Source organism: Danio rerio, chromosome 20, assembly GCF_049306965.1.
Source record: "Danio rerio strain Tuebingen ecotype United States chromosome 20, GRCz12tu, whole genome shotgun sequence".
In the NCBI taxonomy this organism is placed as follows: Eukaryota; Metazoa; Chordata; class Actinopteri; order Cypriniformes; family Danionidae; genus Danio; species Danio rerio.
The window spans coordinates 35,227,785-35,516,142 of NC_133195.1; the positions used below are offsets into that span (position 1 = coordinate 35,227,785).

Genomic DNA, 288,358 nt, shown 5'->3' on the forward strand with positions numbered 1-288,358 from the left:
GGAAGTCTATGGGACGGTTTCTAGGGTCCAAAAGTGGTTGCTAGGGCGTGGCCAGAAAGTTTAAAGGTGATCAGTCATTGGCAGTTTGATAGTCTGAGTTAAATGAGCCCAGTTAGAAGTCTGTGTGACATTCTGATGCGGAGTTATGAGGTCACAAAGTTTGATCCAATGTTACGTCTATGGGATTTTTCCGACGGTCCCGGGACGTTTTTCGGGAAACCGAAAGTCGGATCAGTCGGAAAGGATATAGCAACTCGAGTCAGAATAGTTCGGAGGTCTGACCCGAGTTTGATGGTCATAGCTTGAAAGGTCTAGGTGGAGATAGAGTTTAATTTTTAGTCTCAGAAGAAGAATAATAATATTAATAATAAAAATAATAATAAGTTTAATAGGATAACAGTAGTCTGGCTTGCTACACAAGCCAGCCTAACTAGATTCTTAAAGTTTGAGAACAAACTTTGAGGCTGGCTTGTGAAAGCCTGACGGTAATAGTTTATTTAGTTTAAACAGTTTTAAAAAGTAAGAAAAGATAGATAGATGATAGATAGATAGATAGATAGATAGATAGATAGATAGATAGATAGATAGATAGATAGATAGATAGATAGATAGATAGATTAGCATGTTATTACCATGATTTTAACAAGAATTAGCATGTTGTTAGCATGATTCTAGCATGAATTAGCATGTTACTAGCATGATTTTAGCATGAATTAGCATGTTGTTAGCATGATTTTAGCATGAATTAGCATGTTACTAGCATGATTTTAGCATGAATTAGCATGTTGTTAGCATGATTTTAACATGAATTAGCATGTTGTTAGCACGATTCTAGCATGAATTAGCATGTTACTAGCATGATTCTAGCATGAATTAGCATGTACCTAGCATGATTTTAACATGAATTAGCATGTTACTAGCATGATTTTAGCATGAATTAGCACAATTCTAGCATGAATTAGCATGTTGTTAGCATGATTCTAGCATTAATTAGCATGTTGTTAGCATGATTCTAGCATGATTTAGCATGTTACTAGCAAGATTCTAGCATGAAATAGCATGCTACTAGCATGATTCTAGCATAAATTAGCATGTTGTTAGCATGCTTCTAGCATGAATTAGCATGTTACTAGCATGATTCTAGCATGAATTAGCATGTTGTTAGCATGATTCTAACATGAATTAGCATGTTATTAGCATGATTCTAGCATGAATTAGCATGTTGTTAGCATGATCCTAGCATGAATTAGCATTTGACTAGCATGATTCTAGCATGAATTAACATGTTGTTAGCATGATTCTAGCATGAATTAGCATGTTGTTAGCATGATTCTAGCATAAATAAGCATGCTGTTAGCATGATTCTAGCATGAATTAGCATGTGACTAGCATGATTCTAGCTTGAATTAGCATGTTGTTAGCATGATTCTAGCATGAATTAGCATGTTCCTAGCATGATTCTAGCATGAATAAGCATGTTGTTAGCATGATTCTAACATGAATTAGCATGCTACTAGCATGATTCTAGCACGAATTAGCATGTAACTAGCATGATTCTAGCATGAATTAGCATGTTGTTAGCATGATTCTAGCATGAATTAGCATGTGACTAGCATGATTCTAGCATGAATTAGCATGTTGTTAGCATGATTCTAGTATGAATTAGCATGTGACTAGCATGATTCTAGCATGAATTAGCATGTAACTAGCATGATTCTAGCATGAATTAGCATGTTGTTAGCATGATGGACAGATAGATAGATAGATAGATAGATAGATAGATAGATAGATAGATAGATAGATAGATAGATAGATAGATAGATAGATAGAGGTAGATAGATAGATAGATAGATAGATAGATAGATAGATAGAGGTAGGTAGGTAGATAGATAGATAGATAGATAGATAGATAGATAGATAGATAGATAGATAGATAGATAGATAGATAGATAGAGGTACATAGATAGATAGATAGATAGATAGATAGATAGATAGATAGATAGATAGATAGATAGATAGATAGATAGATAGATAGATGGTGTGCGAGCCTGATTCAAACAAGCCAACCCCCGCCTCTCTACGATGTTCTGATGCTGAGATATAGCTGCTATTATATCGTTGCTAGGCTAGTCTGTTTTGTTGCTATGGAGTTGATTGACAGCTTAGACTGATGATGTATCAAAGCTTCTTGCCAGTATGAACAGTTAAAAACAATCCCCATGTCTCTATCACACTGCAGCATGACAATATCAGTCTGAACCTCTTTAATGGCAGTCTATGGGACAGTTGCTAGGGTGCAGTATCTGGTTGTTAGGGTGTGGCTAGATAGTTAAAAGGCCATCAGTGATTGGCTGCTGGCTAGACTGAGTTAAATGAGCTCAATCATTAGTCTGTAGGACAGTCTGATGCAGAGTTATGAGCTCACAAAGTTTGATCCCATGTAAAGTCAATGAGAGTATTTTGCAATGGAAGTCTATGGGACGGTTTCTAGGGTCCAAAAGTGGTTGCTAGGGCGTGGCCAGAAAGTTTAAAGGTGGTCAGTCATTGGCAGTTTGATAGTCTGAGTTAAATGAGCCCAGTTAGAAGTCTGTGTGACATTCTGATGCGGAGTTATGAGGTCACAAAGTTTGATCCAATGTTACGTCTATGGGATTTTTCCGACGGTCCCGGGACGTTTTTCGGAAAACCGAAAGTCGGATCAGTCGGAAAGGATATAGCAACTCGAGTCAGAATAGTTCGGAGGTCTGACCCGAGTTTGATGGTCATAGCTTGAATGGCCTAGGACGAGATAGAGTTTAATTTTTAGTCTCAGAAGAAGAATAATAAATATAACTAGATTCTTAAAGTTTGAGAACAAACTTTGAGGCTGGCTTGTGAAAGCCTGACGGTAATAGTTTATTTAGTTTAAACAGTTTTTAAAAGTATGAAAAGATAGATAGATAGATAGATAGATAGATAGATAGATAGATAGATAGATAGATAGATAGATAGATAGATAGATAGATAGATAGATAGATAGATAGATTAGCATGGTATTAGCATGATTCTAACGTGAAATAGCATGTTGTTAGCATGATTCTAGCATGAATTAGCATGTTACTAGCATGATTTTAGCATGTTGTTAGCATGATTCTAGCATGAATTAGCATGTTGTTAGCATGATTCTAGCATGATTTAGCATGTTGTTAGCATGATTCTAGCATGATTTAGCATGTTGTTAGCACGATTCTAGCATGAATTAGCATGTTACTAGCATGATTCTAGCATGAATTAGCATGTTGTTAGCATAATTCTAGCATGAATTAGCATGTTACTAGCATGATTCTAGTATGAATTAGCATGTTACTAGTACGATTCTAGCATGAATTAGCATGTTACTAGCATGATTCTAGTATGGATTAGCATGTTACTAGTACGATTCTAGCATGAATTAGCATGTAACTAGCATGATTTTAAAATGAATTAGCATGTTACTAGCATGATTTTAGCATGAATTAGCAAAATTCTAGCATGAATTAGCATGTTGTTAGCACGATTCTAGCATGAATTAGCATGCTACTAGCACGATTCTAGCATGAATTAGCATGTTACTAGCATGATTCTAGCATGAATTAGCATGTACCTAGCATGATTTTAACATGAATTAGCATGTTACTAGCATGATTCCAGCATGAATTAGCATGTTGTTAGCACGATTCTAGCATGAATTAGCATTTGACTAGCATGATTCTAGCATGAATTAGCATGTGACTAGCATGATTCTAGCATGAATTAGCATGTTGTTAGCATGATTCTAGCATGAATTAGCATGTTACTAGCATGATTCTAGCATGAATTAGCATGTTGTTAGCATGATTCTAACATGAATTAGCATGCTACTAGCATGATTCTAGCACAAATTAGCATGTTGTTAGCATGATTCTAACATGAATTAGCATGTTACTAGCATGATTCTAGCATGAATTAGCATGTTGTTAGCATGATTCTAGCATGAATTAGCATGTGACTAGCATGATTCTAGCATGAATTAGCATGTTGTTAGCATGATTCTAGTATGAATTAGCATGTGACTGGCATGATTCTAGCATGAATTAGCATGTGACTAGCATGATTCTAGCATGAATTAGCATGTGACTAGCATGATTCTAGCATGAATTAGCATGTGACTAGCATGATTCTAACATGAATTAGCATGTAACTAGCATGATTCTAGCATGAATTAGCATGCTGTTAGCATGATGGATAGATAGAGGTAGATAGATAGATAGATAGATAGATAGATAGATAGATAGATAGATAGATAGATAGATAGATAGATAGATAGATAGAGGTAGGTAGGTAGATAGAGGTACGTAGATAGATAGATAGATAGATAGATAGATAGATAGATAGATAGAGGTAGGTAGGTAGATAGATAGAGGTACGTAGATAGATAGATAGATAGATAGATAGATAGATAGATAGATAGATAGATAGATAGATAGATAGATAGATAGATAGATAGAGATAGATAGATAGATAGATAGATAGATAGATAGATAGATAGATAGATAGATAGATAGATAGATAGTTAGAGATAGATAGATAGATAGATAGATAGATAGATAGATAGATAGATAGATAGATAGATAGATAGAGATAGATAGATAGATAGATAGATAGATAGATAGATAGATAGATAGATAGATAGATAGATAGATAGAGGTAGGTAGGTAGATAGATAGAGGTACGTAGATAGATAGATAGATAGATAGATAGATAGATAGATAGATAGATAGATAGATAGATAGATAGATAGATAGATAGATAGATAGATAGATAGATAGATAGATAGATAGATAGAGGTAGGTAGGTAGATAGATAGAGGTACGTAGATAGATAGATAGATAGATAGATAGATAGATAGATAGATAGATAGAGATAGATAGATAGATAGATAGATAGATAGATAGATAGATAGATAGATAGATAGATAGATAGTTAGAGATAGATAGATAGATAGATAGATAGATAGATAGATAGATAGATAGATAGATAGATAGATAGTTAGAGATAGATAGATAGATAGATAGATAGATAGATAGATAGATAGATAGATAGATAGAAGGTGTGCGAGCCTGATTCAAACAAGCCAACCCCCGCCTCTCTACGATGTTCTGATGCTGAGATATAGCTGCTATTATATCGTTGCTAGGTTAGTCTGTTTTGTTGCTATGGAGTTGATTGACAGCTTAGACTGATGATGTATCAAAGCTTCTTGCCAGTATGAACAGTTAAAAACAACCCCCATGTCTCTATCACACTGCAGCATGACAATATCAGTCTGAACCTCTTTAATGGCAGTCTATGGGACAGTTGCTAGGGTGCAGTATCTGGTTGTTAGGGTGTGGCTAGAAAGTTAAAAGGCCATCAGTGATTGGCTGCTGGCTAGACTGAGTTAAATGAGCTCAGCCATTAGTCTGTAGGACAGTCTGATGCAGAGTTATGAGCTCACAAAGTTTGATCCCATGTAAAGTCAATGAGAGTATTTTGCAATGGAAGTCTATGGGACGGTTTCTAGGGTCCAAAAGTGGTTGCTAGGGCGTGGCCAGAAAGTTTAAAGGTGGTCAGTCATTGGCAGTTTGATAGTCTGAGTTAAATGAGCCCAGTTAGAAGTCTGTGTGACATTCTGATGCGGAGTTATGAGGTCACAAAGTTTGATCCAATGTTACGTCTATGGGATTTTTCCGACGGTCCCGGGACGTTTTTCGGAAAACCGAAAGTCGGATCAGTCAGAAAAGATATAGCAACTCGAGTCAGAATAGTTCGGAGGTCTGACCCGAGTTTGATGGTCATAGCTTGAAAGGCCTAGGACGAGATAGAGTTTAATTTTTAGTCTCAGAAGAAGAATAATAATATTAATAATAATAAGTTTAATAGGATAACAGTAGTCTGGCTTGCTACACAAGCCAGCCTAATAATAAGTTTAATAGGATAACAGTAGTCTGGCTTGCTACACAAGCCAGCCTAATAATAATAATAAGTTTAATAGGATAACAGTAGTCTGGCTTGCTACACAAGCCAGCCTAATAATAATAATAAGTTTAATAGGATAACAGTAGTCTGGCTTGCTACACAAGCCAGCCTAATAAGTTTAATAGGATAACAGTAGTCTGGCTTGCTACACAAGCCAGCCTAATAAGTTTAATAGGATAACAGTAGTCTGGCTTGCTACACAAGCCAGCCTAATTATGAATGCATTTGCCTCCATAAAATAAAATAAATATGTTTTTGTCTTTTTATGAAAATAATAATAATAATAACAATAACAATAATAATAAAAATAAATTCATGTATGCATTTGCTAACATAAAAATAAAATAAATCTATATTATTAATAATAATAATAATAATAATAATAATATTAATAAATGCATTTGTCATAATATAAATCTATATTTGTCTTCTTTTGAAAATAATAACAATAAATCCATGCCTGCATTTGCTTATATAAAATAGTTTTTAATTATTTTAATCTAAAATAAATATTATTATTATTAATAGTAATAATAATAAAAAAATGCATTTGCCTCCATAAAAATAAAATAAATTTATGTGTCTTCTCAGAAAAAAAAATTCATGCATGCATTTTCTTATACATAGCATTTAAATAATAATAATAATAATAATAATAATAATAATAATAATAAATCATGCATCCATTTGCTTGCATAAAAAATAAATCTATATTAAAAATAATAATATTAATAATAATAATAATAATAATAAATGCATTTGCCATAAAATAAATCTATATTTTTGTTCTTATGTAAATAATAATAATAATAATAATAATAATAATCCATGCATGCATAAAATAGATTCCTATCCTCTGTGATTATGTAATAATAATAATAATAATAATTCTTCTTCTTATCATTATTATTCAACTACATTAGTCATTGTTATTACCAAAGTTTCTTTAAAAGTCATGTCAAGTTCTTATCATCGCTGGATGTTTCTTTGCACAACCATTTCAGAATAAGAGCGAATTCTGCCTCTTTTTCTGTCTGGTTGTCTTACTCTCTCGCTCTCTCTTTCTATCTCTTCTCCGCTCCTCAAAAAAAAAAAAAAAAAAGTTGCCTTTGAGTTTTTCAAAGCAAGGGTTGCCATTGAGCTCCAACAAAAGCCAACGATAGCTGGCGATTGGACCCTGATGAGGTCCACTACCTCATTACTGACAGCCGAAAACATTTGATGCTTTTTTTCCTCCTGTTTGGGAGGAAGAGGGGCGGATTGACAGAGCCTGGCTTAAGGAGTGCGCGGTGGGAGAACTGAAAAAGAGAGGTGGCAGAAGGGGGACAGGGGGGAAAGGTTGTAGTCCATTCATCTTTGTGTGTCTTACAGCCTCTGTGGGCAGGAGAAAAGAAAAGGGGGAGGCGGGGAGAAAAAAAGAGAGAACGAGAGACAGCTTAAAACACTGCCTTTATGCTTTTGAGTCCAGGACGACTCCTCTTACATCAAAGTGTTTTTACCACTGCGCTGTGTGATTTTGTCTCCCTCTCTCTATGTGTGTGTGTGTCTTGAGTGAATGTATTGAGAGATTAGGTGACTAGTGAGTGTGTGTGTGTGTGTGTGTGTGTGTGTGTGTGTGTGTGAGGGATAGAAAGAGTGAGCTATGGGGGTGGTTAACGACGCGAACGCACTAATTACGCCTAATTATCTATTCCCTTTACATGTAACCGGCTTTGTTAGTTACTCAGAACGCTCTCAAAACATACTCAAAATGTTCTCACAACCTCTCCTTGCCCTGTCTAGGACTCTTAAAGAAACATCACCCTTGGAACATCTGTGTCACTTTGAAAGCTCAGACCCCCCAGACCTCCACACAGCCCTCATCCTCTCCATCACAATCACTGGCTCCTCTGGCTCTGCTAATCCGCGCCTGATAAAAACATGACTGACCAACTTTAAAGCTGACTTGGCAAAACAGCATCTTTTGAGGGACCGTTAACGAATGTCAAATGCTGGGCTTAAGGCTTATTCATGTCAGCGCCTGAAGTTTTGATAGGGACAAACATGACTAACAAGATTTGAAGCTGAAATGTCCTACTTTTCACACTTATTGATTTAGACATTTTGGAGGCAATTAGATTTACTAAAGTGATTTTAACTCCGTATATGCAAATCAGATAAAATTCAAGTACACTGAAAAAAGATTTAATGGATTTACTTAATGCAATGAAAGTAAGTGGTTGCAATCAATTTATATGGGCTGAATTTATACAAATAAATTAAACTGAGCAAACTTAATTTGTTTCTTTAAATTTAGCCCATATAAATTGTTTGCAAATACATACCTAATGATTCCAGTGAATCATTTTTTTCAGTGTATTGTGTCTTATTTACAAAGTTCCCACTCTAAGCAAATTGTCAAAGTTCCTGATTTTTTACTAAAAGACTAAAAAAGCTGAATTTCCATAACATGTAACATAGCACTACAGTCAAATAATTATTTTTGCTGCCTATTTCAACTAATTGTTTAAAATAAGCTTAAAACAACACAATTCTTGTGATTTAATTTTTTTTGGACAACTTAATTGTTTATGTTCAATCAACTTAAATTGGTAAAAACAATTAAGTTAACTTAACTGATTTGTGTTGGGACAGCATGAATGTATTGTGTGAAACCCTCCATTTTTTACATTGTAAGGAGAAAAAAAAAGAACAAAAAGAAATAAAAAAGGCACTGAAAATTAATACATATATAAAATATACAATTACATGGCATATATATATATATATATTAGGGGTGTCACGATTTAGATTTTTAATCGAAATCGATCGAAATTTATGCTCAACTTCGATTATCGAATCAAAAAATAGAATCGTCGATGCTGCCACGCCCCCATGTCACGTCAGCTTGGCTTGCCAAGCGGGAAAAAAACATGCTTGTTGAAGTGCTTGTTAAACTGCAGACGCAGGAGACCCGTCGACAGAGCTTAAATCCTCTCCTCTTTCAATGAAGTCGCCGGTGTGGAAGTATTTTGGATTTCCAGTGAGTTATGTTGACAACGTTCGTGTTGTCGACAAAAAACACAGTTTGCAAGCTGTGCTATGTGCGTATTACGGTTGGGATGATAGACGATGGGCGCATTGCGATCCTCCGCCCCGCACCCGTTGCAAATCCGCTCGCGAAAAATACACACTCAGGCCCTGTTTACACTAATATGTCTTTGTTTTTAAATGGCATTTTAGAACGACAACGATCCACATCCACACTGGCGTGTAGCATTTCTGAGCAGCCCTCCGTCCTCACTACCGCTGAAAACACACATCACGTGACCACACACACTCATTTACACACAGATACAGACGCACACACATTGTCATGCGCTCGAGACAGCGGGTTAAGGCAGTCAGCGAGTCAGTAGACTGCTTTCATCTTTTACTTTCACACAAGTACTTAGTCATTTTAGCGAACACCATACTGTTGGCTGGTTTCTGTTGGTTGTGCACCTTTTTTACCGACGCCATTATAACAACACAGATCACTGCCTATTCACGAGTCCCGCAAAAAAAAGTGATTGACAGGTGGTAATTATGTGTGTAACTTACCTTTATTCATTTACTGTATGATTTGTTTATGGGTAAAACAAAGACCATGCAAGTCAGGTAGTTTAAACAGTAGGCTACTAATAATTAATTCGTTATTAATTAATTATTTATTCATAATCGAAAATCTAATCGAATCGTGACTTAAGAATCAAAAATGTAATCGAATTGAGGATTTGGAGGATCGTGACACCCTTAATATATATATATATAATATAAAATATAAAAATAAAAATAAACAGATTTGAAATATCAAATTCCCTGAATTTAAATGTCTGAAATAAACCTTTCAAATTGTCATGACCCATGGAAATTTATGCATTTATTATTATTGTTATTATTTGTATTTGAATAAAATTTAAATAACTATGATAAAATGTTAGAATATATGTTAAATAAACTTTTACTTTTGTTTACTTAAATTTATTTAGTACTTGACATACTTGGTCGTGCCATTTTTTTTTTTTTTTGTTTAATGCGTGGAAATTGCTATTTCATTCACTCATTTATTCATTTTCCTTAGGCCTAATCTCTTAATTACCAGGGGTCGCCATGAACCGGCAACTATTCCAGCATATGCTTTACAGAGTGGATGCCCTTCCAGCCGTAACCCAGTTCTGGGAACCAACCATACAGTCTCACATTCACACATGTACTCATACAGTACTGCCAATTTAGTTCATCCAATTTACTTACCAACCATCCAATTTATTTACCATATAGTCCACTTTAAGTGGTTCCAAACCTTTATGAGTTTCTTCTGTTAAACACAAATGAAGATATTTTGAACATGATTTCCACAGTAGTGAAAAAAGGCTAACAGTTACCAATGATATTCAAATATTTGTTTTGTGTTAGGAAAAGAAACGATCAAGATTTTTGGCTAAACATAACCATTTAATTGTTTCTTTTCTCTGTTGAAAACAAAAATATATATATATTTTGAAGGATGCTGGAAACCTGAAACCATCGACATCCATAGTAGGAAATAAAAATACTGTGGTAATTAATGTCTACAAGTTTCTGTAAAGAATCTTTTTTTGTGTTTAACCAAGGAAAGAAGCAACAACAGATTTGTGATAAATAAAGGGAGAGTAAATGATGTTTGAATTTCTTTTTTGGGTCAACTGTCCCATTAACTAACATGAATTAACAGTGACGACTTCCCCATGCATATAAAAGTCACTACTGACATTACATTGTATTTTAAAGCATTTAAACCAACATTACATGCATTAATGTCCACATGAACCCGAAACGGTGACGGTTTCTTTTTTCTTTTTTTCCATATTATGTTGCAGTTCTTGGAAACGGAATATTAAATGAGAAAACAGTGGGCGTGGCTTGTTTTTTTTTTCTACTGCAAGCTGATTGGATGTAATAAAGTGGGGATTTCATTCAGAAAGATCGGGAAAAGGGTTTTAGAAGAGTTATTACAACCTAACAGATACCTCCTTCTCACATTTCTAAAATAACAGTTGCAGACGTGTGGTTAAATATGTTAACCACGACCTATACCTCAAACTCACATAATCTGAGAATTTAACTGAAAAAACAAAGAGGAAGTGCATTTTCAGATTTTAATTTTAGACTACAAGGGCAAACTTTTTTACTCAATGACATGCACAGATAAATTGTTGACCACAAAACTGGCAATGTGAGCTAAAAAAAATCTATATGCTTTGTTTTGATTTAATTTGTACTTTAACAAATGTTGTTGAAGTATTGTCTGTTGTTAGTTCATGTTCCTGTTAACCACTGAAATGTTGGTTTACTAAATGTTAGTTTGGTCCATGTTAACTAACGGAGTAAAATAAGATTACTAAATGTTAAAAATTAAAGTTAGCTTAGTTAATGTTAACTAATGAAGTAAAGCAACATTAAGTGTGTTGTACAGTATCATCAGTGTTTCTTGGTTGTACTGGACTTGGTCTAAACAGGCTTTCAGACATAAAATTAGATGAAAAGAGACGGCATTCCTGACATCCACTTCTCTGTCCTTCTCTGAATGAATGGTTTATGAGAATAGCTATATCTAAAGGTCTGCCTGCCTCTAATTAAACAGATCAAGGAGGAGTCAGTGAGGCTAGTCAATATTCTACAAAACTACTGCACTGATTTTTTTTTAAATAGTTTAGGCATTTTTATTTGAAATTGGCTTGGAAGATTGGAAACGCTAAGCAATATTAGAAACAGGAGGTTAACAAAAGGTCACTTGAACAATAGAAGCCATCTAACATAAATTGCCTCTTTTCATTTTTGCTTCATCTTCAAGTCATTCAATCATCATACACTCATCCTTACCCACCAGAGACCTTCACCATGAGCACATACAAACACACGCACGCACGCACACACACACACACACACACACACACACACGAACACACACACAAAAACAAAGCAGTAATTGATTAGCAATGTTTCCCAGTGTTGGGTTGCAGCTGGAAGGGCATATGCTGCGTACAACATGTGGCGCTGTGGCGATCCCTAATTATTAAAGGGACTAAGCTGAAAAGAAATTGAATGAATGAATGAATGAATGAAGAAATTAATAAAGAAATTAATAAAGAAATGAAGAAATAAATGATTAGCAAATAATATTTTGTGGGTAAACATTCCATTAACTTCCAAACTATAGAAGTGGGCAACAGCAACTGTCTGGCTGCCCTCATATTTCTGAAACATATTTGTATTTTTTGTTTAGCAGAAGAAATCTAGGTTTGGAACTAGTTGAGAATGAGTAAATTAAACTACTCTAGATCATTGCCCAATGTTTAATACTCCTTTAATGTGTTCGTTTGAGCAAAAGATTACATGAAAAACACCAATAAAGGGTTTTGACCTTACTTAATCTCAAAAATAGCTAGGGCTATCTGATCAAAACTAATTTAACAAATAAATTGAATTTAATTAACCACATTCATTCAAATACATTACATTAATGTGGCAAGCAACAGCACAGACTAGACAAAAAGTGGTTTAAAACAGTGAAGTAATTAATTATTCATTAATTTAGATGACTTATAATATTATAAATAATAATAATAATTCCTTCTATTTATATAGCGTTTTTCTGGACACGCAAGGCACTTCAAACATTTTTTGGGGAATCTTCTCATGCACCACCAGTGTGCAGCATCCACCTGGATGACACAACAACTGCCATATTGTGCCAGAGCGCACACCTTACACCAGCTGATTGGTGAAGAGGAGACAGAGTGATGAAGCCAATTATGATATGAGCATGGTTAGGAGGCCATGATGAACAATGGCCAGTGGGCAAAATTGTCCAGCATACTGGGGTTAAACCCTTACGCCTCATTCACAGCGCATATGAGATTAATGACGTCAGTACATAATAAAGTTATTATTATTACTAAATTGATACCGAATTGCCCGCGTCTGCATCGCAGTGCACCGAAGAAACAATTCATTTTGACACCCCTATATATATATATATATATATATATATATATATATATATATATATATATATATATATATATATATATATATATATATATATATATATATATATACATATATATATATATATATATATATAAAATGTATTTATTTATTTTTTATTGTAGAAAAAACACTTGAAATTTAGCATGTAGTTACACTTTTTTACCTCCCTCTCCCAAAGCATCCAAATTCAGTTGAACAGGTAAATGAATTGTTAAACATGGGCTAAGGCAAAGAAAAACATATACTGTAGTTCACATAAAAAAAAATACACAGACACATATCAATCAATTAACCAGTAGCATGAGAGGTATTTTCTTGTGCCTTTGTATGGTTTTGTTCCAAAAGTTGTATAAACAGATGCCAAATTTTATAGTACTCTTTAATTTGCCCTTTATACTGTAGGTGATTCTTTTCAGTGCAATGTAATGTGTCAAATCTTTCCATGTTCTTTTAATAGAGTGCTATCAAACGCCTAGCAATAACTATAATGTCAAGACACATGTCAATCATTTTAGTTTAATAACCTGGTAATGACAAACTTACAGGAAATAAACTCAAAGCACATATTTCAGGTGTAAGTGGAATCAGTTTTAAAATAATTGATGAGATTAATGTGATTACTTTTGCCAGAAAATCTTTACCACTTCACATTCCCAGATGCAATGAAAGAATGTTCCTTTATGTTTTTGGCATTTGAAACATGTATCCGGGATGTTTGGGTTAAACCTGTTTAGTTTTTCAGGTGTGATATAGGTATGCATTGCCCAGTTATATTGGATCATTTTAAATCTAGTATTAATTGACAAGTTTTTGGCTTTAAGTTCTGGGACATGTATTTAGCTCCATTCTAAATCTGTCATGTCATATTGCAAATCAAAAATCTCTTGAATTCTGATATTTCTTTAGAGCTATTGATCAATTTGCTATAAAACAATGAAATATAATTTGTCACAGGATTCTTATAAAACACTATTTTTTCAAATTCAGTTTGTAGAGGTCTAGCTAGTTTTGCTTGACATTAATACAGCTGCAAATTTATACGTATTTAAAAAAAAAATGCATCATTGGTATTATAAATTTTTCATTAAGGTCTTTAAAGGACATCAGTGTTTCTCCTTCAAATAAATCCCCAATCTTTCTGATACTTTTTAATGCCCACTGTTTAAAGCCAAGATCATTTTTCACTGGTTTAAAATCTTTGTTTCCCCAGATAACTTGCATCCTTCCTGAATAGAATAAAAAAAATCATAAATAAAAACCTTTACAAAAAATATAAACATTTGTGTATACATATTCTATCTATTTTTCTTTTTTTAAGATAAATAGTGAACAATACTGTTAATCTGACTGCCAAAATAATCGTATTTTCAATTTGTTTTGTAGTCTAATAATCATCGCCACCCTGATAAGAGATAAAGATGTAAAACAAGAACAAGGCAGAGAAGAGCCAGTGAGCGCATTTCAGTGAGTCTGTCACACATTATTAGGGTTGACCAGACATGAGTGGAGGCACTTGGGCCACCCTGCTTACCCTAAACTGGGATCCTGGGTTGCCCCACAACCAGATGGCCTAACAAAGAAGCTGGAGCATTAGAAGTGCAAGCCAGAGTGAGGAGCATTCAGAACTCTTACCAGGCAAGATTAACACGGGCCAGAATAGAGGGTGACTTTAAGGACCCCAGGGATTCAACAGAAACTGGCTGAACCAGAGTGACTGTGCTGGGCCACTGACCATAAAAGACCCAGAGGTCAAACCGAGAAAAATCACAACCTGAATGAAGCGTCTAGAATCTTTTATTTCTAGCATATTCTGAGAGCAGGGACCTTTGAACTATGAGAAATACTACGATATAATGAGGATTATAAAGACATTGTATTGCCGGCCATCAAAGCATCCTTTTTATTCTGACTCTCTTCAACATGACGGAAAGAATAAAACATGAAAAGGATGACTGGTGTGTTTTGCGGGTTGCGCTTCTGCTCAATTGTGACATCTTAACTGCGCACTCATTATAGGGTATGGTCGCACTGTCAGTGTTTGGGATTGCATTTACTCAGTGATATGAGTTTATAAATGATCTGTTCACACAACAGCCAAAAGAAGCTCAAGACAGAAGCTTTTTAGTAATAATACATTTAAAAAAACAAATTTTTTTAACTCTTGAACTTTTAAAGAGTTTTTAAAAAGGCTGTTGATCCATTGAATATGCTTTTACAGAACCCATCTGCTCACATTAGTAAAGTTATATAGTCAAAGAGCTGCAGAGAAATTGTGTTGAAGCAGGCAAAGCACACCAAAAGCAATCTTTAGATCCACTCATTCCCATGAAGTACTGCAAATTATGTAATCCACTGGGTCTCGCTAAAATGTGCAGACAATTCAGGTTGTCCCAACACAAACCGATCACATTAACTTTAACATAACATAAACATAAAACATGAAACCATTAAGTTGACCTAAAAAATCTCAAGAATGTGTTTCACACAAGTATTTTGAACAAGCAGAAAAATCTTTTTTGAGTATATATGGCTTTAACATACTACTTACATATTTGGCAATAAACTAGCAATTGATTTCACACACACACAAGCAAAAACGTATTGGTGCACATTTCATCTCTCCATTGTTTTAATTGTAATTGTGTAATACCTCATGGTATTGTAGTTTTTACCTTGTTAAGGTTGTTCAATTACAGTTAAAAATTAATTTAATATCTCTTGAGCCAGAGATTGTCAGATTTTTTTATATTACTTTGCTTCAAATCAAAGTTTGAAAACTCTAAATTAAAATAAGCAAAAAATCCAACCACTCTATTAAAAATGTCCTTTTTTATTAACCCACCACAGATTTGACCTAAAAAGGAATTAAAAAGGCAACAGTTTTTTTTTGGAAATGAGAGTTGTGTGATTCCCCTTTTTAGCTGGTTAGTTTAGTTCAGGGGTGCTACAAACAGCTTGATTAGCTGGTTCAGGTGTGTCTGATTGTGGTTGGAACTAAACTCTGCAGGGCTCCAAGATTGAGTTTGGGCACCCCGGTTTAGTTCATGGCTCAAAACACTTTGAAGAGATAGTTCACCCAAAAACTTTTCATGTATTCTCCTTCATGTGGTTTTTAACATTTATGAGATTCATTTTTTTGTTAAACGTACACTCACCGGCCACTTTATTAGGTACACCTGTCCAACCGCTCATTAACACAAATTTCTAATCAGCCAATCACATGACAGCAACTCAAAGCATTTAGTCATGTAGATGTGATCAAGACAATCTGCTGCAGTACAAACCGAGCATCAGAATGGGGAAGAAAGGTGATTTAAGTGACTTTGAACGTGGAATGGTTGTTGGTGACAGATGGGCTGGTCTGAGTATTTCAAAAACTGCTGTTCTACAGATTTTCACGCACTATTTGTTAAACTATTTGTTACTATTTGTTAAAACCGAGATATGCAGAAGAGCATCTCTGAATGCACAACACGTCAAACCTTGAGGCAGATGGGCTACAGCAGCAGAAGACCACACCGGGTGCCACACCTATCTGTTAAGAACAGGAAACTGAGGCTACAATTTGCACAGGCTCACTAAAATTGGACAATAGAAGATTGGAAAAACGTTGCTATGAGTCTCAATTTCTGGTACAACATTCGAATGGTAGGGTCAGAAGTTGGCATCAACAACATGAAAGCATCGATCCATTGTGCTTTTTCTCAACAGTTCAGGCTGGTAGTGGTGTAATGGTGCGGGGGATATTTTCTTGGCACACTTTGGGCCCATTATTACTAATTGAGCATCATGTCAACGCCACAGCCTACCCGAGTATTGTTGCTGACCATGTCCATCCCTTTATGACCACAGTATATCCATCTCCTGATGGCAACTTCCAGCTGGATAATGTGCCAAGTCCTAAAGCCTAAATCATTTAACAATCATCATTTGCTGGGACTCATTGACTTCCATATAGTAGGACAAAATACTATAGTCAATAGGTGCCAACTACCAGCATTCAACAGTTGAAAGAAACTCAAATTATTCATTTAAACTATTCCTATGAAGAGTTTTATGTGAAAAATAAAAAGGAAAAACACTTCTAAAACCAGTGGTGCCGAAAAAAGTGGACGGCCACTAATACACTGTTCTATTTGTTAAGTCTCACTTGTAATCATAGCAACACTGCCTGAAGTGAATGGTGATGAAGTGGCTGGATATAAAACTCATTCCTGCATCTTCCCAGACTCATTCCTGCAAGTTCCCAGAACTCCCAATAAAAACCTAGAACACACTGCAAGCTGCTCACTCAGACTGTGTGACAAGACAGATGACCAGTTTTCAGCTACGGTTCTGTCTACGCTGCCTGAAAATATCATTGAGTCCTAAAGATTTTCAATTGTGAGTCTGGTTGTCACTCCCAAAAAAGTCAGGTCCAAATACAAGCTAGGAACTGTATTCTGCTGCCATATGAACATAAAGAAGAAAAAAAATCAATATTCACGCCATCATACCACAAACAAACCACATTCAGCTCCAGTTTACCGACACCAATCAAATGTGCAAGAATGCAGCCAGCTGTAAAATGCCTGAAAATGATGGTCTGATTATTTATGATGGAAAGCTGTCGCGGGATGATGATAATTACCCAGACAGCACACGGGATAATGCCAATACCTGCTTAAAATAATACAATTAACTTGCAAAGCAGATTCGAGCATTGCCGGCCGGGCGCACTTTGAAATGCAAGCAGCTTCACGCGATGCTGTCTCATTCCAGCCAACCCACGCCGGTCATTAAACGGCCTCCATGTCTGTCTCTCCCTCAGTCTGTTGCTCTCATCTCCAGGTATGATCAAAGCTGTCTTTTTCTGTTTTGTGCGTTTTCGCAAACACATATGGGGTTGTGTATTTTTTATGTTGTTTTTTTTTTTTTACCTGTGAATAAAATACATCAAAAAGCAGACAGAGCAGAGGAGGAAACATGAAGAGAGAAAGAGAGAGAGAATGAAAGGATAAATAAATTAACCGAGAGAATGACTTTGTCTTTACCTTGAGTACGCCAATGAAAGGCACAAAAGCAGCCCTCTGAAGCCCGTTTTTGTACAGTTCTGAGGGAGAGAGAGCACGAGAGGGAGAGATGCTGGTTAGATTCACTCTTTAGCCTCCTCATAATGTCATTTTCCATCTATGATTGGCAAATAAAGTGTCTATTGATGAAGTGAGGGACTGGAGGGGAGGAGGGACAAAAGGGACGAGGAGAGGCAGAAATTGATTTCTGTGGGCAGCGCGGGAGAAAGGCAGTACATGAAATTCATTACATTCCCAAACAATGAGCTCAAGAGAAGAAGTCTCTCTCGTTTCGCACAGACAATAAACCTGCATCCCGGTGAATAGGGACTTCAATTAGCCACACGAGCACACACACATATACACACACACAGAGATGTAAAGAGAGCATGATGAGTATATGCTTCTGTCTGGGCAGTAAAAGCTTGTTTAAGGCTGCTGTGAGTAAGAAAATATAAAGGAAACGGAGCTGTCATAACAGCTGTAAACAGTCCAGTCAGAGATGTTCGGCCAGTTCTCACCCAAGAAACGAAAACTTGCCATAAAGATCTTACTATGAAAAGAGCAGATGAAAGCTTAGCATAAGGGTCTGAATTGCAGTCATTCATTTTTGTAAAGAACTAAGTAAACTGAGGAGACCCTTACCTACTAGAGTATATTGTAAAGGCATTGAATATACACTCTTTTCTTCGATGTCCACTTATAGTTTAATTACATTGATTGTTCTTTATTTTAATACATTTAGCCAATTTTTATGATATTCATGGTCATTTCACACCTTTTGGATGTTTAAAAGAGCTATTTTGGTTAACCTCAGTCTTTGATTTGAATACACTGTTGACTTTCTAACACAATATGTACTGTGCCCAGCATATACAGAATAAGTACACAAAAATTTATGTTTTAAATTCATATTTTTAATAGGACGCTATACAATATTATATTTGTGCATATACATTAGATTAGTCAGTTCTGAAGCCAAATCTGGAGCTTATCTAACAATAATCGCTTTCGATAACAGTCTGAAAACTAGTACAGCCGAATTTATATGTTAGAAAAATATTACATATAAATTTTAAAAGGAGGGAAATAAAAAAAAAGAAAAGTTTAGTTGAAATTTTGTAGGCTGTCATATTTTGCTGGAGTTTAATTGTATTATCTTTCAATTTCTAAATATGTTTGGTGACTAAAATAATAATAAATATATCTGTTTATAAATCAGTTTTATTTAATTAAACCAAAATACATTGCCTATATTCACTGAGAAATGGATACAAATATTAATTTTCAAAATGGGATGTACTCAATTATGCTGGGCACTATAAATGGAGGCAGTCACGTATTGCTGTATTTGTGTGACATGATAAGGTAGTGAACTAATGAGTTGATTTTGCAGCTTATTCCCAATTTAATACTTTTAATTTCATTGAATTTAATCCTGAAGTAGTTCAAGAAAGAGCGATCTCTTACTTGTGTTTTTACTATGTGCTCTATTATGGATATATAGGCAGGGGCCCACTAGAGGGCATTAGCAAACTTAGAAGGGAGCTAATAGATATTTTAAAAGAGAGTAAAACTAAATGTAAAAAGAAAAAATAGCATATTACGAACTAAAACAACTAAAACTCAATATTTCTTGTTTTACTACACTGTTAAACGCAACAGTCAACTTTATAAAATGAAATGAGAGTGGTTGACTTAAAATTGAGTGAAAATTAATTCTACTCATTTGAAAAGAGTTTTGAACTCAATTTTGAAGGTAATGAGTTCATTAAACCCCACAATACTTCAACCTAAATGGAGTAAGTTCACAGTTCTCTTATAGATTAGTTTTTTTTTTTTTTTACTCAAATGGTTTGTAGCAATCGGTTTCCTCAAACAGTTTGAGTTACCTTTTTTGGGTTTTCCAGTACTCAGTTGGTTTGAGTTCTCTTTATTTATTGGGTTTTTACTGTGCTCAAATTGCTTCATTTACTCAAATGGATTAAGTCCACAGTACTCATTAGTATTAGTTTTTGAACTTAAATGGTTTGTTGCAACCAGTTTTCTCAAATGGTTTGAGTTACCTTAACTTTTTTGGTTTTACAGTGTAATTCTTCATTTTCTCTTTTGAAATACACAGATACAACATATGTGGTAGCCTAATATTAAAAATGCAATCTAAAAAATTGTGAAGCCTTTTTCAAACATTTTGTCTTGGAAATGTAAATTTTTTCTCTTTGTTTTGATCTTCTGCCTACAATTTTTGATAATGAAAATATAAATATTTTCAATAAGCCCTCAAAAATGAGCAAATCTGAACTCTACTTTCATGTTGTTATGAATAAAATGTGACAACAAAGGTTTTGGAAAAATATATGCATTTCATTTTAAAGCATAGGGGCTCTATTTTGCAAAACGCAGGACACAAACGCATTGAGGGCATGTCAGAATCCACTTTTACTATTTTAAGGATGGAAAAATCCGCTTTGCGCCTTGGCACATTGTCTGAAAGGGTTGAGCTTTTTTTCTTAATGAGTTATAGGTGTGTTTTGAGAATAAACCATTCAGAGTCTCATCTCCCATTCCTTTTAAGAGTCAGTTGCATCGCGCCATAACACATTTGCTATTTACTTGACGGACGTTGTAAGTGGAAAAACTGAGCGTTTCACTAGCAAGAAAACAGTTAAACAGAACATCTGCAGCGCGAGAATGATCTCAATATCTACTTTCACTTTCGCTCTCGTGGTAAAGGAAACCTTGTATGCACAGACATCAATTAGCCAATAAATAATTATTTTTGTTTGTTAAGCGCAAAGATTTGTTTCAAAACTATTTCTAAATTCAGTTTTAATTTTAAGTATGTGTATTAGTTATATCCTAATACACATACTGTGCCCCATATGGTCTTAAACCTGACAGGTGGGCAAATCCAAGCTTGTTTTAAATAAAACAAATATAAATATGGATATAATAAATAATACTGCTAATATTAATAACATTATACAAAAGCAAATTGTTATGAATGAACTGAAAAAGCCCCCGAGATGAAGAAGGCATGAAAGTATGGTTTTTATATATATATGTAGCTAGAAAAAAATCATATTTTTGTAATATTTTAATCCTTTATATTTATATCCTATATATATCCTTAATATATCATTAATATTTTAATTCTTTTTCATATGTTAATATATTTGCATATTGCTCTACATCTTGTATTAAGCAGTAAGCACAAGTAACGCGCTCTGCGCTGGACTTTAGACCGGCTTGGTTCTGGTCTAAAGAACAGACTATTATAGTTTCTCAAAATAGCAACGCGCCAGCAATGCACCTAAAAACACCTCCTTTTTTAGACAAGAACGCCTATGGGTGCATATCAGTGCAAATGCATTTGCTATTTAAACAGCGTGGCGCAAAACGTCAAAACGACTCTTGCGCCAAGCTGAAACTAGCAAACAACAATTGCGTCGCGCCTTGTGCCACATTGCACCCTGTCTATGATAGGGCCCTAGGTCTCAAACTCAATTCCTGCTCAATTCAAAGTACTGTTTTAATTTAACCCTGATCAAACACAGCTGATCCATCTATTGAAGGTGTTCATGATTCTTTTGAACACCTCAATTATTTGGATTATCTTTGTTTGATAGGGTTGGAGCAAAACTGTAGAGCTGCGGCCTTCCAGGAATTGAGTTTGAGCCCTATGTTTTAAAGAAAGATGATAGAAAATATTACACTGTTGTTTTTGGCTACTTTCCACTTAATTTTGATGTATGTTTTTCTGTTTAACCCAAGCCCTGAAATATTCTCTATCAGTAAAAGAAAATAAAAAAAGTATTCAGTTTCTTCGAGAGCCAAAAAGTCAAAAAGATTGAGCGAATATGTTTTAAAATGATTCATTAAATTACTACTATTCATGGTACTTTAATATCTGTTTATAAATATTTACAAGGTTTCTTATCATTATTTAATTATAAAAAGTTTAATCATTTGTAGTAGATCCTCAAATAATTTCTACAGCAGTAACTGCATCTGAATAAAAAAATCGGACAGACGCATCAAGAGTCTTTAATAAACAAATCCCACATTCTTCTGGCAGTTTATTTACCCATAGTATCCTTATTCATAACTAAAGGCTCATTTAAAAATTTAGAAAGTGAAGTGCAGCCTCTTTCAAAAATTGTCCATCAATTTCCCTCGCTTTAACCAGAAGAAACGTTTCTGGGTGACGACAAACATCCAAGTTCAAATACGCGAGCCTCTTTAGCGGCTCTTCAGTTCAGCATCTTTATATCAATAAACGAGCAATCTCTCAGTGCCATCTCTCTTCCTCCCATCTTTCATGTATACCCGTCCATCCATTAGTCACCTAATTAAAATGGAATAAGATGGCTATTAAGTTTTAGCGTATGCTTTGTTCTCGGTGGCTGGTTAATGTTAGGAGTGGGTCTCTTTATGTAACTGCCGCTCACCGTTTTGTACTCGGCACACAAGGCCACTTCATACAACGAGACATTAGCAGCGCTCCAAGACAGAGACGGAGAGAGAAAGGCAGGAGTAGTGTCTTATCTCTACCCTTATCACTCTCCCTCTCCAGTTTAATGTAACATCACAGCAATTGCGAGAGAAAAAAAGGGTGTTTGTTGAATCAACAATGAGGCAGAGGAAGAAAAGAGTGGGAACGGTGGATGGAGATAAAAGAGTAACTGCTCACGTTCAAGCGGGTATCAAATAAAGTTGCCTCGTTTTATGATTAACAGCATATAGGTGAGAAATCGTTGACGTCGATGAGGTTGAGGTTTATGTGATTTAGCACTTTTACATAAATTTAGGAAAGATACGGTATATATATACACAACAACAATAGCACAATAAATAATCCAATTTCATTTTTTTCACTACATTTTTTAATTCAGTATTAGTTCAGTATTATTTATATAATATAAATAATATAAATATTTATATGAATATATATATATATAGTATAATATTCAGTATTATTTAATTCAGTATTACTTTAATTCCGTATTTTTAATTCAGTATTATTAAGGCTAAACGTATTTATGTGAAGGATTTCAACCCTTTAAAGTGTGTTTACAAATGGTTTCTTATGTTTTTTAATGACAAAAGTCAATGATCAAGAACAGCATTGAATTTGATGTATTACTTGTGAGTAAATACATCACTTTTTAATATAGACATACAAAACAAACTCTGATTTCCATACCAAGACACCCACATAATCATAATGACATACTTTAATTAATTTAGCCTGCAGTACTAAAAAACAGTATTATTTGCTTCACAGGTCAAACCTGACAGTGCCAAAATATTAAAAAGGTTTCTCTTGTTTTTTTTGTTTTTTTTTTAAATGATCCAGACTTTGCATAAATGTATGCACTTTGCATGAACATAGCCAATGTGAAAAACTCAACCTAAAAAGACAAAAATGTCCATCCCCAGCAGAGGTAAAATGTCACATGACGTTGATTTTTGTCCTATTTCGGCCAAAATTTTATGTCACTTTGCTGTTTAATAGTGATGTCAGCTGACATTTAATACCAACGTCAGCTGACTTTGACTTTGGTTGGTTTTAGGCTGTGGCATTAACTAACTCAAATCCAATATTACTTTAATGTCATGATATGAACAGTGTTGTGCTAGTTACTGAAAAATAGTAACTAGTTAGTTACTAGTTACTTCATTCAATTAGTAACTCAATTACTTACACCAAAAAGTAATGCATAACTATTAAAGTAATACTTGAGTTACTTTTTCAAAGAACATTTTAAGGCTCCCACTGATGTCCTTAAAACGCCACTTCAGTGCTGCATGGAGAATACACTGTTAAACACTAATTTATTTAAGTCAGGCCAGCAGCACAAAATGGAAATATTACAAGGTGATAAAGCAGCTGAATAATATTTTCAGAAACAAAAAAAGCAAAAACTAAAGTTACTTCAGCATCATAAAAGTTTGTATTTAAGCCTTAAGCATGTTCCTTCACCGCTTGAGAATGAAAATGGCGACAATAAACAACAAACACTAAACTTTTATGAAATGAATAAAGTATTATTATTCAGAATCAATTTGGTGAAACTCGGCAACAAACAAACAAAACTATGCTATTATAGACAACCATGAATTTGATGCATTTTAAACAAAACTAAAACATAACAGCTGCTCAAAAATAAAAATTTTAAATAAACCACAAACTAAATGTGGTATGTCAGCAAGTTATAGAAAGTAAGCTCTTGTGCAAAATCTGCTGTTGTATAACAGCTATTAAAATATGTTTACCAATAAAAAAATAAATCACAGCATTTTTCTGAGCAATACAACACTAAACATTTAAATAACGTGTTCTAAATATGGCAGCACGGTGGCGCAGTGGGTAGAAAGAAAACGCCTCACAGCAAAAAGGTCACTGGTTTGAGCCCCTGCTGGGCCAGTTGGCATTTCTGTGTAGAGTTTGCATGTTCTCCCCGTGTTGGCGTGGGTTTCCTCCGGGTGCTCCGGTTTCCTCCACAGTCCAAAGACATGCAGTATAGGGGAATTGGGTAAGCTTAATTGTCCGTAGTGTATGTGTGTGATTGGGTGTGTATGGATGTTTCCCAGTGATGGGTTGCAGCTGGAAGGGCATCCGCTGCGTAAAACATATGCTGGATAAGTTGGCGGTTAATTTCACTGTGGCGACCCCTGAATAATAAAGGGACTAAGCCGAAAAGAAAATGAATGAATGAGTGTTCTGAAATATAACAGAAATTCATCACTGTGTCTTCTAAACTAATTAATTTTATACAGATAACAAATGTGAGCTTATTTATTTGAAACAACAAGTGAAGTTTTTAAACTAATTTCGAGAGGAGCACGTGATATAATTGACTGCAGCTGGCCACCTATCTACACTCATTAGTTAGCCAAATCAGATCTATCCTAACTCACTATAAGCAGCCTAGCTAGATATTACTCCCTTATCTTTGTTTTCCGAAGAAACCCCCCATCCACCCCTTTCTCCTCCTTTTCTCCTTTACAAAAAAGGGGAGCTCTGGAGAACCACCTGATCTCGTATTCCCCTCACATGCTCTATGGACCTGGCGGGAGCCCTGGGCTCAACTATCTCCGAGCTCAGGGTTCTCTCCCGGGACAGCATGCCAAACCTGCTTACAATTGTCAAGCAATATCTAGGTGTGAACTCTTGAAACTTATTAGTATTAGTAATAGTAAATAATAGGAACATTATCAGGCTCTTGGTCTTTCGCGAGCAGATTTTGTTTCTCTCTCAAGCACACTTGGCCTCTCCAGTACGCATAGTCTGTCTGCTTTCGCTTGACATCTGTCTATTCTGGCGCCTCGTACACTTTACAGCGTCGTCGCTGTAAACAGGAAGATGTAGGCTAGACTGAAGCCAAAATTAATTAATTTACTAAGTAACAGACAAACGCATCATATTGTAATAGTAATGGAGTGACTATATTTAAAAAGTAATGCATTACAGTTTTAGTTACTGTCAAAAGTAATGCCATTACAATAACACATTACTAGTAATGCATTTTTGTCCAACACTGGATATGACATCCATACAACGTCAAAGTCTAACATCACTTGAAGTTGATCTTAAGTGTAACATTAACTATCTAAATATCAACATACAGTCAACGTCTCAAACCAACATCATTTAGATGTCAAACACTGACATATACTCTTAAGATATGGTAACTAAAATCCAACATCAGCTTAACGTCATAATGTCATAATAATCCATCTTGATGTTGGAGTCTGATCTCTAAGTGACGTTGGGTTCTGACGTCAACTCGATTTTCATGAACAGCCGAAATTCAAAGTTATATCTGAGGTTGGAGTCCAACGTCAATTTTACAACTGACGTGTGATGTCTGGTGCCAGCTAGGTGAGGATGCACAAGGGTCATGGAAATACAGTACTTGCATGTTCTTTCACATAATGAGATTCAAAAGAACATCCAAACTGCTTTATTTCCACAGTTTTGATCAGCATTCACTTTTAAAGCTTGAGCATTCTGGTAGATAACTGCCTTTGTGTTTCACAGGCGAAAGTAAAATATAATGAAAAATGAAATGAATGAATCACAGAATTGTAATTGTCCAAGTGAATTACTCCTCAAGCTCCGCCAAAAAGCACATGGCACGTAAACGGTTTATTGAAGAACCAGGGGTTTAAAGTTCAGACGGATGCAGTCTTCATTGTATTTCACCTCTAACTAACACTCTTCAGCTTAGTTTCAAGTAATACGCCATAGAGAAGGAGCCAATGACAGGTGTTTGAGTGTATGCGAGAGAGGAAGAGAGCAATAAAAAAGCAGAATAGGAGTAAGAGACTTTACGCAGATTATCAATAGACCTCAAAACATCATGGCATCAAAATACACAGATTAAGCAAGGAGTGACTTAAAGGGGAGGTGAACTTTAGAAATAACTAAAAAAGAAGGAAACGAGATCCTGACACACGAGATGGTGCAGAACTGGATTAGAATACGAGACGGACAGGTAGTTTAGGAACATGTTTTACTTTCAGGCCACACAAAAGACTGAGGAGAACGAGAAAGGTATGGTGGTCTATTGTTGGGAAGTTGGTGGAGAACAATAGAAGGTGAAAAAGTACAAGAGTCATGTGTGCTGGGTTGGTGACAGGTCGCTCTCAGAAAACACACACTTATCCCAGTAAGCTGATGGAGGAAGTGAATGGAATAAACTTCTATTCTTTCTGATGAATGTGCACGCAAAAAATTATGAATACAAAAATGTTTTTAAAAAATACTTAAGTTTGCTTTTAATAGATCAAGAATACCATAAATTATTACAGTTTAAAATGTCTTTTCTATAGTGGTATATTTTGAAATGTAACTTTTTTTGCCAATTATTTAATTAAAAACCCAGCATTTATTCAAAATAGATATGTAATGTAAAAGTCTTTATAATCATTATTGATCAATTTCACTTTCTTTATTAATAAATTGACATGAAAATTGAAATATGGTAGTGTTTATGTAAAGATATTATGCTGATTTTGCTACAGTTTATTAAGTACACATAAGAAAAAAAAAAGCTTTGGTAAATTTCAAGTAAAATATAGCATAATTAGGCTGTTTAAAGTCCAAATTTGTGTCAAGCAGCAGTTTGAAGAAGTAGGTAAAATCAAAATGGTTGCCTTGAAATTCAGTAGTTTGTGGCATCATTGGTATTGATGTAATTCATATGATCCAAGCAAGGCTGCACAATTTATCATTTAAGCATCGATATTGCAATCTGTGTATCTGCAATAGTCACATAATTACATGATTAGATTTATTAAAATGAGAAAGATGTTATTAAATATTATTATTTTACAATCATTTATACAATGATGAACATTTTTTTTTCTTTTCGGCTTAGTCCCTTTATTAATCAAGGGTCACCACAGCGGAATGAACCACCAACTTATCCAGCATATAGCAGCATAGCAGTTTTACGCAGTGGATGCCCTTCCAGCCGCAACCCAGGCACACTCTTTCACATACATACACTTAAGGCCAGAACCAGCGACCCTCTTGTTGTGAGCTGATCATGTTACATTGTTCAATATCTGTACCTGGATATTGTTAGACTCTTCAGAAAACCATAAAGCACTTAGTTGTATTTACATATGCTTGTAATTTATTATAAATTTTGCAAACGCAAACTGCACTTGCATACTTAATCATTCTGATCAATCTAAATGAAATCTTCCCAAATAGCTATTCAATTTATGTGGTGAAATAAAATTCATATCGCAATATACAGTTCAAGTCAGAATTATCAGCCCTTAGTTGAATTTTATTTTCTTTTTTTTAACATTTGCCAAAAGATGTTAAACGACGCAAAGACATTTTAACAGTATGTATGATAATATTTCTTCCTGTGGAGAAAGTCTTATTTTAAAATAAAAGCAGTTTTTAATTTTTTAAAAAACATTTTAAGGTCAAAATTATAAGCCCCTTTAATCTATTTTTTTTTTTTTGATAGTCTACAGAACAAACCATCATTATATAATAACTTGCCTAATTCCTCTAACCTGCCTAGTTAACCAAATTAACCCAGTTAAGCCTTTAAATGTCACTTTATGATGTATAGAAGTGTCTTGAAAAATATCTAATCAAATATTATTTACTGTCATCTTGGCAAAGATAAAATAAATCAGTTATTAGAAATGAGTTATTAAAACTATTATGATTAGAAATGTGTTGGAAAAAATCTTCTCTCCGTTAAACAGAAATTGGGGAAAAAACAGTGGGGCTAATAATTCTGTATATTGTATATCGCAAAACAAAATATCGCAATGTCAGATTTTTCCAATATCATGCACCCCTGGATCCAAATAATTCACCAAGGCTTATATCTTAGGGAAAATTATATACATAACTAATATAATTTTTAGATGACTATGGACGATGGCCAAAAAGATTACTTGACTGCAAAAACTTTTGATACTTTTCAACAAATCTGTCTGCCAGATTTTAAAATCTTTATTGGGGAAATATATGTTCCACGGGTAGAATAAGAAAAAATGTAATTATTTGAATTTAATAATTCTGTAGTTTTATTTAAAGTGAAAAGTAAATGATGATGCAATGATAGCTAATTATTTAATTCATAAAGTCTATTTTCGGAGATAAATGACATTTTAATAATTGAAAAAAAAAGAAAAATAAATCACAGACTGGATGTTTGAACATCACTTTGACATTACATAACATTTTCCGGACATATCCTCACCTTCAGGTGGTCTGTTTGAGGTTGCCACAACCACGACCCCACACTTGAACAAGCCCTCAAATAACTGCTTCAGGATCATAGCATCTGCTATGTCCACCACCTGAAAAAAAAAAAATAAATAAATAAAAATAAATAAACCTTAAAAATGACTCTTTGAGAAAAAATGTATTTTGGCAGCACATTAACATCATATACCTCAAACCATGAGTTTAATTCACAAGGATAATTCACCAAATTTACATTGGTAGGGTTGAACCAGCTTTAATGCAAGTTCTTTTTTAAACTGGAACGTAAAGTCCACACTAGGGGCTTAGTAACTACAAGCTAGTTAGTAACTAAATTTGTTCTCACTTAGGTTTCACCACATGTTCTTAGGGCAAACCAAAGTTAGTAGGTCATAAGCTTTCCATAAAGTCATAGTTTCATTGAATGACGTGATATCTAATAAAAAGCCTTTAAATCATGTAACTGCTTAAGATTCTGCAACTAATGCATCTATGCATAACTGTCTTATAAAAAATAAATGATAAATTACATTATAGTACATTACATTACAGTTGGTCACTTATAACAGCATAGAGTGTATACACGCGAAATACACATGAAGTTATCAAAACATAATACGTGAATGTTCTTTATATCCTACATGTAAAAGAGAAAAGAGCAGGGAGAAGTACTCATTCAAGAAGAAATTCTCATTTTAATTAATGAATACATTGAACACAAAACACTTCTTGAATGAAAATTGAACTCTTCTTTCACTAACCGAAAAAATGCGAGATTTGGGTGGAAAATTGGGCTGCGAGTAGAGGTAGAGCATTCTTCATTATAATCACAAGCTCCTCTATGTAAGCTAATCTCACCGTCATCTCTTTTCGACCGTTATACATAAGGGGAGGCTGCCACAAATATTTAGTTGGAATGTAATGTTACATTTAAACTATCCAGTGGTGCAACACAAAAATATTTAGTAGTGCCTAAATTGTAACTTGGTGTCCCTTTAAGTCACAACTACACTCTCAGAAATAAAGGTACAGGAGCTGTCACTGGGGCAGTACCTTTACAAAAGGTACAAATTTGTACCTGAAGGGTTCATAATGGTACCTCAGGTACTTTTTAGGTACTTTTGGGTACTAATATGCCCCCTAGTATGATGCCCCCCGGCTCCAGCAGTATATAAATCTAATATGTCTATAATCTAGAAAGAGCAAACTGTAAAAGACAAATGAATATCTATACAGGATGAGTCTTAGTTACACACTGACTTTAAAGCAAATAGGATGATGTTGATTCATTCTGTCCTCCAGTAGAACCATCAAACCTTATAGCAGCAAACACAGGTGTGTGTGTGTGAACTGAAGATGAGCGAGACACAACTCTCTCCCCTTTGCCCTTCCTCTGCCTTGAGCTAATTACCACAATTGTGTGCATGCATACGTACTTGTGCATGGGTGTACATGTGAATGAATGAGCAAAAACCAGGTGTTGTTACATTTTAAAACCGAAACCTCGGCCAAGGTCCTTTGACATCACCCTACCCAAAACTCGCGCACAGACGCAGGACAGACACAAAGCCACTCAACCTGACTGTAAAATGGCCACACAGAGCCGCGGCTTTCTGCTGGAGACAAGGACAAGTGGCCAAAGCGCTGAAAAAGGTAAATAATTGAATACATAAATAAATAAATAAATACATAAACAGCGTTTGGAGGTAAAATCAGTGGCACAATGACAGCCAGATGGCCACACAGAGACAAACAGATCCACACATACACACAGATGCGCTCCCATTGTGCTCTTGAGGGCCTGGCATGGATGTCCCTGAATCTCAGAAGCGAGAGGATGAGTGGTTCTTTCATTATTATCATTTTCATCATCAACATTCATTATTATCCTTTAAACGTTGCCTTTTTCACAGCAGCGAGCTGTTGCCTCGCACACATCTGCAGCAACACTGGGGCTGCTGACCCTCCCCTGACAAAAGGAGCCCTTTAGTCAATAACTCACAATGAGATCGGCCGTGGTTCGCTCTCGTCTTCTCCCTTGTTTTTTTCAGGGTTGAAATGTATTTAGTCAAACGCAGAGTTTCTCCTTGCTTTGCATTAATACTTTGCATATCTGGCAGCACAGAGCCAAATTTGGGGCCCAGGATGTTTTTGTCATGTAGAAGATCTCCTCGTTCACCATTCTTAGAAGGACACACTTACGACTGCCATTCCCCCAGCATATGTTGTTTTTCTTATATTAAAGTGTTTCCCTTTTTTGCATATTAAACCTTCGGCCTCATCAAACTCAATTAGCATCTTCTATAGAGGCCTTACGTGCGCGCGCGCGTGTGTGTTGTCGGAGGGGTGGTCGCTCACAAAGACGAGGTGCTACGGCATAAATTGGATCACATTTCCTTTAACCGTCCTCTTCTATTCTTCATTTCAAAGGAGTCATTTAATTATGACCTTTTCATCCATCCTGTATTTGTTTTTTGTTTTGTTTTTTGTTTGTCACGCAGGCACCGCGACACTCATGCTCACACACACACACTTTGAGTCTCGGGGTATTGATTGCCAGGTTGAGTGCAAGAAAGCCCTCTGTGTGGCGTTGTTGTGGACGACAGCGAAAACAACGGCACGGATATTCAAATGAGCATCCAATTATGCCAGCAAAGAGTCACTTTTGTGTGGTGCACACGGGTGCCAAATTGCACTCTTTTGATCTTAAACCTTTACTTACACAACTCCGTCGATGAGTAATTTCGCCCGGCGACTGACAGGGGCCTGAGACAATGCCTCAAGCGGTTTCTGCTCGCTCTTCCTCTTTCTATATCTCTCTTGGTCCTTCTCTCAATACCTTGCATTCATTAAGGGAGTGGAGAGGGACAAAAGGGGAAGGCTACAAATTACTGATAATGATGCCGGACTAATGAAGAGAATGGAGAAATTTCATTAGCATTTAAGAGGCATGGATGCATGCGACCCGCCATAGTCGCTCTCCATTACCCCTCACTCAAGGAAGCAAGAGGGGCCGACTGAAACTCGATGCCTCATTTGCATGCTTAAGTGCCAGTGGCTCCTGATTGGTAAGGGCCTGTCAGCTCCTCATCTGTGCATCGTAAACAAAACGTGTGTGCTTTCCTTATTGCGTATCGGTTGGCGATCATATTAAAGGTGAGCATACTAATACTATATAAATAAATACAATCAGGTCTGGGGTGAGCATTTTTCATTTAAAAGCCATTAATAAAAAGAGCTGTCCTTCTTCATTAAGCATTGGCAGAATGAGCACCGGCACTCTTCATTAAAAGAAGCTTAGATTTAAAAAGCAGACACTACAAAAAACAGAGAATGATTAATAGAGGAGAATATTGATTACAGATTTAGAAATAGGCTGATGGGTATGTACCTCTGCCATTTCATTTGGGTCATCCTTGACCAGTGGTGGAAAGAGTACTGAAAAATCATACTTGAGTAAAAGTAGCATTACTTGCCGAAACATGTAGTGCAAGTAGAGTAAAAGTATCTGTTGTAAATATTACTCAAAGAATGAGTAAAAAGTAGCCCTTGACTCAAAAGTAGTGAGTATTACGCTTTAAATAGCTAATGCAATTTGTGGATGAGTGTAAACGTAACATTCTGTAGTGCAATTTAATTTAGTTATTGCCCAGCAAGCACACAACGTCATAAGACATTAATATTAGGTTAGATTTAGGTTGTAATGTCAAGTGACCAAAATTCAATGTCTAGTCAGCGTCTAAGGACAACGTTATTTTAATGTCCAATAACAATGTCAAATTACGTTGATGTTTGGTTGATTTTAGGTTGTTTTGAAAAGTGACAAAAATCAAATGTCGAGTCAACATTTAAAACCATAGTCATATTGATGTCAAGTACTGATGTTTATTCGTCAGGTATGACAACTAAAATCCAACATCTGATAGACATCATAGCGGTAACGTCCACACAACCTCCAGCTGTAACAACAATTGACGTTTATATTTGATTGATTTTAGGTTGGACATTGAACATTGACATCGGCCTGGCGTTGCATTCTGATGTCAACCCGATTTTCATTTCCAAACAATATCCAACACAACATCAATCTGACATAATGTTGACATCCTGTGATTGCTGGGTGTTTAAGGCCATTTCGGTCATCATACAGTAAACATCCGTCATCTTCTCATCAGTGACATTCATCTAAACAGTCTCTGGGTCAATGTGTATAAAGATTTTGGACATCTTCTTGGAGACTTTTAAAGCTTCCAAACAGTTTGCTGCAATTATAAATCCCCCATGTCTTGAGGTAGTTCAGTATGTGGCAATTTACCTTCTATGTGTGATTTGATTGGACAGGAATCACAGCACTAATTTTTCTGATCCCCATAGACAAGAAAAAATAGTGACTGCTGTTTGAAGAAAAATAGTGGAGTAGAAGTACCAATACTGCACTAAAATGTACTTAAGGGAAAGTAAAAGTACACATTTTTAAAACTACTTAGTAAAGTACAATTCCAGAGACAAAACTACTTACAGTAATTTGACTATTTGTAATTTGTTACTTTACACCACTGTCCTAAAAAAATCTAATTTCTCTGTGGCCCTAGCATGTCTTTTCTGATTTATTGAAAGGTGTCTGATTCCACTAGATGGCTCCAAAACAATCTATGAAATGCTGCCTCGTCAGATGAACTACATCATAATCATACCATCAGAGATTTTATTTTGGAATCCTGTGGCTCTAATTATTCCCCTGCCCATATACCAGCAAACATTGAATATGCAACAAACTGCAGCGAATACATTTCTTCAACAATTTTTTTTTTTTTTTTTACAATTTCCCTACTTCTGCCCTCACCTGAAACTCATCAAAGCATATGAGACAGGTTTCCTCTGCAATCTCCATGGCAACCGGAAAGATGGGGTCATACATTGTCATTTTACCTATCCGTCGCTTTGGCAGGCTCTGTTTCAGTTTGTGGATCCCTGAATGCAATGCACAAATTAAAGTCAGTACAAAGCAAAATATCAAATGGTCTCAAAAATTTTACAAAAACATATTCTGAATTCAAAAGAAATGCATCCAACTTCTGCTTTGAGCCCTTATTTTACTTAATTGCTATTAATGCATTCAAACTACTATAAAAGTTGGCTGCTTGTAGAAATAATAACAGTAATAGACTTCATTTATAATGTGCTTTTCACAGACCCAAAACTTTTCCACTTAAAAACAGTAAAAAATAACAAAGCACAATAAAACAATAAAGACACAGTGAGAATAAAAAAAGATGTCAAATTTAAAACAGTCCTAAAAAGATGAGTTTTAACTAAGAGTAAATAAATAATAGTAATGTAAACAATAGTAAATAATAGTAGATCTTTATGTTGCTTAGTGCACTGTAAAAAATAAAATAATACTGCGCTCCACACAACTTATTCATGTTGTTCCAACACAAATTAATAAAGATAACGTCATTGTTTTTCAAATTTAAGTAAATTAAACATAAAACAATTAAGTTGTCCCCCAAAAAACTGAAGAATTGTGTTGATTCAGCTTATTTTAAAAAAGTAGTTTGAACAAGAGCAAAGATCCTTTTTGAGTTTATTGTATAAAAGTTAACAACACTACCTTCCGTATTTTATACAATAATGTGCTAAACTGATTAAACATTAGACATTTATAGTTTTGCAAAAGATTACTATTTTAAATAAATACTGCCCCTTTAAACAGCAACTGTTTCGACAAAAACATTAAACTGAATGACTGTTTTGCAATTAAATATGAAATGGAAGTGTTTCTTAAACAGCAAATCAACATATTAGAATGATTTCTGAAGGATCATGTGACACTCAAGACTGGGGAGTAATGACTATCGAAAATTCATCTTAGCCTGCTTTGAATAAATTACATTTTAGCATATGTTAAAATGACGAAAAAAGATTGCAATATTATTTTTGTCAAATAAATGCAGTCTGTGTGGACATAGAAGCCATTTCTTTCAAAAACAAAAATAAAAAGGGGAAATATCTTTGGGATGTAAGTGTAAAAGACAACTTGATGTTTGACAGTCCTGTGTTAGCACTTACTTCTGTGTACGTCTAACATGAATCCATTGAAATGAACCCTCTTTTTTCTTCTGTTTTCCACAAATGAGTAAAAAAGATCCATCAGCATTGTTTTTCCAGTGCCTGTTGATTATAAAACAGAAAATACAATTAAGCATTAATGTAAAATCTATCCAATCAAACACAAAATGAATACACGATATGCCTGTTTAAAAATGAATAAGTGTTCTGCTGCTGTGGCACTTACCAACATTACCATAGATATAATAACCTTGGGGTGGATGTGGCTTAGAGGACTCCTGTAGAAAACAAAAACAAATACAATCATCTTCTTTAATGCTGTAAAAACATGTTTATTATTTCAGTACATTATATTTAGCATAGCTTATATCAAAAAAGAAATGCATTCCATAAAAACACCTGAAAGTCGATTTTATCACCACAAACTCTTAAGAGTCCCCTTGACCTTAAAGGTGACATTGCATGCCCGTTTAACACAAGTTGATATGATTTTTAGGGTCTTAATAACAAGTTTATGAATTACTTTAGTTATATTTATTAATAGTAGTGTAAATAAACACCATTTTGACCCTGTCAAAAACACCCCAATCCACGGCTATAGCCATTTCACTTTATACCTCTTTAAAATTTACTGCTGCTCACACTAGGGGTGGCTGACGTAAAACTGACATTTCGACAGTGTCGAGATCCCAAAGCGCAAGTATTTTAAAACATTGCACCAAAGCATGTTCCGAAACACCCAGGTTATGTGACTAATGTGATTCGAAACACCCAGGTCATGTGACTAAAGAGTTTCGAAACAACAGGTCACGTGACTAAAGCGATTCAAAGCATCAAAAAGCATTTCAGGAGTAATTAAGACCTGGCGAATCTGCATTTGACTGACAACCTCGAAAAAAACATTCCATGTAGCCTATTGGACCGTGCGTGTGCACAGAGTCACTCTGCTGAAAATAATTAAGTTCAAATCCACACTTGTACAAATACTCAGAAATTGTGACTTGACGTATTTTAATAATATTGCTTTTTTATGACCAAAACAAGACATGTTTATTCACAGTGTTCACTCGGATATCAGAACAATGTTAAAACTAAACACGTCACAAGAACAGAGCATTTAAAAACGAACATTTATAGCTGCATCACCCTGGATTCGAACCCATTGTCTCTGCATACTAGTCTCGAAGTCTTACTGCTACACTCGGTCACTTTACAATATTGGGTTTAATACCTCAATTTGCTTGTTTCTTTGCTGAAGCTGTTCCAGAGCAATACATTAAAAAATGACCACTACGTGTCACTGTAGAGACAGGTTTGAAACAAGCTTACACCGCCTCTGAAGCCGCCTTTCCACTGCACACGACATTTGGACACGACTGTCGGAATACGCCCCCTTGTGGCAGCCGCACAGTATTTTCAGTGTTGTCGTGCACCATGGGGGAGAAGGTGATTCTCAACGGTGTCCGAAATAAAGGACTGCAAAAGCAATTACCTTTATTCTCTGTGCGTTTACATAGTTTAATGGATGAAGGAATACTAAAAACTCATAGACCGCTAAAATATTTGAAGGAATGTGGAGACAACATTAAAAACATTTTTATTACTTTCTTTCTTACATTTATGAACAGAAAAGTTTTTATTTAATATAGACTTTTTATAATTCAAAAAATAACCAAATAAACTCCTATTTCTTATCTCGCGCGCACGGACCTGCTTGGACAACACTGGAATACATCATATCCAGTCGGCAGGTCGCATACAGTCTAGTGACAGGAGTTCAAATATTTCAACGGATCCGCAGCACAATTCAATCCAAATTTTCCGCATATGGAGATGATCGGAACTCAACGCAGCTCCCGGACTGCTCTTCATTGGAAATGAATGACTTCTGGTCTGTCGCTTGTCGTTTGTCGTGTGCAGTGGAAAGGCGACTTAAGGCTTGATTACAAATAGCGATCAATTGGGATTTAGTGTTCAGCCGAGTTTCTACTGACTTTTGGCTTTATGACTGACAGAGTATTTGAAGCGATTTCCACATTAAAATCGTGTCTGTCCGTCTTCCATGCGAATAATCTTTACATATAATTTATCATTGATTGACATTGCAGCCTGCCATTATCGATGTAAAATGTGTTCAAACAAACATCTACATAAAAATGGTCACACTGCGGTATTTAACACATGCTTTTCCTTTTGGGAAATTCCCTTCATATGTACAACTAATCCATTTCTCAGTTGCCTTTTCTGAAGCTAGGATTCTGTGTAAGGACATCTTTGAGCCTCTAAAGTTACATCCAAACACAGAGCAGGACTGCTTCCTTGTTCAAATGCAGGAAAAATAAAGACACCATCGTTAGCCACTTGGCTATCTGTAAAGACTTTTTTGAGAGATGTAAACAAAAACAATGGTCCCAACGTTTTTCCTGTTTTATATTTTTAATTTCTATAGCTTCAGGCAATCCAAAAAGAGCCTGATATTGAAAAATAATGTTATGATAGACGTTTTATCATGAAGTTATGATTAAATCGCCTCTTGTTGCAGTTATGAAATAGTTTGATAACAAGCAGGAAATGCTCATGGGCCAATGACATGGCCACAATAAAATGGTCTATAAAGAAAGGGGTGGGGAAGAGGGCGGAGTCTAGTTTGCTTGGAGGATAGAATTGCTTACACATTAAAACTAGCTAACTACATCTAAATCAGCAGGAAACCACCAGGTCAGTTACGGCACATAAATACATTCAGAGAGTTTATAGAAAACAACAGCTGGCAGAACACAAACAGACAAAATCTCAATTAAAAAATAGACGTCACTTTTAAAGTTTTACCTTAATGTCCTCAGTGCATTGAACTTTCAGATCTGAAATAGCCAGCCGACAATTGCTGACAACTGGTAATTCAGTAACCACAAAGAGTCAACATCCTTATCCCAGTGTGCACCTCATCCTGGCTGTTTTTTTCAGACGGAGAATACTGTTTGAGCAGTGAGGCACAACGTTCTTGGATGACAGCGTGTGACTTCTCGCTGACTTCCAGAACCCTCTGCAGCTCGTTATTGTGGCGGGTGGCAGTGGTCCAGTCATGGTAGAGTGGATAAACACAGAGAAAACTCTGAGAGAGAGAGGAGACGGGTCCACAAGGTGGAGTCATGCTCTACACTTTCACAGGACGCAGCCAAGTGGAAAAGTTCACATGCCAACACTCTTAGGTAGAGAACCCACTCTCTTTAATTCAACAAGCGAACTGTTGTTTGCTCTAGTAATGCTTTGGATAAACAAAGACTTAAGATGTAAATGGATTGTTCATCCAAAACTGAAAATTCTCTCATCATTTACTCACCCTAAAAAAGATTGAGTTCCTTTCTTCTTTTAAACACAAAAGAAGATACTTTGAAGAATGTTGGAAACCATAGCTATAGACTTCCATAGTATATATATTTCTTCTGTTTACTGGTTTCCAACATCCAAAAAAGAAAGAAAGAAAGAAAGAAAGAAAGAAAGAAAGAAAGAAAGAAAGAAAGAAAGAAAGAAAGAAAGAAAGAAAGAAAGAAAGAAAGTGAAACCACTTAAGTGTGAGTAAATTGTGAGTACATTTTCATTTTGGGGTGAACTATCCCTTTAATATTTTTTGTAAATAATAATTTGATATATAATAATATGCTCAACATAATAAGTGATTATCTGTTCTGTTAACCATGCACATGAGGTGTTTAATTTTCTCCCTAAATGCTCAAGACTTGAGAACGTCACTGTACATGATGGTGTTTATGTTCCCATATTAACAGTGGAGCTGGGAGCTTTTTTTCCAGACAATAGCGAGCCCTCATTACCGAGGCGAGGGAAAGTTGGGGTGTCCTGACTCAGTAGGGGGCTCTGCTTGGTCTGGCCTTTCCTCCCACTCTCCACCCCCACAAACACAAACAGCCTGCTTTGACCTACAAATTAGGCAATGGCACAGTGCAAGCATCGGGGTTGGACCGCTAAGCTTTTTCTTCACTGTAAACATTCACTGCTCAGTTTGGCACACACAAACCGTACCTCTTGTTGGTCCTCTTTTTCATTTGACACATTTTCATCAGGTCTGCAAATGTTCACCGTTTCCCTTGACCCAACTTTATCCTGCAGTTCTGAGGTTGGTTGGTTCTGTAAGCAGTCTTTAGGTTGAGGGAGAAGGATAGGGATGTTGGTATAGTCTGTCAGCACTCTGGTTAATTCTTCTAACTGAAGAAGTGCAGTTCTCTGTTGCGGGTCCTTTCGGAGTGAACCGAAGTGGACAAGGCTGTCATAGTGTGTTACAAGTCTGCCATAGACAGGCCAGGGTGCTGAAGTAGATGTATGTCCTGTAGATGTTGTCGAACACCCTTGTGTTGTCGAACACACTTGTGAAGATGTTGTAACTGCTAAACGTTTTAAAGGGGGAAAAAAACAGAACCATGAGCACTGCATTAATGGGACAGTTTACCCAGAATTGCTAAACAAAATGCATACAAAATACATTGTAATGTAATGTATTTTTAATTAATGCCATGTCAGAGACCAAGGCTATTTTCATGGCAACAACATTTCAATGAAAATATATAATTAAAAACAACAAACAAATAAATACATAAAATAAATATGATTTTTAGCGTCAATACAAAATCTTTATAATAATAAAAAGAATTTATTTCATACAAAAGTCTTCTGTAATGATTAAAAACAGGACAGTCCAGTTGAATGCGTTTTACTGTAAGAGGAATTGTACAGTACAAACACTGAGTGGGTCTTCACCTTCACCTCTAAGAGGTATTCTAGTATGTCCAATAAGACATTGGTAAAAATCACTTGATCAAATCTAGTCTTAAAATGTCATAAAACTCTTGTTTGAGATTTCAGGTTGTATTTTATACTATTTACTAATTTCCAATGCATCCCATTCCACTTATTTGAAGTTTATATCATTGATAAAAGGTCTCATTTCTGAAGTTATAGAGAAAACAATGTAATAAATAGTTGAACAGCATCCTGACAAATGACTTTTTTAGTGTTATCAAAGGGTAAAAAAGTGCAATGCAATGTTATGATTCTAATTTCAGCATAGGAAAGAGACAGAATTTTCATCTTCAGTTCAAATAACACACTTGTTCCTATAAATAGATTTAAAACCGATATTGATTAGAAAGTAAAAGTAGAAATGATAAAATAAAATGCATGTGTTACATACAGTATTTATACTCCACAATAAAATGTTGAAAATCTTCAACAGTTAACAGAGTGGTTATTTATTTTCTAATAATATTATTATTAATAACAGGCAGCATGGTGGCGCAGTGCGTAGCACAATCGCCTTACAGCAAGAAGATCGCTGGTTCGAGCCCCATCTGAGTCAGTTGGCGCTTTTGTGTGGAGTTTGCATGTTCTCCCCGTGTTTGTGTGGGTTTCCTCCGAGTGCTCCAGTTTCCCCCACAAGTCTAAAGACATGTGGTACAGGTAAATTGGGTAAGCTAAATTGTTCGTAGTGTGTGTGTGTGTGTGTGTGTGTGTGTGTGTGTGTGTGTGTGTGTGAATGAGTTGTGTATGGGTGTTTCCCAGTGATGGGTTGCAGCTGGAAGGGCATCCACTGCGTAAAACAAATGCTGGATAAATTGGCAGTTCATTCCGCTGTGGCGACCCCAGATTAATAAAGGGACTAAGCCGAAAAGATAATAAATGAATGAATGTAATAATGACTAGTATAACGATTACTGATTTATAAAACACTGCTTTCATACTTTCATAATTATGTCAACAGTATTTGTAACACAACAACAATGCTGTAGTTATAAAAGATAACCACCATGTAGAACTTATTATTACTATTAATAATGATAATTATTATTTATTTACTGTTGTTATCATAATTGTTTGGTATATTTGATCGTTGCCTAAATTATTGTTACGTTAATGTTTCCTCGCAAAATCATCAGCCCTGATCGCCTGGAGAAAATTGTTTCTCACCTCTGCTTGCCTTACACACTTCACAGCAAACTTGTTTCGACAACCTAGTCTTTTTGAACACAAGTCTTAAAAGACAGTCCGTTCTCCACCGAGACGCGTACGCCGCCATGTTGATTCAAAACTTAATAACTTTATTGAGCTCTTTACGCTCACACTATGGAGAAGACAGTATTGTTCTCCCTTTAGGTTTCATATGTTCTTGCAACATAAGGAATATCGAATGTAACAAATATACATGTATTTTAATAAACCTAAGTTACCTATACGTGGTCGAAATCATATTTTATTCCTTAATAACTACTGAATGTTGCAAAAGGTTTTAAATAGTCATTTAGAAGCTATAACGTAATTTGAAAATTACAGAAAGAGTACTGTGCTTGACAATGCTTATCTAATTATAACCTGTGATGTTGTCACGTGGTTTTAAATAAATTAAGATATTACTCTACATAGGGCAAGTAATTACTAACTTTACAGATGCACATTAAAATGTATTTGCTTTCATAACATTTATCAAATAACAGCTCAGTATGCTGGCACGTGGCAGTATAAAAGCTTTACTTTTTTATAGTTCAAATATATAGTCATTTAGAAGGAATATATAACTAACAGAACTTCACATAATTATAGACTAAAAATCACACTGCACTCGGTATGACAGCTTTTATCCAATCATAAGCTATGGGGGTTGCCACGTGACCGTGTTGGCATGTCACATGTCAGCTGTTCCTCAGCTGATCGGAAGTACAATCGATAGCTGCTTGTTTGCTCAAACCTGTAACGGGAAGCAATGGCTGAGGCCATAGCAGATACGAGAAGGCTGTATACTAAACCACAAAACCTGAATGACGCGTACGGGCCACCGAGTAACTTTCTAGAAATTGATGTTACCAACCCCGAAACAGTTGGCGTCGGTCGGAACAGGTTCACGACATATGAGATCAAACTGAAGGTGAGCTGCCAGTATTGGCCTGATTAGACCATCAAAACACGCTCCCACACACTGATCTGTCTGTAGTACGGGTGTCTAAGTACATTCTTAATACACTGCTGATGCGATTTAAAGGAGAGCTAACACTATAGATCACAGTGTGAGTGTAGCCAATCTCATGTCAGTCAATAAAACCACGACGTCTGTTTACTCGTGGGTTTACTTGTAACTGTATTGTTTGATTGCTTTTAACTTATTTAAAAAACAACGTTACTGTTTACATTTTGGGGATTTTGAATTAGAAAAGAGTTTCCCTGCAACTTTCTGATTAGGTGCTAGTAGTTCTATCAACTGTCTTCATTTACAAACCCTCTTGTTTATCAAACCCCTTTGTTGGAGAGAAATGTGACATCTGCCTGACAGTTCACTTTCATTGTATGGAAATCAGACTGATTGAAATTGAAAGCTGGCTGAAACTGTCAGTCCTTAAAGTCCAACCAAATATCATTCATTCATTCATTCATTTTCTTGTCAGCTTATTCCCTTTATTAATCCGGGGTCACCACAGCGGAATGAACCGCCAACTTATCCAGCACGTTACATAACAAGGTTATTGGCTGTAACTGTTGTCCTAGATTATTTATAAAATGTAAGACAGTTGCTGCCATCACTTTGAGAGTCTAAATAACATATACAGGGGGCAAGCAGAATAAAATTAGAACTCATGGCTCCTGACAAGTCTATGACAGGAAAGAGGTAAAGTTGGTTTTATATTCGTTCATTTAGCAGTCTATATATTGTTTACCATGTTACTTGGAATATTCGATCAGAATTAACATGCAAGTATGACTTCTAAACAACATTTATAATGTTTAGAATAATGTTATATAATGTTATAACATTGTTCTAAACAATATTTATTTGACTGTGGACAATGTTGTACTTTGATGGTTATTTGCTGGTAATGTGACTTCCCTATTTAGAATTTGCAATAAATACTTTTCTGAAATTATATTATTAAGGAAAATGTCTGAATATCCAAATATAAAACCAACTATAGGGCGAAGCAGTGGCGCAGTGGGTAGCACGTTCGCCTCACAGCAAGAATGTCGCTGGGTAGCTGGTTCGATCCTCGGCTCACTCTGTGTGGAGTTTGCATGTTCTCCCTGCTTTCGCTTGGGTTTCCTCCGGTTTCCGGTTTCCCCCACAATCCAAATACATGCGGTACAGGTGAATTGGGTAGGCTTAATTGTCCATAGTGTATGAGGTGTGTGTGTGTGTGTGTGTGTGTGTGTGTGTGTGTGTGTGTGTGTGTGTGTGTGTGTGTGTGTGTGTGTGTGTGTGTGTGTGTGTGTGTGTGTGTGTGTGTGTGTGTGTGTGTGTGTGTGTGTGTGTGTGGATGTTTCCCAGAGATGGGTTGTGGCTGGAAGGGCATCCGCTGCGTAAAAACTTGCTGGATAAGTTGGCGGTTCATTCCGCTGTGGCGACCCCAGATTAATAAAGGGACTAAGCTGACATAAAAATGAATGAATGAAAACCAACTTTACCTCTATTATGACAGGGTCTCCTTAAAAAGTCTTAAATCTACTGAAATAGGATGTTGTAGGTTTACCTTCAAGGTTTATTGGTAAACCTTCAAGGTTTACCACGATTTGAAAAAGTCAAGGTTTTAAAACCGCAAAAAGTTTATGTTATACCGTTTTTAAGTAATTTTTTATGTATTTTTATGTCTTCTAAAGAAATTCGTGTTTTGTAAACTAATGAACCCAGCAGAAGTCGATGATTTATTTTAAAAATTTCACGTGTCATATTTATTGTTCCAAAATATTATAAATGTGAACTGTAAATTAAAAAAAATGACAAATAAAAAATGCTGTATATTGTGTTTAATGGGGAAAATAGGTTGTTTTTTTACTAAGACATTTTAAAAAGAACTTATTTTAGAGCAGTATTCACAATACCTACTGTGATATTTTTATCCAAGGTTATCATATCGTCACAAACCTACACTGACTGATGCCTAGTTGTAGGTCTTAAATCTTTTTTAATGAGTCTTATTTTTTCTTTGTTCATGTATAGCTACCCAATCTGGCCATTAACACCCATACGATCATCAAAAATCCATCTCAATAAATTGTTTAACTTTTTATTTTAAAAGAGCATTTAATCACTTTTCTCTTACAGTAATATTTGTTTATAAGTTGTCAATTAATTTACTGCTGAGGATACTGACCTGACCTATATTTTTATTATTAAATTATTATTAATTTAGACTGAAGTAATTGACAGCTATGTTTTGTTCTATTCTTGATTCTTGAAAGGGTTTTAGGGTTTGTGAATGGATGTGTTTGAAAATAAATTAAAAATATATATTATTGATGTATTAAATGTATTAAATTTTAATAATTTTTTGATAGGGCAAGTGAAAATCTTTTCTAACTGGGATATTCGAAAAAAATAATGTATAGCAATTAGCCCTGTATAAGTCTAAAATTTCATTCATCATGGTCTTAAAAAGTCTTAAATTTATCTTGGTAAAACTTGCAGAAACTGTATTAGATCGAATGATCGATGCAAGCTACTGAACATTATTTATTTGTATTTATTTTTAATCCAAAGTCTAAATAAACAGTCCTAAATGTGTTCAGGAATTCTGGAGTGCAAGCTTCATTTAGCACTTTTTGCACAATGACATATCCACACCCAAAAACTGACTCATGAGCCCATGCTGTTTATTTACAACTTTATGCAGGCTGCATCTTATATAAAAAGCACAGGTAAGCACTATTTTGATGAGTGATAGCTACAGCAATCATGTCTTCTCTCTTTTGTAAACAAACATTAATAGCTATTGTGTCAATTTGCATCTGCACATGTTGTCGGACAGCAATCTCATGCTCAGGACTGTTTGCTGAGGCTGTGCTGTGTATTACAATAATGTTGTAAATAAAGTTTCATAACATAAAGCTTCAAAAGGTATTGTCAGAAGCAACTGATATAGCAACTGATAACTTTATTTTGCTTGCATATGTTTACGCCAGTATCTATTAGACCAAGTAACCTGCATCTTGGCCTGATGTGAAGTAAATTGACACAAATATTTTACCTTTAATATTACGCACTAACATTTACTGTGCTTGTTGATGCATACAGGTTTTTAACACAATGTTGTACTGAGTTTTTGTTGAGCTGTGCCTTTATTTACTATTTGTAACACCTTAATGCCTGTCTAACCCTCTATTTGCATTTAACTAACTTATGCTGTGTAGTGGAGTACACTTTTTGGTAGGAACATTTACAATTGGGATGAAAAAGAGCCCATAAAAGAATACTGATTACACCAGGATCTCAAGTGTATAGTCTTTCACCACACCCACATGTGCAAAACCTAGATAATGGTGCTTTAACGATAATGATAATCCTGCTTAACACATCATCTATGCACATCATCTTTAACCATTTTTAGTTTGATGCCTTTTCCTCTTAAATGCACCCACCGTAAACATTTTTAAATGCGTTTTTTGCTATCTCGTGATCTTGTTCTTCTGAATTTAGATCCAGTTTGTTTCATTAGAATTTCCTCACTTCCATGTCATTCCAAAGACATGAATCAGCTTGCAAGCATTTGCACAAAATGCTTACAATGTTTCCCTAAATGAATTGGTATGTTAAAGGAAGTTTAAAACAATGAGAGAAAGACACACGTGGCTGCCATATGCTTTGCATTTTAAGTGTGTTTGTCCTGTCACGCATGCAATTGACCAAAAGACAGATATACAGCTCATCTTCCCACATAACATGTATATAGACTTCTCAAACCAAAAATAAATGTTATTCTTTTTAACACTAAGATTACATATCTGGCACATTCACTCACTCACTTACTCACTCTGGTTTTTTCACACTTATTATTCAACATTGTAATATTTAACCCTTAAAGTGAGGTAACATGAATCCGTCTTTGTTTCACAATGCTCGTAGTTTACGCAGGATTAACAGTTATTCATCTGTTGATGTTTAACTCTGTACAGTCTTAAAACTTGATTTAATTTATAATGTATTTGCATATTTATGGTGTCTATGTCATTGATTATATAAATACATTTTATAAACTGTTTACATAAAAGCCTCTAACATTGCGTATCCTTATATTGAATTTATTGCTGACTTTAAAAAGCATCTCTTTCTAGTCATAATAATCTAACATTGCTTCAATCTTGAAACTATGGATTTCTTCCCTTTAGTTTAAAGGACAAACCTTAAACCAAGACCAAAAAAATGTAGAGTTCTCGGTTGTTTTTGATACTTAATTGGACAATTTTTCCAGCCAAATAGGCATTCCTACTCTATTCAATTCAATGTGTTCATTTGTTAAGCGCTTTTTACTATACTTATTTTTTCAAAGCAGCTTTACAAAAGTTGCACATTATTACATTACAATCAGAATAAGTTAAAGTTACAATCAAATATAAGTATTATAAACAGACATAGTTAACCTGTAATTTTTAGAATGTAGGCGATGTCTATGTGTACATGTTTAATGAAGTGTATTAAGTGTATGTGTTGTCCTCGAAGTCAGGGTTGGCATCATCTTGTTAACTCCACTGACATATCTGACTATAGCATGTGCAGGTTGACTTTATTATATAATTAGTAGTTTCCATATTGCATTAATGCTTGTTAATGTAAAGTTGAACCCAACTTTGGACTTTTTGGGAATGTTTTCATCCACTCTGGGGTGATTTTGAGTCTTAATTTGGCCACAACTTTCTCTGTTGCTTTTTATACTTTTAAATGTTTGATCAGAAGAGTATGCAAGCTTTGGGACATACTACTTCCTCGGTAACAGATGGTTGTGTTCCTTAGTTATGAGCCCTGTCAATCATCCTCACATCATCTACATTTTTCATATTTCATTTCCTACATTATTGGAGAAGAGGAGTAGGTTAATCTCCCATTTACAAGTCTTTCATGCTAAGAAATCTCCTCAGGTCTTTGGATAATTATGCATTTAGATGTTAATGTCCAAACACATCTTTATATAAGTTCACATTGTTTTTGCAGTAGAAATATAGCACGGAAAACGTGGTTTAAATATTTTCCAGTTAGATATTTATAAGAGTCATACAAACATCTTTACAGAAGCCTCTCTACTTGACGGTTGGTCTCGCACCGAGTCGCGCATCCATCATTTTTGTAGGTTATTTACACTTTTTTACCCGCGTGTGTAGTTCTAATCAAATTAACGTCCAATGCTCAATGTATTTCAGCCAGTATCAATGGTTAGAGTATGGACAGTTCAACGCTTAAAATGTTTACCAGAAATGGTAAACCATCCGGGAACCTTTGGCATACTCTTTTCAACATACTACGATTTGGGACACACTAATTCTATTTTTAAATACTATTTAGGACGGATAGTATGTGAATTGGGACACAGCATGTGTTTCAGCAAATAAATTTTAGTCACAAATCTTATTTTGAAAACAAAATGCTTTGAAATTTTTCAAAAATTCAACAATACGCTCTTGGCAAGTTTACTACTCTTTCGTTATGTTCGTGACTGTTTTTGCACTATTGACCTCCATTGTAATGATGGTTGGGAAGAGGTAAAATTTTAATTTTATACTCTTGATCATCAGTTGCATTGCAAAAAAGATTAGTTTCTGCCTTCTAAATGGAGTAACGTGTGTGTGTGTGTGGGGGGGGGGGGGGGGTGCGAGAGAGAAAGACCTTTGCACACCTATTTTGATATTTTGAGAAAATCTGCTGTTTTTCTCCATAGAACTCCATATGAAAGCCAGAAAACTTTTTTTGCACAGGCCAATTTAAAGGTTTAATACTGCCAACTAATGATCAAAAAAGTAAATATTATACATATTACCTCTTACCAATAAGGTAAACCACCAACAATCAAGACTATATGATTATTTGCTGTCATGGCTTTGCTAGTCTATGGGGTAATAACAGCCGTGAATATAATGGAAGAGAGAATTTTGAACAGTTCACAAGGGTTAATGATCAGTGCAGCTTATAGTGCCAGAAAAAAAAAAAGTTAGTTGCTCTCAGTGTGTGTGTGGCAAAATAATTAGGCAAAATACATTTAACTTTAGTGTGTGACCTTGTTAGGGCTGGTTCTCTAGAAGTCATCCTGTTGGTTAAAGACTTTAGTTGGTAAACAACTGTGTACTTGAACAAGGCTCCCTCTGTCCCTGCAGCTTAACATTGCAATATTGCATCAAAAGTGGTGGTGAAAAAATGTGGTGGTGTGTTTGCCTAGAATTCCATTATATTCTGCTCTATCCTATTTTATTCTTGACATGTTTGTCACATAACTTCAGCAGGTAAACTTGAAGTGTTGATGAAAGATGAAATATTCATCAGACTCATGTATTGTTGTTGAAACGCTTCCCATTTAAATCACTTTTTTTCTTCTTCCCTAAATAGCCTAAATTCTCCTTTGAGATGCTGTACTTTTAAATAGGAAATGCTCATTTAAAGGAGGCGGAGGCGAAGACAAGACATTGTCACAACCCCTGCCTGTCCTAAGCAGTCATTTTCCCCAACTGATGAGTTGTGACAGGTGCTGTTGTGTCTGCTAATAGGCCACTGTCTTCCCAGCTTTCCTATAGTATTTTTAGCTTTCTCCTACCTACAGAGCGGGCCACTGCCTGCCATTAGCCCAAATCTAAAGCTACTGTACTTGATTAGCGTATAATAATTAGCATATGCGTGTAATCAGTATTATTGTGTGTCTCTGAGTCGGCGGTGACCCTGCTTTGCATAAGGGAACACCCCACACATCCCTCTCACGCTATCGCTCTCTCTCGCTCTAGCCCTCAAGACTGAGAGAAAGAGCGGAGCTGTCAACTTTTGATTTGCTTCTGAAGTAGCCCGATTGCAACAATGAGAAGAGATAATAAGATTCTGTTTGTATTTGTCATAGTAACACTGCCTGTCTTGATTACATGCTTCTGCGTGCCAAGGCTACCATCTTTCTTTTGCGCTCTTCCACACCATCCATACACGCTTTCTCTCTTTCGTTCGGTGGCCAACCATTATACTTTCTATCGTCATATCCCGCATCCCATAGATGATCCTGGCATGGAAAGTGAGAGAAAGAAGCCAAGCCATATTTGTGTGTCTTAGAGAGAGAGCGAGAAGCTTCTTAATCCCTTCTTTTAAAGTGGAACGTGTGAATGACTATGGGGGTGTAGACCTCGTCTTAACCCCCTGCCAAACCCACCCCCCACTGGATGGCACAAAACATACCCATCCCCCGTCATCTGCCCCTCTGGTCTCGTCTCAGGATGGGCATATCTTTACCTCCATTTGACTTGATTGATTTGAAGTTCAGTTGTCTATTGATTTGTAACATAAAGGCCATTCTGATTGACCCTCATGACATTTTCCATATAAAGCCTGTTCTCAGCTTTATTAATCCAAAGTGAAAGTTCCAAAATGCCAAAAAGGAATCCAAAAATTATCTAACTTGTGCACTATAAGTCGTCTGAAGTCATCTGAAATCTTTGTGTTAAGACCAGCCCAATATCAAAGCCTTTATTTACTAAAAACTTGACTTTTTTGGCATTATTTGGATTGGTGTGTTCATTTGAGAAGTCTCAATTTTGTGGATATATAAACAGGATCACTGAGTTCACAAACATCATTCAATTTTTGACTTGTGGACTGAACCAATTGACTAAAGGCTATTTTACATCTTTAGTCGATTGGTTCAGTCCACAAATCAAAAATTGAATGATTTTTTTGTGAACTCAGTGATCCAGTTGCAGAAGTTAACTTAAATGTCGCCTCTTCCTCACACAAAGGCTCCAGCGAAGTTGCACGAACCACTTTTCTGATGCTTTGAAGGTGCTTTTGCATCCTCTTTGAAGCCTAAAAGCCTCAGTCCCTATTCATTGAGATTTGTATTGGAAAGTGTGGAGAGTGCAGGTCTTCAGAACCTGTCTTTTTGTGTACTGCTTAAGAAAGAAAGTCAAACAGGATTGGAATGACATTCGTGTGAGTAAATGATGATAGGGTTTCATTTTTAGGTGAATTTTACATAGAAGTGTAGGGTTTTAATTAGGGCTGCACAATATGTTGTTTCAGCGTCGATATCACAATGTGATCATTCACAATAGTCACACTCATATCGCAGGATATGCAATGTTGAGTTTGAATTATGATTGATCATTTGCATGTGTTTTTGATGCCTGCGATTGTTAGTCATTTCATTCAGCATTCAGGCATAGGAAATTGTTCAATTTGTGACCTTAACTAGGATTATTTTTATTGAATTATTTTTATTTTATCTGTACTTGAATACTGTTAAGCAGGTCGCACACCAGAAGCGCCGCTCGGCGGCGCGCCACGCAGCGCCATGTATTTTAGAATTCTAAACATAGGTTTCTATCAGGATACACACACCGGCGCCGCAAGTCGGCGGCGCCCGGCGACGGCTCAGGACGCAGTTCATTTTTCAGCCGCGCCACAGAGCGCCATCTGATTAGTTTCATGTTAAATATCATTCGAATGTGCGCGTCTGGTGTGCGATACTTTAAACTGTCATGTACGCGCCGTGTTGCGGCGCCGAGCGGCGCTTCTGGTGTGCAACCTGCTTTAGACTCTGGAAATGATAAAACATTTTATTTCAATTGTGTCTTTTTCTTAATTGTATTTAAATTAGATTGTTATATATGAAAATACTCACTACACATGCAAATACAGAAATGCACAGCAAATAGCACAGACCACAACAATAAAAACGTGTCGGGGGACCCCAAAAAGTTTGCAGATTAGTTATTAGATTTTATGGAGATGCAAATAGTAAACATAAATTCATCAATCTCTAAACACGTGCTTGAAAATTTAAGCTCTGCACAAGACGTTTGGCCAGTGGAGAAATCAAAATGGTCGTGCCCAACTGAGTATGGTTTCTCTCAAGGATTTTTTCTTCACTTTCGCCAATCTGTAAATTTTTTTATTATTTTTTCCCTCTCAGCTGTCGCCTCTAGCTTGCATGGTTTGGGATCAGTAAACCACACTGAGCTGAGCTAAACTGAACCGAACTTAAACACTAAAAAAACTGAACTACACTTTTCCGACTTACTATGACCCTTTATGTAAAGCTGCTTTGACAATCTACATTGTAAAAGCACTATACAAATAAAGGTGAATTGAATTGAATAGAATTGAAAATACTCACTTAACATGCAAAAACAGAAACGCACTGCAAGTAGCACAGACAACAACGAAAATGTGTCGGGGGACCCAACAATTCAATAGATTGTTTAGTAGATTTTATGGAGATGCACTCCCACTGCAGAAACATCCCGATTGATCTAACATTAGCAATTCTTCCCAAAAAAAGATAATATGACTTATGGTGAAATTGTATTTATTTCACAATATATATCGCAATGTTAGATTTTTTTTTCAATATCGTTCAGCCCTAATTTTAATGCAACAGCACAAAGCATGCTCTTAAAAATAAAAGTTCTTAATTAATTGTTCCATATTAATATCCACCGAATGTTTGTATTCCACCAAATGTTTTATTTATTGAAGAAAGTTTCCTTCTATTTGTTAAAAAAAAAAAAAAAAAAGGTTCAAGATATTTTATTTGAAATGTTTTCTTATAGCATCACTGCAACCCCTTCTGGAGTACATAGACTGCTAAAAGGCCCTGAGGTAAAAGCCAAAGTCGAAGAATAAAATAGTGTGATGTAACTGAGGAAATATGTGCTAAAATTAGTTTAAAGCTTTAAAATTTCTGGAGAAGTTTCTTCCTGAGAACTTTCCAGCTGGTACACACTTTAACACTACCTTTGTCTCTTGGTGGTGACACAGTATAAAGTGCTCACCATAATTGAGTACACCCCATTTTGAAAATTAATATTTTTATCCATTTCTCAGTGAATATAGGCAATGTATTTTGGTGAATTTAAACAAAACAGATTTATTAAACATAAATTTATTAAAATAATATTTTAGTCACCAAACATATTTAGAAATTGAAAGATAATACAGTTAAATTCAAGCAAAATATTACAAAGCAATTACAACCTACAACATTTCAACACCATTTCTTCTTTTTTGCTTTTCTTGATTTTTACTCTTTTTAAAATTTGTATTTAATATTTTTTTCTATAGCATATAAATTTGGTTGTACTAGTTTGTGGACCTTTATCGAAAGTTAATTTGTTGGACAAGCTCCAGATTAGGCTTCAGTACTGACTAATCTAATATATATGCACAAATATAATATTGCATCGCTTTCTATTAAAAATATGAATTTAAAAGATATATTTGTAAGGGGTGTACTTGTATATACTGAGCACCGTGGTCTCTGTGCTGTGGAAATCTTCTTTAGTTAATCAAGGTTACACATCCATCACAACTCATGCAAATACAGAAATGCACTGCAAGTAGCACAGACAACAACAAAAAAATGTTTTGGGGGAAACCAAAAGTTTTATAGATTGTTTATTCGATTTTATAGAGATGAACTCTCACTGAAGAAACATTCCAATTGATGTAACATTCACATCCAAAAAAGGGTAGAAATGTAAACACTGAAGAGCTGCTTTATAGTCAAAATTGAAGTGTAATTCTAATTGAAAACAATACTAACACATTTAATACTAGCTGCTTGCTCTAAAGCAGTCTGCCGCATAAAGTGCTATATAAATAAGTACAACATGACTTGTGTGCTGAATCGCAGAGCTTGTACAAATATACACCCTGCTATGATCAGATTGCATTACTTAATGGCTGCTTTCTCACCGTTTTCATTTTAGTTGTATGTTTGTTATCGAAAGCTAATCGTGCAAAACATATTTTACATGAAAACACCACTCTCAACATGGTCAGTGGCATTAATAATATATCTGCTAATGGTTTGCAAAGGCTCAGGCTCTTTGAAAATCAAATAAATATTGTTCATTTGAACTTTTGTATTAAATATGAGCACAAATTTCAGCATGTTACTAATTATTAATACACTATAAAACCCAAAATGTTAAGGTAACTCAAACCATTTGAGGAAACCAATTGCAACAAACCATTTAAGTTAAAAAATGTATCCTAATGAGTACTGTAAAATTAATCCATTTAAGTAAACAAAGCAATTTCAGCACAGTTAAACCTGATAAATAAAAAGAACTTAAACTAAGAGTACTGTAAAACCCAATAAGTTAAGGCAACTCAAACAGTTTGTGGAAACCAATTGCTACAAATCATTTAAGTAATAAAAAAACTAATCTATATGAGTACTGTGAACTTGCACTATTAAGGTTGAAGATATGCGGTATAACATTACACTGTAAAAAGTGAAAACTTAAACAAATTACTTTGACTTGTTACAATTAAATGAATTAAGTTTGACACTTAATTTATGACAGTAATTTAGTAATAAATTATTTAGTTTAGTTATTTAGGTGTAACAAAGTCTAGTAATTTAAGAAAACAAGAATGGAACAGTACTTACAGTACAGTACAAATCAATCAATATAATACTCTTAATATAATAATAGTGTAGTAAAAATACTTTTTTTTTTACAAATAAGTAGAATAATATTAATTTATAATAAATAATAAATTACAAAAAAATCCTTCCTATTTTAATATAATAATATAGTAAAAATACTTTTTTTTTTACAAATAAATAATATAATATTTTTATAATAAGTAATAAATTACAAATTTCCTTCCCATAGTAATATAATAATAATAATACTTTTATGTTTTGTGGCAAGTACAAGTATTGCTCACTAGTTATAGCGAGCAATAATTATACTTGCCATAAATCACAAAAACGTGTTACAGTTAAAATAACTTATTTTCTTTACAGAAAACTGTTATAAATTAAGTTTGTCAAACTTAATTTATTTAATTGTTACAAGTCAAGTTACAAGTAATTTGTTTAAGTTTTCACTTTTTACAGTGTATCAACACTGAGTTCAAAACTCTTTTCAAATGAGTAGAATTAACTTTGAGTTAACGACACTCAATTTATTTGATAAAGTATACTGTTAGGTTTTACAGTGTAGAACAATAAAAACTCTTTTGACACCCCAAACCTTTAATGGCAGTTTTAGATGTAAAATGTTCTGCCTGATTTCCCAGTTTAACAAGTATTTCTTTTGACATTATAACAGAAGAGTTGCTTTATGTCTAACAAAAATAGCCTTAGTACTCTAAGCAACTGAAAAAAAATAAAAATACTGACAACCTCTAATCATTCATATTATGGATTATGCAACTTAGTGACGCATTTCCTTGCTCTTGGGAACAGGTCAGTTTTATTGCATTTGTCACACACAGTACAGTCTGGTATTCACATGACAGCAAATCACAAGCGTGCAGACAGATAATCAAAAGTTTTCATGCAAGTCCTTCTCCTAATAGTTCGATACAAAGCATGGTTGTGACAGACACCTTGTTTACAGTGCTAAAGTTGAGTGACTCCATAAGAGCGAGGACTTTGAGATTGGACGTTGTTTACAGACAGGACAATCCTCAGCCCCCCTTCTGCGTTTTTGTGTACAACACTCTCTTTCCCTGCCCATCTCTCACTCCCTCTTCACCTCCTCCTCCCCGTCATCCCCCTTTCATTCTCTTTTCCAATTTCCAAAAAGCCCTCTCTTTCGCTCTCCCTTTCTGCCATTACTAAAAATGGCTTGCTTGCCTGGTTGTCAGTCCCAGTCAAGTGTAATCCAAAGTCTACAGCATCCTCCCCGACAACTATTTTAATGGTAATGGGCAGCATATTGTATCAAGGCTACCATATCCTACTTGAGATGACAGTATCAAAAGTGGGAGTTGATGCTATGGGAACAAAGACAGAGGGCAGCTTTTTGCCAGAGTGAGGGTGTTGGGCGGGTGTGTTTTGCGTGTGTGTGTGTCGAACACGGAGGGGGATGATGGCGGTGAGGCCCGAGTGCTCTCATTGTCCCTCTGTCCTCTTCTCTTTGGAGCTATGATGCGATGAGATGGCATTGTGCTTCCATTTTTGCTACTTTTATTTTGAAAAAGAGAGAGCAGGGCGGAGAGATGAAATGCTCGCTCTTAAACTTGACTTGATCCGACTCGCTAAAAGCTAATGCATAGCTAGCGCAGAGCCCTTACGCTGGGTGAGGTGACCTCTCTCGGCTGTTTTTTTCTCTGGCCTCTCTCTCCTCCTAATGAGGATACACCATTGTCCCCCTCGCACACATGCATCTGAAAAAGAGGAGAGAGACCAGGATTCTGCCATCTCCTCGTATCGGCATAAGCCATGTGGAAGCTTTTAACAGTGCGGAAGAGTGACTAAAAGAAAGAGTGCTTTTAGTGCACCTTTCGCACAATTGGCTATTTTTGGGTGTTGTGCATAAAATGGAGCCGCTCTGTGTCTCTCTCTGTCTCGCTTGCTCGATCTCTCCGACTTTTCTGTAGTCAGTCAGTCTGTTCTGTTCTTTTTGGATGATTTTGTTTTCACTTTTGACATTAATTTATTTCATTTTTTTAAAATCTAGGTTTGGTTGGAGACCAACTTCGAGAAGATGATGTGCTCATAGCCTTTAGCATACCTGTTGATTCTTCAAGAGAAGGCCACAATGTTAAAAAAAGACAATTGAATAGGACTGGGCGATTAATCGAAATCGACATTCAGAACCTATAATCGATTAAATTTTTTCATTTCAATTTTTTCAGTTACTTTCCCTACCGCGTACCACGGAGTCATGTTACCCCGGTCTGTTAAGGCTAATTTATACTTTTGCATCTAACACAAAGGTATGGTTCGGTGCAGCCTTTGCTTGCTTGTATACCTGCACACCTCTCAAAAAATGTAACTACGCGTTGCACGTTTGCTCTACATTGACGATGACTGGAAGCTGCATCAGAGATGCCTTGAGACGGCATATTTTGATTATGACGCAATAAATAATCAGAGATAGTACCTGTTTCATTCAGTTATTTTAAAGTTAAGTAATGCACCATTCGTTCAAAAATCTATTGTAAAATGTGAGCATATTTACTGTTCAAAACTGTTTAAAATTTTCAGTAAACTATGAGGCCAAAGAAATTAATAAAAAATAAAATAATCTTTTTATAAAATCATTTTAATAATCATATTAAAAAAAATAAAAATTCAAAGGCGGGCTAATAATTCTGACTTCAACTGTATATATTATTTATATATATACACAGTTGAAGTCAGAATTAAAAGAGTTTTTAAACTATTATGTTTAGAAATGTGTTGAAGAAATCTACTCTCTGTTGAACAAACAGGGTAAAAAAAAAATAAACGGGGGTTTTAATAATTCAGGGGGGCTAATAATTCTGACTTCAACTGTGTGGCTGTGTGGCTGTGTGGCTGTGTGTGTGTGTGTGTGTGTGTGTGTGTGTGTGTGTGTGTGTGTGTGTGTGTGTGTGTGTGTGTGTGTGTGTGTGTGTGTGTGTGTGTGTGTGTGTGTGTGTGTGTGTGTGTGTGTGTGTGTGTGAATAAATTCTGAGAGGTCTGCGAAATTTGATAAAATGTGGGATCCACTTTTTTGTTTTTTTTCCTAAAACACCATAAAGACTAATAATGTTTGTTAATTTCTTAAGATTTGTATGTTTTTTCCCTCTCTCTTTTTACATCCCTGTGTCTTCTTGTAGGTTATATATGTCTTGTATGTCGCCGTTTTCCGTTGTTTTATGCTTTATTTTACATTTTGCACAGATTATTTCATGATGTGTTTGTCTGTCTATTCCTTGTTTTTCTATGTCTGCAAAAAGTAATAAATATAAAATATGATATTATTTTACTCATAAAAACATTAACTCATAAACATCCCTGAATACAAACATAAATAAATATCTAAAAAATTTATTAATTACTTTTTTTGTTTTAATTGTTTTGTATTCACTGTTACAGTTCAAATTCATCATTGCTAGCGTTGACCCAGACACAGTGTGTTAATTTCCATCTACAAAGCACATAGCCTTATCACACTGAATATGAAAATGCTGCACGAACACACTCATGATTAGTATCAGTTAGTAGCTTACTATAGAGATAATTAAAAAACAGAGATCATTAAATTTCACAGAGAGCTGACGAAATTAACATAAGAACCACCCAAGAGAACATAGCTGACCATCAGAGAGTCTCTAAGCATTTGATCGTGTCGTCTCATTACCTGCCGGTTTAATCATGTCATACCGTTCTCCTCTCACCGGTGCACTCGCAGGTATTGATGGACCTCTTGAAAAGCATGTCTTAGCCGCAGCGCGAGCCTGCCGTCTTAATGAATTGGGCTGTTTTCATCTGCTCATTGAGTGTTTGATGTGTAAGGGCTTCTGTCTGTGTGGTTAACTTTGGTTGCCACGGTAATCAGGCCCTTTGTTGGGCTGTTTTGTTTGCTTGTCTCAGGTTTGATTGAGATCATTAGCAGTGAGGGGAGGACAGTCAAACTCTCCGCAGTTTACATCTGCAGCTGTATAAAGTGTGACGAACCGCACACATAAATACAACACTGCTCCCGTTGCGGCAACTCTGTTGAAGTGTAATTAGTGGTGCTTGCAAGCATCACCGTTACTATTAGGCTTACTTGAAGAGAGGGATTTGAAGAAACCCCTAACCTTAAGTAGTTGCCATTGTAACTTTGCAGAAGCTTGCAGTTAAATGTATGGTTTACAAGAAAAAAAGGGAAAAAATAAATGAATAAATCTTGAAATATAGGACATGTTCTCTTTTTTTTTTCTTTTAAAGCATTGGTTCATCCAAAAGAATTAAATTTCTGTTATTTATTTCTAACCCTCATGTTGATCTAATCCCTGTGAGACCTTCGTTTATCTTTGGAACACAAATTAAGATATTTTACAGACCCCCTAGTTTTTCTCGATTTCGTGATCGCTGAATCCAATGCAAAAGCAACAAAAAGTTGCAGATTTTGGGGATCCAGCAAAATTCTTAACTAAAATTTAAAAAAATTGCAAAAAAAGTAAATAATCCTACAAATAATCCAATTTTAAACCATATAACCAAATTATTTATTTCAGGTTGCAATGAATTGTTTAAATGACTTAAAGACATTGCCTATGCAGCACATGTGATGCATTTAAGTGTCTTTCGAAAAATGATGCTTCACCTGCGCCCTTACAGTCATTGCAGATGCAGATGAAGCCCGAGTGATTTACAAGTGAAGTCAATGCAAAGATGCAATTAGACATCCTGTGGCTCAAATTGGGCGTTTTGTTTGACGCGCTTCAGAATGCAAAAGAAAGGTCGCTGGTTTGAGTCCGAGCTGGGTCAGTTGCATTTTTGTGTGGAGTTTGCATGTTCTCCCCGTGTTCGCGTGGGTTTTCTCTGGGTTTAAAGACATGCGGTATAGGGGAATTGAAAAAGCTAAATTGGCCATATACTGTATAATATTTGACCTTATTTACAGTAAATTACTGGCTAATAATTCCATTACCTTCACAGTAAGGTACTGTATGCAAATTCATCGTAAATTACTGTATGGTACTTGATAATAACAATAATTCTGTAAATATTTATGAATATCAACAAATAGCCTGTACTAGCATAAAAGTAATGTGTATTAATTTCTATGGGGAATAAAATATTAATAGTGTTTGAATTCCTATAACTAATGTGCGAAGGATATAGCCAGTAATTTGCTGTAATCATGATGCCTTTCTTTATTTCACAATAAAATTCTGAATACGTAAAATTAAACTGTTCAATACTGTAAAGTGACACTAATATACTTTACTGTGAAAAATTACAGTAACGTGAAATACTGGGAATTTGATGTGTTTAGTGTAGTGTATATGTGTGAAAGTGTGTTTGGGTGTTTTCTAGTGCTGGGTTGCAGCTGGAAGGGCGTTCGCTGTGTAAAACGTGCTGGATGAGTTGGTGGTTCATTCCGCTGTGGCCACCTCTGATTAATTAAGGAACTAAGCCAAAAAGAAAATTTATTAATCTATATATATATATATATATATATATATATATATATATATATATATATATATATATATATATATATATATATATATATATATATATATATATATATATATATGTATATATATATATATATATATATGTATATATATATATATATATATATATATATGTATATATATATATATATATATATATATATATATATATATATATATATATATATATATATATATATATAATATAACTAATAACTATAACTAATATATAATAAACCAAATCTTCTATCTTCTAATTTGTTTTTACCATGATCAATAACCTTCTGTTTCATGTGTTTTAGCTGACATGAAAATAAAGCTTCTCTGTTCAAACTTGACAGAGAAACGAAAAATACTACTTTTGTCAGTATGGGGACTAACCTATTTGGCTATTTATTTTTGTTCTTTCAACCTTATTTCATTGTATTAAAAACAACAACAACAAAAAGAATCTGACCTTTTGACACCTTCATCATTTATGTCTCTGTCTAAAGAAGTTTTCAAGTTAAAGGGCTTTTATCCTTGGACTAAGCAGTAAGAACTAATCCTGCTTGATAACTATCTAACTCTTCCTCCTGTGTTACCGCACACCACATAATAGTCTCGAAACCATGACATTATTGTCATGAGTATGTGTATTAAATTACCTGTTGCTGCGATCAATTGACATGGGAATTAACTTCTTTAGACTTCTTTAGTTAGTGGAATCTAACTCAGTGGTCCAGCCATTCACAGAGTATTAGCGAGCACCTCAGTGAGGTTGCTAATAAACGCTTTCTCGGCACTGCAGTTACCCAGCTCTCATAGTGGAGTTAATCCTCATCTTATATGACCGCGTGTTCAGGGAATGCAAGAGTCAAGGTTATAAAAAAATCTGAATTGCATTTTTAAGCAGTTGCCTCATGAGTGGTGTGAGAATTTCTGCAAACAAAAAAATGACATTTGGAATAGGATTTGTGGAGCTGTGCATCGATAGATTTAGTCTTCAGTGTTTGGACGGTGCAGTGAAATTTTAACCACACTGAACTAAACTGAACTTCAACTCTTAAAAATGGTGACACAGTTTCAATTTTCTAGAACTTCTATCTTAAGCTGTTTTGACGTAATCTACATTGTAAAAGCGCTATAGAAATAAAGTTTTGTGAAATGTTTGTTTTTTTTTTACAGTATTTCCTTTTATTTTTTTTCTGGAAAAAGTTACATTTTTTTGGCTGGATTATAAAAAACTGTTAAGGTCTATATTATTAGCTCCATTAAGAACGTATTTTTGTAATTATTAAAATCACTATATGAACGTATATAAAATTATTAATAAAATGTGTTGAAAGAAATCTTAAAGACTAAAATTAACTAAATTTAACTAAAAATTCAAAGGATAATTATCTAATATAATTTAATCACACAGACAGATTTGTCTAGGTGAATTGTCCATTTAATTGCGATGAAAACAAACTAAAAAAAAAAACTGGTAAGATATAAAATAAGGGAGGTGTGGTGGTGCAGTGAGTAGCACTGTCACCTCTCTGCAAGAAGGTCAATGGTTTAAGCCTCGGCTGGGTCAGTTGGCATTTCTGTGTGGAGTTTACATGTTCTCCCTGTGTTCGTGTGGGTTCTCTCCCGGTGCTCTGGTTTCCCACACAAATCCAAAGACGTGTTGTAGGTGGATTGGGTAAACTAAAATTGTCCACAATGTACTATGCGTGTGAATGATTGACCCCAGATTAATGAAGGGACTAAGCCAAAGGAAAATGAATGAATGAATGAATGAATGAATGAATGAAAAAGTTTTTTATAAAGGTTTTTATGCCCATCCTAGCAACATGTATTTGATTAAAAATAAAATATGAAGTGTCCTTCCCCCTACAACAAAATTTAAATTTTTTTTAAATTGGTCACTTCAATTGACTATAGATTATTTTCTGTTGTGAAGCACTGCAGCAAAATACATTAAAAAGGTGATGATCAATTCAAAAAGTGTTATTCTTATTCAAATTGAGGTGAATGAAATCTAATTTGACATGAGCATACACTCACAAAATTATGATTTTGCTTGTTCAAACTAAATGAGCTGAAGCACAATTGTTGTTGAGGTTGTTTTTTTTTTTCTTTGTTTTTTTTTTAGGCATAACCTAATTGTTTAATTGTTCAATCCACTTAAATTTGTTAAACTAATAAGTTAACTAACTTAATTCTTTAATATTGTCCCGGCACAATTTTGTGAAGCCTGGCATTTTTTACTGTTTATGTCGGCACAAACCACAAAACAAGTCAAACTCGTTTGAATTTGACTGAAAATGCTGTATTTTAAAGCAATATGGAGGAGATTAGATTTAGAAATGATTAGAATGGGATATGTTCACCCCATTTAACTTCAGCCAGCCAGCCTCAGCACTTGCAGTCTTCCCATTATAAAATAGCCATGTTTAAGGTCTGATTTCTTTCAAAATCAGTGATCTTCACTGCCTGATAGATATACGATAAAAAGTTGGTCTCAGACCGGACAAGAAGCACTGCATTAAATTCCATTTTCCCTGCCATGTTTCTGCGTTAGCCTTCTGGTAGTGACAGGGCTAGTGGTTGTACAGTCTTTCATATAGTTTTACGCTTGAACAACTAAATGAATGCTTAAGTTTATTTAACTTAATGTATTTTAATTACATTACAACATCAATGCTGTCAAAGGAGCCTTGTGAAATTAAAAAAAGTCACATTAAGATTTTTTTTCACTGTCCTGTCCATCAACATATTGAACAGCATTGTGTATTATAAGGATTTATTTACATTTTAATATAAGCATTTTCTGTTTGAATTTATTTTAAAACATCACTTAGGCCAAACTCTTAAACAATCCACTCAGTATTTTAGTAATATGTTATAAGTTTGCACTACCAGGAGACTCCAGTCATATCACTTATCAAACAAATCCACATGGACTGTTACGTACACCTGAATAAGGCTCATTTTAAATGCTTGCTTCTTTCATTTTTCATTTTCATAACTAGTTATGATTGACTGCTAATCCTTGATTTTTAATTAGTGCACCTTTACTGAAACATTGTTTAAAGAGATTGGACGAAATGGACAAATATGGGGTCAGATTGATGGATGGAGAAACAAGCAGAGGTGGCTAAATACTGAAAGAATAGAGGTGGGGGGGTTGAGCTGAAGTGGTGGGTATTTCATCAATGTTCCTCATTGTAAGAAAAGATCTACATTTTCCGAAGGGACCCTCTCAAGGCTAAAAACCTGACTTGGAGCAGCTGAGGAGATGGAAAGAGAGAGAGAGAGAGAGAGAGAGAGAATAAGGGTCTGGGGTAACTGGGGATCGATGAACATTTCAACTCTTCCTGTCCAATTAGGAGCCACACGAGACTTTGTCCCCAAAGCACACATTCATTTATTCGTTTAACTTACTGTCTCTTCCACCGCGTATTCATCTGTTTGGAGTCTGCGTCGAGCAAATGTGTAGTGTATGAGTATCGATCTGTACCTTTATTCCAGACTCTGTGTTTGTTACTTACGCTGCCTTTTGCCTCTTCAGCTTCTCCTTGAATGCTGTCATCAGGCTGTTCTTTTATTTCCTAAACATCTGCCTCTCCTGTGACCCTGCTTCACCGTCTCAGTGGGCCTTTTTGTGGACTTTACCTATTTATTTAATGTCTTACCCTAATATTGAACCTGGTTTTATTGAAGTATTGATGCTGTTCGGCTATATTGTCAGTCTTTTTTCACTTCTATGTGGGTCTGTTTTGAAAGATTCTGTCTTAATCTGAGGTGGACGTCATGTTTAAGATGTTCTTTGTTCATTCTGTTTCTTCCCAGACAAACCTCCCCATCTTCAAGCTGAAGGAGTCACGTGTCCGGAGGAGATACAGCGACTTTGAGTGGCTGAGAGGAGAGCTGGAGAGGGAAAGCAAGGTGAAGGATGAATGAGTGAAATAGTAGCCATGGTTTGGTTGGAACATGATGCACAAGTACTCCAACTGAGGCTTTTTATCCTCCTTTCCGTCTGCTGCATAATGTCAGTGTTGTTGCAAGGCTCCATTTCAAATAGCCTTCTGGAGCTGGTCATGTTTTGGTCTGAAGTGACCAGTAGTTGCTTTCACATTTAATTTCAGTGAAAAGAACTTGCTATCTTTTAATGCAGTAATGCTGATGTTTTTAATATTTTGTGCTTTATGGTGCTAAATTATGTTTATATAGCAGTTATAATCCATTTTTAACCTGAAAAACAACTTTTTGGATAACTTAAATCTTGAAAGCTTTTTAAAGCAGGCACTTCATTTTCATATTATTAAGTTGAAATAAGTTAAAAAAGTGAAATGTAGAAAATGTTATAGATACTTATTTACGAAGAAAGAAATTTAACGCAGAAATACAAAGTCTATGTAGTTTGTACAGAACCGAACAGCAAGTTCAGTGATGGAGATCCTATAGCTCGCGTGCCACGTGGCTCTTTGACCGAAATAATAAAAATAATAAATAATAAATCCACTCTAAATTACATAGGCTGGGTCTCTGTGCATCTCCCTTCAATAAAATTTTACAGTTTAAAAAATTATAATCATCACTAGAAATCCGTTTACTATTGAAAATACAAATTGTTTCATTGTCATTTTTAAAAAAAACAAAAACAAAAGCTCAGTTTGCAATAAAAGGACGTTCGACTGTGGATAAACTTGAATCACGACACCAATAAAGGGCAAAAACCTTTTGTTTCTGGCTACCATAGAAACGCAAATTGTTTGCCTTTATTTTCTCAAGAAAAGTAAAATATGATTTTGTTTTTTTTTTAGCAGAAATTTAAATAAATTGTCCTTTCTTAATTCATGGACTTGCTCAACATGTGATACTTCATATTTGTTCATTTTTGGGTTGTTGCATTCTGTTTAAATATACACTTTCGTTCAAAAGTTTGGGGTCAGTTTTTTATCATTATTAATTTAAATTAAATTCTTTTGTTCATCAAGGTGGCATTTAATAAATGTAAAAAAAATCAGTTAAATTGTTAAACTTATTTATTAAATATTTTTTTATTTTCTTTGCTTATATGTAGTTTCAAATGAAATTATTACTCCAGTGTTTATTGATTGTATTACTATTACATTAATAATAATAATAATAATTTCTGAAGGATCGTGTGACTCTGAAGATTGGAGTAATGGACCTGAAAATTCATCTTTTAAAAAAACCTGAATAAATTATTAAATTAAATTATTTTAGTGTGCAATTTTACAATTTGTACTTCATTTTTGATTAAATAAATGCAGCCTTGGTGAGCAGGATGAGCTTATTTTAAAACATTTAATAATCCTACTGACCTCAAACTTTTGACCAGTAGTGTGTATGTAATGTCTATTTAAAAAAATGCATTTGCAAAAATTAGAAATGGCCCTTCCTGAAAAAAGGTTCCCGACCCACTGAGCTAGTTGGTAGTATAGTATTGTTAGTTGTTAGTATAGTATAGGATAGTATAGTATAGTATAGGATAGTATAGTATAGTATAGTATAGTATAGTATAGTATAGTATAGTATAGTATAGTATAGAAACGTGTTCCTGATGGATCACCAACACTACATATTTTGGTTGTCTCCTTTGTCTGTGACACTTGTTACAGGTCTTTCAGTCTTTGCTAATGAGCTGATAATCTGAATCAGGTGTGTTTGGTTAAGGAGACATGGAAAATGTGCAGAACTGGTGGTCCTCTATAAACACTGGTATGCTAGTATATTTTACTGAACAGCAGAGTTTTGCCTCTTTATGCCTCTCAACTCTGCGGAGCAAACACGGGGAAAGAGGTAAAAGCTGTGCCTTGTTTTTGTTGCCAGTTCTTCCTGGAGAAATCCACAAGCTATATACATTCATAATGAACCAAATTGTTAGCGCAAAGAACCTAATGATCAGTTTTCCCAAATATAATGTCTTCACTGCACTGTGAATGACCCGACTTCAAGTCCTGAATTGTGGACATTTATTCACTGCTCTCTCTTCAACCTAATTTCCACGCAAACATGGGGAGAACATGCAAACTCCACACAGAAATGGCAACTGGACCAGCCAAGACTTGAACCAGTGACCTTCTTGCTGTGAGGTGACAGTGCTAACCACTGAGCCACTGTGACGCCTGTCCTATCATAATAAAATATATATATATATATATATATATATATATATATAATATAATATAATCAAAAATAAAAATATAATAAAAAATCTTAAAATTTTTGGTAAAAAAAGAAAAAGAAAATAATTAAAATATGAATCTCAAAGGTACCCACTTCTACTCTCTTTAACACCTTCTCAACCTTTGTTGATTGACAAGTCTAGTCTAAACAGCTAGCACAAAAGCACTCTGTAATGCCGTCTTTCAAGTGTAAACAAACCTCAGTACCTCTCTAGTCCATAGCTTTCCTCAGATTGCACAACATAATGAGAATTAGGTGCCATTATATTAAATTGGTCAAAAATATTTGATATTGCCATCACAAATTTGGGAGTGACGTGATTTTTACACACAGTAAACATTTATTCAGGGGATTCACTTGTTTAGTTGAATGCAGTTGTCATTCCTGAAACTTTACAGTGTGTACATGGCCATTGAGATGGATCATTGAATTTAATCAGTGGATTGAAAGTGGTTCCGTAGTTCAGGTAATGATATCTGAAGTGATTTGTAAGAGGTGAATGATTGCATTTTGGGAGATGTATGTGACATAAATGAAGTTTTTGTGTTTCAAACAGGTGGTGGTTCCTCCTCTTCCTGGAAAAGCTCTGTTCAGGCAGCTTCCTTTCCGTGGGGATGATGGTATATTTGATGACTCTTTTATTGAGGAACGGCGGCAAGGGCTGGAACAGTTCCTCAACAAGTGAGTTACAAGACCAACCTCACTATACAAACATTCACTTCTACCTTCACATTTAGATCAACTATATAAACATGTAAAACAATTAATCAGGTGGTTTTAATACACAATTACAGAATATGTTTTTTCACCATTTATAGGTTTTACACTGATGTATATATTGCAATTTTGAATTTAAAGCAATTTAATAGTTACAAAACTAAAATGAAGTAACACTTTAATTCTTTGATAGCTGAAAAAGAATATTTGAACCTATCGGTTTACAATAAACTAATGCCCTGTTTTTCTAGGCTTTATTGGTGATAATGTTCAGGAATGTTGGACAATTATTGCCTTTTGAGCATATTTGTAGAGGACAGTATAATAAGTGAATAAGGAGTGAGCTTAATAAAAAAAATCTGTATTTTTTTGTAAATCATTAATATTTTAATAAACTATAATAGGTAGAACTGTCCAAGATTAACAAAAGCAAGTAATGCATCAAAGCTTGATTTAAAAAAAATATTGAATGGTTATGAAAATCTTTATAATCGTTAAAATAATTGATAAAAATAACTGATTTGAAAATCTTGAATGATATTAATGATATGACATAGTTCCTAAAACTTCCTACTTCTATGTTTATCCTTCTGACTTTACAGTGGGCTTCTTTTGACAAAAAGGAAAAGAGAAAAATACAAATACAAAACAGACAGGTGACTTCTAAACTTTTTTTTTTACTGGCCTGTAGGACATTTATGTGTTATTTACTTGAATTAAATTATTAATATCATTTAGTGATTTTTTTTTTTTTTCAATTACATTATTATTAGAGGACACATAATTGTGGGAAAAAGAGCAGCTTCAGATGAAGTCATTCATTAAAAATCAAGTACATTTTCTTTGCCGGTTTGTTCTGAAATGTATTTGATTGAATGTTGATATGCGACTAGATTTACATCCTACATCGTTGTTCCTCTTTTGGCCTTGGCACATCTGAACTGTTTTTATGAAGTAGAGTAAAGTGGTGATCGCACTAACAAAATACAATCGCTTTCCCCTCTTTCCGCTAATTTGCAGTTTTTAGGTTAAGGTACTTCAGTGAAAGAGAAAAAACAGATACACATACTTGCCAGCCTTTGTGTCATCCGATGTCTTCCCTCACACTCCATTTTTCCTCCTTCTCTCATAATTACCTACAGAATGATCGAAACTGATGAGAGGCCGCAAGTGCACCAGCTTTACTTTTTACATTTGTTTTATTTTTGATGTGTAATTTATGATAATTGCGAGTGAAATTACAGGCGTGCATACCTTTTCCCTACAAGATGTTGTGTGCACTCCTGCTTATTTTTGATCCGAGGTGCCGTTCCCCCGCCGACTGAGACAATAAAAGTTACAGTTCGATTGTAATTATTTGCTGTGATTGCAGACTTTGCCATTATCTTTGTTTCATGTGCAAATGTGCCGTCTCTACCTGTTTGAATTTTAATACGAGATGAACAGCTGTAAATTAGGTTTGAAGAAAGGAAGGATATGGAGGTAATTAAGACCGTTTTTTTATTTATTTTTTTTCTCCCTCCTTTTTACTAAAAATTCCTAAATTAAATGTCATTGTTCAGTGCTAATAGCACCTGGGGAAGGGGAAGCATCGCATACTCATCATACTTCCATGCGCAGCATGTCTTTACATTGCCTGTCCCAAAGCGCAGTCATCTTGACTTTTAACATTGTGAGATTTGCGTAATTTTAGAGGTGTGAGGGCCTTTTTTTTATCCCACTGGAAGCTGAAATAGATTGAATGTAAAATAATGAGTTTAATTAGCATGATGGCTCATTCTACTGTTTTTGAAGATATGCGTAATTAAATTTCGATATTATCGCTCTGAAATTCAAGCTGGATGATTTATGATCTGAAGAGGAATGCTGCAAAATGTCACAGCCTCCTAATAATATCTAAGAGTTGCATCTTGATTGGGGTCAAAGTTGAATCCGCCCCCTTCTCTCTCTCTCTCTCTCTCTCTCTCTCTCTCTCCCTCTTCCTCTCTCTCTCTCTCTGTCTCTCTCTCTCTCTCTCTCTCTCTTTCTTCCTCTCTCTCTCCTGCTTTGCAGTTTGCATCCTACCATAATCTCTGATGGCTAATTCGCTCATCTTGTGGTCTTATTTTGCAGAGTTGCTGGTCATCCATTGGCCCAAAATGAGCGCTGCCTGCACATGTTCCTACAGGATGAGTCTGTGGATAAAAACTACACCCCTTCCAAAATTAGACAAGCCTAAACTGGTCTGGACTCTACACACACGTTCACAAACAAACACAAAAAAACATGGCCCATAAGCAATAAGAAAGGTTCAAATCATCCTTTATCGGAAAAGATTGTGAGCATGAAGCATAGGGCGTCCAAAACATTTACCTCGGCAGAAAATGAGACGTAAAAAATGATTTAAAACATACTCGAGAATTAGTCATGTTGTATCCCTTCACTTCTTTGATCTGTTCTTTTAGATTGTTTCAGTCTTTTTGCTCCGATTTCTCAATCTTTAATGTTAATATTAACCACTTTTACGTCTGATCCAACACGTCCTTATTGGTAATTAATCGTGGTTAACAATTATTTATGGTAGTTTGTCTTAAAGGCTCCACTAACTTTGATATTTCCAGTATCAAACAAAACAAAAACCAAATAACTGTCACGGTTATGCAAGCACTATATCACACACACATTGGCATCCCTGTGTTATCGCTACTGCCTACTTGTGTTGCTTTTAATGCTGAAGAACACATACAGCGGCTCACCGTCCAGGATGCACTTAATTGGGAACCTTCTTCATTTGTGGTGGTTAAATGTGCGCTGTGTCCTACACAAGCCTGTTTTTACTGTGATGGAGTGGCACAGAAACACAGAGAGTGCTGTCTATGATGCATGTTTTCAGATTTGTATACTGCTGTGCCATTGTTTTGTTTATGAGAATTTTCCAATAAAACGGATCAAACACACAGTAGTGGGATGTGGCTTAAAAACTAACATCTATGGTTCTACTAAAATGTATTATTATGTATATGGTTTCGGGGGCTAATTGGGGTCTGCAGGATTCATGGAAAGTTTAAATAAAAGTGTTATTAATTAATTAAATATTAAATAAGGATGAAATAGTGGTTCAGTGGTTAGTACTGTCGCCTCACAGCAAGAAGGTCGCTGCTTCAAGTCTCAACTAGGTCAGTTAGCATTTCTGTGTAGAGTTTGCATGTTCTCCCTGTGTTGGCGAGGGTTTCCTCCGGGTGCTCTGGTTTCCCCCACAGTCCAAAGTAGAGCTGTAATCAGGCCTTAAAAGTTAGGCCCAAGCCTGACAGTACATTTTGATTGACAGCTTTTTAAAAGCCTGAACCCGTTTACAGCCAGACATTATTTAAATGTGCACATGCACACAACTCTTTTGCCTTTTTTTTTTTAAAGAATAAGTCGTTTATATATGTTTTAACATACTTTATTCATAACAAGAGTAGACTCTAGGCCACATAGAAGTTGAAACAAAGAAATAAAATAAGTCCTCTGTAACATCGTAACATCTTAGCACTCTAAATATGCCTAGGCATACACTTAGCCAATAAATGGGCAAACACACCTATAAAAACAAGACTTTCTTAACAAATTAAATTAGGTTTAATTCTAATTTAAGATGGGTATTTGGCAATAATGAATTTAAAATAGAGGCTCTGTGGAATTTGCTTTTCTATTTCTTCACAATCTGGCCTCAAGGCAATGATGAAGCTGAAATTTAATAAAAGAATAATGCCAACATTAGCCTATGTTCTCATAATTTATGATTTAATTAATATTTAGTTATAATTTGACAAACCTTTACTCACTAAGATTAGACTACCTGTTTTTGTGGAGGAACATTATTAAATCCCCTGTAGATGATCAAAACTTTTCCACAACTCAGACGTTGCTTTATTTGCTGGTTCAACCAAAACGTAATCGCCAGAGGCAAGTCTCCTTTTACCTCATCAGTATTCATTTTCACATCTTTCTCGCTCTAATGGAAATGCATCACATGACCGTGCATTTACTTCACACGCCCGACCCCTCTAAAATTATAGAAGTTTAACCCGCACCCATCAGGTTCCTTCGTGCTCGGGCAAAGATCTTCAGCTCTAGTCCAAAGACTACAGCTGTAGGTGAATTGGATGAACCAAATTGCCCATATAGAATGTGTATATGGGTGTTTCCCAGTTCTGGGTTGCAGCTGGAAGGGCATCCGCTGCGTATAACATATGCTGGAATAGTTGGCAGTTCATTATTTTGTGGCGACCCCTGATAAATAAGGGACTAAGCTATAATAATAAATAATATTTCCTCACATTTATATAGCGCTCTCTGGACACTCAAAGCGCTTTACACATTGGGGGAGGGAGGGGATCTCCTCATCCACCATTAGTGTGCAGCATCTACCTGGATGACGCAATAGCAACCATATTGCACCAGACTGCACACCACACACCAGCTGATTGGTGGAGAGGAGAGGGGGCCAATTAAAATATGGGGATGGTTAGGAGGCCATGATGCCAAGGTTGAACCCCTACTCTTTTATTCAAAGGACATCCTGGGATTATTGATGAGAGTCAGGACCTTAACGTCTCATCCGAAAGACTGCGCTCACTGAGCAGTATTGAGTCCCCTTCACTATAGTGGGGTGTTAGGACCCACACAGACCGAAAGTTGAGCGCCCACTGCTGGCCTCACTAACATCTCTTCCGTCAGCAACCTAGCTTTCCCATGTGGTCTCTGAACCAGGTACTGACCAGGCGCAGCCCTGCTTAGCTTCAGTGGGCGACCATATGAGAGTTGCAGAGAGCTAGCTGCTGGCAAAGCTGAAGGAAAATGAACAAGTGAATAAATAATTAGATTACAATTAACATTTTTCTAAAGATTAAGATAATATAGGGTACATAAAAAAGGGAAAACAATTATGGAATTTTATTATTTTAGTAAAACTTTACAAGTTATTAAATACATTTCAAATGAATAAAATCATTTAAATGAATAGAAATTTGATCAAAATAAGCTAAAAATACTTATTCGGTTGCAATGAATATTGAATAAATGTACATGTGTGCATACAGCACTGTAATGAGCGAGGGGACATAGGTTTTTTATGATTCCTATTTTTCATAGTACAAAAAACACAATTTTAGATACAATAATATTTTAGAAGAAATATTTTCCTTTTCATTTAAGATGGTGAAAGAATCAGTGTGCGAGAATTGTTCAAATGACCATGTTTTCTCATTTTGGCCTCACACGGCAAATTGTGCTTGAGCACCACACAGCACATGGACATTTTCTGAGTATTATTCACAAAACCATATTAAGAGAGACATTGAATCGTTTAGTTATTGCACATTTGTTATTTGCTAGATAACCTATTCAGCTGAATTATGATTTCACGCTACCAAGATGAATGAATTTGGGTGATTCAGTCTTACTGATAAACAGACACATGTAGGTCAGAATGCTTTCAGTCAGAGGTATTTTTATTGATCTTCTAGGTAACACTGAGGCAGGTGGCTCTAAATAGGAGAAAATGGTTTTGTTAGGAAGCCTTACTCCGAATGGAGAGAGGACTGGAGGAAGGAATGGCAGGTCGTAAGGTCCTGGATGCTCAGATACAGACACAAACTCGAGCAGTACTATACTATGAAGGTCAGTTAATCATACAGTGTCCATTTAAAAAGTTTTATTTATTCATTTAATTTTATTGTTATAAGTATATTTTAAGAGAGACGGTGTTTAAATGTGTGAATTGTAGCATCTGGTATTTTTTCAAGCTACTGGCCAGTAATAAACTGTTCAAAACAGTCTTCTTGAACAATCTTCAAAGCTTTTTTGCTGTCAGACAGATAGAATGACAGACAGACAGATAGACAGACGGATGGATGGATGGAGGGATTGAAGGAAAGGGTACACCTGTTCAATGGATCGTTATTGCAGAAATCAAATTAGCCAATCGCATGGCAGCAAATCAATGCATTCAGTCTTGTTGTCATTGTCAAAACGATCTGGTGAAGTTCAAACTGCTGATCAACTAGAATATTTACACACCATCTTTGAAAATACATTTTGATACTAGAGTTGAGAAGAGAATGGCCAGATTGGTTCAACAACTTGACATGATGGCAAAGTGACTTGCAGTTTCCACATTACCTCCGAGGTTTGCAAAAGAGCATCTCTGAACACAAAGCCTATCCAACCTTAAAGCAAAGGCTACAGCATCAGAAGAACAGACTGGTGCCTGCTCTGTCTGCTTTGGTAAACTTAGCCATAATTCACACGGGCTTTGGAGTCATTTTTGAGAATTTGGAGTCACCAAGATGAATCCATGTAATAGATTCTTCCTGCCTTGCATCAATGATTAAGTTTCCTGCTGACAGATCTAGAGAAGCTGTGTGATGCTGTCATGTCAGTGTGGACTAAATATGGAATTTTGTTGAAACAGACATTTTAAATGCAATGCGGCATAATACATACAGTGCATCTGGAAAGTATTCATAGCGCTTCACTTTTTCCTTATTCTAATATGGATAAAATTCATTTATTTCCTCAAAATTCAACACATAATACACCATAATGACAATGTGAAAAAAGATTTTTGAAATTGTTGAAATTAATCAAAAATAAACAACCTAAAAAAAATCACATTGTGAAGCGCAATTAATATTTTCCGTATACAGTGTAATTGTCATAACTGGATCTTCAAATTAGGGGCATTCTTTACTGGAGACAAGACAAAAATTACTTAAAACATGTTCTAAACTTCTACTTTATATGATGCAAACGTAATTATATAACAGATGTAGGACATGAAACTATGAGTGTACAATATTAGGAAACAGGTGTGTTTGTGCATTGTTTCTAATTGCTATACAAAATACTGCAATTACAAGCCTACATTCAACCTTTTGCTAGTGAGTCTGGCATTGTGTGGTATTAATTGTTTGTTATTCTGTTTCCAGCATGACGGATCATGCTTAAATTACTTTAGACACATTTGAACACAAATGTTGTCGAGAGTCAATATGTTCAACAATACTGTATAAGCTAAAGAGAAGGGCACAGTCGCTTGGCTCACGTAACCTTGGAGTTCACTCCACGTCAGAGCAGTCCATTAAAAAAAGAAATAAGATAAATTGGATTGAAAGTTGTCATCGCAATCATGTTTCTTTCTATTGTATCCTCTCTATCAAAAAATGAAGATAAAAAATGCAATTTGGGCAAAGCCCTTGATTTGTGAAAGAGCGCTTGAAACCTCGAGCTGTGCGAGGCACAGCAACTTCACTCAAGGTCCAGGGTATTGTATCGGCAATGGTTCAATATGCACTTACGTGCAGACATGAACCTCTCTCTGTCCCCGCTTAGTACCCTGTTTAGGGTGCAATGGACCTTTTTCTGTTTGTAGAAGGAACCAAAACCCTACAGAGGAAGAAGACATGAATTTGATAGTCAATGAAGGACCAGGTGACCAATATTCAATATTTATTCTAATATCTTAGAACAACTTTCACAAAAATTATCACTGTACAACAGGAAATGTATTTACAGACTACAAAAAAATCCAAGTGCTGATTGTGTCTCTTTCCCAGGGTTAGTAGCTATTTAAACAAAGGTACTTAATGGTGACCTCTGACATGGGCCACTTATCAAGCTTTTTAAACATCAATAAAATTAAAATGGCAGAGTGGGTGCACAGAAAATTCAACAAAAATATTTCCAAAGGATTTTAGATGCCCTGCCAGTGAATCCTAATCTTACATTAAGGTCACAAGGTGTGGGTGCTGTGGCCTTTCAGTCACCTCAGTAGGTAATTATGTGATGCATTAAGTCAGGAATGCTCAATCCAGCTGCCTTCATGCAGAGTTTAACTCCAACTGTTCAACAAACATTTCAAGTAAACCCGATTAGTTGGTTCAAGTGTTTTTGATTAAAGTTGGAGCTTCTACTACAGAAGGCAGAACAGGAATGAACTTGCTCTTCAGTTCTGACTCATGGGCCTTTGGTTTTCAGCACTATGTCAAAGGGACAGCGACCTACTTCCCTGCAACATACCTCATGGTCTCTTTGTCATTTTTGGTTTCTTGTTGACAAATGAATATTAGTGGCGCTGAATTCAAAACAGCATTGGTCAAAAAAGGTACTTGGTCAAGTGGACATACACGTCCTATTTTGAAATGAATGATTGTACATAACCTCACGGACACCCCATTCAAATATATGACTACAAACTAAGATACTTTTGTATTTAAATCTTGAAAGAACATGAACAGATTAAACTTGTTAAGTTACTTTCATAAACGAACTTAAATAAAGTAAATCAATTAGAAAATTACTGGTTAAAAGTTCGTTTTTTTCTTTCTAAGCAGTGAGCTCAACTTGCAGCAAGTGAGTCTGTCTGTTTTTATAATTTCCCTGCGTAAAACATCTTGACATTGGTAGAGCTTTATTCTCCAGAGAAGTGCGTGATGTGTCACATAGGACATCTGGTATTGTCCACATTGTCCCAGCGTCCATGCGAAAGCCAAGGTCAACGATACATTTTGTTTTTTCTGTCTCTCAGTAGCTCATATATCGCTGGATTTGTACATGTCGGAGAGCAGTCGTGTGATGGGCACGTTTCCGATGGTCTTTTTGAAGAACACCTCTTCAATGGTGGATGGTCCGACTGAACGTAGAGCAGGCAAGAGCAACAGCAGTTTCCCAAAACGACATGGCTGAGTGGGGTACCTGAAAAGCAACGATTGTTTTAGATAGTACTTGGAATACTTGGCATGTTGCATAAATTCGTAATTATTACTGTATAGTAGTTGTTCTAACAGCTGAGATTTATCATGATGTCACTGAAATGTAACTATTTTACGCTTTCACTGATTAATGGAATGATTTTCAGCCTGGAATGATTTCGAATCGACTCACGCCCCAGTCACGATTATTTTTAGCGCGGGTTTTTTTCCGATTGCTACTAAAAGTGTATAGCATAGTGATTCGCTTCACTTATGTCGTACACTTAAAAAAATGATTACTGCTGCTTGTAGTATAACAATACAATTCTTGTAATTTGGCCAATTTATTTGTTTTCTGTTCAGTCCACTTAAATTTATAAACAATTAAGTTAACTTAAACGTTTTGTGTTTGGACAACATGAAGGAATTGTGTTGGTCCAACTACTTAAGGAATTTGCAGTTCCCAGTATGCTTTGCGTGGGACTGAATTAAAAAAGGGAAATGTTGACAATAAAAGTTATCTTGGGTGTTTAAAGTTAACGAAAAGACTTGTTAGAGTTTATTATTCACTTTAGTTTGAAGATTTAGAAGAATTTTCATGTAATGTGAAGTGTGAATGTGAGTTTTGAGATTACCATCTTTACAGAAGCACCCATTGGATGTTGGCAGCTTAATTAGCAAAAATACAGTTTGTTGCTTTGCTCAGTGAGCAATAACTGTCCTAAAATTTGTTCAGATCAGTCTCAATCAACTGTTTATGCAACTCATATATACTTAACATGAATCTTAGTGCATTTAGGATAACTTTAAATAAAACTAAGAGTCTTCGAAATGTACGACTAATAGACATCCATGATATTATGAGAACTTTTAAGTTAAACTATGCCCTCAATTAAATTATTTTAGTTTATCCAATGAGATTTTGTGAGTGTGTGTGTGTGTGTGTGTGTGTGTGTGTGTGTGTGTGTGTGTGTGTGTGTGTGTGTGTGTGTGTGTGTGTGTGTGTGTGTGTGTGTGTGTGTGTGTGTGGATCTGAAAAGACAAGATACATTTCCTCCTAGTTTTCATTATAACGTCATTTTTTTTGCACTGAACGTCAAAAAAAAAAAAATATATATATATATATATATATATATATATATATATATATATATATATATATATATATATATATATATATATATATATATATATATATATATATCAATTCGTTTTGATCAAACTTTGTGAAATATAGATTCACTCATGTTCCTAAAAGTGCTGCTGTAGGCCTACCTGGTGTGAATGTAGCTGTTTAAAGTCAGCTGGGCTTCGTCTTGAAGTGCTGCAATGGCACTCGCGTTGCGAAAGCTCCTCAATTCCGAACCACTGTGTGTTGGGACTGTGCAAGAAAGAATGGTTGTTTAACTCAATTTAAAGCATTCTGTCATTAAATAATTTTTGATAAACATTACAATAAGGATGTTTTTCAGTTGAATTAATTACTGGATTTTTATATAGTTTATACCCAGTCTTCACTGAAAAAAAGTGTTGCATGCAGAACTGTTGCAAACAATTTATTTATGTTGAATTCAAACAAACAAATTAAGTTTAATAATGTTCAACTAAATTTGTTTGTTTAAATTCAGCTCAAATAAATTATTTACAATCACTTAAAGTAAAAAAAAATGAGTAAATCCAAGGGATCGTCTTTAAATACTTTTTTTTCAGTGTACCTGCTTTGAATGTGACTATGCACTTGAGACAAGCAAACTCCGTCGCGTCCAGTCTGAGCTGCCTGAAGCGCGTCACGACCTCCTGCAGCGCCTGGATCTCCGAAATTATTTTGTTGAGCCTCTGGGAATCTGTGTTCTCCGTGTTCATTCCTAATTTGCAAAAAGGCATATAAATAATTAAATCTAGATAATAAAAGTACAGCTATAACTTTGTAAGCAGTTGTAAAAATAAAAATAGCTATTCTAATGCAAGCTTGTTAACATCCATGCACTTCGCAGGCATTAATACAGTGTAAATATGGCCTACCTGAAACAGCTAGGAGGGTACTGGAGTCTACTGGAATGGCCCACTGTGCAATACCCAGCACAAACAGTTCTCTCCAGGCATCTTCTAAAAGGATCAACTAAATAAAGGTAAGATTATTCATTATTGATACATTAAAACCATTTGATTTACTATTTGGGCTACATTTAACTTAAACATTGGCATATAATTCGTGAAAACCTAAAAAACTCTTGTTTACCTGGTCAGGTAGAGGGAGTGTGGAGAAGGCAGGAACGCTCTTGGCCCATTTAATGCTCATGAAAAGCAGACGCGCGGCTGATTCGCACACAGACTCGGTCGCCACTTCATACAGGTACATGGGGGTGCCGCTAACTTCATGAGGATACTGAAATGTAATCACAGTTTTCGAGAAATAAGCGGGGATTTACGAATTGGGTTTGGGTTTAGCATTAAAAAAAGAAACTCATTTGTTTTAATTGTAGCTATATGATACCTTCGGTGTGGGCTGAGCAAGTCCCACAATTGCCTGCCTTTCCGGTGTGCTTGTGACCGTGTTTAACTCCAGATTGTGAGGCTCCAGCTGCGTGACTGTAGTGAAAAACGGCGGCCCCGGGATAGACGTGGATGGGAAATGGGTCGACGAACCGTTCACCTCTTTATGCCCTCGGAAATACAGTGCCACCTGCTTTCGAATAGTTGATGTCCTCGGTCCCCTCTCGTGCTGCACAGCTGTATTGATAAAAGAGTCATAAATAATGATGGTATAAAAATATGTAGGTTAGTAACACGAGCCAATAGCTGATGTATTATTGCGTTTTAGATCTTTAATTTCTACTTGTATTAATTGTGTTTTAGTGGAAAAATAATTGCATAGGCCTATAGCGTTAAATAGATAAATAGTTCCAAAATATTTAGGTGCTTTTTAAAGCCATAATTTTTTTTCATGGTATTGATTTTCTGTAAATGTAATAGACACAAGTAACTTTCATTGGAGTAATTTAATCTTTTTAATAAAAAGGTGAACGTCTATATTGTTAAGGTAGCCTACAATACATAAGAGGATCTAAAAGTATCACCCCTTTATTTTAATAAATAAACTAAGCCGCTTGTTGATATATCTGGTGGACGACTTTTTAAAATGTTAAATATATTTATTAGAATAATCTTCATTGCTTAGCTACTATTTTAAAATGACAAAACTATTTATGAATTTTAACTTAGGGGTTTCGTGTATGAAATTTTTTTTAAGTAGGTTAGATCTAGACTAAAAACAAACCTCACCTACTAATTAATCTATACGAGCGGTAAGTAAAACTTTTTTTTTTTTTTTGCCGTTGCCGAAAGAAAAACTAAATCAGCAACTTAAATATTTACGGAATAATATTCTATTATAGCTATTAATACATCTAAAAAAGACAGAAATACTACAACCTACCATCTTTATTCATATTCACTTCAAGACATTTTTTCAAGCGACAGGCGCGACACTGATTTCTGTGTGTCTTGTCAACTGGACAGCCGCCCTGTGGAGAAAATGAGGAAAGAATAAGGAAATACAGTCGGCTAGATTTCGTTTAGCTGTAATGGCACACAAACAGCCTCTTCTGCTATATGCTCCAGTGATCTCCACTCCACAGGTATGTGGGAATGACAGAGTAATGACGGCTATTGACTCGCTCCCCCGCCGCACGGCCAATAGTCTCATTCCCGCCTACCGCTCTCCAAATCCACCCAGTCCTGCCGGTGCGTTAGATTGGATTACACCTGTTACACTAGACGGGGCAAAGGGCCCTCAAAGGCGCGGGAGGGGGCTCACTTCTGGGATAATCTTTCAATTATGAAAATCACTGGAGGTGTAATCTAGTCCTTAGACGCGCTTGCTTAGATCAAATTAGCAGACGCTGTTATGCTTCCAACACATCGCTGTAATTGATTAGTATAGCTCACCTGTGTGCCAGATTTGCAGACATACGTTCTGTTTCTTCTTATGCTTCTCTTGAAAAATCCCGAGCATCCGTCACACGCATAAACACCGTAGTGCTTTCCAGAACTTCGGTCTCCACATACTTTACACGGGATATCCAGAATCCGACCTAACAGAGACAGAAAATATAGTATGGGTAAAAAATTAAAACATAACTGCTAATTGTTTGTTTATTAAAACATTCAACACATCTTGTTGGGTTATAAATGTTAAAGTCATCTGATAACAGTTTTGTTTTTCCTTCTTTTTTCTTTTATTTTTTAAATTCAAATTTGCACAGTATATGATTAACTATGTTGCAATTTAGAACGAGAACATGTTTATATAATTACACTATCGATCAGAAGCTATTTTGCTGGCTATACACACACTTAAAAAATAAAGGTTCTTTATTAAAACCTTTTACATAAGCTACATAAAGCATTTCCGTTGCTGAAAAAAAATGCATTTAATTAAAATGTTTTTTTTTTTGTGCAGTATATTACAAAATTGTTATTTAAAGACAATTTTAAATAAAGTTATCAAAGGATCTCTAAAACATGTCTCTTCTTTGAAATAACTGAGAAAATTTCAATTGAGATTTATGGGTAGGCCCCAGTATCGCGTGGTTGACCAACAAAAGAAAATTTGGGTATACTTTTATCACAACAATTCATTTAAGATTTACGCAAATGTGTCACATCTTTGATTTTCTGAAGTTCCAAAAAGAGCGCGAAATGAAAAACGCACCTGTTCATATAATTAAAATTATTAAAAAGTTCCAGTACAGTTCTGCACTTCCCAAATCTTTGTCCTACAGCTAAACAAACTGTTGAGCTAAAATGTTGTGTTAAATGACGCACTTTTGATGCGTCAGGCTATAGGAATGCATAAACAGTAGGCCTAAAATGAGGGCGCATCGGTGGGAAGCGTCATATCGCAGGTCCCATAAAACAATGTTCAGTAGACTCGCACAATGGCGACATTAGGGAGAGTGTTAACTTAATGATTTCCCCATTGAGCCTCGTCTGACTGGCCTGGTCTCGACAAGCTGCCAACCCCGCTTCATAATGAAGCTCGACAACTGCTTTCTTCGTGCCGTCTATAGGCTCGCGGATTAGGGAGTGACACGGGAGAGGAGAATAATACGCACCAGCGCGTTTCAGCGACTCAGATGAAGTGTATGCAAATGAACTTGGAGTAAATGAAAATTGTGATTTTTCTTGTGTGTGCAGAACACTTTTTTTTCTGTATTTAAGTCTGTCAATAGAGGCATATTTGCATGTATATGGGGGAGTCGTTTAGAGAAACGGCTATGTAATTACACTGACATATGTCCACCTGCTCATTGATTTTCCAGTGACCCGTCAAAAAGTGTAGCATGGGAATTCGGATATAGACCGGTAAAGACGGAGAAGGAAAACGACTTCATGCTCTCTGACTTTTTACACCAAAAGAAAGAAAAAAGCTGCATTTTAATGCGTTAAACACATTTATTTTCTGTGCGTGCCAGATGTTCTACAGAAATGATAATGACTTTTTTTGTGAATTGTGACGTGAAAGTGACTTTGTGTGTCTACCTTCCTATTTTAACATTTTAGAAAGTGCGAAGTTCGAGTCAAAGTCTTGATATAAATGCAGGTTTATGAAATATTTCTTTACCAACGGTGGGCGCTTGAATAAAAAAAAACTGCAGAAAACTTGTTGCATTTGTCGCTTTGAAACTCGAAAATAGCTACATTAGTACACGCTTTTGTCAACGCTTTTTTAGAAAAATGCATAATTAAAAGTTCATTTACAATTTTAGTTTTGAAACATTTTTATCCTGGTCTGTGAATTTCAGTATTTTATGTGTATAAATTATAATTAAACCCATCAAACCAGATAGCTCTTATTTCGATGAAGGCCTACTGTTTTCCATCCAGAACAGATGCAATCATCGCATAATTCGACAGCACACAATGGTAAGGATTGGTAAGAAACTCATAATGAATTGAAGGCGGATTTGTTTTAGGGAAGGTCTTTAACTTTCCCCTGTGGGGGTCCCGGTCTGATGCATTGTTCGTTGTAATTGTTTAAGGACATATGGCATATTTCATTACTGTAATCAGCATCAACCCTGGGACGTGCTGCACTAGATTAGGTGCAGTTGTGAGAAACCCTAAATTTAATGGGCCTTCGACCACCCAAACAGTATAAGTGCCGTAATGTTACCCCTATAATGTAAAAAATAATTGCTAAAGAGAATCATTTAAAAAGTGAGAGGCATCTAAAACTTATTTGAAACAGTTTAAGGCTAAAAGCATTCTGAATAAGGAAAGAAAAGTTTAGGCCTCAACAAAATTACTAATTTGCCGAGCTAGATTTAATAATTGTTTTCGATATAATCATATCATCAGTTACTTACAAATCATTGCTAATACTATTGTGCAATAGAAACAATTGTATATGGGTTCCCTTATTTTATTGAACTCCACTTAAACAATTCTCTTGCATTATTTAAAAGTCAAATCTCTCATACATACAAACTTTTAATTATTTTTTTTCTATAGTCTTAAAGGTCAAAGAGGTATAAAATTTTATTATCACAAGCATGCAGACTTTCTCGAATTAGAATAAATATTTAGTTTTTTTTTTCTTCAAGAAATGTTTATTGTCAGATTGTTTTTAGAATTGCAATCCTAAAAATAAAATGTCAAGAAAACATTTATTTTAGATTAATTATAGGCCACTTGCATTTTTTTTAAATAACACGAGTCAAAAGAGATACTAGGAGACACTCAATAAGGAAAATATCTGCTTTGACACACTATGCATAGTTTGCGCATAATTATGAAATAAAGACTGTTGGAATACATTTAGTAGTTACCTACATTTTTAGAGTTTCGAAAATACCTCAGTACTTATTTGCAAAATGTAATAGTGAAACAACGTAAGCTGTCAAAACATTCTAAGCAGCATAACACTAAACTCAAACTTATTTAAGCCTTTCCAACCTTATTCGTTTATTGATTTTCTTAGACTTTACGTGTATTCAATATTGATATACACAATGTTTAGCCTTAATTGAGATAATCTTGATTGTAAATATAGATCTTTCGTATAGAGGCAGACAACAGTGACAGCACGTAAACATTTCGATATGCATTTGACAACTCTTTGAAGTTGATATTATTTTTGTCACATTGATCATACGCAATTATTTCACTTTTAATTATTTCGTAAACAAAACGAAATAGCATTTTGACTCGACATCACGCCATTTCTAACTTCACAATAGTCCTGAAAGCAAATGCAGTTTACTTACTGGATTTGACATTTAAAATATCCAGACAACCACTTGTTGAACCAGCAGGCTTGCTCATATTGAAGACCACGGCTCCGAGAAATTGCGTTTCAAAAGTTCAACTTTTCAGGCCCAGGGCAGTCTTAGCACTTTTGACTTAGATTGAAAAAAGAAACATACATTTAACATCCGATTTGCGGTGCACAACTGGTCCTTTGATTTCTCTTGCAGTTTCTGAATGTGTCCAAAATGTTCCTCTTGTTTTTCAGCAAATAAAATCCGAATTACGTCTCACTGTTGATGGATGATGGATGCAGCTTCACAGATGATATGCCAAAGCTGGTCTCTGATCTCTCTGCCCCACGTAAAAGTTGGTGCAACTAACTGTGAAACCAAGCCAACAACTGTACCGCTCAACACCTGCTTCAAATGTACAACGTGAGCTGGGAAATGCGTCGCAGCCCAAGCCTTGGTGAGTGACTTTGTGATGTGTACCGTCAGATTAAAGGTTTGGTAATATGTATGAGATGTATTAGAGTAGGAGGGCGGGAGAGAAGGGAGGGTGGGAGGAGAGCCCAACTTCCTTTGACCACTTAGCTTTTCCCTGCCTTCTGCTTCAACTCCTGCTCGCGCGTGACGTCACGAGGACGAATGAAGTGATATTGCATACACAGTGAGTCAGGCACTGTCAGAGGCTAATAGTGCGCTCGCTCTATAGGAATTGATTAGGATCAGCAAGGCTGTTTAAATGACCGAATCAATCGTTTGCCACTGATTAGGAACACATTTCTATTCTCAGAGAGTTCACTGACCTAACTACCGACACAGGCTGGAGTAAATTGTTTAGGCATTCGGTTAGAAAGATGATCACTTTTTATTTTGTTCTGTCTTGCTGCGCACTTACTTTCTCTCGCGCTTTCCCGGATCCTTCCATCGCGCGCGTGCACCTGTTGCTCCGTCCTCTCTCGAGCCCAGATATCACACTGTTCCACAGCGCTCTCAGCTTGCCTGCTTTTATGCGCACGGCGTCAAAATTAGAGGATTTTTTAAGAGTGTATTTTTTATTCTGAATCAACATGTGGTGATGTTGCTGTTATGCTAAATGGAAAACATTATAGCTATAAATGAGCATTTTAACATAATGTCCTAAATTGCGTCTTTTTTTTCTGCCCCAATAACAGCCTAACCCAAATGTACACACATCTGTTTGTGTATTTTTATTTATTTTTTTATAGCCTATTTGTTAAGTGTTGGGTATTACAAACCTTACTTTGTATATTCTAAGTAAGTTATAAGTTGCCAAGTATTTTACATCATTACTCGTGAAGTGAACAATCCTCTAAACAAACAGTCAACGTCTCTGCTCATGAGTCTTGCGCGGAGAATAATATTGAGAGGGAAATTAATAGGATTATTAATGATGTTAATCGGATGCATTTTAACTGACTTATTTATACAGAACAAGTATGTATAAATAACGCCTCAGACTTAGAAAACATCGGTATTAAATGAAGTATGCGCGCGCTCTGTTTCCGAGGGGACACATGCGTGCGAGTTTCCCTCGTGTAGAGAATCACAACTGTACCCGTTTGCGAGCGTGCGCAATGACATCTTGACCTTAACAGCGTGCCATGTTGTGGCCGCCGCCAGCAGACACCCATATTTTAGGTTTAATTATGAACATTCCCACGGTAGCTCGGGGCCATATGGGAGCCCTAAATCTCGGTCTAAACGTGGCGAACGGGGGCGTATCTAATCGCAATTAGTGATTGTCATGTCCTCCTTTAAACGGTGTTCTCAGTGCACTGAAAAGAAATTAGGATTTTTGACAGGTGAATGACTGCACATTCAAATGTGCGTTTTCAGGACCTGGTGTGCCAGACTAAGAAAAACAGTGTCACAGTAGGCTCATACTGCATGTGTGCATCACCCGCAAACTTTAGGCCATGACTTATTAAATCAAGGCAAACAATTTTGTGTTTAACAGACGTCTAATATACATCTAAACGTAGACAGCTTGGCTAAAACAAAGCTAAACTTGGGCTGTCAGTGAAAATCTAATAGATGTCTAAGAAAAGCCCAAAAATAGACTAGTCATCAAATAGACAGATTACAGACAGACTTTGTATGTGGAGTCATTCATTTCTGTTTATTTGATGACTAGTCTAGTTTTGGCCTTTTCTTAGACGTCTATTAGATATTAGACAGCCCAAATTAAGCCTTGTTTTAGCCATGATGACTATGTTTAGGCGTCTATTTGACATCTATTAGACATCTTTTAAAAAGCAAAATATGCTTGCTGGGTATTGACTATTAAGTCTATTGACTTCTGTGAACGACATGATGTTCATCTGTGATTGTGAACATATCAGACTTTTTTTTTCTTTCCACATATCTCTTTTTCTTTTTCACTTTCTCTATTTGTGTATTTATGTGTGTGTGTGTGTGTGTGTGTGTGTGTGTGTGTGTGTGTGTGTGTGTGTGTGTGTGTGTGTGTGTGTGTGTGTCTTAGGGGTGGGGTGGTCTGCTCGTAGTAATCTGCTTAACTCGCCCTAATCCTGTCATTCATAGATAGTCTTTACACAAACATAACCAACATCATGGTTGCCCCGGCTGCTTGCTTTCACTTTTTGTGCTTGTGACTCTCTTCTCAATAACAGTCAATGAAAATCTCTGACAAAGAACCATCTGATTGTGTATCTAGTTGTTGGCTTGACAGAATCAGTATGCAACTGCTTACTTAGCCCTTAAAGTGGAGAGGGACAGCAACACCATCTCTTATCCTTAACCACTCCTGTAACAGCATGTTGGAGATGTTGCGAAAGACTTTTCTGTCGTGGTACATTGTTCATATGTATAACTCAATGAGGCAGCATCAAACCAGATGAACATGAAAATTGCTGCTAGACAAAGGTAAAAAAAAAAATTGTAAAAGCAGGCTCCTCTTAATGCACCTCTCTTTTTGACTTATAAAATACACAAAGAAATAAACCACTGCAAAAATCAGGTTGTCCACAGGCTTTTAAAAAGTATTAAAAGTTTAGCAATCAATGTAGAGAAATTTAAGTCCCCGAAAAATATTTAAAAGTCTTTAATGCTATTTTGCAATTAAATTTTATATCATTTTTGATTATGCAATGTAGTTGTATGCTAAATTTTACCTGAATTAAATCTGCTAATATCAGAATGCTGTTTAGTTTATGAAATCAATAAAATCCTGCCAGATTTGACATTATGCTGCTTTGTTTGCTGCAGTAATCAAGGCAACACCATTATTTCTGCAGCTCCATAGGCGCCAACCTGCAAAATTAATCAGATTTAATAGATTTTTATTCAGCATATGAATAATGTTTTAGTTTTAGATTAATTTCCTGCATTAATATATAGTAAATATGCTGTAAGTTAAAATATTGCCAGTGTTTCAGATTGAAAGTGGTTATAAAATCTTAAAATGCATGGAAAGAGTCTTAAAAAGATCTTTAAAGGTATTGAATTTCACTCTCCAATTCCTTTACTCTGAAAAATGGAGCATACAATATAAATATAAACGTTTTTTAACCAGAGCTACATTGATATTAACTTAAAACACCTGCAATGAGGTGAAAGGATTTTTTTTTATCCGTCAAGATAAGTTTCATCCAAACTGAAATGCAATTCAGTTATTTAAGAGTGACCTAAGGAAACTAGGACAAACAATTCTAGATTAAAATTATAAACAAAGTTCATGCCTTATGGTACATTGTCACACTGCTGTCCTCCAGAACCAGTCCATATGTATTGAACACCTATTCCTTGTTAAACGGCTTCCAGTTTACGTGTACACATCTTTGATTTTTACCACAGAACACCTGATTGAGTGCATAATGCTGCTTGTTCTCACTCAAAAGAAGATGATTTTCAAACTGGTGCACATCAACTTTTTTTGTGTTGTGTTTCTTACCATTTTTGTTTATTGTTCTGCCTTGTTAACAATCTCTAAAAAGAAACAGTGAACATGCTTGCTGCTTTTCCTACAAAAGTAACAATTTTAAGATCCTTTAAGAGGTGTTGAGCCTCTTTAAAAGAGATGAATTATAAAAAATCACTAAACGTTTGTACAATAATCTCTTTGAAGTGAAATTAAGGAAAGGATAGTCTTTTTTTCACTTTAGAAAATATTTTTTATATTTCATAGAAAAGTGTACTTAACAAGCATCTTAAGGCTTTTTTATTTTGAAGTACTGTAACTATAAGTTTACTCTCAGACATTTTAGTATTGAGAACTCACATAGCAACACACACATACACACCTGTGTAAAAATTAAGACTACTCGACAATTGTCGGTTTCTCTGGTTGGATAACCTGGATTTTTTGTCACAATAAATGAAAACATGACCAATTGTCATTTTCTGCATAAAAATGCTCAACATGACAATATTTTCAATTCAAATTTGAAGGACATTTAATAAGAACTTTCTAAAATAAAACAAGTATTAACATTTCACTCAAACCCATACCTAATAAATCCAGCAAATCTGCAGAAACTGAGAATCTTCAAATTGTCCCTTATTGTTTTTTTTTTTTTTTTTTACAGATTTATGTATGTATTATCCCAATAACCTGTTATGGTATTCATTTCATTCTGCACCGTACTAAAGGATGCGCATACGTACTTATACGTGCATATTTTTTCCAACACATTTCTAATCATAATAATTTTAATAGCTCATTTCTAATCACTGATTTATTTTATCGGTGCCATGATGACAGTAAATAATATTTGACTAGTTATTTATCATGACACTTCTATACAGCTTAAAGAGACATTTAAAGGCTTAACTAGATAAATTAGGTTAACTAGGCAGGTTGTAATTAGGCAAGTTATTGTATAACAATGGTTTGTTCTGTAGGCTATCAAAAATATATATAGCTTAAAGGGGCAAATAATTTTGACCTTAAAATGGTTTTTAAAGAATTAAAAGCTGCTTTTATTCTAGTCGAAATAAAACAAGTTAGATTTTCCCCAGAAGAAAAAATACAATCAGACATACTGTGAAATGTCCTTGCTCTGTTAAACATCATTTGGGAAATATTTAAAAACGTAAAAAAAAAAAATCAAAGGAGGGCTAATAATTCTGACTTCAACTGTATGTACAGAACCCAGCAAATATGAGTCCACCCCATTTTGAAAATGAATGTTTTAATCCATTTCTCAGTGAATATAGGTAATATGTATTGATGCATTTGAACCAAACAGATTGATTAAAATATATATTTATTAAAATAATATTTTAGTCACAGAACATTTTACAATACACTGTAAATATGCTGGGTTACACATAATCAATTTACTGTATGCTGGGACAACATGGAGGTATTAAGTTAGCTTATTAGGTTTTACAAATTCAGGAGGCTTGAACACAAAACAATTATGTTGTCCTGGAAAAAATCTTGAGAATTGTGTTGTTTCAATTCTTCAGTAGAATTGAGTAGAAGTAGTAGAAACAGCAAACCGCATTTTTTGAGTGTAAAACATTTAAATTCTTGCAAAATATTGCAAAAAATGACAAACTACAACATTTTAACAAAATTGTATATATTTTTTTGTTTCTCTAGACTTTTGCTATTTTTATAAATTGAATTTAATATTTTTACTAAGATATTTTTGGACCGTTATCGTAAGTTATTTTATTAGATAAGTTTTAGAATTGGCTTCAGTACTGACTAATCTAATGTATCTGCACAAATATAATATTGTAAAGCTTCCTGTAGAAAATATTAATTTAATTGATAGATTTGTGGGGGGTGTACTTATATATGCTGAGAACTGTATAATACACACCTGTTTAAATGATTTTCTCATTACCCAGGCGAAATTTCCACAAAAAAAAAAAGATAATAATAGTAATAATAAAGGCCGAACACAACCTCACCCTGTCTAACTGGCAGGTCGATGGACGCTTTCTGACAAATCTATTTGGGGCAAATTGTCAGTGAGAAACTTCCGCCTGAGCTGGCCCGGACAAAACTGGCTGTTGGACGGACTAAATCCTACTGCAGGAGGGTCGGGACAATGGGCTCTGAATGTGTTGATGTGCTGGCAGTGGCTTGGGCCTGACAATGGCCGGATTAATTGGTCCCTTGGCTGACTGATTTGAGATGGCTTCACTCGGTTCCTCTCCATGGGGAGCCCCATTGTCCTTCTCCTGATTCCCACTTTTCACAAACTCCAAACAAAAGTCAATTTCTTTCTCAAGGGGGTTTGGGAGAAGAGGAGAAATATCGAGACCTCGTGGTTCGGCTTGGCGAGAGGTGACTTTAAAAGAGAGCTCCTTTCTCCCCTCATCGTCTAAGTTTTTAAATGGATGACTTAACTCATTCGCATTTCCCTTTCGGCCTGCCCTCCCTCTCTTTAGGGCCCGGAGCTCCTCCTGAGACTTGGAGGTGTTATCATCAGCGGGACAGGAGAGAGCGGCTATGGGCCTGTATGCCAAGAGGCACCTGTTGAGAGTGCTGGAGCGGGCTCTCATTAATATTAAAAGCATCATGAGAGATGCCATCATGTTGCTGCGCTGAAATCGGTCTGATGTCGTCCCCCCCTGTCCCGGCTCCCTGGGGACCGACTCTCCGCTTCCACAGTCACTCATGAAGGGCACCCCCTCTAGCCTCTCTCTTTTCTCGCTTCTCTCATTATCATTCTGCTTTTTTGAAAAGCCTCGTTAACAAATTATGACAGCTGGCTAAAGAAGCTTTCGCCGTTCACACCGTTTTGACAACCAGTTTAGGCTCACCAAATGACAAACTTTATTCTGCTGTGACATCGACTTTCTTCGGTTTGCTCGTATTCGTCTTTTTAGGCGATGGCTCATCAATGGCATATTTCACATAAATCATCTGCCTGCCAAAGCCCATCTCATCATTTGATGGCTTTGATGTGATGTGAAGTACAATACGGAGATCCTGTGGTCCACCAGTTGATTGCTTTCATGACTTTCAGTTTGGGCTTTAAGTTGCAGTGGACTATGTGTGCTTGTGGAATGTATCCTAAATAATAAAAGTAATATAATTAGTTTCAATAATAATAAGTAATTTTAACTGTAGATTAAATGTATATATTTTTAATTGATGTTGCTAGTTCAAACACTCATAAAACACACATATATTCTAAAATATTAACCTGTACCAAATGGTTGATATGTCGGTTTATGTAAGTACTGGAATTAATACAAATACTATAAAAAATCAGAAAATATAAAGTGTAAGACCAATGTATTTATAACAAAAATAAACAGTCGGCACCAATAGCCTAGTCGACATATAGCACCCAGGTGCTTACGGAGACCCGAGTTCGATTCCTGCATGAGGTCATTTGCTGATCCTTCCCCCCTCTCTGCTCCCCATACTTTCCTGTCTGTAAATCTCCACTGTCCTGTCAGTAAAGGTGAAAACCCCAAAAGAAAGAAATAAAAAACTATCAAAATAAAAAAAAATTAAATACTAAATCATCTTTAACACGTATTCTTGTTTGTTTGTTTTTAACAATAAAACTAAATCAAGTGTAGTGGTGTGTGTGTGTGTGTAAACCAACAATGCTGTGTAGCTTAAAACTTTATTTAAATCAGTCAAAATATGGTCAACCATTTGGTAGAGCAGGTAGTTAAATAGTTAAATATGGTTTAGCATTAACCCAGTGGCGCAGTATGTAGTGCTGTCGCCTCACAGAAAGAAGGTAGCTGGTTCGAACCTTGGCTCAGTTGGCCTTTCTGTCTGGAGTTTGCATGTTCTCCCTGCCTTCGCGTGGGTTTCCTCTGGGTGCTCCGGTTTCCCCCACAGTCCAAAGACATGCGGTACAGGTGAATTGGGTAGGCTAAATTGTCCATAGCGTATGAGTGTGTGTGTGGATGTTTCCCAGAGATGGGTTGCGGCTGGAAGGGCATCCGCTGCGTAAAAACTTGCTGGATAAGTTGGCGGTTCATTCCGCTGTGGCGACCCCGGATTAATAAATGGACTAAGCCGACAAGAAAATTAAAGGATCAATGGCATATTTCACATAAATCATCTGCCTGCCAAAGCTCATCACATCATTTGATGGCTTTGATATGATGTGAAATACAATACAGAGATCCAGTGGTCCACCAGTTGATTGGTTTTAGAGTTATGACTTTCAGTTTGGCCTTAAAGTTACAGTGGACTATGTGTGTTTGTGGACAGTATTTCTACATCCTAAATTATAGAAAAAATAAAACTTAAGAAAAAAAGAATAAGTAATTTTAACTGTTAATTAAATGTAAATATGTATTTAATTGATATCACTTGTAGTGCAACAGGATTATGTTTGATTGATTTTATTTTTTATTCATTTATTTATTTGTAAACCAGGAATGCTGAGTGTGTGAGCCATTATTAAAAACAGTCATTCTTTAAATGAATTAAACGGTCATTATTTAAAGAAGTCAAAACATGGTAGAGCAGACAGTTAAAGGGTTAAAAATGTTTTACTATATTTTTTGTAAAATGAATGACTGTAAAATAAAACATGCCTATACATATATAGTGCTCTACAGCAACAACAATTAAAATGAAACAATAAAGTATTCCAAGAGAAGTATTAATAAGACTTTGGTAGCAAAATAAGATTTTGATAACACTAAACATCTCTCAAGCTTACTTGTGCCCCTTTTTAGAAGATAAATACGTTTTTAATTTATTAATTATTGTTACATATTCTTCTTTTCTTTTGAAACTTGTTCATGTACACCAGTCATGGACATGGTTACTTTTTAGAGAATATATTTATTTAAGTTAAATTCAAGTTAAAAGTTAAAATTGATACAAAAAAGTGGTGTAAATGAGCATTTATTTAACTAATTCTTTTGAATTTTTGGTCTTTTGAATGTATTTTAGAACTTTCATTTTAGTAAAAGATCAGTTTTGGCTGAGTAGAGGTGTTTTGTAAAATAACAGTAGAGCAACAAATATGTAATAAGTAAAATATATTTTTGGAAAAAGTCAGATATAAAATTATTCAATAAAAATATTTGTAATGATTAAACATTATTATTCAAACTTATTCATCAGTCATATAATATATATTAAACTAAAGTCATCAAATTTAAGCTCAATCTGATCTATTATTGACTAAAATGTGTGTATCGTAAATGATCAATTTATTTAACACTTCATTGATGTTTGTCTGCTGTATTTGGTTAAATTACCAGTAAAGGTCATGAATGATGTTCTGACGCTGGCGCTGGCCTCAGTGACTGTGGGAAGATCACACCCCACTCATTTCACCAGGAGGCTTCGCTTTTGGGATCAGACAGTGGGTGCCGAGGGAGGGAGGGGAGAAACCATATCAGAGCGAGGCGGAGGATGGCGGGGGGTTATTAGGTGTAACTGATGGATGCATTGTTTTCCCAAAGAGTGATTGGTATTGTGCTCCGTTTATTCTTTACAATTGTCATTAAGCTCCTCTGTGACATTTGACAATATCCATTTGCATTAAGTCGCATCCGTCTGCGATATTTATCCCCATTGTCCTAATTGTAGGAGATAATAAGGCGTTCACATTTCCAACTTGGAATTTCGGCAGTCGTACAGTTGCCAGACAAACCCGAAAGGTTTTTCCCCCCAAACTCGGACTAGCTGAAAAGGTTCAAACACAAATGGTACACAGAAGACTGGCCCTTGCCCCTCACTCCTTAGACCCCAAACTATCATTCATAACCTTTCCTCGTCGCTCCGAAAGGGAAAAAGAGGAGAGGAGAGAAGGAGGGGAGAGGAGGAGGACTGTGGGGAGGACCATGAACGCTTATTTAAAAAGACTTCCTTTATTGGACCATGTGCAGGCAGTTCACTCACAAAGGCCTTAAATAGGATATTTTCTGTTCCCTATAGTTGCTTTCCCTTTTAAGTGCCGAGGCAAAAAAAGTAAGTTTACAACTCCTCTCACAATGAAGCTCTTCACTCCCAGGTTGCTGAGACCCGGGCTGACCTGGGAAAGTTAATTAGGAGGCCAACAATGAGCGAGCCCGAGCAAAATACCTCGCCTCTCCTCCAGCCAAAGATGTCATCCATTAATTAGGCAAATCTTTAAGGTGGGCTTATTGAATTTACAGAAAGGCCGCAGTTTGGGCGGGCCACGTTTTTTGATCAGGCCCTCGCCCCAAACAATGCCTTCTCCTGGTTAAGGGAAAAAGGGAGGGGATTGGTGGAAGCAGAGGAGGAAGAGAAAGAGAAGGAGGGGAAAAAAGGAGAGGGAGAGAAAGAAACGTATGGCTCGCGGAGGCTTAATGGGAGACTCGCAGGGGCTCGGGGGGCATGCCGAAGCGATGATGTCATGCAAAGGCAACCTGGGGGCTTGGGAAGAGTGGAAACGAGTGTGTTTGGGGAGGGGGGGCACTCAAAGTTAACATGGCTGCATCTGGGCCAAAGCCTTCTCTCTGAAGGAGCAATGCATACACGCACCCCTGCTGATCACTTTCACCTCACATCTGCGTTATGTCACCGGTGGATTTGCTTCAGTGCAATCAATCAATGAAATTTTATGATGTTATATGACACATACTAATATACAATGATCCATATTTAAGTATCTGAATCTGGTTCAGGCTCAGCACTCTTGTTGTTGAACTATGTTTAGTCGAGATGATTAACTATTATTAATAAATTGGTATCATATATATATATATATATATATATATATATATATATATATATATATATATATATATATATATATATATATATATATATATATATATATATATGTAGTATAATTATTCTATATGTGGAATTATTATTATAGATAGAATTATTATATATTGCACAAAAATCAAAAATATATTGTGATAAACGATATTATTGTCATTTTAAGACCATTTTATGCCACTCATTATATAATGCCAGAACGATAATATAATATCATCAATGCAAGTACACTCTTCCAAAGAACACATAATATTTTGTTTAGAATGTTTAATTTAATTAATGTCATTTAAAAATGTAATTAATACATTTGTAAAAATTTATATAATTTAATTAAATTAAATGCCATTGGAATCAGTATGTGAAAATGCACATCCTTAATATCAAATGTTAACAAAAAAGTGCAAGGTAAAAAGTAACAGAGGCTGCGATATCTGCTACCAGATCTATTTTCAATTGTCAGACACCCACGTGAAAATATACTAAAGTAATGTATAGTAAATGGCGTCACGGTGGCGCAGTGGGAAGCACAATTGCCTCACAGCAAGAAGGTCACTGATTCGAGTCTTAGCTTAGACATTTGGCATTTCTATGTGAAGTTTGCATGTTCTCCCCGTGTTCGCGTGGGTTCCCTCCGGGTGCTCTGGTTTCCCCCACAAGTCCAAAGACATGTGGTATAGGTCAATTGAGTAAGCTAAGTTGTGTGCGTCTGTCAATGCAAGAGAGTATGGGTGTTTTCCTGTGTTGGGTTGCATCCACTGGCGGTTTATTCCACTGTGGCCACCCCTGATTAATTAAGGGACTAAGCCGAAAAGAAAATGAATGAATGATTAAATTTATTGTAAATACTAGAGTTTCCAGTGTTTTTTAACCATCCTGACACTGACACCTCCAGTAGAGATAGAGATGTGTACACTCAGCTAAAATGTTTCTAGAATTGGTTTGCTTGTATGAGCAATATATGTTGAATCACTAAGAAATGATTGATTTCATGTTTATGTTGTGCGATAGGTCGATATATTGAGTATTGTGACAGGGCTACCTATATTGACAATTTTAGAGTTTATCAGGTAAATTAGTGTGAAAAATGAGGTAATGTGCTTACAGTATTTTTTCTCTTATTTTACACTTATAGTATTTATTAAAATGCAAACTGTGTTTTACATTTGTGTCCATGACCTTGTGCATCATTGATGAATGATGTTGTATGGACAGTTTTACTATTATTTACTAATAATTTTAAATCAACACGTGCCTTCCAAATATATATATATATATATATATATATATATATATATATATATATATATATATATATATATATATATATATATATATATATATATATATACATATTTTGGTAACACTTTAGGTCACAATTCATGCTATGAACTTCTGGCTTATTACCTGCCTATAACTGAGATATTAACTGTTTATTAGTAGTTATAAAGTATGATCTTATTCTGCATCTCTAAAACCACCCACAACCTAAACCCAACTTCTACTTTACTAACTATTAATAAACATCTAATTACTATTTTATTAAGCTAGTAGTGTTAGTTAATGGTTTGTTAATATTGTGAATTGTGACCTAAACTAAAATGTTTCCTTTTTATTTAAATGCCTTTGTAAGTTAATATCACATATGAAAACATATGGTTGGAACCACATAAGATTCACTGACACCAATATTGCTAGTGTCTGAAAACCAAAGCTGTTGTGAGTTTTTTTTTTCAGTATTAACGTGCAAAAACTAATTTATGTTGTTAAATTAGATCACAGTTGTTTAACAGGCAGTTATTGTAGGTAATCTCCTTTAATGAGTGCTCAAGTGGTTTAATAAAACATCATTTGACTACAAGAATCTCTGGAACTGTTGTCATCTCTACATAAAGTCACACTGCTCTTCATATTGAATTATGACTGCAAAGCACCAGCAAATCTTCATATTGGATTTAGCCTGTGGATTTGCTCTGTGTGTTAAGATCCAGCTCTTAAGGAATTTCATTGATGCTGGAATTTGAGGCTTTTCAATCCGAGCCCTGGTGTGGTAAAAGCTAATGCTGACACTTGTACGAAGGCAGCATGTATAAAGCTTGGCAGGGGGAGGCTGGGTATCTCTCTGTCCTCCTTTTTGACATGACCAGTCTTTGTGAGAAAAAAAAAACCCTTTCCTTGAAGGCCATATCCCTCCTCTCATAGTTCATGCCTCTTTAAGGGCACTGACTGGGCTGAGCTCTACCTCCCTAAAATACACCTCCCCCCGGCTGTCCTAATCGGAGGGGTGGATCTATGTGTTTTGTTGCTTGTCAAAAACAATCACTCTTCGGGCCATTACAGTTGCTGCACGTCCTCCTTTAATTGGTGTAACGCACGGAGGAATGAAAGCGAGGGCGGCCCACAAAAGCCGGCCAGTGAATGAGAACCGACTCGCACTGAACTGCTCTCCAGGGCAAAAAAAGTTCATAGTTGGCAACTAACAAGGAGTTGTAGGGGGGTCTTTCTTTCAGCGATACCACTGACAATCAAACCTTAATAATGTATGTGGATATTTATTATGTTATAAGGATGAAAATTTACTATTAGTTTTAATTATGTGAACGATTATTCACATGTAAATAAAAATATTACAATTAATTAAGCGTACATTGTATAACATGTCAATTAATAGCTTAATATATTCTGTGATTCATCTGTATTTTCTGTTATATACACATTTGCATTGCGTTCATTGGATTGTCTCAGTTTTTGATAGCTATTTTTGTATAGTTTGAAATATGTTTTCTGAATTTATTGTTTTAATTATAATACAAAAAAAACAGGTTTATTATTATTAAAATGATTTTTGGGTCACACTTTACAATAAGGTTCATTAGTTAATGTTAATTAATGCATTTACTAACATGAACAAACAATAAACAATACATTTACTACAGAGATTATTCATGTTAATAAACATTAGTTAATGAAAATACAGTAGTTCATTGTTAGTTCATGTTAACTCATGGTGCATTAATGTTAACAAGCATGGCCTTGAATGTTAATAATGCATTAGTAAATGTTCAATTATGCTTAATAAATGCTGTACATGTGTTGTTCATGATTAGTTCATGTTAGTAAATGCATTAACTAATGAACCTTATTGTAAAGTGTTATCGATTTTTGTAACAATTTACTGATTGATTTCTGCACTTTATTTCTTTTTTTCACAACACACCTTTCGTTGAACTGTAGAGTTATATTTTCAACATCTAAAGTTTGGAGCAGAGGTCATGTCCCATGGTGTAATTCAGAACTGTAAATAAAGTGAAAAACACCCATGAATCACAAAATATGATATACGTTTAATTAACAAGTAGTATGTAGTAAGTAATGTGTATTTATATAGCGCGTTTATTGTTTATGGCCATACACCCAAAGCGCTTCACAATCATAAGGGGGGTCTCTCCACACCACCACCAGTGTGCGACGGCAACAATGCCTGTGCGTTTACACACCAGCTACTGTATAGGTGGAGTGGAGAGACGGTGATAGAGCCATTTCCGTGGATGGGGATGATTGGGAGGCCATGATAGGTAAAGGCTGATGAAGGGGATTTGACCAGGACACCAGGGTTACACCCCTACTCTTTACGAGAAGTGCGATGGGATTTTTAATGACCTCATAGAGTCGGGACCTCGGTTTAACATCTCATCCGAAAGACAGCGCTCACTGTGTCCCCTTCACTATAAAGGGGCATTAGGTATCACACAGACCACAGGTTGAGCACCCCCCGCTGGCCTCACTAACACAACTTCCAACAGCAACCTAGTTTTCCCATGGGGTGTCCCATCCAGGTACTGACCAGGCTTGGCCCTGCTTAGCTTCAGTAAGTAACCGTTCTTGGGCTGCAGGGGGATATGGCTGTGGCTGTAAATGTATACTTTACAGTGTATTTCAGGCAGAGCTTTGACTAAGTATCTAAACACGTGACAGAATGTCTGTTGCCAATGATCGGTGATTGTCAGAGTGAATTGCCCTCAAAGTCCCTTTAAGGCAAGTCATTTTATTCAGCGGCCATCTTTTAAACACCTCTCAGGGAGTATGTTCCTAGATGGGTCGTATGCATAGCTAGTGTTTTTTAGTCAATGATGAATTTCCGGTGAAAGCTTTTATTTTTTATTTCATGAGGTTACTTTTGCAGCATTCATGTTGCAATGCAATTACAATACATTCAGTTTAACAGACTTAAAGGGCACCTAGGTTACCCCTTTTTTCAGATTTAATACAAGTCTTTTGCGTCTCTAGAATGTGTATATAAAGTTTCAGATCAAAATACCCATCAGATTTTTCATTATACCTTTTACAAGATGCTGTTTTATACTGATTTCCAGCAGGGGGTGGTTTTGTCGTACTGCGCCTTTAAGACGAGTCTTTCCCGCCCACTATTTCTACATGCCTCCTCCCTCAGCTGCGTCAGACAACAGACAGACTTAAAGGAAGAAGGTCTCACATAGCGTTTGTGAGATACTACAGTAAGAACTAACCTTTACTAATCAGTATTGTGAAGTTGCATTGATGAGTCACACACAATACCGTTACAAAGTTAACGAGCGCGCCCGCGCGCGCATACACACACACCGCAGATGACACACACACACAGGCAGGCAGGCAGGCAGGCAGGCAGACAGACAGAGCGCGCTTAGCTTAGTTAAGGCTAACCTCAAGAACTGTGTGGATATCTGTTATGCTAATGTACAAAATAAACCTGATTTAACTTCCACTAACCGGGATTGAAGCGTCTTCTTTTATAATTGTTCTGACACGCGGCTGTGCTGATGAAGTAAAGCTGAAGTAAAACGCTGTAATTAATTACACACATATTCTGTTTTAAAACACTTTAAACATGTGAAACTTACTCTGAATCACATTTCATGATGATTGATGATCCTATCGAACAGAACAGACCTTTTATTCCCAGTTGCTTTGCGTATGTCTGCCTGGTCTTGTTGACATATACACGCGACTACCGGAACATGTTAATGCGCGCAGCTGTCAATCAATTCGGTGGGCGGGGGGATCGCACACCTACGTAATGGTGCGATCGATTTGAAAACAGCTCCAATTGGCCGACCCTTTTTTTTGTAGTTAAATTGAAAAAAAAAGGACTGGGTGTGTTCATATCACCCCAGTATGACGGTCTATACACTATACCAACACCCAGATCTGTCCAAACAGCTTGAAAAGTAGATTTTTTTTACCATAGGTGCCCTTTAAGCATTCATTTGATTTTTAAAGTGTTAAAAAAGACGTAAGACCATTTAAATGCAGGCACCATCATTAGTCGCAAGCTATAGCGCAGAAATGACATTGAAAATACTGGGGTAAAATAAATTTCCATATTTTAAAGACATGGCGTGGAAAAATTAAATTTGAAGGAGACTCGCTTTAGATCGCATCTAGCCAGGCCGTGAAGATCGCTGTTTTGTTTTTTTAAGAAATCAGATCATAAACACGGCAATTTTGTATGGGATGACAATTAACCGGAAGCCCTGGGGCTGGCTGACTGAAATTAAAAGTCCATGTGCATATACCCCATTAACATCTATGTTGATCCTGGAACAACATTCCAATCAGCCAATCAGAATTAAAGGGTATGTTCGGTTTATACACTTCTACATGATTGTTATCCAACTTTTATTCGCCTCTGATTTTAAGAATAATTTACAGTTATGGTTGTAAAACATCATTTTTGTTTAAAAATGTAATCCATACCTTTTCCCCTAAACCAGGGGTGGGCAAACTCGGTCCTGGAGGGCCGGTGTCCTGCACAGTTTAGCTCCAACACAAATCAAACACACCTGCTTATTAATTTCTAGTGATCTTGCAGACACTAATTAGCTTGTTCAGGTGTGTTGGAGCTAAACTGTGCAGGACACCGGCACTCCAGGATCGAGTTTGCCCACCCCTGGTTTAGGGGAATAGGTATGGATCACATTTTCAAACAAAAATGATGTTCCAGGATTAACAAAGATGTTAATCCAGGATTGCATCATACTTGACAAAATCATGACGTGCTTTTTGGCATCCTTTTTAATTTGGGAGACATCAAATTCTTCAAAATTGCTTGCTATATGCTTACGGTTAAATTTCATATTCTGAATCACCAATGAAATTAAACAACAACTGTCTCTTAAGATTAAGTTCTAAACGTTCGATTAAATCTGCAGAAACTCATAAAAATACACATCTAGTGTGGTCCCCTCCCCTGGAGAATTGTCTGTTTACAACAATCAATGATTGGCTCCTGTATTAGAAGGTGGGTCTTCAGTCGCCATATTGACCGATCCACGTTTCCCCTATTCAAAATTATATGAGTAAAATGTCTTGTGTACTCAATGCCTTTAACCTGTGTTACTGTAACCTCTTTTACCTAGAAAAATATTAATCATGATTGACTTTCACTTTTTTGGTGCATCTAGACCTTAAGGTGTCAGTCTAAGTCTAAGGCAACATCATAATGCAAAGTCATAGGATGTGCAATAAACAAAAACCAACCAACAAACAAACCAAAAAACTGAATTGTGTCTTAAATGTTTCTGTTGAAATTTGTAAACTGCTGTAAAGAAGTAGTTTCCCCCAGAGAAACTCACTCTAACTGCCCTCTTTCTCCCTGTTTGCTCGGCCTGAGCTGGAGTTGTCAGCCGAGTTTTATGTCCAGTTCGCTGGAGCTGAAAGAAGTCAGCATCGTGTCTTGTTATGAAACAAGATGTCCTTGCCTCCCGTTCCGGGTGAACGATGACCGGGGTGACTTGCATGGAGCGATGGCCTCGCCGTGGCGTTCAACAGAGGCGACCAACAGTGAGGAAGTCAATGCGCCATTGTGTATCGAGTTCGTCGGCTACATGTTTGGTAATTATCCCGCCTGTTTGTTGGAGACTTGGGTCTGTGAGCCAAACAGGCCGACAGTGGAGCACAACACCGTCAACAAAGATTAACTTCTTCATGAATGGTCTAGTTGAGGCAGACAGTCTCAGTGCATCATTGATTAATGCTACCAATCAGTTCAGCAACAGAAAATTTGCATGTCTTTAAGGACATTTACTTGAATTTTCAACAAAATACAGAAAACTTTTTATGCTTAATGGCTCTTACTTTACACAACAGGGGGTCTGCAGGGGCCTGAAAATGCTAACTTTTACAGGGTTTTAAATTAGCATCGTTATGATCACATTTGATCTACAATATTTTGCATGGTATGCATGTGTATTACATCAAGAATACACAAGACATCTCACTCAAATTGTTTTAAATTGAGAAAAGTGTAACGTCAATATGGTGAAAGAAGCTTTGCCTATAGTACATTAGCCAATCATCAATCGATATAGACTGATGTTTCTCCGGGGAGATTCTCAGACCAGACATGTGCTTTATGACAGTCTGTTGGTTAACAAATATCAGCAAATACTTGCTCCACAGACAAAAAACAAAAGATTTATGGTTTTGTAATCAGCATGAAACCAATGTGAGGTACAGTCTGTCCTGTCAAACGCACATCACATGACAGCAACTACTCAAATGCCTTCAAACCTCCAAACAAATGGTTGCTTTTATTTCTGGAGGAGATTCGCCATCAATAGTTGTGAATAACTTTAAAAGAGCAGCGAATCTGATGATATCAGACGATCATTATTCAGAGGATGGTAAAGTGTTGAACGGCCATAAATAAGGTCGTGATCTGGTTCTTAGTGCACATGCACATATGCTCGGGGGCCTGAAAAATAGGCAGATTTTGTTTGATTTAAACGTTTATAAACGAAACGTATGAGACAGTTGTTGTTTAATTTTATTGGTGATTCCAAATATGTAATGTAATTGTAAGCTTGGCAAACAGTTTTGTAGAATTTAATATTTTCCCATTCAGACAGAATGCCAGAGCATACTGCCCGAGAGGAGTTTCAAAGATGATCGCTGAATTAAATGACTTGCCTTAAAAGGACTTTGATTACATGCTCAATCTGTAGGCATGTGCAAGTACTTGTGCACCAAAACAGCTGCCAGAATACAGCCATGTGCATAGTTGCTTTTTGTTTCATTACAAAGTGATATTGCCAACTACTGGCCGGCCATGTACATTTCAGTACTTTTAGTCGTTTTTGAAGATCGGTGTGAACCGGGATTATTTTAACAACGTTGTCATACATAAAACTTTTCAAAACTGCTAAGTAACACAGGATTTTCACTTGAGGTTAGATAGAAACAGCACAATGTTTTTTTTTTTCAGGAGACATATTCCTATAAGAGTAACTTTGCAAAATAATAAATAGTTAACTAATCTCATAATCAGCTTCGACATCTAACATCTATAGACCACTTGGTGGACATGTGGTCATGTCATTGTCCCATGAGCATTTCCTGTATGTTATCAAACGATTTCATACCGGTAACAGGTAATTCAATCATAACTTAACGTTAAAACTGCTATCATAACATTATTTATTAATATGTGGCTCTTTTTGGATTTCCTGAAGCTATAGAAATTAAAAATGTAAAATGGGAATTACGCTAGGAACATTGTTTTTGTTTACATCTCTCAAAATGGTCCATATGAGATAATTTATAACCCAAAAAGTTAAGGTAACTCAAACCATTTTTGGAAACTGATGGCAACAAACTATTTAAATTCAAAAAATCCTAAAGAGTACTGTGAACTTACTCCATTTAAGTTAAAGTATTGAGGTATTTAATTAACTCATTACTTTCAACACTGAGTTCAAAACTCTTTTCAAATAAGTAGAATTAACTTTTAATCAATTTTGAGGTGACGAGACTCAATTAATTTAATAAAGTTGACTGTCGGGTTTTACAGTGTAGCGTTCACGAAAAGAAAAAGACAATAATTGTTTTCAGACCTAATATACTGGAAGGAAAATTAAATGATTTTAAAAACAACTATCAACAGACTGTCAAATAAGGCACAATGAACATTTATTGTGTGTGTTTGTACATGTTATTGTTTTTTAATAGTTCACTGTAAACGATTTCTGTTGTTTTCACGGTATTATACTGCATTTCTCAACAGTTGTTTACTGTATAAGCTGTGCACAGTGTGTTACTGTATATATTGCTGTTTTCACAGCATGATAATGTATTCTCAACATTTCCATACTGTGAACATGATTAACAGTATGCTACTGCAGATTTTACAATGAATTTTGGGAAAAAATCAGTTACTGTGCATCTGATCTAAATACAGTACTGCAAATGACCATGAAAAACTCTACACACACTTTATATTATTATTATTATGTTTATTTTATTTTTTGACAAAGTATTTTGTGAAGAAAAATAAACTAACCAGTTTCTTCAGACTGTTCAGTGCATAAAACTGGCCCCTGTTTTTCTATTTTTGGGTGTACTGCACCTTAATTTTATAAGGTTAACATGAAAATATTAAATAATTTTTAATCAATATAACTTCGTGCTTAACCAAAATGTAAACTGGAACAAAAGTAATTGATTCATGAAACCAAAGTCAGCTTAAATGTCAGAATGACCAGCCTGCTTAAGACGGATTCATGAGGTTAGGGCACCCGTCATCACCATGGAGGTCACATCTCGCATTTTCAAAACAATATTATAAAATACGCACCATCTCTATAAATAAACCACAGACTTGAGTTTAAAACAACTACATTCCCGCATGAAAAACGGTTAAAACTAAATTTCATAACGCATTCATTATAGAGCCATCTAAGACCGGGGCAAGTCACATGTCTAGCCGATTATAACCTCGTTTCGCCGGATACATGAGTGATGATGGACACCCTGGAGGTCAGAATCTCCGCTATCTGCAAAGCACGCTTAAAATTTACACATGATATCTATAAATAAACCACAGATTTGAGTTTGTAAGAACTATATTCTCGCATGAAACACTGTTAAAATTTCATTTCGTGACATATTAAACGCAATATTTATAATATTAGCTGGGCTTTCTCATCCGCCATTACCATTTGCTTGTTGATGTGAAATGAATTCTGGGAGAATCCCAAAACACTTCAAACAAACTTTATTGTTATTGTCAAGGTCAGATATATGTAATAATTTCGCTGGTAAAGTGAATAAAAAACAATGTTACTAAATTGTAATCAATATCACGTTTGCACTGGTTCGGTTCAATACTCTAGCGACTCTGAATCGTATTGAATCGAATTGAACCGTTTGCTCGGGAATTATTTGATCACACGTATTCACAAGCACATTCAGCAATATGCAATTAGTGTATAATTAGTGTATAAATGCGTGTGGCCAAGCAGTATAACGAAATAGTAATGAATCATATGCAAAAAGGAATCGGTTTTAGGCGGATTCGATTCTTTACTGTTCACTAAGGAGCCGATTCATAGAACCGAACGGACACGACTCGACATGCAGGCAACGGCTTTCCTAATTAGAAATTCACCTGTCGTCTTTCATCCAGCAAATTCATCCTCGGTAAGTGTTTTAAAGTCAAATTCCGTCCGTTAAAGGATTGTTTTGTATGTATTTCTGTGTATTGTGTGTGTAATTTAAAAGAATTAACCAAGTGACATTAGTTGTAGGTTCTTATGTTATGTCACGCTATCCGTTAACAAATGGTATTTTAAACAAGAAATAACAGACGCCAGGCGGTCATTGTAGTGTTTGCGAGGTATTAGATACAGTGAGTTTATCTTGAGTGAGTTTTTGACCATACGTTAAGTTACCTGGAAAACATAACTTTAACTTATTGTAACTGCATTAATGAATTCTCAAACTTATTTCAGCACAACACTGAGATGAAGGCGAAGTCACCATGAAAAGTTAAACGTTTACCGTTAAGGTAAGCTCTGGTCTTCACATAGTCATTATGACTAAGCTATCATTATGGTAAAATTTTTCAACTGTAAGTTAGTTAACGTTATTTAAACTAAACTCATAATGAAATGAGTCTTAACTGTTTTATTAAACGGAGCTGAAAATTAAATGCAGTTGAATTATTTTAAGCTAACGTTAATATTAACAAAATACATATTAATTGTCTATTTCTCAATAATGTTAATGAGCTTGATGTAACGTTATAGTGTGTCATTAATTGTACATTTAATTTTTGGTGTTCAGGTGTACCTGAGGTGAGTGTACATTCTGAGTACACAGATGTAAGCCAAAGTCATTATCACTATATATATATATATATATATATAAATATATATATATATATATATCCATCCTATTCTAAGATAAATTGATGGGGTCAGGGAATGATTTGTGTACAAATGTATTTTAACCCCATACAGATTGGTATGGTTGTACCATAGATTTAGATTAATTAATGTTAAGTCTTATTTTACTCTTATTATATTTATCTGTTTTTCAGCTACAGTAACTGATGTTGAAAAACTGATGCTACCAATCACTCCTCACTTGATTATTCAAGGTAATGTTGATGTCTTCCTCATTTTGATTAGATTTTTAAATGTCAAGTTGTTCACAGATTTGTTGTGAGGAGTTTCATGTACAACCTCTTTTCCTTCTTCCAGGAGTTCCTTAGATTAAAAAAAATCTGGTGGTAAAACAGCCACGGCTATGCTATTTGCCTACCAAGTGCTGAGTAAATATTAGACAAACATTTTTTTCTATAACTGTTTTCTTTGTGTTTATTAGCAATTTTACTGGGCATATGTGTTTTTTTTTTTTCAAACAGCCTGGAAACTGTAAGTTTAGTTCAATATGTTATTTTATGCTATTCATTTTTGTCTTAACATGGATTGCATGTTGAAGCTATCGTTTTATAGTGGGAAAATGTAAAAGAGAATCACTGAATACAATGGCATAATGATTCTGCTTGTTCACAGAAGGTACTTGATTTAGTTTTCCTCAAGCGACACATCAGTTTTTATGACTATTGCTTGACACTTGAATTGAAGGGACAGTTCACCCAAAAATGAAAATAATAGCATCTTTGGCATCCTTCACTTGTTTCAAAATAGTTATATATTTATTTTGTTCCGTTGAACACAAACTCATATTTTTTAAAGAAATTTGGTTCAAATATTGGTATCAATAGTTACTGGTTACTAACATTCTTCAAAATATCTGCTTTAGTGTTCAACAGAAATTCAAACTAGTTTAAAACACGTGGAGTAAATAGTGGCAAAATAGTAAACTATTCCTTTAAATATTTTATTCTGAGACTTTTATTTATATGTGTCTTGTCTTTTGTCATATTGTCCTTCTAGCTCAGATTGTGATGGACCTGGAATGCGACACCAGTTACTCTTAAGACAAGAACCGAATAAAGCACAGATGTGAAGAGGTTTGCAGCCAAACTAACTGGAGGGAAGGAACCTTTAGGTAAAAACACCTGCTTTATTTAGATCTGAAGTATTTTATTTGACATAGAGATTTATTGTTTTAATTCTAATTTAAAGCAAACAAGGTTGAGCACCCCTGGTCTAAAAGCTCAAAAATGCTGTTTCCGTGATAAGGTTAAATGTAGTTTAGAAATAGATTCATTAGGATCAATGCTTAAAGTAAACATTTTCTTCTCTCTGTAGACCAAACATGTTTACTATCCCTCACATTTTAATAAATTGTTTCTGTTTTTGTTTCTTACAGTGTGGGTGAACATACTACCTGGATGTCCAACAAAGGCTGCACAAGAGCTCATTTGATAGCACATATTCTGTCCTGTCTACATCTCTGATGACCTGGAAGTGCTTCGACATCAGTGAGTAATACATCTTTATATTGTCATGCATACAGGATTTCTGTAAGCTTAGCTTTAATGTTAGTTTGTAATCAGCAGTGACTGTTTAAAAAAATAAGTATTTAAATTATTCTAAACGTTTTACTGATGCTGTGCACAGTAACGTTATGATGATTTAGTTTGAGGAAATGTCACTGGAGAGGTGTTTGTATAAAAAAAAAAAAAAAAATTGTATGAAATAACTTGATAAAATGTTTATTTGTCTCGCTGACATGCCATCACTGCTGCATATTGAAATACAGTAATACGAATTAACAGCAGAATATTACCACAAACATTTCATGAAGTAGGCTAGACTGCTCTTTAGTTCTCTATTCAACTTTAACACATTTCCTCGTGTCGCTGAGCCTCTCTGCAGATTTTGCCAAAAATTAATGCTTAGTGATTACTTTGTTTTATGCAAACCAAATATCAGTAACTCATCATTAGCATTATTTTAAAAAATCACCCACAGCTTTCATGTTCTCTAACGCAATCTTATCTGTAAGTTAGAAGTGGATTTATACGTGTTAAAAGCCTAAAAGTATTTTATTAACATTAGTCACGTTAAATTAGATTATTTTATTTATTTAATTTTAAATATGTAGCCTCTTAAAGTGAGAATGAACTGTGTTTACCCCTCTTAAATCTGTGGAAGCACTAGTAGTGTGGAATCAGATATTCGAGCTATACAGAGTCAGACATTAAGTTAAGATGAGACTTTATTTTTTACACACCTGTGTGGACACCTGACTAATGATCTTCAAGAACAATGCCTGCTGATCTTTTCCCCATTAACGTTAGTGTAATTGTGAATTGACAATAAACTGTATTTTACCAACAAAAACAATTAAAAAACTATATATATATATATATATATATATATATATATATATATATATATATATAGTGCAGTGTTTCGTTTCTGAATGAATTAAATGGTTTGAGGGATGATTAGTTTTTACTTCAGTGATTGATTTTGCTTGTCATTTTTGCAGGATCATCATCATGCTGCTGCCCTTTTTCACTGTCCCTTTCCACATCATTTGGCCTTCATCATTTCCTGTCTTGTAGCAGTATTTTCACCTGTTTTTAAAATTGTAATAATTTTTGATGCATTAATTGTTGACTGGCTTTAATGATCAATTGTTTATTAGTGTTCTGTTGCTCTGTTATATTGAATAATTGCTACTGTGTTAGCATGGTTTACACAATAAACCTTTATTGTGAAGTTAAAGTTTCAGTTTCTTTATTTTTCTTGTTAGTCTTGAACAGTTAAAATAACACTTGTGCAATTTTTGAACATTTTTTACCCATTATAAAGTAGCACTATTAAATAACATAAAATAACATTTAATAACTGTAAAATACTATACAGTAATAATGAAAGTAACGTTAAAATACCGTAGTTCTTCATGGTAAAAATGTACAATAAAATACTGTTTTCAGTTTTGCAGTATGTGCACCACTACTGTAATTAGTGTTACAGTAAAAATCAACAACAGTAAAATGATGTATTAAATTTTACAGTAAATGTAATACTAATGTAATTAGTATTACAGTAATGTTACTGTTTTATGAAATACAGCAGCTACTGGATAATTGTTGCCAGTAACTTACTGTTAATTTAACAAGAAATCGTTTACAGTGTTCTTATAGCCTACCCTAGATAAAAATGAGAATTAAGAGATAATTTCAGATGTTCTTAAGTGACAATTTTAAAATTTTTAATCTTTAATCATCCGACTTATATTAGCTAAGATGGAATAAACCGGAAACACATTAGCCTATTTATTCAAATGACCAGCTTGCATGCCACCCCTGGATAAAAGTTTTTAAGAATTCAAGTGGTTTTAAACAGTTTATTTTTTATTTTATTTTATTTTATTTTATTTGAACACAAAAGAATACATTTTGAAAAATGTTGGAAACCATTAGCCATTGACTTCTGTAACATTTTTTCTTTCTTTCCTCAAACATTCTTCAAAATATCTTCTATTGTTTTCAGAAGAAAAGAAACTCATAAACGTTAATAACCACTGGAGGGTGAGTAAATTATTGATTTAGGGTGAATCATTCCTTTATTCAGGTTAAAATAACGAGGCCTATTTAATATTTTGTTTTTAAAGAATTAAATTTAATGTAAATTTTAAAAAATTAAAATTTGTTATAAAGAAACTTGTCCACAACATGTTACTGTAATTTTCCACAGTAAATTAAATTAGCATTACTTTTTAGGATTTAACTGTAAAAAAATCACAGTAATGTGTTGTATTCATAATTTTATTTTGAAATTAAGGCAGGTTGCATGAATACTGCAAATAACCTGAAAAAGGCTATATCCTTCACAATAGTATCTGGATGCAGCCTTTATGATGCAAGCTGAGTTTGCATCACTCAGCGATGCAATGTCAGACACAATGCACTCAATGGAGTGAGTGATGTCACTGTGACTGGTAGGATTAGGGTTCAGGTTAGGTTAGCACATTAAAAAGCATTGGATGCAGCTCAGATTGCACTGCACCAGGTCTGCATCTAGACCCCTCTCATATCTTTTGCATGCTAGTTATATAAGTTCTAACTCTTTTTATTTAATTTAACATAGACATTAATACAAATTAACTTTCATGCTATATTGCCACTTAATAAATATATTGACACAGATTGTTATTGCAGCCTGATTGATTACATCTTCAAAAATAACTTGAAAGAAAATCATCCTGTTTTGAAACGACATAAGTGTCGTTTAGTAAATGGTTGCACTGCACCTTTATTTAGTTTTATAAGGTTAACATGGAAATATTAAATAATTTTTAATGAACATAACTGTGCTTAGCCAAAAGCTTAATAAACTGAAACAAACGTAATTTATTTATGAAACCAAACACTGTTGTTATCACCCAAATATTATTTCAAAGTCAGGGTAAATGTCAGAATGAATAGCAGAGGAAAGACTGCTTGACAGTAAGATTTAGTTAATTCTAGTAGATAATACTGTGAAATCACAGTAATAGACCGTCTACTGTAAAGTTACATTATTTGGCTGTAATTTCACAGTAATTTAATATAACAAAAATCACAGTATTTCCCAGAGATGGGTTGCGGCTGAAAGGGCATCCGCTGCGTAAAAACTTGCTGGATAAGTTGGCGGTTCATTCTGCTGTGGCGACCCCGGATTAATAAAGGGACTAAGTCGACAAAAAAAAATGAAGGAATGAATGAATGAAAAATCAGAGTATTTTACTGTGAATGTAACTAAATTATTAGTAATGCAATTATTAGCTTGTAATTTACTGTGAGGTCATTTTTTTATATAGCGTAGTCTACTTCAACTGTTTTATATTTGTCCTAGAATATAAAATAACTTTTAATTAAACAATTTTATATCTTAGATAAGTTTTTTTATCGTAATTGATTTTTTAGCCTACTTCAGGACCACTGTACATTTTCCGCGGATTCAATTTGTGACCACCATTTTATCGCATGCAAATCAGTGTGATCTTAATATTCATGTTTTAAGGAGAAAGTTAGGAGTAATTAATTAGGCTGCAGGGCTCTCTAAGCTATTTAGGGGCAACCGTTCATTGAAGATTGAGAGCGCGTTTCTCCTGCCCAAGGGCTTTTCTCCTGTCCAGCTCTTCTCAGCTTGCATTGCCTCTCAGAGGGCAGAATAGCCCAAGCCTTGATCCTCGTCAGTTGTCATCCCCAGTTCGGGCCACTTTGGCCGCTGCTAGTGGGGAAGTCAGGCCTAATCCCTGGAAGGAATCAGCCCAAAAGAAAAGCAACAATAACCAAGTCAACCGTAAAAAATGAAAGCGAAATCTCTATTATCAGCCCCAACATTTCCCAGCGATGCAGTGAAATCGGGCTGGTTTGTCATTCGAGTCAGACACCGGGGGGAGATTCTGGGGTCGCGTTGGGTTGGTAGACTCACACGACGTTTAGAGAGCAATATTTCGGCGAAAGGGGGCCTCGCATTTGCAAAATCTCCCTCACATCCCGCCATAAGCATTAAATGCAGTCTGACTTTATGTTGTATAGGCAGCGCTAAACAAGAAAAGAGGCACAGTTCTCGCATAAAAGAACTCGGTTTTGGGGGATTAGGGACGGCCCAAAGGATGGAGAATAACTTCTGCATAACTTTACAGCTCCTCTCTCTTCAGGTTTAGACTACAGATTAAAGCGCACAGTCTTTGGTTAACCCTTAACTGGTCACTTATATGGCATGCATTAGTAGGCTACTTGATATACAGTGCGCAATGAAGCAACCTGCTCGAGATCAATCACAGCATCTATTTTTATTTCATGTTAAAGCTGTGTCAAATACGAGACTTTTATTTGCTGATCTGTTTTGCATGATAAGAGTGATAGGTAAGTTAAATGTAGCTATGTTTATTATGCTGTTCAAGACATGCGCGACCAAACGTGCAAATAGGTTAAATTATTTATTTATTTATTTATTTATTTATTTATTTATTTATTTATTTATTTATTTATTTATGTATTTATGTCAAATTCATGCATTTAGAATATAATTTATAACGAATGTCACAGGGTTTGACCACTTTCACATTTATTGTAAATTAAAAATAACCTTTATAAAAAAAATAAAAAATAAAAAACAGACAGACTTTACAAAAACGATGTTTAAGACACTTTTGAGTGATTTCTCAAAAAGTAAACCTTTTTGCAGTTATGGGCTCATTTATTATTTTAATTTTAGATTTAAATACTAGGCCTGTATTTTATTCACATTAGGCACTATTCTTAGCTGGAATGGCTTGTCGGCTGGTCATCATAACTATACTTTTTGATGTACTAAAAGTATTTCCTAAAGATCTAGAATAAAGAAATATGAATAAAAACTTATTTTTTAATACAAATGTATTACATTATTACGTCATTAGATAAAAACAGGAATCTGGGAATGGTTTGAAATATATTGTCATACAGGCAAATAACAAACTGGCCATCACATTCAACTTTCCTCAGTCAGATTCTGGGCATTTGAATAATAAAAAAATATATTATTATAACATATTAATGTAGAGCTTCACCATTTTTCTAGCCTCTCTTGTTAAAAACTACATATGAAAATTCATGGATAACAACATTAGCCAAATCATAATTTAAATTCATTTTAATTTGGGTCGCTTTTTTGGTGCTTCACAGGTGATCACACCTTTTTATTGGTCATTATTTTGTTTAAGGATTAAGGTACAAGATTCAGAATAAAAATCACTATTTTCTCCATTTGAAATCAGTATAGGGCAGTTTAGGTCACTATAGTAAAAGATGACCACATCAGATTGTATGTTTTCCTGCACAGCTATATGTTGGACTCATGAAAAAAATAGCATAGGTCAAAACTGATTAGCTGAAGTCGCATCAAAGAGACAGCCAAGGTCTCCGAAGGGACGCTTTTTCGTTGGGTTATTTTTGCAATTTATGATGGCGTGGCAGCCTAAATAGGACAAATAAGCTCATGCATTGGACACATTTTGAACCTTTGTCAGTGAGGGGTTGGTCATTCTCCTCCCCCTTGGCTACAGGCCTGATATGTAGGCTAATTTCTCATTTAAAGAACAAAATAATTATTCTCGTGATAGCTAATATCATCGCATATCCCAAGCATCATTTACCTCAGTCAATGATTGTGATGTGAGGGTCAGATGACCCATGAAATCAATGTCTCTTGTAGTTCCTTAAAAACCTGCTTTTACGTTTTAAAATTTCATTAGGACAATCTTGAGCCACACGCATTAACAATTTTCAAAATTTAAACCAAGTAATCCAGGCTCATCCTTTTGCTTAAGAGCTCTTCATTCGATGAAGATACTTCACTTAGGCAGCCTAATTAGTGATTTTTGTCCTCGCACAATTGCCTCTGTCTCCGTTGTGCATTCAAATCAAGCCCTTAATGCACATGGTAATTGTAGGCCTGTGTAAAAAACCTGATTATTTTCACACTGATCAATAATCTTATTTCCTCCAGGGTTCGTGGGCTAACCTTGATTTCATATGTGGCTATATATGTATAGGCTTATTTTCATAACAAATATCTTATATCTAGCATCACTGAATGATTTTGCGCACCTCGTTCATAAACTCAGCTTGCAAACCGCTGAAAGCAGCTGCCTGAGGAGGGGAAATGACTTGGATCATCCAATTTAAGGCTATCACAATAACAGAGCTGCTACACTGTAGTAGTGAAGAGCTAATGCCACAATCCCCGACATAAAACCTGCGAATTTACCCTCAGACATCAGCGCACGCAGTAGAATAGCCCTTAATGCGAGGCATTCTGAGTCCCCTATTTCCATCAGGCTCTCATGACTGCAGAATTGCCGTGGACTGCAAGTTATCAAGAGGCACTAATTTTACATTAAAGACCATTGACTGCAGTGGCTTGATTCGAGGGTTTGCGACAATTAACACAATCAGAATCGGAGCCCAGATCGTTTACCTTGACTCCGTAATTATTTTTTGGCCGTGCGCGCTATAACGCATTCGCGAAATTGCACACGATGTCAAAAACCGAGAAGAGAGAGGATGCTGTGCATGTTCATATAAAGGCACTGTCTCAACACACACACACACACACACACACACACACACACACACACACACACACACACACACACACACACACACACACACACACACACACACACAATAAAGAAGAACAGTCAGAAACAAATTGTTTAATTCAGATTTTCATAAATACTGTCATGCTGCTGACCTTATAAAATGCATCTCGATTAAAGATTAATATTAAATAGCCATAATTAATATAAATATTCAACAGTAATTTAATATAAAAAACAATATATTTTATGTGATTAGCTGAGAAATTGCTCATTTTGCAACAATGACTGTTATGAATTGAATTAAGTAACTTAATGATGAAAGTAATTTAATGATGATAATCTGTATGTTACTGTTAAAAACCAGTAAAAAAAAAAAAAAAAAAAAACATATCAGTTGAAGTCAGAATTATTAGCCCCCCTGAATTTTTAGCCATCCCTGTTTTTTCCCCCCAATTTCTGTTTAACGGAGAGATTCCTTCAACACATTTCTAAACATAGTTTTAATAACTAATTTCTAATAACTGATTTATTTTATCTTTGCCATGATGACAGTAAATAATATTTTACTAGATGTTTTTCAAGACACTTCTATACAGCTTAAAGTGACATTTAAAGGCTTAACTAGGTTAATTAGGTTAACTAGGCAGGTTAGGGTAGTTAGGCAAGTTAATGTATAACGATGGTTTGTTCTGTAGACTATCAAAAAAAATTAGAGGGGCTAATAATTTTGTCCCTAAAATGTTTTTATAAAGCATTAAAAACTGCTTTTATTTCAGCCGAAATAAAACAAATAGGACTTTCTCCAGAAGAAAAAAAATGTTATCAGACATAATCTGAAAACATAATTTGGGAAATATTTAAAAGAGAAAAAAAATTCAAAGGGGGGCTAATAATTCTGACTTCAACTATATATCATATTATTATTATTATTATTATTATTATTATTATTATTATTATTAGTAGTAGTAGTAGTAGTAGTAGTAGTAGTAGTAGTAGTAGTAGTAGTAGTAGTTTGAAAGAAAACACTTCTGCTCACCTTAAAGATCTTGTTTGAAATGTGATACATTTATAATACTACGTTAAGCTTCTGTGATACAGTACTGAATATATGACAGTAATATCATATAAATTTATAGGGTATTCTATGTGATTAACTAAGAAAATTTGCATTATGCAGCAAAAGGGACTGTTATGAACTGAACTTGTTCCTAAGTGACCAAATTTATTAGTCATAATCTGTAGTAGCAACACCCTCAAGTACAGTAAAAAATCTGTAAAAAAAAAAAAAAAAGCCTATAAATATATATTTTTATTATTCTTATATAAGACTATTCTACTCGCCACAAATATTTGTAATGTGATACTGCTATACTGAGCTTCAATGTCCCATGGTTTGATTTGCTCTTTTGTGATCAATATTGTTCTCTGTCATTCAAATTATTATTAATGTTGAAAACTTCAGTTCTTTGTGTCAGTTTCATGTATTTGTGGAAAGAGTGATGCATTTTGATCAATATAGTGTGAAATAATAACAGCTATTAATTGAAGGAAAATACTTTATCAATATAATTAATCTCATATCTGAATAATTTAAGTCATTAATGAATAGGATATAAAAAAAACTTTGGAATTTATTTATTTATTAATAGATGATAAATCATGGTTTGAACAAAATATCAAACAGAGCAACTGTTTTCAATATTGATAATTACAAATATTTCTTTCTGAACAAAAATTGTCTGTTGAAAAAATCAGCATTGAATCTCAAGAATAAATTAATTAGATTAAATTCATTAGAATACATTTACATAAAATCTATTCGAAATAACATTTAACAATATTGGCCACTGGCTTTTTATTAGGCATTTTAAATGCAGCCCGGTTAGCAGGAGAAACTTCTTTTAAAAACACAAAAGTTTGAACTGTATTTTCCTAACAGTAAACAATGTTAGAAGAGTTGTATTAAAAAAACACAAATAATAAAAAAATTAAAGTGTAAATTTAACAAAATAAACAAAAGGCCACCTCACATGTTTCAGATTAAATAGGCTACATAATCAGAAACATCATTGACTTAACCTAAATTAGCTTTTTTTGCTGCAACACGTTTAAAGATTCAGTGTTAAAAGTCTATCAAAATACAATCAAAATTTTTTTTTTCATTTTACAGACACAAATAGCTGAAAGCTGCTTTACCTGGGCTCCTTTACACTTCTTTTAGTTTTGGACGTTTTAAGACAGGTGCACCGGTCATGTAAATCCCGTTCATCGCGAGATTAGAACATGAGTCATGTGACTGACACAGGACAAAAAGAAAACAGGAAGCTCTGGAGTTTTGCTGTGGACTGTATTCAGTGTAAATTAGAGATGGATTTATCAAAATGTACTATTGCGGTGTTATGTTCGTTTGTAGCATGGACTATTACATTAATGAACTGTTTGATTTCTCCAGCGGAGATGAGTGGTGATGTTGCAGTAAAGCTTCCAGGAGCAGTCATTCCTGTATCAAAGGCGAACAGTTTGGAGTTTTTCTACTCTCTCAGCCTTTCATCATTTCCAGAGGACTTGGAAGTGAACGAGTATTGTATTGAACTGCTTCGCATTTACGGCCAGCGCTACGTGACTTTCGCTAACTGTCTTGTGTTTTATGCACGACCTGTCAAAGTCTGTCAGAACTGTTACACTGGCTTTAAAGGTCTGAAGGAGATATATCTAAATATATCATCAGGACAAGTGAGTGCTAATTTCAAACATTCGTTTTCTCGACATCTAACGTTATGACAGCAAATATGCCGTGTTTTTTAAGGCTGTTTGACACAATTTCCCTACCGCTGGTCACATGTTCTTGTGTCTCGTGATTGTGTGTGTGTGTGTGTGTGTGTGTGTGTGTGTGTGTGTGTGTGTGTGTGTGTGTTTCAACATAACCTGACTCACACCGACTCTGGAACTATTTAGTGAGCCTAAAAGTCTATTTCAAGTTGAAGTGGCAAATTTAGAATACGGCTTCATAGGGTTATTACATTTTTTTTCATAAATATAACAAACTATATAATGACTCATGTTTTTACCATGATTTATAGAATAAACCCACTCAAAAGTCATAAGTTGTCAAGTTCTAAACAACAACAACCATTTGATCACATGTCAAGTATATTTCATTCATTAAATCATTTTCCTTCGGCTTAGTCCCTTATTCATCAGGGGTCACCACAGCGGAATGAACCGCCAACTTATCCAGCATATGTTTTGCGGAGCAGAAGCTCTTCCAGCTGCAACCCCGTACTGGGAAACGGCAATACACTCTTACATGCGCACACACATTCTCTACGGCCAATTCAGTTTATTCAATTCACCTATACCACATGTATTTAGACTGTGGGGAAAATCCGAGCACCTGGAGGAAACCCACGCTAAAATGGGGAGAACATGCAAACCTCACACATTTTTCTTTTGATTTGATTTGATTTTCTTTTCAGCTTAGTCCCTTTATTAATCTAGGGTTGCCACTACGGAATGAACCGCCAACTTATCCAGCATATGTTTAACAAAGCGGATGCCCTTCCAGCTGCAACCCATCACTGGGAAACATCTATACACACTCATCCACTACAGACAATTTACTTTACCCAATTTACTTGTACCGCATGTCTTCAGACTGTGGGGGAAACTCAAGCACCTGGAGGAAAACCACGCTAAAATGGGGAGAACATGCAAACCTCACACAGAAATGCCAACTGACCCAGCCGGGACTCGAACCAGTGACCTTCTTGCTGTAAGGCGACAGTGCTTAACTACTGAGCCACCGTGTCCCCCCATATTAAATATATATTTAATAAATTAATTAAATTTCTTTTCAGCTTAGTCCCTTTATTAATCTGGGGTTGCCACAGCGGAATGAACCGCCAACTTATCCAGCAAATGTTTTATGCAGCGGATGCCCTTCCAGCTGCAACTCATCACTGGGAAACATCTATACACACTCATTCCCACTCATACACTACGGACAATTTACTCTATCCAATTTACCTGTACCGCATATGTTTGGACTGTGGGGGAAACAGGAGCACCCGGAGAAAACTCGCACAAACACAGGGAGAACATGCAAACTCCTCATAAAAATGCCAACTGACCCAGCCGGGACTTGAACCAGCGACCTTCTTGCTGTGAGGTGACAGTGCTAACTACTGAGCCACCATGTAACCCTTTATGATATATTAAAAACTATATTCAAGGGTCACAATGCCACCACAAACTACTCATTAATAGTCATTTTAAAACTTTTAACCATTGGTTTTACCCATTTGTTGACAAGAACTGTTCAATATTTGGAAATATAATCAAAAGTTCAGTATGATCATTCTTTTATGTATTTTACTAAGCGCAGTTAAGTGTGTTAAGCTTAGTGATGGAACTTTATTTCAAATATATTTTGACTATGGAAAATATATAAATGTTTTGGCTTCATATACAGTTGAAATCAGAATTATTAAACCCCCTTTGAATTATTATTATTATTATTTTTTTCCCAAATTAAGTTTAACAGAGCAAGGAAATTTTCACAGTATGTCTGATAATAATTTTTCTGCTGGAGAAGGTATTATTTGTAGTATTTCAGCTAGAATTAAAGCAGTTTTTGATTTTTAAAAAAAAATTTCAAGGACAAAATTATTAGCCCCTTTAAGCTATATATATTTTTTCCATAGTCTACAGAACAAACTATCGTTACACAATAATTTGGCTAATTACCCTAACCTGCCTAGTTGAGCTTATTAACAGTTAAGCCTATAAAAGTCACTTTTAAGCTGTATAGAAGTGTCTTGAACAACATCTTGTAAAATATTATTTACCGTCATCATGGATGACAATAAGATAAAACATCAAAATAAAATAAATCAGTTAATAAATCAGTCAAAAGTTAGGGGTCATTTTTTTTTTCTTTTTTAAGAAAATTATTCTGTTCATTAAGGCGGCATTTATTAAATGTAAAAAAACAGTAAAATTGTTAAATATTTACAAGAAGAAGAAGAAGAAGAAGAATTAATATTAGAGTGGTTTCTGATGGATCGTGTGACTCTGAAGACTGGAATAATTGAGCTGAAAATTCATCTTTAAAATCACTTGAATAAATTATTAAATTAAATTATAAACCACTTTTGAACAGTTATTTAATTGTGCAATAACATTTCACAATTTGTACTGTATTTTTGATTAAATAAATGCAGCCATGGTGAGCAGGAGAAGCTTATTTTAAAACATTTAAAAATCATACTGACCCCAAACTTTTGACCAGTAGTGTATATAAAATTTATTACATTTTAGTGGATACAAACAGCAAAATGGGTTTTACATCTGTGTTCTATATTATCTCCTACAATGGTATAGAAAAACATATTTAAGCTATTATAAATCTTATATGGACTGCGGCTGTAGAAGTTAATTCAAAACACTTCATATCTTGTGTGTTTGTCCTCATAAAAGGGCCCTGGAAATGTCAGTTGCCATGACAGCCTGACGCGTTCTGATAGGTTGATGCTGCTCTATACCCTCTACAGCAATTTAGAAGACATCTGGACATCAGCAAAATGTGATCGTAAGTAATAATGTTGCATCCCTTAAAATTGACATCAGGCTTGATCCTTCCCTTATTCATGTTTCTTTCAGTTTCACTTCTAAACAGATGATAGACTTGCAGTAGATAAAATTACGTCAGTTTTCAAGAAACATAATACCTAGTTTTTATTCAACATAATGTAGTAGTGGATATTATGATGATTTTGAGTTTGGTTTATATTGTTGATTAGAATGTCTGACTGAACATGAAGAGGCTCTCACCAATGACACTCGCTACTTCATGGCCACTTTGAATCAGTCACTCAGCTGTTTTGAGCAATATAAGGTAATATCAAACAGTTCACATACAGTATGTAGACAGGGTTTCAGTTTAAATAAATGACAGAAGTTTTAAAATATCCTGTTTTCTAAACAGGACAACCACTCTGAACTCTGCAAGGACTGCAAACCCCGATACAAAAGGTTGAATGAGCTCTATGGTAAAATGGAGAAAAACCAAACCCTCTGCATTGATATAGAAGACGCAGTAAGTATACATTCGTATATATAGACCCTGTTACGTGACTCAAAAACAGTCCTGACTTTTTTATCAAATTAAGTTTTATGAAGGTATATTTAGGAAAAATGTAAAAAAGCTTGTAGTGCTTGTATATGTAGAAAATAAAGGTTGGAATGCATTACACTACAAAGAAGTAACCAAAGTAAGCACCAAAGAGCTGTATTTTACAGATTCTTGAGGTCTGGACTAGTCAACACAAATTGACAAAAGTTAAAGACATGTTGTATTATTATTCTGTTATTTTTATAATATTTATTACAATATTTTACATAGTTTGAGCTGATAGATATTTCAGGAACAAAATTGCATAGGTATAGAACATTGTAAGGGATGTAAACAAACACAATGGTCCCAACATATTTCCTGTTATACATTTATCATTTTTATGGCTTCTGTGAATCCAAAACATATTGATAAATAATGTTATGACAGCTGTTTTAACATTAGGTTATGGTTAAATTGCCACTTGTTACAGTTATGAAATAGTTTGATAACAAATAGGAAATGTTCATGGGCCAATGACATGACCACAATGAAATGGTCTTTAGTAGGTACTACACTTGGTATGTAAAAATTAGTTCTGTGTAGTATGAATTCAATTTTAGTTGGTTTTACTTTCATTACTCTCATTACAGCGTTAGTTGTATCATGTCACCCATTTATGAATCCTGTCTTTTGGCCCCATATCACTGTCAAGTTGCCCATATCACTGTCAAGTTTTGCCCATCAGTTGCACACTTCAGAATCTTCTTAAAAATGGTTGGGTATGTTGGTCCTTTTTTACTTTTTTATGAATGCTTTGAATTCAGACATACTGCTCATTTTGCAAACTTTACTTCATATATAGTATGGAAGTAGGCATATTTCAACACAGGGAAGACTATCTAGTAAGAGGCAGTCAAACATTTTGTTTTTAGATTATTTTACAATAGTCACAGTTACTTTTAATAATCCACGTGGTTTTAAGTTCTCACGTCTCCTAGCAATGAACTGGATTTCGTGTGAGTTTGTTTGGAAAAACGTATACAGCTTAATTAAACAAATATTGATCCAACAAAACCCAAAATCTAATAAATATTTTCTTCCTTTTTAATTGGTGATTCTTTAAAGTCTACCATCACTTGTCTAAATAATACAAAACAAATGTGGGCAATGCAAAATTAAAACCCATGGGTCTTGGCAGCACATTAAGGTATTTTGAATGTACTCCAGCCTATTTGCTGTGACAAAAATCCTGTAAGCTAGTAATTTTGGACAATGTTAAATGCCTTCCTTCAAAACAAAAAATTGTCTCTTACATTAAGATGTTTTGTTTTATTTGACTTTAAAAGTGGCAGTAGCTGTTCACTAGCGTTTTTTTAAATCTCCAAGGACTGCAATTTCATGGAAAAATCTGACTAATTGGATACTCATGCTTCAGCCTACATTTTTGCGAAACATAAAGCATGTTGCTCCAGGTATGTTCATTCTGCACACTTCTGATATTTATTCTTCTTGTACATGTCTATGAAAAGTCATAGACAGAAGTCACCTTGCCTAAATCCAATCAAGTGTTTTCAAAAACAAGCATAAGAGAAAAGCTTATCACAACCACATAGTTTACCTAGATTTTTACATTGCTTTCATCTCTTTTGTGTAACTGTGCTTCACTGTAAATGAACCTGATCACTTTGTATCACAAGCACAAAACAAAAGTGAGCTAACTAGCAAACTGATCACAATAGAAAAGTTGTCCACATTGAAATAGATAGATAAGTCAAACATATACGTTAAGGTGTTTTGTGGTATTTATTTGATGTTGTCCTAAGAACTGCATGTTAATAATCCTTTATACAAATGAAAATGTGTACCTGTAAAATCTTTGATGTGAAAAGGACAAAGGTTGTTGGTCTCATACTGCCCTGTAGAGTTCATTTTACCTTAGAAATGTAGTTAAATCAAAGTCCTTTTAAGGCAAATCATTTCACTCGGCAGCCATCTTTGAAACGCCTCTCAGGAAGTATGCATGCACATTCTGTTTGAATGGGGAAACATCAAATTCTCCAAAGTAGCTTGACAAGCTTACAATTAAATCTCATATTAGAAATCACCAATAAAATTAAACAGCATCTGTGTCTTTAGTTTCATTTCTAAACATTCGAATCACACAAAATCTGCAGAAACTCTCATCTAGTCTGAACCCCTCCCCCGGAGAATCATCAGTCTGTAGTGATTGATGATTGGCTCCTGTACTAGAAGACAGGGCTTCAGTCGCCAGATCAACTGTTACACTTTTTCCGATTCTTAACTATACAAGTGACATGTCTTGTGTATTTTGTCGTCTTTGGTCAAACGTATATTGAAGTATATGTTTATGATTTCTCAAAGAAGTAGACTGAAGCACTTATTTCAAAAGAGCCTGTGTTGACAAATCGTCTTTAATGTCCTATTAAAGACAGATAGTCACCTAAAATATTAATGGTCTGTGGATGTGTGAATTAATACAAGGTATCCATCATTAGATAAGCATAACACTACCAGAAATCTGCAATTTATTACCTTGCTTTTCAGATGAACATAACGCGGAAGTTGTGGAGTAAAAACTTTGGTTGCTCGTTCCCTCGTGAGGAGACGGTGCCTGTCATCGCAGTGTCTAGCTTCATGCTCTTCCTCCCCATCATCTTCTACTTAAGCAGCTTCCTGCACTCAGAACAAAAGAAACGCAAGCTCATACACCGTAAGTTACCTGCCAGTCTGTGCAAATTGTCTTTACTAAAGGCTCAAGAACGAGGACAGAGGTGCTCAGCAATGTTAATTGTGCATGCATGATCCTAACTGCTTTAACTTTTGTGGTCAAACAGTGGTTAAAGTCCCTGTGAAATCAAAACTCAAAAATCAAAAGCTCAGCATGTTAGTCTTTAGGATATACAATCTAGTGTGCTCCTAAACAGAAACAAAATTAAAATTTAGAACATATAATCCTGGGCTACATCCAAAATCGCCTACTAAGTTGTTACTGTATTTGAATTTAAATGTACCACTCGACCATTAGATTGAATGTCAGCAGTATGAATGGATCTCAGATGTACTACATCTGCCATTTTGTCATGATCACATGACCTATGCACGTTAGTTGCGTCGCTTCTATCATTCATGAGTTTTCTCGCATGGCATCATCGAAAAGTATAGCTTGCACAGGGTGTCCGCGGGTTCGTAAAGTATTAAAAGTTGATAAATCAATTAATAGAAAATTTAGATAAAAAATTAAGTTATTAAAAAGTCTTAATTGCGTTTTTACGAGGTCTTAAATTTTGTTCAATCGTTGTCCAAAGTGTTTGACTTCAAAAAAGCATAAATAAATAAATTTTCCTCCTAATATTTACAATGGCGTGCTCGATCCACATGATTTATTCGGGCCAGGGCATGTCTGGCCAAACTCCTCCATCCGGTTGGTGACACGTAAATTGCGACAAATGCGGTAAGGTGATGTGACGCGCTCCACATGTAGAGAAACAGGCGAAATGGGAAAATGTAAGTTTGCGTACTCCTGGTTGGAGAGATGAGTTTAAACAGTGGCTGAAGCCTGTCACTGAAAACAACCTCGTAATTTATTCTTTAAAGCTTTGTTTCTTCCGAGCTTATCTGAGTTCTGTTGCGTGGTTGTGCTCCATTAATTTATTTAATGACAACTGTTTATTAACAACTGTTTATTAAGTTAAAGGTTTGATACTGATTAGAACTTGAAATGGCGATTTGGTCTTAAAATAATCTGAGAGGGTCTTTAAAAAAGTCTTTAAAAGGTATTAAAATCACTTGTAGGATTCTAGAATATACCCAGTTGCATAAAATGCGCACTTCAGTATTTCGCCAAAAGTAATAGGTCATCCGGGTATTTCTCAGATTTTGTTTTTCAAAATTCTATGAATTCGGACATACTACTTAGCTCGCATACAGATTTTAGCATTCTATATAGTAGGGCAGTATGTGATTTCAGGTGCAGCCATACTTTTTTTTTTAATCTAATATCATAGTTCGTCTCATACTTCAGTTTCTCATTAAATCCTCTGACCAATCAAAGGCTCTCTAGTATCTGACATGTCCTGCCCGCTTTAAGATGCTTTTCATGAGCTTTTTATTCGATCGACTTGAGCTCAACCACTCTCATTGGCAGAAATGAAATTTAAAAACAAAACACTATTGGCTGTTTTTTTTAAAGGGGAGGAGCTACTCTTAAGTCCTGCTTTGTCTTCATGTTTCAGTTGAAATTTTGTCACACATTGAAAAAAATACACATTTCAAAGCATTTCACGGGACCTTTAACTGAGCATTCTTAGATCAACAACACTACTAATTTTAGCTTCTTTCAGAACCTCCGTGAAGTTGGCTCTCCATAAAAATAAATAATCCCCAAAACTATGCGATTCATTTGTGCTGATTTGTGCTGCAAAAACCAACATCTGTGCTGGTTTGAGGTCTGACATATTAAGCTTTTTTTTGACCGTGTGACGTCACTTTTCACCCCATGTTGCTCAAATCACTCCAAATCAGCACAGTTGTTACAATATCTGTTTTCCTTCTTTAGATATAACCAAAATAATTCGAGAGCCATGGCGTCACTCTCCACCCAATTTCCTCTATTCGCACAAAATGGAGTCATTCGTTTGTGCTTGATTTGTGCTGGTTTGTGCTGTTAACATAAACACTGTATCTATTTTCATTGTTTAGATATTGCCTGATCAGCCGCAACATTACTCTCCTCCCCATTTTCTCTAAATCGCACAAAATGGAGTTATATGTTTGTGTCCAGTTTGTGCTGATTTGTGCCAAAATAAACACTTTATCTGTTTTCCTTGTTTAGATATAACCAAAATAATTCGGGAGCCATGACATCACTTCACCCCAGTTCTTCTAAATCTCACAGAAAATGCTGTCATTCAGTTGTGCCCGATTTGTGCCGTTGAAATGAACATCAGATATTTATATTTAAGCACAAATATATTATTTTCGTTTGTGCACAATTTGTGCTCGTTAATATTAGGTAATTCAGAGGTCTCTCGGCTCTAGTTGCTCTACATTTACCAAAATAGTCTCGCTTTTGTGTGTTTCATTTGTGCTGGATTGTATGAAAGTTTTGTTAGTGCCGCTTCTATCATTAAAATATTGCATAATGAATTAAAAACAGCGACACCAACCCAGCACAAATCGAGCACAAACGAACTGTGCTGATTTGGAGTGATTTGAGTAACATAGGGTGGAAAGTGACATCACACGGTCAAAAAATAATGCTGAGTATTTCAGACCCCAAACCAGCACAAGCATTCTTTTTTGCAGCACAAATCAGCACAATCGAATGGCATAGTTTTGGGAATTATTTATTTTTATGGGGTGCCAACTTCACGGAAGTGCTTCCAGACCGTTTAGAACACAAGCCGTCTCTGACTTCAAGGTTAAATTGTGCATTGAATATTCTGTCGCATCTTCTGCCAGTCTGGTTTAATCTATTCCCACATCCTGATCTACAGCCAAAAGAGCCAAGTCCAGCAGCAGCCTAATGAATATCCAAGACAAATTCAGCTGAGTGAAGAGGGAGAAAGACCTTCACCTCTCCGGCTAAACCTACAGGATCTAACAGCATGGATGGATGAGGTTTATGTCTTCTTCTGGACTCCAAACACATCCTGGATCAAATAGTTCATGATCACATTCTGTCATTTGGTGTTGTTTTGTCTTGCACTATTTGTGATTTGCACAGTTGATTTAAAGTGATGGTTCAATCAAAAATGAAAAATCTTGTTTCGGACCTGTTTGAGGTTTATTTTTCTGTTGAACTCAAATGACAATATACAGTAATGAAGAATGTTTTTGGAAAGAGGAGTATTTAACTTTCTATAGTATGTTTTCTTTTCATGCCAATGTCTGCTTTTTTCACATTTTTTAGTATATCTTCCTTTGTGTTCAACTTAAGAAAGAAATTCATAAAGGTTTAGAACCACTTGGGTGTGAGTAAATGATGAGGAAATTTTCATTTTTGTTTGAACTAAATTTGCCAATTATTATTATTATTATTATTATTTGTGCTTTGGCAAATTTTTTGGTAACACTTTATAATTACTACACACTATGAATCATTTGATAAGCATTAGTGTCTAGGGAATTCATTATTTGTTAAGCATTAACTCTATATTAAAAAACGTTAGTAAGCAGTTTATAACTGCAGCTGCAAATGCTGTGTTCTTGACTTAATACACATTTATAATGTGCTCAATAATTGTGTTTTCATAATTTGTGACTTGTTGATTTTCCATAACAAAATTAAGTATTGCATTATTTAAAAATAATTTGTATTTAAGAGTAGTTTTTTTTTAAGATCATTCAGGTTGACTTAGTAAATGATTAATAAACTGTGAAAATCAACATTTATAGATCTTATTTTTCAGGCATATAATAATGGTTATATGAACCTTATCCAGTCTTGTGACCTAAAGTGAGGACTATTTATGCTTGATAAATCCCTTATAAATGACAATTAAAGGCTCAGGATCAGATGAACAATAATCTTTACAATCTTATCCAAAAAGTTAAATTACTGTAAAAGTTTAAATATTGCCAAATAACAGGAGTGTCAAAATATAACATCAAATTAGACAAAACAACAACAATATAATAATTGACCATTATATTATGATACAACATTTCAATGTTATTTAGTGAAGTTTAAACTTTACAGTACTTTTACTTTTTAGATAAGATTGCAAAGATGTATTGTTCATTTGATACTGAGCCTTTAATTGTCATTTATTAGAGATTTATAAAGTATAAGTAGTCGTCACTTTAGATTAGGTCACAAAACTAGAGGAAGTTGAGTTAATAAAGCATTTATGAACATACAACGTAACCACTACTATATTCCTGAATAATAAGATATATACATGTTAATTTGAATAGTTTAATAATCATTTACTAACTCTGAATGAACTTAACAACCAGCAGCTACTCTTAAATAACTGACTTGTAAAAAATGCAATCTTTAATTTAGTTATGAAAAATGAATCATTTATAAGTATGAAAAAACAACCATTGAGCACATTATAGATATGCTTATAAATCAAAAGTAGAGCATTTGTATCTGCAGTTATAAACTGCTTCCTAACATTTATTAATGTAGAGTTAATGCTTAATAAATTATGAATTCCCTATTTCCTAATGCTAAATAAATGATTTATAGTGTGTAGTTATCATAAAGTGTTACCATTTTGTTGTTTTTCAGAGATGGTTTATGTTCATTTCAATAAGTATAAAGGATGTTGGTATTATGTTATTGTATTTAAAGTATGGAAACTGCAAAAATGCTCTTCTTTCTTAAGTTTTGTCTCTTTTCTTGTCCAAATATATATTTTTTAATCATCTTGATTCAAGAAGCATTTTCTTTTTCATTAAAAATATTGTTTCATAATTTTTGTTAAAATGATGTTCTTAAAACAAGCAAAATATCCTATCAGTGAGGTAGGTAAAAAAACAAATCTTGTTTTCGTTTTGAAATAAGATTATTTTACATGCCCCTATTGGCAGATTCATTTGTTTGTTTTATGAAACGTCTCACCTAAAAATTTCTTCTAAATCAAAAGATTATTTTTTTACTTATCTTGAAAATGCTGCTTTATTTTACCATTTTTATATTTGCACCAGAAACGAGACAAAAACTCTAAGAAAAGCATTTTTGCAGTGAAGGAGAACTGTCTTTTACGTGAGACTGGTTATGCTGCATTTTTACTGCACTAAGAGGGCATGTTACATTTTATACTCTCTGTTTCATAGGTAATACTAAATGTGTGTGCGCGCACAAACACACAAGCATTACATTGCACAGGTACCACTTCTGGAAGCACTCCATGTGCATTAGAGAAACAAAATCTTGTGACAAAAACTTTTTGAGATGAGATGAGGAGGAAAGTAAAGAATGGAAGAGACTTCAGAAAGCTTTCTAGATTTATGTGCTTGTTGGATTTACAGTGATGTTTTCACAGTCTAATTTGTATGGTTAATTCAGACATTTGATGAACACTGGAGTCTGAAAAGGGTTTGAAAACTGATAATGATGAATCAGACGAATCTTTTTATTAACTCCATTTTCTCCATTTCTGAGACTCAAGTGTTATTTATTCAAAGGTTCGGTTTAGTTTACTGCGCAAAAAAAAAAACCTTGTGAAACAGTTTCCAATCCACTGGTTTCCTCATACCTCTATTAAAATATGCTAATAGTGCTTAACTCCTAAAGCCTTCCTTGTTACGATTGACAGGTTTGTTGTTTTCAGGGTTACATGGACTTTCCTTGGATTGCAAAGTGCCCGTTTCCCTAGTCATTAGCAGCTAATCTAAATGTAGGATAAAGTTACTTGGCCGAATAATCGTACCAACACATCCGTTTAAGCTGCATTGGCTTTTTGGTCTTATGGAGCCGAGCCATTACCTATCACACTGCCCGTTAAGCGCATTTTGCTTGATTTGTCCAATCATATGATCGTACAGAAAGATATGGGGAAAAATAGCCTTTTCATACCCGGCTCATGAGTGCAATGTCTAACAAGAATGACAGCTTTTATCCCTGCAATGCCATTATCCGTTAAGCATTGCTGAAAGTCATTACTCCTGACCTGACTGCCAAATGTAGCAACCAGGCGAATTTTATGGCCACGTGTCTAATGAATTGACGCAAAAGCTGAAATACCTTTTGAGATGAATGACCCAGGCCTTGCTTTACCTGACAAGAACCTTAGAGAGGATGTAAGATTGAGATTATCCTTCATCACGTTTTGCCCTGGTAAGAATCAGAGCAGTGACTTTGGACCTTAAGCAATCAGGCCATTATGAAATATCCCTGAACTCAACAGGGGCTTAGAAATCAGTGTAGCTGATGAATTTTGAACTCTTCTTTCAAAGTTGCCATTTGGACTTTTGATTTGCCATTGGAAATTTGAAATCATTTTCTGTGTTGATGATTGCTTTGTATGTGCTCTTGAGAAGAACTTGCGTACTAACGCAATGCTTGATTATATCTGAACCTTTTATAAGGCTGTAATTTTATTCTGAAGAATAAAAACTCATTCCAAAAGTTTTGATTTAATGTATTTATTTTCTCTATACAAACAATATGCCATAATACCCCAAATAGCTTTATTTAAAAAAAAGAAAAACAGGGTGGCGCAGTAGGTAGTGCTGTCTCCTCACAGCAAGAAGATCGCTGGTGGAGCCTCGGCTTGATCAGTTGGCGTTTCTGTGTGGAGTTTGCATGTTCTCCCCGCTTTCGCATGCAGGGGGTTCCTCCGGGTGCTCTGGTACTCCCACAGTCCAAAGACATCCAGTATAGGTGAATTGGATAGACTAAATTGTCCGTAGTGTATGAGTGTGAATGAGCATGTATGGATGTTTCCCAGAGATGGGTTGCGGCTGGAAGGACATCCGCTGCGTAAAACATGCTGGATGAGTTGGCGGTTCATTCTGCTGTGGCGACCCCAGATTAATAAAGGGACTAAGCCGACAAGAAAATAAATTAATGAATGTATTTGTTTATTATGCAACCTTGTGTTTTGTATTTATCCTATAGGTCCGGTTTCCCTATGTATTTGTATTTCCTCATAAATTGTTTGAAATAAAACTGAAATCGGCAGTGATATGTACAGTATAAGGTGTCTTAATTTTTATTTATAAATAAACTTAAAATGAGTGCAAATTAGATTTTAAAGAAAATTTAAAAAAAAATTTTTTTATTATTGTGCTGTGCAAGTAATGTTAGGTATTAAAGCCTGGTTTTAAGAATGGATGGATGGATGGATTGATAGATGGATAGGTAGATAGATGGATGGATGGATGGATGGATGGATGGATTGGTTGATCAGTGGATGAATAGATAGGTGGATAGATCGATAGACACTAAATAAATAAATGGATGAATAGATGGATGGATATATCGATAGATCGATGATTAAATGGATGGATGGATGGATGTATAGATGGATGGATGGATGAATGGATGGATGGATATATGGATGGATGGATTGATATATAGATGGATGGATGAATAGATAGATGGGTGGACAGTTGGATGGATGGATGGATCAATGGATAGATCGATGTATGGATGGATGGGTGGACATATAGATTGATGGATGGATGGACGGATGGATGAATAGATAGATTGATGGATGTATGGATATTTGGATGGATGGATGAATATATAGATGGATGGATGAATAGATGAATAGATAGATGTATGGGTGGATATATAAATTGATGGGTAGATGGATGGACGGATGGATGAATAGATAGATTGATGGATGGATGGATGGATGGATGGATGGATGGATTGATAGATTGATGGATGTATGGCTATATGGATGGATGGATGAATATATAGATGGATGGATGGATGGATGGGTGGGTGGACAGTTGGATAGATAGATGGATGGATGAATGAATAGATGGATGGATAGATTGATGAATGGATGGATGGATGGATGTATTGATAGATATGATGTTTAGCATGCTTAACCCTTAAGGGTCATACTGTATTTATAATTTAGTAAGCAAAAGTAAACAAAGTACAATAACTGTATTTAGGATATAAACAATGTGAATTTATCACAAATTAGGTTTCTTCATCAGTTCTGTCTCATTCATCGTTGCTTTATTTTAATCATCCTTTATGATTCATTCATCTATTTAAAACTGCCAAATCATCCATCATACATGTGGTGTATGCACATTTTGTGCAACGCTAAAACCTTTTAAAACGGTCAATTACTTAATTAGCCAAAGCTGAATATGCTGCTTTGTTGAAGAAATATAGCGTTATAATTAGCGAACTCTCACTTAAGAGCCAGCGTGTGTTGCTGAATGAAAGGGGCTATTATGACCTCATGAGGGGCGAAGTCTGAAGATCATGGGATTATGGTATTATGATAGATTATAGAATCACTTCATCACAGTTATTTAGCAGCGCTGCAGAGTTCTCTCCCTTTCCACCGCTGATTATTCTTAAAAGTTCCACCCCATTACAAAGGTCGTATGAGAGGTCAGCTGTAGGAGACATTATCGCAGATGCTGATTGGTGTGTCAGAAACCTAAGGTGGATGACTTGTGTTCCCTGTGGCTTCTTTTAATAAGACAACAGGATCACAGTGGGAAAGGCTTACACAGGCCCGGGGGGTCTGGCTGAGTAAGAGCTTCTGAATAGGGGGTTATGCCATGAGGGCAGAAACATCTGACCCTGTTGGGCACCCCTGCCCACTCATCTCTGGGTACAGTGGATTGCCCATCAGCTGTATTAGACGGCTACAGAGCCTCTTGAGGCGGATAAGAGATGAGATTTTAGGTAGGCAATAAGTGGCGATTGTCCATCTTCATCCAATTCAGGGCCATTTCTAGTGTGATTGGTGTTTGAATAGCTCAGTTTAAAACAACTGAAAGCAATGAATGAAACAAATCATTTGCTTCACTATTAATCAAAGTCTATATCAATGTTTTTTCCTAGTTACTTTTAATCTTAACAATGGATGGATGGATAGATAGAGTTGGTAAAAGCAGGAGCCAATAACAGAACCAATGTGTTTGTCCAATTTTAATGCACATGAGAGGCTCTGAAGGCAGATACGCAGCCCAGATCTAGGCAGGTATAGCCTGAGAATGTTCAGTAGGACTGAAAACATTCACCTCTGTTATCTTCATTTAACCTTTAAACAGTTTGAGATTTTGACCTTGTCTAAGCACCTGAAGGTACTAAGATCTAAAAGGGAATTTCTCTTGATATGTTAGTAAATCTGGGTGTTGTCAACATAGTTATGAAAAGACAGGCCACGCCTCCTCATAATGGCTTCCAAATTAAGCATACAAGGAGAAAATGGAGGGTGTCAGAAACGAGCCTTGAAGTAGGCCACAGATGAGATAAGCAAGGATGAGAAGTTAGACTGAAACGTCTGAAGGACTTTAGTTCATATACAACAAAATAGAGTGCTGCTGACAGAACTGAAAGAGCCAGGACCATAGAGTCAGTTGGTAGCAAGAAGGATATCCTTTGATACTTTAAGAAGGGCCGTTTGAGTATTATGAGAATTTTTTAAACCAGACTGAAAAAAATGTTAGTCGTACTGTTTAATGTTTTTTTTTTTTTTTTGTCACTTTTTAATCTTAACGATGGATGGATGTAAGAACTAACTAAAACAAATGCAAAAAAACGTATGTATATACGAACACTTGTAATTGGTATCACACGTAATTGGCATGTTATGGAATTTAACTATGGCAAATACATGAGAGGAGATGGAAAGCTATGTCTACACATTTTCCTGAAACATTTACAACGTCAGTTCGTTCTTGTGTGAAGATAGAGGAAAAGAAGGAAATGTATAGCAAAATAGCTTGTAATTTTTTTATTTAGTTTTTTCTTTATGTTTAGTTTTTTGTCTTATTTTTGTTCTTCTACTATATTTTTTCTTTTACTATTTAATTGTTCTTAGTAAATAAAAAATGTACATTTCTACATGGGCTTTTATTTATGTTGTCTAGCAGCTATAGATTTTAATAATTTGACTAATATAGGTAAACATATAGGCAAACATATGTTCAAATATGCACACATATATATGTATATGGGTACACATATATGTACGTATAATGTAGGAAAACGGCACATATATTGTCAAATATATTAAAAACCTATATCAAAACCTGTTTTAAAACATATATGTTTATATAGGTTATTCCGTGTGGGACCTGCTGTGATTAAAGGTTTGATTTACAAAAAAAAATCATCTGAACACTGCAAATTGAAATTGTTCATCTTAAAGACATATTCTAAATGTCTATTTAATGTCTGAAAATACGTTTAAAAAAATGTAACCAAACAGCATTGGATGAAAATACTATGGAAGTCACTGGGCACCAGAAACCGTTTGGTTACCCATTTCTCAGCAAACAGAATGTTCCATTTTTATAGTGAACTATGCTTTTAACTGTAAAACTAGGCTTTAAAATCTCTCAGCCCTCTTTATGTAATGGATTTGGCCATATGACATGTATTAATTTACATGCAACTTGTTATAGTTGATTTCTATACAGATTTATGGCCTTTAGTGCAAAAACATTCGCGTAATAATGAAGATGAGGGGTTGTGACCTGCACAATTACTCCCTGCATATTTAACTCTGTCTGATTAACGCAGGAGGGTAAGAGCATCTCTCAAGTCTGAAGTAAGCAGTCTCATCACTGTAGCTCTATCTGTTATTTTGTGCTGCCATCATCATTTAGGTCAATGGGACTGAAGAGGAAATGGCAAAGGTTATTGAGGAGGGTTTGAGCATGATCACTTCCTCTTGTTTTTACTCACTCTCCTGTCAAGATGCTTATTTATTTATTTATTTTACTATTTGTTAATGACGTGTAAAGTATTAGCAGTTGTTGCAATCATATTGATCCAATATGCATGGAGATGAATCATAAATCAGTTCATAGAATTACTCTGGTGCCACCTATTGGCAGCAAATGAGTACAAGCCAAGCTACAGTTGGTTGACTGATTTAATATTGAATTAATTTATTAGAACAGGACATCAGTGATGGAAACATACATGCAATGAAAACTTCAAACAAGTGTATAATTTTTTTTTTCTGAATTTTAGCATGTTCTAAAGCAGGAGTTCCCAACCTTTTTAGCCCGCGATCCCCCCTCTCGATCTTCAGTTATAACTATCCAAAGTTGCACTCATAACAATAGGCTTGGGCTAAAAACATGAGCATATTGACAACAGAAAAAAGTGCAACAGTCTAACAACCATATCATTTTTTATAGTCATTATTTATTTGTTTAATTTAACCTCATCTGCTGCAGGTTATTGCTGTGTTGTTAATCTAATGTAAACATACTAATTCTATTTAAAAAGAATAAAGGTGATGATCATTGTTGTTTTTTATGTAACTATTACCTACTATTTTTATCATCTGTGAGTTATGGATAAAAAATGGCAATTCTGTAATCAAATTTATTTGACTTTTATAAATCACCAAGCAAACCCCATGTCATTGTACCGTGACCCCCACTAGCAGACTGTCTGCTTATTTAGCCAAGCTGGAAGATCAAGCTTAAACTAGCTAGTACTCATGGTGCCTGCTTGGTTATAAAAAGTCTTTAAATGTCTTTAATTTTAAAAACTATAGGCCTTAAAGAGTCTTAAAATCACTGAAATATGGTTTTGTAGGTCTTTAATACTTTTAAGCAGGTCTTAACTTTAATTTTTCTGTGTAAAGCTACTCAATATGTACACATCCGTCTGAAATGAACTAATATGGTTTTATAATCTTCCTTATATCCTTACAGTAACATTTGTGTAAAAGTCCTTTGTGTATGTGTGCATAAATGTCATAAATGTATGTTGTGCATAAATTTTTAGTTTATTATAGTTTATAAAACTTGTCTTTTTTTTAATAAATAATGTGTTGCTTGTTTCGACACATTATTTTAAATATGTTGCTAGGAAATAACAGATGTTTTTTAATTGTATGCCCACATTCACAAAACATTCACATCAAAATGTATAAATGTGTTACAGAGTGTACAGTCTTAAATATAGAAAATGAGAAATAAATGAATATAAAAACAATAAATAGATAAAAAATAAAGTACAATCACACCATTTCAGAGCTGTCTTTAAGAAGAGATTAAACAAAAATTGTAAATAAACATCAAGGATCCTGCTAATTTACGAGAGCTCTTTTATCCATTCCCAAAGGGGAGACCAAATTGACTAAAATCTGTCATATTTTTTATTTGTCATAGGTAAGTTTTTCTAACTGTAGTCATGTAGCAATTTGTGATATCTACTTTTTTGAAAGATTGAGCCTGTGATGCAAACCAAAGTAGCAAAATACATTTTTTTAGCTAAATATAGCCTACCAGGAAAATGAACTGTAAAGCATCTTTTTCAAACAGATTGTTCATGTAAGATTCAATAAATACAAAGCTGTGGTCATATCATAATTTAGCTTGAGAATATTTTCCAGTACCTTTCTTCTGAATTTTTATTTTAATGGGGCAGGTAAGAAAAAATTCACTGGCCATTACAAATAAATCCTTAGCATTTTGCCCTCTAAAAGTCATTAATTCATAATGGTCTTTAAAAAGTCTTTAAAAGTCTTCAATTTGACTTGGTGAAACAGGCGGAAAGCCTGATACTGGACTAATTTAAATGATTTACAGTCTAGTTTTGACAAATGTCACACTTGTAAAATTTCAGTAAAGAAAATGAATAGTTTTTGAGAAAATCTTTGCCACAAGAGGGAGGCATAGCAACAATCTCACTGCGAGATAAAAATGGCGCTGGAAACATGTATAGCTTTTTTATTAGCAGACATGTACGATGCTGAAGATATCATGCTATTTAACAAAAATGCGACTCGCAAACGTCGGAGAGCCAGGTGAATTATCATTTTTTTTAATATATTGTATCGCAAATGGTTAAATTAGTAAACAAACAAGAGAGACGCTTAAGCGCTGTTTAAGTTACACTTATGTTACAGCGTTCAGTGTTGTTCAGTTATCCATCCATATCAACTGCTAATATTTTTAAATCAGGGTTGCTAGTTATTTACTTGTTGTCTAACGTTTTTCCACAAAAGAAAATCTTTGTTCGCCGTTTGGTTGAAGAACTGATACAGACCATTTCAATGTAGTCATTAGCCCATGAACGTTTCCTGCTTGTTATCAATTTCATAACTGTAACATCAGGCAATTCAATAACGTATTGTTAAAACAGCTGTCATAATATTATTTGTCAATATGTGGCTCTTTTTGAATTCCAGGAAGCTATAGAAATAAAAAAAACGTAAAACTGGTAGTATGTATGTTGGGACCTTGGTGTTTGTTTACAACTCTCAAAATGATCTATATAGCAAATGGGGGAAAGTGATAGGATTATACTTTTAATATTAATTTATGTTTCAGTAGCGTGAAGCTGAAAAATGAAGAAAGTGTTCAAGTTAATCTGAAAAGGTAAGTTGACCCAAACATCGTGTGAGAATGAGACATTTATGCTTCCTGTCAAGATGGTTTTTATAATAAAACATTTGACTGATTCTCTAACAATTTGTTTTTTTCATTTATCAGAGAAGATGATGATGGAAAAGTGGTTTTCAATGCCGTGCTGCAAAGCTTGACTATCAGTGACTTTAAGAGTCACTTCCAGCTGACGCCAACTCAAACTGAGGTACTTCATCTAATGCTAGTCCTACTTGCTAATCCTCATTTGTGTTTTGTAAACATTTTGTTCTTTTTGTGTTTGTAGGAGTTGGTGCAGCTGCTGGCACCGTGTAAATGGGCTGCCATTAGGCAAGAGGACTGGACCGTGTGGCATGCGGTTCTCTCCAGTCTGTGGACTCTTTCTACCCAGGAGTCCTACCAGAGTGTGGCAAATCGCTTCCACGTTGCAGAGTCTCTCATCTGTGATCAGATGGATGAATTCTGCACACTTGTTACTACCAACTTAGCTAATCATATTCACTGGCCTCAGGCGGAGGAAGCGGATATGTGTGTGAAGGGGTTCTTTTCGGCTGTGGGGTTACCAGATACTCTTTGTGTAGTAGGAACACGTTTGATTCCTATCATGAAGCCAACTGATGTACCAGATTCAGAGGTATATAGAGACACAGAAGGGGCGTATTTTGCCAAACTCATGGCTTTTTGTGATCACAAGGGTCGATTTACTTACGTATCTGCAGAGCATCCTATAAACTGGCATAACTCAAGAGTCCTCTCAGCCACAGAGGTTGGGAAGGCATTACAGGAAGACCCGGTGGCTCTGCTACATGGCAAACACATCTTAGGTGACTCCACCTTCCCACTTACAGAGCACGTTCTAACTCCTTTTCCTGATTATGGAACGTTTGGACAGAAAAAGGTATGTTATAACCAGAAAGTGAGGTCAGCTCTTGCAGTGGTGCAAGGCTCCATACATACTCTGAGATCTTGTTTTCAGAGGCTTGGGTGTCTGCAGAAGCACTCCGTTTGCCAAACCAGTTTGTCAGTGAAAGCATGCTGCATTTTATACAACATGTACCTAGAAACCTATAATGTGATAGTGGACTGCATGGATGATGATATACCACAGAAACCTTTCCATGAACTACCCTACGGACACTCTGGAAGTCTTGGTGGAATATCTAAAAGACAAGACATTGCAGCCTCACTCGGGCGAACGGCTAAAAAAAGAAAATCCATGCATAATTAGATTATTATTTTCAGTGTTGCATATGATGCATGTTATACAGTGTTCAGCATATATAAGTACACCCCTTACAAATATCTCTTTTAAATTCATATTTTCAGTCGAAAGCTATAAAATAATATATTTGTGCAGATACATTAGATTAGTCAGTACTGAAGCCAAATCTGGAGCTTATCTAACAAAATAACTTATGATGACGGTCCAAAAACTAGTTCAGCCAAATGTATGTTATAGAAAAATAGTACATAAAATTTAAGAAAGAAGGAAAATCAAAACATTTAGTATAAATGTTGTAGGTTGTAATTTTTTTTGCTATGTTTGCTTGTATTTAATTGTATTATCTCCATATCTAAATATGTTTGGTGAATAAAAAGTTATATATCTGTTAATTAAATCAGTTTTGTTTAAATGCACCAAAATACATTGCCTGTATTCACTGAGAAATGGATACAAATATTAATTTTTTAAAATGGAGTGTGCTCAATTATGCTGAGCACTGTATGTTGGTGGGGGGTGGGAGGTTAGGGTTTAAAATAAATGGGGGGTTCTTATATAGAGAGTTGTGATTTAATTAAAGGACAGTTTACCCAAAAATGAAATTCTGTCATCATTCTGTCGCCCCTAACTTGTTCCAAAACTGATATTCATTTTTTTCTATTGAACAACAAAAGCAGATATTTTGAAGAATGTTTGACTCGCATTTTATTTTTGTCTTTACTATGGATGTTGATAGCTGCTGTTTTTTGACATTCTTTAGAATATCTTGTTTTGTGTTCTACAGAAGAAAGAAATTAACTTTGGTAACTATCCCTTTAAGAGATAAATACATTCTTTCTATATTTGAGTTTTAAAACATGGATTATTTTTATGGACCTATTGTAATTATTATTATGTTTGACAATAAATGACCTAAATGGTAATATTCTGTTTTTGAAGACAGCTCATTGGTAGTTAATGACATATAGTAAAACATTAAATAGCATTTTACTTGAAAACAAGTACCTATTAATTAGGGCAGGGCCAATAAACTATATTATATCGAATCGGCAATCGCAATAACATTTGTGTCAATAACAATGAAAAGCTCTGGGCTTTTTTACTCTATATTGATCTAAGAGCCAATCACAGAGCAGAAATGTGCAGCAATGGGAATCTAAAAGTGTGCTGACATTAGAGATGGACCGAATTTTCAGCCGCCTAAAATGTATCGGCCGAAAATATTTCATGTTATTTAATGGATACTATATTTTTTTGTGGCTTCAGTCATTTTTGGGGTACTCTTTTAAATCTGAAAGCTTTAACAACTTGTATCAAAATATACATCATTAACATTCAATATAATTATCGAGATCTTATTTTTCCTCACACCCTACTGAAAAAAACAGATTAAACCAGCCTAGGCTGGTTTTAGCTGGTCGACCAGGCTGGTTTTACAGGGGTTTTGGCCATTTCCAGGCTGGTATCAAGCCATTTCCAGGCTGGTCACAGCTGGTCAGGCTGGGAGATGACCAGCTAAAACCAGCTTGACCAGCCTAGCCAAACCTGCAAGCTGGTTTTAGCTGGATTTAGCTGGTCATTTTCCAGCCTGACCAGCTAAGACCAGGCTGGAAATGGCTGGAAACCAGCCTGGAAATGGCCAAAACTCCTCTAAAACCAGCCTGGCCGACCAGCTAAAACCAGCCAACCAGCCTAGGCTGGTTTAAGCTAGATTTTTCAGCAGGGCAGTCCTACTATTAATGGAAAATTCAGAGGACCGATTTTAACTCTGGCATATTTTTTTTTTCCAAAGCTGTATTTGTTGGCTTAGTGAATTTCTGCAAGACGTAGGACAAATTAAACTTATTAAAGCACAGATTCATCTGCAAATCACTTAAAACTATTAAAAAGTTCATATACAAACTCATTAATGATCTATTAAAATTATGGAATGCGTGTTGGGTAAAGTTTTTAAAGAAAAAAATGAGTAGCCTAGTAAAATCTTATAAAAGCTGAATTATAAAAATATGTTATAGATTGCTGAGTGTGTAAAAGTTGAACAAAGCAAAATTAAATTGTACATTGACATAAAAAATGTCAATTTCTCAAGTCAGGTATTTTAGAATAAAAGCATTACAACAACTAAAAGTACACATACTCTATATGTAAAACCATAGACATAGTACCTCTGATGTAAAATGTTTACTACAGTTAACAGAGCGCATGCGTAGAACACGTACACTGCTACTTGGAAACGGCGCATAGATTTTTCGTATTTCAGAACTACGACATCAAGCAGCGAGGCGATATTACACGCCACAATAAAGGCCTGTGCCGTGTTGAGCGCAGAACATTTGTAATCCTTACTAGCAACAATCTAAACACAACGCTATAAAATTATTCATATTATAGAAATACAAACCGAAGTAGTTTAAAGATCAAGTTGGACTGATAGTGTCTTAGTACAATAAAACAATCCTCAGGTAACTTTTATTTTGAAGGCGATCGCTATCGTGGCAGAGTGTCCGTGTGTGCTGGCTTCCCTCGCCGCATATGTGAGTAGTTCTACAGTGGAGTGACTGATAGGGCGGCAAGGCGGCAGAAAAGATCAGGGTTTATTGCCGCTTCGAAATGGCCGGACAGCAGTTTCAGTACGACGACAGTGGCAACACTTTTTTCTATTTCCTCACGTCCTTTGTGGGACTCATAGTCATCCCAGCAACCTATTACATCTGGCCTCGGGATCAGAATGCGGGTAAGGCCCCATATGCTAATACACCAACAGCTAACCAGTTACCTGTCGCTTGATGATCAGTCCTGATAGCCAGATTGCCACAGCTGCATGAGGAAGATTTGTTGACATCCCAGAATTTTACAAAACGAACGACGAGGGTTATTTCAGCAGTGACACGGAGTGCTCGCAGGATTGTTTTGTAGCATTAGCAGCTGACCCTTACTCAGCCTCTTTAACGTTCACGTTAGATTAATTTAGACACGTTAGCATGTTTACAGTATTTTAAATCTGTCAGTAACTGATCATAATACACCGTTATAAAGATTATTGCTAGGTCTTTTTGAGCGTCGCTAGAATCACTATAACTACACACCAGTTTCTTACATTACATGTAACTAGTTGCCATCCGTTTATTGTTAGCTTTTCTTTTATCTTCGCTGTTTACAGTACATAGAGTATTTTTAAATAACACTAAACGGCACTCTCAGTATTTTCAGCATGTGTTATAAAATGTGCAGTTATAGAAAAAAAATGACAAATATCTCAGTTTGTTTGGATTCATTAAGTATGGGCTTGAATAAAATGTTAAGATTTGTTTTATTCTGTAAAGGTCTGATGATAACTTTCCTCGTATTGCTTCTTACATTCATACTTTTTTTTCTTTTTCAAAAAATGATTAAAAATAATTTTTTCCCCCTAATTTGTTGTGATATGAAATCATGGTTAGTTATAGGCCTGCACACACAATACATCGTTTCACCGTCGATATCGTTATGGGATCATTCACAACAGTCACATCTCAGGATATGCAATGTTGAGTGTTGACTGTATTATAATTTACCATTTGCATGTGATTTTGATGCCTGTGATTGTATAATCATTTTAAAAGCATTCAGGCATAATAAATTGTACCATTTGTGACCTTAACTAAGATTAATTTTATTGAATTGTTTTTATTTTTATCATTCAGTTACTGTACTTGAATATTGTTACACTCAGCAAACAATAGACATAACATTGCATCTTTTTCTTGATTATATTTATAGATTATGCAGCATGGAAATACTTGCAACACCTGCAAATATAGAAATGCACTGCAAATAGCACGGCTAAAGACAAAATCAGAAATGTGTCAAGGACCCCTAAAAGTTTATTACATTTTATGTAGATGCAAATAGTAAACATTAATTCATCAATCTCTAACTAAGCACTTACATGAAAATGCAACATATACAAAATAGGGCTGTGCAATTATTTAAAATCAAATCGCAATTTGAAGCATTACGATTAGCTAATCGCAAGAGGCTGTGATATGAAATGTATATTCATTCATTTATTTTCTTTTCGGCTTAGTCCCTTTATTAATCTGGGGTTGCCACAGCGAAATTAACCGCAAAGTTATTCAGCACGTTTTTACGCAGTGGATGCCCTTCCAGCCACAACCTATCTCAGGGAAACATCCATACACACTGATACAATACAGACAATTTTAGCGTACACAATTTACCTGTACTGCATGGCTTTGGACTGTGGGGAAAATCAGAGGAAACCCACCTGAATGCAGGGAGAACATGGAAACTCCACTCAGAAACGCCAACTGACCCAGCCGAGGCTCGAACCAGCGACCTTCTTGCTGTGAGGCGACAGCACTACCTACTGCGCCACTGCATCACCATGAAACGAATATGTTTTGAAATATGTTGAAATATATGTTTTATTTAATTTACCCGTCCAGAGCAAATGCCGTTTTTGTGTGATAGTCTTAGCACACTTTTTTTGTTCTGTCCAATCAGAATTACTCAACCAAACTATGGGAAACGGCCACAATAAAAAACAAGCAGGAAAGCGCAGACAATTTGGATAATGTGGTCTGCTACTTCAGAAGCGTTAATAGACAAATTAATATCAAAGAAAATCAGGACATTGATAATATGGGAATATTTTGGTTTCGAAGTCATAGACCCCAAATAAAAAACAGGTTATTTTTAAGAGCTGTTGTAGAATTGTTACCACAGCTTACAGATTATTAACTTGAAGCTTGACTACAAAATTAAATCACAAATCAAATTGCAAACGCAGTATCTGTCAGAAAAATCACAATTAAGTATTTCCCCAAACCACACAGCCCTAATGCAAATACAGAAACGCACTGCAAATAGAAAGAAACTTAATTTTAGTTCTTTTTTTTTGCAAAACAAAAACTCTAAACTTTTTACCTTTTTGAAAGAAATGTTTTCAGCAGTTTATCAAATAAAACAAAAGGTTTTACTTAACCATTACTATATCATAAATCCAGAGAAGTTGCTCCTTTCGAAGTGATCACTTAATTTCTTTCATAGCTGTATTTATTATTGTGAATTGCACTCTTTCATGAAATGTCCATTTACATGCACCAGGTTGACATGCCATTACATTTTAAATCATGTCTAAATGTTTCATGTCAAAAACAATAAATGCAGCCATATTTATTAAAAAAATGCCTGCAGGCTAAAGAAAAGAAAAATGTTTTAAACAAGCTGGAAGTCATACAATACAAGTTTAGCATTCATGTTAAATACTTGGAGAAATACCATATGGTAATAAATATGCATTCATATAGGAGTATTTAAGTATAAACACCAGCATACACGATGCAAATCATTCAAACACATATGCAGTGTGCATACCACGTTTGTTTACAGTAAATAAATAGAAATATTGATAATAACTTAAGGCTCAGTATCTTCCATCCCAGCTGCAAACATTACAGTGTGAGTGTTTTGTGCATTAAATCCTTTAGGCATGGGTAAAGAATTTTGTTTTGCACCATAATCTTTGTCTCTTGTTCATTCAATTTAATAAACTTTATTGTCTATCCCACAAGGTTTAGAAAATTTTCTTTAGACATAGGCACACACACAAACAACAACATAAATACACTTACACAATTAAAAAAAAATCTATTTAAAAAAACAATAAAAAAAAACAAACAATGGAAGTGGGAATAAATGTCTTTTTGTACTTAGCCTTTTTTGCTAAAAAGACTTTATACAGTCTACCAGACCGAAGTAACTTAAAGAAATCATGTAATAGATGGGAAGAGTCTTTCACAATAGTGGAGTTTTTTTGCCGCTGCTATAAATAAATCAGGGAGAGGTGTTTGTCTCTCAACAATTTATTTTGCTTGCTACATTTACTAACCTTAAAAGTTAATTTTTGCTTTTAACAGAGAGGGCGTTAAACAAGGCTACAATGTAAAAAGTATGAACATATTTATTAGTTTATTTATATAAGACAATTTAAAATGTCCTTCTAAATATCAAAACTTCTGAGTTTTCTCAACAAACTCAACTGCTGAGCCTATTTAAAAAACATTCTCTATGTGTTTATCATAAGAGAATTGAAAGTCCGTTTCCACACCTAAATATTTAAAAGAACTCATCTGTTCAACTTCCTCCCCATTAATTAGCAAAGGGTCACAGAATGTTCGTATTTTGTTTGTCAGACAACACATTTCCTTCGTCTTACTAATATTAAGTTGTAAGGAATTCTCTGTTGTCCGACTTGTGACAGAATTGACAGAATTTAAGTAATTATCCAATAACTGAGTATCTTAGTTCATTACAGATATATAACATCATTTTGCCACGTTGTCAGGTATCTTTTGTAATCTGACTCTTTGTAAAATGGGCCCACAGGGTCTTATTCAGATAAAAGCATAAAATGCTTCAAAATGTAATCTAAAAAGCATTAAACAATTCTCTACCCTGAAATGTATAAAAAAAGCATAGTATACTATTTATAGAATGTTGGGTACTGTTTTGTTTTTAGGACTCTGTTTTTACGGTAGATGTGGATTATGCTGCACAATGCTCCTTTTGACTTATTTTTGTTTTCTATATACATTAATTCACAGAGCAATTGCGATTGAAGAGTTTACGGAGAGTTCATGGAAGATGTCTGTGGTATCGCCTTCGGCTTATGAAATCACAGCAGAGCATTGTTCCAACACTTAAGTAAGTGATTATGTTTGTCTGTAATTAGTTGAAAGAATTTCAGGTCAATTAATCCTATTTAACTCATTGCGTGTAGTTGTATGATGCACTTGTGCCATTCTTTTTGGTGTTATTTGTAACTTTTAGTTTTCTTGAAATAGCTTGCAATGTGAGATCTTAATATCTGTTCAAATAAATTGGATTAAACCAGAGATTATTTGAAGGTACTTGATGGATAACAAAAAATGAACCTACTCCCGTCATGGTCTGGCTGTAAAGTTCTTTTATTGTCACGTCAGAAGGAGTGTATAGTTCCTCGAAACCGGCCTAGAAAATAATGGGCTTCATACCCAGAGTACTACAGAAGAGTCAAGCTTATGAAAATGATCAAAACTCTTAGATAATTTGAGCTAATGGTCTAATCTGATTCAATAATGTATGCTAAGCTAAAAATGCTCCTGTCAGACCCAGAGCTCAGCTGAATGGATTTCGAAATGCTAAATCTCAACTGTTACTAGGCATGGGCCAGTATAAGATTCTGACGGTATGATAACCTTGAATAAAAATATCACGGTAATGTGCTAACTGCTCTGAAATATATTCTTTTAAATTTTCTAGGTAAAAAACAAAAACTTTCCCCCCTTTTAAAAACAATATATTTAATTTTTTGAAAGATTTGTAATATTTTAGTACAGTAAACATGTCAGGCTAGATAATTCAAATGAATCATTGACTTCTGTTGTCTTCAATAGTTTCAAAAACACTGATTTCTTTATAACTTAAAATGGCATCTTTGGATATTTTTACTGCTGGAGATACTGTTGTTCTAAAAAAATGAAATAAAAAAAGTCTTACACATACCTTGTGAACGGTATAACAGACAGTTTTAAAACCTTGACTTTTCTAGACCGCGGTATACCTTAAAAAACGGTTATCCTATGCCTAACTGTAACTCTAGGGGAGTTGTAGAATGAGTTTTCCTTTCCTAGCCTTCCCTTTCAACTTCTTACAAGTTTTTAAGTGAATTAGTGTACTTCTGTTAAACTGAAAATAATAAAGAAAAAAGTATACTTTATACAGTCCACCTTTATGAAAAAAAAAAAAAAAAATAAAAATAAAAATTAATCATTTGAAAAGGGTAGAGCAATACTACAAGGGATATTATGCACAAAAAATGTCACCCTTTATTCATTGTAAGTGTTTTAAAGTGTTTTTATTTTTTCCTTTTGAACACAAACTAAGATATTTAGAAGAATGTTGGAATTTAACCAAATGTCAAATGGAAAATGTTACGTAATTCCATTTCTTTTTTTGCATGTTAATATACTACATTATACATATATGAGTGTTAAGTTCACCCCAATTAAAAATCTGTTGTTTTTTAATTCCCCTCATATCATTTCAAACCCTTAAGATATTAGTTCACCTTCAGATTGCAATAAAAATTATTTTAGTTAATGATTTTTCTCAAATCTCTGAAGAGAAAAGACTTAATTGAATCTATTCATTATATAAAGTGATTGCGTCTCTTTAGAAGACTTGGCTTAAATCTTTGATCTTTACCGAACATACCACAAATGTATTGGGAGGATAGACTTGAGAACTTTTTTTGATCAAAATCTGTTTGATGATGAGGATGATCTGATTTAATCTTCTTGCATGTTTTTTTATTGCCGCTTTCCACAATAAACAAAATGCATCAAATCTCAGCATCAGCTATTTTAAAGACAAAGCAGCAATCAGATTCAGAGTATTTAGTTACACCACATCTAATGTGGCCTAAATCTGCTCTTTTAGCTTTTTAGTCAACATGATGTACAGACAGTATTGTAGGTAACACATTACAAGTATTGTGAGTTGCGAAATAATATTACTTTTTAAATTAATGAATAAAGTAACGCATTACTTTAAAAAAATAAGTAATAATATTTGATATAGTATAAAAGTAGCAAACACATTACTTTTAAACTAGTATAGTATAGTTCTGGGGTAAGTTCTCAGATACATTATCCTAAAAAAAAATATATATATATATATTATATATTATGTGTTTTTTTAAGGAGAAATGTAGGTGTAGTAGGCCATACAATGTGTTGTTCATTGCAGAACTCCTATTAAAAAAGAAAGACAAAACAAAACTTCTGAAAAGAGATCAAGTCTAAGCCAGGTTATAAAAATTAGCTCAAAAGTAACATAACGCATTACTTACCATAAAAAGAAACCGAGTAACGCAACTAGTTACTTTTTTGGGGAGTAAGTCAATATTGTAATGCATTACTTTCAATAGTAACTTTCCCCAACACTGTGTACAGAACAGCTACTGCATATTTTATTGTAAATTGTGATTACAAACTAAATGTTGTTGATTCATTTGTTTGTTCTCTGTCATCTTAGAAAAGCAGCCCTGTTGTTTGGGTGGGCAGTATTTCTTCTCCTGGCATATAAAGTGTCTAAATTAGATAGAGAGTACCAGGAATATAACCCTTATGAAGTCCTCAACTTGGAAGCAGTAAGGATGACATTTTTATTTCCTTTCTCGCCCTTTCATGCTCATTGTCATTTTTAAACGACTTTTCCTCTCAAGATGAACAGATCCGTTCTGCTTTTGTTTTAGGGGGCATCTGTTGCTGAGATAAAGAAGCAGTACAGGGTGCTGTCTTTAAAACATCACCCTGATAAAGGCGGAGATGAGGCTACCTTCATGAAGCTTGCTAAAGCTTACTCAGCGTAAGACTGCCTCCCCTACCCGTTTTCTATTGTGTTGCCCTTTAAATTGAATGGAATTTCATTTATAGCAGTTGCAAATCATTGTATCAGAGTTGGTGTTGGTATTGCAGTGTAAAATTCTAGGTGCAGCACAAAACAATTCATAACCATGTCATCCTCTGTGCCAGAATAAAACCTTTAATCTTGTTTAAATACCTGTGCTGCAACTTTCTATTGCTTATCACCATGCAATCCTTAGCTTTTGAAATTCACACTTGATACTTTCTCACAGTTTGACTAATGAGGAATCGCGGAAAAATTGGGAGATGTACGGCAACCCTGATGGCCCAAGAGGTGAAGATTTCTTTAGTTTGTTTACAGTTTTTCCAAAGATTGATGTTTTCAATGATTATATCATTATTCTTTGTTTTTAATATCTCTTTATCAGTGACGAGTTTTGGAATCGCTCTTCCTGCATGGATTGTTGATCAGAAAAATTCCATGCTGGTAAGTTCAGCTGATGTTTTTTAATCACATTTTAAGTTTTGACTAATGCTGAGTTCAGACTGCAAGATTTTCAAAGTAGTCACGTCACAAAGCATTTAGTCGCTGCTGTGTTTACACGACAATATGGATCGGCGACAGGGTTTTACACTGCATGAAATCACAATACGAAGAATCACAGACAACTTTGTCTCTGTTTGCAAACTACGTCTCACAAACAAACACGCGAGAAGTGACATAAAAACAACATGATATCACATAGTATAATATAATATTGTTAATAACTACATAATGAGAAAGAAGCCTTTAGTTGAGTAGAAAATGTACTTCTTTTGCTCACTGGTGTTTTGAAGGGAATTAGCAATTTCTCTTAAACTTTTTTTTTTTTCACCCAGTTGTGGTATTGCTGGTAATGACACGTCAAACAGACATGAGTGCTCCTGCCAAATTTCCACTAGTTTTTCCTCCATTCCTTGTGTATGAAAAGACCGAAAAAAAGCCCTTTTCTCAACCTATTCCATGCTTGTTGATTATGTGTTCTATACCTTTGTAACTCCTCCCTCAACTTCCCGCTGGCCTGGATGCTGATCTCTCATTGGCTGTAGGTAATCACAGATGTTATTTTCAATCAGAATACAGTTCACATGTTATGATTTTGAATCACAGACAGGTCCAGATATTTAGCATGTCAGATATCTCACGGGTATCGGCGACTCATCTGCGATTCTCTCAGATCGCGTCTCACTGTGTGATTGTTACATGAACAAGCACCGTTTTGCCTGTGATTTTGGGCATATTTGTCAGCGATTTCTTAAAACTGGGGCTAAAATTGTGCTGTCTGAACTAGGCACAAAAAGGCAATAAGTGAAAAAATGTGTGTGCTTTTGTATTTAACAGGTGCTGCTGGTCTATGGGTTGGCATTTATGGTCATACTTCCTGTGGTAGTGGTAAGCAAGTCTTCCTGTGGCAATCAAAATATTGAACTTTAGATTTAATTGAAAGTATGTGTGTAGTTCTGTTCTGTAACATTTTAATGTGTTTGAAAATAAGCTCACTATTGCTGCTTATGTTTGAGCAATGAAGTATAAATGTGAAGGAAAAATACAATAAAAAAGTAATGTAGTGAAATATTGATACAAGTTAAAATAAATGTTTATTTTTTTAAAAATGTTTCAAAATGTAATTTGTTTCTCTATGGCAAAGATGAATGTATGAAAGCCATTAGTAAAATTTTTTTGTCACCTGATCCTTGTGATTTGAATGCTCATGAAACATTATTTCTGTAAAAAATGATTGTGCTTATCAAACTTAGAGTAGAATTTCAAGGACATTTATTTTAAAATCTACATTTTATTTTTTGAACAATTTGGTACTTGTTTTGAACAACTATTTTGGAAAATGTAGTATATAAACTCTTCAATTTTATTCATGAATTAATATACTGACAAAACAAAGTAACATGCGAATTTGTGTTTAGGGTACGTGGTGGTACCGTTCCATACGCTACAGTGGTGATCAGATCCTGATCAACACAACACAGCTTTTCATGCACTTTATGTACAAAACGCCTACAATGAACATGAAACGTAAGTACACAAATTAGGAAAGGACTTCAAGTTAACATTAAGGAAAATAATTGTAAGGGTCCTCAGATTGAGTCTTTCTTCTGACAGGATTGGTAATGGTGTTGACGGCTGCATTTGAGTTTGATCCTCGTAGTAACAAAGAGGCCATCATAAGGCCGACAGACAACATTGAAGTTCCTCAGGTAAAATGGTCAAATGTATTTGACTGCATTACGTGCCAGAAATATACTCTTTTGGATAATGATTGCATTTTATATATAAATATAATACTGGGTGTGTGATGGTTTTTGCAGTTGATTCGGGAGCTGGGAAATATTAACGTTAAGAAGAAGGAACCTCCGTTCTGCTATCCTTATAGCCTGAAGGCTCGAGTCTTATTACTTGCACAACTTGCCAGGATGGATGTTTCTGAGAACATAGAGGAGGGTAAGCAGTTTCAACCAATTCTAACAACAAATACCTGTCTAATGAAGTTTTTGTTGTAAGACTTGTACAATTGCAGGCTTTACGTTATCAAGTATATGTGTGCACTTGGAGTTAAATTTGGAATTTTGTGTCTTCTGCAGATCAAAGGTTTGTGGTGAAGAAGTGCCCTGCCCTGTTACAGGAAATGATCAATGTTGGCTGTCAGCTCACCATGATGGCAACTAGTAGAGGAGGTAATTTTGAAACAGATCCAATGTTGATTGATGGATTTTTACTTCTGGGTCAAATGTGAATGGATTGTCTGGTGGTGCCTTTGCGCAGTCGCATACGCTTTGCTGTAGCATGATGCAAACCCTGACATGCACCTCTTAAAAACAGCATAACTACACATCGCAGCATATTGCAAGTGCTGTGATTGGTCAAGTTGGTAGCAACAATGAGTGGGAGGCTAAAAGCTTTGAGAGAGGAGCAAGCCCGGTGGCACGAGTGTTAACAAATGTTGGGTACCATGGAGGAGCTCCAGACAGATACTTTTTTGTTTAAACTTTCCTGCCTTTTTCTTTCTTAAATGAGTGCGAGTTTGAGCTACTTCTACACTAAGTTATTTCACACACTTCCGGTGTAAACTCAACACTTGCGAGACAGAGGAACATAACATTTCCATTTAGTCATTTAGCAGAAGCTTTTGTCCAAAGCATTTAGTTACTCAACAGGAAGAGGCAGTGCGCACAATAAGTTAATTATACAAAGGAACTGTTGTTATTATTTTTGTGGAGAAAAATAGCGATTGTAAGAAAGTGTCTGGTGCAAATGTGCAAAAACTGGTGCAGGTGTCAGTTTAAAAGTGTCAGAAATGATAGTGTGTTTTCTACTGGGTGTTTGAAAAGCCCACTCACCAGTGTGAGGCAAACACAAATTTGCAGAATTCGCACATTTTACCATGTTTGCATTGACTTTGTATGCTATTTGTTTGCGTGAATACTTAAATTTGCGTTTAGTGTAAACGCAGAATATCAGTTTTTCATTTATATATTTAAACAACACAGTTCTAAAATTTGAGGTCATTGTGATATTTATTTTCAAGAATTATATTTTTATTTTGAAAGGACTCGTTAAAACATGGTTCCCTCAAAAATTCTGAATTATACAAGAGCAATTTGTATTTGACAGTACTGTAAAAATACTCAAAAATCTCTCTGTCGATATTTGCAAACAATTCTATTTAATTTACCAAACTCGCACAAGTGGCAATTTCACATCTGTCACCTCCATAATGAAGAATTTTTTTTCAAAAAATCAAAAATGTAAAATAAAATAAAATCAATCAGTTTTGTTTTATAGTGAGCCTCTTATCCTAAATAGGATGAACGCTTATCCTATTGTTTAGCATAGTTTCTTTTGGGTTGTGCAGTTTGATTTACAAAGTATGTTGTAGACTGTAAACTTCAAAACTTTTTTGGCCACATCCATAACGCATGTCTATTTTCCTCATTTAAACTATGAAAAATATATTTGCAGATAGATTTTTTTTTTCCGATAAATCTGTGATTAGTTGTTTTGGAAAACATAAAAGGATGTTTCTATACAGTGTTAATATATACTTTCTTTGTGATTTTTGTTTTACGTTTTTACTGTAAACGTCACATTCATAATGAAGGAATTGCTCACAAATGTTTACGTCATTAATAATTATATATATATTGTTTTCATTTATATGTTTTTGGGCAGCAAATCTGCATATTAGAATAAATTATAAGGAAACGTGACCATGAAGACTGTAGTAATCACTGTTGTACTATTACAGAAATAAATCACATTATAAATATATTAAAAACAGATTAGTTGATCATATTTTTGTTCAAATATATGCAAAATATATGGGTTAATTTTTATTAAATTTAAAAATTGTACTGACTTAAACTTTTAAACTGATGTATCCAATGTGACATGCAATTTGTAAAGTTTTTGTTTTGCTGGTGTTTGATTTTAATAGGCCTTCGGGCTCCCAGGCTCACATCCATAGAAAACTGCATGAAGCTTTCTCAAATGGTGGTTCAAGGTCTGCAGGAGGCCAAATCTCCTCTGCTGCAGCTGCCCCATTTCGAAGAGGAGCACCTCCGATACTGTATCTCTAAGAAGGTACATCTTTCTTAAAGGCGTTACAGCCCATAGAAGATTTCTCCACTAGTTCTTCAATAAAAAGGGCATAATTGAAACTATTAATACGGTGTAAAAGGGTTTGCAAATGTCTAATTTTAAATCTTCTCTCTTCTAATTTTCAGTACAAGGTGCGGACGTTGCAGGATCTGGTCAGCCTGAAAGACTCTGACAGGAGGAACATGCTAAGATTTCTGGGGGAGGAGAAGTATGATGAGGTCATTGGAGTCCTCGGCAGCTTCCCTTATATCAACATGGAAACCAAACTTCAAGGTTGATTTAAGCAGATTTTACACACGCGTTCAACAAGTACAACTATCTGTAATTAAAAGCCTTGAACTCTGTGTATGTTTCATTACATCATAGTGCTGGATGATGAAGATAGCAATAACATCACTGCAGGATCCATTGTCACAGTCACGGTCATCTTGACAAGGAAGAGAATGTCTGTAAGTGCTTTACATCACACGGGCCACAGTTTCCCACCCATAAGTGTAGCCGAGGCGCTCTTATTTCTATATCCAGCTTAAGTTCCTCTTTTCATGTTAGTTGTGTTTTTAAGCCGATTATGGCACACCTTTAGTTGCAGCAGGCATCCACAAGAGGTCAGTGCTGAGCTGCTTAGTTTTTTTGGGAGGGTTGAGAATAACCTTTAGATTATCATTTATGTTTAGGAGATGTTTGAGAAGGAGGAGAACGCACCGCTGCCTGCAGAAGAAGTGAACACAGAGGAGGTAGTAATGTTTTAACAAATGTTACTCTTTTGTCACTCAAAATTGCATTTAACGGCTTTTATTAATGATCATCTTACTTGCAGCAAGGTGATGCCAAAAATAAAACAAAGGTTTGGCAAAATAAGAATAAAGGAGCTAAAAAAGCTGCCAAGTCCAAAAAGAAGAAACTGACTAAGAAGAAACCAGTCACTCAACAGCAAGCGAAGGGAGACAAGGCCAAACAAGCCAATGGCAACGTGGCTGGAAATGTAAGGAAACTAAAATGCTTACACCATTTAAAAAAAAAATATGATATTAAAATTATTTGGATACAGTAGTCATTAATGTTTAGAAAAGATGCAATTGGGATTTTTTTAGAGGTTTAGAATGTTACAAAGCATTGTTTTAAGCACCAAATTGGCGTTCCTGAAGGATCAAGTGACACTGAAGACTGGAATGATGATGCAGATTTAAAGTCCCCAAGAAATCAAAACTAACCATATGATTTTGAAAGCTCGCATTGCTAGTTTTGTGGTGAACAATTCATCTGTGCATGTTGTTAAAAAAAAAAAAAAGTTTTTCCCTTGTATCTTTAATTGAAATATGAAAATGCACTTCCTGTTTGTTTACAGTCAAATTGTCAGATTTACGTATATATTAGCAAATGGGCATGGCTAACATATTTAATCACGCTGCTCCAACTGTCAGCTTGGACAACAAACAGAAATGGTGAGGAGGAGGAGTCTGTTAGGTTGTAAGAACTCTACCTAAATACTTTTTTCCCATCTATCTGAATAAAATGCCTACTTTACTACATCCAATTAGCTCGCAGTAGGAAAAAACAAGCCACACCCACTGTTTTATTTAAAATCCTGTTTCTCTAGGAACTGCGCCACAATACGTAATAAATAATGATCGCAGCTTCTGATTTATGGGGACTTTAAGCTGGGTAATACAAAAATAAATCACATTATAAATTCTTAATATATAGTAATATACAATTTAGTAACATTTTTACAGTATATCACAATCAGCATTTTTAAAAATATGTAGGATTTTGAGCATAAGTGAGTAATGCATTACAATTTTGAGTTACTCTCTAAAAACGTTACTAGTTGCGTTAGTTGGTTGCTTTTTATAGAAATGTGTTACGTTACTTTTGTGTTACTTTTTATTACCTGGCTGAGGCTTGAACTCTTTCAGAGCTCAAGCTTCTCTTTTTGTTTTGTTTTTTTTTTTTGTAGAGGAGTTCCGCAATTAACAATGCACTGTATTTATTATTACTATTAATATTAAATAGTAGTTAAGATTAATCATTATTACTTTTTTTTTTTTTAAGTAACGCATTACTTGTTACTAGGGCTGGGTGATTAATCGAAAAGTAATTGAAATCGGCATTCAGGTCAAAATCTTTCACTTTTTTTCAATTACTTTCTCTACCAAGTGTGAAGTCACGTGACCCCGCTCTGTTTACACTACTGCGTTCCGCACAGCATATGGTCTGCCGCAGCCTTCACGCGGTCGCATACCTCTCGCCGTGACTGATGCCGATGCTGACCTCTCAAAAAATGTTACTACACGTTATGACGACGCATATCGCAAGCTCTGTGATTGATCGGCTTGGTAGCCTTGTTGAGTATAGGTGGCGTGGAGAGGGCAAAAATAAAAAATAAAAAAAATAAAAGATTTGTTCATTTTGATTTCAGCCCTACTTGTTACTTGGAAAGTAATATTATTACAATATATCTTTGTGTAATTTATACATTTTTTGTGTGTGTGTGATGCTCATGTTTTGCAATATTATTTTTCTTCACAGGAAGTTGTGTCAAAAGAAGAAGAGGAAGATCTGTCTGACAAAGGCAGCGAATCAGACGAAGCAGAGGGAAATAAGGACTCACCCAGTGAAAGAGATGATGAGAGCGACAAGCAGAGCGACACTGAAGGGGATGAGATCGCCAGAGATGACGAGGAGGTGTGTGTATGTGTTATCTCTTGGAAGAATGTCTGCTGATGTGCAGCTTTTCATAACTAGAGCATCTTTTCTGTAGGAATGGGAGGCTCTACAGCAAAGCATTCAGCGGCGTGAACGAGCACTGTTGGAGACCAAGTCTAAGGTCACTCATCCAGTCTACAGTCTGTTCTTCCCTGAGGAGAAGCAGGAGTGGTGGTGGCTCTACATCGCAGACCGGAAGGAACAGACACTGGTGTCCATGCCCAACCACGTGTGCACACTCAAAGACACAGAGGAGGTGAGCGCTTTACTAAGAACCGATGACAGAGTGACCTTGTGTAAACCATGCAGTGTTGTTCGAGGTATTTGGATTTTAATAAAAAGTTGAATTCGATTTAAAGAGATTATTTAGCTGACATTTTACATTTTTATTGACTTTCCGCTTAGGTACTTCAAACTTGTAAGAGTTTCTTCTGTTGCACGTAAAAAAAGATGTTTTGAAGAATGTTGGTTACTAAGAGGTTGCTGTATTCAATTTCTTTCATGGTAGGGAAAACAAAGCTATGAAAGATAGGTTTGATTACCAGTATTGTGGTTATCTATGGGTTTATAAATCCGTCGATTGTTTGAGCTGTCTTCCAGTGTATTGTATCATTCTTTCTAGCTATTGTTCTCTCTATCGTAATCATCCAGCCCTAGTACAAAGATAGATAGATAGACAGACAGACAAATAGAACGATATAGCATGACAGATAAAGCGATAGAGAGAACAATAGAAAGATACGAAATCGAAAATGTGTATAATCAAAGCTACTATTATCACGTGCATCTTGATGATGGTAAATCTCCACTGAAGGCTAGAGGGCGCTCTCATCCCAATCACCAAATTTGTGTCAAGGAAGAAACTCAGGAAATCCCAATAGCTGTTGGTAAATAAACAGAAGATGTAAGTGCTTTCATTATTATGAAGTGAGTTTGGAGTAAAAACATCTTATTAAATGTGGTATTTTCACATGCTTTCCAATGTAGCAGAATTTGTACAAAGCTGCGTAGTAAATTCTGCTCTGTCTAAAAGAATGTGTGGAGAATCTGTGGAGATTTACTAACACTTGCTTTAATGACAAAATGTACTTGGTGATGGGTCGTTCTTGAACAATTACTTCACTTTAAACAAATCTTTTGTATGACTCAAGAATGATGAGTCCTCAGAGAGGGATTCGTTCATTTGCGCATTTGCACATTTGTGCAGGTCGAGTAGAAGATTAGTTCTGTTTTCGAGTTTACTATCGGGTTTGAGTCGTTCGTTCAGCAAGTGATAGACAGAAGCCAATCCTTTGAATTTAGAACCGAAAAAAGATTTCATCTGTTCATTTCTCAGGTCCTCGGGTTTGAGTCATCTTTTTTTACATGCTGTCAAATGATGATGAATGACTCAAAAACCAGAAGACTTAAATAAGGGAACTAAGCATGGCTCCTTTGGCTCAGACTGTGTGCACTGGTATAGCTTATATGGGACTGTCAGTGTGACATAAATGAACTATTCAAATTTGAAGACCTGTCAGAAGAGGTGGGCTGACATAATCATAGACAAAATACCAGCTGAACAATAAATGAGTATTTTCTCTTTCTTATAGCATTTTAGTTATGACTTGTTTGCAGTGTGATCAACGTTTGGGCTAGTTGTAGATGAGTTTGGAAGCAACTCGGAACATTTTAATAATATTTTGGCAAATTAAACAAACAAAAAAAGATTCATTCACCTCGCTGAGCGAGACTCGAAGGTCAGAGTCAGTAAAATGATCTGAACTTCCCATCACTACACTTAATCACATTCAATTAGTCACCCAGCCTACTATTTACATATCTGATATTTTTATTTCATTTCAAATTTAAGTTCATCTAAATAATTTTTATATTAGTTGGCTATTAACGTTTGTATTTTGAGTGAATTGTTTTAAACCCATAAATGACTGATCAAGGAAAGTTGTTAACTAACAGTGGGAAAATCAAGACAATTAGAACTGGGATTTCGACTAGCAAAATCAACTGTAGGAGTTGAATTGGAGAATAGTGTGCTGTCATTATATGTAGTGAAACGGAAGGCTGTGTATGTATGTGTGTGTGTGTGTGGCTGAATGGAGCACCAGTGCAGCACTTTTTTTTCCCCCGTCGCCTGTTGCCAGGCAACCTTCATACTGCAGTGTGTGTCTGGTTTTTGGGCCGCCAGACGCCTGTCATGATTCAGTCTGACAGCGAGAGCTTCCTCTCTGTGAGGAGCAGGAGAATGAACGGATGTAAACACAGGGGTCATAAATCAGCCCAGATCGCCCAATTACTCAAGTCTATTATATTTTGCTGAGCTGTGGAAAGCAACCAGTGACTATATAACTTCCTGTTTTCCTCAGGTTGAACTGAAATTCCCTGCTCCATCCAAAACTGGAAACTATCAATATTCAGTGATTCTCAGATCAGATTCGTTCATGGGACTAGATCAGATCAAGCCACTTAAGGTCAGTGCTTTTCTGCTCGTTTGTGATTTTTATAAAATGTTCAGTATCTGTCTGTCTGTCTCTCTGTCTATTTATGCATATATCTAACTTAATATCAAGACATTTTCTATGATAACAAATGTTGAATGTTATTGCATGATAACTGATTCATAGAAAATAAAACCAAGTGCGATATTGCATTTATACAATTAATACAGTTCAACACCGGGAGTTTAAGTAAAAACAACCACAAAGTGTCTCAAACCCTTTTGTGTAAGAAACTACTCTCTTCCATCCTGGATTTACATCTACAGTTGAATATGATAGACGAGTAAAAGTGTTTACTAATTCAAAAATGTCACTTTTGAAAAAGTATTTTAAATATTTTGTTAAGGCTGTTTCTAACAGATCAGGATTATAATGCAGAACGGCATGAAACGAAAAGAAATCAATAAATCAGCAGTTCTGCTTGTACTATTCTGACTGCCCCATGCAGGGAACATTAAACTCCATGAAAGCCCAAGCAAAGCAAACTCTAAACTCTGACATAGTATATCTGCATACAGTACAATATACAGAAGGGAAAGATCAACTTCGGAGTGAGATCGACCTTAATTTCTGTATTGGTTTTCCGGTAATGTGAAATGTCTGCTGAGGAATGCCATGTCTCCTTTTAGAAAATCTCACATTTGCCCAGCCTTTTGGCTTGATTATATATATATATATATATAAGTATCTAAGTATTCATATAAGTAAAGTATTCTAAGTAAATCATTCAAAAGAACAATGGCCAGGTTTGCATTGTATATTTATGTATAGCTGTAAAACTTAATTTATATATATATATATATATATATATATATATATATATATATATATATATATATATATATATTTGTGTGTGTGTGTGTGTAAAACAAATTATATTTCACTTTAACACTACAGAAATATGTCAGAATCCAGAATTGGTGTCCATCAGACTGGTGCTCTTGTGTATAATGTTGTATTTAATTAATAATTTATTAATGATCATTAAAATGTATATTTTTAAGAAGTGTGTGTGTACTGGTTTTGGGGGTTTATGAGGACATATTTGTACAAAGACATGGGTATGACCTAGATATTACAAAGTTGAGGTGGTTTATGAGGACATTTCTTGTGTCCTCGTAATGCAAAAAGCTTACAAATGATTTTAAACTGGGTCTTTTGACATTCAAAGTTTCCTATGAGGGTTGGGTTTATCAGAAGGGGTTGGGTATTATCAGAAGGGCTAATAATTTAGACCAAAAATTGTTTACAATTTTTTAAAAACTGCTTTTATTCTCGCTGAAAACAAATAAGACTTTCTCTAGAAAAAAAAAAATATTATCAGACATACTGTAAAAATTGTTTTGCTCTGTTAAACATCATTTGGGAAATATTTCAAAAAGAAAAACTAAAATTCACAGGAGGGTGACTAATTTTGACTTCAACTATATGTTTTTAAAATTTTATCATAACTTTTTTGAACCTATTTTTGTCAGCTGGAGGTTCATGAGGCGAAGGCCATGATGGATAACCACCCGCAGTGGGACATCCCAGAAACTGAGGAAGAGGAGGATGACCAGGAGGACAGTGACGGCATTGAGGAGTCTGAGGAAGACGAAGAAGACAACGACTAAAATCATTTCATGCAAACTTGAGCACAGCTCATACACCCATGTGCCCGCTCACACACACACACACACACCTACACACACAGCCCCGGACTTCTGGGCCACCATACACACCAGAAGCAAACAGGAGACAAGGACGTTGACGCCCCATGATCCTGTTTAAAACACTCATGAATCACATTTATTTCGCCAGTCAAACACTCGGTTCTCTTTCCCTGCGTTCATCCAGTCGTTATCAGTGGGCTTTCACCATGGTTATCTGTGGGTTCCAGCTGTGTTTCAGATTCCTCTCCACTTGACGAAAAAGATGCATCGGAATAAATAAAACCAGATTTCCGCTTTAAAAAGAGAAAAAAAAAATCCCACACCTCACGACTCATTTTCAATCTCACTGTTTATGCTTCAAGGGTTTTCTACCTTCTCATTTTGTAGTTTTCTGTAGTTTGTTAGATATCAGATTTACCAGGTGTCTCCACTTTTATGAGGCTGTGTGAATCCTGTTCTCTGGAGTGAACCACAGAGACGTGGTATGTGTGTTCTGAGCTTTGGCAGGAACCATAGGATGGAGTGACCATGACCTCGGTTGGTTATGAAGTGTGGAAGTTTAATGCATTTATGAATCTCACAGTTCTTCTTCCAGCTTTGTCATATTTTCTCAGCTTCATAGAAAATGACTGCAGTCATTCCTACAGATTTAACTCACAATTAAAACTGCTGTCCTGCTGTTCCACAAATAAGAATTTTTTGGCACTATGTAAAAACATGACTCAAATTTTAGTTTTTTTAATACGTTTTTTTTCAGGTTTGAAAATAGACAACTGCAGTTGTTACAGAGACCATATTTTCAGTACGAACGTACACAAGTACAGTTGCATCAAAATCAGAAACATCCAAAAAGAAATTGGATCTTTTTGCCTCGTCTCAGAATTGTATTATTTTTTTTCTTTAATTTAGATGATATCATCTTACATTCCACTCTCATCAAATAGAAACGCCTTATTCACTGTATAGAGTTTTCAGTAAATGCAAATGGTTTGTAAATGAAACCATCAATACGAGTGTTGGGAATGTTTATTTCTGCAAGTTTTTCGAGTTTTGTTTTTAAGTGTGGATGGCAATAGGGCTCAAGATTAAGGGCGTTTTTTTTTTTTTTAGATATAATTACTTTCGTCCAATTTAAATGTTATTTTGCACCAGTGGAAGGTCTGACAGTGTATTGGAAGTGCTGGTTTAGTGGTTGTGAAAATATTATTCCGGTCTGTTCATTTGTAAATTGGTTGAGGAGAGATTAAGCTGACAGAAATTATTTGAAATGCATATAAAACATAATCTCTCCATATAATGTTAATTTTTTCTTTCTTTTCTTTTTAAATCTTGAGTTTATGAATGAAATTGGATTTTGTATTTTTCCCTAATTTGTTACAATTTTAAAACTGCAGACACCAGTAGAAAATCCAATTTTATTTGACTTATTTCCACACATTAGCATAAGCAATTCAATTACTGATGGAGGGAAAGTGTCATATTTTGGCTGCATGTCAACTCACGTTCACAAAGTTTTATAAAATGATGATGGTTTTACAGATAAATAAACATTTTAGTGTTATAGCTCCAAAAAAAGAAAGAAGGAAAAAAAGATTGTAGCCTCAGAAACTAATGCTGAGTTCTGATGTGCACAGATGATGACAAATTGTCTCCACATACACACACAGAGAAACTCACCGGCCAGAAAAAAAAGGGGTTGAATTGCCTAGTAAACAGTATCTGCCACTTTTGTTTACAAGAAAAACTGTCATTGTAAATGGAAAATATATATTATTTGTATTTAAATAATTTCAAATAAAATAACTTTTTAAATGATTTTAGATTTTGTTCTTATTTTTCTGCAACTGCATCATCATTTGAAAATACTGGGCTTCATAGACCATAAAACACATATAACACTATAAAATAACTAATATGTTTTATTCCTCTGAAGGTACTTAAAGGGCCTTTGGAGATTAAAAAAAAAAAAAACAATACAGATTTTCCCATCATATTTTCATAACCTAGCCCATTTTAAGGAATATTTGTTAATGATCTGGTAATAAAAGAAAATTCTACAGAAAAAATGTTTTTTGTCTAATGAGGGTTCAGGGTCCAGGCAGGGTCAAGTTAACAAATTAACCTTTAATCGTTTTAATTAAACAAAAAGCTAAGTTTTTTTAATGTGGATTTATGTGAATATAAATCCTTTGTTTTATTTTGGAGGATTAAAAATCTTTTTTATTAATAGATTTTTAAAAAATATATAAATCTAAACTGTAAATAAGTTACTTATAGTTATTTAGAAATAGTTTTATATATATTTTTCACTTAAAATATGTATTTTTGTCATTTTAAAACGATTTTAGCCGATTGTGAAACATTAACAAAAATACTGATCAAACAATAATGTGGACAATAATTAGACTCGCACTACATTGCAAAAGCAACAACTATTCGCTCCGTTCTTGAATATAAATCTGATTTTCGTTGCATGTGTCGTTTGCATTTAAGTAATATGCCGGATTGTGGGCTTTTTTCTTGTTTACCACAAAACACGTAAGCCATGACTTTCATGCTTCATATAGGCTGATTTTGCAGAGCGAAACAAAATCGGTTTTAGTCCCACTGACCTTGTGTGGTGTTGCTATTCCGAACAGGTTGCAATACATATTCAACACCCATATCCAGCATATATTTCTGTTTTCAATCTGATTACCAGTAGCTTTGGGGGAAAAGCGCATAAACAGCGACATAGGCTACTTTTCAAACCATTACCTCTAAAATGAATGAATAACCGAATAAACAGACTTTCAATGAATGCATGAAACAATAATAGAAGAAAGTTTTTTTTTTCATTTTCAAGAAATTTGCGTATAGATCCGAATAAATCCGAAACCCCAATAAACTTTACAAATCCCTGTGAATTGAACTAACAGTTTATTTTTTACGCAAATAAAGGCTAAATATTTGTAATATTTCTCCATGCCTTAATTCACACATGTAGCTACAACTTCTATGTGGGTTGTAAATTTAATATTTCGGGTAAATTAGAATGAAATTAGCATTGCATTTCATAAAAAGATGTGTTTTTTATGAATTAAACTGGTAAACAGTGGGTTTGATATTTGCAATGGAATACAGCAATTGTTGATGTGACACATTAATTTAATACACTGGTTATAATCCTATATTAATTATGAGTCTGTGGACAATATAAAACTCGTAACTTAGACGTTGCACACTGCTTTATTAGAGAAAATATCCGTATCGGAAACACTTTAAAATAGCTCCCAATCCTCTATGGAATTTGACAAACAAGCTTCATGTGGGTTCAAGTGGGTTTGTTCCAAAACCCAAGAACCGAGGAGAGATTTCCAGCTCCAGATACACACACACACACATGCACTATTTATGCAATAGATTTTTGGGGATGCAGTCGGATTTCCTGTGCGGGTGTTTTACTCTACGTCGTTTCGCATAGCTTGGCGAAATATCTATATAAACGTTTCACTATAACGCCCCCGTGCCTTGCCGTTTAATTAGATCCCCGGGGTGCGGATCGGTTTGGCACCGTGTCTGCGTGCAAGAAAAACCGGCTGTTTTTTCGTGTTCCCGGAGCTCTGGCCGCGGTCCTCGCGCGACTTCACTTCTGCACCGGCGGCGCGGGAGGAAAATCGAGCCCGCAGTCCAGCTGCAGCGGTTCGGGAAAATTATTCGGCACGACTCGGACTGGCGACAGTCTACGCTTTGCAGCCGCCGACAAGCTGAGGTAAAGCATTATGGTATCAGCTGCTTTATTCAGGTGGATCATTCCTGATGTCGGTGTCATTCGAGACATGCGAGTTCACTACTGACGCAAATGTGAAATGGCCATTGCGATATTGTCTGACTGGTGATTAATCAACATTATAGGCTGCAATAACTTGCCGTGTGCACGTTTAAAAGAAGATATTGATGTAACATTTGCAGGCATCACCCTGGGATCTTTAACAATCAGATGATTTTAATGGTACGTTGTAATTTTGTGACTTTTGAACTGTAGCATATGCTTACTTGCGTGTTCGTTTGCTTGTTTATTTATTTATTTATAGGCTCAGTTTCCTAATATTAACAACAACAATAATAGTAGGCCTATAATTTAATAGAATATTCATGTTAAATTTTATCTGAAGATCAGCTTTTAGTTTCATCAAGTGGAAAAAAGTTCCAGAAATTAGACAGATTTTTTTAAAACAATTGATATCAAATTGGGAAAATATCCCTTTTCCCTCCTGCTTCATTCATTCATTCATTCATTCATTCATTCATTTATTCAATCTTTTTTTTTTTTTTTGAGAAAATTTCCAAAAAAGACCTTATTGTCTCTCACTGTGCTTGGATTTGATTAGATAGCAAAATTTCAGAGTTTCCTTTAATATTTTTTATAAGGTTATGTTACATTTCATTGCTCTTTCCATATGCAATGTCTGTTTTTATTTCTCCAAAAGAATGTTTGGGTGAAACATTTTAGGTGAATTTTAAGAAAAACAGATCTATTTATATCAAAGTTGCCTGATCAAACTGAACAGTCAACATCTCCTTTGGGTACTGTTGTTTATGTGTACCTGTCCTTTGAGAAAACCTGTCTGTCCCACCTGTGGTGCCTCCTGTTTTGCTGCCACTTTTCCTTAAAGGCACCTAAAAAATAAACACTTTCATTTTCTCACCCCCAGACTATCCAAGATGTATTTGACTTTACTGCTTTTACTGCTGACACTTTGATGGGCAAAAAAAAAAACCCATATGCTTGCAAAATAGCCTTAATACCTGTGGCTCTTGATGATACATTGAGGTCTTCTGAAGCTTACAATCAGCCCGTGATCAGCACTATTAGCTGTATTCAAGCCTCTGTTAGAGTGGAATGTGAGCTGACGCATAATGACATTTGTGCATATAAAGACTTGAGGCCGTTTCACACTGAGCATGACCTGATAATGTGTGGTGAATCACAGACGAACAGTGCTTTCACACTGAGCACGAAATGACTTATCGCCTATGGCAAATTCATGCCTGTATGGGAGGTTTTACAAATGACAACAGTGCAATTGTTTTGGGCAGCCTGCCCACTACGACACTAATCCTGATCTTCTATTCTTTTCCTTGTCATTTTCCCCCTATTATTTGACTTTAACCCCATCCACTGCACAATACACATCAGTGAATTAAGAAACAGCAGAGGCCTGTTACATGAACAATCTACAAGGTTAGTTGAACAATTGAAGTGAAGTTGAACAATCTACAAGTGAGGTTGAACAATCTACAGGTTAACAAAATCAAAGAAATCAAACCTGGTTAAGATCAAGTTAAGTAGATTCACATTCACATACATTTTCTGTTTAATCCATAATTTGTGATGAACTCTGGACCACATGCCGCTGAAAGTGTCATGTAGCGTAAACAGCCAATAACATGACACATAAGACAGCTAGTTTGGGTCACCAATTGAAGCAATCTCTGTTGAAGATTCAGAGATATCACTATCAGAAATATGAGTTTAAATGCACAATAAACACTAATGCTGATGCAGCAAAAATTTGAGAAGAAATTAAAATTAAGGAAAATAATACATCAGTGCAAATCAATCAACTCATTTGTTTTTAATATACTTTACAGCAAATTTATTACTATGTAAATGTTTAAATATAAATTTTAATTGTAAAGCTAGAACTAAATAATTTTAAATTCAAAATTATTTGTATATATATTATTCAAGTATAACAATAATAAAATAATAAATAATGAATAAATTATTTGCAACAAAACACAATTTTGACTCCTCAATGCCTTTAGCGTGAATACGCTTGTTGAGTCTGACGTCCCACAACGCAGCTTTCAGGTTCAAGCACTCAGTTGAACTGTACGGGGAGCACTGTAATACTTTTCAAAATCATGATCACAATATATATGTACATACATGCCTTATATCAGATGGCCAGAAAGTGATACATTTTGTCACACCATTATTTGCACCATGATTTTGAAAGAGATTCACTTTAATGTTTGATAAAGCTAAAAAGTAATCATAAATGACAATTTTCTCATTTCAAATGAGTAGCGGCTTGGTCCCGCAAACAGTATTCCATACGTCAGCACTTAACAAGTGGATTACTTTTTATTTGGAGCAAAAAAAGACACTTGGGGACTAGAGGCTTTATTGCATCAGATATACACTCACCGGCCATTTTATTAGGTACACCTTACCAGTACTAGGTTGGACCACTTTTGCCATCAGAACTGCCTTAATCCTTCATGGCATAGATTCAACAAGGTACTGGAAATATTTCTCAGAGATTTTGGTCCATATTGACATGATAGCATCATGCAGTTGCTGCAGATTTGTCGGCTGCACATCCATAATACGACTCTCCCGTTTATTGGATTGAGATCTGATGACTGTGGAAGGCATTTTAGTACAGTTAACTCACTGTCATGTTCAAGAAACCAGTCTGAGATAATTCACGCGTTGACAAGGTGCATATCCCAGTGCATCTTGACCATGTCTACATGCCTAAATGCATTGAGTTGCTGCCATGTGATTGGCTGCTTAGAAATGTGTGTTAACGAGCAGTTAGACAGGTGTACCTAATAAAGTGGCCGGTGGTGAGTGTATACTGTATGTCACTTTTCGCACAGCTGATCAGTCCAGTTTTGCTTCAGAGCAGATTAACTGTTTAGCATTGTTATTATGGTAATGAAACCTGAAGAAAACCAACACACCTTCTTAAGCCCAAAAACTTTACTAAATTTGATTAAACTCTACACAAACTTACCAAAGCAAAAATCCAAGTCCATCGCAGAGAAGCTGCAGTAACATGGAATTTCATAACACAAACTAGTTTTTAGCACTGCTTTCTGTTCAATAGTGCCATCCAATACATTGCAGGGCAGCTTGAACAAAAAAAAATCTTACTTTGTCATGTCGTGATTGATTGTGCATGGTGAGAATTGCTCCATTGTCACCACACCATAAACTTGCTCTGTGTGAAAAAGCCTTTATATGAGCTGACTCTGTTTGTTGACATTGTTTGTTTGGATTAAAGGTATTTGCGTTTTCTAGTTGATTGTTTCCCTTTCTAAGACCTTAGTGTACCGCCAGAAGTTGTTTTTGCCTATGTATTTTTAAATGTTTTTTTCTCAAAGTTGCCAGTAGACATTGAATCTTTATTTTATAATTCTCCAAGGAACACCGTTTGAGTAAAGTCCCCATGAAATCAATATATATATATATATATATATATATATATATATATATATATATATATATATATATATATATATATATATATATATATATATATATATATAAGCACTTTGGTCAACATCTGTTGTTTTTAAATGTGCTCTATAAATAAAGCAAAAATATATATATCATATCATATATATATTAGATGTTAGTATCAGTATATTATTCTTAACGTTATGTATAAATCTAGTGTGCTTCAAAACTGACAACAGTCACATAAAGAGATGTAAACATCCAAAGCTTGCAGTTCCGTCTTGTCACTTGTTTGTCACTAAATGGATCCAATAAAAATGAATGTGACTATAGACTTTTAGTAATAAAGGTACAAAATCTGTCACTGGGGCAGTACCTTTTTTAAAAAGTGCTTTTTTTGTTACCAACAGCTAACTCCCAACTCCTTAAAGGTGCATATTAATACCTAAAACGTACAAATCTGTACCGTGTAGCACCATACATGTACAAAAGTGAACCTTAAAGGTACTAATGTGCAGCTGTAAAGTAAAAAAATGTACCTTTTGAAAAGACACCGACCCATTGACCACTTTTGTACCTTGATTTTATTGATTCATTTATTCATTCATTCGGCTTAGTCCTTTTATTCATCAGGGGTCAACACAACGGAATGAACCACCAACTTATCCAGCATATGTTTTACACAGTGGATGCCCTTCCACCGGCTGCTTATCACTGGGAAACACCCAAAAAAAAACTCATTCACACACATACACCATGGACAACGTAGTTCATTCAATTTACCTATAGTGCATATCTTTGGACTGTGGTGAGCACCCAGAGGAAACACACGCAAACAGGGGGAGAACATGCAAACTCCACATATAAATGCCAACTTGTGCAGCCGGGACTCGAACCAGCGACCTTCTTGCTGTGAGGCGACAGTGCTACTGCTAACCACTGAGCCCCCATGACCCCCACCTTTTTTTCTGAAAGTGTAATTCAGTTTCTCATCTTCTGACCGATCAAATGCTCTCTAGTATCTATCATGTCCCGCCCTCTTCAAGATGCTATTGATTTATCCACATGAGCTCAACCACGCTCAGTGGCAGAGCTGTAAAAAAAAGAGGAGCTACTCTATATCCCACCCTATCTTCATATTTCAGTTAAATTTAGTGACGCATACAACAAAAATTCACATTTCACAAGTACATCACAGGGCCTTTAAAATGTCTTTAATGTTCTGATGAAGAAGAAAAAAAATCACCTTGAATGGCCTGAGTGTGAGTAGAACAACAAGAAATTGTTTCTTTTTTTCAGCGTGGAGGCGATAGAAAGCTGATTACAATTTTGTTAAAAATGCTTTTAGAAGCTTTTTTTTTTTTGCTATAACAAATAGCTTAATGTTTTGCCAGAGCCATTTAAGGGACAGAATGTCTTGATTAAACTTCAATAACATGAAACTAGATTTCAACAGTCTTCATTTTGGGATAATCATTAATCCCAAAGTAATGTTTTTTGGAAAAAGGCAGCTTCAGAGATTAAGCACGCTTGAAATCTCTTGTGAAGGTCTCTTTCCCCCTTGACACCCACCCATCCACACACACGCAATGCAGTGGTGTGTGTATTAACAGACCCTCAGGCGCTGTGACAGAGTGAATAAATGGATACAAGCATTCTTTATTATCGAACCAAATAAGCCACTAGAGATTGACTGTGCTAAGGTGTGTTTGGTTACAAGGTTAGAAATACACCACAGTCTCACACACACACACACACACAGCTCTTCAGGGTCATGCAATATCAGCCCTTTTTACTCTGTGTGCTATGGTTTGTGTGAAAATACCGCCGCATGATAGATAAATAATTTTGTGTTGACCTTGTGCCGAGGCGTCGGAGATCCCAGCTGGATATCGTAGAGCTCCACACATTGTACTTTCAAATTCACACTCATTCCTGGCCGGAAAATGGACCTGAAATAAGACTTGATTGTGGAGTAATTGGGCAAAAAGTGGCTAATCTTTTCTTGTGGTCGACAGAGTGCCTTTTGCGAGCGCCGATACGAGCTCAGCAATTTTCTGAAGTGATTCTTGAGAGTATGATTACGATTGTGATATTGCTGGTTTGAAATTTCAGAAGATCCTGAAGGTCGTTTTTAGCTGATCCTCGACATGAACTCTCTTATTTTTATGTCTGTTAACAAGACCTTCCGTTCATCACCTGACCGTTTGTTATTATCATTGTTAGACACTCCACATTTCTGATTGCGTTACTCTCCTAGATTTTTATGAAATTGTTTCTGAGTGGTACTTTCGTATGCGCTTTTCTTCTAAATTTGGCCTTCAGCTCCATCTCTCCACCTCCTGTATTTAACTGAGATATTCAAATATGTCTCCTGTTGTGAAAACCCATACAGTAACATTTAAAAGAAAGTGTATTTGAAAATCAGCTACTGGATGCTGGCCAAAATGAAATTCAGGCCTCTTGTTTTGCTGACTCAACATATTGTCAATGATAGACTTCTGGGTTCTTCATAGTCAGAGGGAAGAGCTTGTTGATGCGTTCTTGTGACAAATTTAAAGGGTCTGTTAAATTAATCACATGCATGTTTTTTAAATGTTGTCAATTGTTTTGAATATTTATGTACTTTTTTGTTGTTGTTTAGGCTTATATTACTGTACTCAGCATATACAAGTGCACCCCACACAAATCTTTTCATATTTCTATAAATCTATCTATTCATATTTTTAATAGGATGCTATACAATATTTTATATGTGCATATATATTAGATTAGTTATGAGGCCAAATCTGGAACTTCTCTAACAAAATAACTTTCGATAACAGTCCAAAAGCTAGTACAGCCAAATGTATATGTTATAGAAAAATATTAAATATAAATTTTTAAAAGAGGAAAAATCAAGAGAAGCAAAAAAAAAAAAAAAAAAGGAAAAATTTAGATGAAATTTTGTAGGTTGTAATTTTTTTTTTGCAATATTTTGCTTGAATTTAATTGTATTATCTTTCGATTTCTAAATATGTTTGGTGACTAAAATATTATTTGAATAAATTTAGAGACAATTCAATTCAATTCACCTTTATTTGTATAGCGTCTTTACAAGGTAGATTGTGTCAAAGCAGCTTCACATAAAAGATCATAGTAAATTGAAACAATGAATTCAGTCCAGTTTTCAGAGTTTAAGTTCAGTTTAGTTTAGCTCAGTTCAGTGTGGTTTAATAATCACTACTGCGAATCCAAACACTGGAGAGCAATCCATCGATGCGCAGCTCTACAGATCCCGAACCATGCAAGCCAGTGGCGACAGCGGCAAGGAAAAAACTTTACCAATCTTCACCAATGCAGTCTAGGCGCCGGAGGCTTGAAGCTGGACCTCAGTGAAGACTGTTCTGTCCCTGGAGCGTCACAGGAATCAGTCTCATGCTCTCCACTCCTCTATGACCACCACCGCAGCTGCTCAGAATATGGCCTGGTCCAGGATATGGAAACCTTGGGATCATCTCGTCGCTGGTCTTGGATCGAATCGGTGGCGCTGCATAGTCTGAGGGCCTTGGGATGAGTATCCCCAGGTGGAAATAGAGAATAAAGAGAATAATTAGCGTAGCTGCTGTTCATAGTGTATAAAAACAAGATGCAGAAACCTGTGTGGAGCACATTCAAGTATCATACCGCTAAGTGATGCACTGAGTTTATGCTTTAGTAAAAAGATAGGTCTTTAATCTAGTTTTGAATTGGGAAGTACATCTGAGCCTCGGACATTATCAGGAAGGCTAGAGTTTAGGAGCCATAAATGAGAAGGCTCGACTTCCTTTACTCGAGTTTGCTATTCTAGGTACTACCAGAAGCCCTGAGTTTTGAGATCTTAAAGAGCGAGTTGGATTGTAGCGAGAAAGAAGGTTGGTTAGATAAACAGGAGCTGGATCGTTTAAAGCTAAAGAAACTCAAATCGGTTTTGAACAACAAAAGGATTAGTAAATGATGACAGATTTTTCATTCTTGGGAAAACTATCCCTTAAACAAGACATCGTCAGGAATGAAGTCATAAAATATATGAAAAGCTGTAATTAATAAAAGAAAAATACTATATGTGATTTAAAGCAGAACAATAGTTTACAAGGTTAAACATCAATATTCATTTGGGATTTTATTTTATTTATTAACTTAAATTTTTCAGTTTACAGTAGTTGCGCTTTGTTAAATGATAGTTTTCTGCTGATTATTTTCATGTTATGGTAAAAGTTCTATTCAGTATATACATTTTATTTGGTTTTGTGTAAGTGTAAACTTTCAATGAAATAAAACAATTAATTACAATGAATTTAAATGTGATTTATAATAAAATTATACGTAATTTTAATTTACTGTATGAAAAATCTTTATGAAAATACTGTATGAAAAGTCTTTAATTAATTATGAGATTTGCATTAAATTATGACAAAGGTGATTAAAACTACAGTATGTGAACGAAACAAAATGAAAAGGAGCATTAAACAACTGGATGGAACAATGGAATAATGGATACAATGGAACAATAAGCATCTTAATTAAAAGACCACTCAATATAAGAAATTATATTGCTTTTTAGGCCTCTGAAAGAAAAACTTTTCATCGTACTTTAGTATGACGATTTAAAATTATTCTTTTTTTTTGCGCACCTCAAAGCACTTTAACATTTCACATTTCAGAATTATAATTGTGTGTGTGTGTGTGTGTGTGTGTGTGTGTGTGTGTGTGTGTGTGTGTTGAATGTGACTCAAGAGAGTCAGTTTGTATTTGTCCTGAGCACATGTGAATTTTAATGTTGTAATTGTGAATGTACCTGTGTCTCTTATTCTGTCTTTTGCTGCTGTAGTAATTTCTCAAGGGGAGCCTGAGCGTCTCTCGGCCTGTAGAGCACAAGGGCAAATACGGATAAATATGATAAAATATGGATGAATGCTAATAAAGCACCGGCCAAGTGTGGCCCTCTCTAAAAGGATTATCTGGAAGGGCAGACATTATTACAGGGGCAGCTGCTGGTCTGCGGCCAGAGAAAAGCATGCAAACCTCTGCATCCAGATTACTCATCTCTGCCTTTTTTATTATAATAACAGGTTTACTGTAGTCACAGTGAAACATTTATCTTTTGAACAAGTTTGATAGGACATGTAATCCGACTGTCAGGGTATGATCTGACTTTATTGTAAGAGCTGCTGTTGACATCAATCTAGTATTCTGATATACTAACACAGTATAGATCAAGTATTGCTATATTCAGTAGTATAAACTACACTATCTGTCCGTCCGTCCGTCCGTCCGTCTGTCTGTCTGTCCATCCGTCTGCCATCCATCCCTTCATCCATCCATCCATCCATCCATCTATCCATCTATCCATCCGTCTTTCTATCTATCTGTCTATTCATCCATCATTTTATCTATCCATCTGTCTGTTTGTCCGTCCGTCCACATATCTATTTACCCACCTACCTACTAGTGAAACAAACGCTTTCAACTGCAACTTTGTTTGGAGGTTATTCCATGCAAAAAGTGCTGCATGCAGTATTTAAAAGCCTGTTTCCTATTTCAGTATACACCACTGATACAGACTCCAGAGACAGAAGGCTATAGTTACAGGCTATAGTTTTTTTTCTTACAAATATAAGTTTGGAGATATGAGGGTAGTTAACCCAGAATAGTTTTATAAACAAAGATATTCCAATGCTTGAGCCTACGAGTAGACAAAGCAGACCATCCTAACCCAGTGTACAACACACAATGATGAGTGAGAGATTTAATATTTGTTATAAACCTCAGTGCACCATGGTAAACAGTGTCTAAAGCACTCTGAGAAGATGCATGCATATTGTTAAAATTAAAGTTAATATTATTTATTACTACTACTATTACTACTACTATCAGATATGAGAAAACACAGTATTTTTATACAAATATTTAAAGAAATACAGCTATTAGAAAAAATGACTACTCAAATAATGTCCGTTTCTCTGAATTTGACATTTTTATTGAATTTTTTTCATTATTTTTATTCTTTAAACTAATGTACCGTATTCCAAATTTAAAATGATTATTTTAGCAAAAAAGACAATTTGTCAAAATAACATAAAGAAGCCACACTTCAGACATGTTTCTATTAACTTGTAGACAGCACAATGGCAATGCTTCACCTTAAAAGAGTTAAGAAATTATTATTTGCTTGAGCACGATGTTCGATCACAACAAATAATAAGAAATTTTTTTTGGCACAAAAAATAGCTCTTAATGACAAAACTAGGAGAAAACAAGCATTTCATGAGCTTGAGATATGGAATCACATTTACACAGAGGAGAAGAACAAATTTTATTTATATTTAAAAACTGATTTTGCTTTTTAACATTCACCAACATAGTCTATATATTGACACGATTCAGAGCTACTTTTGATTCATTCACGATGGATTCAAATTCCTCTTTTTTTTTTTTGGATTCTATTATAACTTCCATTTTATGAATGGAATCTTTGATTCAATCTGCATTTTCCGCATCACAGAATTCATAGGGCCCAATTAGGAATGGTATATTATTAGCGCTCAACCCCCTGGTGAAATGGCTTCCATCGCCCATCGGTCACTGTTTACAACCCTTTGTTATTCTTCTCCACAGTGTTTCCCAGGAGTTATCTCACTTACAGCACATTCAAAGACCAGCAACCACATCGATTTGGCTGTTAAATTAAAATGAGTAATGGAGGGGCCGGAAAAAGTAAAATCAAAGAAATTGTAGCTCTGTTTGTTTGTGCAATCGATTTAAGCAACCAGCTATTTTAAACATGCAATGCACTGTAATACGCTATTAAATGCTGCAATACTTGGCTGAATATTTCGCACAGAATTAACAGGGATTTGACTTTTTCCATTGGACGCACACTCTAATGTTTCCCCTTACAGGAAAACGTCTAATCAAAACCATCTGAGTAAAAGAGTTCACGATTCATTCAATTATAACCCAATCTCCTTATGCAGGATTGTTTCATAAATGCATCAATAAAACCACAAATGGCACTAACCAGTAAACCGGTTTAGAATATGGCACTTTTTTTAACTACATCTGAATGGAAAAACCTTATGTGCAATGAATGTTTTAAATGCTTCATTTTTCTTTTAAGACTATAAGGAAATGGCTCAAAGAATGCTGGAATTAGAATATTCTGGATTTGTTTGCTGAAAAGTCTTCTATTCTCCTCCTAGTCCAATTTCTATTCCAAACAAAAGCTCTATTGTTTGACGCAGCTGGATAATTTGAATCTTTCTCTCCGCCCCCATTATTATTATGATTAATTTTCTGCTGGTCAGTGGAAGCCATTCAGTGTTCCAATTTAACTTTTTGGTTTTCATGCTGCACATTTTGTTTTGACGCTGAGAGGAATGGAAATGGTTATTTGTGGTTATGATGAACTGGAATTTGAGAGACTTTCATATACAGAGCAGAGCTTGTCGGAGTTTGAAAGACTCTATTTGCAAATATTTGACATTTCGACTAAAGTTTTTGAAGAATAAGTACAGAATATGCACTGCTGCATTGTCACCACATTTCTTAGTTTGTGTACAAACTGGAAATTGACACATCGGTAACTCTTTAGATTAGGTCATAATTCATGCTATTAACTAATTATTATCTGCATAATATTAAGATATGAACTGTTCATTAGCTGTTATAAAGTATGATCTTATTCTGCATGTCCAATCCTCCTCAAAACCCAAACCCAACTTCTGCCTTACTAACAGTTAATAAACAGCTGATTGGTGGTTTACTAAGCTAGTAATATTAGTTAAAGGTTTGTTCATACCATGAATTGTGACCTAAACTAAAGTGTTACCGATGCGTCTTGTACTAAGTGAAGTTTATTTATAAACTAATTTCGAGAGGATTACGTGCTTATGATTGCTTGCAGCCGGCCCGGCATTATTCAATTTATGATTCACAAACCAGACAACTCCTAAGCTACCACATACCACAGTCATCTTCGTTTTGAAGAATCCCCCATTCCACCCCTACTCCTCCTCCTTTCCTAGATGGGTGGCACAGTGGCCCAGTGGTTAGCACTGTTGCCTCACAGCAAGAACATCTTTAGTTATAGTCATTACCAAGCCAGCCAACGTTTCTGCATGGCGTTTGCACGTTCTCCTCGAGCTCGCATGGGTTTCTCCCGGGCCCCCCGGTTTCCTCCCACCGCTCAAAAACATGCAACTTAAGTTAACTGACTAATCCAAATCGGCACCATAGCATACATGGTAAGTGGTTATCTCTTAAGAGCAATCCCTATCTGTTTATTAGCTACTACAGCACGAGTTCTACCTGAGCTCAAACTCCTCTCTCGCCTTGCAAAATGGGAGGGAGCCCCAGGCTCGAGGATCTTATAAGCTCAGGGCTCTCTCCTGGGACAGCATGCCAAACAAGCTTTATAATCAATTAAGTGCTTGTTGTCCTCAAAGTTCTATCTAACACTCAAGCATAAAAAAAATAAAATAAAAAAAACTGTGAATCAAGAAATATGGAGCCTGTTAATTAATGGATATATTTTTCAGCTAAAAACCAAAACTGTTTAGTTGACATCGCTCTTTAAATTATCTTCTGTTGTGTTCAGCAGAAAACAAAAAATGGAATGGCATAATTGTGAAATTTGATTGCAGAATTTTTTTGGTGGACTATACCTTTAATCATCACCAACAATAAGTTCTTTTTTTTTTTTTAAATCCTTGTGTCCCAATTGTCGTTTCTCTGGCATTGCATGTGCTTTTCGTGTTTATATGCTTAGCTAAACACAAAATAACATCATATATCAACTTTATTGTCCACTTATGGTGATTCTTTCGAATCGGGAACTATAATTAAGAACAAAAAGCTATGAAGGGGCTTTGGAGGATGCATTTCTTTTTCATTGGTTTTACGGTTTTAGTGTCCTCCAAATTCTATCCCTGTGAAACATTCTGTTGCGGTTGTCGACGTTTCTGGAAGATAAAGCACAGAACATAAAATGAGACATTATGACTGACTCAGTGCTGCAAGTGACTTCATCCCACAGGGGACATGCAGAGCTTTGCAGTGGAGAAGCTCTGTTTACATTGCATGTGTGGTGGTGTTTATGTGTTTAACATCCTGACCACTTTGGGTCATCTTTACTTTGAAGAAGCATTGCATCACCTCTCGGCTGAATATCAATCTGAATACCCACCCAGTGCTTGGGTCAGGAATGGCTGCCAAGAAATATTCCTTTGCCAAACAAAGCACTTGGTCTGATCTTTTATTCTGCTGACAAAGATGCCTGAGAAGCTCTAATGCACGACTCCTTCAATACCCTGATCTAGGGTCAATGAAAACATCCGTTCAAAATGTACTTGTGCTTGCTTTCATGTGTGAAACTGGACTCTGGTGACTGTAAAACATGCTGGAATTTGTATTTTAAAGTCTGCGTGTTGCTTAGGTTAAGATCTGTTCCTCTACATTTATGTTTAATAATTGTTGGACATTATAATCTTAACCTGAAATACAAAAGTTAATAAGCCATAGATTAAATAGCTATTGAATTTCATCCAGCGACATGGTGGCTCAGCGGTTAGCACTGTTGCCTCACAGCAAGAAGGTCGCTGGTTGGTATTTCTTTGTGGAGTTTGCATGTTCTCCCTGTGTTTTCGTGGGTTTCCTCCTGGTGCTCCAGTTTCGCCCATAGTAAGACCTGAGCTATAGGTGAACTGTATAGACTAAATTGTCTTTATGTGTGTGCATGTGAGAGTGTATGGGTGTTTCCCAGTACTGGGTTGCAGCTGGAAGGGCATCCACTGTGTAAAACATATAAGTTGGTGGTACATTCCACTTCTTGATAATAAAGGGACTAAGCCGAAGGTAAATGAATGATTGAATGAATTTCAACCTTTCTTTGCTACTTAGTTAACATCTAGTTGGGCCAGTATCCAAGGAATCTAGATTTTCATCTACCTCTTTAAGCTTTATGTTGGCCAGATGTTCCTGGCAGTAATATTTTATTATCATTTGATGCTGTTAAAGTTTTTAAACGTTCCATTACAGATTTATATATTCATAGTGTTTTTTATTTTAATTAGATTTCCATTCATCCAACCCACCCACACACCCACCCACTATTATTCAATTACAGTCTCAGAGCTTTTTGTGCTTAGTTTGTAGCTTACAGTTGGTTTGTTTTACTAGAAGTGACCATCTCATTAATTTAACTGTAATTGTTCAAAACTAAAGTAGTTCGGTTAAAGTAATGGGGAATGTGTAAAAGCACCCTCAAACTAAAAAACACTTGCTAAAATTAAACATTTATTGTTTGTTTTATATCATTTTTGTTAATGCTTTTATGGTTTTAGTCAGTTAAAGGTGCAGTAGGTGATCTGCTAACTGATTGCATTAATATCTTTCAAATGCAGTCCCTTCCCTGCCATCCAAAGCCATGCCTCCTGAAATCGCAGCATATTAAAGATGACAGAGACCCACTAGACCATGTCATTCGCTGGGTTTTATAGTACTTTATAATCCTATAATTCTGAACAAAAAGCGGTATTATATCTAGCACGTTTTCAGTTATGTAGTTAGCAAGCAAAACTTGTCATATTGTGCAATATTTCATGCATGCAAGGATTGCTGGACTCACTTTTTCATGTACTTTGTCCTAAAGCGACTACTGTATGCTTAGTGGTTGGCCGGCGGGGTGCAGGGATTACACTTGTTGCTAAGCCACACTTACATGCTATTTCAGAGTAAATATTCAGAGTAGCAGAGTAAAAAATATAGGGAAAACTAGTAGTATTATTACAATGATTCATTAGTTTGTTTTATAATAATTTATGCCATTTTTAATTTTTGTATTTTCTTTGTCCTTAAAATTGCTCTACAAAATACTGGTTCCAGGTTTCAATTTAATTCAATTATTTTATTTTTTGTTTTATTTTCATTCATTAATTCATTTTCTTTTCAGCTTAGTCCCTTTATTAATCCGGGGTCACCACAGCGGAATGAACTGCCAACTTATCCAGCATATTTTTACACAGCGGATGCCCTTCCAGCCGCAACCCATCTCTGGGAAACATCCACACACACTTATTCACACTCATACTACTACTGACAATTTAGCCTACCCAATTCACCTGAACCGCATGTCTTTGGACTGTGGGGGAAACCGGAGCACCCGGAGAAAACCCACGTGAACGCAGGGAGAACATGCAATCTCCACACAGAAACGCCAACTGACCCAGCCGAGGTTCGAATCAGCGACCTTCTTGCTGTGAGGCGACAGCACTACATACTGTGCCACTGCGTCGCATAGTTTTATTTTATTTGAATTAATTTATTTGTTTTCTTTTTGGCTTAGTCCCTTTATTAATCAGGGGTTGCCACAGCGCAATAAAGCCCCAACTTATCCAGCATATGTTTTACATAGCCAATGCCCTTTCAGCTGCAACCCATCACTGGGAAATTATTTAATTGAATTTAATGAAACAATTTTCAAACGTTTGTTGAATTAGCCTGCAAATTCACAGATGATAACAATAAAATACCAATGCCATTGCTAACATATTGATAATTTGGTTTCAGCTTGATGTTAGACCACTAGTTACTCTAATGTAAAGTGTGTTTCCACTGCGTTCTGCTCTGACGCTCTGCATGTGTGTGTGTATGTGTGTGTCCAGTGTAATGATCTGCTAGATGCGCCAGTGGCTGTGGGAATGAGACTGCGGGGCAGGGATTTGGAGGATTCCACTGTCTCCTGGATACCGAGCGTCCTGGGTGTGCAGAGCGTCAGGCTCCGCCTTCGCCTCGACCGCCGTGACGACAGGGGGAGGAGCTTGTGGCAACTAGTTGACCTGGGAGAGGAAGTGCAGAGTGGGCGGCGGCCTCGAGACAGGACTCCTCCCACTTGTTCACAAAGTAAGATATTATCTGTGATTATTATCTGTGATTAACAAACACACGATACACACTTGATCCCGCAAGTGTTGTTTGACAATACAAGACGATTGTGTGAATGGCCAGTTGGGCTTGTTACAATCCCATTGGTGTTGTTTCCTTATTTCCTGTTTATGACTGAAAAAGGTCCGTTCTTCAGTGTATAAAATGCTATATGTGCATATAGAGACCTGTTTGTTTAAAACTCAGGGTTTTACCATAATTAAGAGGGATTTGGATGGTTCACCAGCTGGTGAAAGATTTGAGAGAAGAGTAATTGGGCACAAGAGAGAAAAATGCAGCATTAGAGAGGATAAGATGGAGAGGAAGAAGGAGAAGCTCCTCCGTTTATTACATTAAAACCTCGGGATTCTGCGCTGCTTGGTTCCAAAAAGATTAATGAAGATTAATGTATGTCATTCTTAATTATTGCAGTCCCAATTCTCATGCTGTGTGAAGAGAGATTGATGCTTTTTTTAATCTTTCTTGGAGGGAAATAGTAGACACTGCAGTGGTCTTACACGTATATTAATTTTTGGTGCTTTTTGGTGCTGTTTTTCATATTTCAACAACATGGTTCAAGATTCCCTTGTCTGTTGCTATGGCAACTTGCCATGTATGAAGTAAATAAGTTCTTGCTGTTGTTTGTGAGGGGTAACACTTCAATTTATTTATTTATTTTTCTTCTTCACAAATCCCCTCCTCGATGCTAGGCGTTGGCTGGAGGACTTGGCAGACAATGCTTGCTTTTATCCTTTTGTTATTTTGGCTTGAGTTAATGCATGCATGCGTGTGTGTGTGTGTGTCTGTCTGTGTGTGTGTGTGTGTCTGTGTGTGTGTGTGTGTGTGTGTGTGTGTGTGTGTGTGTGTCTGATAATTTAACAGCACAGTCAGTTTACACATTTTAACACCCACTTTCCCCTTTCCTCCCTATGGATGACAAAATCCGCAAAAACAATAAACTAAATAAATTTGCAAGTAAATAAATATATTAATTAATAAATCCACAAATTCCTCTATAAATAAAATGATAAATAAATATGCAAATAAATATATTAATTAATAAATCCACAAATAAAACAATAAATGAATAAATTTGCAAATAAATACATAGGCGCGCACACACAGACACACACAGACACTGTCTGACATTTCTGTTTAATGGAGAGGTGATTTTTTTCAGCATATTTATAAACATAATAGTTTTAATAACTCATCTCTAATAACTGATTTATTTTATTTTTGCCATGATGACAGAACATATTATTTTAGTAGATTTTTTTCAAGACACTTCTATACAGCTTAAAGTGGCATTTAAAGGCTTAACTAGGTTAATTAGGTTAAGTAAACAGGTTAGGGTTATTAGGCAAGTTATGTCTATCGATGGTTTGTTCTGTAAACTATCAAAAAATATATAAAAGGGGTAATAATTTTGACCTTAATTTTTTAAGACGTTAAAAACTGCTTTTATTCTAGCTGAAATAAAACAAATAAGACTTTCTCCAGAAGAAAACATATTTTCAGACATACTGTGGAAATTTCCTTGGTCTGCTAAACATTATTTGGGAAATATTTAAAAAAAATAAAAAATTTAAAGGGGGCTAATAATTCTATATATAACAAATCCATGCATAAATAAATAAATAAATAAATAAATAAATAAATAAATAAATAAATAAATAAATAAATAAATAAATAAATAAACAAACAGTGCGGGCAGATTAATGATTAAATAAATAACACGGATGTTAGGGGAATGAGAAATTGCTAAACTGAAAGTAGTTTTTTCCTTCTTTCCTATATGCTCTTCAAATTGAAAAGATTTGGTTTGCAATAAAACAAAAGCCAGAACAGTTCCAGAAAGTCTCGAGCCCTTTTCTAAATTTTCTAAATTTTTTAAGGAGACACCTATATCTTAATACATACTTTATCTTTTTTTTATTAATATTTTTTTTTATCTCATGTTTGTATAGCTTTGTGTATAAATGTGGTATTTTACCTTTTATTCACATACTTCTTTAGTGTATAATTATAATTTTTCCTGATAATTAATTTTTTGGTGAATTGTATCAGTGCGTATATTTATATGTATTAATATTATGTATATTTTAATGTCTGACCTAAGATGAACCTGATAAAAAAAAGAAAGTTTTTTTTTTCCCCTTTTACATCACACTATTAATTATTTATATATTTATTTACACCGGAATTTGTAGATTTATATATTAATTTATTTATTTGCATATTTATTTATTGTTTTATTTATGCAGAAATTTGTGTATATATTTATTCATTTATTTATTTATGTATTTATTTATTTATTGTTATATTTATGCAGTAATTTGTATATTTATATCTACCTTTATTTATTTATTTGCGCATGTATTTATTATTTTATTTTTTTTACGCAGGAATTTGTGTATTCATATATTCGTTTATTTATTTATTGTTTTATTTATGCAGGAAATTGTGTATTTAGTTATTCGTTTACTTGTTTGTGTATTTATTTGTTGGTTTATTTATAAAGGAAATTGTGTGTATATATATTTATTCATTTATTTGCATATTTATTTCTTTATTGTTTTTGTGAGTTTCGTCTTCCATACAATACCTTCTCAACAGCGGCAGTTACAGTAATTAGATGTTGCTATTATAAATTCATATAAACTCAATAAACAAAAAATCACGTACACAGAAAATAATAATTATTTAAAAAAAAACAATGCATTAATAATAATCCATAAATAAATCAAATAATATTTTTTTACCGTGTGTCTCACCACAGTGACCTTATTCATCCTCCAAAAATGCCAAATAATTTCCCCATCTTCTCTGATAAACATCCAGTTTGTCAAGTAATATATTTCCTTTTTTCATATGCTGCCACCATCCCTAATTCTGTAACCCATGCATTCTTGAAATGATGGTGTAGTAGCTGAACGCCATCCCCTCATAATGATTTGTCTTCCAATCATAATACTTATTTGAATCCACTCAGACATCTTCACACCAGACCCCAGCACGAACGGGTCTCCCAGTACATATATTTTAGGACAAAACGAAAAGCAGCATCCAGAAACATTCATTCATTCATTCATTTTCTTTTTGGCTTTATTAATCTGGGGTCGCCACTGTGGAATGAACCGCCAACTTATCCAGCTTATGTTTTACGCAGCGGATGCCCTTCCAGCCACAACCCAACACTGGAAAACACACACACTCTTGCATTCACACACATGCACTACGGCCATGTCTATGGACCGGAAAACCGGAGCACCCAAAGGAATACCCACAAGATCACGGGAAAAGCCTACATGTGTGCAGTCATAATATAATTTCCAGTCAAAGGCTGCAGGTGATTCCTCTCATGTGACTCTGAAACTGATGAAATTGGTGATCGCTCTGTTTAGTTCACTTAGAGTATTTATTCCATTTAAAGCTGTGTTAATTAGATGAATGTGTTAAAACATTGTAATGGTTGTAAAATGCTAGTTCAGCAAATTGGTTCGATTCCAATCCTGATCCCGCTTAAAATCTGAGTAAGTATTAATTATCTGAAAATAGTAATGACAATAATGAATGATACATTGTAGAAAATAGCTTGTTTTTAATTTTGCTTGACATTTTGTTTTGCTGCTTTCATCTGATTTCCCAAAAAAATTCTTTAGAAATATATTTAGCAGGAGGATTTTACCCACTGTGTTTATTTATATTATTGTATAATAAATTAAATTGAAGCATTAATATTTAAAAATCGTTTAAGGTAATGTCACATTGGATTTCTCTCCCTCTCTTTCCTTTACATACAGTAGAGAAGCATACATAAAAAGACACGCATAGGCACGCACACACAGTACTTGTCCCTCATCTACAATGTTAATGGATTTGAGATGATTGAGTTGCACTAAAGATGAATCCATGACTTTAATTAACTTTTGATTTATTGGCTTCTGTATTCCAGGCGTAATTAGAAATTAAATATAGCGATCAGCTGGATGGGTGAATGGTGTCCAGCTCTGCGTCAGGCTGTTAAATGGGCTCTCTAAATGTATTTCACAGTGCAGTCCAGTGAGACAGCCGTGAAGGTCTCCTTTCTGAGTTTAATATTTCACCAAAACAATTTACTATTGTCAAGTATTATTTGTAATTATTTTGTTACTTTTAACAATTTTTTGTGAAATATAACAATTGCCTTTTTAAAGTTAAATACTTTTAATACTGGTACACTGGTTTATTGATTTATGTTTATCATGCCATCAATTCGTTCCAAGTTGATATCTCGATTTAGCATTTTATTTTTACAAATTTTATTTGAACTCATATATGATTGCTTTAGACATAAGGCTTAATGCTAGTTCTAGACTAAACATTTATGAGCTGTCTTAAAGGAATAGTTCACCTAAAACTGAAAATTTGGTCTTCATTTTCTCATCCTGTCAAGCCAAGGTTTCTGTCTTATGTTAAACAATAAAGAAGATAAGCTGGAAACCTGTTACCATTCATTTCCATTGTCTATATATTCCTACCATGGAAGTCAATGGTTACAGTTTTTCAGCAAGATTCTTAAAAATATCCTTTTGTGTTTAACAGAATAAATAAACCTTGAAACATTTTTGGGTGAACTGTCCTTTTAACTAAAAAAAGCTTACACCCACATGTACACCCACAAGTAAAGTTGTTTTTATAAAACCTACTTAACTACCTAATTTAGTAAAGGCCTATAGTCCTGACTTAAGCTAAGCTCTGTTTGTGAAACCGGCCCTTACAGTACACAATTGACTTGCTTTTAAAGCCTGCTGAACCGCTGACCGCTCTGTATAGAGGCTTTGTGAAGACTCTGTGTCAGGCTGGCTGTGTATCTGCCACAGTTTCCCTGAGTTTGCTTATTGTTGGTGCTGTAAGACGCTCCATAGAAACCACTGTCTCTCAGCCATGAGAGCGGATGTGATTTCTGTGATAGCAGCTAATGCTCTGCCAGCAAGATTCTTTACCAGTCCCAAAGATAATAACCTTTCTTTCTTTCGCTCGCTCTTTCATTGCGAGCTATTATTTTTGCATGGGCAAGTGCTGTTGTCATGGCAACCCCCATAGATTATTGATTTTGCTGATGACCTATTTGATTTTGTGTAGCTACATCTATTGTAGTTTGAACTTTTGCTGCTGCTGCTGTGCTTTCTTTGTTAATCTGTTTATTGTGTCCAAGGAAAGTGGCTCTTAGTTGTGAGTGAATATATATATATATATATATATATATATATATATATATATATATATATATATATATATATATATATATATATATATATATATATATTGTATATGATGTATCTATTGTGATACATCTATTGTGAATATATTGTATTATGATTGGTACATACTATTCTGTTCAGTTACTTTAAACAGTTTGTTGTTTAAAAGGTCCACATAAAATTTTACTTAAATGTAGTAAGTTCACAGTACTTGTATATATTAGCTTGTTTTTTTTTAAACAAAATGGTTTGTAGCAATGGGTTTCCTCAAACAGTTTGAGTTGCCTTTACTTATTGGGTTTTCTAGTACTCAGTTGGTTTGAGTTCTCTTTATTTATTGGGTTTTACTATGCTCAAATTGCTTCGTTTACTCAAATGGATTAAGTTCACAGTACTCATTAGGATTAGTTTTTGAACTTCAATGGTTTGTTGTAATCGGTTTCCGCAAATGACTTGAGTTACCTTAACTTATTGGGTTTAACAATGTTATTATTATATTTTACATCAGGGATGGAGAGATGGGGGGAAAAATAGAATACCACTTGAAAATTCTGGATTTATGATTTTAGTTTTGCATTTGATTTTTTTCTTAGTGCTGGGCAAAGATTTTACATAATTTGACATAATAAATGTGTATTTTATTAACTATGTATGTCAATGACAAACAACCCATACCTTTTTGCTGAAAGGTAAAGACCCCTGTACTCCACAACTCCCCTTACTGTAAAACACATTTTACTGGACTGTCCTGCTTTTAATGATTCCTAAAGACTTTTTAATGAAATGACCTCTCTTAATGACTTTTTATCAAAGTGACACCAGGAATTTTTTATTTTCATTTTTATTATGTATAAACACAAACAATCTTATTTAATTAATGACTTCATTAGTTTATTGTTTTTAAGTGTATATTTATTATTGAAATGTTTATGCCATGAAAATAGCATCGGTTGCTGACATAGCATTAAATAAAAAATACGTTACATTTACATATACAAAACTATTTTGTTCAATATATATGTATCATATACATATATATTTTAAATATAAATAAACATTTTCTTAAATATATAGATGCACGTGTGTATTTATTTTAATGTAATTGGTATATATTTATATGTTTTATTGATGTTTATTACATTTATATATTTGTGTCAAATTTTGAAAAACAGAATCGAATCTTAAACATTTTTGTATTTTTAATTTAATTCTTAAATGATTTACTTTTATTTTTATTGAGATGTAATAAATATATGACGATATAACATCACAATCATATTTACATTTTTGTTTTCAGTTTAGAGGAAAGAGATCAACAGTAAAAATTATAACAATAATTAAAAAGGCATAAAAAATAAATGGAAAAAGGAAAAAGGAAGGGAGGCCACAGGTTGTTTAAATTAGAAACAGATTAATCTAGGTAAAACATTAGGAAGTAATTGTCGAAAATACAAATCATCTAGAGAAGACATGCACCAGATCATCAATATGACAATGGCTTGTTTAAACAAATCTTTGGAAGCAGGGAATATGTAGATAGGCTAAGTCAATGTCAGTTTATTTCGTCTTTTCCTGTTTCATTTAATAAATACTGTTTACTTAATTTATTCTAATTTTTAAGTATTTATTTATTCAATACACATTTATTTTACCTTGTTATTTTGTTTTACCTTGTTATTAACCTTTAAAAAATCCTAAAAAAAAATCTGTTTTTAAAGCTATTTTCTCCAAACATTTGCATTATTTCTCTGCAAACTAAACTTTATCAAGTTTGTTTTGTTGGTGTGTATGAAGTGTATTTATTCTGGTAAGTCTTCACTTAGCTTGACCTTCAGTTGACCTGGAAGCATTTATTACATGCAACTGACCAAATGGGAGGACAGCGATGTGACTGTTTGAAAGAAGATGTGTGGTCATTATTAGGTGTGTGTATGTTTGACACTGGAAAGTGCTTGTGGTCTTCCTGTAGCATCCCAGTTTCGATTAAGAAAAGGCAAAATGTAATTTATTGTCTCGCCGCCTGACTTTGACTAAATCTCATTTGACTGAAGTGGTTAATCTGTGTCCCGTGTGACTAACATCAGTCAGCAGATCCAGTGTGTTCGTGAGTGTCTGCGTGAGTGTGTGCACTTGCGTACCCATCTAAGAGGGGACCTTGGTGTTGTTACACACCCACACTAACAGTGTGTGTTTGTGTGTGTTTGTGTGTTTGTGTGTTTGTGTGTGTGTTTGTGTGTGTGTGTGTGTGTGTGTGTGTGTGTGTGTGTGTGTGTGTGTGTGTGTGTGTGTGTGTGTGTGTGTGTGTGTGTGTGTGTGTGTGTGTGTGTGTGTGTGTGGGTGGGTGTGTGGGTGTGTTGGTGTGTTGTTCATGAGCTCCACACATTCCCAGCGTTCCTCAGTTCACAGACAGTGACTGGACTCTGTGTGTTGGATAATCTCTGAGTTCCAATCATAACTCTTCAGGGATTTACTCAACTGCACATCCTGCAGTCGTCTGCCTGCATTTGTCTGGATGAATGCATGTATGTGTGCTGGGGCTGCATGGACTTATTATTATCACTTATTATATGGCCTGCTTGGATATGTGGTGTTTTATTTGCCTTGTTTTTCCCTGGATTTTATTTTGCTGTTTGTAGTATCACAATTACAGAGTTATTAATACCTATATGACAGTGGATTGTCAGTGGTCATAAAACAAAGTCCTTTTTAAGTAGGCAACTTAGTATACTAAAACTGCAGTGGGTCCTCTGTGATTCAAAGGAAGCCATCTGAGTTTTAGAGCCAGAATGTCACATTTAGCTTAATAATGATAATACTGTTTTAAAGTAAAAACTATTAGCCCTCCAGTGAAATTTGAATTTGTTTAAAAAATATTTCCTAAGTGTTGTTTAAAGGGAGAAAAGATTTTTTCCAAAACATTTTTAAACATAATAGTTTCATAACAATTTATTTTGTCTTTGCCATTGTGACAGTACATATTATTTTACAGGATACTAGTATTCAGCTTAAAGTGACATTTAAAGACTTAGGTTAACCAGGTAAGTTAGGATAGGTAATTTATTGGATAACAGTGGTTTGTGATAATCTGTAGAAATTCTTAACCCCTGCGCACTGTTCAAATTTACTACCCTTTTGTTATATTACAGATGAAAACATCTACTGAACTGCTGTAAAAATGCATCTGATATATATATATCTACTTTTTTTTTTTTTTTTGCATAAATTTGTTAATCAATTCCAGTCCTGATCAAAACTACTAAATAGTTTAGAAAAGTGCAGGACTTTAACTTTTTACACCCCAAAAAAATGCTTTTCTTACTAAGATTTTTTTGTCTGGTTTCTACTTCAAATATCTAAAAATTCTTAAATCAAGAAGCATTAAGCAAAACATGTGAGTTCTATATTCAGGGGGGGCTAATAATTCTGACTTCAACTGTATATAATTAAAGTTAAATGATTGAGGAAATACTTAAGTTGACGAGCAAAACATATTGTCTTGTTTTCAGAAATAATATGCTAAAATGAAGTGAGTTCTTCCTTAAAACAAGCAAAATAATCTGCCAATGAGGTAAGCAAAATAATCTTGTTTTTCCTTTCGACATAGGATTATTTTGCTTACCTCATTGGCAGATTATTTTGCTTGTTTTAAGGAAGAACTCACTTCATTTTAGCATATTATTTCTGAAAACAAGACAATATGTTTTGCTCGTCATCTTGAGCATTTCCTCAATCACTTAACTTTAATATATATATTCAGTTAAAGTCAGAATTATTAGCCCCCCTAAATTATTAGCTGCCCTGTTTATTTTCCCCCAAATTTCTGTTTAATGGAGAGCAGATTTTTTCAACACATTTCTAAACATAATAGTTTTAATAATTTATTTCTAAAAAATGATTTATTTTATCTTTGCCATGATGACAGTAAATAATATTTGACTAGATATTTTTTCAAGACACTATAGTATTCAGCTTAAAGTGACATTTAAAGGCTTAACTAGGTTAATAAGGTTAACTAGGCAGGTTAGGTTAGTCAGGCAAGTTATTGTATAATGATGGTTTGTTCTGTAGACTATCAATAAAAAAAAAATAGCTTAGGGGCAAATAATTTTGACCTTAAAATGTTTATTAAAAAAGAACTCAAGCAGTTGGGTAAAATATTTGATGATTTGTTGGATTATTTTGAACCTTTATTTGGTTGTTTATTTTTTCATACAAAATGCAAATTCTAAAATAACAAACATATGTTCAACATTATATTTTTATATTTAAGTAAAATGTCTAACACAAGTTAGTCACCAGTTATTTAAAATGTCAATTATTCATGATATGCTATAGATTATTACATGTCGATGTGTTTTAGATAATAAAATAATAACGTGTTTGATAGAAAATCTCTGCACATGATTATTATTTTTAGCAGTTAATGTGGTATACTAATGTCCCACTTGTGGTTTGTTCTAGATTAACTGTAGATTTGGCCTAGAGGGAGAATTGGCAAATTTAGGACGCATTCAAAAGAGAATTTTAAGCTTTTGCTCCATTTACTATCTAATATACAGTTGTTGTATAAATGTAAACCTTATGTAAAATGTAACGTTAGGCAATAAATAAAATATTTTAACTAAATCAGTTGCTGATTAAAATTATGTAAATTATTAATTATGCAGTATGATAATTAGTTAATTTTTAGATGTAGTAAAATGTGTGATAGAAACTACCTTATCATCGTTAATAATGGGCGATTGTATGTTTTCTCTAATTGAGTCGATGAGCTCGTGTCTGCTGTAAATGACTCCGCATCAGCATTATGACCGTGAGAGGCAGAGAGAGGATGTTAGGCGCCCTGTTGCCATGACGACAAAAAGAGGCCGATGTAGCGGCTGGCGCGCGCGGCGGTGTCTGTCGAGAGCGCGCGCTGGAGGCTCAGGGCTGCCGGGGCTTCAGAAGCGGCCGCTCCGTGACAGCGACGGAGACTCGGAATTAAGCGGCTTTTAGACGCTTTTCTTGACACTGCTGATAACAGGTCCGCTCCTGCGCTGGGTGCTCGGTGAGTGCTCGTACATTTACAGCATGTTTGCGTGCCTCTGATTTTGGCGGTGAGATTAGGAGGAAAGGAAGGAAAGCTCGCGCACCGCTCGTAAACATGAACACGCGCATGAGGAATGGGGCTCTATTTTTGACGCGCTATTTTTAATGGCCCTCTTTCCCAGGATAAAGCGTTTGCCGGTTGTCGAGTTTTTGTCGTCCGGATTAAAATGAAGGGTTTCCTTTTGTTGATTTTGGAAGCAGAACATTGACGGCGATAAAAAGATTAATGCAATTACGCATGGCCTGCCTGATGTATATGAGGGAGAGAGAGGGAGATAGAGCGCAGGTGAGCGGAAATAATCCGATGTTTTAGAAAGTGCATATGAGAACAGTTTATAATTAGGGTCATCTCTCTTTTTCTTGTAGAAAAATGTGTATTATTATTATTTTATATTTCTAAATCACATATTCGATGTTGGCAATTACTTTTTTTAGTCCTTGCTCTTTTTCATTTAGTCATTTAATATTTATCATGAGGGATTTTAGAAAATCAGGTTTTATAGCATATTTACCACACACCCTTTAAAAACTGAAAATGAGTTTGTGTTGTTACAGGAAATACTAAATTAGTTCAAATAATTAAAGATATTATTACTAAAATCATTATGATTAAATATTATTGGTTGTATTGTTTTATTAACACTATTATTTTATTTTATACACCTCAGAAAGAAAAATTATTAGCTAAAGGTAGGCCCACACAGAATCTACATGCAGAAATCCGCAGATTTTAGCCCATCATTAATAAATTTACTTGTGTAAATTTGTATTTGTTAATTTTTAAATTATTTTCACTAATATTATTGTGTTATAATAGTAATATTAAAATGTTCATATAATTTATTCACAATACTGTTTGTAAAGTTATATTTTATCTCTTTTAGTAGAGATATCAAATGAGAGACTTGCTTTGTTTACCAAATAAGTAACTAATTGGATTTGCATTGTAAACATTAAAAAAAGTTAAAAAGGTATTATTTTTTTGTATTATATATTAATTTTATAGTTACGATACTCCTAAAATCATTCCACATAAATCCACAGATTTGTAACAAAATTCTCCACAGAAATAGCAAAAAATGTCCGCAGATTCTGTCTGGCCCTGGTTATAGGTAGGCTATAGACCCACACTTAAAGCTTCTTTATTGGCTTTTATGTTTCCATGTAGAACCTTTGAGATTTGTAGAATCATTTTATTCCACATAGAAAGGTTTTTAGGATGGGAAAGGGGTCTTTGGACTATTAAGCTGTTATTCACAAAATGAAAAAAGGTGTTTAAAAAATAAACAACAAAAAACAAGCTAAAAGTTTATTTGTAAAACACACACAAAAAAACAGAAAAAAAACAGAATGGCACTAGTGTTTAGTGGCATCACTGGCCATTTTTATTTGCAAGAGTGTAAATTACTAGGAGAATAACAAATGGTTCACGACTGGTATATTTAAGATGTGTTTTTGTTGATCTGATTAAAATAGAAGGCTAAATACTGGTGTAAAATTGGTGTGAAATGTTTAGAGCTTGTCCATTTTTGACCACTTCCAGAAACGGTCTAAAATATGTTTGACTGGATTGCTTCTGTAATGTAAATGCTTATGTGGTCAAATGCATTCAAACTGACGCAAATGATACAGATACGAAGACATGTTAGCAGCCAGATGAAATTGTTTTGTGGCTATCAGAGTACATTAATGTATGTAAATTATGTAGGTGTATAGACCATTTTGAGAAATGTAAACATTAACAATGGTTTAACATTTTTTTTAAATTTCCATAGCTTCAGAGAATCCAAAAAGGTCCACATATTGCTAAATAATTTTATGATAGCTGTTTTAACATAAATATATGATTTAATTTCCTCCTTTTACAATTATGAAATAGTACCATAACAAGCAGGAAATGTTCAAGGGCCAATGACATCACCACATTGAAATTATCTTTATAAGGATAACATATGAAGAAATAAGGAAAGATAGAAAATGGACAAAAGAGATTAAAACACCAGATGTAAATGGAAATGTGTCTTCATACTTATAAGCATCTCAATGTCTATCTATGCATGTGACAAATAAAAATTGAATTTGAAATGTTCTGACCTGATTTACTAAAAATCTCATACCAGGTGTAAACAGAGCCTATAAGTGCAAAACAAAAATGATTTGCACTACAAAAAGTGCGCTTATGATTACTGTAATATCTTACAATAATAGGATAACAAACACCAATTTGAGAATAACAGCATTTTTAGATTAATATGTTTTGTATCTTATTAATTTCTCTGTCCTAAAGAAATCATTATTTAATATAATGAATTAGTTTCATCTTAGAAGCTCCAGGTTCAAAGAGTTTGAGGGAATACTCGGTAAAGGAAGGATGAGAGGAGGAGAGCAGAAGAAGCTGATGGTAAGGCCACAGCTGGAGGGGGAGGGGATGAGACTCAATGAGGGCTGGGGGAGGGGGACTCACTCGCTCAGAGAGAGAGAGAGAGAGAGAGAGAGAGAGAGAGAGAGAGAGAGAGAGAGAGAGAGAGCTGGAGGAGCGCAGGATAGAGAAGATGCTTTTATGTGGCTCCATGTGTCTGCTTCTTTCACAGTCTGCACACTTTAGGCCACCTCATTTCTAAACCGTCAAGCTTTTGTTCTTAAAATAATATAATTACCCAATTAGGCTATACTACTAAAATGAAATATCTAAAATACATTTTGTGCAAAAGGATTTTTTACATTTCTTAGCAGCAGAAGTAATCATAGTTTGGGAAAACATACATGAGAGAGTACCACAATTTAATTAATTAATTTTTTTGCATTATTCGCCCACTTAATAACCATAGTGTGGCTATTATAAAAGATTATACCAATAACCATAATAACAACCTCACCATAGTGTTTCCACAACTTTCAAAACAAGAATTTTTTGTTAGACAGTGTCAAATGAACTTTTCTGCCCATAGATGTTGCATTAGAAACGCCTTTCATAAATGCTACTATTTTTAAAAAAAATTGATGCAAAGATTATGTAATAAAAAGTATAGCTTTTTTAATAAAAAAATCTAAATATTAAAAACTTTCAAGAATTTAAAATGCTGAAGACTGTTAAACGTGTCCTCACTTGTGGCTGTGCATTATATTCTTGTGCAGTGTTTATTTTTGTAATCAGACAGTGTAGCTGTAATACAGGTACTCCTGTTTGTTTCAGTAACAGTTCATTTGCAGTTTATGCACTGTGGTTATGCAGTGTGTTCTAGAGTTGTCAGCTTTGCTTTCTGAAAATGTTTGTTAAAGCAGTGACTTATTATAATTTAAATGATTTTGTCTTGTTTAGTTGGATTAAATTCCAGTACTTTTTATTTGGATATGTAACACTGCATTCTGAATCTTGGTGCGCCACAAACAATCTTTTCAGAGAAATTCAACGAACATAAAGTTAAAGTCAGAATTATTAGCCCCCTTTGAGTTTTCTTACTTTTTTAAATATTTCCCAAATTCTGTTTTACAGAGCAAGGACATTTTCACAGTATGTCTGATAATTTATATTAAATTATATATATATTTCAGCTAGAATAAAAGTAGTTTTAAATTTTTTTAAAGCCATTTTAAGATCAAAATTATTAGCCCCTTTAATCTTTTTCGATAGTCTACAGAACAAACCATCGTTATACAAAAAACTTCCCTATTTACCCCAACCTGCCTAATTAACCTAATTTACCTAGTTAAGCCTTTAAATGTCACTTTAAGCTGTATAGAAGTGTCTTGAAAAATGTCTATTAAAAAAAAATTTCTGTCATCATGGCAAAGATAAAATAAATCAGATATTAGAGATGAGTTATTAAAACTATTGTTTATAAATATGTTGAAAAAAAATCTGCTTTCTATTAAACAGAAATTGGGGAAAAAATAAACCGGGGGTCTAATAATAAGCATAATAAGGACAGAATGCTGTCTAGTTACAATGTTGCTCATTGCAGTTTACTCATTGTGCACTTTTCTTAAAGTCTGTGCACATTTTTATAGGCTCTTTTCAACTTTTTTTTTACTGATTAAAATATCAGATGTTGTGCGTTTGTATCTTTGGGTATGGTCTTAAAAATAACAGAGTTGGGAAGATTTAATGTTTGGTTAAGACAGAAATTTGTATGTAAATTTGTCAGCCATTATTCTGGCAATTTTTGATAGACAAGATCTGTTTTTCTGCAGACAGACAGACATTTTCCTTTATCTTCTCCTTTGTTTCTTTTTTATAGTGCATTCTAAATCTTTACATTTTTAGCTGGATTGAATTTCTTGTAATTAATTAATTTGCTACTTTTGTAAATGACAAAAATCAGCTAAAATTGCCATATTTTTATTCTAATTTTTTTTCTTTCAGATTACTAAAATTGCCCAGTAAACACGGAAATGGAAATTCATTGGTCAAAAGGTGTGGGAACCCAGAATTTCATACTGACTACAGAAATGTGTGTGTGTGTGTGTGTGTGTGTGTGTGTTTTGGTTGTTGGGTGCATTAAAGAGTAGCATAATAACCCCATGGTTAAAATGTGTGTTTTGTCTTTATTGCTGTTTTTAAATTCTTTCAACTGTAATATGAAAAATACAAAACATTTGGGCAAAATACAGACTCTTGGTTGGGGTAAATTTTAAACAGCATTTTGTAATTTACCCAACCATTGGGTTGTCCATACTTAACCAAAATTTGAGTGCACCTATCAATTGTATAAAAATGATAGTGTAGAAAATTAAATACCTGTTTAATTGACCATAAATGAAAGTGTTGTACATTTAGACTGGGACACTGTATTTTCCTCACTCAGGTCTGATGAGTATTCCTGCTGCTCCATCAGTTCAGTCAGGGGGTGGAGAGATGCAGTCACCTGGGGTCATAAGCCCCTCCTTCCTCCCGCCTGCAAGTGGAAAAGTTCCAGGTCGCAAGAGGGGTCGGCCACCCCTGAAGAGGCACCCGGAATATCAAAGCCGCTACCCAGAGTCCCTCCCACCCATTAAAGTGCCTAAGAAGAGAGGGAGGAAGCCGGGCTTTAAGGTCAGTAAATATCAGTCTATTTAAATAAGAGCATGTATGTGTCTGCTGCAAAGATAAGGCCTTTCCAGTGCTCAGATGCATCAGCCGAATGCATAAATGTCATCAAGGGGTGCTTTTAAATAGGAACTGCTGCAAACACTTAGGATTGTGTGGCTGCTGTAGAGGAACAGAGTAATGTCTAGTGTGAGTTTGTGCATAGGTGGGCTCATCTGAGAGAAGGAGGAGATTGGGTGCTTGTGCTTTGACTGATGTATCTGCAGTCTGCTGCTGCTGGGTTATTTTTAGCTGTGTGTCTGAGCACAGGGCTCATAATGTCGCTGCTGCTGATTTAAAGAGCAACACACTACCGCAATGTGTGAGTGTGCATGTTTGCAGATTTGCAGTAAACCAAGTACAAATGGTTCGGGTTTATCTAAAATAAAAATGGTCATTGCTTCTTGTGGTAGTGTTAGGGACATTTTGCCTGTTGTGTATGCTTAATCGAGTTTTATCCCCTCTAATAGAAAATTTGTCAAGATAATTGGTGATTAATTGGTAGTTTGGATATGGGAAACCCTAAAATCGGTTTTTGATTTGGCTTAGTTAAGATATAGTCAATGTCAATCCTATTAATCTTGCTTTTCATGTCAGTTATCAAAGTGGCAAACCTTTGAATTAACAAAAAAGATTGTATTTTTCCTTGATGTAAATAGTGGTAGATGGGTGCATTTTATTTTGTGACCTCATTCCAACAGCAAAGTTATCATAACTAAAACATAAAACTATATACACTTCTGTTACTCAAAACAAAATAAACACTAATTGAATATAAAATTCAATTGAAAATAAAAATATAAACTTTTTTTTGTTTTCCTTTTTAAAAAAAAATGTTTTTACTTTAAATATAAAGATGTAATATTAACACAACTAATAAAAGGAACAAAAATACATAAAACTAATACAACTTTCACTAAAATTCAAATGAAATCTTTAGAAATAAAACAAATTTAAATAATTATCACAAAAATTACAATAGTTGATCAATGATGCTAAAATACCCTGGTCACAGTGGCATTCTAGTGAAGATATTTTAAATGTGCAATTAAGTACAGTTGGACGTAGACTTTGTAAATAACGAATGAGTAGTTTAATGGTTCAGACCCCATTTAATCTAAGTTTTTTAAGTTAAACAAAAGTTTATTTTAAACGGCTGGATCAGTTGGCATTTCTGTGTGGAGTTTGCATGTTCTCCTTGCATTCGCGTGGGTTTCCTCCGGGTGCTCCGATTTCCCCAACAATCCAAAGACATGTGGTACAGGTGAATTGGGTTGGCTATATTGTGCATAGTGTTTGAGTGTGTGTGGATGTTTCCCAAGAGATGGGTTGCAGCTGGAAGGGCATCCGCTGTGTAAAAACGAGCTGGATAAGTTCCGCTGTGGCGACCCCAGAGTAATAAAGGGACTAAGCCGAAAAGAAAATGAATCATTAAATAAAAAATTTGTTTTATTTAAATATTTATATGAACTCATTAATCGCGGCACAGTGGCTCAGTGGTTAGCACTGTCGCCTCAAAGCAAGAGTCCCGGCTTGGCCAGTTGGAATTTCGGTGTGGAGTTTGTTTGTTCTCCAAGCGTTGGCATGGGTTTCCTCTGTGTGCTAAGGTTTTCCCCAAAGTCTAAAGACATGCAGTTTACACTACCTGACAAAAGTCTTGTCGCCTATTCAAGTTTTAGGAACAGCAAATAATAACTTGACTTCTAGTTGATCATTTGGTTATCAGAAGTGGCTTATTTGAAAGGCAAAGGCCTCTAGATTATGCTTTTTTTTTAACTAAAATAAAATATGATCATGTCTTGATTTTTAATTTATTAATTAGGGCAGTAAGGTCTCACTTTGCTTAGACAAAAGTCTTGTCACTTAACAGAAATAATGTACAGTATAGAATATTAAGTCATGGTGAAAAAGAATTAATATTGTGTTTGACTCCCATAAGCTTGGAGGACTGCATCCATGCATCAATGCAATGACTCAAATAACTTATTAATAAAGTCATCTGGAATGGTAAAGAAAGCCTTCTTGCTAGACTCTCAGAGTTCATCAAGATTATTTGCATTCATCTTCAATATCAATAATGTCAATAATGTTCATGTCTGGTGATTGGGTTGGCCAATTCGTGAACACCTTCTTAGCTTTCAGGAACTTTGATGTGGAGGCTGAAGTATGAGAAGGAGGTATGCTGAAGACTTTGCCTTCTCCGGTGGATTGTAATGTAACAGAAGTCAAGTTATTGTTTTGTGGGATTGACGTAAATATTTTGTTAGGTAGTGTAGGTGAATTGAATTAACTAAATTGGCCGTAGGGTATATGTATGTGTGTGATATACATAGGGTATATACCGTAGGGTATATGAGTGTGTATGGGTGTTTCCCAGTACCAGATTGCGTCTTGAAGGGCATCAGCAGCACAAAACATGTGCCGGAATAGTTGGCGGTTCATTCCTTTGTGTTTTGTTTGCTGTGTGTGTTTGTGTATTGTAATAAATCTATATGTTATTAAATACATAAACATAATAATAGCAATGATAATAAAACTGTTTATTATACTGTTTATAAAACTGTGTTTATTTTTAAACAGCTGAAGTCTCGTCTGATGACCCCTCTAGCCATCTCTCCTCCCAGCAGCACCCCAGAGCCAGACATGAGCTCAATCCCGCAGGACGCTGCTACTATCCCTCACTCCGCCACACCACAGGTCCTCACAGGTAACAAATGAACTTCTGAACACTACCACTGAAATGTTGCTATGCCAATCCCAGACAATTCAAAGCAGCTCAACTACTGAGGGAATAATAAAATGTGAGCATTAGAGGAATCACAGCGCTCAGAGCAGTCTCATTATGATCCTGTCATCTCATTCTCTTTTTAGTGGCCAGTAGGGACTGTAACTCTACTCGTATATTGGGGTTATGATAACTGTTATTTTTATCAGGATGATAGGATGACATGTGAGTCTCAGAGGCTGCTAGAAGACCATCGTCACTGTTTTTATAACACTCAAGACAGTTATTATTGCTTATCTGTTACTTTTCTAATTCCACTCTACTCTGTATTGTGATAATAATAATAAAAAAAAATCTTGAATCCTACTGAAATAATCTCAAAGGGAGCTTAATTAAACTGGTTAAATGTCTGTAGTGTGTAAGATTTATTTAAATATATTATATATTAATTATATATATATATAAATATATATATATATATGCATCATTCATTTTATCATCAAGGTCACATGATCTTTTTAGAGTAATTTTAGTATGCTGATTTGGTGCTTAAGAAGTTAACTCTTATTATTTAGTTGCGCTATTTGAAAAGTAGCTGCTTTTAAAGGAATTATCAATAGAAAATTTAAAAAAACAACAAAATCATTCAATTTGACACATACTTAATAATAAAAAACAATAATATCCTTTTGACATGTATATCCAGATATATCAGAGGTGACCAAAGTAGGGCATCACCAAAGTTGGCCCATCGTAACCTTTAACCATCCCATCCAACATAGGCTCATTCTGAAAACGTAGCCCTATATACGTTTCTAGAGATCACAAATTATGTAGCCAGAAGTACGTATGGCTGCATTTCGTCTTTAAAACAAATGCCATGGGGCGGTATGATGCCATTCTTTTTCTAGCAAACCAGCTAACCGCTTACCTCCGTGTGGATGGCTTTTCCGCTGTTACCAGTTTGTCCAGTTAGCTTGACGTGTACGTCAGTGGACTTGAGATGCAGAAAGTAGTTGATTACAATGTTGGCGCTTGAGTCTGGTGAAGAACGATTCCAGTCAGTGGGTAAGACAAAAATAGAAGCCAAAAAATAAAATAAACAAATAAATAACAGGGTTAGAATGTGAAAAAATCTCAAAACGTGGCAAAAATCAGGCGAGGGCTTTTATTAGATTCTTTTCAAAATACTACGGTTGGGTTTAGGAAATGGGTGGGTGGATCAATAGGTGCTTTTCAAAATACTATTGGTTGGGTTTAGGGAATGGGGAGGGTGGGGGGGATCAATCGGTTAGTCAGTCAGTCAATAGCAGCCTCTGGTGGATTTATGTGAGAAGAGCAGGTGCGATTGGCACTCTCAAGAGATATTTGAGATGTCAAAAAGCATACGCAGGGGCCTCTGGCAGATTCGCGAAAACAAAAACTGCAACAAAAGTACCTCCTGGGACGTAATTTGCTCTCTCCAGAAATGTATATAGCGATGTGTAATCAGGATGAGCCTGGGTTGATCCCATCTCGAAGGAGAGTGAGAATGATGGAGAGGGTTAAGGGCGAATGCCTTTAATACAGAGAACGTCATTTCTAATTTGACACAACATTTCTTGTTTATTTTATTGATGAGCTACAAAAAGCAATCTGAAATTAAATGTTTCAACTAAATCTTTAAATGAATCAGATTTTTTAAAATGTAAATACTGTCACTCGACAAATAGAGGACTATACAGAAGACATCGGCGAGCAAATCAAGGCAAAAACGAGACATTCTGTTATAAATGAGATTGTTTTGTTTTTACTGTAATAAGTTCATTATAAAATGTAAAAAAAAATACTTTATTAGTTAATATAAAGCAGGGTTTTTTTTGTTGTCATTTTTAAACATTATTAAATCAATTAGCAAATTACCCATGGTAATTATATTTACCTTCAGCACACTAGCCTCATTCAAGTTTGGTTTTTGGCTCTTCATAAGAAAAAGTATGATCACCCCTGAGATATACTATCCATACAGTGATCAATCCTAAACTCAGATTGTGTGAATGTGGCCAGTGAAGACTTCATATAGTGCAAACCCACTCAATCTTTGAGGTCAAGACCCTGTGGTCTGCACAGGCTGCCCATCCAATTGGTAATAACATCCATCACTAGCAGGAAAAGGAGCAGAGAGAAAAGAGTAGTTACATCTCTTATTTTAAAGGTTAATAGGTGTGCAAGTCTCACGGGACATTATTGAGGGACCTGACTGCTCTTGCCTCAGAGGCATTATCATCCAATTTATCTCTTTATTACAATGGCGAGATCAAATCTGTCCTGCTAAATTGCCTTTTTTTAGTGGAATAAAAAATGTTGGTATTTAAAAAAAAAAAAAAGCTTATAATGAATTCGCACCACAATTACTGAAGCTACGTTTCCATTCACTTATTTTTATGCACATTTTGGAATATCTAATTTAAAGTGCTGAAGTGAAAGGAATTTTTTTAAACGCAGTAGGATAAATATTTTAATTAAAAAAAAAATGTGCACAAGCTACAACAGAAACATATTTACCAAACAAATTCATGCATGCGCACCAAAAAATTCATGGGACTTTGTTATAACAGATTGTTTCATAACAAAAATGGGCATAACAGGATAACATTAATGGACTGACTACATTGTAAAACAACTGAAATGTTGTTTTGTTCATTCTAAAATCCTTTAGCCAATGTCCATCATCAAAGTGATTCAGTATTATTACCTCCCAGGACTGCTGTGCTCCGAAAGAGCAGTCTTGCATGTCCAAAAGCCACCCAAAATGTTCATTGCATGTTATCTTTATTATATATAATATGAAGAGTGCCATTTGCAATTTCCTTCTACAATGAGCATTTTTCTCCTTTGTTTATGTTACGTTATTTCATGTTAGAAGTAGGGTTGCATGGTTTACCGGTACTATGGTAGTATTGTTATACTATGACTCCAAAATACTAGTGATGCCACTGTATTTTGTAAACGGTAGTCATTAATGGTTTATTTACAATAGATAATGTTGCATGTGGAAAAGTCACTAAAATGCCCACACATTTGTGCAAAAATACACCATTGTATTTAAATAGTCTGTGGAGCCCTTTAAGGTTGCAAAACTGTGTAGAATTCACGCCTTTTATGGTAGCCTATTGCCTGTTTTCTAAAGCTTCAGTTCGAACGCACATCTGAATCAGTTCATTTTTGTTCCTGTTGATATGATTTCTAGCGGCCGCGACAATCTCTTTAAAAGAATGACTCACAAAGTGAAATATTGAATTACTTTGCACTGTTGTTACCATATAAGACTAAAAAAAAGAAAAAAAAAGATAAAAAACCCTAAAAAGCAACCGGAAACATTGAAACAATTTTTGAATTTTAAATAAATATTTATTTTTAATGCATTTTTGTTGGTCAGTTATCTACAAAATAAACAAAAGGAATGAATACATTTTAGGTAAGATAAGGAGCAAATAATACTTTTTGGCCTTAAGGGAATTATGAATTGCATTCAAGTAGGCCTATTATAACATAAAATACAGTATTTCTGACAATTTTCTTTATAATTTGAGATATGAATTACATTATCACAATATTATTTGGTATCAAGATACTTCAGCTGGTATAGTATCTTAAGATTAACTAATGGTATTGGGACAACTCTAGGTAGAAGTCATGAAAACAAACTATTCTTTGCCATAAAAATGAAACTACTGAAACAAGACATATGAGCCTGAGAAAAATGCTATTATTAGAAGAGAACTTGAGATGGCACTGAGAGGTTTTTGTTTCTAAACTCTTTTTATATATATATATATATATATATATATATATATATATATATATATATCAAAGGCCCACAGTGGCTTCTCCTATTACATCAATTTCCATTTTTCTTTTTGATTTTTGCCACCATTTTTTTTTCTTTGACTCATTATATACTCGCAATAGGGGTGGCATGGTGGTTCAGTATTTAGCACTGTCGCCACACAACAAGAAGGTTCCTGATTCAACCTCCGGCTGGGTCAGTTTGTGTATCTGTGTGGAATATCTGTATGTACATGTTCTCAATGTTCTCTTGGGTTTGCTCTGGGTGCTCCGATTTCCCCCACAGTCCAAAGACATGCGCTATAGGTGAATCTAATAAACTAAATTGGCCGTAGTGTATGAGTGGAAATGTGAGATTGTGTGGGTGTTTCACAGTACTAGGTTGCAGCTATAAGGGTATTCGCTGCATAAAACATATGCTGGATAAGTTTGCGGTTCATTCCACAGTGGTGACCCCTGATGAATGAATTAATAAATGAATGAATGAATATTGCTATATTCCACTTTTGTGTGAAGTTTAATTGTCATCTTTGGATAAAAGCATAGCCAGTGTGAGGGCTTTTGAATTTAGCCTGAGCATCTCAGTCTGGTTCTCCAACACTATGCTGATCTACTTTAAACATGAGATGCTGTGACGGTGTGCCTGAGCTCAGTCCTGAGGTCTCAAAGCTTAATCCCTTTGCTGTAGGGAGCCGTTTCTGTACAAGAGGCTTTTGTCTGCCCACCAGGTTTCTAGAATTGAATTCTTTGTGTGCTGAAAAAGTAACACTTTCTTTTGGTTCCTCTCATTTATTTCAAAACCATGCTGATTTTTTAAAACAAACACAAACGTGACAGATGCATTTTGTGTTTAATTCTTTAAAGAAAAAAAGAAGGAAACCTTATGTGGGTAATGTCTTTTGTGGGAGTCGCAGAGGGAGTGGCTGCTGGTGGAGGTCATGACCTTGATGACCTCAGGTCATTGTCAAAGTCGACATGAGATGGAGGCTGTGAAATTGATGTATTTTCTTCTCTTTTGGGACATATTAGAGTAAAATGGCTTCTTGAACAAGAAAACATGTAAGATTGGACTTGAGTCATGCACAAATTTATTGTTACACCCCTATTCATAACTACACACGACAAATGTCTCCTGTCATTATTCTCATCAAAGTTTGATCACCCTTTATTTTGATGGTCTTTTTGTTGAATTAAGTTACACCGCATCTACACTACATGCCAACTAATTCTCATTAGATTGTTAGGTTGGAGTTTCAGTTAGTGTAAGTTGACATGTACTTGCAAAGTTTCTAATAGTCAGTTAAATGTCTGTTTAGCAGCAGATATTAAGCAGACAGTCTACTAATAATCAAATGGACCATCAAAATAAAGTATTACCCAAAGTTTTGATAGAAAGTGGTGAATCATTAGGCTTTAGGAATGAAGGAGAAAGTTGGTGTTTGATTCAAGATCTATTAATAATGCAGCTAATACAAATAGTAGATGCAGGAAATCTTCTGGCCATTCCGTATCTGTTTAAAAAAAAAAAAAAAAAAAAAGGAAAACTAAGAAAATGGATGTTTTTTTAGTTTTTCTTTTGCTTACAAAAGAACGAAAAGAAAAAAAAGAGATTTTCGCTTGATTTTTGTTTTTTGGTTTAGGGTAGGAAAACAAATACACCACTTTAAAATTCATTATACACATGTAGGCAGTGCTGAAATGCCCTTTTCCTCTGAGCAGAACCTGGTTTGCATGATTGCTTAATAATTAATATTTTGTACTTTGTTTTTTTTATTGTTAATTTTTTTTTAATAGTTGTTAGCAGGACCAGAATAAGAACACATTGGGTTATATTAAAGGATACCATTTGTTTTTCTTTAATTTCCTCCTATTATATATATATATATATATATATATATATATATATATATATATATATATATATATATATATATATATATAAAACTATTATTTGGAGGGTGATGTCACATGCTCAGATTTAGTTGTCCAATCAGAGAAAAAAAGGGCGTTTCAGCACCGCCTATGCGGATAATGAATTTTAAAGTCATTCATCCGTTTTCCTACCCTAAAACAAAAGTCGAGCAAAAATCTCTTTTTTTAATTTTGTTTTGTGTCATTTTTGTCATTGTCATTTGTTTAAAAACGGATATGAAATGGACAAAGATCCCCTGATTAATAAGAATGATAAGTTTTAATTTCATGGTAAAGTCTGTTTATTTGTGCCTAAATAATTGTTTTCGTGAGTATGCAACATTTTCACCATCTGTGAGCCTACATGTCTGGCATGTCTGTAATCAGTTATCTATTTTAAGGCTTTGTGCGTAACATTCGGCCTCCTACACTCGATGTTCATTGACTTTATCCTGTTACACATTCTCAAACAGGGGCACAGACGACTTCTGTCTCAATTACTCAAAGCCACGGGCGGCATAAAGACTGTGTGTGTGTGTATGTGTGTGTGCGTCTGACTCGTGGTCATGGCGCTTCTAGATGACAGACGATGGAGGAAATCCCTCAGCATGGCAATCTGTCAGATTAAAGCGTCCGCCTGCTGCAGACGGGCGAGGGAAGTCAGTGGGGACAGATTGTGTGGGAGGAATTGGAAGAGGGGGGGAGTGATTGGTGGATTCCTACACTCATTGCTCTCTCTCTCTCTCTCTTTCAGGCATTTTTCATATTTCTGTTCTATTCTAATGGCACAATTATTATCTTTTTTACTTTTATTGTTTGGTTGAATCACTAATGCTTGTATTTTTCCTCATTCACTTGGGATGAATGAATGCATCCAGGGTAATTTTTCGTATTGAGAGAGGCTGGTTTTATTTAGGGTAATCAAACATTTACTGGCGCTGGCTGGATCATAAAACTGCAGAAGATTTTAAGGTGTGATTTATAGTATGTGATTCCATTTAAAGACATTAAGAAGAGAGTAGGGTGGATATTTGTAACAAGAAAATATAAACAATATCCAGCAATAATTTCTCTAATTACAAGTGTAATTTGGATAAATTATTGCTGTGGAATTATTTAATCATTCTTTTATTCTCCCTCATGTGATTGTAAAACATTATTAGTTTCTTTCTTCCGTTGAACATGAAATAATAGGATATTTTGAAGAATGCTGGTTGCTGTCATTCATCGACTTACAGTTGTAGGAGAAACATCATTGAGTGACAGCTACCAGCATTTTTCAGAATATATTATTTTGTGTTTAACCGAAGATAAAACTTGTGTGGGTTTTGAACAAATGAAGGGTGACTAAATCATGACAGAATTTTGAAGATATAACACTGTTTCTGATTCAAGTAGCCTGTCATAAGAGTTGCTTGTTTTTTGGGTCCCATGACATGGAAATTAATATTTTTTTATATAAAATTCAATTCTGTCTTTCTGACCTCTGGAAATGATCTATAAATGGAGCCTGGCGTCAAATATTTGAAGATTCCTTGACAAATATTTGAGTCTGTGGAATTAAAGGTGAATTCACAAGCCAGTTTCACTGTCAATAAGGAAGACGTGCTTTGTGTGCCAATATGTATGTTGCACAGTTGCATCATCTATAAATCATGGATTTTCACAGATGAATCTTTCTCCTCGAGAATAGCAATGTGTGATCAAGTAAATAGTTTACATTTTGATATCATGAAGACTTTAGGAAAAACGTATAAACTTTTTGCTCAATGCACAACTGCATCATCTATAAATCATGGATTTTGTTTTAAGGTGCTGTATGTAAATTTTTCACTCTTCTAAAACATAAAAATACCATAATATGTTGCAGATATTTAAGAAACGTTCCAAGTGAACATTCTTGTTTATTTGAAAAACAATGCTGAAGTCAGATATTCTGCTTTGAAAAGGTATGTTATGTGCCGAAATGATGTCTTTGTTTTGTTTCTTTTAACCCACACAATGGCACTTTAGTCAATTATATTTCAGCAGCCTGGGTTGCCTTGTTGGAAAACAGCGTACTTCATTCATTCATTCATTCATTCATTCATTCATTCAGAAAGGTTCTCAAAGCATGTGCCCGTGAATGAAACCTCTGGTGGACAGTAGCAGACTCCGAAATGAGATGCAGATTCAGTTCCACATGAGCAAATAATATAAATATTATAAACATAAACATTCAGTGAGCAGGTGACATTGTAACCGCGTGTCAAAACAACACATTACGTGAGGAGATACACAGTGATGCACAATTTAAATTCAGCCAATCAGAAGCACAGAATATACACTCACTCATGAAATGGTAAGGTTTATAATCTAATTAATACATTTTAAACCTCTTTAACATTATTAAATGTAGCTGCTGAATCACTCATATGTGTTGGTTCATTATTTCCCAGTTCTAAAGTTAAATTTTAAACAGTTAATTTATTTTCAAGCTCTGAGGTAAACTGTCTGCTGCTGCTTTCAGTAGTATGGCATTCAAACATACATTATTAGCATTTAACACTGAATAAAGCATATGTGGTGTACCTGAGGTGAACATTGTCAGTTAATCCGGTTGTTCACCGGTTAGAAACAGAAGCCATTTCTAATATGTCAATTCGACGTGTTGGTTATGACAAAAACTCCTTTTAATATGAAAAATATTTCTTCTATCCTGTGCTTTTATTTGGAACACGATTGGTCATCTGGCAACCTGCGCTTGCATTTGTTTTGATTCAGGATTGCAACACCTAGTTCAACCACTGGGTGTCAAATTTATATAAAAGTAGCTGATCCCAAAGTGACACCTCCATCTTTTACTCGCCTTCATATTGCTTTAAAAATGTCATCAATCTTTTCATAAATAATATATTTTTAATAAACCACATTGGATTTATGTCCCTTCATTGAAAGTCTGCTTATCCAAAACTGTGACTTTTTAAAACATTCATAAAAAGATCCACAAGTGAATGTCTTCTGAATTTATTCTAGTTTTGAAATGACATGAAGATGAGTAAGTAATAGATGTTTTAAATGTTTGCTAAACATTTTGATAATCCAGATCAGTTCTCAGCCTTTTCCCCCTATGTACATAAATAAAAATTTGAGGGTCACCATATACTTTACTACCTTAATACCATGCAAAAAAGTAGCATATCTATAAGATTCCTATAATGTTTACTATGAAAAACAGTAAATTGACATTAATAAAGACATGACATGCACAACAAATAACTAATATGATTTGTGGAGCTGTGCATCGATGGATTTGCTTTTTAGTGTTTGGACTTTCAGCTGTGAAATTTAAACCACACTGAACTGAACTAAACTGAACTTTATCTCTGAAAACTGGACTGACACAGAATTTACTAGAACTATGTTAAGCTGCTTCGACACAATCTACATTGTAAAAGTGCTGTAGAAATAAACAAAACATAAATATGACTTGATATATTTTTAAATGAAAATGATATTCCATTACTCCTATAATATATTTAGTACAACATTATTATAATAAACTAAACATTTCAACAAATATTTCTCTTTTCTGACACAATACCATGGTTACTGCCAATGTTACTACAGTAAACCATGGTAAATTCTGATGATTTGTTGATTCTAACTGGATTGTTGTTACACAGGTGTTTCTGCATCAGCTGTGGAGAATGATCCCGCTCTGATTAATTTGACTTTAAAGTCGTTTATTGTGATCGTAAAGTGTCTTGTGATCGTAACTGTTCAATGTAGTAAATACAGTACATTTACTTTAGCTCACATTGTGCTTTCTATATTTTTTTTTGAGCTGAGCTGATTAAAGAAATCAAACAACGTGTGTTTCACTTCTTGCATGTTTGCTATTTGATATATAAATTTATCATGCATAAGAATGCTAATGCTTTTCTGTTAGACAGATTGGTTGAACCGGTGCAATCTCTAAGAAAATTTAGTTTGACAGCCAGAAAAACTCCAATAACTCTGGTAGACTATACTGTCAATTACATCTTTAACGATAGTTTAATTTATTATAATATTTTACACACACTTATTAGTGAAGTATTTTATATTGACCCCTAGGCAGATCATCTTCTGAACTCCCCTCTGTGAACTATGGCGCCCCCCTTGGTCCCCTGTGGATCAACATTCACAGATGAATTGTTTCCTCAATAATGGCAATGCGTGCTAACAAAGTAAATAGTTTACATTTTAATTTCATGAAGACTTTAGGCAAAACATATACACTTGCACAGTTAAGCAGAACAAACTCGCTAACCAAAAGAGCTCATTTTTAATTAATACTAAAAGAAAAAAAAACATTAAATGCAAGAGTTCAACAAAGCCAAAGAATTGCCCTTCATAGTGATGCAATTAACTGTGCTTTTGAACTTTGCTTTTTTTCATTTCTAAACTAATTAGACCTTAACATGAACGGATAAGAAATATATGCAAATGCAGCAGCTTCTTATCATGCATATTCCATTATAAAAACATGCTTGCATAAGTTACTGCTAATTGTGTGTTTTGGTGTGAAAATCTCTCCGTTTTCTCTGTCCCCTATCTTATTTCAGTGTGTATCTATGTGAATAAGCAAGTGAACACGGGTCCTAACCTGGACAGGCAGAAGGTGTTGCAGCTGCCGGATCATCTGGGTCCTGCCAGGCCCTCAGTGGTGCTGCAGCAGGCGGTTCAGGGCTGCATTGACAGTGCATTTCAGCAGAAGGCCGTCTTCACGCTACTCACTGAGGGCTACGGGGGAGAAAAGATCTCAGGTTCATTTGCATGACAACACAAATGTGTATGTTAGGGTTAGGATTTTCATTCTGATGTCCGATGTAGATGTTAGAATTTTTATATGCACTACATTTGTATTAATACATTTATTATTTTTTTATTTATATTTTTATTATTATTATATCATTTATATTATTATTTATTTTCTACTGCAAGGATGTTTTTACTTGTTTTACTTGTGACATCTGCAATGTAACAGAAGGTTTATTTCATATAACTGAATTAGAATATTTAGAATTGTCTACTGAATAAACAGTTTCTTCAAAATGTATCAGTTTCTTCAAAATGGTTTAGCTGCAGAGCTGTTTTTAACATTGATAATAATGCAGTTGTTTTTTTTTACCACCAAATAATCAAATTTAAATAATTTCTAAAGAGTCATGTTAATTAATTGTTAATTTTAGTTTGTATGACACAAATCATTTACTTTTTTTTTTTTCTAGGATATTTGACTATATTTGTAAATATTTGATATATATCCAGCCTGATCTCACAAGGAAACTATTTTATGGATTGTCAGTTTAGTGGCTAATTTGTACAAATTTGTAAGATTTTAAAAAGAAGGCATGGCACCCAAAAATCGAAAAAGATTTGTTTGGCAATATTTTGCATGAATTATATGTATTATATTTCTATTGCCAAAGATGTTTAGTGACTGAAATATTATTATTTAATAAATATATCTGTTTAATTAATCTGTTTTTTATTCAAATGCATCAAAATGTTACAAAATGTAAATTAATTACCTTCTGCATATTCATTGAGAAATGGATAGAAATTATTTTAAACAATTCAAAATGGTGATGTATTTGAATGTTATTTTATTTATGTGAATATAGACTAAATGATGATAAGATAATGTTTAATAATATTTTGGTGAAGGTTTTGAAACTTTAAAGCAGACATTAGTTGAATTTAATATGCTTTCTCTGTATATCTACAATTCTCTTTTGTAAATTATGCCGAAATCAGAATAGGACCTATGCATATATTAGCATTTTACATCTGCATCAGCTATTATACAAACATTTATTCAAGCATGTAGAAAAGTTCTACTGTAAAGCTGTGATTTGAACTTGGATTTAAATGCTCCTTGTTGCTCTTCATCAGCCACTTTTGATGGTAAACAGCATCTGTTGAGTTTGCCGGTGGTCAACAGCGTGGGCTACGTTCTGCGTTTCCTCAAGAAGTTGTGCCGAAGCCTGTTATGTGAGAACCTGTTCAGTGACCAGCCCATAGCTCCTTCATCATCCCCCTCATCCTCTTCCTCATTCCACATGGAGAAGCACTCAGACGGACAGTCCAAGTCAAGTGAGTCCTGCTTTTCCACAGTTAGTGTACAGTATTAGTTTTCAAAACTAGAGCTTATTTGCACAGTAGAAATTCAACTGTATACACTTCCAGTCAAGAGTTTCAGAGCAGTTTGTTAATATTTTTTTCAGTCTCTTCTGCTCGCAAATACATTTATTTGTTCCTAAGAACACCTAAAACAGTAACATTTTACAATAAGTTTTCTATTTAAATATATTTTAAAATCTTATTTCCGTGATTTACAGCTAATTTTAGCATAATTACTCCAGTTAAATGATCCTTAAGAACTAATTTTAGTTTATTAATCCATTATTAATATTGCTGTTGTTACCAGTATTTATTAACACTTGATTTTTTTTTAGGATTCTTTGTTAATTAATCGATTCAAATATCAGCCTTTCTCTTTTTTCATATTGTTCAAAAAACCTTTGACTGCTTGTGTTTATTAGCATGTTACTGTTTTCGTCTGGTTTTGGTTTAAATATTTAGTGATTTGGCTATTTGATTAGAGTTCCACTGTTTTCTATTGTCATCCAATTTGCCCTTATGAAAATGCAGAGGAGGCCTTTAGTGCAAGCTGAGCTGTTGAAGTGGCAGTGAAAGGTTGAGTGCTTCTGTGAGTGGCCTGTGCTTTGAGTGTTTCAGTTCTGTTGGCTCTCTCTCTCTCTTTCTCTCTCTCTTTCTCTCTCTCTTTCTCTCTCTCTCTCTCTCTCTCTCTCCTGATTGTGGTTTGGGAGCTCTAGAGATTAGAGCGTTAACTTCACTATGACACAATATCACACTGCTCAGCTGCATAGGCAAAGGTTTTGTCAGGACTTAAACCTATGTCAATGGGTAACATGGTTTGGAGAGGAAAACCTATGCCAGTTGGTAACATGGTAAGGAGAGGAAAACAGTTTAGATAGAGCCTACATTAAATGATAACATTGTATATGTATATCAGACATTTACCCTGTAAGCAACATCACATAACTCATCCCATAAAAATTCATTATAAAAATGTAAAAACTTGTTGGTAATATAATTAAGTAATTGATTACAATTTTTAAAAATATTTTATCATATGTAAACTTAATTGAATCAAAGTTTTACAGTTCTGTCTTCATTTATTTGCCTTAGTTGTTCACTTTTTTTTTAAGTAACACTTTATTTTGATGGTCTCTATTGCACATGTTGTTGACTAAAACTTGATTGCAGCTACATGCCAATTAATTTTTATTTGAGTATTGAGACATTTGAGACTGTCTACTTAATATCTGCTGATACTGCATTTGATTGTAAAAAAAAAACAAAAAACTTGCAAGCACTGTACATGTCAACCTACACTTACCCTAACCCCAACCTAACAGTCTACTTATAATCTAATAAGAATTAGTTGGCATGTAGATGCAATGTAACTAAAATTCCACAAAACGTGTTAAGTGTCAGAATATATTCTGAAGAATGCATGGCAACCACAGTTTCTGGTCCTCACTGACTTTTTTTGTCATATTCATTAAAATATATTTCTTTTTATTCAGTAGAGGCAAGAAACTTAGGCAGTTTTGTTAGACTTTGGAGGCGAGTAAATTAGAATAAGTATCTTTTGGTGAATTACCCCTTTAAGTTTCAAGAAGTCCACTGACATTTTGAGCATCTGACAAAGCATTTCATCCAAAAAGTTTATTCAGTGAAGAATTTGTGGGAGGTTCTTTAAGCTGTGCATTTGTGCTCTTAATATTCATTCTTCAGAACCAGACTAGCCATTCTCTAGGCTTGCTTTTGAGTGAACAATAAAACAGAAAGACATGCTTTATTTGCATTTAGTCTGTAAACGTTAGGGTTGCTGAGCAAATTAAATGTTCAGTCTGATTAATTAATGATAATGTTAATCTCACATTAATTATGGTTGAGTCATTTATTCATTCAAATGTCTGATTCATTCAGGAATGAGTAAACAGCTTCCTTAATAAGTGACGCATTGAATTATTGCTGAATCACTCGATTTGTTTAAAATGTGGACTTAGTCAGAAATGAAACTCCACTTAATCAGAAATATATTTAATATAAAAATATATTTATGAAATAGAAAAAATGGAAAATGCAAAAATAAACAAAAACAAACAAGATTATGTTCAAATACAATGTTAAATTATTGATCTGCTGTACAATTAACCAACATATTTAGGCTTGCTATTCAGGAAAAAATCAACTGCTCTAGTAATGCAGCTTTTAATGTGTACAAAAAAACTTCCATTCATTTTTAAATAAATAGTCAATTCAATAAAAACGACAGCCCTTGTATGTACATCATTTGGTTTGTACCAATGCATGCAGGTTTGTTTCAAAAAAGCTCTAGTGAGCCAAATGTAGCTTTTTTTACCCTAAATTGTGGTTCTTTCTGTTCATCAGACTCAATGGTGGATGATTACCATGGTGATTCAGTGGAGCCCAAACGCTATTCGGTTGATCCCAGTGATTTTGGTGCGATGTCCTCACCATACGCAGCCAGTAAACCTGCATATGGCTTTCGCTCTGCCTCTGCCTATTCTGGAGGAATCTGCAGACAGGCAGCCAGTCCCAGCACATTTCCAGAAGGAAACAGAAGTGGTAAGAAAGATGATACTTACACGTATTTAAAGTTTTCAATGACTAGAAATACTTACTGTATGTGAGAAGATACTGAATGTAATGTAAATATAATGTGTACTTGTATATTGTGTATGGCCATACACCCAAAGTGCTTCACAATCATGAGGGAGGAGGTCTGTCCACACTACCATCATTGTGCATCATCCAGTTGGATGATGCGACGGCTGCCACAGGACAGTGATGCCAGTGCACTCATCACACACCAGCTATTGGGGTAGTGGAGAGACATTGATAGAGATCTGATGGAGAGATGGGGATTATTGGGAGGCCACGATGGAGGGAATTTGGCACCTACTCTTTACAAGAAGTGCCATGGGATTTTTAATGACCACAGAGAGTCAGGACCTCGCTTTAACGTCTCATCTGAAAGATGGCACTCACTGACAGTATAGTGTCCCCTTAGTTTTACTGGAGCATTAGGACTCGCAGTCTGCAGCACCCCCTGCTGGCCTTACTAACACCAATTTCAACAGCAACCTAGTTTTCCTATGTGGTCTCCCATCCAGGTACTGACCAGGCTTAGCTTCAGTAAGTAACTGGTCTTGGGCTGCTGGGTGAAATGGCAGTATATGGCAGAGCCAGTTATATAGAGATATACAATATCCTCCAGGGGTTTGGGACCTTAGACTTAAACTTCAAATGAGGTCTCTGGACAACTTACATTCAAAAAATTACCTTTGCCTCTTGTTAAAACTACTCATTTAATATGGGGTGAACTAAAACAATTTTTACATGTTTTTTTTGGGAAAACTTAGTCATTTTTACAAATTTAAGTGGGTTGAACATAAAACAATTAAGGTAACGTAATGAATTTGTGTAGGGGCAACAAAGAAACTGTGTGGAACCCTGAATTTTTTTACACTGCAGGGTGATTTCAACTTCAAGGACTTCACCTTAAGGGGATTTTTTTTCACCATTCTGAATTGTGTTCCACTCTTTATATGGAAACTTTAAATGGATACACCATTGATCTCTTGATTTTGATAAGTGTACTTTAGTTGTGCTTAAGTTATTTCAGACCACACTTAAACCACAATGTAACACAGTTGTGACATCACTGCAGATCGCTTGTTACATGTTATTAAGTTGGATGAGACGTAACATTCAGTGAGTTTCTAATGGTGCTGGGTGAAAATGAGAACCCACAACTACTGGATAAGTGAAACATAAATTAACAACTTATCAAACAGAGCATATAAAACAACAAGTATTTGAATTTAGAATGATTCAGAATTAAATTTTTTGAATAACCAAATTAAATGGAAAAAACAGGAGTGTCGCCAACATTAACAAAACGATTCAACTAAACTCCAAACCACTAAACTAACTAACCAAAGAAAAATGCAGAAACAAAACCATAATCTTCAGCGTATGCGACGCTTAACTAAACTTCCTACTAAATTGAGCTGCACAAGCTTATCTAATAAATAGATCACTCAAACGAGAGAGACTAAACTACACAGCGAAAACAACAAAACTATACAAACAAAAATGAACAGGCTGGCCGACACAAGTGAGGAGTTTGGTGGTGAGCCAAGCGCTCCTGTTAAACAGTGCAATATTTTATACTTGGCGGACCAGCTCCTGATTGGTCATATTGATCATAATGGTGACTGACAGCTTTTTTGACCAATGGTTGCACACCTAGAACAGGACAGAATACACAACGGAAGAAAAAAAGAGAATGCAAAACAGAAAACAAACAACAAAACACCACAAAACAAACGTGAAACGTAACACTTTTAATGTATGCTTACCTAAAAAAAAAACTAAATATATATATATATATATATATATATATATATATATATATATATATATATATATATATATATATATATATGTGTGTGTGTGTGTGTGTGTGTGTGTGTGTGTGTATGTATATATATATATATATATATATATATATATATATATATATATATATATATATATATATATATATATATATATATATATATATATATATATATATATATATATATATATATATATATATATATATATATATATATATATAAGAAAAATAGCCCTCTAAAAATAACCCAAGTATTCCTGTTGATGTTCTTAATAGAGGTGACTAAATTTGAAAGGGCAAAAAAAGTCAATATTAAGTCAGATTTATAAGTATCCGAAATGGGTTTTTCGGTAACATAATCAACAATATACATTCGAGTCCATGAGACAGAGGGAAGTATTTCTTGAATTATAGAATGCATCACTAAACATAAAGTAAACCCTGGTTTCTCTCTGTCTAGCCTACAGTCCGTCCCCAGACGCAGGAGAGGTGAAGCCTCCACCCAGTAAGGATCCGTCCAGGTGGAGTGTGGATGAAGTGGTGTGGTTTATCAAGGATGCAGATCCCCAAGCGCTGGGCCCTCACGTTGAGCTCTTCAGAAAACATGTGAGTTTCACCGCCACCTTTATTTACAGCTGAAAAACAAACACCATATGTTGAACATGTTGCTGGATATCCAATCTCTATGCAAGCTTAGTTTTGAGTTACAAAAACCCTGGCTATTATCAGCTGTGTGTTTCAAGCGTTTGAAGATTACCTAACTACTGAAACAACCACCGAATTATAATTGTACATCATCTACTGGAATAGAATGTACTTTGCTAATGAAGTCTGCATAATTAGAAGAATTTAAATCAGAATCGTGATGAGGCCTAATGCATTATTCAAGTGCAAAAGTCTGTGATTTAATTAAATATGAAGGTATGTCCATCTCACTAAGTGCTCTGATTATTGAGGTTGTATGTTTTGTTCTTCTGAATTTGAAATCACTGCACTTATGCAATAAGTGAATAAGTGAAAACACAGAGGGAGATCATTATTACTCACACATGCAGCCTAAGTTTCAGAGTGTGAGTAAACTAGAGCTAAAGCATAACGTAATTACTGTTGGTACCATTACTGTTTAATCCAGTGTGGATTGGACTCTGCTTCAACACTGCTCACAAATATTGCAACAGTATTTATTATTGCATTTTTTGTGCCTGATTTTTATGTAGCTTTATTTCAAATCAAAGTTAAACTAATATTTTATCACATCTGAAAATTTACCTGCCTTAAATATAGTTTATCAGCCATAAAACTTTGTGCTTTTTTTAAATAAATGGGCAGAACAAATTTATTTAAATGTATTAAAAGTTTCAAATGCAATGAAATTGATGCATAAATATAATCTTTGTTTTATTAAACTGCTACTAATATGCAAACATAATAATAAAAATAATGGTATTATTATTAATATATCATTATTGTTTGTTTGTTTTTAACTGCAAAATCTAAAACTAATTTTTAAGCTTATTGGCCATAGACAAAGATATGGACGTAGTATTTGTGACGTCACCCATAGGTTTCTGAAGAACGTAAATGAAGCAACAAGTAGGCATGACCAACAGTCGCCATTTTTTTTCATGCATCATCGCACCCACCGGAGTGACAAACACCTGCCAGCATTTTGCTTAGGCTTTTCTTTGGGAGAAATGCTAAATACTTCATTATCCGCGACTCGTTTGTGTTCTGACCACTTGTGCTTGGTTGAACACCATATCAATAACGTGTTTACACTTAAAAAAAAAACACTGCTGTAATACATTGAGCCACTAAACATTGTTCTTATGATGTTTTTCTATGGGAGGAAAACGCAAATTACTTCCAAACACTTCAAATACAGTCTGTGTTAGTAAATGCAAGGCTCTATTTATGAAATCCAGGCATAACACTGTATATTTCAGATGACTGTTTTATAGCCTACAACTAAATCTGTCAGATTCTGGAGGGCATTACAGGTTTAAAGACAATGATAAATGATCTTAAGTAAAACAAATACATTTATAGAGATGGTATATAAGTATATAGTTTCACTTATCTGGAAAATGGAGGCAACTTGAACGATTTCTGAGCACAGTTAAGTGTACACAGCATGCCATATCATCTGTATATTGTAGGAAATAATTCTAAAAGGCAACTGACTGTGTAAAGAAACATAAAACAAAACAAAAATATGATGTATTTGACGAGACCTAGCTGTCACTCAAGTGGCCAAGCACTTAATTATGCAGACTTGATATAACTTAAAACTTATTAAAAATGAAACGGATGAGTTAAAGAAAAATTCACCCCTGCTTACAGTTGTCATAAGCTAAATGCACCAAAGGCATCTTTTGTACCAGGCTGTAAACATGTTTTTATCAGCTGTAAAATTGGCCAATTTACCTTTGCAGTCAGAAATCACCTGGATTTCCTGAAGCCAGCCCCCCAAGACGACTCGATGAATTTTATTTTGGTGGAATACTGCTGAGAAACCTATTTATTCATTTATTGATTTTTTTTATTATTGTCTTTTGTTGATAACAACTTTATTACAAACTTTGTAAGATATTTAGCCCATGTTGCATTTTCAAATGCAAATTTACTGTCTGAAATTTGCTGCATTTACAAGCCTCTCTAAAATCACTATTATGTTATCGAGCTGATAAATCTTAAGATCTAGTACTACACGTCAGATTAAATATTTATTCATTTCCAGGACAGTGTTTCTCAATTGACAAGCAATTTTTTCATAGATTGTTACTGGCCAGCTGAGACTTTTTATTCTGTTTTTGCAAGTGTTGATTTGAGGCACAAAGCGTCTCTAATGTTTGCTCTGTGCACAACAGAAAGCTTACTGTACACGCCATCACACTATTGCTTTACATTGTGCTTTACCTCTTCAGGAGATTGATGGCGATGCTCTACTCCTCCTGAAAAGTGACATGATCATGAAGTACCTGGGACTCAAACTGGGCCCTGCTCTCAAGCTCTGTTACCACATCGACAAGCTCAAACAAAACAAGTTCTGACCGTCTCTGACCCTACAGATGGACTGACTCTTAGTATTTAGGCTCACTCACGTTTGTTGTAGTACAGGATGTTTTCATCCCTTATTCTCTGGTCATTCGAGGACAAGCACCAGAATTTTTTTTTCTGCCAGTACATTGGGACATTTCACCGGCCAGAACGTTTCCTTTTTCTAATTTTTAAGTGTACAAACATTTTATCGATTCCTGAACATTTACTCAAGTCATCTCTGCTGCTTTCTGGGATTTTTGGATTCCTCAAGTGAGAGATGTGTAAATCATGCGTCAAACGGACGGAGCTGTAACATATTTTAGGTCTCATTTTTTTTACAGAGGAATGGACTCTGTCTAAAACCCTGTGAACTTCAGCCACCTGCTGGTATAAAGGAGTCACTGCAGGCAGGAATCATTTCAGCTTTTTATTTTCAGAAAGCTATTTGACAACCGAGGAGATCACTTACACACAGCATTCAGCATTGTTTTCGTTTCTTTAACGGATACGCACACAATCTTGGCAGGGTACAACTATGAACCATTACACTTTTGCAACCAGCAAATAACAGGCACAAATTCACCTCTGATGGACCAGTCACAATTTCTCTGGAAAGCCTCCCGGAATCAGAACTAAACACAATACACTACTGCTACTGTTCAAGCACAGCATTACAAACATTAGTAATGCACACCAGGTGCTGTTCCTTAACCAGCAAGTCAACAACAACAACAACTATACCGGTACTTTTTGTTTCATACTGTGGACCAAATACATGGAAAGGTCTCATTACTCTCAAAACACTTTGTTTTCCTTTGTTTTTCATGATTGAAAAGCTGCTTTGATACTACAAATGTCAGCTTGTGAATTACTTACACAATATGTAGCACTTTACAATAGGGTTCCATTCGTTTAATACATTGTGTATCATGAACCAGCAATGTACTGTATATTAATGAAGGTTAATGATCATTTTTATTATATACTACTGTTTAAAAGCTTGGGGTCAGAAGATAATTTATTGAGATGGGGTGCATTTAATTATTATAAGTGACAGAAGAAAAAATGAACAATTATTTAAAATAAATTCAGTTTTTATTCATCAAGGAAAGGGAACACAGGGCCATTAAAGACTTGATAAATAGCTGCTTAAAAATTATACATAAAAATTGTAATAATATTATTACTATTTTAATTTATTTTTGATCAAATAAACACGGCCTTGGTGAGAATAAGAGACTTTCAGAAACATATTGTGGACCCAATATTCAAAACAGCTTCAAATATTTCAAAAGATGAATAATAACATCATTAATTAGGGATGCTCTGATCGATTGGCCCGGAGATCGGTATCGGCCGATAATCATGTTTCAGGACTCGATCGGTGCTCGCTGATCTGGCCGATCTCATGGACCACAAGTGTTTTGTTTATGAGTAAACAAGCATAGGAAGAGGCACGAACACAGCTGTATTTTATACACCATCAGTGCTAAAAACAGGAGGAGGTAAAAGATGTGTGAAGCCATGAGTGATCGGTGCGCTCACATCACAACAGCTAAATAAATTATATACAGATGTGGTGTGACCTCTGTTTTCACAGTTAATTGGCAAGACTCGTGCGAGGTCTCTTTTTTGCAGACCATTGTATATCCAGTGTTTTGAGCTGCTGTGAGGGGAGCTGAGTGATCGCTTTGACATGATATTCTCTTAGGTAAGGAGAAATTTCCACTTAAGTTTCACACTTGGGGAAATGTGCTTTATGCAATACAAAGCTTAAAGCATCAGAATCGGTACTCAGTATCGGCAAATCACCATGACAAAAAATCGGGACTCTGTACTGGCTACAAAAATCCTGATCAGCGCATCCCTAAAATTAATGAGAATCTATGAGTGCACAATGGTATATTTAGAAATTACCATTACATGTATAAATGCTGTGAATGATTTCATTCATTGTTAGTTCATTATACTTGATGCATTTACACATATAAAAGGATTGAACTTTATTGTATTGACATGTTTAAAATCATCTTTATGTTATGTACATTGCTCTGATTTGGTCAAACTTGCATTTTGGCCTTTGTGGATTAGATGTTTTTTTTTTTTTTTTTTTTTTTTTAGAAAATAACAGTGTGAACATGAACACAAGCTGTTTTCTTTACTGCAGCTTACTCTCACATGCCATGAAATAATAAAAAAATTAGAGTAATATTTTTCTCCTGGAGCATTTCAGGAGTCATCAAATTGTATTTTAATTTATTTTAATATTATTTTAGAAATTACATTGCTGTATTAATTTATCGGGTGAACTTAAAGGACTTTTTCATCCAAAAAATTTAAACATTCTGTGATCATTTATTCACTGTGTTGTTCCAAACCTGTATGGCTTGTATAAATGAGCTTTCATTCCATATACACACACACAAAAGTCACACAGAGTTAAAACAACACAAAAGTGAGTGTAAACCATGCAATCTGATGACCAGAATGACTTTTTTGGGGTAACTAGCCCTTTAAGTCTATCCTGATGTCCTAAAGTGAATTACACCCAAGTGTATGACTTCTCTGTATCTGCAATCACGTGTAAATACGACAATTCATGTTGTGACGAATAAAGTAACACAATCCCACACATCCAGCTTTAACATGCAATCAGCTAGACCTCAGCTTTAACCTGTATTTGCTGTGCTAGACTTCATTGTTGTACAATCTGCCTGTTCAAGCCACTGCAATGCTAACTTGAGCATCTGTACAGATTCATTGTCTATACTTTCGCATCAGGGAGGCTGTTTGAGTGGTCTGATTTTTTTTTTATCTTCCTCTTTTCTCTTCCTCTCCGACCCCCCCCCCCCCCCCCCCTCTCTCTCTCTCTCTCTCCATGTAGCACCGATTGTCCTGGGTAATAGCTTTCTCAATGAAAAATGCGCAAGTGGAGAATCATAAAAAATTTTGGCACCAGAAAGTAATAAAGGGAATTAATCAGTGCGCTCTTAAATCTGGTGCCACATTTAGAGGTCAGGGTTCTTTAAAAGTGAATCTACTGATCCAAAAAACAAAACAAAAATGCAGTATTTCTTAAAAAAAAAAAAAAATCTCTTCTGATGCAAGGATTTAAACACAAATGTCCTAAAATGATAGAATAATTATCCATGTGTGATGTTCATCCTCTTGTATTAGCTTTAACCCTTTATTGGGAACTCATTGGAAACACCCTAGAGGGTTACGGAGTTATTACAAGACTTTTGAACATTTATGACTTTATGTTACTATATGTGATATTAAGTTACTATATGTGATCCTGTACTACAAAATCATACAGAAAATACATTGTTCATTCATTCATTGATTTTCTTTTCAGCTTAGTCCCTTTATCAATCAGGCAATGCCAAAGCAGAATGAATCGCCAACTTATCTAGCATGTGTTTTACGCAGTGGATCCCCTTCGAGTCAAAACTCAACAATGGGAAAAAATACATTGTATGAGTCAAAATTATTTTATTTTTTTGTCAAAAGTATAGATGATCTTCCATAAAGATGTATTTTTTTATTTATTTTTTTTTACTTTGGTTTTATGCATATTTAAAAAAAACAAATATTAGTAATATGCATTCAGGGGCGGATTTTGTGAGTTGGGGGCCTTAAACATTTCTGGCCATGGGGCCCAAAAGTTCTAAAATGCACTTTTTGTACTGTAATTAATTTTTAAATTGAATTGAATTTTTTTTCTTTCTTGTATCACTCAATCTCCTTTTCTACGTATTGTCTTAATGCACAATAATAATAACAACATGTAAAGCATCTTTGAAAACTTTATAAATGATTTGTTTTCTAAAACTGAATTCACAATTAAAAATGATTTACAGACAACTTTGTTTTTAAAACTAAATCTTTACCTAATCATTGAGAGTGGTGGACACACTTGTGTTTTGCAATGTAATAAACATTAAACTTTTATTTTTTTAGATTCTTATAATACGAAATATGATAGAAGCTGATATTATATATAATTTGTACTTCTAGGTACAGTTAAAAATTTAATTATTAAACCCCATTTGAAATGTTTTTCTTTTTTAAATATTTCTCAAATGATGTTCAGCAGAGCAAGGAAGATTTCACAGTATGTCTGATAATATTTTTTCTTCTGGAGAAAGTCTTATTTGTTGTATTTTGGCTAAAAAGGTCATTTTAAGGTCAAAATTATTATTTTAGGCTCTATTTATTTTCTATTGTCTACAGAACAAACCATCATTATACAATAACTTGCCTAATTACCCTAACCTGACTAGTTAACCTAAATAACCTAGTTAAGCCTTTAAATGTCACTTTAAACTGTATAGAAGTGTCTTGAAAAATATCTAGTCAAATATTATTTACAGTCATCATGGCAAAGACAAAATAAATCAGTTATTAGAAATGAGTTAATAAAATATTATCCCCCCCTCCCATTTTTTATTTAACGGAGAGATTTCTTCAAGTGTATTTATTTGGTGGCTCTGAGATTTCCTGGGGCCCTAAGCAGCCGCTTACCTTGTTTATGGGTGAAATCCGCCCCTGTCTGCATTGCTAAGAGCTAAATTTGGACAACTTTAAAGTAATTTTTTTTTTCTAATATTACATTTTTTTCAGAATCCATAATTTAAAGTAGTTGCATCTCTGCAAAATATGATCCTATAAGAACAAACTATACAGTGTATCAACTAAAAGACTATTTATATGATGTATCAAACTCAGTCTCTAAAAATGGACCCTTATGACTGGCTTTGTGGTCCAGGATCACATATATGGTTCTAAGCACTGTGCTTTTAAAAATGTTTGCGAGCACTTCTTTCTATGGCTGCACTTAACTGAACTCTACTTCAAGTAGGAAGCCTTGACACTTTCATAAGTCTTTAACAATATTTGGACCGTTTATGACCTCACGCAGATATTCTGCAGATGTTCCTGGCTGGATGTGGCCCGTGTTGGTCAGGAATATCAGAGTGTTTTAAGGCATAATCTGTTTTTCTGTGCATTTCAGGTCTGCGTTTGCCTCCGCATCAAGTCATAACTCGTCATGTTTTTTTTTTTAATATAATGGAAACTGTAAGTGTACATTTATGAATGCTGCTCTTCATGAACGTCCCATGCAAGGTTGTTTAAATTTGTTAGCTCACAAGAGTTTTAATGGGAAAAGAGGGACTTCGACACGGACCATTCATGTTGGTGCTATAATATGACTGTATTTAATGAATGATATGATTTTGCTTTATTTCTTCGGATAGGCTTCAGTGTTGTGCACTCTTGTGACTGACGACAGGTCGCGTGTCTGTTTGTGAGGCTAATATAAAGCATTATGAAAGAGTCAGAATAAAGCATTATGAACGCCTTTAAACTGTATTTGTGCTTGTGTGTGACTTTCATTAAGTATATTGCTGTTTATATTTTCTGTACCTCTGGTGAAGGACACAACACACACACACACACACACACACAAATGTTGCATCATGTTCAGTGTGTTCACTTGGAAACTTTCAAAATAAAAGCTTTTCTGCACTTTTAGAAAGTTCTAATACCTTCCCATTTATCAATTCTTGCCTTGTAAAGCAACAATAGTTTTCAAAATACTTTAGTGCAAAATACTTTATTTTAAACTGTACACAATTTACTATGTGTATTCAATGAAAAAGATGTCATAGTGTGACTTTGTGTCACAGCAGGAGACCAAAAAAAAAAAAAAAAAAATTCCTCACTTGTTTAAAACCTATTTGAGTTTCTTCACACAATATAAATATATAAAGATATTCACCTGCTTGTAATGTTATCACTCGATTAAATGGTATCAGCGGTTATCAGCTGATGGATATAGGCCAGTAGGGGCCTTCTGCGCATACTGGTAGACTCAGAAGCCTGTTTTAACATTACTGTGATGGTTGGGTGTAGGGTTGTCGTAGATATTTACATAATATGGGAAATTTAATAAATAATATAATTCTTGTAAACTTCCGGCCATAGCCATATGTGAACTATAGCTGATTAACCCTATGGATGAATGATAACAGCAGAAGGCCCCTACTGGATCATATCTATCAGCTGATAACCACTGATAATGCCCATTCTATTGAGCGATAACATTTGAACCGACTGAAATTTAAAAAATGTTGAATTAACGTCTTAATATATTTTGCTCCTATACTATGGGTGCCGATGCTGGTTTCCAACATTTGTGTTCAACAAGAAAGAGTTTAACAAGAAAGAATTTAATTTAAAAAGTGTAGAACAACATGAGAGTGTGAAAATGGTGAGGAAATGTTAATTTTTGGGTGAACTGTCCATTTAAGAAGAAGAAGAAGAAGGTAAAATAAAACTGGCCATCAACTGAGAAAGGGGAGATCAAATGCGTTATTTGGGATCAACGAGAAGGTATGGAAGACTAGTTCTATCTATCTATCTATCTATCTATCTATCTATCTATCTATCTATCTATCTATCTATCTATCTATCTGTCTGTCTGTCTGTCTGTCTGTCTGTCTGTCTGTCTGTCAGTCTGTCTGTCTGTCTGTCTGTCTGTCTGTCTGTCTGTCTGTCTGTCTGTCAGTCTGTCTGTCTGTCTGTCTGTCTATCTATCTATTTATCTGTCTGTCTATCTGTCTGTCTAATTATCTATCTATCTATAGATGTCAATGTCTATGCAGTTAAATTAACTGTCTATGTCTATATTTACAAGTATGTCTATGTAGTTAATTGTAACCATACAATTAATATATGAATCAAGTTGGCATAAAATTATTAAATAGTTTAATTCCATGAATGATTTAACATTTATGTAATACATTTCAAATTGTCGAAATGTGTCGACTCAAATTTGAATGAAATTCACAATTCTGCTTATTATACAGTTGAAGTCAGAATTATTATCCCCCTGAATTATTAGCCTCTCTCCTTATTTTTTCTTAAATTTCTGTTTAACTGAGGAAAGATGTTTTTTCAACACATTTCAAAACATAATAGTTTTAATAACTCATCTCTAATAACTAATCTATTTTATCTTTGCCATGATTACAGTAAATAATATTTGACTAGATATTAATCAAGACACTTCTATATTAGTCAGATTAGGTTAGATTAATCATTGTACTGTATGACGATGGTTTGTTCTGGAGAGAATCAAAAAATATATAGCTTATAGGGCCAATAATATTGACCTGAAAATGGCTTTTAAAAAATTAAAACCTGATTTTATTCTAGCAAAAATAAACAAATAAGAAGAAAAATATTGTTAGACATTGTGTGAATTTTTTTTTGCTCTGTTAAATATAATTTGGGAAATATTTATAAAAATTCATATAATAAAAAAATTCGAATAATAATGACTTCAACTGTATGTATAAAATATGCTCATATATGCTGCATGCTTTCCTGTTGTGCTGTGATTACGGTCTTTTACATATAGGTGGCACTGTTGTATCTTAAATGTGCTGTATGTAAAAAGAGCCGAAACGCAACATGGGTTATTCATCATCCTACACTCCCTCCCCTATAGGTAAATATTGAAAAGTTACAGAAAACACCCCTGGTGTATCTCAAAACTACATTTATTACTGAAAACAAGACCACCCAACTCGTTTAAAAGACGGGGAACTCAATAGTTGCAATCAGATTTTATGCAATTATTTAACATAGAATTTAAATCCATTCACACTGGTTGATAACTAAAAGCTTTTAGTCATGGATATTTTCTGCTTATTTCTTTTTATATTCACCTGCTGTCTTCAAGGCATGGAGTGCCAAATAAAGTATGCACATCACGAGCACTGGTTTCTGTTGTTTTTTTCTTCACTTTTTTTTTATTTCTGTCTGTTTATTTTGGGTCTGTTATTCTGATGGCATCAAAATGCACCACGCACCAGGAAAAGATTACAGAAAATCAGACAGGTCAGACTCGCTCTATTGTTTTTCAACCTGGAGTGTCGTCAGAATACAGATTCAACACAAATGAATGTGCTGAAGGGGGAGAAAACAAAAAGCTTCTCAAGGCCACTGAAGAGAATATGCAACAACTGAACACCAAAACAGCATTTCTACATAAAAAGCAAAACATATGTGCCACTGGACAAGTGTTACTGGACAACAGCAAAAAAGCAGTTCTCTAGAGGAATATTGGGCAAGGAGAATTATAATGTTCCCTCTTGTGTAAAATGTAAGCATTGCCTCAAATACAATAAAGTAATGTGGAAACTGGGAATTGTTCGAAATCTTGCATGTTAATTAAGTGGGCTGTGTGTGTGTGTGTGTGTGCGTTTTGCATGTTTTATGTTCAATACTATTTTTCCATTTCTTGTAAATTTCAGCTTAGTTTTTTCTTTTTTTCATTAAGTTTTCATTTTGTGAATGCATTTCTATTTAGTTTTTTTTCTATATTTAATTTTAGTAATTGTAGTTTAGCAGAGTTAACAGAACACCAAACAACGTTTAATGTTTGCACAGTTTACATTAACTCTTGTGGAAACATCTAAATTGTAAAAACAATTTAATATTAAGTTATTTATTTAATAATGATTGAACTCAAAAACATACAAATTCAGGTTAAATGATCAAATTGAACTATAATGAAGAACCAATCAATCGATTGATTGGTCAGTCGGTCGGTCGGTCGGTCGGTCTGTCTGTCTGTCTATCTATCTATTTATCTGTGTCAATTTATTCATTTGATCTGTTGCTTTATCTATCATTCATTCTATATCTGCAAACTTTATTTTTCTAGAAGTTGTTTGGATTTCTTAGAAACAGTTTAAGCCTGTTTTTGAAGGAATTGAGTTGGAATTTAAAACGAACTGAGATCAATTCTAAATAGTGCTCAGCTGTGTTTTACACTGTGACTGCAATACATAGCCTTCTTAAAAGTTATTTCATTTGAGGCTTTTTGAGTCATATTCATTATGAAAGTGCAAACTACTGAATTTAATAGTAACACTATTAAATGGATAGTTCACAATAACATTAAAATGATAGTCATTTACACCCCTCACTTCATTAAAACCCTTTTTTTTCCTTCAATGAACACAAGAGAAGATATTTTTAAATATGCTGCACTAATTGATTTCAAAAGTAATTTTCTCCTACTATGGAAGTCGATGGGTCCCAGCAATCATCATTATTCAAATGCATTTTTTTGTGTTCAGCAGAAGAAAGTAAATTTCTTTAAAAAAAAAAAGTGTTTAAATGATAACAGAATATTCAGTAAACAATTACATTTAGCCATTTAGCAGATGCTTTTGTTATAAAGCGACTTACAGTTGAGGAGGCATTCAGTGATTCAACAACAAGAGGCAACACACACAAGAAGTGCTAATTATCCAAAGTAACTAGTTTGTGCTCAGTTATTAAGTGCTAGATTTAGAGTGTTTGTGGTCTTGTTTTTATTCACCAGGGTTAATGTGATCTCGGAAAAGTTGGGTTTTTAGTTGTCATTTGAAGGTGAATGTGGGAATGGGAAGATCTTTCCATAAGTGTGGAAGATTAATTGAAAAGGTTTTGGAAAGTAACTAGCTTCTCTGTGATGGTACCACAAAGATCCAAATAGAACAGGCTTATGTGAGACATCTACTCCAGCCAATCAGAACATTCAGACACATTCACATCTGAGCTGTTTATGAAAATAAAAGTCTTTGAATATTTTTCCAGACACATTAAGCTGCTATAGTCAGATAACGTTTATGTTCCTTTCCTAATGCCATTGGTGTAAAAAAAATATATAAATAAAATGCTTATGATAACCCTCCAATTGTTTACCTTCAAGCTCTGCTTCAGTTGCTTGATGTGTGTGCACGTGAAGAAGTACTCTGGTGAGTGCCAGCACACACACATCTTCAGAGATGGGAAGTAACGAAGTACAAATACTTTGTTACTATTGACCTTATTCTAAAATGCGGAGGTGTGCCTGTTTTCGGGATTGTTTTAGAACTTCCGATTCAGTCGCCTATGGGAGAAAGGACTAGGAATAATAAACAGCAGAAAACAGTCAAACTACTTGCTCTACAAACAAATGTTTGAATGACTATATAGACCAAGTAGAATAATATAATAAGGGAATATCAGTTTGCAACATCAAACAGCGAAACGAGCAGTTTTTAATGTCTAAAAATGAATGGAAGTAAATGGGACTGGAAGTCTCGAGCCAAAAAGATTCAAAAATGCTGCGCCCACTTGTCGGCGAAGAATAAGGTGAATACTTAAGAGGATTTTTCTGGTATCAGTACTTTACTACACTATTTATTTTTCTGGCAACTTTTTACTTTTACTCCTTACATTTTTACACAAATATCTGTACTTTCTACACCTTACATTTTATAAACCACAGTCGTTACTTTCGTTTTCATGTGTTTGGTGGCGCGATGTATATTAATTCTTGTCATTGCGTAATATGAACGCATTTTTCATGCAATCAAATCTGTTTCTTCTTTGCGCGCCTGCATTCAGCATGCAGCTTTTTCAACCAAGACTATCGCGCACCGTACCTAGGCTAGTTTATGAAGATTACTATGAGAAAGGCGAGGATGACAACGCAGATGAGACAAAGGGAGACTGCGAACTTAACATGCTGTCCTGTTTACACAGTAATGATACACCTTTTGCTTGATCGGATCACAGGTAAACAAGAGTGACACATTCCAGTTCAAAAACATGCTGTTTATATTCTTAAGCCTTTTGTCCACTTCTGATCATACTGCACTGTCTTTATCTGGTCTTTCAGCCTAATATTGTGAAAAAAGTGCTTTTTGTGAGGATTTGTACATTTAGTACTAAAACAATCAAAAACTTTATAAAAACTTTATGCATTGCGATTTATTTCCTTTATTTCTGGTAAGTTCATATGTTCTAATAAAGAATTTATGCTATTTTCTTAAAAATTTTTTTTTATTTGTGTTCTGATTTGAGAAATGGACTAAAGAGACTGAGAAAAAACTGTAACAGAATGAATGTTTATCCATTAAATTAAATAACCACAATAGCCTGATAATAAAACAGTAAAATAATGGGTTATGTACTGTATGAGAGCTACTCAATTAATGCAAAAAAATAAAAAAATAAAAAAAAAAATTGATTGTAGTCCAACATAAGTATTTATTTAAGAAAAAGAAAAAAGTAAATCAATATATTTTGGACAGAATTCAGTGTAAAATGCAAGACATTATTTATAAAGATAGACAGGCCTACAGAATTATTTCTTAGGTGTTTGAACATGAACGGGAGCTGAAGTTTACAATACTACATGCTGAACACTGTGTTTGTGTCAGAATGATGATACCTGGGCAAACTTTTTGAGCAATATTGCAGCGTATGATGCTGCTTGGCTACTTTCATAAATTTTGCAACAAATATTTAACATAAAAATTAGAAATTTAAGGTATTTTATATTAATGTACTAATAGGATGTAAGGTCTAGTTAACTACCTATTCTCACTCACTATCCTTCAGTTTAGTCCCTGATTTATCATGGGACCACAGTCGAATGAACCGCCATATATTCCAGCATATGTTTTACACAGCGGAGACTCTTCCAGCTGCAACCCAGTACTGGGAAACACCTATACACACTCACATTCACAAACACACACTTATACACTACTGCCAATTAAGTTACCTATTATTCACCTACACCACAAGTTTTTGGACTGTGGGGGAAACAGACACTTTTTACTTTTGTACATTTTGAGGCTGTACTTCTTTACTTTTACTTAAGTATAAAAGTGTAGTCAGTACTTCAACTTTTACCAGAGTCAATTTAAACATGAGTATCTGTACTTCTACTTAAGTAAAGGATGTGTGTACTTTTGCCATCTCTGCACATACTATTATGTACATATCAACATGCGAAAGTGTTCCTCCATATGTTTTCATGTTGTTCTCAATAGTTATCCATCCACATAATGTGTATGTAGTCAAATGTGTAAACATTTAGCTGCGGCTTGCGCTTCTGCCTTTGGATGTTTCTGGGTCAAAGCAGGTCCATGAATGCTAAAGTTTTTAATAAAAGTGAAACAATCAATAAAAGCCCAACTCCATCTATGCTTACAAATACAAGCACAGCCATTTAGACGTCATTTTTGGGTAATGATGTCAGAATTAACCTGTATTTTGGAATGGGATGTGTGAATGGTCTTTTCTGGAAAAAATTCTGTAACATCCTTGCCTGTGTGAACAGCGCTTTTTTTTAAAAAAAAATTTACCAGCATAGATTCACCGGAAATTTTCTGGATATTGAAAGGGGCTAATGGTCTAGGATGTTAAAGGTCATGAAAGTTTAAAACCACACAAAGGAGAGTAAATGAGGTAATTTTAGGTGAACTAACCCTTTAACTAATGGAGCATCATTTTAATCCGTTAAACTTTTTAATTTTTTTTTGCAAGGGGTAAACAAGAAAAAAATTGTCATAAGAATTGTGAAAACTGAGCATAAATTACAAAAAAAAAAAAAAATTAAATCTAGAAATTATATCTAGAAATGACTTTCGGACAGCAGTATATATTGTACCACATGAATGAAAAGGCTGAAGGAAAGCATGGCCTCAGCAGCGCAGGCTTCTTAAAGAGAACTACTGGAGTTTTATCTGTCAACTCAAATGAGTTCATCTCAAAGATGGCAGAGTGGAGACGTGTCTCTCATGTACATACCGCTTATCTCTTTAGGAAGAGCCAGATAAGCTGTACTTTGGCACAAATATGTCAAATAGAGATACTGAAAGATCTCCGTCTGCCTCGAATACCATAACGAGCCCTCATCTCCTCCATCCGTTCGCAGTTCATGTGTTTTTAAATGGGGGACAGCAGTCGATGAGAAAAGAAGAAAGAGCTTATTGGATCTGACAGACGGAGAGTGGGATATGTCGTGCCCTCCCCTGTGGGTTTCCACTAAATCCTGTTTGAGTAATCATTTTATTCTGAAATAGTTTGTAAGACATCCCCTATGCCTCAGGAAATGAAGATGAATAGATTGGTTTTATTTGCTGCTGCTTCATCATCATTACGTCCCTTTCTTTTTCTCATTTATTCTCTCTTGCGACAGTTGCAAAAGGACACGTTTTAATGTTACACGAATAAAGAAAGGCGCAGGATTAAAGGAGGCGCAGAAGTGATTTTAGCTAATTGCTTTGAGATCAGTGCATGTATGTATGCGCACATGCTTTCTTAGAGCTTGGCTTTTTGTTTTGGTGATTACATGCACCAAGAAGCAAATGACAGAAACATTACTAAATCCAGACTTCATTACAGAGCGACAGGCGGAGTAAATGAGAAGGGGACCGGGGAACTTCTGTGTATGTCTGTTCCTTCAGATTTTGGCATAAAAATGTTTTCTGTTGGGCCCAAATGATGATATTACTAGGCTTTGACTGGCAGATTGTTGGCCACACTGTTTGCAAGTGCTGTGTGTGCTGCTGCAGGTTTGCCGAAAACTGACATCATTTACTCACCCTTTATTTGTTCCAAACTGTTTTGAGTTCCTTTATTCTGCTGAACATAAACAAACATGGTCAATGGTTACAAGTTTTGCACTTTCTTCAAAATGTCTTCTTTTGTATTCAACAGAATAAAGAAACTCATAAAGGTTTCACGCATGTTGTCCCAGGAGAGAGAGAACTGAGCTCATAAGATCCTCAAGCCCAGGGCTCCCTCTCGTTTGCAGGGCAAGAGGGGAGTTTGAGCTCAGGTAGATCTCGAGAACTCCCCGGCTTATTTAAGGCTAATGACAAATTAGGGATATGGAGAGATATACTGCTGACCAAGAGCTCATCTATGGTCCAATTTGGTTGGCCAATTCACTTATGTTATATGTCTTAGGACTGTGGGAGGAAGCCGGGGAGAAATCGAGACCCATCAGACCAGGCAACGTTTTTCCAATCTTCTATTGTCCAGCTTTGTTGAGCCTGTGTGAATTGTAGCCTCAGCTTCCTGTTTTTAGCTGAGAGAAGTGGCACCCAGTGTGGTCTTCTGTTGCTGTAGCCCAGCCGCTTCAAAGTTGGACGTATTGTGCGTTCAGAGATGCTCTTCTGCATACCTCGGATGTAATGAGTGGTTATGCTTAAGTTACTGTTGCCTTTCTATAAGCTGAAACCAGTCTGGGCATTCTTCTCTAACCTCTAGCATTAACAAGGCATTTGTGCCCACAAAACTGCAGCTCACTGGATATTTTCTCTTTTTCGGACCATTCTCTGTAAACCCTAGAGATGGTTGTGCATGAAAATCCCAATAGATCAGCAGTTTCTGAAATACTCAGACCAGCCCGAATGGCACCAACAACCATGCCACATTAAAAGTCACTTAAATCATCTTTCTTCCCCATTCTGATGCTCGGTTTGAACTGCAGCAGATTGTCTTGACCATGTCTACATGCCAAAATGCATTAAATTGCTGTCATGTGAATGGCTGATTAGAAATTTGCGTTAACAAGCAGTTAGACATATGTACCTAATAAAGTGGCCGGTGAGTGTAAACTCTGCACAGAAACGTCGACTGCTCTGGTAAGGACTTGAACCAGTAACATTCTTGCTGTGAGGCAATAGTGATAACCACTGGGCCACTGCGCCACCATATCAAGGAAAAAAGAAGGAGAAGTACGAGTGGAAGAGGGGATTCTTCAAGACGAAGATAACTGAGCTAAGAAACTCTGGTTATTAATGGTGAGTTAGGAATCACGTGATTGGTGAATCATGTGTTTAGCTAATGTGGGACCAGCCGTGGTCAATCATAAGCACTTATTCCTCTCAAAATTTTTATAAATATACTTCACTTGAAACCATACGAGGATGAGTGAATAGTGAGCCCATGCATTTTTTTTAACTACCCCTTTAATGAATTTATGTAGCAAATTCTCCCTCTGTCGGTACTGTATGAAGACCAGACACTCAAAGTTGGAGTCACATGGATGTTTGATGCGGCTAAAGAGAATCATCACAGCTTAATAAGGTATACTGAGACTGTCAGAAAAAAATGGCTCTAAGTACAGTAGATATCCACAAAGGTACTTTTTTTGCACCATACCACCAACGCACAATTGGAGTTTAACCATGTTTGTAACGCCATTCAAGCATTTCTTGCCTTGTCACAAACACTTTATATATCACCAGTTATATACAACATCAAAAGTGTAGTTTTAATGCATGAAGATATTGTCTACATCATACAGTGTTTCAGTCTCACTAAGGGAATAACCAAGTCTATTATTGCAATCGACATTAAAATATGATGTTGCCATCATTTCATCAAACAGACATGACATTTTAATACCATCTCAGCAGAGGGTAAGATTCAACTGTGGGTTATCATTATGTCTATACTTCGACTGTAAGCCACAGAGCAGCAGTTCAATAAAGAATGTCCTACAACACTGCTGAAATCCACCTGGAGACCGAGCAATGATCACACCGACAGCTTAGGTGAGATTCTCCCTCTCCAGCTTAATTGAAATGCCAAAAAAAGAGCTGTTCTACATGTGTGAGAATGACAGGTACAATTTTTCAGCCCCCAGTTTTTTTGCCTGTGGTGCTCCGTGGCAGAGGACTCGCTTTATTCCCTAAAGTTGATCCACGAGTTGGGAGTTTGGGATGGATGAAATAACCCCTCTGAATTTCCAAGTCAAAGAATTAGCATTTTTTGTTCTGCGCTCTGGGGAGTTACTTAAAGGAAATTTACATTTGAGCTTAAAACACCGAGTTGGCTGTCAGCTTTTCAGCTTCAAATTTGCATATGAAAAAGAGGACATAATCATAAAGAATGGTGTGCTCTGCTGGGAAATTATGTTGGTTGTGCAGAGCAGGGTGGTTCCAGAAAGGTTGTGCCTGTCAAATCTTTTTAGATAAGTTGTGAAGTTAATCTGCAAGTTGCTACTCTACAAAAAATGCTAGGGTCATTCAGCAAACATCTGGGTTAAATATGTACAAGCACAGCTGTTGGGTTAAAATGTTACCCAATGGTTAAATTTATCCACATTTTATGCTTGAAAAGTAGTTGTAGTCTATGTTTAGAACTTAAAAACAAAGGAAAAAGGTTATAAAATTGATAGTCCTGATAAACAGATGCTTAGAAAACTGGTGATGTCAGTTGTTTTTACATCTCAGTGATTAAAAGTAATTAAACCACAGTTAAACTAAAGTCAGAATTCAGTATTAAACTGAATAAGTCAGTACTAAACTCCTCAGTATTTTTTGCACGTCTTAAGAACACAGTTTAGATGAAAGGATTGGTTGTACATTGGTTACAAATTACAAAATCCAGTATTAATCAGTATTTATGCTTTTTAACCTTTATATCAATTAAAAGGTAGAATATATAAAATATTACGATGTTTGGACAGGCTTGAAATTCGTTGTTTTATTTCAATGGAGTTATCTTGGTAATAAGGGTTCAGCAACCCTACTACCTAAAACTTATTTAAGGCAGACTAGCCCTCTAGCACTGTTCCTCTCATTCTTTTGAACCCACCCTCCCTCCCTCTATTTCCTCCTTTCCTAGTTTTCCTAAATCCTCTCTTTAGTTCTAGGTTGAATTGGGGGGTCCAAACACTCTACCACAATATTACAGCGATGACACCCCCACTCTGAACCTACCTGCCTGTTTACCGTCTATCCTCTTAGTTTCCTCCCCCTTCATCCCACTGTTCTCTTACCATCCTCTTCATCCCTAAAATAAAGTCTTGCTTAAGTGGTGGCATGGTCCATGCTAGTGAAATTGTTATTAAGGGTTATATACAGGCTTCTGTATTTCATAATAATGATTATGATGAATAATGATGATCATACGTTTGACATAATTGATCAAATAATTGCACAAATAAGTTAAAAAGGATGCTTTATATGGGGTTTATTTAGTTGTGATTTCAAACAAAACTGGGTTACCAAGTTCATTTCAGCATCCTTGTTATATTAAATGATAACTAATTAGCCAAAACCTAAAGCATTACATACAGTACTAGTCTGCAGAGTGGTGCTTTATATATATAAAACACCCTATTAAAGCTAAATTTCAGTCCTTGACGTGAATGGCCTTACTCTTCCAAGTTCCATCCCAGCACTTAATCTTAATTAGAGCTACAAGAAATATGGTCCCATTGTCCAAATGAAATCCATTCCATTTTATGCATAATAAAACTTGAAAAAGTACAGTTTAGCCAATAACTGACCTATTTTTCAGTTCATAGAGCAAATGGTTCCTTAAAGTACTTTATTGCCTAGAGGCTTGGTAGTCATTTTTTAATTTTTTTTATCAAAAAGTCTTACATTGCAGCCGAAAACAAAATAATAAAAAATTATTACCCATTAATGATTTATGTTTGTACCTTTAAACATAAGCAGAGTTTAGTTTAACACATAGTGAAATGTTGTGGGCCTCTTTTATTTATCCCAAATTAAGCAAATTCAAACGATCTGAGGAAAGCAATTGCCTTATACCAAGCTGCTTGCATGACTGCTTTATGAAGCTATTGAAACCTTTATGAATCTTTTGTTTTGAATCAGTGGTTTGGAGAAAATTCCAAGTGGCAAAGTCAAGCAATTTCAGTAAACAGGGCTTTGTTGCATCACTATTTCGAAACGTTTAGAAAATTTTATGTTTCTCCATTTCCACATAAATCAAGAGGGGTCATTTAGATTGCCCCTCCAGTGGTGAATCACCAGAGCGGTTTCACCGTTTTTAGCTAATTTTAAAGAAACAAATGAAAAGGAATTATAATAGTTAATAGTCTCCTGGTGTCCAGTATTAGCAGAGCCCACAATTTAACAAACAATATAAACAGTAATTTATTTAACAGTATTTGATAAGTGAAGTGCATTTGATAGGTTATATCCTAGATTTAACATTAGCAGCATGTTTAAAAAGGCCATTTGTAAATCTTTTTTTTTGTGTCAGAATATTTGTGCCATTTACATGTTTTTGAGAAGCAGGTGTCATAAGCGTATGCTTTTCTTCTGAATAATTTTGTGCAGCATCTGGTTTAACTATTTTGAAGCTTTTCTCTCATCTACACCTTTAAACAGTTTAACAACTAAACATTTTTAAAACAAATGTTTTTGAGTGCTGTGAAAATGCGAGTCCACATTATATTTGTATATATAGTCTTTAAATTACATAATACCAGCAATGTGTGAATTCTGGCAATCTATAGATGCCTAGGAAATGAATAAATGCCTCAAATTTAAACCTCAAAGTATGAAACAACTTTATGCATTGCCTAGTCATTCTATAGAATGCAGAGTTGCAGTGCGGCAAAGTATGTACCTGGCCTACCCTCACCATTTTTCCTGTCCCTGATGTTGGCGGTGGCGCTTGGGTCATTGTTTGAGGATGGGGATCGAAGCATGTGGGTGTTGAACATTATTATAAAATCCACCACCACATCACAGACAATATTGCCATAATTCTTCTTACAATGTCAGTGTATATTATCCATCTGAGGTTCTTCACTAATTCGTGAAATATGAATGTGCAAGATCAAAGTGCCAAAATATCAAGTGTTTTAGTGTGAAAGAAGAAAATTAAGTACAGTTCTAATTGCCATTCCAGTCTTACCTACTGTGACAAATTCTTTAATCTCAGTTGTGCTGTCTTTATTTTTTCCTGTAAGAACGTTGAATGCTTTATTTCATATTCCTTCCACTTTAAAATATGTAATGATCAATAAAGGCTTTTGTTCTTTTGTTCTCTTTATGTTCTATATAACGCCTAGGAATTCTATATGATGCCTATAGGTAAAGTGTGCAAAGTCTTAACAAAAACTATTTCATACTTTTCCTAAAACCATCAGGCATTCTATAAATTTCACTCTTTACAATACCGGGATTTTACACATTGCCAGTAACACATACACAGATTTCATCTTAGAGATAATGAAATACAAGCCAATATTTAAATGTATAAAAATAGTATTTGATATGGAGAAATGCTTATAGTGCCTCATCAGATTCTACAGGCAACATCAGATTAGTTGGAAATCCAAGCAATTACTGCCATTCTCGAGTAAAAGATTTTGACATTGGCTGGTGCTATTTTATACACTCAAAAAAGGACTTTTGCTGCTTGTTCAAACAATGTATTTAAAATGAGTTAAAACAAGACAGTTTTTTGGGACAACTTAATTGTTTTATGTTCAATACACTTAACTTGGTAAAGATTTATAAAATTAACTGATATCTGAACACAATTTCAAGATAATTTGAGATTGACATATTTTACACACAAAAATATATATATGTATATACGCCTCTTTTCCAAATGTGAAATCTATGAATCAAAATTTGAGAGTTTATCTTAAATCATTTATATTTTCTATTTTTTAACAACATTTTTAAAACCAAGCTCCTGAACATCATAGTCATATTTGCTTGTTTACAATTTTATGTCAAAATCATTGACATGAAGCAAAAAGTTGGTCCTCCAATTGCTGCTGCAGCTTTCGGTTTCACATGGCTTGGCATTTCCTCCTTTTCAGACACAAAAGTGCCACAGAGGTCAAGCATTGATGTTTGCTGATGTGGTCAGACTCGCAGTTGACTGCACCAATACATCCCAAAGGTCTTTAGTGAGGTTTAGAGGTAGTTTTCCACCAAAGACACAGTAAATGATTTCTTTAAGGGCCTGGCTTCACACACAGAAAAAACAGAAAAGGGCCACATTTCACTATAAATGCTTGTTAAATAAGAGTGCATGACTGAACATCCTGATCACAACATTGTAAAATCTGAATCTCTGTTCAGTAAAGAGTAGATTGTTTTTTCTAAACTCTAAAATCTGAATTCTGAAGTGATCAAAAACATTGAATCCTCCTGTATTTAGCATTGTGCCCTTAAATTGTATTAATAATAATACTTCCTTACATTTATATATCCCTTTTCTGGACACTCAAAGCGCTTTACACATTTTTGGGGGGGAATACACTACCGGTGTACAGCATCCACCTGGATGACACGACGGCAGCCATGTTGCACCAGACCGCACACCGCACACCACACACCAGGTGATTTGGGGAGAGTGATAAAGCCAATAAGGGGTTAGTTAGGAGGCCATGATGGACAGAGGCCAGTGGGCAAATTTGGCTAGGATAACAGGGTTAAACCCCTACTCTTTTTTTGAACAACATCCTGGGATTTTTACTGACCACAGAGAGTCAGGACCTAGGTTTAACGTCTCATCTGAAAGACGGCACTCACTGAGCAGTATAGAGTCCCCTTCACTATACTGGGGCATTAGAACTCACACAGACCACAGGTTGAGCACCCACTGCTGGTCTCACTAACACCACTTCCGGCAGGAACCTAGCTTTCCCTTGCAGTCTCCCATCCACGGGCAGAGCCCTGCTTAGCTTCAGTGGGAGACCATGTGAGCGTTGCAGAGAGTTTGCTGACGACAATTGACAAAAACAAGTGTAAACTGGGACCTATGCTATGGTTTTTAATGGGGACTATCAAAATAATATGTTGAGCCATGGCAATGCTGCACCATTTGCCCCATTGACTTCCATTCATGCACAGGCAAATGCGGTAGACTGGAAACACAAGCTTGTGTGACAAGTTTTGCATGTAGCTGCACTTCAAAGTTCAAGCTTGGTAAACATTGACCAACGATCTCATGAATGCTTGAGACCAATAGAAGATCACAACGTGACTTCTCTGTACAGGAATTTCAAATATAGAGCAATCACTCATTTCTTTCATTACTTTTTCAGTTCTGCTCCTTTTCACAGGACCATAAGACAGCTTTAGGGGCCGTTCACATAACACATCTAGAGGCCCGTTTCTACTGAGTGGTATGGTACGGTAAGTTTGGTACACTTTTATGGCAGTTTCCTCTGTCAAAAAGTACTTATATGTGAACCATACCGTACCACTATTTTGGGTGCACAGCACAACAAAAGGATACCAAAAGGCGGAACAAGATGCACAACTGAACGCTATTGGTTTACAGAGATACGTCACTCACTTGTACACAAGCCAGGAGAATGAAAACAAAGGAAGCACCAATTTTAAATACACAGCCGAGACATTACACTGTAATAATATATACATATAATAACAAGCCACGGTTGACCCAAGCTCAAACAAGTCTTGTCGTCGTCTTGATGAACATCCACAAAGCCAGGAAAAAGCAGAATCTTCCCTGTGCCCTGTAGTTGTTTACAAAAAATCTAAAGTGTGAGCAGTTTCATGTGCAGGTGAAAATTAAAGATAAAGATGAGAGGTTTGAACTGACTGGGCTATACAGTATGTTGGTACCCTTTTGGCAGTGGAAACGCAAATTGACCCAAACAATACCGTACTGTACCACTTAGTGGAAATGGGCCGTAAAACTGCATGGAAAACACAAGGTGTGCTGCTTCCTTAACCAACTTCTATGTGCTCCTGAGTTGTCATGGCTTGGCAACAATCAGCTACACTATCAGAGGAACCCTTGCTCGATATCAAACACAAGTTTTATTTATGAAGAAAATGAGAAAGTGTTTGAGCGCTCTGTGTTTGTCCGAGGTAATTAGTCTACCACTATCATTGAAATGTGTAAAATCCACAAAAAGTGTGAAGCTGATTGCGTGGTTTTTGTCAAGTGGCATGCGGTGCGCTTGTGGCATTCTGAAAAGTTGAGATGTTTTCAACTCGTTGCAGTGTATGCGTGCCTGAAAAACACGAGCATGTCTCACCACATGCTCACCGCGTTGGTGTTGCTCCCTATTTGCACACACATGCTGGGTATCTCCATCTTTTTTTATTTGCTTGCTGTTTGTGCTGAAATAGGCAAACCTGTAATAAAGAAGGGGGTGTCCAAATACATTTGGTCACATCCCATTTTTTGGTATGTAGATTGTATGCATTTGTATATGTGCAAATGTGCAGCCAAATATATATGACATGCTGCAGTGCCATACCAAGGCACATTCAATCCAGCGACCTATGATTGTCTCTCTGGAGCACCATTCCCCTTTACATATAACCTAACTAAACATCTTCACCTTCTCTCACTTATCTGTCAATAAAAGACATGACACTTCAAAGACACACACAAGTAGCTTGCCAGTGCATGTGCACACACCTAAGAGTAATCCACACCACCAAATAGGCATTTGATGAGAAAATGTCTGGAGGAAGGAAAAATGCAGGTGTATATGGCTTCTCGGGAAGTATGCGCTTTTGTGTGCTTGAGAGAGAGGTATGGAACAAAATCAATGCCTAAAGTCTTGAATTAAAAAGCTTGTTGAATATCACAAACTGAAAAAAATAATACAACGTATTAACAAGTTCTTGCATTTTAATGACTTGAATTCCAGGGTTTGTATTTTTAGGTCCTGAAATTTAACATATCTGTATATTTAAGCTTTGAATATTTCAACGAAAAATATTTCAAACACGTTTTCATACTTAAAAATTCAATAATTCATATTCAATTTTCAGATTTCACTTACAAAATATTCAATACCCTTTAAAAATACGATGTATAATATTCAAAAGGTAATTTTCAGTTCATTTTATTTCAGTTCAAATATTCGCTTCCATAAATTCAGTGGATCAAATTCGACTGTTAAAATTCAACATTTCATCCGGGAACTGCAGGAAAAGCAATAGATTGCAGAGTGAACATCGCCAGCTGCTCTAGCTTTCACCAGCAGGTGGAGATGGAATGTAAGATTTTTAACCCAGTAAACAGGCGAGAAAAAGGCTATTAAAGGCACAAAAGTAGCATTTAATATTAATATCAATGCCTTGGACATTATAAATGATAAAAAGTATGAGTAAAATGAGTAAATGGGGTTTTAGTCATCTATATTTGCCCTTATGTAACGGAAGCCAGCTGGTGATCGCGTAAATCTCAGTTCTCGGATCCAGTGACAGACGTTGTTCTGCAATCTTATCGGAGCTTGTCTTACGTTTATATTCTTTAGCTGTCAATATAATACTTCGCGTCTATGGAAGAAAGAGTCAATAAAGATAGACAATGTGTAACATCATATTCATCAAAAGACGGTTTATGTGCAAGTAACTGCACCGGTCCGAGCAGGGAGCGAGCCGGCATGGGAGACAAGCTCCGATAAGATTGCAGAACAACGTCTGTCACTGGATCCGAGAACTGAGATTTACGCGATCACCAGCTGGCTTCCGTTACATAAGGGCAAATATAGATGACTAAAACCCCATTTACTCATTTTACTCATACTTTTTATCATTTATAATGTCCAAGGCATTGATATTAATATTAAATGCTACTTTTGTGCCTTTAATAGCCTTTTTCTCGCCTGTTTACTGGGTTAAAAATCTTACATTCCATCTCCACCTGCTGGTGAAAGCTAGAGCAGCTGGCGATGTTCACTCTGCAATCTATTGCTTTTCCTGCAGTTCCCGGATGAAATGTTGAATTTTAACAGTCGAATTTGATCCACTGAATTTATGGAAGCGAATATTTGAACTGAAATAAAATGAACTGAAAATTACCTTTTGAATATTATACATCGTATTTTTAAAGGGTATTGAATATTTTGTAAGTGAAATCTGAAAATTGAATATGAATTATTGAATTTTTAAGTATGAAAACGTGTTTGAAATATTTTTCGTTGAAATATTCAAAGCTTAAATATACAGATATGTTAAATTTCAGGACCTAAAAATACAAACCCTGGAATTCAAGTCATTAAAATGCAAGAACTTGTTAATACGTTGTATTATTTTTTTCAGTTTGTGATATTCAACAAGCTTTTTAATTCAAGACTTTAGGCATTGATTTTGTTCCATACAGAGGCCATAGGGCCAATAGGGCTTGTTTAAATCTCTTTTAGCACACAGGACGATGTCAAACTGAGGTTAGAATTCAGCCTTTCTGCAGATTTGTGCTGCTGGACAGAAAAAGTGCCTTGACAGCTTAAAAGGCCCTGTATACGCAAGCAGTGAAAAATGTGCTAGGCTGGCATAGAGTGGCTAGTAATGTGTGCTGTCTAGTTTGAGAACACACCATAACAGAACAGATCTCATTGCAGTATTCCTAACACTAAAGCTATAATCAGCCATGAAGGAGAAAGGTCATTTTTAAGTGATTTTATGAATGTGACAGAAAAAGAAGCATTTAAAACAGACTAGTTAAATTGTTTACTACTGAACTGTATACACAGTTTGGTCTGAAATTGTAGCCTAATAAAAAGCATGTAAGCTATAGGTGAATTGGATAAACTAAATTGGCGATAGTGTGTGAATGTGAGTGTATGGGTGCTTCCCAGTACCGTGTTGCGGCTGAAAAGGCATCCAAGGCATCTGCTGTGTAAAACATTTGCCGAATAGTTGGTGGTTCATTTTGCTGTGGCTAATAAATAAATAGGAGATGAATGGAAAACCTGTTACGCTATATTGTGAAGTCTTGTAATGATTTAAATTTACATTTTAAATCGACACATATTTTAATACATTTTAGCGTGTGATCCTTCAAAAATCATTATAATATGCAGATTTGCCTAAGAGGAAATACATCTTATGTGATAAGAAGAAATACTTAATGGATGAAAAAAAATCACATCTTCAAAAAGTCCAAAGTTTGTGTCAGTTAGCTTTGTTTCCATTACCCTTAAAATTAAAACTGTTAAAAAAAAATTAAATATGTGTCTAGTGGAAACATTGGTTTTGCAAAAACTATTTAAAAAATGTTTTTAAGCTGAAATGAAGTGTTTTAATCCCCAATATTGCATTTAATTGTTTAAACTGGCTCCTTTATCATAATGCAGGTGCTACAGGAGGTATACAGTATTGCACAAGGCAACTACTGTAAGATTGTAGCTTCCATTCCACTTTTTTTTTGGTATATATATATATATATATATATATATATATATATATATATATATATATATATATATATATATATATATATATATATATATATAAATGATCAATAAAGAAAAAAATAACAAAAGCTTTCCGCAAATCTGCAATGGAAACATTTCTATTGTATATCCTTGATTGATTGATTGATTTTATTTGACAATTTTAACAAAAATTTTAAAACAATTCATACATATTTTAAAAACTGTCAAGTATAAAATACACAAAAAGCCACAGGCCTATTTTAACTGTGGTCCTTGATATTCTTTTAAAAATGAACGAGCAAATTCTAAATGCAGTGCAAACATCATCAGCTCAGCAACTCGCCACAACAAAATCCTCAACTTTAACTATAAAACATCCGCTTTTTAATTTCCCTTCTGAAAACACTCTCAAATTGAATCTCTTTAAAAACCATAGGCAAAACATTTCAAGCAACAGAGCTAGTAAACAAAAAAGAATTTTGACCTGATTCACTCTTAAATCTACAAGAATAAATATCTCTACTACTCACATTCACAGTGTACCTCACTAACTAAAACATAATAATCAAGAAAATATTTTGGGACCATTTTCTTTACAATGTTAAACATCATCACTAATTTACACTTTTGATTCCTTGGTTGTCGATGTTTTTAAACATGGTTCATTTGTTTTAGTTACTTGTGTCATTGAACGCATCGACCTGGTCCTTGTTTAGATCGCAGTCGCAGTTTAGATCGACTTTACCTTATAGTGCTGCATGGTTTTTGGTCTATTAGTTTTTATTTTGACCAAAGTATAAAGTTAAGCTGGAATTGGATCCTCATCTGTAAAAGTTTACTGTGTAATTAAGTTTATAATACTTAAGAGTATTGACTAAGTTAAGCATTTCGGTTTTTCTTTTCAGTTCAATAGTTGTAATTTTCCTATTGTTTTATAATTAAAAAGTTTCTCTACATTTGTAATCTTGTAAATTCTGATAAATGTGTTTGTGCCAAAACACATTGATTTGGTTTGCATATAAATCCCACATCAACAACTGCTATTCGATTAACTTTTCTTCAGTATAGTTTACAATTGCCATAGACTGTATTTGTTAGTTGTGCCTGATTTGTTATAGCTCCTGTTCTAAAGTCTGGAACGCCTCCCTTTCCTTAAACTCTGTTTTGAGTCATATCAGCCCACCCAACCCATTACCAATCAACATTCGCCATGAAACAACTGCACTTCATCTCAGTAAGTGTCAAACATTCCTAAAACCCGGCCTGCTCAGCCACCTCTTGTAGACTCTCATTCATCAACATCCCGCCTGACAGCCACATCTTATGAACACCAGTTAGCTCTCATCGTCCTCCCCAAATGGCCCATCTACCATCGTCTCAGCTACTAGACCATCCAAACAGAGAGAGTGCATTCTCATATCACATACACAGTCTGTGTAATGGGCTTGAAGAAACATACTGGTCGCACTATCAGTGTGGTTGGAGACAAAGGGAGATGACAGCTCTGATAGAGAAAGAGAGAGAGGATAAACGACAGAGAGAAAACAGCATGGAAAATTCAAATTAAGAGATGTGGTGTGGTGTAGAGATGGATTGGGAGGAACGATATGGTTGGGAGGAACAAAGGGGTTGAGAGGAACGATACAGAACATGATAAATACAAATTTACAAAAGAGACGGCATGAGTCCAGAGCTAAGTGCGGTGTTTTTCTGATTGATTATCCTGGGATGTGCAGAGCTCACTCTCACACTGTGAAATGGCTGATTGGGCGTAATTGGAAGGCATTCAGGGTTAACAAAAATATAGCCATAAATTGTGCTAAACTCCTCGCTGCGTCCTCCCTGGAACATTTTACCTGGGAAAAAGGGACTCGCCGCAGAGTGCTTTCGCAGTGTGAGCTGAGCTAATCAGACTCATAATGCTTTGCAAGTAGTATATGTGTAAAGACCCAAAAATGTTTCGAAGCAAGGAACAGTTGGAGTTTCCTACTTCAACCTGAGTGCTCTTTGAAAATCAGGCTTGAGTCAGAAATGAATGATCCATTCACATTGTGAGTCCAAAACAATCACCACCTTTGCTTTTATTCCTAGATTCTAATTAGAAACAGGCACATAGGAACAGGAGCAGGCATTAGAATAATAACAATTTACATATATTTTTATGAGTAATTAAATACTTAGGTGATTGTTTCAGGAATCATTAATTAAGCTGCTCTGCATAGCAGAAAAACATTAAGGTTTGGCGAAAGTGCATTTGCTACCGAATAAAGATCCGAGGAGAGAGTATGTCCTCGGTGAGGGGCGATTGATTTTAGGTCTTTATTGGAGCAGGAGCAGATACTAAATCACTGCTAATTAATATGCTAAAACTTTCCCTCCAGCACTTATCTCTCACCACAGCAGCTTGGGCTTAATTATTTAATTACTTAAAGGAAAAACCCACCCTGAAGTGTAGATTTGAAGCTAGGCGAGGTAACCTTTTGAAGCAGTGAGTCATACACATGCATATGTAGCATCTTTCACTGACTTATATTTCGGAAGTTTATGAGAAAAAGGTCACTTTAAAAAACTGTAATAACTCATTTAAATCATCTTTGCCATGATGACAGAACAGAATATTTATTAACTATTTTGAAAGATACTAGTATTCAGCTTAAAGTGCAGTTTAAAGGCTTATCTTGGTTACAGGCAAGTCATTGGACATCAGTGGGTAGCACTTTATAATAGCAACACTATGAATTATTTATTAAGAGTTAGCAAATAGGTAATCACTATCTGTTAAGCATTAGCTCTACATTAACAGATGTTAGTAAGCAGTTTATAAAAGGCTCTATTCTTGACGAATACGCACCTATAAAATGCGCTTAATGATTGTGTTTTTATACTTTGTTAATTATTATATTTTCATTACTAAATTAGGTATTGTATCATTTACAAACCAGTTATTTGAGAGTAGTTGGTGGTTTTAAAGATCACTCAGAATCCGTAAGTAAATGATTCACAAAACTATTCAAACTAACATTTATATTAGTCAGGCATATATTAATAGCTAATTTGTATGCTCATAAATGCTTTATTAACTCAACTTCATCCATTTTTGTGACCTAATCTAAGACTATTTATGCTTTATAAATCTCTGATAAATGACAATTAAAGGCTCAGTTCTAAACAGGAAACAAATTAAACAATTTTATTAATTTTTATTCATTTGAAGATATACAAATGAAACAGTATCAATTGAAAAATACATTTTGCCAATCTTATCTAAATTAAAATTACTGTACAGTTTAAACAACGCTAAATAACATTGAAATGTTGTACCATAATATTTTGTTAAATTATTAAATTGTTGCTATTTTATCCAACTTTTTTTATTTTGACACTCCCGTTATTCGACAATGTCAAAACTTTTTAGATAAGATTACAAAGCTGTATTGTTCATTTGATACTGAGCCTTTAATTGTTGTTTATTAGGGATTTATAAAGCATAAATAGTCCTCACTTTAGATTAGGTCACAAAACATGGAAGAAGTTGAGTTAATAAAGCATTTATTCATTCATTTATTGATTCATTCATTTTCTATTCGGTTAAGTCCCTTTATTAATCTGGGGTTGCCACAGCGGAATGAACCGCCAACCAATCCATGTTTCAGACAGCGGATGCCCTTCCAGCTGCAACCCATCACTGGGAAACATTCATACACTCTCATTCACACACATACACTACGGACAATTAAGCTTACCCAGTATGGCACATGTTTTTGGACTTGTGAGGGAAATCAGAGCACCTGGGCCCGGTTTTTCAAAAGTAATCCACTAGGATTTTGGATAAGGGATAGGATCAAATCCTGAAAATGGGTTTTTTAAAAGAAAAAACGGATCACGTAATCGGATTAGCTCACATAATCCAATCTTGGTTTTAATCCGGATCAAACTTTTAGTTTGGGTTTTTCAGACCATTTTTGTAGGATCTGGATCACTTTGATCCAAAAAACCTGGATTAAACTGATCCCATCAGAAGTGTGGATTCAACGTGGATTTCATGCCTAAAATGTAATGAAAACTTAAAAAATGTATTAAATAATACTATTTTTAGATCATGCATATCTTACGAGATATGCTATTTATTAATAAGGTTTTAATTTTATTTGTTCATCCGTCAGGCTATAGTGATTATTGGCTTTAACGTATTCAGCCTTTTAGTATAGGCCTACAGCAAAGTAGAAAGAGTTTGGCCTCATAAAATAATCCCCCAAACAGCTGTAAAATTTACCAAAAACAATAAAAAAATTCTGTCACTAATTGATATATATATATATATATATATATATATATATATATATATATATATATATATATATATATATATATATATATATTATATTATATTTATATATATATGGCTATTATATTTGTTGCTCTTTACACAGGCCTAGTTATTTATTTAGTGATCCTGAAAAGTTCCTATCCGGATCAGATTGATCCAATCCGATGTTGCTTTAAAAAACTGGCTCAAAAAGTAAGCTGGATTACATAATCACAGATCGCAAAAACAGGATTACTAAATCCGGATCAATTTAATGGTTTTTCAAAAGGTTTTATCTGGATAGAATTTATCTGGATTTAGTAATCCTGTTTTTGTGATCCGTGATCACATAATCCAGCTTACTTTTTGAGCCAGTTTTTCAAAGCAACATCAGATTGGATCAATCTGAACTGGATAGAAACTTTTCAGGATCACTAAATCTGGATAACCAGTGCTTAAACAGGATAGGAATTTACATTGTAGAACTATAGATATGTAAAGAGCAACAAGTAGGATAGCCTTTGCGGGGTCAATATAAGTTTATTTTTGTTTGAAATAAAAAAAAACATATTTAAAAAAACTAAAAACAAGAAAACCCCCACCCCATCCTCCTCCAGCAGTCCACTCATCTGAGACCAACACAAACACTGTACATTGAGTATATTTATAACAGGTGTCAAATATAGATGTATTGAATAAAAAAAAGACAATGTCAAAACCTCCACAATAATTTCAGACTTCCTTATCTAATGTGGTGAGAGCAGCTTGTCTGAGCGCAGCCTTCAGGAGGCGGATCTCAAGTCTGGCCTTGGTTTGCTGCAGTTTGGTCAGAATCAGTTGTTCCTCTGCCAGACGAAGCTGTGCTTCTGCCCTTTCATTCTATTTTTGCAATTATTGAAAGTGATTTATAAAAAGTCAAATGAACATTTTCATATTAGTCATTAATATTACAGAAATTAATTTAAAAACTGAATAAATATAATTTTACACACTTACACAAGTAAATAAATAGACTTAATGACAAACTAAAAATCTGCATATGCAGATTCAGTGCATAGAATAGAGCATCTGTATCTGCAGTTATAAACTGCCGACTAACATCTATTAATAGATCTTAATGCTTAACAATTAATGAATTTATTATTTGCTAATGGTTACTAGATGAATGATAGTGTGCAGTTAGTGTAACCAACTTCTTGTATTTCAACCAAACCAAAAGTAATATGACCTTCTACAGATGAAAGAACGCATAGGATATACTCTGAAAATGTCTATGTCTTTTAAACAACACTTTGCAAAAATTTGTAAAAGAATACAAATTTCATAGGGTGGCTAATAATTCTGTCTTATATTAATTGTAATGAAAAAGAATACATATATTTCAATACAATTGATGTCATTATTATACATACAGTATAAATATTTAATTCATACTCCAGAAAGTCATTGACAAAATTCTGATGCAACATGTTGGAATATTGTTACTTTTAAGGCAATCTTCCGCCGCTTTTTCTTCATCATGAACTCACATTCACATTCCTGCCATCGTTTCATATTTATGCTAAGCATTGCATAAGTATGTCCATGTTCAACAGGATAAAAGCATCTGTCAGGAGGACCAACAAGGCAGGCAACCTTCAGGACACCTTTTAAACATGCTTTTCATATTGCTCTACAACCATGCCAATCGCCTTATCTAACCAAAGCAGTAGCTAGAAAAAGCTGAATCTCAAAACTCAACCTTATCACCTCAGAACATCAGGCCTCTCTTCACAGCCCATATCCGAGTGAGTCCAAATAAATAAATAAAGCAAACCTTGAACATGCCTGTTTGTCTGTCAATGTCATTTGCACTTCAAAGTGTGAGGAACGAAACCGGAGAGCGTGTGTCTCCTTGTCAAACACGTTTGGGCGAATGGTTTGTTTGCCCCGCGGATGTCTCTCTTTGGTTGGTGTCTGACTGTGGTTAAACCTGTAGCATTGATGCCGGCTTATCTCTGCCACTCAGAGACTCCGCACACGCTCGCTCTCTCTCCAGAGATTGCCCTGGAGGAGGATGTAGAAGCACACATGAAACTGACAGGATGTACTCCTCAAAGAAGGAGAGAGGGAGGAAGAAGAATTAAAAGTCACATCTTAGAAATATTGGAAAACCTGCTTGTTGAAGGCAGAGAAAGGGCAGTGCGATCTCATCTGAGATGGGAGCTTTAAAAAGTCTGAGGTACAGGTTTTTATAATGACCGCAAAATACTGAGGCTACATCTACAGTATGTTAGTCTGGACACATTTGAAAATTATTTTCATCTGACAAAATCCAACATTTTCATGCATGTTAACCCTTTCACCGCCCCACCAAAAAACTAAATCTTGGATTGCATTTCTTAACTCTAGTTGACACACTCAATGCACTCTGTTGCTAGTTAACACACTCAATGCATTTTTTCCCAACTCATCCCATCATTTCTAAAATATCAGCAGCTACCAAATGGTTGATATGTTGGCTTAAAAATTTATAATGTGTAAGACCAATTTTTTTAGAAAATAATCAAAATAAAATATATTTAAACACTAAATCATTTTATTTGCTTAATTGGCTTACCTCAAAAAAAAATTTTTTTTTTTTTACAATAAATCCATATTTGTTTAGTAGTGTAACAGGATTATGTTTGTTTGATTTTTTTTTTTTTTTTGTAAACCAAGGATGATGTGTGTGTAAACCATTATCTAAAACATTCATTCTTTAAATGACTTTAACAGTCATTATTTAAAATGGTTATCAAAATATCAATAATGGTTATCAAAAATATGGTTAACCATTTGGTAGATGATGATGAGGAAATGTCAGCCTTTTTAGTCCTTTTTTTTTTTAAAGGGATTATACTAAACACAATCTATATGAAGATTTTTTTGAAGATAAATTGTTTTGAAGAGCCCACAAGACATTAGAATCTTTCTATTTTAGGACATTGCATTAGAAAATGCTGAATGGAAACCTCATATCTGATTATGCGAACGTCAAAATGCAATATCACAAATTTACACAAAAAAAAAAAAATCACATATGAATTCAATCATGAAATTGTTAATAGTTTAGTTTAACTGTGCAGTGGCGTTGTCTTGATTTTTCCGGGTGTTTTGATGGCATTTGAAGTCTAGTTTTTCCAACCATTAAAAGCATGGAAATTTTTTATAATATATATATAAAATCTTATTATAATTATCTTTCAGGGGTTTTTCACCTTTTTGAGATAGCAGAAAACAGACAGGAAAGCATTGGGAGTAGAGAGAGCAGAAGGATCATCATAGGACCTCAAGCTGGGAATCAAACTCATCTGAGATAGGAGCATTAATAAGTCTGTTTTTTATAATGACTGCAAAATACTTAGGCTATATATAAACTAGTCTGGAAACATTTGAAAGTTGTTTTCATCTAAAAAAATCTCCACCCATACTGATATTTTCATGCAATTTTTTATTTATTTATATATTTTTTTGTTAATGAACAAAAAGCAAGACGCTTCGACAAGCATCATTTTTTAATTTACTTGATTATTCAGCCTCTTTGAAACATTGTGGCAATGGTGAGGAAAGGACAGCCTTTTAAGGCAATATTTAAAAATGGATTATGCTGGATTTAAAAAAAAAATGGATTATGCTAAACACGATCCAGATTAAGAATTTTTTGAAAAGCCCACAAGACAATAGATCTTTCCATTCACATATTTTAATGTGCATTTTAGGACATTGCATTAAAAAATGCTGAATTGAAAACCTCATATCCGATTGTGCTCATATCAAAATGTAATACCACAAATTTAAACAAAATTATTTTCACATTTGAATTCAATCACAAAATTGCTAATAGTTTAGATTAACTGTGCAGGGGCAAAAGAGTTAACTGTTCTTTTGGCACGTTGTCTTGATTTTTTTGGGTGTTTTGATGGCATTTAAGGTCCAGATCCAATCATTAAAAGCATAGATATTATTATAAGATGTTCGTTTTCATAAATATTTTTAGGGGTTTTCAGCTTTTATTGAGACAGGATAGTGGAAAAGCAAAAGGATCGGCGAAGGACCTAGAGCCAGGAATTGATCTCAGGTTGACGTGAGTTCTATGGTGCTATACGTCAGTACAATTACCTACTAGGCTATCGGCGCCAACAAAAGTTGATAATCTTACAGAAAAATAAGTCTTAATAAAAATATTTTATTAAATAATTTTACAACAGTGATGTGAACTTTTTAGGATGTTTTGATGGCACCTTTGCCCGAAGGCCAGTTTTTCCAACCACCTATTATAGTAGCATGGAAAAGACTATTACTATTACACAACATAGACTTATTGTGAAAACGTAGCCCTATATATGTTTCTGGAGATTGCAGATTACATAGCCAGTAGTATATATGGCTGCATTTAATTTTTAAGACGAATTTGTAAACGATACCTCCCTATGGATGGCTTTCCTGTTGTTACCAGTTTGTCCAAAATGGGTAAATCGATTGGTCAGTCAGTTATTCAACTGTCAGTTGACAGCGATCTCTGGTGGATTTACATGAGAACAACAGATGCGAATGGCACTCGCCAGAGAAATTTGAGATCTAAAAAAGCATACACAGCGGCCTCTGGTGGATTCGCGATAACAAAAACTGCAAAAAAAAAAGTAGCCCCTGGGACATATTTGGCGTGCATATAGAGGAACATTTTCAGAATGAGCACGGTTGCGATTATACTATTACATAGAAAATGTTACAGAAAAATAAATCTTGATAAAAATTAAAAATGAGGACATTTCACATGAGCTCTTAAAATATAAAGTAGACCAAATGTAATTTTTTTTTTTTTTTAAATGCAAGCGTGAAGGTTTGCACCTAAACATAACCACAACTGGACTGTTTTAACAGAGCATTTAAATTAAACTTAATTTTGGAGTGACATAAACCAAAAAAAGACATTTTCAGTTTAGACATTACATTCAGTTTAACCAGAAGCAAAACCTTTTCAAATATTTTGCTTTAAATCTGTGATTCAGGGAGTATATCAACGGTTTCAAAATTTTAGAGGTTTTCAAGTCAGTCGATAATGTCAGTGAACCCATGCACCAGAGTTAAGAATAGATACCTGATCTTGGATCATTTTTTAACATTTGTTTTGTATTGGTAACTTTTTTACATGTTTCAAATAATATGAGAATCAGCGAAAAAATATGTCCATATTTGGATTTAATGTCTCTTCATTTGGAAATCTTTCTAATTGCTGTTTTATAGTTGTTCCTCAATTATCCTCATTTTAGTTGTTTGACATCATTAATGTGCATCCTGTCACTTTATATCACCTCATCCTTGGCTCCATTTTACATCTCCTGTCACATTCTCATTTGTCTTTCCTCCCCGTCTTCCCTCAGCTTATGCAGCGTTGCCTCAGTCCCAGTTGGTGCTGGCATTTCCAATTGAAACACATCCAACTCAATTGGCAAACTCATTCAATCCACCACCAGCTCCACTATTGCCTTTCTTTAGTCTGTCTGTTCATATTTCCCACTACACCAGTGTGAAATGTGTGAGCCAATAAACAATAGCACATTTACAAGATAAAACAAAAAAAAAAACCAAACAAACAATCTTTGTCAGAACATAATGTTGATACACAAATTAATTAATGTATCTGTTTATTGCTCTACATTCTCACAAAGTTCCTCACTCATCATTTTTTTTTGTGATATTTATGGTATAGTGTGAGAAGCATTGATGGGTAAAGAACTGTTATGGAGGAATAAGTGAAAAGGATATTTTACTGTCCATTATCGTGTCCTTCATGTCCTAAAAGATGAATATCATTACATAAAGGCCGCACTTAGTAAGCACTAATCCTCCACTGCAGTGAAACACACAGAAACGTGCAATGAATTCCTCCCTTTTGTCAACATTGATAGGATTCAAAGATTAGTAAGACCTCGGATGAATTTGTTTCTTGTTAGATTTGAGAAGATTAAAGTACAGACTTTAAAAACATAAAAGTAATTTACTGGCATTAAAAGTTATATAAATGAGCAGATCACAAAATTAGCTGTGCAATTTGGATGTATAACATGCTAATTAACATTATATTAAAATAACATGCTGTCATTCTACCATAGACAGAAGCCACAAAAATAATAAAAATATTAGAGGACATGAGGTTATTTTTTAAATATCAAGTGGACGGTTTAATAGCTGAGTAAAATCTTTTTTACTAATTCAAAAAGATCCCTTTAGAACTTGCACTGATGGATGTTGAACTTTTACTATTGAAGTTAGCCTAGTGTAATTACTAGAATATTATATATTATTATATAACTAGTGTATTATATATTAGTAAGAGTTAGAGAGAGCAAGAGACAGAGATATTTTACAAATACTTTATTACAAATATGCAATTAAAAATCAAACTACAAGAAATCCATGAAATAATCCCATGCTAAGACAACCAATTGAACAAAATTAAATGATTCTCTTCAACAGAACAAAGCACATCTTTATAGCACCATACATTGAAAAATATATCTAGATGACTAACTAGAATATAGGTAATATCATTTTTTACGAGATTTCAAAATTTTATTTATTTTTGATAATTACGTATATTTTTGATGTATTTATGTATTCTTTATATAAACACATAAACGTATTATTTTTCTAAAATATTTTCATAAATTTGACATTTTTTTCAAGATTACTCACAAAACTGTAATAGTTAAAATCTACCTTTAAAAGATATTTCAACATTTTTATTAAAATAAAAACATCAACAAGTGAGGAACCTATCTTGTTTCATCTACCTACATACACAGCCATCTTTGCTTTTACAAAAATAAAATTAAACACTTAGCATTGTTATCTATTTTTTGTGAATATCGATACCTCAAAATGAACAAGTGCTTAGAAAAAACTACACCAAATAAACTGAAAAACATTCAACATTCTAGTGACAAAAGACTACAGCAATCCATAAAACAATGAAAGTCTCACGAAGGGTACAAAAAGGACAATCATGACTAAAATCAGAGTTTAACACAGAAACAAAAGCACTGACAGCCACAGCTGAATGAAGAACCCTCCACTTTAAATCAGCAACTTTCTTTAGCAATGGAAGTTTGTTTAGGTCCAAGTCTCATGTTGTTCATAGTAAAACATTACTTTGAATGTCTAAGCAATCCCAATTATAGTAAATACTTCTCATATATTTCCTCCCAGACAACTTTGATTGCTTTTTGTTGAAAGTAAAACTAAAGTAATTTTGTTTGCTTTCAATATAAAAAATTTACCACTGATAATAATGACCTTTGGAGCCATCAAAACATGTGACAATACTGTTTTACAATACAAATTACTTTTAGTTAACACCATTATCATAGAAAACATTATTTATTCAACAATAATAATTGGTTCATATTTAGTCAACACATTAAAACTACATCAAATTTGTTTTGCCTTCAGGCACAACTGTGAGCTCTGCAATAGATAATAGATTAACGAGACTGAAGACTAGCTATACTTTAAACAAATTATATGTCATGTTTGACCACTGTAGAGACATGCATCAAAGTCAGCGGTACATTCCAGAAGAGGTGTCTGAGATAAGACACAGGGGTTTATGAACCTTAAACTGATGCTCTCAGCCTAGAGCTCATATTTACAGATTAGTGCAAATTTCCAAGTGTTTTCTTTATAATTTAATATAAACCACATATTTAAAGACTTAACCCAACAGTCAACTTTATTAATTGAAATGAGAGTAGGTAGCTCAAAACTAACTAAAAGTTAATTCTACTCATTGAAAAGTTTTGAACTCATTGTTGAAGTTAATGAGTTAATTAAATACCTCATTACTTCAACTTAAATGGAGTAAGTTCACAGTACTAATTTAGATAAGTTTTTTTTTTTTTATCTCAAATGATTTGTAGCAATCAGTTTCCTCAAACAGTTTGAGTTGCCTAAACTTATTGGCTTTTCCAGTACTCAGTTGGTTTGAGTTCTCTTCATTTATTGGGTTTTACTTTGCTCAAATTGTTTTGTTTACTCAAACGAATTAAGTTCACAGTACTCATTAGGATTAGTTTTTGAACATAAATGGCTTGTTGCAATCGGTTTCCTCAAATGGTTTGAGTTACCTTAGCTTTTTGGGTTTTACAGAGTCGGATTGACTAATAAATGACACAAATCCAGTGGTATTTGTAAATATCTAATCCTCCATTTAATCACCCATTTTTAAAGTGTTTAGATAAATTCTTTACACTATGAAATAATTGGTTCACAGTTTATTTAAAGGCTCTTTGGGGAACCAGAAATGGCTCTACTCTGGCATCACCTGGCATATAGAAACTATTTTTTTTTTTTATATATGTCTGTTATTATATATGTAAGTTGAAGTTTTTATGTCAAAACTTTATGGGTTAGAAGCCAAATGTTAATTACCTAAAATATTAATTTAACCAGAACCTAAGAGTGAAAAGTCTGCAAATAAATACAGCAAATAGCAACAAAATGAACAGTCACATAGACCTTCAGTGCAGAAATCAAACTTGAGTTACTCTAATTGGACTGAAGTAGAAATAAAAGCATTTTTCTCCAGAATGTCAAGAGGTCAGAATTGTTTTAATTAAATATATCAAGAAATCCATAGTGTCTCTTTTCAAAAGAAAAAAGAGAGAGAAAAATGATGGGAAAGTGTAATATGAGAGGAAAAGAAAGAGATGGCTCAATTGATCAATATCTCCCTGCCTAGAATTCAATCAGCTGGGATAAAAAGCAATTCTCCATATCGGCCAAAATAATACATCTCCATTACTCCGCACGAACTCCCATCATATGTGACCCTTTGCTTCCATCCACACCTCACGTAGTCCCTATTTTTTCTCCATCTTTTTTAATCTGCACACAGACACAGGAGAGGAGGGGCAGAGTTGATGGCTGATCAAGTCATGATAAATCAATCAACCCAAAATAACCCACAAATGCTTTTGGCACCTGTCATTTCATTTTTCTGACCCAAGAGCTGATATGTGTTTGATAACATTGCTTCAGACTTACAACAACGCTGCGTGTAAAAGGCGAAGGAAAGAATGTTCAGCCAAATATGTGCATGGTTATACAGTCTGCCTCATTGTTTCCCAAATGGAAGTTGCAGCAGTTGTCCATCACTCAAACGCATAATAAAGAAACCAACAGCAATAACAGCATGGCACATACAGTATTCCCTGCAGAGCCTGTCTCTGTCAAGAAGCTCCCATGATTCGCATACACTCAAAATACTGTATCATGTTACAGAGATGGGCAGAAAAAATAACTGCGGGATATGAAAGCCCTGGGGGGAAGGTTTTCCTTATCGCTGCCTGTTTAGAATTCATTCCATCCCAACACACATTTGTCATGTTATCTGCTTCTCTCGCCTTAGTGGCTTTTTGATATGCATTAAAACTAGAGTGTCTTTGCCCACTGGTTTTGTTAGAGGGCGACAGGAGTTGTAGATTAAAAGCTGGTTATAGTTGCATAACGTAACTTTGGCAAATAGATAATAGACAAGGAATGATGTTTTCTGACAGAAAATATAACATTAGAGTTAGGGCTTGCAAATCTTCTTGTGGAGGCTTACAAAAAAAAAATAATAATAATCTTAAATACCAATTAGGTGCATTTCCATCAAATTGTTTAAATGGCTGATATCACCCTGTAGCCCAAGACCGGTTACTCACTGAAGCTAAGCAGGGTGAGACCATATGAGAAAACTAGGTCGCTGTTGAAAGTAGTGTTTCAACAGTAAAGTGAAGAGGACGCTATACTGTCTATACTGTCTGTGGGCGGCGTCTTTCAGATGAGACGTTAAACCAAGGTCCTGACTTTCTTTGGTCATTAAAAATCTCATGGCACATCTAGTAAAGAGTAGGGGTGCAACCCACGGTGTCCTGGACAAATTCCCTCCATCGACCCTTACTGATCATGGCCTCCACTTCCCCAATACCTGGTGTGTAGTAAGTGCACTGACGCTGTTGTCCTGTGGCTGCGGTTGCACCATCCAAGTGGATGCTGCACACTGGTGGTGGTGTAGAGAGATCCCCCTAATGATTGAGAAAAACTTTGGGTGTATGGCCATACACAATAAATGCGCTATATAAATACACATTACCTAGTGTGGCTGATTGTACACTGTATAATATTCTGGGACGTTGTAACCTAAGGTTGGGAAGCTGGAAGCTGATTCCAGCAGTGTAGTAGCTATAGGTGCTTTGACTGAACTCTTGGAATTTCTAGTTTATGTGATCCTAATGATCTGAGTGAGGTGTTAGTTTTGTATTCAGTGAGCATATCTGTAATGTATTGAGGTCCTAGGCCTTTAATGATTTATAGACCAGTAATAATACTTTTAAATCTATTCTGAATGTAACTGGGAGCCAGTGTAAAGGCCTATATGAGGGGTGTATGAGCTCACAGAGCTGGGTGCACCTCTGAAAGGATCTAGTGAACTCAGACACTCCTCCAAACAAATCACACATTTCACATTTTGTAAAGCAGATAAACACAGTTATTTTCTCAATAAAATCCATGTTAGCCATTTAGCAACGAAGCTATAGTCACCAGGCAGACAGAAGCCCTGCCCGTGAAATGAATCTGCGTCTGTTCTGAAGTGAATTTGATGCCTGAAATAAAGGGGATTTTGATGTGCGAATGAGGCGAGTAAACTCAAAAAGTTCAAGCATCTATTTACGCGTGATTTATCCGCACATTCCGCATCTGGTATGAACACAGCATCAGAGCCCAGGTACACATTCACCTTGAGAACCTCTGTCCCCAACATTTTAAGGTCAATATTAATAGCCTTGTTAACCTAATTAATCTAGTTAAGCCATTAAACTGCACTTTAAGCTGAATACTAGTATCTTGAAAAATATCTAGTAAAATATTATGTACTGTCATCATGGCAAAGATAAAAGAAATCAGTCATTAGAATTATTAGTTATTAAAACTATTATTTTTAGAATCTTCTTTTTAACAAACAAAAATTGGGAAAAATATTCAGGGCGGCTAAAAATTCTGACTTCAACAGGTAACACTTAGTATCCAACTGTAAACAAGGCAAGCATAATGGAGTCCCGTGGGTGTAATGCTCACTACGTCAGAGTTTATTCGGCAAATGGGTCTCGATCTATTATTATTAGAACTAAGCCTTTTTCACACAAGTCCAAGGCCAGCTTAAGCAAGGGTAAAAACGTAAAGAATTAAGGGATTTTTATTCTAAATTTGCAATTTCCATCACTCGCTGCTCATGCGATTCTTTAAATTGTGCATTGACACAGGGTGATGGAAACAGCTGTTTAGCGTTTAGTTTTAGGGTATTTGGCATAGTGTGACATTTCGATCAGCTGCTATTAAAACCACTCAGCTCTTTATTACACGTGCATCCTTCACTGAGAAAATTCTGGCATAATGTATTCACTTTAATGAAACAGTTCATTCAGAAGCTGGTCTAATGAACATGAACTATACTGAAACTGACTGAAACAACCTGTGCATTAAATGGTTTGAAAAACACTACTGATGAAAAGTTTGGGGTCAGTAGGATTTTTAAATGTTTTAAAATAAGCTTCTCCTGCTCACCAAGGCTGCATTTATTCAATAAAAATACAGTACAAATTGTGAAATGTTGCACAAAATTATTGCACTATAAAATAACTGTTCAACAGTAGTTTATCATTTAATTTTATAATTTATTCCAGTAATTTTAAATGATGAATTTCCAGCTTCATTACTCCAGTTTTCAGTCACATGGTCCTTTAGAAATCACTCTAACATTAATTATTATTATTATTGCTATTATTATTATTATCATTATCAATGGTAATAGTAATAAAAGCAATAATGACTGGAGTAATAATTTAATTCGAAACTACTTACAATAAGAAAGCAGTTATTTAATTTTTTTTATAAATTTTAAAAAAATTATGTTTAATAAATAATGAACTTAATGAACAGAATAATTTGTATGTTTAATAAAATAAAATAATACAATTTTAATAATTTTTATCAGAATAAAAAAATAATAAAAATAAAATCCTGTGTATATGGTCAAACTCAACAATTGAATTAAAAAAATATTTAGGTTAGTCCATATTTTACCTAAATTTGGGTTGAACTCAACCCAGTGTTTTCCTCAAATGTAGCAAACAACATCTCTTTGCAGTTTAACCTTCATAGCATCTTTCCCATCATTTAAGCCGTAGCAATTTACAGAAACCCATAGTTATGCATTTGTTATATCTATATTTACGTGATGAAAAACAATCTCACCACCAATCAACCAACATGAGATGATACCAGTAATACTCCCTTTCAATTTCAAAGTGATTAATCTTGTATGGGTACAAAAGGCGCTAGCCTAGCATCGCCTCCAGATATCACATTTATCACTCACTGACAGATGAGGCTCTGGGATGTTGCAGAGAAGCGTTTTTTTTTTTTCCTTAACGCTTCTTTTTCATTTGTCATGTTTATCTTTGCGAATAGTACAAGAAACATTGTTGTAAGTATCTTAGACCACCTTAGATGCTTGTATCTGGATGAAACATTGTGCTTTCACTTGTTACCATTAATCAAGAAAAACCCCCAGCATTGTTTGCTTGACAGTGTTGATTAAAATGCTGCAAATTTCATATTGAAAATGTACGAAGAAGAATTTAGAATGGAAATGATTAGTTTTCCTCCTTAATAACTCTAAAACAATTACCCTGCCCATGATACAGATGACGGATTTCCAACTCCCGCCAGCACCCCATGCTTGTGAACAGAGGGGTGTGACAAACCCTTTTAATTAGATTCCCAACCTCAATCCTCCAATGCTTAGCTGAAGACATGGAAAACAGACCATAATCTGACAGGCGTCTGGAGGCAGATGGAGAAATCCAGTCTTGCCTTTATAGAGAAGCAGTGAGATGTGGCGTATTTCCCCTCTCTTCACACCCTATTACCCCTCTATCCCATCCTGATCTCCCTGATGAGAATGGAGAGGGATCCAGGATAGAAACAGGAAGTGTGGCTGTGCATAGTCCTGGTGGTCCATGAGCACCAGGGCAAAACCGCAGTGCGCCGAGAGGTTTCTAATTCAATGGGCAGCAGACAGGCTGAAACATATACCTCCCGACCACCTCGCGGGGAAATGGCACATTTGGAATTCAATATAAACTCACATAACACTCACATCTATACTTATTAATAAAACATATAAATATATCCAGTTGGGTCTGGGCTGTCGGAGCAAGTTTTTAAGGCACTTTGTCTGGGGGGCTGATAGGCTGTGCTTGAGGGGGTTCCTGACATCTGGTGCTTGGGTATGTGAGCAATTGCTATAATGCACTCACTCCATTACCTTGCCACAGTGGACAAACGGGTAATGGGTTTCTTAAAAGGTAAACCCCCTTTCTTTTCTCTCTTACCTGCAGAGCTAAATTGAAAACAGTTAGCGATTCTGACAATAATGTAAAGTGAAAAATATCTTTTGCATTTTGAGGGATAACACAACACTCTATAATATAATCTGTTTATTAACTGAATCTGTGCTTGCAAAGCATTATTTGGATTTGATCAACTGATTAACATGGCCAATTGAGATGTATCATGTTGGAATAATTAATCAATTCCATGCATGCTCAAATAAAAAGGTCAAGAGAAGGTTTTCTTCAATGTCAAAAATATTAGTAATTTTTTGGATACAAATGTATTATTTGATTCACAGATTTCTGGTATCCTCAATGCAATGCAAAAGTTACATTCAGGAGGTGCACAACAATATTCATTTCCTGACTCAAGCTTTATAGGCAGCTGATATTAACATTAGAGTTTAGTGGAATTCTCAAGTCTTCCATTGGCCGCACCCATACATACATCCTCTTTTTCTACGAATTCTCTGCAAGGACTTCTCAACTGCACATATTCTGTGTTCAGTTTCAACCCATCTCTGCTCGCAAGAAGTTTAGCAGCAGAGCTCAAATTAATTTTAGACAAATAGGCCTTTGCATTTCTTTGCATTTTATGCTGCATTGGTATTCATGTCATATCACACTAAAGAGAAGAAGTTTAGTTAATATATCACCTTAAAACAATACAAATACAATGGTTTAATGAAAAGAAAAAGAAACAAAAATAATAAAAAATATATTCCTTTTTACAACAATAATTTTAAATGAATAAAAATTATAATAGATTTAAGTGCATTAAGTGCAACTGCAACATCAAATTTTCAAAATCAAAAGATGTCAGAACATTCATCCACTGTAGGTCCCATAACGGAATACTGCATGAGTGAATAAATAAACAAACAAAAAATGACTGGAGTACATTTGTAAGAAAAAATTAAGTATGCAACTTGTTTGTGTTTGTGTATGTGTTTTGTGACATCAGCAGGGCTGGGCAAAAATAAACTGAATGTATTTTTAAAATAAAATACCAAACACATTAAGTTTAAGTGTATCAAAATAACTTACAAAATACAGCAGTCATAAAATGTATCAAAATAAAACACTGTATTTTTGTAAAAAAAGAACATGAAATCTTTGCAAACCTGCTATTAATAGGCCTATTTGATCAGTCCCTTTACTATTAAACTGATTCTTCAATACTCAACGTAAAAACGTTGAATGCTTTCTGTAAAATGCTTTTTGAAACGTTTTTGCAAATGAATTCTTTACACACTATATCCTGCTCCTGCTGTATAACCTGTCAGAAGTTTCTGAATATTAAATGTGTTTCATATGTTGTTACTTTTTCACATCTTTAGGCATACATCTTTGCTTTTCCTTAACTATAAAGTGCACCTGCAGATCAACGACTGGCACTTGAAACAGCATCAAAATCCCCCCAGCAGGACTTATTTTTATGTTGTTTGTTTAAGCGACAAACATTTGGCATTAGCGATTGAATCAAAACTACTATTATTTGTTTAATATACTATTTCTCTAAATATTTTTTCAGTTATTCTTTAAATGGAGGAGTCAATCATGTTCAAAGCACCAATCAGAGGGTTTATTTATATGATGTCACCGTGTAGACTTCTTTAAAAGTATTTTACAGTGTTTTAGAAAACAAACATACAAGACACTTAAGTATTTTAATACAAAATATTAGGCCATTTTCATCAACCCTATCAAATGCAAATGACCAAATACAATTTTGTTTTTAAAATATGTAATTGAAATACATGTATCATAAATACTGACCATCTCAGGACACATATCAGTATAAGGACATGGGTATGACATGGGTATTACAAGAAGCTGGTGAAATATGAGAACATTGTTGATGTCCTCATTTCTCAAAAAGCTTATAAATCAGAATGTGTTTTTTTTTTCTTTCAGAAAATAAAACTGTACACAGTTTCCTGTGATGGTTTGGTTTAGGGGTGGGTGGGGTTAGGGCAATGGAAAATACAGTTTGTAAAAACAATGGAAACCTATGCAATGTCCCCACAATTCACAAAAACAAACTTGTGTGTATGTATGTATGAAACTGACTAGCTATTTACGAGTGAAAACAGTTTCTACAAAAATGAAATCAGAGGTCATATTATTGAGGACAGCCATCCTTAAAATATTTATTTTTCTGCTTTTGCATTTTAAAAGCTAAATGCTTTTTTTGTAGGTATAAACCTCACTGTATTGCAGTGAATTGTTTTTCATCTGTAAAACAACAACAACAGCAGCAGCAACAACAACAGCAGCAGCAGCAACAACAACAACAACATAAAAGTATTTGCAAAGAAATAAAATACATTTTTCATCTTTGGAAAAAAAGATATTCACATTTTTTCACTTACTTTTTTTAAATAAAATTTTTACTTAAATTATTTTACTTAAATTATTACTTATATATAAAAACTAAAATACATACTTTTTTGTGCAGCATGGCAATAAAATCTTCAGTTTGAAAGTAAGCAAAACTGTGTAAACACTCTCTGCCTTTTTTTTTTTTTTTACTCCTTGTTAAATGTTCAAATGCCAAAATAATTTCTAAGTGTCTTTCTTCCTGGCATCTTTGGTCCCTGAATCTCTTTAAATCTCCTGCAAGTAAAAGACTTTCAAGAGAATATCAAACGTAGGAACACAAGAACCATTATATCTTTGTTCACCCCCACCCCCATTCGGCAATGTGGCATTCAATAATTCTTAAACAATCTGCTCAGACATCCTTACTTTTTGTACTTCATTTGGAATGTCTTATTACAAAATAAAAAACCCTGAAAGCTCCTATAAAGTCATATTTCTTTTCATTTATGCAAAAATATTCTACATTGAGAGCAGAATTAGTGTCTCAATTAAAAAGCAAAGTAGCAATTACCATGCCTCAATATTTATTAAGCAGCTTTTTTGTGTTTGCAAAAATAAATGATGATGTGCATGTTTTGAAGATTTCTCTTTCTACTCTAATTTAGAAACTAAAATGGATTACCCTTTGAATTTATGCTGTAATTTAAATGATATCCCTGTGAGCAGAATTTTGTGATAACGGTGCAGAATCTTTCTGAGCATAGAGGAAATTACAGTGCCAGACGACAAAATGGCTGCCAGTGTAACAATCAACCACAAAGGGAAAATCAAAACTCGCACAATACATCACAAGCTATATTTATTAACATTTGCCATGTTAAACTGAGAATAAAGATCAATTTATGAAACAAGGCGTGCAGATGGGCATTTTACTTTAAAGATGCAGTAGGTGATTGTTTTCAAAAAACATTTTTATGGTGCTGGTTGAAAGTCTTCACATTCCAGTAGTAATGAATAAAGTAAATGATCTAAATGTATTTATATGTATTTTTATATTCTGGGTAAGGCATAAGACTAAAAAATGTTCATCCAATTAAATGTTGTCGGGTCGACATCTCCCATAATTCTGATAAGTACAGTAGCCCAATCTATCTGTCAGCAAATGTAGATTTGTACATCTGAGTAGCTGTTCATGCTGATCCGCCGTTTGCGCATGCACACACGTTGCATTCACACAAGAAAGAAAGTTGCAGCAAAAAAACAAATACTGAATCAAGATCAATATTGGAGTTACTTTTGCACGCTGGAGGAAGGATGACACCATGGCTGAAGTATTACTTTTAGACAGGTAATCAGTGCCTAATTTGTAAATGAATAATTCCCTGAACAAAACTAGGAAATAAAAGTTACCATGATCAAGGTCCACCACACAATTACAGTTTTCCTGGAACAAAATAGTGATAACGCAAAAAAAGAGCATCACATCTCTGAACGGTCTTTAATAATTTTGTGCCATTTAACTTTATATGCCAGTCATGGGTAATAAAACATGTTGCAACAAACACAAATTGTATGAACTATCACTATTCAGTTCACTTCACTGTTATGTGTCAAGTAAAAACAATAATTAAATGACTCAGTCTAATCTTCAAGAAGCCCACAGTTAGCTCTTCTGTCAAGCTTTCTGGTTGACTTAAAATCGCTTTGCTTATTCATCCTGATCCATTTGTGCAGTTTCATCTTCTAAAGATCTCGGTTGATCAGGCTCATTCTCAGATTTACTAGTGATTTTAAAAAATGATATGCATGACTGCCTCTTTCCCATTTTGAAAATACAAATATTATTCAGGTAGACCACTATGGCATTATTTATTTTTGCTGCTCACTGCGCACAAAACAAACACCAACCAATAAGAGTGATTGTAAACATAAGAAAGCCAATTTGGCTGAAAATATTGATGAGGGCCAATAGTTTAACCTGACTTTTACATTAACTTGTGCATGGTGACAATCCACACAGCCTTCTCTTTCTCTCTCTCTCTCTCACACACACACACACACACACACACACACACACACACACACACACACACACACACACACACACACACACACACACACACACACACACACACACACACACACACACACGTAGGTATTCACCACACAAAAGTTAATGCTGGGTCTATTCAAATAAATACCAATATCTGACATTTTCAGGAAGAGGATCCGGCAAGATCCGGCTCAAATTAAGCTCTGCAGGTAATGCTATGTTTTTTAACCATTTTAATCATGCAAAGCTTATGTAGATTTTGTTGTTTGGTCCCTATATTGTTAACCAAGCTACTGTGAATATTCGGTCTGAAATGGCATGTAAGTATGGCTTAATAATAAGTGCAAAAGCATACAGTAGCCATTTTAGGACAATTGAGACCAGCGATCCTTGCATGCATAATATATTTCAAATTTCTGTATGTGAAATATTTAAAAAACCAAACGTATTGATTGACAACATTAATAATTTACATTTTGTTGATAAATTGAACACTAGGATGCTACTAGAGTACAATGACATTAACAGCTAAATTAAAAACTCCACGATTCTACCATACTAAATATTATGGTGACCTATTTAAATGGAGATTAATATAAATTCCTGTTTGTGTCGTCATATATGTGAAATCTACAAAATATAACTGTATATACATCTATGTCTGGCCCTTTTGTCAGATATAATTAGAATTTAGCCTATATTTCAACACCTAATTCAGGAGCTGGTCAACCACATTTCCACTATCGAACCGAACAGGTCTCTTTGCTTTCCATTCCGTGCCGATCTGGGCCAGTCACCACAAATACAGTTTCATTTTCCACACTGGTGCTGCTGATAACGGAGCTCTTTGGGGAGTAATACAAATGTGTCAGTCGTAGCCTTGGTAACGCAAGAGTAATGTAAACAGCGATATGGATGATCAGATATTTCAGGTTTTGGGAGTCATTTTTATCTGATATTCAGTTTGTTAAATAACAGAAAAAAGTTATAGAGCATGTCTGCTTACTAGCCTGCTGTGGAGAAACTAATAGCCAAGGTAAAACGCACACATCCACTACCAGCACGGTTATCCAAATTGGTTTCTGAGAAACATTTTTAATCATGCTGTGCTGTACAAGACTCACATAGAAATATAACGGGAATTCGTCAAATTAAGTTGAAACGATTGTGATTTGGCAAGGCATATGAAAGAATGGTGATTAACTACAGCGGTTCAAAAGTTTTGCCAAATAACTAAAAAGTGATCAGTATGGTGGTGTAAAACTATACATTTCGAGTCAAGCTATCCTTCTTCAATTTTATACCAAAAACAAAAATAAGGACAGTTATAATAGAAAAAAAAAAATATGTGGGAGAGTGTTGCTGTTATGTTCCTGTATTGTATAGCAATATGGAGCAATTCAGTGTTGATGTTAAGTCAAAAGTAAATCACTGAATCCTTAAAAATGAAATGATTTAATGACAATAATTGACTCTGGTTACTCTAAATTAGTTAAAAATAACTGTTTAAAATGAAATCATAAAAAATTTATGATAATAATTGTACCCAGCTTAAATGTAAAATAAAGTAACCTGAGAGAGGGATAGACAAGAGGACGGAAAGAAACAAAGAACAGAGAGTAGGTCCCAAAGAAAGCTTGATAAGAGTAAGATCTTTCTTGATCATGTGGCCAAAGCCCCAATACCGACACATAAAAACTGGCCTATCAACATGTGACCAGATGATAAACCCCGCAAAGTACACACACATATTAACCAGTCCCTGATCAACATCTGCGTTTGGAATCTGTATGGATTTTCTTGGTGAAAAACACGTTTTGCAATATAAACAAATGTGCATGATAATAGCAGTGTGTAGCACAATCGCCTCACAGCAAGAAGGTCGCTGGTTTAAGTCCCAGCTGGGTCAGTTGGCGTTTCTGTATGGAGTTTGCATGTTCTCCTCGTGTTCACGTCGGTTTCCTCCAGGTGCTCCGGTTTTCCCCAAAAGTCTAAAAACATGTGGTACAGGGGAATTGGGTAAGCTAAATTGTCTGTAGTGTATGAGTGTGAATGAGTGTGAATGGATGTTTCCCATTGATGGGTTGCATCTGGAAGGGCATCCGCTGCGTAAAACATATGCTGGATAAGTTGGGGGTTCATTCAATTGTGGCGACCCCAAATTAATAAAGGGATTAAGCCGAAAAGAAAATAAATGTCTGTTGATGCTTGTTGTAAGGCAACCTTGGGTGTCCAGTAAGGTGCCATTTATAATTAAAATGAATTATTCTTAGAATTATTATTATTACACTGTAAAACCTAAAAAGTTAAGGTAACTCAAACCGTTTGAGGAAACTGATTGCAAAAACCATTTAAGTTCAAAAACAAATCCTAATGAGAACTGTGAACTCCATTCGAGTAAACGAAGTAATTTGAGCACAGTAAAATCCAATAAATGAAGAGAACTGAAACCAACTGAGCACTGGAAAACCCAATAAGTTAAGGCAACCCAAACTGTTTGAGGAAACCCATTGCTACAAACCATTTGAGTAAAAAAAAACGAATTAATATGTATATATTGTAAGCTTACTCTTTAAAAGGCAACTTGTTGCACAGCTTTTTTCAGTTGACTCAATGTTTAATTCAAGTACTGCACTACAGTCGATTGAAGTTAACTCAAAAAGCTCTGCAGGAAGTAGCCTTGCAATTTTATATTGAGTCAACTTTTTAAAATTTTTTTTTTTACAGTATGTACTATTTGTAATCTATAGTTTATAGTAACAATAACATTTTGGAAAGAATCACATGATGTGGGAATGAGCTACTTCAAGTCGAGTCTTAACCTTCAAGACCCATTAATAAAGTATAAATAATTCATTTTTTAAACTTTAGAAAGTGCTTTAGTCCACAAACATTAACTTTCTCAAAGGTCAACCAAGTACGAGATAAAGTATAGTGTGGTTTCCAGGATTGAAGATTGTGCTATGACACTAGAAAGCCCACACTAGCTAAATACAGCAAACAAAAACACTAATTTTAGAAGTGGAAAATCATCTGTTATCACAGCAGGTGTGAGGGTTTTATGATGCACTGCGACTGGGTGCTATTCTCTTATCATTTTTGGCAAGCGCATCTATAAACCTTGTTAGATATTGAGTGTGTAGTCAGTTTAACAACTACTGTATGCGAGGTGTGCTTCAGATCAAATAGAACAGATTTAAATAATATCTTTCTGCCAGGCAAATCCAAGTTTCAGTCATAATGTTAATGTTTTATGCTGTCGCTTCCTTTTAGAAGCTAAATATGCACTGGTTTAAAATTAAATGAACAAATGCTGAATATAATTTGTATACAGTTGTAAAGAGAAGCATACATCTACCAGTGATATTTTGGGTTTTTCTGTGAATCAAACTCTGCTTGATATCAGGAAAAAAAAAACTATTTATGCATGTCAATGACAAAAGGTCACATTTAATTTATAGTCAGTTTTGTTTTGTTTGCTGAATATCTCTTACATTGATGCAACCAATTTACAAAGAGTCAATTCATTTTTGTAAGTTGCACGTCAAATGCAAGATAGCAGGCTTGACATCAGTGTCATTTACATTATTACATTACTTTACACTATAGTTTATATACTATAGCACATTTTTCACAACACAACGTTGCTCAAAGTGCTTAACACAATCCATACTAACTAAAATAAATCCTACATCACATCCAATTAAAACGTAAGACAAACCTTTTTACATTAAAAAGGCTCAAATACTGAAGAACAAAGAAGTAGTTTCAGAAGCTTTTTTAAAAAACAGATACAGTTGGAATTGTATAATTCACGGATTTCTGTCTTTTATGTCATAAACTTCCATATAAAATATTCTTGTATGAGAGACCAATAGCCTAAAAGGCATCTATATTGTAAATAATTATTAAATTGATATTTATCTATATTGTATAAATTGTTAAATTATTGTGTAAAGAATTAGTTTATACCGTTAAAACTTTAACTCCTTAACTGTTACTGTCTCATGTGAGACGTATTTCGGTACAATAATAATAATAATATAAAATAATAATAATAATAATAATGATAATTAATACATAAATAAATTGATAATAATAATAATAATAATAAAAATATAATAATAAATAACAACAACAGCAACAACTATAATAAACAAAACAATTAAATGAATTAATACACAAATTAAACAATATAAAATAAACAATTAAACAACTAAATACAAAAATAATACCAGCAACAACAATAATACATAAATAAATAAAAACAACAACAACAATAATAAACAAATAAATAGAATAATATTAATATAATTAATTAATAATAATACTATTAAATAATAATGATAATAATAACAATATCAATAATAATAAATAATAATAATAAATGAACAATAATAAATTAATAACAACAATAAATGTCTAAACCTGAACTTATCTGTATGCTATGTAATTTTTTTGTATATGATTAAAAGTTATTTATTTTAATTTGTGTTTTATTATAAATGTGTTTATTTGTTAGCAAAAATATAATAATAATAATAATAATAATTTAACAAATATTTATTGTTATTTATTGTGATTTTGTATTTAAATTTATTCAATATATTGAATATTCCCCTTTTCCCTCAATTATTTTATTTTATTCATCAAGTTGTGGTGCTTAATTTTCAAACACTGATCTGCCTTAAACACTAAAAAAAATTTATTATTTAATTTTAAATTAATTTTATTATTATTTTATTTTCTGTTGTTTTTTAATATTATCAGTACAATAATCTCTATTTTATTACTCAGTATTATTATTTTTTTATTATTACATTAACTTTATTTAAACTATAAACATCAAATACATTTGTATCAAATATTAAAACAATTTTTTTTAAAATTTCAAATATAATACATATATTTAGCTTAAATGACAAAATAAACTATTTAAATACAGCATTTTTTATTATCCTTTAAAGAACAAACAAAATCCTAAGTAAACATTAGTATAAAAATGAAGCATAAATAAATCAATAGCAGTTTATGGGAAACAGCGTCCTCTTCTGACCACATGAGAACATACAAAAAAATCAACCCTATTTGGTTTGTTGTTATCCACTAGGATGGATATATAACAGAACAAAACAACAGATGCCTCTATATGCATACAAGACAACATGCATAAAAAAGTGACAAACAAATGCATTTCCATTACAATTTAATGCAAAATGTGAATGCATTAGCTGATAATGGAACAAGAGCAGCTGTCAATGTCGTGCCATGTTATCAGTCCTCATGGGGCTTTCTGTCAAATGCAATGTGTGGCCAAGCACTGCTGGGAGAGGAGGAGATGCTGTTGAATTGTCTGATAGCAGTAGGCATGAAGGATCACCAGTGGTGCGTCTTGCAGCATCATGGTAGAATAAGCTGGTGGCTAAAGGTGTTCTAACATTATTATAAGGCTCATTATAGAGAGAGGATGTGCACACTTGGTCATTATGGACTGCAGTGTTGCCATCATCCTCTTCTGTGCCTCTTCCTCGGCGGATTTTGGAAAGTGTATACAACCAAGCTGATCAGTTAAATCAGGCATTCTTACTGGAATTGCCTCATCTGATACTGCAATGCTAAAGAAAAACAAACTGAACTCCGACTGCCACACATGGTGAAATACTGTGTCATTTCCCATTTTAATGACTTGCATGTTGCCCTTTGTTAACTCTTACTAATTTTACATAGCATTAATATTTTGATATATATCTGAAGTGATAATATTAAATTTTCACAATAAAATCTGATTATGTCCACATATAATCTATTTTTTATTAGTATTATTATGTTGTTGTTTTCTTCCAAATTTCAGGAGATGAATTGAGCAATTTCAGCCATGAAACACAGTGTATTTGAAAGCCATTATTTTTAATTGGCTTTTAAAAATTTTAACAACTTTAAATTTATTTTGTCAATCTTCACATAATCCCATAATTTTTTAATTACACATTTAATTAATGTGTTTAATTTATGCAACCTTGTGTTTAAAAAAAAAATTAGCCTGTTATGACACCAGCATTTTACATACTTGATACCAATTTTTGAAGCGTGACTGCAAAATTAAACTATAAAATAGATTTTTTTTAAATAGTTTTTTTCTGGTTCATGACAAAGTAATGCAAAGTGACAAATGATCATTGGTAGGCCTATTAAATGTAAAGCCAGAATGTATACAGTGGTTACTATGGACTAAAGTACAAGTTTATAAAGTAATTTTAAATTGTGTTACAAGACATTGTCACATAGGACCAAAAGTCTTCCCGGATTGGGATACATACAGGAACCCCTGCGTTGTCCTTATTATGTAATTTGTCAAGTAAACGTTCATACGAAGCTGTTTTAGTCTTTATATTACCCCACTCTTTTAACTCTTGAATTTTGAGGGTTTTCCAATTTAGTAAGATGACCACGATCACTGTAAACTCTCCTTTTGTAATATTTGCCATCTGATCCACATCTCTCAGTAGGCATGACCTTGGTGACAGTGGTATTAATGTTCCAAGGCATTTACTTGGTGTCATAAAAGCTGAACTAGTGAACAGTTCCAAATACAATAAATAAATGTGCCTAACTCTTTTTGACATTTCAAACAAACATTATTATTTGCTAAATCCAACTAATATACATTTCTAACATTTTTAGACAGGTAATCTGTCACTAATCAATCAAACAAATGAACAAACAAACAAAGGTAACACTTTATAAAAATGATGGTCCATTAATTAATGTATTTGCTAACATGATGCTAGCAATGAACAACATTATTATTACAGTATTTATTATTCTTTGTTAATGAAAATGAATGTGTTCATTGTTAGTTTATGTTAGCTCACAGTACATTGAATATTGTTAAACAGCATAACTTTGGATTTTACTAATACTTATAAATGCTTATAAATGATCATATGTTTGCAAAATGTTCAGATGTTCATATTTATATCAGAAAATATATTAACATAAACTAATTGACCTTTTATTTCATTTTATTTTTAATTTTTAAACTGGGCCTGGCTCAGCATAGATTCTGTTTTTCAGCAGGTTCATAGAAACATACAGACAGCCTTAACATCTCAACCATCAACACATGAGAACAATACAAACAATCACCAAGCATACAACAGGAAGAGAGACAGGCCACTATCTCAGTGGCTACAGCGAATGACCATCAGATGACGAAGATTTATTTTTTTTATTTTTAAACTACTCTTGGTCTCTTTGGTGGGATCTCATTCCAGGCTTTTTCGAATACATAAAGATCTATACAGATAATACATAAGATCTCTGTCCATAAAAGTATTTAAAAGCTGATAACGGCAGACATCAATTTGTTGCAGATCTGGTGGACCGATCAGTCCATGTATTAAAGTACAATAGCACAAAGCGCTGCTGTGGTAGCACCATTTAAAATTTGATAGTACAGTTTAATCCCTGTGTTTATAATGTAATTTAAAAATGATAAAGCATTAGAGAGAGAGATAGAGCAAAGCAGTGATGTGTGCATCCAGAAAGTCTATTGTGTGCCTATTATACAGTCTAGATATTGGCTCCAAGATATCAGTAAACAGTATGACAAGCTGGACAAAACTATGGCACGACTTAAAATAAGTATATCACAAGCTAATAAACACAAAAGAAGTGGTTATTGCATTAAGAAATTCAGGAAGACCTAGATATTTTTTCATTAAAATAAATAATAAATAAATAGATAAATAAATAAAAAAATGTATATTGCATAAATTGATACATTAGGTAAAACTGCTGTCAGATCATTTAAAATTGTGCTTACACAATACAGTACTCAGCATATATCAGTATACCCCCACAAATCTCTCATTTATATTTCTATTTTCTACAGGATGCTTTACAATATTATATTTGTGCATATACAATAGTTTAGTCAGTACTGAAGCCACATCTGGAGCTTATCCAATGAGATAACTTACAATAATGGTTCAAAAATGAGTAGCCCAAATTTATTTGTTAGGAAAAAATATTACATAAAACTTTCAAAGATAGCAAAAATCAAGAGAAACAAAAAATATATACAATTTTGTTTAAATGTTGTATTTTTTTGCAATATTTTACATGAACTTAATTGTATTATCTTTCCATTTTTAAACATGTTCTGTGACTAAAATATTATTTTAATAAATATATTGGTTTAAAAATCTGTTTTGTTCAAATGCACCAATTTATAATTATACATATTCAATAAGAAATGGATACGAATATTCATTTTCAAAATGGGGTGTACTCATTTATACTAAGCATTGTATGTGTGTGTAAAATAAATCTTGCAATAAAATATGAGGATTAAAATATGAGTATTCTTTAAATCTAAAAGTATACACATTAAATTGTTTTATGCATGTGTGCCAGAATTGAATACATTGCTTTAAACTGTTCCTGTAGCTTACAGGTTCAAACATGATAATAGCGAGACCAACAGAAAACACCTACTGAGAAAATGCATAGCTTGAAAATATACACCACTGTTGATAAAAGCATCTGAAAGTAAATAAATGTCAAGGCAATGATTCCGGAAATGCTGGGAGTACTGATAAACTATATATGCCGAATGCACTGTAAACACCTTTTACTATCTGCATTGAATAAAAGCATCTATGTAGTGTAAAATTGGAACGATAAGGTGAAGACTCAATTACCTGACAATGAGTTAAACAGATGAGGTCACAGGCGAGGAAATCAATGGGCCTAACACTGAGATCAGAGACGAGGTCATCAGTGAGAAAACTGATGAAGTCATTACTGATGTCTCACGGGTCTAAATACACCAGCCACTTCTGAAGTTACTAATTGCAAAAATCACATGCTAATCAACAGTGTTGTCTAATCAGTTAAAGTGAATAAGTGTTAAATAGATTAGAGGATTTAATGGCTGATATTTGTGACACATGACCCTGTTCATTTCTTGAACTTTAAAATGTCAGAAAGTGTACAAATGCTTTAGAGGGCACCTACTATGTAAAAATCTCTTTGAAAGTGGTATAAACACACAACAAATTGTGTGAATACAGACAGCATCTAATAGTGAAAATTAAATAATTATATTTTTATAATCACACTTGATAAAAAACTAAGGTCTACAGCAGGGGTCACCAATCTCATTCCTGGAGGTCCGGTGCCCTGAAGGATTTAGCTCCAGCTTGCCTCAACACACCTGACTGGGTGTTTTAAATATATGTAGTAAGACCTTGATTAGCTTGTTCAGGTGTGTTTGATTATGGTTGGAGCAAAAATCAGCAGGGCATCGGGCCTTGAGGAACAAGTTTGGTGATCCCTGGTCTACAGAAACACTTTGATGTGTGTTTGTAATGTGAAGAGGGATGTTGACAACGGAGGAGCGGATCTAAACTCAGGTTTATAAAACAGAGATGGCCATGTAAGCAAATGTCAACACAGGGGCAAACAGATAAATAGAGGAAATCCAGAGTCGTGGTAAAAAAAACAGGCGACTGGTCAGTACAGGCAGGCAGAATGCAACGTAAACGAACAAACAAGGCAAGGGTCAAAAACACAGCAAGACAAGGCAAGGAACATGTGTCGTAATGTTCAAAGTGACAGTATAACAAGACTCAGCACTGATGTGTGTTTGCGCGCTGTATTTATAGTCCTTGTGTCAGTTCACGAATAGCTTCAGCTGAGTGTGCTTGAAATCAGTCAGAATGAGGAACCGGTGCTTGTGAGCGGTGCATGACTGGAACTTCTAGTCCAAGTAATGGCGGATTGGAAACATTCCTAAGTAAGAAGCAACTGTCAGGCATTAGAGTTTTGAACTGACACATAGGTATTTAAAGCTCTAACTTCTTACAGGGCTAGGAACACAATCTTATTTGAATTTGAATTTTGAATTCGAATTTAAAAGCTACAGTCACCAAAACGACACAATTTGGATCAAAGCCTCAATTTAGGCAGTTTCAAAAAATATTTGTTACATTTTGTGCTAAATTTCACATACACACTTTAGGGACATTACAGACTTATTTTACATATTGCAAAAACGGCGTAATAGGTCTTGTTTAAATAAAACAGATCTGACCATATTGGAATATATATAAAAAGGCTAAGATGTGGTAACACAATATTACTTGCATTTGTTTGCATTCATTTATTTAAACATACAAAAGGTATGTATTAAAATGTGCTTCATGAAATGTTTAGTGTAATATAGTAGTATAGTGTCTATGATTTTAAGATCTCTTTAATAGCTTTTTTTAAACATAAGCTTTTTATGTAGTGTGTAGTACAGACTAGAACAGGGATGGGCAAACTTGATCCTCAAGGATTCGGTGTCCCTGTAGAGTTTTGTTCAACACTAGTCAAACACACCTGAACATGCTAATCAGTGTCTTTAAGATCAAAAGAAATCTATAAGCAGGTGTGTTTGATTAGGGTTGGAGCTAAACTGTGCAGGACACCGGCCCTCCAGGACCGAGTTTGCCCACCCCTAGACTAGAATATACTAAATACCACACTGTAAAAAATCCTGGTTGCCTTAAATTTTTAAGCTAAATCAAATTAACCTTATGAGTCCATTGAACTTATATTATGTTAAACTGACCCTTAAACAGGTTGCGTAACTAAAAAATTAAGTTAGAACATGATTCATTTAGTTTATCAAGTTACAATGACCTATAAAACATATGCTACAGCTAACTGATCGTATTTTAACATATAATATAAAGGTTTTGCAAGTTAAAGTTAATATTTTATATAACAATAATGATTAATTGCAGGTCAGTTGCAGGTGGATATACTGTAGAAGGACATGGCAGTGGACCAGCGAAAAAGCAGAAAGTGGGCTTTGCAAAACGGGAAGATGAGACGCCCAAAATAATGGATGAAGTGCAAGTGTTTCTGGGAGAAACAAGATCGCTTGTTTCCACGACTACAGCGCCTTGCGAGGAGAATCTTGTTCATTCCTATAACACACATTGCGAGCAAACGCTCATTCAGTGCAGCTGGCGGCGTTTTGAACGTGAGGCAGAATCGCCCGAATCCAGGCACAGTAGATGCTATTCTGTTTGTGCACAGTCCGATGAAAAAGGCCAAGTAAACATAACTGCTATTTAGGCTGACGTGGCACCCTTTTTGTTATCTTGTTCCTGTATCTGTAAAAGCTAAAAAAGTCTTATTTTTACTTTCTGTATCTATTTGAAAATGAAGAAAATTTTGTCTAATGTTTTTATAAACAAATGTTCATTTAAAAATGTTTATGATTAATTTATTATTTTACTATCAGATATGCTCAGATTAGCTCACTGAATCTGCTGTTAATATCCACGATGAACTACAGTATAATCATGCCTTAAACAAAGAATTAAATTATTAAAGTGACGATCGGGTGCGAATACAAACATCAGATAAAAATATATTTGTGGATTCGGGCGTCATTTCAGCTGATTCTCGCGTCTCTAGAGCACAGACCACAGACCACAATGGAAATGTGTGTGGGTACCCTTAAATGATTTTTAGAGTCAGTGGTGATGTCTCAAATTAATTGGTAAAATTGATGCCAAAATTGTTATTCATATCACTCAGTTTGTAGTGCTGAAGACGCTTCCAGAGCTGAAATTCAGATAATGGGCATTTGTTTCCAATACATGCTTTAAGCAGTAAAACCAATCATAACTGGCTCAGCTGACCAATCAGCACAGAGCCCTTAAAAATGTAAGACATGTTGCCTCACAGAAAAAAACACAAACTTACTGAATAAATTTGAATGCAAAACGTGGTTTCGGAACATTTTTCTGTAAAACCCATGCAAACACCAACACAGGCTCATTATGAAAATGTACCCCTGTATACATTTCTGGAAAGTGCAAATTATGTAGCCAGGGCTACGTATGGCTACATTTCGAATTTAAAATGAATGCTACGGGCGGTGTAATGTCGCCGAAGACTTGTTTTTTTCATGATACCAGCTGATCGCTTACCTCCATGTAGATGGCTTTTCTGCTTTTACCATTTTGCCCAGTAGCTCATCACATACTTTGGTGGACTTGAGGCGCAGAGAGGAGTTGACCATGACAATGGGGTTCGAGTCTGGTGAAGAATGGTTTCAGAAAGCAGGTAAAACAAAAACAAAAAGCTGTTCAGAAATGTATGCAGGGGTATATATCAATAATGAACCTGGATTGGTAAACACACATTGAAACATGATCACAAAATCTTTCCAAAAGCACCTACTTCACACGTGTTCCGTATATTTCTCATGTGGTTTTTCTGTAATGATTTAGAGAGAGACAGAGTCTTATACAGCATACAAATCTTGGCATTGAAATTTTCATAAAAGTTTATTTATTCAAGGAACAATTTTATAATGATCATAGCTCATATGATGACTTAAAGTGGTTCAATTAAGCCGGTATTTATATTAGATATATTTACTTAGAGTTCTTAATCAAGAAAAGGTGTACATACAGTAGGACGGGACTTGATTTTGTCTCTCAGGATCACTAGTTGGATCTACTTTTTTTTTTCGTGAGTGACAGGGAAGAGAAGATATGATATTGCAAGAGAGAGTAAACATTATTAAAAAAATAATGTATTATCCACAAAAGCCATGATGGTGGAAACAACTTAGAATGTATAGCATACACTGATGCTACACAATAGCAATACAGAGTGTTTTTGAGACATGCTTTTCAAGGAAAACCAATATTCGACTGTAAAAGGGATCCACCAGGAGTCTTCAATGGCACTATTATTCTCCTTTGGCCTTTGATGGCCCTTATTCTGTGTACTGGATTGACAGACAATACACTAAGCTCACACAACCTCTATTTCTAAGGGTCACATAGCTGCGGTTAACCCTCTGTCCATAAAACATAACATAATGGGCCAAACATGCTCTATATTTCAAAACTGACTCATCTGATTGATATACTGCACGAAAAAGGACAGTCTATAAAGAGTTAATCAAAGCACACAAATAAACAAATTTCAATTTTATAAACAGTGAAAGGTCTTTGGGTGAGGTTGCATGTGCTCATGCTATAAACATCCTTCATGTGTATAGTCTTTTATTAGCTTTGTTCATTTACTATGGAACACGGGTGGTTTTTATATCTTTGTGCTTTGAATTAAAAGGATGCGCTGTTTGTCAGCCTGTACATGCTGACCTTGGATTATCAGTGTTTCTATGGTTTTAAAAAGATTTTCTGTTAATGTTTGCGTGGGGAAGATTCCAGTGAACCTTCAAGGAACACACAGTTCACAAATACATTTTAAACTCACACTGAATGAAACAGTAGCTACTGTACTATACTTCTTTGTTACTTGCACTCTTAATTTAAGTGTAAATAATGTATTTAAATGTGTATAATATGTGTGAACATGTCATTATTATTGTGCTGTGCCTTATTTTGAGCTAGATAATTATATAGTTGAATGCTATTTCACAGAAACAGTTTTACCCTTTGAAATGGTGGCTGAGTTATTGAAGCTAAACAGTAATATTAAAGGGCAGATCACAGAATAAAAAGCAAACCACTTTTTTAACTTTTAAAAGGTCAGTGGTTGAATTATATGAATACACACATGTACGGCCCTATATAAGAAAAGAGGTGATGACAGAGAAAGACAAGAGATGCCTGAAAATGAAATCTATCCATCTATCCATCCATCCACCCCATGTTTATCTGAATAAGTTAAGAACTGGGTTAGTACAGTAGCTGTACTGTGGTGATGGTAGCTGTAATTTGGAGCTGGTTTTGGGTGGCTGCTGTGATTGAATAATACACCAAAGTTGGTGACCTGGGGGTGTTACAGACTGCACCAAAAAGCTGAGGACTGGGGGCATGGTGAAATTAAGGGAGAAATAATAAAACGGGACGGTGGTGGGAGAGGGGTCTGAAATATGGGAGACTCCCGGGAAAAAAGGAGTGTTTGCAGGTATGACAAACTCATTTTGTATTATTATTTAATATTAATAAGTAAAATATTAGCTAATATTAATATTAACTAATTAACAAAGTAATTGACTGATATTATTAGCTTGGCTGGTGCAAGTTCTCTGCAACTCTCACATTGTCGCCCACTGAAGCTACTCAGGGTCGTGCCCGGTCAGCACCTGGATGGGAGACCAGATGGGAAAGCTAGGTTGTTGCCGAAAGTGGTGTTAGTGAGACCAGCAGGGGGGCCTTCAACCTGCGGTCTGTGTGGGTCCTAACAGCCCAGTATAATGCCTCAGTGAGTGCCGTCTTTCGGATGAGATGCTACACCGAGATCTTGACTCTCTGAGGTTGTTAAAAATTCCAGAATGTCCTTCAAAAAAAGAGAAAGGGTTTAACCCTGGCATCCTGGCCAAATTTGCACACTAGCCTAAGCATCCCCATATCTTAATTGGCTTCATCTCTCTGTCTCCTCTTCACCAATCAGCTGGTGTTTGGTGTGCGGTCTAGTGCAATATGGCTGCCATTATGTCATCCAGGTGGATGCTGCACACTGGTGGTGGATAAGGAGATTCCCCCCCAAAATATGTAAAGTGATTTAGGTTTCGTAAAAAAAGGCTATATAAATGTAAGCATTATTAATATTAAAAATGCTGACATTGAATGAAATACATGACAAGTGCTTAAAGACCACTTGGGGTCTGTTGGGTTTGATTTTTATTAAAAGGTGGAGGTGGTAAAAAATAACCACCTCATAATTCTATGCAGGAAAACCTATATATATTTATACATTTATACAACAGTTCTGTCTGGCTCTCGAATCTGATTGGCTGATAGCTGCGAGATATTTAAGTAATATCAGCACCCGTACAGCCTCTTTACCCTTTGTGTATTACTCCGCCCACATACAGCCAGCAACAAGCAGAGACACTACAGTTTGACGAATAATACTGCTGTTAGACAATAAAATATACTATTGGAGCTTTTTTAGTCAAGAATGTAATTGTTTAGATTGTAACTATGCAGTTTATTTGTAAGAATAGTGACTATTTTAAAATATTTACAATTTCTGAGAGAGCTCGTCGACGGCCATTAGACTTGCCATAGGGTAGACCAAAGACGGTTGACTTTTTCTATCCACAAGATGGTGACAGAACTGCATAATAAGCCCTAATGGCTTATGGGGTATTTTCACCCACCCCCCTTTGTTACAGTCTACAAACACCTCCGGGTTGCCAACTTTGGTTCAATACCCGATGGTAGCGGCCGCACAGAACCAGTTACATCCTATCCCGTTCTCAACAGTGTTATTCACTATTCATCGACCTCACCTCAGAACGCCCCCTCCCCCCGTCTCTGGGATTTTCAGAGACATGTTGGGAGGTAAGATGATCTCTCTCATTGTATGTTGTAGTGCTGTATTTATACCTATTTTCTCGCATATCAGGAATGTGTTTTGTGTTGGCAGAGAGAAAGAAGCAAAGTCTGCACGTGTTTAGCGTTTTTCCTTATAGCAAGAACAACAGCAATCTGGTAGTGATTGCGTTGCTTTTTTTGAGGTTAATTGTTGTGATATCCCTATTGCAAGAGAGAAAAATACTGTAGACTATGATAGACTGTAGAAAGATATATCCGTAGACTGATGGCATCGTCACGTTCAGCCTTATCCTAAAATGTGATCAAAATCAACTGTTTTGTCTTCACTTTAGACATTACCCTATAAAGAGTCATTCAAACTTTAGCTCTAAAGTGACGTTGTGAATTAGTAATGGCTTCTACTGTTTTGACGTCAGCTGCAGATGTGAATGAATGGCGGAAGAAAGTAGTTCCTAAAAAAAAGGGGTTTTTAGACTCTCCGTGTTTGATTTTCTTTTTTATATAAACGATTGATGACATTAATATCATAATCTTTGGTAAACTACTATTTTAATATGAATTTCTTAAGTGATTCAACAATTCACCTTAAAACAACATAGAAGGCATTTGTATATTTCTATATACACTTATACTTTTTTGGCAGACGTTTGCTGTTGTTAAACAGTTGCACAAAGGCTTAGGTTTTATATACTACAAAGTAATTTGTGACCATTTTACACTTTATATTAAGTGGACACTGGTGTCACAAGGTAAAACCTTCTAATGCAGTATTAGTTCTGCCTTTCTTATTCTAATACAGTGTTCAGGAGTACATGGTATGCAAACATACCATGTGTAAGTTTACAGGTATAAGCGACATTTAATATAAAGTGGGACCAATTATTCAAACAGCACAGATTACTTAAACATTTGTTAATTTGGTCCTTTTGTTAAAAAAGGAGCAAAATAACTGGAAAATTAGAAGGGATTTGCATTGATCCAATGATTTTATATTAAGATAATGATCAAATAGTGAAGACCAATTTTTTTGTTAAAATGCTTTTATATTTTTAAGCACATCTGTGCGCACGCACGCATGCAAGCACACACACGCACACACACACACACACACACACACACACACACACACCGTCAAATAATATCTAAAAGCAGGCTTATACCTGAAGTGAGAAATGTTCTTTCTCCATTCCCCATAAACCCACTTTCCTTTCCACTAAGTTCAAAAATGTTGAATGCCGTGAGCCTCTTTGTTCAGTCCTTGGTGTGAGTCATGTCCACAGTGAGTGAAGCACAGAGAAAGTGCTCTTCGCAATTGCAGAATATTAGGCCATTTTTATAGAATAGAGGAGGCAATGCTAGGCATCACACAGTGAATGGGGTCCTGCAGAGGGCCATTTTAAAAGTTCTAGCTGTCACTTAGGAACTTTGACTTCTTTAAAGCACTGAACTCTAAACCTAATTCTGTGTAATTTTCACCCTTTTACACACAATGGTCATTTCTTAAACAGGCAATGCTAAATTATTTTCTAAGTAATATAAAGTATTTTTAAGAACCTGTGTGGAGAGGGATTACTAGAGCTAGGAGAGAAAAAAAAGAGTAAGAAGATTCCATTGAATCTGCAGTGTCCCTGAACAACAAAAAGCTCTCAAAAAGGATATATTAGTCACAGTATGGCCCTGGAGAGAGCTACAAAATTTTTTTATTTTTATAAATATATCTATCAAATGATATGATTTCTAATGTGTTCAAAGCAATATTGTTGCTAGCACAAACACAATGATTAGACTTTTTTTTTTAAATGAATAGCCAAGGTTAAAGTACAGGCTTGAACAGGTACATTTATACAATCTAGTCATTTATATAATCGTGTTATTTACTTTAATTTCCCAAATGAACTGCTAAAATTCGTAGTGTTCCAAAACAATAAATGGTCTTCAAAACAGACTCCTTTTTAACATGTGGCCCTGAGCTAAATTAAAGGCTTTTGTAAACAAATCCAGGGAATAATTTCCAGGGACTCAAGTCAATGACAACATAGGCTCATTTTGAAAACATAGCACTATATACTTTTCTGTAAATTGCGATTGATGTTGCCAGAAGTATGCATGGCTGCATTTCATCCTTAAAATGAATACTACAGAGCATTATGACGCCTTTCCTTTTAGTGCCTACCAGATGACCACTTACATCCGTATGGATGGCTTTTTGTTAACAGTTTGTCTAGTAAGCTCGCCATGTATGGCGGCGGACTTGGGACGCAGAGAGGAGAACAATTCCAGAAAGCAGGTAAGATAAAAACAAGCCAAAAAATGAAATAATCAAGTAATTAACCGGGTAAAATGTGGTAAAATCTGAAGATCTGGTAAAACTTTGCAAAAGTTTTCAAAAAGGTAAATCTTTTTCTGGATCGCTTTTTAAAACTGTTGGTTTGGTTTTGCAAAGTGGGTGGCCGGGTCAATCTGTGCTTTAGAAAACACTATTGGTTGGGTTGAGGAACGGAAGAGGGTGGGTCAGTCAATCGATTAGTCAGTCAGTCAGTCAGTCGACAGCGGCCTCTGGTGGATATACTCATGAACATCAAGTGCGAATGGTGCAACCTCTAATGGATTTGCGAAAACAAAAACTGCAAAAAAAAATTTTTCAGAGTGAGCCAGGATTGATCAATGAAGTTTTTTTGTGTGTAAAAATGTGTGAGTTTGTATGTGTGAACCAGGAAATTACACTGGTTTTGCTATTAATGGATATGTCTGAAGCGAAATTAGCTCAATCTATGAATATTAACGATAGATAACAAACAACTTATTATTAATTATGAATATTCAGAATTAAGTTATAGTTCATTCAACAAAATAAATATAACAATGACTTTGCTCACTCGCTTGCTTGTTTGAGCGGACTCTGTAATGATTTATTTATTTAGAAAGGGAATGATAGCTACTTCTTGTAAAGTAGATGAATAATTTTGAAGTTTTATTAAACTTAATAAGCTGTAGCAAGGGTCTTAACCGTTAAAGTGACCTTTTCAGTGATGCGAATTAAACATGAAACATGACTCTTTTAGAAATACATAAAATATAATTCATGCGTTCTTGGTTTGTCTAATATCTTGAAAATGGCAATGACTGGTGTAAGAATTAAAAGAGAAATTAAGGAAGAGAATACATAAGTTACATGTCCATCTTAAAAATTCAGCTTGTGTGATGCTATTCCAAGCTCTCATCTCTGAACTTTAAGTTGAAAAACTGCTATATTTTCTTTGCTAGGACATTAAACAGTGTAGCATTTGGACATGCGGAGGACAATTCACCAAAGATTCATTAGATAAAAAAAACAGTAATATGACTAGTGTGAACTGCCAATGATGTTAAGTTAGCCACTATGTAGCTTTTACGTTTCTCCCCAGCATGTAAACATAAATGCTTGGAAGTGTAAATGCACATATGAGCCTAACCCATAATTTAAAGCAGCTAAGATAGTCTGTGATGTGCCGCATCAAAATATTGAATCTAGAGCACAGTAGCCACCGCCTTTCAAGTGTCTTTGGTCAGCCAGGCGCACAAACTCAATTTGGAGGTAATGATTACTTTATTGACAAGCCTGTGGCTCACGCTCACTGTGCTATTGGAAACCAAGACTCTCTGCAGCTCCAGCTATGGAAGCAAAAGTTAAAGACAGACAGAACGTGGAAAATAAATCAGCTCTCACAGAAGACGAGCACTATGGTGAATACAGCCAAAAGCATTTGTAAGTCATTTGGTTACACAATGATATTACTTTTCTCCAGAGAAAAATTGTGGATATCCTGTTTGTAAAGTAAGTGCATATGCATCAGAACAGTAAATATATAATAGATCCATCATGATTCATTATATTGACCTTTTTATAGACTAACCAAACATTATGGCCACCTACCTAATATGCTGTTGGCAAAACTGCACTGACTTTGGAAGGCATGGACTCTACAAGAGCCATGAAGGTGTCCTGTGGTATCTGTCATTGATGTTGCAAGGTCAAGCTGCCATGGTACACACCTGGTGCTCCACAATATCCCAAATATAATTAACTGGATTCAGATTTTTCTAACACACCTTATAACAAATTACACCCAATTATAAAAAAAACCCCTTCAATTTAGCATTAATCTATGGTCAGTCACTTTCCTTTATTTTACTTTTCAGTCAATGCATTTGATTGGATTGTTTGAAAGCTGCAATGAGTCTTTGGTTGCTAATTTTCAACAAAAGTTAACAGTTGTTAACTAATAAAAAGAGTTTTATTTGAAGTGGTTATTTCAAGTGTGTAAAGTTGAAATTAGATGGTGATCTATGTGATTTATAATTCTTTTCTTTTTTGGAACACACGGAAGGGATATTTAAGGAGTTATAATTCGCAATTCTCTAATGCTTTTCTTTAACATTTCTGCGTAGTCTGTCTACATTATTCAACCTCCCATTGTCCATTTGCTTGTGTAAGATTATATCAATTAAGACAATCACCAATTCTTCAGTCTCAAGGTTTTTCTTTTTAGCATTTTTGCTTTTGCTTGACGTCTTGCAGTTTTAAATTTATATATTAGAAAAGCTATATACGAGTGTGAAAACATCAATTATAGTGTACTAGTGTGTTTTTGGGTTTATATAATGTTGTATAATGTATGGCAATTTATGTTGCAACATAGGCTCATTCTGAAAATGTAGCCCTTTATAGGTTTCTGCAGATCGCGAATTATGTAGCTAGAAGTACGTACTTAAAACGAATGTCACAGAAGAGTATTACGTCATTGCTTTTTGTGCTTACTAGCTGACTGCACCTCTCTCTCTCTCTCTCTCTCTCTCTCTCTCTCTCTCTCTCTCTCTCTATATATATATATATATATATATATATATATATATATATATATATATATATATATATATATATATATATATATATATTCTATTTTTTTTAAAGGGTCATGATATATATACATGATATATATATATACATGTTGACATATGTCAACATCTAAAAAATGTGTTTTAGGGTTTCATGACCATTTAAAAAAATAGGATAAATTCATATTTATTTGAAACATTTAATTTAATTTTTTAGTAAGTTAGCAACTAAAAAAAGACATACAAAAGATTAGGTAAAATTAGAAAGGATGATCTCTGTTTAAGGGATTCACCCCAACCTTCCCCATCATTTGTCCAATCTCTTCTCTGATTGGTTGCTGGGTCAAATCAAAGGTTGCCATTGACCAACTTTGACCTACAGGCCCTATATTTGGGGATTCCTGTTTAAAAGTTAAAAAAGGCAAAAACCTGGAGAGAAAAACACATTGTAAAGCAATTATTTCTAGTGTGCATGTTTAAAGTAGGCTACATGCGAATCAAGCATGATGTGAAATGGAGCACAATACAAAGGTATTTTTTTGCAACGCTGAACATTACTTCACAAGGCTTTTCAAAATCAAGTCAACGATTAGTCCTAAAACTCAACTTACATCTGAAAAATTCCAACATGAATTGAGGTGAATGATTTGAATAGAGCTGTCAAACAATCAGTTTAACTACCTTCGAAGGGTGAAGTACCTTTTCCCGCTCAGCAGCCGCATTATCTCAGCATGCCAAAGCAAAGCAACATGCTAATGCTAATCAGCAAAAGCAGTGGGATCGATGCTGCCACAATGAATCTTAAATGAAAGAAAGATGAGAAAAAAAACAGCTTCAGAGGGAGGTGAGGGGAGGGCAACTGATGTTGTGTTCCCTCTTGAATATTCGATAACATCTGTTTGTTGCGTTTAAGTAAGCTGTAGCTATTGTTTTGCTAGTCTAATCAGTATTGTAGGCGTCACACCAAGGTAATTGTGATTGAGAGATTCGGAGTGGGTTTGTGTCACTAGGCTGCTCGGAGCTACATGGGCCGCTCACATCTGATTTGCATAACTGTGTTTTAATCAAGTTTATAATTGTCAGCTGCTTTTGCCCCCTGAACTGTAAAATAAATGCAATCTTTTGAAGAGTGATGAAAGGATATTTTGGGGAGGGGAGGGTAAAGTGTGTCATCGGGTGTTTATAAATTTGTCTACAATTACAACGCATTGTTTTGCACCACAGGAACCTCAGGCAGTGCACCTGTCTAAATGGAATAATAATGATGCGCATGATTGTATGCTAAACGCAGCCTAGGCTCCCACAAGGGCAGTAACAGGGAAGAAAAGATGACTGACGGCAGCCGTGGTAGAGCTCTGACTGCTTTTTTTTTTTACTCTCTTAGTTAAGGATTAGAGCACCACCCAAAGGCTGTCGCTACCTGATTAAGCTGGCAGGAAACAAAATAATCTTAAAATAGCTTGGTGAGAACATGCAATGAGTTTTAGCAGTAGCGTCTGTATCTGTTATTTCCCCCCCAGTGCTTGGTTGTAGAATAAACTATTCTGCTATTATGTGTGTGTGTGTGTTTGGATTTATTTAGAGGCAAAACTAAGGCTCATAGAAAATCTCTAGCCATTCACATTATCTCATTTCATCAGCAAGCTTCATGGGGCTCAGGAAAGAAATTCAATTTGTGTAAATGCAATACTTTTTATAATTTTTGGAGGGGAAAAAATATTTTTTGCCTTACAGGCCTGCAATTATTTAATCAGAAATACTGTGAAAACAGTATTAATATAATTTAAAAATGTAAACAACTGTGTTCTATTCTAAAATATTTAAAAATGAAATTTATTCCTGGGATTGCAAAGCTTGCTTCAGTTTTATTAGCTATGTTTCCATCTATAGACATAGGTGTGGTAGTGGGGGGAAAAGTGGACCTGACTACCCAGGGCCCCGTCTAGGGAGAGAGCCCTTTGAAATCCCACCAATTTTTTATTATTATTTTTTTTGTAGCCTACTTCGAATTAATTGGCCCCTCCAATTGTTGTCAATGTCATTTTTTATTTCAAAATATATTGATAACAAAAAAATTAAAAATTTAAACAACATTTAAGGTCAAAATTATTAGCCCCTTATAGCTATTTTTTTCAATCTACAGAACAAACCATAATTATATAATAACTTAATTACCCTAACCTGCCTAGTTAACCTAGTTAAGCCTTTAAATGTCACTTTAAGCTGTATAGAAGTGTCTTGAAAATATCTAGTCAAATAATATTTACTGTCATTATGGCAAAAAACAAATAAATCAGTTTTTAGAAGGCTATCGTCTCACACACAACTGCTAATAAAAGTTCACAAAAGTTGCATACTTTTGTGTCCTTTTTGAAGCTTGAAGATTCCAGACCTAATCCACTGAAATACTTGAAAAGATTTCAGTGCAGGAATCAATATCCATCTGTATTCTAAAAGCCAAAAGGAACTCAAATAGCTTTGGAACAAGATAGCGAGTAAATAATGAAAGAATTAAAATTTTTGATTGAAGTCCATTTAATAGAACTCTTCAGAGAACCACCCGGCACTTGGCAAAATGGTCAGATCCCACAAACGTTATTGTGTTTGTGTAGATGCGGATGATAAATTCAGAGTCCATTTCCTGAAGAATTCTCTGAGCATGCTCTCTGTGATAGAATAAAAAACCCCACAGCTTAAGCCCTGACCTTGCGATAACACAGACAATATATCTCCTTCCTCCTGTGTCCCTCTCCATTCATCTATGTCTCCCATCGTTTGTCATTAGCTCTCTGCCTTTTTATATCATTCTAGGTCTCTTTCTCACTCTGTTTCTCTATCTTTCATGCTGTGTGCATGCTGTTTCTCCTCTCTTTCCCACGTGAACTCGAAGCCAAGGCCCCGGTCAGACCTCTGTGCACAGCTATCTCTCTCTCTGACTGAACACATCACACGCTCCACAACCTCTCTAAGCTACTTTTTCATTCTGCAGCTCTGCTACAATTTAACTCATGTATGCTATTACATAGACCTAAGGACATGCAATTTTTATAATCATTGTGGGACATTGTTTGCAGTGAACCCTACCGTATTTTGCCAGTGGGGTCAAAACTCTTTTGAGCGGAACAGACTACAGTGAACTTCTGAACAGAATGTTTGAGCTGAATTTTAATCAGTATCATCCCATTGAAGGCCAAAGAGCAGTAGACTCTTCACTGTCCTAAGCTGTTTTTTTGCAGATTTCACAATATCAGTCTTGGTAGGGTTTGAGTAGCACCTATGGCAAGACTGTATCATATACAGTACATTTCATGTCAGATTATGCGATATACAGCTTTGCAGAGACCTCAGGCACGATTTATAGGGTTGAGTGTGAATTTTACATCATCATTTGCGTCGCTCTGTGACACGTAACTCTGAAATAGTACAGCAGAAACCCAAGCATGCCCTTTGTCGGAGGCTAGTATTCATCACAAAGCAATTAAACGTCACTGTCGATTTGCCCAACAATGAAATCTTTCACAATTCCATTATTTCTCGGCATGAAAAACAGTCAAATACGGCGGAGGCACTAGGGAAATCTTGTTGAAGAACTTTCAGTGTTATGTCAGAAAAGGCAAAAGAATTAGATGTAAACATCAAAAAATATATAGCAAAACATTCTCAACTAATGTTTTATAATATTTGTGTTATGTTTTACAAAAATGCCAGGATTTTAAATGAAAACTACAAAATACTAACCTGTAAATAATCGTTATACAAGTAGTTTGATGCTGTTTTTAAGTGTGCATTACATTTCGCTCGATCATCATCAAGCTACAAGTAATCTCTTAAAGGTATGCTAAAATAAAACGGAAAAACGCATAGCTTACTAGTTAACCAAAAAACACAACATTAAAGCTGCAGAACAGAACATTTGCACCTAAATCTCCTCAGCTGCTGGAGTTTCCCCCACCTCTCAAAAGATACGCTGATATGTACTCCTGTTTTAGCACAGGCTTTATCTAATAGGTGATTAGTAATGATTGTCACTTACATTTTTACCAATTAGATTAACACTTATCAACCACTTTATTAAGTACACCTTACTAGTACCGGGTTGGACCTTTTTTCCTTCAGAACTGCCTTAATTCTTCATGGCATAGATTCAACAAGGTACTGGGAATATTCCTCAGAGATTTTGATCCATATTGACATGCCATCATCATGCTGTTGCTGCAGATTTGTCAGCTGCACATCCATGATGTGAATCTGCCAATCCACCACATCCCAAAGGTGCTCTATTTGATTGAGATCTGGTGACTGTGAAGGTCATCTGAGTACAGTAAACTCTTTGTCATGTTTAAGAAACCAGTCTGAGATGATTCACGCTTTTTGACATGGTGTGTTATTCTGCTGGAAGTAGCCATCAGAAGATGGGTACACTGTGGTCATAAAGAGATGGACATGGTTGCAAAAAACAGGTAGGCTGTGACGTTGACACAATGTTTAATTGGTACTAATGGGCCCAAAGTGTGCCAAGAAAATATACCCCACACCAATACACTACCCCTGCCAGCCTGAACCGTTGATATAAGACAGAATGGATCCATGCTTTCATGCTGTTGACGCTAAATTCTGATCCTACCATCCGAATGTTGCAGCAGAAATCATCAGAGCAGACAACGTTTTTCTAATTTTCTATTGTCCAATTTTGGTTTTCCTATTCTTAGCTGACAGGAGTGGCACTCGGTGTGGTGTTCTGCTGCTGTAGCCCATCCGCCTCAAGGTTCGACGTGTTGTGTGTTCAGAAATTCTCTTCGGCATACCTCAGTTGTAACAAGTGGTAATTTGAGTTACTGTTGCCTCGAACCATTCATATTCTTTTCGACTTAGTCCCTTTATTAATCCGGGGTCGCCACAGCAGAATGAATCGCCAACTTATCCAGCATATGTTTACGCAGCGGATACCTTCCAACTGCAACCCATCTCTGGGAAACATCCATACACACTTATACACTACGGACAATTTAGCCAACCCAATTCAACTGTATTGCATGTGTTTGGAATGTGGGGGAAATCGGAGCACCTGGAGGAAACCCATGCGAATGCGGGGAGAACATGCAAACTCCACACAGAAATGCCAACTGACCCAGCAGAGGCTTGAACCAGTGAACTTCTTTCTGTGAGGCGACAGCACTATCTACTGCGCCACCGCGTCACCATTCTTCTCTGAACTTTGGAATCAACAAGGAATTTGTGCCCCCTGCCGCTACCAAGATATTTTCTCTTTTTAGGACCATTGTCTTTAAACGCTAGAGATGGTCGTCATGAAAATCTCAGTAGATCAGCAGTTTCTCAAATACTCAGACCAACTCGTCTGGTACCAACAACCATTGCACGTTCAAAGTCACTTAAATCATCTTTCTTCCTCAATCTGTTGCTCGGTTTGAACTGCAGGAGATCGTCTTGACCATGTCTACATGCCTAAATGCACAGAGTTTCTGCCATGTGATTGGCTGATTAGAAATTTGCATTAACAAGAAGTTGGACAGGTGCCCCTAATAAAGTGGGCGCTTAGTGTAAATGGGAAATTTACATAATGAGCAACTGTAAAAGCATAACACTAGATATTGACTTATTTCTGTAAGACAGAAGTTGTTTTAGAGAAATTTGAATTAATCATTAATACCTTAACTTTTTTTATAGTTTAACATTTAATGTTCTTAAAGCCCTAGTTAAATTGAGTGATTTTAGTCATGCTTTACTTCACAGTTGTAAATTTAAAGTTACTTACAGTCAGTAGAGTCTGTCGGAGGATGCAATGCAATGTAATGTGTGTTTATATAGCCATACACCCAAAGCTCTACAAAATCATGAGGGGTGCAGTCACAGGACAACAATGCCAGTGCGCTCTCCACACATGAGCTATTAGGGAAGTGGAGAGACAGTGATAGAGCCAATTCCATGAATAGGGATGATTGGGAGGCTAGTATCTGTAAGTGCCATAGGATTTTTAATGACCACAGAGTTAGGACCTTGGTTTAACGTCTCATCTGAAAGATGGCACCCTTTGTCAGTATGGTGTCCCCTTCAATATACTGAGGCATTAGGACTCTGTTGACCACACTAACACCCCTTCCAACGCAATCTACTTTTCCCATGTGGTCTCCCATCCAGGTATTGCTCGGGCATAGCCCTGCTTAGCTTTAGTGAGTAACCAGTCTTGGGGTGCAGGGTGACATGGCTGTGGCATCAAATATGATTATCAAAATATAGAATTAGTATATTAAACAGAAAGTCTAGTTGATTGTTTGTCGACTAGTTACACTAGAATCAGTAAATTATTTAGAGGACATTTTAAAAAACGTGTAAATCTACAAAGTGTTAAAAATCTACAAATCCTTTATGATTAATGTTTACAATTTTTAGAGATTTATTTTATTTTATTTTTTAAAATTCATTTATCCTGATACATTACATGGAGACAAGTGAAAAAGCTGAAAAATGCTTCATTTTTCCTAACTTTCAAAGAACAAAGGCTGTGAAAAAAAATTACTCAAGCAGTATTCAAAGCATTGCAGAACTGTCTAATGTCTCCAGGCACCAGATATAGAGAAGCAGTCAATGGAACAAAAACAGGCAGACCAATGACATTTCAGAGCATGACGAGGCACAGAATGTGCCAAAAGCGCAAATAGCAGATGTCGCGTCACTGATTATTTAATGTGGCCAAGAAATACGCAATAAAGCCATGCACATGAAAGCACAATCTGGCAACACAGGATATGAGACATCCCTCCCAATGCAGAACTGACACACGCGATGATGAGGCCCATCTCTTTTCATTTAGATTTTGTTTTTAGCTTCATAAATTACATTAGGCACTGCATCTCTCAGTACAGTGTGCTGCATTTATTAATGACTCAAGCCAAGAACAGGGACGTCGTCTTCTGATTCGCTGTCTCCTTGAGGCACAACGCCCAAAGAGCAGGCAAAGCAAATTAATTGGATGAGCAGAAATGCAGACAGTGGAAAATTGCAGCTCTCGAACTCGTAATGCATTCATCATTTCTTTTTCTTGTTTTCGTGCCATTGCTTGGACGCTCACTGTTTCTTAAATGTACGCTCACTGCAGTGTGCCCACAATTGCATTTCAATTTGTCTTCATTTGGACACTGTTGCTTGTACATTCAAGGTTTCTTTTAAACTATTGATGACAAAAACACCCCACCTATTTAAAATAAAAAGCATTTATTCATTATGTAGCTGTCCAATATGAAAGATAAGAAATAAATATCAGTAACAGTATGGTAACTTATTGTTATTAACCGGTTGTTAAATTTAATGCATTGATTTATACATTGAGCAAGTGTTTTATTGTATTGTCATTCATTGTTAGTAGTAAAAAAAACATAAACAACTGTACCTATGGTATTTCAAGGGCTATAAGCACCAGACAATGCCTATGGTATGCTGTAATAAGTCTTCTACTACTCTGGAAGATCCTCAGGTTCTTGTAGAGGCTGGGTATGATTGTATGCTGCAACAACAGCAAACCGGAGGCTAACTGGAGCAAATTACCGGCTTTCCAATAAAGTGAAGTAGCTCACCTCTGGCTTTTAAGTTAGTCGCCTTCAAACTTTGCCAACGGAGTGGGTCACATTTATGCTTGCCTAAGTAAAATGACTGATAAATATGTAGAAGAATTCATGGGCTGAGGCTAAACTAAATTGGATACGTTTTTGGCTTTCCATCCAAACTGAGATAGCACGTTTGGCATTATGCATATACTGCATACAATGCATACACTTTAATGCATTCTAGACCATACACTACCGGTCAAAAGTTTGGGTTTTTTTTTTTAAGAAAATTTTTTCGTAAACCGTAGCATAAAATTTTAAATAACTGCTTTCTTATTGTTTGTAGTTTTTTCCAAATGAAATTATTACTTCAGTCATTATTACTTTTATTACTGCTACCATTCATAATAATTAATATTATACTGAAGTAATAAAGCTGAAAATGAATCTTTCAAGAGTTTACACTAAGCTGGTGATTAATAAAGCGTAATTGGCACACTGTTCTGGGAGAGAGCCCTGAGCTCGTAATATCCTTGAGCCTGGGGCTCCCTCCCGTTAGAAGGGCGAAAGGGTTCGAGCTCAGGTAGGTCTCGAGAACTCCCCTGCTTGTCGTCGTGTAAGAAGTGTAAACTAAAGTTGTCTTAGGTGATAATTTTGATTATTTGATTGGCTGTAGTGTATGTTTTCGGACGGTGGGAGGAAACTGGGGAACCCAGGGTAAACTCACATGACAAGGGGGAGAACATGCAAACTCTGCACAGAAACACCAAGCAGCCCAAAAGGAGGTTGGACCAGCAATGTTCTTGCTGTGAGGCAACAGTGCTAGCCACTGGGTCGCCGTGTCGCCCCTTTTGGAAAACAGGGTGGTAAGTAGGGGTGGAAGGGGAGGAACTTCAAGACGAAGATAACTGGAGTGAAAAGCTCTGGTTATTTATAATGCGTCTGTAATCATCTAATAGGGCAGATTATGGAGCTAATTTGGTGCCAGCCATGTTGATCATAAGCACGT

At 35.0% G+C, this 288,358-nt stretch overlaps 7 protein-coding genes and 2 long non-coding RNA genes across 23 annotated transcripts in view; 6 read left to right on the forward strand and 3 right to left on the reverse strand.

The window, feature by feature from the left end:
* The window catches only part of LOC141379314 (uncharacterized), a 187,233-nt gene extending 149,080 nt beyond the window's left edge, over positions 1-38,153 (forward strand). Inside the window, exon 4 of the long non-coding RNA XR_012395862.1 lies at positions 37,909-38,153. This is a non-coding gene — a long non-coding RNA (uncharacterized lncRNA). The remainder of the gene's footprint in view (positions 1-37,908) is intronic.
* afg1lb (AFG1 like ATPase b) overlaps positions 1-41,047 on the reverse strand; it is a 123,492-nt gene extending 82,445 nt beyond the window's left edge. Inside the window, exons 1-7 of one of the 4 annotated variants that reach the window (XM_068215450.1) lie at positions 40,921-41,047; positions 38,983-39,344; positions 35,171-35,222; positions 34,945-35,046; positions 33,716-33,843; positions 28,868-28,967; positions 18,102-18,160 (exon numbers count right to left, since the gene is read on the reverse strand). In XM_068215450.1, the coding sequence (XP_068071551.1) occupies positions 18,102-18,160; positions 28,868-28,967; positions 33,716-33,843; positions 34,945-35,046; positions 35,171-35,222; positions 38,983-39,344; positions 40,921-41,029 (912 nt within the window). In that variant the 5' untranslated portion in view covers positions 41,030-41,047. 4 annotated transcript variants of the gene reach the window in all.
* Positions 41,048-41,623: 576 nt separating this feature from the next.
* Positions 41,624-68,816, forward strand: snx3 (sorting nexin 3). Its single transcript, NM_001037106.2, has 4 exons — positions 41,624-41,872; positions 62,651-62,746; positions 65,571-65,695; positions 67,844-68,816. The coding sequence occupies exons 1-4, from the start codon at positions 41,711-41,713 to the stop codon at positions 67,947-67,949; spliced, it is 489 nt and encodes a 162-aa protein (NP_001032183.1). The 5' UTR covers positions 41,624-41,710; the 3' UTR covers positions 67,950-68,816.
* Positions 68,817-73,193: 4,377 nt separating this feature from the next.
* Positions 73,194-82,191, reverse strand: nr2e1 (nuclear receptor subfamily 2, group E, member 1). The gene is given in 9 exon segments (NM_001003608.1): positions 73,194-74,449; positions 75,721-75,826; positions 76,161-76,310; positions 76,468-76,564; positions 76,685-76,831; positions 76,940-77,175; positions 77,882-77,969; positions 78,394-78,539; positions 81,717-82,191. Coding segments are annotated over 9 exon segments (1,191 nt in total). The 5' UTR covers positions 81,775-82,191; the 3' UTR covers positions 73,194-74,286.
* Positions 81,965-126,938, forward strand: ostm1 (osteoclastogenesis associated transmembrane protein 1). 4 transcript variants are annotated; one of them, XR_012395333.1, is made up of 7 exons: positions 81,965-82,167; positions 117,199-117,310; positions 117,522-117,616; positions 117,707-117,817; positions 120,401-120,566; positions 123,352-124,086; positions 124,922-126,938. XR_012395333.1 is itself a non-coding variant. In XM_073932109.1 (6 exons), exons 2-6 carry the CDS (start codon positions 117,250-117,252, stop codon positions 123,405-123,407), a joined length of 489 nt encoding a protein of 162 aa, XP_073788210.1. In that variant the 5' UTR covers positions 81,965-82,167; positions 117,199-117,249; the 3' UTR covers positions 123,408-126,938. The 4 variants fall into 4 exon arrangements, 2 of the variants coding, with proteins under 2 accessions (XP_073788210.1, NP_001373239.1); XR_011007664.1 differs by lacking the exon at positions 81,965-82,167 and adding an exon at positions 114,040-114,453; XM_073932109.1 differs by having other exon boundaries at positions 123,352-126,938.
* Positions 126,939-133,175: 6,237 nt separating this feature from the next.
* si:ch73-257c13.2 lies at positions 133,176-135,689 on the forward strand. Of its 2 annotated transcripts, none has more exons than XM_005160770.5 (4): positions 133,176-133,290; positions 133,817-133,864; positions 133,979-134,078; positions 134,157-135,689. In XM_005160770.5, exons 1-4 carry the CDS (start codon positions 133,187-133,189, stop codon positions 135,096-135,098), a joined length of 1,194 nt encoding a protein of 397 aa, XP_005160827.1. In that variant the 5' UTR covers positions 133,176-133,186; the 3' UTR covers positions 135,099-135,689. The 2 variants fall into 2 exon arrangements, with proteins under 2 accessions (XP_005160827.1, XP_002665789.2); XM_002665743.6 differs by having other exon boundaries at positions 133,820-133,864.
* Positions 135,690-137,620: 1,931 nt separating this feature from the next.
* sec63 (SEC63 homolog, protein translocation regulator) lies at positions 137,621-156,314 on the forward strand. Its single transcript, NM_001002588.1, is given in 20 exon segments — positions 137,621-137,826; positions 141,701-141,800; positions 144,174-144,288; positions 144,394-144,506; positions 144,778-144,839; positions 144,934-144,992; positions 145,887-145,937; positions 146,468-146,576; positions 146,664-146,758; positions 146,870-147,002; positions 147,143-147,235; positions 148,996-149,141; positions 149,285-149,432; positions 149,526-149,608; positions 149,834-149,893; positions 149,977-150,141; positions 151,689-151,844; positions 151,921-152,121; positions 154,229-154,333; positions 155,836-156,314. Coding segments are annotated over 20 exon segments (2,256 nt in total). The 5' UTR covers positions 137,621-137,702; the 3' UTR covers positions 155,974-156,314.
* A 3,118-nt stretch (positions 156,315-159,432) lies between these two features.
* scml4 (Scm polycomb group protein like 4) lies at positions 159,433-215,278 on the forward strand. 8 transcript variants are annotated; one of them, XM_068215652.2, is made up of 10 exons: positions 159,433-159,763; positions 174,931-175,168; positions 189,887-189,937; positions 190,329-190,555; positions 193,169-193,295; positions 203,642-203,842; positions 204,975-205,175; positions 207,567-207,764; positions 210,065-210,210; positions 212,532-215,278. In XM_068215652.2, the coding sequence occupies exons 3-10, from the start codon at positions 189,916-189,918 to the stop codon at positions 212,655-212,657; spliced, it is 1,248 nt and encodes a 415-aa protein (XP_068071753.1). In that variant the 5' UTR covers positions 159,433-159,763; positions 174,931-175,168; positions 189,887-189,915; the 3' UTR covers positions 212,658-215,278. The 8 variants fall into 8 exon arrangements, with proteins under 8 accessions (XP_068071753.1, XP_073789479.1, XP_001332433.4 ...); XM_073933378.1 differs by having other exon boundaries at positions 190,359-190,555; XM_001332397.10 differs by lacking the exon at positions 189,887-189,937.
* On the reverse strand, positions 214,320-218,348 carry LOC141379320 (uncharacterized). The gene is made up of 2 exons (XR_012395869.1): positions 215,895-218,348; positions 214,320-215,739 (listed from the first exon to the last, which is right to left on the reverse strand). It is a non-coding gene; the product is annotated as an uncharacterized lncRNA (long non-coding RNA).
* Between the last annotated feature and the right edge of the window lie 70,010 nt (positions 218,349-288,358).

Coding starts and splice junctions, on each gene's coding strand:
- si:ch73-257c13.2 (XM_005160770.5), top strand. CDS start 133,187: ATGGCGCTGGAAACATGTATAGCTTTTTTATTAGCAGACATGTACGAT. Junction 133,291..133,816: donor CGCAAACGTCGGAGAGCCAG/GTGAATTATCAT, acceptor TTTATGTTTCAG/TAGCGTGAAGCTGAAAAATG. Junction 134,079..134,156: donor TGACGCCAACTCAAACTGAG/GTACTTCATCTA, acceptor TTGTGTTTGTAG/GAGTTGGTGCAGCTGCTGGC.
- scml4 (XM_001332397.10), top strand. CDS start 174,967: ATGAGACTGCGGGGCAGGGATTTGGAGGATTCCACTGTCTCCTGGATA. Junction 203,843..204,974: donor CGGGGGAGAAAAGATCTCAG/GTTCATTTGCAT, acceptor GCTCTTCATCAG/CCACTTTTGATGGTAAACAG. Junction 205,176..207,566: donor AGACGGACAGTCCAAGTCAA/GTGAGTCCTGCT, acceptor TCTGTTCATCAG/ACTCAATGGTGGATGATTAC.
- snx3 (NM_001037106.2), top strand. CDS start 41,711: ATGGCTGAGGCCATAGCAGATACGAGAAGGCTGTATACTAAACCACAA. Junction 41,873..62,650: donor CATATGAGATCAAACTGAAG/GTGAGCTGCCAG, acceptor GTTTCTTCCCAG/ACAAACCTCCCCATCTTCAA. Junction 62,747..65,570: donor AGCTGGAGAGGGAAAGCAAG/GTGAAGGATGAA, acceptor TGTTTCAAACAG/GTGGTGGTTCCTCCTCTTCC.
- ostm1 (NM_001386310.1), top strand. CDS start 114,088: ATGGATTTATCAAAATGTACTATTGCGGTGTTATGTTCGTTTGTAGCA. Junction 114,454..117,198: donor TAAATATATCATCAGGACAA/GTGAGTGCTAAT, acceptor TCCTCATAAAAG/GGCCCTGGAAATGTCAGTTG. Junction 117,818..120,400: donor GCATTGATATAGAAGACGCA/GTAAGTATACAT, acceptor CTTGCTTTTCAG/ATGAACATAACGCGGAAGTT.